General features: G+C 41.0%; 4 protein-coding genes, 1 non-coding gene and 1 pseudogene across 12 annotated transcripts; 2 read left to right on the top strand and 4 right to left on the bottom strand.

Annotated features, from left to right (window-relative positions):
* Positions 1-13,934: 13,934 nt before the first annotated feature.
* LOC114110901 (U6 spliceosomal RNA) lies at positions 13,935-14,038 on the top strand. Its single transcript, XR_003587069.1, has one exon. It is a non-coding gene; the product is annotated as a U6 spliceosomal RNA (small nuclear RNA).
* Positions 14,039-75,657: 61,619 nt separating this feature from the next.
* KIFBP (kinesin family binding protein) lies at positions 75,658-134,466 on the bottom strand. Its single transcript, XM_004021421.5, has 7 exons — positions 134,004-134,466; positions 127,723-127,821; positions 92,939-93,018; positions 92,466-92,649; positions 89,852-89,936; positions 81,487-81,602; positions 75,658-77,099 (listed from the first exon to the last, which is right to left on the bottom strand). Exons 1-7 carry the CDS (start codon positions 134,427-134,429, stop codon positions 76,224-76,226), a joined length of 1,866 nt encoding a protein of 621 aa, XP_004021470.2. The 5' UTR covers positions 134,430-134,466; the 3' UTR covers positions 75,658-76,223.
* An 8,241-nt stretch (positions 134,467-142,707) lies between these two features.
* Positions 142,708-165,631, bottom strand: DDX21 (DExD-box helicase 21). Its single transcript, NM_001276454.3, is given in 15 exon segments — positions 142,708-143,078; positions 143,589-143,633; positions 145,741-145,875; positions 146,610-146,769; positions 148,997-149,070; positions 150,215-150,334; positions 151,534-151,695; positions 152,146-152,295; positions 153,001-153,146; positions 154,167-154,352; positions 159,384-159,501; positions 160,542-160,720; positions 161,461-161,536; positions 163,002-163,445; positions 165,477-165,631. Coding segments are annotated over 15 exon segments (2,352 nt in total). The 5' UTR covers positions 165,564-165,631; the 3' UTR covers positions 142,708-142,808.
* A 7,310-nt stretch (positions 165,632-172,941) lies between these two features.
* On the bottom strand, positions 172,942-205,602 carry DDX50 (DExD-box helicase 50). 3 transcript variants are annotated; one of them, XM_060406854.1, is made up of 16 exons: positions 205,421-205,602; positions 201,575-201,871; positions 199,181-199,256; positions 198,636-198,814; positions 196,118-196,235; positions 195,815-196,000; positions 195,215-195,360; positions 190,226-190,375; positions 182,950-183,111; positions 181,610-181,729; positions 180,792-180,865; positions 180,410-180,569; positions 177,357-177,491; positions 176,246-176,290; positions 174,174-174,228; positions 173,327-173,436 (listed from the first exon to the last, which is right to left on the bottom strand). In XM_060406854.1, the coding sequence occupies exons 1-15, from the start codon at positions 205,508-205,510 to the stop codon at positions 174,193-174,195; spliced, it is 1,974 nt and encodes a 657-aa protein (XP_060262837.1). In that variant the 5' UTR covers positions 205,511-205,602; the 3' UTR covers positions 173,327-173,436; positions 174,174-174,192. The 3 variants fall into 3 exon arrangements, with proteins under 3 accessions (XP_004021468.1, XP_011960594.1, XP_060262837.1); XM_004021419.6 differs by lacking the exon at positions 174,174-174,228 and having other exon boundaries at positions 172,942-173,436; XM_012105204.5 differs by lacking the exons at positions 174,174-174,228; positions 205,421-205,602 and adding an exon at positions 202,217-202,328 and having other exon boundaries at positions 172,942-173,436.
* Positions 183,549-185,574, top strand: LOC114110778 (RNA N6-adenosine-methyltransferase METTL16-like; annotated as a pseudogene).
* A 4,171-nt stretch (positions 205,603-209,773) lies between the features above and the next one.
* On the bottom strand, positions 209,774-276,947 carry STOX1 (storkhead box 1). 6 transcript variants are annotated; one of them, XM_042241169.2, is made up of 4 exons: positions 276,540-276,947; positions 219,383-219,535; positions 214,988-217,337; positions 209,774-214,479 (listed from the first exon to the last, which is right to left on the bottom strand). In XM_042241169.2, the coding sequence occupies exons 1-4, from the start codon at positions 276,847-276,849 to the stop codon at positions 214,446-214,448; spliced, it is 2,847 nt and encodes a 948-aa protein (XP_042097103.1). In that variant the 5' UTR covers positions 276,850-276,947; the 3' UTR covers positions 209,774-214,445. The 6 variants fall into 6 exon arrangements, with proteins under 6 accessions (XP_042097103.1, XP_042097102.1, XP_060262836.1 ...); XM_042241168.2 differs by having other exon boundaries at positions 209,774-212,515; XM_060406853.1 differs by lacking the exon at positions 276,540-276,947 and adding an exon at positions 272,970-274,656 and having other exon boundaries at positions 209,774-212,515.
* Between the last annotated feature and the right edge of the window lie 11,411 nt (positions 276,948-288,358).

Here is a 288,358-nt window from a genome sequence, read left to right as displayed (position 1 = left end):
ATCATCCAGCAGGTTCTCTGGTTGGTTTTTCTTAACTATATTTTTGAACCTAGTTTTTATGCGAAGTATGTATAAGGCTTTCTTGTCACTTCCTGTAGATGAAAAATTAATTTTGGGTCATGACCTCCCTGAGAAGTTACTGACTTAAAGAATCTCATTGGGTTGTATGGGCGACATTCCCACCCCCGCCCCGTGAGAGCTATACTTTCTCTGGGATTTCTCTTTGACACATAATTCCTGGTTGCTTTGTTGAATTTTTTCCTCTATTTTAGATTTTTTTCAAAATCTCAAAATAATTAGCAATGATAACAATTTGAATGAATATTATGACCCCCAATTGATTCCCCCAAAAAACAATCACATCTCTCTGAAATGGTCCACTGGTCAAGAGTCCACTAAAAGACTAAAAGGCCCGGTTGTGTACTGATACTTACCAGATAAATGCATCTACATACACTGAGCCACTTAAAAAAATATATCGTTGCCCCAACGTATTTGAGTTTTCTCTTTCCATATCTCATGATCGGTAAGTGATTGCGATAATCAAAAACAGATCTGCAATGCAGGTACCTATGAAAAATTTAGAAATACTGCAACAGCTACTAGGCTACAAAGTAGAGAATTTTTTAAACATCTACGTGTGTGTGTGTATACACGTATATCTATAATTATGATTTGGATAATCAGATTTTAGGTTAATCTTTCCTTAATATAGCTTCAGCCTGGTTCAATGGCCTGTCATCAATTTTACTTCAGGTGTAGCTGTTCCTTTAAAAAACATTTTATTGATGTATTGCTGATATACAATGCTAGTTTCAAGTATATAACATGGTTTGACATTTATATACATTATGACATGATCACCCTAAATCTAGTAACCATCTACCACCATACAAAGTTACTATATGGTAACATTTGTCTATAAGTAATAATATTGACTATATTCCCTATGCTGGATATGACATTCTTGTGATTTGTAACTGTGTATCTCAATCTCTTTCCCATATTTTGCTCAACCACTTCTCTCATCTGGCAACCATCAATTTTTTCCCTGTATCCATGACTCTGTTTCTGTTCATTCATTTTATATTTTAGATTACACGTGTAGTGAAATTACATGGTATTTCTCTTTCTTTGTCTGACTGACTTCACTTAGCAAAATACTCTCTGGATCTAGCCATGTAGTTGCAGGTGGCGTGATTTCATCCTTTTCTTATAGCTGAGTAATATTCTTATTGCCAACATCCACTGGATCATTGAAAAAGCAAGAAAATACCAGAAAAACATCCACTTCTGCTTTATTGACTACGCCAAAGCCTTTGACTGTGTGGATCACAATAACCTATGGAAAATTCTTAAAGAGATGGGAATACCAGACCACCTGACCTGCCTCTTGAGAAATCTGTATGCAGGTCAAGAAGTTAGAACTGCAGTTAGAACTGGACATGGAACAACAGACTATTTCTAAATAGGGAAAGAGTACGTCAAGGCTGTATATTGTCACCCTGCTAATTTAAATTGTATGCAGAGTACATCATGTGAAATGCAGGGATGAATGAAGCACAAGCTGAAATCAAGTTTGCCAGGAGAAATATCAATAACCTCAGATAGGCAGATGACACCACCCTTATGGCAGAAAGTGAAGAGGAACTAAAGAGCCTCTTGATGAAAATGAAAGAGGAGAATGAAAACGTTGGCTTAAAGCTCAACATTCAGAAAACTAAGATCATGGAATCTGGTCTCATCATTCCATGGCAAATAGATGGGGAAATAATGGAAACAGTGAGAGACTTTATTTTGGGGGGCTCCACAATCACTGTAGATGGTAACTGCAGCCATGAAATTAAAAGACACTTGCTCCTTGGAAGAAAAGCTATGAAAACAACCTAGACAGCATATTAAAAAGCAGAGACATTATTTTGCCAACAAAGGTCTGTCTAGCCAAGGCTATGGTTTTTCCAGCAGTCATGTATAGATGTGAGAGTTGGACCATAAAGAATGCTGAGCACCGAATAATTGATGTTTTTGAACTGTGGTGTTGGAGAAGACTCTTGAGAGTCCCTTGGACTGCAAGGAGATCCAACCAGTCCATCCTAAATGAAATCAGTCCTGAATATTCATTGGAAGGACTGATGCTGAAGCTGAAACTCCAATACTTTGGCCACTTGATGTGAAGAACTGACTCATTGGAAAAGACCCTGATGCTGGGAAAGATTTAAGGCGAGAGGAGAAGGGAACAACAGATAAGATGGTTGGGTGGCATCATCAATTCAATGTACATGAGTTTGAGTAAGCTCCAGAAGTTGGTGATGAACAGGGAGGCCTGGCGTGCTGCAGTCCATGGGGTTGCAAAGAGTCAGACACGACTGAGTGACTGAACTGAACATTCTATTATGTATTTATACCACATCTTTATCCATTCATCAATGCATAGTTGTTTTTTCTTATAGTTCATTTAAATTTAATAAAACCAGCAGCTTGTTAACTTGGTAAAAGATAACTCATATTGACGATAGCTCAAATAATAGCTCTGGGGAATTCCCTGGTGGTCCAGTAATTAGGACTCAGTGCTGTGGCCCAAGTTCATTCCCTGGTTGGGGAACAATGACTCCACAAGCTGTGTGGCACAGCCAAAACAACAACCAAAACTAATAATAGCTCTGCCACTTCCTAGCTATGTGAACTTGAGCAAGTCATTGAAGCTCTCTGAGCCCCAAATGCACATTCCATAAAAGGAAGATGATAGTATCCATGTCAGAGTTTGAGACAGTTATGAAATAATGCAAATAGAGTGCTTAGCAGAGTACCTGGAATAGACTTTCAGTAATATTAGCTCTTATAATTACACTGTATATATAAAGTATAAAGAAATTCCAAAAGTAAAACAGTAAAAGCAAGAGTTGATAAACCATGCCACCAGGCCAAATCTTACCTGCCACCTATCATCACGAGTAATTTTTATTGTAACACAGCCACATTCCTTCATGTATACATTGTCTTCAAGCAAGTTCACAGCAGCATTGAATAGCTGCAATAGACTGCATGGTCTGAAAAGTAAAATATTTACCATCTGGACTTTTACATGGAGTTTGCCAACCCTCGAGTACAAGAAGAAATTTTATTGGCCCAAATAAAAATAACATTTGTAGACTTCCTTGGTGGTCCACTGGTTAAGAATCCATTTGCCAATGCAGGGGACACAAGTTTGATCCCTCCTCTGGGAAGATTCCACATGCCACAGGGCAACTAAGCTGGTACCCCACAACTACTAAGCCTGCAAGCCCTACAGCCTACATACCACAACAAGAAAGTAGCCTCCCCACACAGCAACAAAGACACAGTGCAGCCAAAACTTTAAAAATCAGTAAAATCAAAGTAGTGGCCAACTGAAAAATTATTGCTTTTAAAAAATAACCTTTGAAATGTGGAGGTGGCTATTTTCCAATCAAAAATGAAAAGGAAATTACAAAAGCCATCAAACCCGTCTTCTCACATGATTTAGGGAGAAACTAACAGCGCTGACTCAAACTGACCTGAGAAGCAGAGATCAGCAAGATGTAGATAACACAGAAAACTCCCTGAACTATAAGCAAATGCAGGAACTTTCTCCAAGGCAATTGCAAGGGGTGAAGAAAAGTCTTTCCTTTAACCAGTGTAGGCCCCCGAAAATAACAGCAAAGATATGAGAATAGTATGTAAACAAACCTGTCCTTAATAACCAGTTCTCACCCCCAAAGATAGCCTACAGCATCTGAAAGAAACTAAAATTCACAACAAATTTCAATGTTTTTCTCAGATAACTCTTCACAATTGACAGGTAAATGCAGTCTTCTGATTGGAGGCATTCATTTGTTGAATACGTGAATGAATGAACGGATGATGCCGTTAGCCTATTAGTTGTCTAAATCTAGCAAAACAAATCTTGAGATTTTTTTCTTCCAGTTTTATAGAGATATAGTTGACATACAACACTGTATAAATTTAAGGTGTATAGCATAATGATTTTATTTACATACATCATGAAATGATGACAACAATAAGTTTAGTGAACATTGATCATATCATGCAAAAAGGCAAAATGGTTGTCTGAGGGAGCCTTACAAATAGCTATGAAAAGAAGAAAAGTGAAAGGCAAGAAGAAAAGGAAAGATATACTCATTTGAATGCAGCGTTCCAAAGAATAGCAAGGAGAGATAAGAAAGCCGTCCACAGTGATCAGTGCAAAGAAATAGAAGAAACAATAAAATGAGAAAGACTAGAGATCTCTTCAAGAAAATTAGAGATACCAAGGGAACTTTTCATGCAAAGATGGGCACAATAAAGGACAGAAATGGTATGGATCTAACAGAAGCAGGAGATATTAAGAGGAGGTGGCAAGAATACACAGAAGAATTATACAAAAAAAGATCTTCATGGCCCAGATAACCACGATGGTGTGATCACTCACCTAGAGCTAGACATTCTGGAATGCGAAGTCAAGTGGGCCTTAGGAAGCATCACTACGAGCAAAGCTAGTGGAGGTGATGGAATTTCAGTTGAGCTATTTCAAATCCTAAAAGATGATGCTGTTAATGTGCTGCACTCAGTATGCCAGCAAATTTGGAAAACTCAGCAGTGGCCTCAGGACAGTTTTCATTCCAATCCCAAAGAAAAGTAATGCCAAAGAATGCTCAAACAACCGCAAAATTGCACTCATCTCACACACTAGCAAAGTAATACTCAAAATTCTTCAAGCCAGGCTTCAACAATACATGAACCATGAACTTCCAGATGTTCAAGCTGGATTTAGAAAAGGCAAGAGGAACCAGAAATCAAATTGCCAACATGCATGGATCATCGAAAAAGCAAGAGAGTTCCAGAAAAACATCTACTTCTTTTTTATTGACTATGCCAAAGCCTTTGACTGTGTGAATCATAACAAACTGGAACATTCTGAAAGAGATGGGAATACCAGACCACCTGACCTGCCCCCTGAGAAATCTGTATGCAGGTCAAGAAGCAACAGTTAGAATTCAACATGGTACAATAGACTGGTTGCAAATTAGGAAAGGAGTACATCAAGGCTGTATGTTGTCACCCTGCTTATTTAACTTACATGCAGAGTACATCATGAGAAATGCCAGGCTGAATGAACCACAGGCTGGAATCAAGATTGCCAGGAGAAATATCAATAACCTCATGCAGATGACATCACCCTTATGGCAAAAAGCAAAGAAGAACTAAAGAGCCTCTTGATGAAAGTGAAAGAGGAGAGTGAAAAAGTTGACTTAAAGCTCAACATTCAGAAAACTAAGATAATGGCACCTGGTCCCATCACTTCATGGAGAATAGATGGGGAAACAGTGACAGATTTTATTTTGGGGGGCTCCAAAATCACTGCAGATGGTGACTACAGCCATGAAATTTGGAAGAAAAACTATGACCAACCTAGAAAGTGTATTAAAAAGCAGACACATTACTTTGCCAACAAAGGTCCATCTGGTCAAAGCTATGGTTTTTCCAGTAGTCTTGTATGGATGTGAGAGTTGAACTGTAAAGAAAGCTGAGCACTGAAGAATTGATGCTTTTGAACTGTGGTACTGGAGAGGATTCTGGAGAGTCCCTTGGACTGCAAGGAGATCCAACCAGTCCATCTTAAAGGAAATCAGTCCTGAATATTCATTGGAAGGACTGATGCTGAAGCTGCAATACTTTGGCCACTTGATGTGAAGAACTGACTCATTTCAAAAGACCCTGATGCTTGGAAAGATTGAAGGCAGGAGAAGAAGGGGATGACAAAGGATGAGATGGTTGGATGGCAAATCACCCACTCAATGAACATGAGTTTGAGTAAACTCTGGGAGTTGGTGATGGACAGGGAAGCCTGGAGTACTGCAGTCCATGGGGTCGCAAAGAGTTGGACACGATTGAGCAACTGAACTGACTATCTCATGCAGATATAAAACAAAAGAAAGAAATACTTTGTCCTTGTGATAAGAATACAGGATTTACTCTCAACAGCTTTCATATATCACAAACATCAGTGTTATTAATTCCACTGTTTTCTAATGCCTATTTAGGTTCTAACTAGCCAGAAGTTATGGGTATGTTGTCATTTGTCTAACAGTTAAAGCGTTGAATACCCTGGGGTATTGCTTATTCCTTTCCCTGAACTGTTATTTAAATCATATACTTTTATTTGATTTTCAGACTTCTGCCTGGTCTCTACCTAAATTGTTCTTTTTTAATTTAATCTTTATATTGGGATATAGTTGATTTATAATACTGTGTTAGTTTCAGATGTACAGTGATGTGATTCAGTTTTACATATATCTATGCTTTTTCGGATTCTGTTCCCATATAAATTATTACAGAATATTGAGTAGAGTTCCCTGTGCTATACACTAGGTCCTTGTGGTTATCTGGTTATCTATTTTATTTTATTTTTTTTATTTATGATCACACTGCTTGGCTTGCAGGATCTTTGTTCCCCAACCAGGGATTGTCCCAGGCCCTTGGCAGGGAGACTGCAACATCCTAACCACTCTACCACCAACAAATTCCCTGATTATCAATATTATATATAGTAGTGTATATATGTTTGTCCCTAACTCCTAACTTATCCCTCCCCATTACCTTTTACCTCTGGTAACGATAAGTTTATCTTCAAAGTCTGTGAGTCTGTTTCTGTTTTATAATAAGTTCATTTATATCATCTTTTTAGATTCCACATAAAACTGATACCATATGATATGTTTCTTTTCTGTCTGACTTACTAATAGTATGGTAATCTCTAGATCTATCCATATTGCTGCAAATGGCATTATTTCATTCTTCTTTATGGATGAATAATATTCCACTATTTATATGTAAATCTAGAAAGATTAAAAAGAAAATAACAACTGTTGTAACAAAAGAAATCTCAAAAAAAAACTCAGTATATTTTTAGACAAGGCCTTACTGGGGTCCCTGCTTTTGTAGCAGGGGGAAGGGAGAAAAAACAACAGGTTCCTTTGCTTGCTCACTCAAAAACTCCCACCTTTTAGTAGCTCAGACAGAATGTAGTCTTTCTCCCAACAATTAGTTTTAAGAGTGAGGAAAAGTAACACTGAAGTAACTCGATGACTCAATAGGAAACTGACTCTAGTCTAAATTCTATCATGTTGCCAACACTTCTAAGGTTCTGGGCATGTTGAGAGTTAGTTCAGAAAACTAATGTGGCTGCAGTGACATTAGACTGGTCTAGGTCTTCCATTTAAAGAAAATATAGATTCCTCTAAAATTTAGTACGTATCCCATGGAAGATTTTGCAAAACTATCACAGGATTCTGACCAATTACCTAGGTAAGGGGGAACCCCTAGTACCTTTCAGTGACTCTACAGTAATAGGAATGAAAACAACAGTGGAACAGCTCTGTCAGAGTTGAAAGAACCCAGCATTGCCATGAGCCCCAATACATGCTGTGATAAAAATGTGGACTAAATAAGAGAGGAGGCTATATTTTCTTCAAATATGGGAGATCTAGAGCAGCCACATTACTTTCCTAAATTCTAACTCTCAACATCCACTCTGCACCTTGCCCAACACAGGCTAGGGCAGCAGTTTTTTTTTTTTAATTGAAGCATAGTTGGTTTACAATGTTGTATTAACTCATGCTGTATAGCAAAGTGACTCAGTTATATACATATGCATTTCTGCTTTATCAACTCTGCTGAAGCCTTTGACTGTGTGGATCCCAACAAACTGTGGAAATTCTGAAAGAGATGGGAATACCAGACCACCTGACCTGCCTCTTGAAAATCTGTATGCAGGTCAGAAAACAACAGTTAGAACTGGACGTGGAACAGTAGACTGGTTCCAAATAGGAAAAGGAATATGTCAAGGCTGTGTATTGTCACCCTGCTTATTTAACTTATATGCAGAGTACATCATGAGAAACGCTGGGCTGGAGGAAGCACAAGCTGAAATCAAGTTTGCCAGGAGAAATATCAATAACCTCAGATATGCACATGATACCACTCTTATGGGAGAAAATGAAGAACCAAAGAACCTCTTGATGAAAGTGAAAGAGGAGAGTAAAAAAGTTGGCTTAAAACTCAACATTCAGAAAACTAAGATCATGGCGTCTGGTCCCATCACTTCATGGAAAATAGAAGGGGAAACAGTGGAAATGGTGACAGATTTATTTTAGGGGGCTGCAAAATCACTGCAGATGGTGACTGCAGCCATGAAATTAAAAAATGCTTACTCCTTGGAAGGAAAATTATGACCAACCTAGACAGCATATTAAAAAGCAGAGATATTACTTTGAAAACAAAGGTCCGACTAGTCAAGGCTATGATTTTTCCAGCGGTCATGTATGGATGTGAGAGTTGGACTATAAAGAAAGCTGAGCACCGAAGAATTGATGCTTTTGAACTGTGGTGTTGGAGAAGACTCTTGAGAGTTCCTTGGACTGCAAGGAAATCTAACCAATCCATCCTAAAGGAGATTAGTCCTGAGTGTTCATGGAAGGACTGATGCTGAAGCTGAAACTCCAATACTTTGGCCACCTGATGCAAGGAACTGACTGATTTCAAAAGACCTTGTTGCTGGGAAAGATTGAGGGCGGGAGAAGAAGGGGATGACAAAGGATGAGGTGGTTGGATGGCATCACCGACTCAATGGACTTGAGTTTGAGTAAGCTCCAGGTGTTGGTGACGGACAGGGAGGCCTGGTGTGCAGCAGCCCATGGGTCACAAAGAGTCAGACAGGACTGAGTGATTGAACTGAACTGAACTGATTATTTTTCATATTCTTTTCCATTATGATTTATCTCAACAGATTGGATATAGTCCCCTGTGCTATACAGTAAGAGCTTTTCTTTTTCCATTCTACATGTAATAGTTTGCATCTATGCACCCCAAACTTCTAGTCCATCCCTCCCTCTCCCCCACAACCTGCTTGGAAAGTACAAGTCTATTCTCTGTGAACCTGTTTCTGTTTTGCAGACAGGTTCACTTGTGGCAAAGATGGTAAAGTGTCTGCCCGCAATGTGAGAGACCTGGGTTCAATCCCCTGGAGAAGGAAATGGCAACCCACCCCAGTACTCTTGCCTGGAAAATTCCATGGACAGAGGAGCCTGGTAGGATACAGTCCATGAGATCGCAGAGTCGGACACGACTGAGTGACTTCACTTCACTCACTCACTTGTGCCTTATAGTCCACATAAAAGTGATATGATATCATGTGGTATTTGTCTTTCTCTGATTTATTTCACTTAGTATGAAAATCTCTAGTTGCATCCATGTGGCTGCAAATGACATTATTTCATTCTTTTATGGCTAAATAGTATTCCACTGTATGTATACCACATGTTCTTTATCCACTTACCTGTTGATGGACATTTAGGTTGCCTCCATGTCTTGGCTATTGTGAACAGTACTGCTATGAACATAGGGGTACATGTATCTTATTGAATTATCATTTTGTCTGATGTATGCCCAGGAGTGCAATTGTTGGATCATATGGTAATTCTAGTTTCTGAGGGACCTTCATACTGTTTTCCATAGTGGCAACTTACATTCCCACCAACACTGTGGGAGGGTTCCCTTTCCTCCACGTCTTCTCCAGCATTTGTTATTTGTAGACTTTTTAATGAGGGCTATTCTGACTGGTGTGTGTTGGTACTTCATTATAGTTTTGATTTGCATTTCTCTAATGACTCTTGAATCTCTAATAATTAGTGATGTTGAGCATTCCATATGTCTGTGGCCAACTGTATGTCTTCTTTGAGAAATGTCTGTTTGTCTTCTGCCCATTTTTTTTCCATTTGGTTGGTTGTTATTAAGTTGTATGAGCCGTTTCTATATTTTGTAGATCACAGATTGCAGCAGTTCTAAAACTGGTGGCCAGGGAACCTCAGGCTGGGCAAGAGATCCCATGAAACTGCTATCATAATAATAAGACATTACTTTGTTCCCTCATGCTCTCACAGATGTATAGTGGAATTTTCCAAAGGCTACATGACATGTTACATCACACCAGTTATGAGAATCAATTTGTTTCCTATTGTCAGACATTAAAGATGTTTGCAAAACTGTAAAATATGCCACTTTTTCTGGGAAACAATCTTTCATAAAATTGTTTAAATCTAGGGCCATCCCTGGTAGTCAGGTTGTTAAGCCTCTGTAGTTCTACTGCAGGAGGCCTGGGTTCAACATCTGGTCAATGGACTAAGATCCCATGAACCTTAGAGTGTAGCCAAAAAAAATTTCAATGGGTTTATTATTAACACAAATTACTGAAATTTCCTTAAATTGAATTTCAAATAAACATAAAATATGCAACCTACATAAATTGTGAGCTTCCCTGGTGGCTCAACTGGTAAAGAGTCCTCTTGCAATGCAGGAGACCCCAGTTCGATCCCTGAGTTGGAAAGATCCCCTGGAGGAGGGCATGGTAACTCACTCCAGTATTTTTGCCTGGAGAATCCTCATGGACAGAGGAGGCTGGCTGGTTGCCATCCATGAGGTCGCAAAGAGTCAGATATGCCTGAGCGACTAAGCACAGACGCACATGAATGATGGCTGTCTGGCATCCTCCATTTTCAGTGCAAAGAGAACTTGAAACCAAAAAGTTTAAGAATTAATTAATCATCCAGACAAGCAACAAGGTCTGGGAGAGCAGCTGTCTCTGGGAAGCTCAGAAAGCAGTTTGTTGCACAGGCTATATGAGTAAAAAGGTGGAGGCCACCAAGCAGCCAGTGAAACTTTCTGCCAATAACTAAAGGCAAAGTCTTCAAACAGGAAAAGTCACTATAGAGAGGAATGGCAAAGGGGAAAGTATGTGGATAGCTATGAGACTAAAGGCTGTTTTTTATGATTTAATATTTTTTATTTTTAGCTGCGCTGGGCCTGCGTTGCTGCACACGCTTTCTCTAGCCGCAGTGAGTGGGGATTGCTCCCTAGTTCTGGTGTGTAGGCTTTTCATTGCAGCAGTTTCTCTTGTTGCAGGCATGGGTGCTCCACGCGCAGGTTTCAGTAGTTGAGGTTCTTGGGCTCTAGAGTGCTGGCTCAGTAGTTATGGCACACAGGTTTAGTTGTCCCCCACATGTGGGATCTTCCCAGACCGGGGATGAAACCTGTGTCTCCTGCATTGGCAGGTGGATCATTTACCATTGGACCACCACGGAAGCCCCTAAAGTCTAGTTTTAAGACCAGTTCTTGTTACACTTGAATTTTATCTTTAGATCAGGATGAATTCAGTTGAGAAGAGGAAAAGCTATCAGGATTTAAGAAGCTGTGCCTTACAGGTTATGTTCTAGAGTGTGGCCCAGAGAGTAGCCCACAGAAAGAGCTCATTTAGTATTTGTAAAGCAAATGAATGAATGGTTATAAAGTGAAAGTATGAGGTTGAATAAGGTTGAGAACAAATTGGCCATACCAAGAATGGCTTATAACAGAGGACTTGTTCTAGAGTCAGTTCTCAAGAGGGATGGAGAAATGAGAGGAGCTGAGATGCAGAGACATCTCACATCCCCAGTACAACTCCCTCCCCTCTTTGCCTCCTCTTGATCCCCTTCACTTTCCTTGGAAAATCTGATTAAAGGGCGCTGTTAGCAATCATTCCTTCTCAAGCATCTTAGCGTCCTAAACTCACTATGACCTAAACAGAAGTCTTCATTCTAACTCCACATCTCCCTCGAAATGCGGGTCTCCTGCACACTTCAACTTAATATGGTTCTTGACTCCTTTCCCCCTCATGCCTTCTACATAATCCTCTAGCATATCCTGTGATTCTACTTCCAAAGTACACTTTGAATTTATCCATTTCTTTCTATCCCTACTCGATCACTGAGAAGTTACTGCCTTAAAGTGCGTGATTGAGTGGTATGAGCAAATTTTTTTTATGAGAGCAATACTTTCCCTGGGATTTCTCCTTGACATAAGGTTCTTGGTTGCTTTCTTGAATTGTCTCTCCTATTTTTAAGTTTTTTCAAAGTCACAAAATAATAGGTAATGATTAAAAAAACAACTTGAAATGATCTTATAACCCCCAATTGACTTTTTCCCCCAAAGATCACATCTCTCTGATGTGCAAAATGACTAAAAGGCTTCATTGTGTACTGACACTTACCTTATTAATGAATCTATTACATGTACACTGGGCCATTTTAAAAAATATTGTTGCCCTAACATATTTGTTCTCTCTTCATGTCTTATGATTGGCAACTGATTGTAATAATCAAAAACAGACCTGCAATGGAGATAACTATGAAAAGTATTTAGAAATACTGCAATGACAACTTAGCTACAAAATGGATAATTTTAATTTGTAACTTTAAACATTTTATTTTGTTTTGGGGTACAGCCAATTAACAATGTTGTGGTAGTTTCAGGTGAACAGCAAGGAACTCAGCTATACATATACATGTGTCCACAAAATGGATAATTTTCATCTTAACATCTACGTATCTATATATATTGTTGTTGTGTAGTCCCTAAGTCACCTCTGACTCTCTGCATCCCCATGGACTGTAGCCTGCCAGGTTCTTCTGTCCATGGGATTTCCCCTGCAAGAATATTGTTGCAGGTTGCATTTCCTTCTCCAAAGGATCTTCCCAACTAAGGGATCGAAACCGAGTCTCCTGCATTGGCAGATGGATTCTTTAACACTGAGCCACCAGAGAAGCCATCAATATATATATATAGGTATAGCTGTAACTATGATTTGGAAAATATATGTTTTTAGGTTAATCTTCCCTTATTATAGCTTTGACCTGGTTCAATGGTTTGTCAGCAAATTACTTCATGTGCAGCTGTTGCTTTAAATTTTTCTCATATGATGTATAGCTCATATACACTATTTGCATCATGTACAACATGATATTTTTATGCATTACAAAATGGTCAGCCTGGTAAGTCTAGTAGCCATCTGTCACCATGCACGATTATTGCATGGCAATATTATGTCTGTAAAAGAATATTATTGACTATACATTACATTCATTACAGATTATGCTATACATTACATCCCCATGACTTATAATTGTGAGTGTATACCTCCTGATCTCTTTCATCTGTTTTGCCCAACCTCTCACTTCCTCTCCTCATCTGGCAGCCCCATTTGTTCTCTGTATCCATGAGTTTGTTTTCTGTTTTGTTAATTCATTTATTGTTCTTCAGATTCCACATGTAAGTAAAATCATGGGGTATTGTCTTTCTCTGTCTGATTTACTTCACAGAGCAGAATATCTTTTGCATCCATTCATGTTGTTGCAAGTGGCAAGAACCACATTTTCTTTATCCATTCATCCATCAATGGATGGTTGTCTTTTCTTATAGTCCATTTAAACTGAAATTAATGGAAATAAGAACTAGCAACTTATTAACTTGGTAAAAGATACTCATATTGGCCTTGGTTCAAATAATAGTTCTGCCAGTGCCTACCTGTATAACCTTGAGCATGTCACTGAAGCTCTCTAAGCCTCAGCTGAACATTCTGTAAAAGGAGGATGATAGTATCCATGTCAAAGCTTGAGACAATTGTATGAAATAATGCATATAAAGTGCTTAGTAGTCTATCTGGAATAGACTAGGTATTGCTCAGTAATGTTAGCTTTTATAAGTACGTTTTTTACATGATGTATAAAGAAAATCTAAAAGTAAACCAGTAAAAGCAAGAGTTGGTAAACGATGCCTCCAGGCCAAAGCCAGCCTGCCACCTATTTTCACAAGTAAATTTTTTTGTAACACAGCCACATTCCTTCATTTATGTACTGTCTTCAGGTGCTTTCACAGCAGCACTGAATAGCTACAGTAGACCACTTGGCCTGAAAAGTCTAAAATATTTACCATCTGGCCCTTGACAGAGTTTGCCAGCCCCCAAGTACGTGGAGAAGAAAACTAATTGGCTAAAAATAATAGCATTTGAAATATGCATGCGGCTATTTTCTAGTCAAAAACAAAAATAAGTGCTTGCTTTGGCAGCACATATACTAAAATTGGGATAATACAGAGATTATCATGGCCCCTGCAAAAGGACAACACGCAAATTCTCGAAACATTCCAAATTTTTATTAACTATGGCTGATTCATGTTGATGTATGGCCAAAACCATCACAATATTGTAATTATCCTCCGATTAAAAATAAAATTTTTTAAAAATGAAAAAAACCCACAAAATCTATCAAGCTCTCCCCCTCTCACATGATTTGGGGAAGAACTAACAGCACTGGCTCAAACTGATCTGAGGAGCAAAGTAGATAACCCAGACGAACAAGATATACATAACCCAGATGAACAAGATGCAGATAACCAAGAAAACCCCACTGAACTACAGGCAATTGCAAAAATTTTCCCCACAGCAATTGTAAGGGAAGAAGTCTCTCCTACACCCAGTGTGGGCCCCTGAGACACAAAGCAAAAAAATGAGAAAGGCATTTAAGCAAATTTGTCCTTAATAATCAGGCTTTTCCCCCAAAGATAGCCTACACCATCTGAAAGACCCTAAAATTCACAGGCAGTTTTCAGTGTTTTTCTCAGATAACTGCTCAGAATTGACAAGTAAATGCAGTCTTCTGATAGTAGTCATTCTCTTGTTGAATAAGTGAATGAATAAAGGAATGATGCTTTCAGCCTATTTGTTGTCTAAATCTAGCTATATTTTTGAGATCTTTTTTCTTCCAGTTTTATTGATATATAACTGACATATAGCACTGTATAAATTTAAGGTGTACAGCATAATGATTTTATTTACATACATCATGAAATGATCACAATAAGTTTAGTAACAATCCATCATGTCATGCAGGTAGAAAATTTTTTAATAAATATTTTTTTCTTGTGATAGAACTCTTAGAATTTGCTCTTGCATAAAGCAGTGTTGTTAATTCCATTGCTTTTCTTTTTTCGTCCTGCCATGTGGCATGCAGGATCTTAATTCCAGGACCAGGAATTGAACCCATGCCCCTGCAATGGGAATGCTGAGCTTTAACCACTGGACTGCCAGGGAGGTCCCTACGTTGTTTTCTAATGCCTATTCAGGTCCAAATGTGTGTTGTCATTTGTCTAGCAGTTAAAACATTCAATACCCCGAGATATTTCTTACTCTTTTCCCTGAACTATTATTTAAATTGTGTACTTTAATTTTTACAGACTTTTGCCAGGTCTCTACCTAGATTGTTCTTTTTTTTTAATTTTAATTTTTATATTTGGATTTGGTTGTTTTACAATGATGTGTTAGTTTCAGTTATACAGCAAAGTGGTTCAGTTATACATATATCCATTCTTTTTCAGATTCTTTCCCCATATAGGTTATTACCATATTGAGTGAGTTCCCTGTGCTATACAGTAAGTGCTTTTTATTTTTAAGCTTAAAAAATTTTTTTTAATTTATCTTCGGCTGCATTGGGTCTTTGTTGTTGTTCTCAGATCTTCTCTGGTTGTGTTACACGTGCTTCTCATTGTGGTAGCTTCTCTTCTTCCAGAGCGCGGGCTCTTGGGCACAGTGACTTCAGTAGTTGCGGCACTTGGGCTCAGTATTTGCATCATGCAGGCTCTAGAGTGCCGGCTTCAGTAGTTGTGGCTCATGGGCTTAGTTGCCCCGAGGCATGTAGTATCTTCCTGGACCAGGGATTGAACCCCTTCCCCCTGATTGGCAGGCAAACTCTTAACAACTGGACCACCAGGGAAGTCCTTATTTATTTATTTATTTATGACCATGCCACCCGGCTCGTAGGATTTAAGCTCCCCGATCAGGGACCAAACTCCAGCACTTGGTAGTGAGAGCACAAAATCCTAACCACTGGAACACCAGGGAATTCCCTGGTTATATATTTTGTATATCAGTTCAATTCAGTCACTCAGTCATGTCTGACTCTGTGCGACCCCAGGGACCCCAGCACGCCAGGCCTCCCTGTCCATCACCAACTCCCAGAGTTCACTCAGACTCACGTCCATCGAGTCAGCGATGCCATCCAGCCATCTCATCCTCTGTTGTCCCCTTCTCCTCCTGCCCCCAATCCCTCCCAGCATCAGGGTCTTTTCCAATGAGTCAACTCTTCGCATGAGGTGGCCAAAGTACTGGAGTGTATATGTCAATCTCGAGCTCCAAATTTATCCCTCCCCCCAACATCTTTCCCTTTGGTAACTCTAAATTTGTTTTCCAAGTCTGTGAGTCTGTTTTTGTTTTGTAAATAAGTTCGTTTGTATCATCTTTTTAGATTCCGCATGTGAGTGACAATCATATATTTGTCTTTGTCTGAGTTACTTCACTTAGCATGACAATCTCAGGGTCCATCCATGTTGTTGCAGATGGCATTATTTCATTCTTTATGGCTGAATAATATCCCATTATATATATATGTAAAGCTGCTGCTGCTGCTGCTGCTAAGTCGCTTCAGTTGTGTCCGACTCTGTGAGACCCCATAGACGGCAGCCCACCAGGCTCCCCCGTCCCTGGGATTCTCCAGGCAAGAATACTGGAGTGGGTTGCCATTTCCTTCTCCAATGCGTGAAAGTGAAGTCGCTCAGCCGTGTCCGACTCTTAGCGACCCCATGGACTGTAGCCTACCAGGCTCCTCCGTCCATGGGACTTTCCAGGCAAGAGTACTGGAGTGGGGTGCCATTGCCTTCTCCGATATGTAAAGCTAGTGACATTGAAAATAAAATGGCAAGCAAAGACTTTTGTACCAAAAAACAAATCTCACTTTCTTTTTTCAGACAAAGTTTTACTAGGGCTCCTGCTACAGCATAGGGGAGTAAGACCAAAGAAGTTTCCCTTGCTTGCTCTCTCCCTGATGGAGAAGAAAGTCTGTTCCTTATATGGGGTGAGGGTAGGGCTGTGACTAGGGTCCAACCGGAGGGGTGGCTTAGGAATTTGCCCACCTGTTAGGTGCCATGTGCAGGGCCATGCACAGTACCCTGCTTTTGCTCCCAGCCATCTGCTTATGCTCCAGGCTCCTCAAAAGTGGAGGTTGGGGGTTTTTGCTGTCTTTGTATCTCTTAGGTCCAGAAATTGCCCCCACTGCCTATGCAGGCAGTTATTTTTAGTCCCATACAGTTTCTTTGTATTTTGTTGCTCCAGGAGAGATGTATTCAGGTGCAAGCATTGTGCACTTCAGCAAAGGGTCCCAGTCCCAGCCTGTCTCATTCCCCACAAAATACTCAACACCCTATACTAAAAGGGTAAGGGGCCAAAGTTCTCTTCTTCTCAAACTTCTTCCTCCTGGACAGAGGCTGCAGACCCTAGCCTGCCCAAGAGGTGTAGAAGTCCCTTGTTGACTATTCCAAGCACCTATAGGGACCAGGGCCACTCTACTGGAATGGGCTGAATTCCTTGAGCCATCATGAGCCGTATTTCAAACTGTGGAACCTAAAAAGCACACACTTAACCAACAGTTTCAACAAACAAGGACTGAAAAGGAAAACAACAATTGCCTTTAAGAGGCCTAGAAAGGGAAGGAACCAGGTTAACTTTGGGCTTTCTTAGCTGTTGACCAGACAACATAATTTGGTAGGTTGCCCCTACCAAAATTATGAAGCCACTCTTCCTGGGCTTATATTTCCTTAATATTAACTTTTCACATGTCCTATCCCATTGATCCAAGTGCAGCAGAAAGTATTAGTTATCACACAAACTCTACCTTGTTCCGCCAGAAGATATTCAAGTGTCAGATGACTGGCAAGAACCACATCAGCCAAGAAAACGAGAGGTCCCAAGTCCTGTTAAGGATTCAGATAGAAGCCAACCCAGTACATCATTTTACTTTTCTGTTGACGGTGCCTTTTTTTTTTTTTAAGCATTTAAAAAAATGTTTATTATTTTCATCTGTGCTGGGTGTTTGTTGCTGTGTAGGGGTGTTTCCCTAGTTTTGGCAAGCAGGGGCTATTCTCTAGCTTCAGTGTGTAGGCTTCTATTTGTGGTGGCTTCTCTTTTTGCGAGGCGCAGGCTCTAGGTCCAGTAGTTGTGGCACATGGGCTTAGCTGGCCCTTAACGTGTGGGATCTTTCTGGACCAGGGATTCAACCAGTGTCCCTTCCATTGCAAGGTAGATTCTTAACCACTCTACCACCAGGGAACACTGGTGTCTGTTTTTTGATTAGGTATCTCAGATCTTCCACTGGCTTACAGCTTCACTGTTCCTCTCCAGTGACCTGTGGTGTTTCTGGAAGTAAAAGCTTTAGTCTGGACAAATGTACCCAACTACATATCCCTTGCAGTTTGACAGCAGTGGGGATGGAAATTACTTAATAGCTGTCCCTCCATTTTGGCAATTCTTGGTCCTGGGGGGACCCCTCTTTCCAGGTTTTAAGAAAGATTTGGTTTCTTTGTGAAGGAACTGCTCCATTCCTGTAGTTTTCAGTGGAAGCTGGCAGTGTCTTGTGGGCATAATCATGGATCGCCTTCTGAACTTGTCCTAGATTAATAATAAATGTCAGAGCCTGGTTCAGTTCCTCATCAGTGAATGTCAGTAGTAAGAAAAGGCCTCCCACAGGTCATTTCAATGTCCTATGTCTCAGACCACTCCTGGGGGCTACACAGACCTGGAGGTCTGCAGTAGGAAGCAAGTTGTCCAGGGTTTCTGAGTTTCTTGGCGAGCTTTGCTAAGGTTTTCTATAAAGCATGGTTCCTTTTCTCTACCTTACTTGAAGACTAGGTTGCCAAGGGGTGTGTCACTTGTGGTCTATCCCTGGGAGAGGAGCCCCTGTGTGATTTGGGCTATAAGACAGAGCCTGTTATCACTCTAGAGGGACTTCGGAAGTCCAAACTGAGGAATTATTTCCTTTAAAAGGGGCTTACAGACTTCCATAGCCTTTTCAGATCAGGTAGGGATGTTTATGTCCTGATCATGAATGCATTTGGGTGAAATCTAACTGTCAGTCTTCCCGTGGGATATGTCCCTCGGGGCTGAATCAACCTGAGTAATGAAAGGGGGGTTGGATGGGTGTGTGGGTTATTGCGGGCACATAAATCATAGGCCAGCATGACTTGTTTTACTGTTCTTGTGAGCCTCTTCCCTCCAATAGTGGATGGAATCATGTAAACTCAGTGAGTTTCCGTTGTTGGGCTCCAGGGATTAAAACCTTATATTCCTTTTTATACTGGCCTGTGCTTCCCTTCTCATAGCCCTGTTTTTCAGTATTTGTGTTCCTCTGGGGAATACTGGGGAAGGCTAGGAAGTTCAGGGGAGTGGCAATCACTAGAGGATGAGATGATTGGATGGCATCACTGACTCGATGGACACGAGTTTGAGCAAGCTCTGGGAGTTGGTGGACAGCGAAGCCTGGCATGCTGCAGTCCACAGCATCGCAAAGAGTCAGACACTGCTGAGGGATTGAACTGAACTGAATCACTAGAGCCATAATTTGTTCATATGTGCTCAATCTCTCAGTCGTGTCCAATTCTTTGGGACCCCATGAACTACAGCCCACCAGGCACCACTGTCCATGGAATTTCCCAGGCAAGAATACTAGAGAGGGATGCCATTTCTTCCTCCAGGGTATCTTCCTGACCTAGGTATCGAATCCACGTCTCCTGCTTTGGCAGGAGGATTCTTTCCAACGGAGCCACCTGGGAAGTCCAGATTCCTACATTCTAGCTGCCTGTTTTGCGAGTTGATCATCTTTGCTGTTCACTTTAGAGTCTTCCCTCAGATGGCCTCTACAGAGGATTACTGCTACTCAGATTGGGAACTACACTGCTTCTAAAAGAGCCAGAATCAAATCTTATGTTTTATGGGAGAATTTCTAGCAGTTAACCTTTCCCTTTCTTTACAAATGGTAGCATGACCATATGGCAGGTAGAATCCACATTTAGAGTCAGTGAAAATATTTAATTTTGCATTCTTCCCTAATTGCAAAGCTCTCATTAATGCAATTGGTTCAATCATTTGGGCTAACATCTGGAGTGGCAGGCCCATGGCTTTTATGACTTCATCTAGACTAGCCTTGGCATATACTGCCTGTCAGGTTCCCATTTCTACAAAACTCCCACTCAACCTCAGGGCTGTCAAGAGTCTCATCTAGATCAGACCCATGGGAGTAAGTTTGTTCTTGGCTCTCTATACGCTGAGGCAATAAGTCTCCACTCTCAATCAGTGAAAGCCGAGTTACTAGGTTCAGGGTTTGGCACACCTTTAAGGTAATGTCAAGGATGTCCATTAGAAGGGCCTGGTATCTTATTAACTTTCCTCCTGTCAACCAATGATGTCCTCTGACTTCCAGCACAGATAGTACCTGATGAGGGGTTAACACATATAAGTGTTTTCCCAGGGTGAGCTTGGAAGCCTCACTAACCAACATGGCTGTGACTATGACTGCCCACAGCAGCTTGGCATTCCCAGGGCCACTGAGTCAAGTTGTTCTGAAAAGTAAGCCACTTGTCTCTGATCTAGTCCCAGGCTTGGAGTCAGGACTGCTAGTGCTATGCTTGACCTTCTGTGACCATGTAGAGTAGAGGACTTGTCCAGATTTGGAAGCCCCAGAGCTGGTGCTCTGTTCAGCTTAATCTTTATAGTCTCCAAGCCCTGCTGGTGGTCTTATTTCATTGAAGGGATACCCTCCCCCTCCCTTTAGAGCCTCATATGGGGTTTTGCTATGAGGCCATAATTTGAAATCCAGATAGAACCCAGCCATCCCAAGAAAGTTTGGAGTTACCTCTTTCTGATTGGAGATGGTAATGCACTAATTGCTGGTTTTTGATCTATGGCTAGGGCTCATGCCCCTGGAGTCAAAACAGATTCAAAATATCGAATCTATTGCTGAGATCTGTGCCTTGGTTAAAGAGGCTTTATATCCCCTTTTTGCCTGAAAGTTTAGACCCTAACAGTATTTTGATTTGAGTCTTCTTTGGTCTCACTATTCATCAATAATTACCAACATAATTGTAGCAGAGTTCTCAAGACTCAGTTTCCTCTATTCCCTTGCTAATGCATTCTCAAAAAAGTGGGGGCTATGCTGAAAACCCTGTGTAAGCACTGTCCATGTATATTGGGTAGCCTCCAGGGTGTCAGGGCCTCTCCATTCAAAGGCAAAAAGGTATTGACAGTCTGGATGGAGGGGAATATAGAAAAATGCATTTTGGAGCTCCAAAACAGAGTAATACTCAGCTTTCCCTGGCAGTTGTGTGGGAAGGGAGTACGGTTTTGGCACCAGGGGTGAACAGGGAGGACTGCCTCATTCTGGGCTCCTTAGTCTTGCACAAACTGATTCTCTCTGCTAGACTTCTGAGCAGGGAGGCCAGGGTGTTGCAAGGGGATCAGCAGAGCTTAAAGAGTTTGTGTTTTAGAAATTAGCTGAACAGTGGTTAGATTACCCTCAGGGCCTCAGACTTTAAAGGATATTGTCTCTTCCAGGGGTATTTTCCCCAGGCCTTATTTTTACTGGGGGAAAACGTTTTGCACTTCCTGGGACCAAGGGATCCCAACTGCAGGACCTACTTGTTCTTAAATTTCTTGGGGGAGGTCTTGGGGAATATTTTGATGCCCAACAGGTGGGTCATCTGTGACAACTAGCAAATGCATTCTCTGTTCTGATTCTTTACCTCCTTGGTCTTAACCCCGTCCTAAGAATATACTAGCTCCTAACTTATTTAACAAATCTCTCCTGGGAGGTAGACAGGGCATTCTGGCATATACAAAAACGAGTGTGTAATAATAACAGATCTGATTATTATTGTCAAGGAGAGACATAAATTGCTGACCTTCATCCATCAACTCCTGTCACTACAGTCATGGTTGGAGAGGGGGTTGGCTGGCCAAGTCAGAATAGTGTCTACAAGAAATTCGGTTCGCCTACCTGCTGCGTCAAGGGTGACCCGGAGCTCTGCACAAGTATTGGGGATGGATCAAGTGGGATCTGGAGCCACACAGGTGCTTGGGCCCCATCAGCTGATGTGCAGAATCTCTCTTCTGAGAAATTCACAAGAATTGGGGCTGACCACAGTTGCCCCTCAGTCATCACACCAGTGGGAGCTCAGGACATTCCCCCTTCTGGAGTCCCTCTTTCTGACAAAAGGCACACTGGTTCCAGCTCAGGTGGCTCCTTGGTGGTCTGTCCAGTCTTCCTGGCCCTCTAGGGACCCCTCAGGTGGTGGGTAAGTGAGAACAACCAAAAGCTGTGTTTTCTCCATTCGCCTCTTATTCTTATTGGCCTCCTCTGTTATGTGTTGATTGCTATAACCTTGAAGGCCTCCTCTACCAAGGTTTACAGTGGAGGCCCAGCCTCAAGGTTTTGTAATTTTCTCTCGACATCAGGAATAGCCTGGTTGGTAAAATGCATGGCCAGTAAGTATGTCCTCCCTTCTGTGGACTCTGGGTCTGTATTGGTGTCCTTCCTGAAAGCCTTTGTTACCTAGCTCAGGAATACTGCCTGGCTTTCTTCTTTTTCCTGTGTAACCTCTCAGACCTTATAATTTACAGGCTTCACCATACACCTTTTCATTCCTCCTGATGGACAGGTAATATCATATTCATCCTTGCCTGGCCTACTCAATCTTCATAGTCCCAATGTGGGTCATGATCTATAATTGCATCCCCACCCACCTGGTAAATGTAGTGGTGTGGATTGTTGGCCAGTAGGCCTACTATGTGTTCCCTGGACTTTCTTAGTATATGCTCTATTTCATCCCAGGGGCAACAGTGGGCCAGAATAACCATGCTGTCCTGCCAGGTGAGAGAGACTGCCAACCCCAGCCTGACAAATTTATCCCTAAACTTGTCAGGGTTCTCTGAGAACATGCCAAACCTCTCCTTACAGATTAACCCAATTAGCTTAGGATCTCTCTTTAGGATGTTCCAGGGGCCCCTTGAAGCACCCCAAAGTTAACTGGAAGTCAGAAGAATTTCTATTAGAATTTGATATTTGGGAAGTCTATCAAATTTTTTTTTTAAAGTTTTAAAACATCCAGTCAGATAAGATCATAGGTTTCTGTGGGAAAAAAAAAAAAAGTTTATTCTTTGTTCTATGGTGGGGGAAGAAAAGTCAAAAGTAAATATAGATCAGTTAAAGGCACCGGAAATCACACAACCTGTTTTCAAAAGCAGCATCCAGGACAACTTTGTTCTCTTATGAGAGAGAAACAAACCCAATCCTGCATCAGCCTATTCTTAGTAAAATCGACTCCCTAATCTAATTTAATCCACTTTAGAGGATCCTGACCACATACAAAATTCTTTTCTCAATGTTCACCTTCCTTAAGCCTTCTACAACTTTCTGCAGCCATACATTGTCCCTTATTCTTTCCTCCATTTAGAAATAGCCAGCTCTAAGACAACATCATCCTTTTACCTTTCAATAAGATATATTTCCATTCCTCATACTTTCTTTCCTGAATATCATCCTACTTTTCTTAAGCAACCATTAATTTATTGTGTATGTACACGCGTGCACACACACACACACACACACACACAGTCACGAAGGCTGTCTGACTCTCTGAGACCCCTTGGACTGTAGCCTGCCAGGCTCCTCTGTCCATGGAATTCACCACGCAAGGATACTGGAGTGGGTTGCCATTTCCTTCTCTAGGGGATCTTCCCAATCCAGGGATCAAACCTGCATCTCCTGCTTTGGCAGGCAGATACTTTCCACTGAGCCACCTGAGAAGCCCATTCTTTACATCAGAATTCCATAAATTAGTAGAGAACATGTTAAGGTGGCAACAAATATCTTTAGTTTCTCTCTCACAAGAAGAGAAAAATAAGTGAATTTAGATTTGTTTAGCAATTAATGTTCCAGTATTTTATCTTATTTGAAATGCTCTGTGTATGTCAGTTGCTCAGTCATGTCTGACTCTTTGTGACCTCATGGACTGTAGCCCACCAGTCTCCTCTGTCCATGGAATTCTCCAGGCAAGAAAACTCAAGTGGGTTGCCAGTGCCCTTCTCCAGAGGAATCTTCCTAACCCAGAGATCAAACCCAGGTCTCCTGCACTGCAGGCAAATGCCCTATATATCCAATTGATTCCTATCATTGAACTTAATTTGGTTTCAAATTTATCAAAATTTGGACAGACTATTTTAGATGCATGTTTCCAAAACATGTAATTATTCCTATAGCTTACCAAAACTTCGTATTCCAATTACATGTACTTAAAGTTTTATCATATCAGGTTATTCTTCCTGTTAACAAGTTTATAAGAAAAACAATATGCACTTACTGACTTCTTATAACTCTTGGTATGGTTAAAGTATTATCCTTAATCTTGATAACTCTAAAAGTTCTGTATTAATTAAAGCCACTGGTTTAAGCTAGACAAGTTAATTTCTACAGAACCAGAGATCTCATAGTTTTCCCACTTGTGTTTAAAACGGCCTTCTTTTTCCCCCTCAGTCAGGCGGGACTACAGATGAATCAGGAAGTTCCTGAGAGTGTCAATTCCTAGGTAGGCTGATAAGAAGTCCAGGGTTCCCGAGGAGGAGAAAGGGGTCTGGGGCTCTCAAGGAGAAAACGACAAATATTCTTTTCTACATTGCTTTGTCTTAGTCAATATAACAGTGTATCTTTTTTTTTCCTGTTTTATTTATTTATTTTCTTTACTTTACAATATCGTATTGGTTTTGCCATACATTGACATGAATCTGCCATGGGTGTACATGTGTTCCCCATCCTGAACTCCCCTCCCACCTCCCTCCCCATCCTATCTCTCTGGGTCATCCCAGTGCACCAGCCCCAGGGACCCTGTATCATGCTTCGAACCTGGACTGGTGATTCGTTTCACATGTGATAATTTACATGTTTCAATGCCATTCTCCCATATCATCCTGCCCTCACCCTCTCCCACAGAGTCCAAAAGACTGTTCTATACATCTGTGTCTCTTTTGCTGTCTCGCATACAGGGTTATCGTTATCATCTTTCTAAATTCCATATATATGCATTAGTATACTGTATTGGTGTTTTTCTTTCTGGCTTACTTCACTCTGTATAATAGGCTCCAGTTTCATCCACCTCATTAGAACTGATTCAAATGTATTCTTTTCAATGGCTGAGTAATACTCCATTGTGTATATGTACCACAGCTTTCTTATCCATTCATCTGCTGATGGACATCTAGGTTGCTTCCATGTCCTGGCTATTATAAACAGTGCTGCGATGAACATTGGGGTACACATGCGTCTTTCAATTCTGGTTTCCTCAGTGTGTATGCCCAGCAGTGGGATTGCTGGGTTGTATGGCAGTTCTATTTCCAGTTTTTTAAGGAATCTCCACGCTGTTCTTCATGGTGGCTGTACTAGTTTGCATTCCCACCAACAGTGTAAGAGGGTTCCCTTTTCTCTACACCCCCTCCAGCATTTATTGCTTGTAGACTTTTGGATAGCAGCCATTCTGACTGGCGTGAGATGGTACCTCATTGTGGTTTTGATTTGCATTTCTCTGATAATGAGTGATGTTGAACATCTTTTCATGTGTTTGTTAGCCATCTGTATGTCTTCTTTGGAGAAATGTCTGTTTAGTTCTTTGGCTCACTTTTTGATTGGGTTGTTTATTTTTCTGCAATAGAGCTACAAGTGTTGATTGTATATTTTTGAGATTAATTCTTTGTCAGTTGCTTTGTTTGCTGTTATTTTCTCCCATTCTGAAGGCTGTCTTTTCACCTTGCTTGTAGTTTCCTTTGTTGTGTAGAAGCTTTTAATTTTAATTAGGTCCCATTTGTTTATTTTTGCTTTTATTTTCAATATTCTGGGAGGGGGGTCATAGAGGATCCTGCTGTGGTTTATGTCAGAGAGTGTTTTGCTTATGATTTCATCTAGGAGTTTTATAGTTTCTGGTCTTACATTTAGATCTTTAACCCATTTTGAGTTTATTTTTGTGTATGGTGTTAGAGATTGTTCTAGTTTCATTCTTTTACAGGTGGTTGGCCAGTTTTCCCAGCACCACTTGTTAAGTCTATTTTATCGGATATGAGTATTGCTACTCCTGCTTTCTTTTGGTCTCTATTTGCATGGAATATCTTTTCCAGCCCTTCACTTTCAGTCTCTATGTGTCCCTTGTTTTGAGTTGGGTCTCTTGTAGACAACATATATAGGGGTCTTGTTTTTGTATCCATTCAGCCAGTCTTTGTCTTTTGGTTGGGGCATTCAACTCATTTACATTTAAGGTAATTATTGATAAGTATGATCCTGTTGCCATTTACTTTATTGTTTTGTGTTTGAGTTTATACACCCTTTCTGTGTTTCCTGTCTAGGGAAGATCCTTTAGCATTTGTTGGAGAGCTGGTTTGGTGGTGCTGAATTCTCTCAGCTTTTGCTTGTCTGTAAAGCTTTTGATTTCTCCTTCGTATTTGAATGAGATCCTTGCTGGGTACAGTAATCTGGGCTGTAAGTTATTCTCTTTCATCACTTTAAGTATGTCCTGCCATTCCCTTCTGGCCTGAAGAGTTTCTATTGAAAGATCAGCTGTTATCCTTATGGGAATCCCCTTGTGTATTATTTGTTGTTTTCCCTTACTGCTTTTTTTTTTTGTTGTTTTTCCCTTGCTGCTTTTAATATTCGTTCTTTGTGTTTGATCTTTGTTAATTTGATTAATATGTGTCTTGGGGTGTTTCACCTTGGGTTTATCCTGTTTGGGACTCGCTGGGTTTCTTGGACTTGGGTGATTATTTCCTTCCCCATTTTAGGGAAGCTTTCAACTATTATCTCCTCAAGTATTTTCTCATGGTCTTTCTTTTTGTCTTCTTCTGGGACTCCTATGATTCAAATGTTGGGGCGTTTAACATTTTCCCAGAGGTCTCTGAGGTGGTCCTCATTTCTTTTAATTTGTTTTTCTTTTTTCCTCTCTGATTCATTTATTTCTACCATTCTATCTTCTAATTCACTTATCCTATCTTCTGCCTCTGTTATTCTGTTTGTTCCCTCCAGAGTGATTTTATCTCATTTTATTGCATTATTCATTATATATTGACTCTGTTTTATTTCTTCTAGGTCCTTGTTAAACATTTCTTGCATCTTCTCGATCCTTGTCTCCAGGCTATTTATCTGTAACTCCAATTTGTTGTCAAGATTTTGGATCATTTTCACTATCATTATTCAGAATTCTTTATCAGGTAGATTCCCTGTCTCTTCCTCTTTTGTTTGGTTTGGTGGGCATTTATCCTGTTCCTTTACCTGCTAGGTATTTCTCTACCTTTTCATCTTGTTTATATTGCTGTGCTTGGGGTGGCCTTTCTGTATTCTGGCAGTTTGTGTTTCCTCTTTATTGTGGAGGTTCCTCGCTGTGGGTGGGGTTGGACGGGTGGCTTGTCAAAGTTTCCTGGTTAGGGAAGCTTGTGTTGGTGTTCTGGTGGGTGGAGCTGGGTTTCTTCTCTCTGGAGTGCAATGAAGTGTCCAGTAATGAGTTTTGAGATGTCAGTGGGTTTGGTGTGACTTTGGGCAGCCTGTATATTGAAGCTCAGGGCTATGTCCCTGTGTTGCTGGAGAATTTGCATGGTATGTATTGCTCTGAAAATTGTTGGGCCTTAGGTGGTGCTTGGTTTCAGTGTAGGTATGGAGGCATTTGATGAGCTCCTATCAATTAATGTTCCCTGGATTCAGGCATTCTCTGGTGTTCTCAGGATTTGGACTTAAGCCTCCTGCCTCTGGTTTTCAGTCTTATTCTTACAGTAGCCTCAAGACTTTTCCATCTATACAGCACCAATGATAAAACATCTAGGTTAAAGATGATAAGTTTCTCCACAGTGAGGGACACCCAGAGAGGTACACTGAGCTACATGGAGGAGAGAAGAGGGAGGAGGGAGATAGAGGTGGCCAGGAGGAGAAGAGGGGAAATCAAAAGGGGAGAAAGCAAGCTAGCCAGCAATCACTTCCCTATGTGCTCTCCACAGTCTGGATCCCTCAGAGATGTTCACGGAGTTACACAGAGAAGAGAAGAGGGAGGAAGGAGACAGAGGTGGCCAGGAAGAAAAAAGGGGTAATCAAAAGGAAAGAGACAGATCCAGCCAGTAATCAGTTCCCTAAGTGTTCTCCACAGCCCCAAGCACACAAAGAGATTCACAGAATTGGGTAGAGAAGAAAAGGGGGAGAGGGGAGATAGAGGTGACCTGGTGAAGAAAAAGGAGAGTCAAATGGGGGAGAGAGTAATCAGGCCAGTGATCTCGCTCCCAAGTAAAACTGGGTACTGAAGATTGGGTTCTTTTTCTTTTTTTTTTTTTTTTAAGATTGGGTTCTTAAAGGTACAAAGTTGATAACAAATACCAAAAAGCAAAGATTAAAAATCTAGAGTAGAGGTTAGATTCTCAAAACTACAATATTAAAAAAAGTCACGAAAATTATAAAATATATATATATATATATGAAATTTGCTTTAAAAATAGGGTCTTTTTTGCAAGGTAATAGTAGGTTATAAAAATGAAAATTAAAGGAGTAATGGGGGACCTAAAATTTTTTTTTAAATTTTATTTAAAAGATGATAATAGTAAAAATATATCTAGGATTTTCTCTGGAGCTGTTGCAGACAGTGTGGGGTCAGTTCATTTTCAGATAGTTCCTTAGTCTAGCTTGTACTTCTCAAGGTCTACAGGCCCCTTCCTATGTAGTTGGTGCTAGCTACAAGGTTTTAATCTATTGCACCTGTCACTTCCAAAGTGGTTCCCTCTGTTTATTTTAGCTTCTTCTGTTTGCTGGTCTCTTTAGTATCTAATTTCCGCCCTGACACAAGGGGGGCAGTGGTGGTCACTTTTTTTAGGTTCACTTGTTCAGTTGTGCTGTGGGGAGGGAGGAACACTGCAAACAAATACACTGTGGCGTGTGCTCACAATGATTCAGCCACACTGGGTTTGCCCCTGCTCACGGCTTGTGTGCTTTCCCAGTCTACACTGCTCAGGCTCTAGGTTGCTCTGCTGGGAACTCTCTGACGCGGGCCCTGGGTTGCATGCACTCCCTAGGTCTTAGCCACTCACATTCAGGTTCTCGGGTACTCCACAAAGGTGCAGACTTGGTTGGGCCTGCATTTTGTGCCCGTCCCAGGTCTAAGCAGCTCAGGTGACCAGGTGCTTGGCGAACACAGTCGCCCCCAGTTGAAGGCTGTGACTTATCACCTCCCCTGTCCCAGCTGTTCAGTTTTCTGGGTATACAATGGGTGTGCCTTCTCAGGTGTGCCCTGCGTCTCTTCTGGGGAGCTGATCTCGGGCTGCGACCCTCCTGGTGGATGTCGACTGTCCAGAATCCCAAGAAGTCTTGGTTAGCAATGAAGTCTGCTTGCAGTTGGTATAGAATGCCTCTCTGGGGCCGCGATTGCCCCCTTCCGGCTCTGGCTGTCTCTGGCAGGGGATGGGCGGGTCTGCAGCCGGCTAGCTCTGCTCAGTCCTTTGTTCTGAGCGGGGCTGGCGGTGTCTTAGGTTAGGGCTTTTCGGGATAGCTATCCCACAGTCTGGGTTGCTATCTCAAGCTAGTTCCCTCAGACTGCCCTCGGGGCATTCAGGCCTGGTCCTTACCCTAAGCAATGTAGCCTGAGCCTCCCTGTCCAGTCCCTTCTTGCTAGTGGGGGATCCAGGCATCTAGGCTACTACTCCGCTGGGAGCTGCTGTTAGGTACATAATCTGTGGGTTTTAATTATTTATTTATTTTTCCTCCTGGTTATTTTGCCCTCTGAGATTCCAAGCCTCACCACAGACCCGCCGGAGTGTTTCCTGGTGTGTGGAAACTTCTCTCTTTTTTAAGACTCCCTTCCTGGGACGGATCTCCATCCCTACCTCTTTTGTCTCTCTTTTTGTCTTTTATATTTTGTACCACCTCCTCTTGAAGACAATGGGATGCCTTTCTGAGTGCCTGATGTCCTCTGCCAGCATTCAGAAGTTGTTTTGTGGAATTTGCTCAGTGTTCAAATGTTCTTTCAATGAATTTGTAGAGGAGAAAGTGGTCTCCCCATCCTGTCCTTCTGCCATCTCCTGGCTACTGATTTCTAATTTCTTAGAGATATTCTGGAAAATATTTTGATGACCAGCAGGTGGATCATCACTACCAATAGATGTATTTTCTGTTTGAATTCTTTACCTACTTGGATTTCACTTATCCTGAAACTATATAACTCCTAATTTTATTTATTTATTTATTTAATTTATTTTTAGCCAACCTCTCCCAAGGAGGGGGACAGGGCATTCTGGCATATACAGAAAGGAGTGAGTAGTGATAATGGACCCGAGTCTGCACATAAGGAGAAACATAAACCACCTTCCTTTTGGCTGTCCACCATCTCCCATCACAGTACAGTCATGGCTGGAGAGGGGGTTGGCTGGTCAAGTCAGAACACAGCAGGTAGATCAGGTGTCCAAAGAGATTCCGTTTTCCTACCTGCCATGTCTAGGGTGACCTTAGACTCTGCTGGAGTCATGAGGATGGTCAAGTAGGATCTGGAGTCAGGCAGGCACTTGGGCCTACCAGACAGTGTATAGGAATCTCCTTTGAGAAATTATTAAGAAACTGAAGCTGGTCAGGGGTACCCCTTGGTCATCCCACCAGAGGGTGCTCAGGACATTTCCCCTTCCAGTGTCCCTCCTACAGACAAAGGCACACTGGTTTCGGCCCAGGTGACTTTCTAGCTATCTGTTGGATCTTCTCACCCCTCTAGGGTCCCCTCAACACAGCAGGTGAATCAGAGCAGCCAAAAGCTGCTTTTTTTTTTCATTAGCCTCTTATCCTTATTGGCCTCCCTTGTTATGTGTCTAGGTCGTTTTTGACCTTGAAGGCCTCCTCTATCAAGGTTGACAGTGAGGTTTCGGGCCCAGACTCAAGGTTTTGTAATTTTCTCTGGATATCAGGAGTAGCCTGGGTGATAACATACATGACCAGTATGTCCTCCCTTCTGTGGATTCAGGGTTTGTACCGGTGTCCTTTCTGAATGCCTCAGTCCCCTGGCTCAGGAAGACTGCCTGTTTTTATCATTTTCCTGTGTAATCTCTCAGACTTTATCATAATTTACAGGCATTGCCACATAGCTTTTCATTCCTTCTGATAGACAAGTAATGTAATATCTCATCCTAGCCTGACCTACACGATCTTCATAGTCTGGCTGTGGGTCATGTTCTGGGATTACATCTCCACCCACCTGGTAAATTTGGTGTGGATGGGTGGCCAATAGGTCATCTGTGTGTTCCCCAACTTTCTCAGCATATACTCCTTTTCATCCCTGGTGCAACAGTGGTCCAGAATAGCCAGGCTGTCCTACCAGTTGAGAGAGACCTCCAACTCCAGCCTGACAAACTCATCCCTAAATTTGTCGGAGTTCTCTGAGAACCTGCCAGATTTTCCCTTACAGATTAACCCAATTAGTTAGGACCTCTCTTTTGGATCTTCCAGGCATTTGAGCAGACTCAAGGAGATAGTGGAGAACAGGGAAACCTGGCATGTTGCAGTTCATGGGGTCGCAAAGTGTCAGACCTGACTGAGTGTGTGTGCGCATGCACACACACACATATGCAAAGAGGGAACGCTTTTAGCACCCCAAAGTTAACCGGAAATTAAGAGAACTTCAATTGCAATTTGATATCTGAGGAGTCTGTCAAAAATTGGTAAAAGTTTTAAAACACCCAGTTGGATGGGATCATAGGTTTCTGTGAAACAATACATGTTCCTGGCATTAAGTTGGGGGGAAAAATCAAAAGTACATATACATCAGTTAAAGGCACAGGAACTCACATGAAATGTTCTCAAAAGCAGCATCCAGGACAACAGTGTTCTCTTATGAGAGAGAGGAACCAAATCCAGCCATGCATCAGCCTGTTTGTTATAAAATCCACTTACCTAATGAAATTTAACCCAACCTTAGAAATTCTGACCATATGCAAAATTCTTTTCTCAATGTTCCTCTTCTGCAAACCTTCTATAACTTTCTGTAGCCAAATTATGCCCCTTATTCTCTCCCTACTCAGAAATGGCCAGGTCTAGGACCTGTTTTCTAATCACCTGTTTTCCTTTTGTCGAAATATATTTCCACTCCTCATACCTTCTTTTCTGAAAACACACATCCTACTTAAGAAACTATGAACTGTCCTTTACATTATCTTTCCATTCACTGACAGAGAACATGTCAAGGTGGCACCAAACATCTCTAGCTTCTGTCTCACAAGAAAACAAAAGTATGAGAACTTAAGACCTGTTTAGCAATTAATGTTATAATAGTTTACCTTATTTGAAATGGCCTGAATATCCAATTAATTCCTCTCATGTAATTTAGTTTCAAATTTATCAAAATTTAGAGAGACTACTTTAGATGGATGTTTTCAGAACATAATTATTCCTATAGTTTACCAAAAACTTATACAAGTTACATTTACTTAAAAATTTAATCATATCAGGTTATTTCCCTGTTGGCAGGTTTTACAACAGAAACAAAATGTACTTATTGACTTCATGTAACTTTAGGTACAGTGAAAGTATTATTCTTTATATTGATAACTGTGAAAAGTCTGTATTAAAGCCACAGGTTTAAATTAGACAAGTATATTTCTACAAAACCAGAGATCTCATAGTTTTCCCACCTTAATTTAAAATGGCCCTTTCCCCCCTCAGTCTGGGAGACTACAGTTGAATCAAGTAGTTTCTGAAAGCCCAGGCAGAATAATTACATTGCAAGAGCAGAGGAAGGAGAACACAAGCTCCTGTCTTTTCTTTTTGTTCTTTAAAATCCCACTAAGTAACCAGTGAATGGAGTTCCAGGAAATATGGGCTGTGTCTGTATTTCAACCTGGAGAAGGGCATTGTAGCCCACTCCAGAATTCTTGCATGGAGAATTCCATGAACAGAGGAAGTGCTCCACTGTGCTCACAATGTTGGCAGAGACTTGCAGGAGCAATTGGACAGACAAAACTACACCAGAAACAGTGATACCAATGTCAAAACTTAGAGACAAACAAGAAGTTTTCAGGATAAAGGGGACTGGAGTATAGGGGTGAAGACCAAGGGAGATGTAAAGGGAGGAGGGACAGAAAAGACAGAAAAAGAGAAAGAGATACAGAGAAACATTGCCATTCCCACCCACCCCTTGCAGGTGTCTATTCAGGCACCAGCCTGCAGGCTTCCAGAAAGGGCTGTGAAGAGGGGAGCACCCTGTCCACTGCCCTCCAGGGTGATCAAGCCTGGAAACCAGACAGTTATACATCCTGTGTGGGACTGCAAGCCAGAGGAGAGACTCTCACCCACTTGTACCCCAGTATATAGGAATCCTCAGCCTGTTCCCAACTAGACTTCTCTTGGCAGCAGGAAAATAAAGGTGAGAATATTGGGAGGATCAATTTCCAGCCACTACACAATATGAGGTTTGAACCTGTATCCCTCTCATAAAGCTTCCGACAGTGGGGAGGCCCTGGACCAAGGTCTGCAGGGTATGAGTTAAGTCTCTCCCTTCTCTGCTTGTCACCCATCAAGGTGAGCCTTTCCAGGTCAGAGGGAGCAGCTCTTACCAGCTGGGAGGAGTGATTTTGTAGCTGCCTGATAACCGTACTCTCAGAATGACAGAAGGAAGAGAGGACAGAGAGAGAGGAAAGGACACAGAAGCAGAGAGATTTCAGGAGAGGGAGAGGGAAAATGGTGAGGGAAAAGTACAAAGGGAGGCACTATCTAAGTGAGGGGAATTAGGCCTCGGGGATCAGGGAAGCAGAGTTAACAAACGGGTGACTCTGAAACAGGTGGTTCAGGTTGCTGCTTGTCACCGATGGGGAGGCTGTGTTAGGTGTTCCATGGGTGCCCAGATCCTTTCCTCAGCAGGGGACAAGCCCCATACTGGGTGCCATATAATGTTCCCAACAAGGGTGGTTGTTTGCCTTCATCAATAGAAATTGATCACAGGACAGATTAGAAATTCAGGAAAGGCTTTATTGGGGCCCTTGCTGTAGCAGGGGGGAGCTAGGACAAACAGCAGTTTCTCTTGCTTGCTCTCTGAAAAACCCCCAGTTTTTATTACAATCAGTATACAGTCTTTGCCCCAGTAATTAGCTACAGGAGGGAGGGAAAGAACAAAAGGCTCTGTGGCTCTGATAAGGTATGGCTCTGGCCCAAGTTCTATCATGCTGCCAACCCATCTAAGGGTTCTGGGCATATGTATTTCATGGAAGATTTTGCAAAACAATCCCAGAACCATGAACCAACTGTCTTCGTAAGGGGGAACCAATAGTACCCTTCAGCAACTCCACACTAATAGGGATGAAAATAACAATGGAACAACTTTGACATAGTTGAAGCAGACAAAACAGGATGAAAGAATCCAGCATTGCCAAGACACACAATACATTCATGATAAAATAATAAAGACATGACATTGCCATGACTATACACTCAACAAAAGCCAATGTGGAATAAATAATAGAGGAGTCTACTTTTTCTTTGCATGGGAGAATTAGACCTGCCACTGCAGCGAGACTTAAACTAAGTTTCAACATCCATTCTGCACCTTGTCCAACACAGAACAGGCTAGGGAAGATGTTCTTTTTTAACTGAAGTATAGTTAATCTACAATATTGTATTAATTTCTGCTGTACAACAAAGCGACTCAATCACACACATATACACATTCTTTCTCATATTCTTTTCCACTGTGGTTTATCCCAGGAGATTGGATATGCTTCCCTGGATATGCTATATTGAATATGCTGTCCAGCAGGACCTTGTTGTTCATCCATTCTTGATGTAATAGTTTGCACCTATCCACCCCAAACTCCCAGTCCCTCCCTGCCCCTCCCCTAATGCCAGCCACAAGTCTGTTCTCTATATTTGTGAGTCTATTTCTGTTTTATGGATAGGTTCGTGTGTGCCATGTTTTAGATTCTACATATAAGTGATATTATCTGGTATGTCCTTTTTCGGACTTACTTCACTTAGAATGTTAGGATCTGGTTGCTTCCATGGTGTTGCAAATGGCATGGTTTAATTCTTTCTATGGCTGAGTAGTATTCCATTGTATGTATGTACCACACCTTCTTTATCCACTCATGTATTGATGGACCTTAAGGTTGTTGACATGTTCTGGCTACTGTGAACTGTGCTACTATGAACATAGGGGTGCATGTATCTTTTTGAATTATAGTTTGGTACAGATATATGCCTAGGAGTGGGGATTGTTAGATCATAAGTAATTCAACTTTTAGTTTTCTGAAACCTTCATAATGTTTCCTATAGTGACTATGGGAATTCTATTAATTCCCACCAAAAGTGTAGGAGGGCTCCCTTTTCTCTATACCATATCCATCATTTGTTATTTACAGAATTTTCAATGATGGCCATTCTGACTGGTATAAGATGGGACCTCCTTGTAGTTTTGATTAGCATTTCTCTAATAATTATTGATGCTGAGCATCTTTTCATGTGCCTATGGCCAACTGTACATCTTCTTTGAGAAATATCTTTAGGTCTTCAGACTATTTTTTGATTGCATTTTTTTTTCTTATTGTTGAGTTGTAAGAGCTGTTTGAATATTTTGGAGATAAAGTAGGGCAGCAGTTCTTAAGGTAGGGCCCAGGGAACCTCAGACTGGAGCATGATGTCCCATGAAACTATTTTCATAATAATATGACATTACTTTATTCACTCACACCATCACAAATGTACAGTGGAGTTTTCCAAAGGCTACATGACATGTTACATCACACCAATTATGAGAATCAACCATTTCCTATTAAGTCAGAGATTAAAGATGTTCCAAAAAAGTAAAGTATACTACTTTTTCTGGAAGATAAATTTTTCATAAAATTGTTTAAATCCAGGGACTTCTCTGGTGGTCCAGTGGTTAAGACTGTGCTTCCACTGCACAGGTTATGGTTGGATCCCTGGTCCATGAACTAAGATACCATATGCCGCAAGGTACAGCAAACAGCAAAAAAAAAAAAAAAAAAAAAAAAATCCAATGGATTTATTAACATCAAATTATTAAAGTTTCCCAAAATTGAATATCAGATAGGACAAACATAGATAAAACCACACAAAACAAAAGCTCTCTGACGTCCTCCATTTTCAGTACAAAGGGGCCTTGAGACCAAAAAGTTTGAGAATTGCTAACCCAGAGAAACAAGAAAGTCTGGGAGAACACTGGTCCCCAGGCCCCTTTGCTCAGGGAAAATGGTCTGTGGAATAGGCTGTGTGAACAGAGTGCAGGCCGCAAAGCAGCCAGAGAGATTTTCTGCAGATAACTAAAGACAAACTCTTAAGATATGGTGAGTCACTATAGACAGCAAATGATTAATAGCGAAGTATGTTGATGGTTACAAGGATAATGACTGACTTTAAGACCAGTGCCTTTTAACATGAAGCTTACGTTTTAAACACAAGTTGAGTAACAGATGAGAGGAGGAAAAACTATCAGGGTTTAAGGGGTTGGGCCTTACCAATCATGTTCTAGAGTTTAGCACAGACTAGCACACAGAAAGAGCTCAGAAAATATATGTTAAGCAAACACATGAATGATTATAAAATGAAGTTATGAGATTGAATGAGGTTGAGCACTAAATCGCCATACCTTATAACAGAGGGACTTGTTCTACAGTCATTTCTCTAGAGGGCTGAAGAAATGAGAGGAGCTGAGATGCAGAGCCATCTCACATCCCCAGTCAACCTCTCTCCCCTCTTTGCCTCCTCCTGATCCCCTTCACTTTTCTTTAAAGTCTGATTAAAGGGGGCTGTTAGCAATCATTCCATCTCAAGCATCTTAATATCCTAGACTCCCTATGACCTAAACAGAAATTTTCAGTCTAACCCCACATCTCCCTCAAAGAAACATGCTTCTCCTGTACACTTCAGCCTAATATGGTTCTTAACTCATTTCCCCCTCATGCCTTCCAGGTAATCCTCTAGCAGGTCCTGTGATTTTACTTCCAAAGCACATTCTGAATTTATCTACTACTCTCCATCCTGACTTGATCTCTGAGAATTTGTTGGCTTAAAGTGTCTGATTGGGCTGTATGTGTGAGATTTCCTATGAGAGCTGTGCTTTGTCTGGGATTTCTCCTTGACAACTTGTTCCTTAATTCTTGAAAGTTTTTTTTCTTATTTTAGGTTTCTTCCAAGTCCAAAAATAATCAGTAATGAGAAGAACAACTTGAATGGATATTATGACCCCAGTTTTTTTCCCAAATGATCACATCTCTGTAAAAGTGCAGAATGAGTAAAAGCCCTAGTTTGTACTGATATCCTATTTTTAAAATAATTTTATTTATCATTTATATTAACCCTGCTGGGTCTTCATGACTGTGAGGGCTTTTCTCTAGTTGTGGTGCAACCTTCTCACTGTGGTGGCTTCTCTTGTTGCAGAGCATGGGCTCAAGGTGAGTGGGCTTCAATAGTTCCAGCAGGTGGTCTAGGCAGTCGAGATCCCGGGCTCTGGAACACAGGCTCGCTAGCTGTGGTGCATTGGCTTACTTGCTCCACTACATGTGGCAGTCTCCTAGATCAGGGATTGAATTCATACATTGGCTGGTGGATTCTTTCCCCCTGAGCCACCAGGGAAACCCTCTGGTGAGGCCCTTTTAATGCATCTATTCTACGTATACAGGGCTACTAAAAGCAACATCACTCCCCTAATGTATTGGAGTTTCTCTTCATATGTCATGGTTGGTAACTGATTGTGATAATCAAAAACGGACCTGCAATGCAGGTAGCTATGAAAAGCTTAGATATACTGTCACTGATTAGCAACTTGGCTACACAATGGATCATTTTTAACACCTATATATCTGCATATAGATATAGCTCTAATTATAATTTGGACAAAATGATTTTAGGTTAATCTTCACTTATTATAACTTCAGCTTGGTTCAATGGCTTGTCAGCAATTTTACCTCAGGTTTAGTTGTCATTTTAAAGAAATTTCATATTGATGTCAAGTTGATATACATTGTTAGTTTCAAGGGTACAACGTGAGTTAACATTTACGTAGATAATGAAATGGTCATCTAATAAATCTAGTAAGCACCAGCCACCATACAAAATTCCTGTATGGTAATATCATGTGTATAAGTAACATTATTGACTACACATTCTATTCATCATTGTCGATCGTGTACATTACATCCCTGTGACTTGACTTATAATTGTGTGTACCTCTTGATCTCCTTCACCTATTTTGTCCAACCTCTCACCCCCTTCTGTCATCTGAAAACCCATTTTTCTCTGTATCTGTGAGTCAGTTTCTATTTTATTTATTCATTTATTTAGATTTTTAGATTCTGCGTGTAAGTGAAATCACGGGGTATTGTCTTTCTCTGTCTGACTTCACTTAGCATAATACCCTCTGGGTCCATCCATGCTATTGCAAGTGGCAAGATTTCATCCTTTTCTTATGGCTGAGAAATATTGTCCACATAAATTAAATCTTCTTTTTCCACTCATCTATCAGAAGATGGTTGTCTTTTCCTACAGTTCATTTAAACTAAAATTAATAGAAACAGCAGCTTGCTAACTTGATAAAAGATACTCATACTGACCTTGGTTCAAATATAGTTCTGCCACTTCCTACCTGTGTGACCTTGAGCAAATCACTGAAGCTCTCTAAGCCTCAGATGCACATTCTATAAAAGACAGGATGACAGTATCCATGTCCAAGTTTGAGACAATTATATAAAATAATGCATATAAAATGCTTAGCAGAGTATCTGGAATAGACTAGGTAGCACTCAATAACATTGGTTTTTATAAGTATGTTACATACATAAGGTATAAAGAAATTCTAGAAGTAAATCAGTAAAAGCAGGAGTTGGTAAACCATGCCCCCAAGTCAAATCTGGCCTGCCACCTATTGTCACAAGCAAATTTTATTGTCCCACAGCCACATTCCTTCATTTATGTATTGTTCGGTTTCTTTCACAGAAGAATTGAATAGCTGCAATAGACTGCATGGCCTGAATAGTGTACAATTTTTCCCATACTGCTTTTTACACAGAATTTGCCAAACCCCAGGTACACGGAAAAGAAACTTAAATTGGCTGAAACATAAGTACGTTTTGAAATGTGGATGTGGCTATTTTCTAGTCAAAATAACAAAAAAGAAAAACACAAAATCTATCAAACGCACCCTTTCACATGATTTGGGGAGAAACCCACAGCACTGACTCAAACTGATCTGAGGAACAAAGATAAGCAAGATGTAGGTAACCCAGAAAACTCCACTGAACTACAAGCAACTGCAGGAACTTTCCCCAAGGCAATTGCAAGGGGAGAAGGAAAGTCTCTCCTACACCCAGTGTAGGCCCCGGAGAATAACAGCAAAGAGATGAGAATAGCATGTAAACAAACCTATCCTTAAAATCAGGTTTTCCCCATTATGATATATTGACCCATCTGAAAGACACTAAAATTCATAGACAATCTTCACCTTTTTTCCCAGATAACTTCTCAGAATTGACAGGTAAATGCAGTCTTCTGATAGAAGGCATTCACTTGTTGAATAAGTGAATGAAGAAACTAATGACACCTTTAGCCTATTAGCTGTGTAGCAAAATTTGTTTTTGAGATCTTTTTTCCTCCAGCTTTATTGAGATATAATTGCCATACAGCACTGTATAAATTTAAGGTGTAGAGCATAATGAGTTTCTATACTTACATCATGAAATGATGACTACAATAAGTTTGGTGAACATCCATCATTTCGTGCAGGTAGAAAATTAAAAAACACTTTTTCCTTGTGATGAAAACTCTTAGGATTTACTCTCTTCAGTTCAGTTTAGTCGCTCAGCCGTGTCCGACTCTTTGCGACCCCATGGACAGCAGCACACCAGGCCTCCCTGTCCATCACCAACTCCTGGAGGCTACTCAAACTCATGTCCATTGTGTTGGTGATGCCATCCAACTATCTCATCCTTTGTTGTCCCCTTCTCCTCCTGCCTTCAATCTTTCCCAGCATCAGGGTCTTTTCCAGTGAATGAGTTCTTCGCATCAGGTGGCCAAAGTGCTCCTAAGTCTGCACAAACCAACACTCCCCACTAGACTTCTGGACCAGGAGAACAGGGCTACTGCAAGGGGATTAGCAGCACCTTAAGAGTCTTGGAGGCTTCCCTGGTGGCTCAGATTGTAAAGCGTCTGCCTACAATGTGGGAGACCTGGATTCGATCCCTGGGTTGGGAAGATCCTCTGAAGAAGGAAATGGCAACCCACTCCAGTACTCTTGCCTGGAAAATCCCATGGACGGAGGAGCCTGGTAGGCTACAATCTATGGGGTCACAAAGAGTTGGACACGACTGAGCAACTTCACCTCACCTCACCTCAAAGAGTCTTGGGCCGTACGTCCAAGGTAAGAGAAAACCACGTAAGATGGTAGGTGTTGTGAGAGGCATCAGAGGGCAGACACACAAACCATAATCACAGAAAACTAGTCAATCTAATCACACGGACCACAGCCTTGTCAACTCAATGGAACTAAGCCATGCTGTGTGGGGCCACCCAAGACGGGCGGGTCATGGTGGAGAGGTCTGACAGAATGTGGTCCACTGGAGAAGGGAATGGCAAACCACTTCAGTATTCTTGCCTTGAGAACCCTATGAACAGTATGAAAAGGCAAAATGATAGGATACTGAAAGAGGAACTCCCCAGGTTGGTAGGTGCCCAATATGCTACTGGAAATCAGTGGAGAAATAACTCCAGAAAGAATGAAGGGATGGAGCCAAAGCAAAAACAATACCCAGCTGTGGATGTGACTGGTGATAGAAGTAAGATCCGATGCTGTAAAGAGGAATAATGCGTAGGAACATGGAATGTTAAGTCCATGAATCAAGGCAAATTGGAAGTGATCAAACAGGAGATGGCAAGAGTGAACGTCCACATTCTAGGAATCAGCGAACTCAAATGGACTGGAATGGGTGAATTTAACTCAGATGACCATTATATCTACTACTGTGGGCAGTGAGAGGGTAACAGGCAGGAAGGCCAGGGGTCTCCGAATGGAGGAAATAGCCTGCAAGTGTCAGACATTTTATCTCTCTTAAGCAGCAGGAGGAAACAAACTAGTGATATTTTTTCCTTCTCTATACAAATTTAAAAGGAGATTTCTCTTAAAATTCTGTGTTGCCATGATGACACCTGGTTTCACCTGAAGTTAACCAATGCCTTTTTCTTATGGAAATGTTTATCTTAAGCTATGCTAATATCCTATGCATTTGCCCCAAACTCTGTCTTCAAGACGGTTCCGCCTTTGGCTCAGAACCTACTTGATGAGCCAGTATGTTATACTCCGATATTGTTCCTCTAATCTGTGTAAATGAAACTGTATGGTGATCTGCCCTTCTTCAAGATTCATTCAAGTTCATCATTTTATGGCCCAAGATTAACCATTTGGAGCCAAGATTATCCCAAAATACATCTTATGGGTGAGGGGCCTGGTGTCATTCTGAGTTTTGAGACATTCCTTTCTTTCATTCATTTCTTTCTTGTGACTATATAACATCCAGCTGAAGACTAGCAGGGGGGTACCCTTTCTGCCCCCTTCTGATGCCTAGTTCAGAAGCTTTCTCTGTCTCCTTTATACTTCAATAAAACTTTATTACACAAAAGCTCTGAGCGATCAAGCCTCGTCTTTGGCCCCGGATTGAATTCTTCTCCTCTGGGGGCCAAGAATCCCGGCGTCGTAATTCAACAACAACCTTTCATCTTGGGGGCTCGTCCGGGATCCTTCAGGACAAGGTAAGGATGCTTGGAGCTCTAGTTCTTTGTTCTCTTAGCGAACACGTTTTCTGCTGTGCTTTACTAACTCTATGGTGTGCTCGTGTGAATGAATGACATGCCCTGCGCAAAGCAAATGAGGCGCCTTGCTCTGTGGTTCCACAGTGATCTCATACAGCTTATGGCAGAAACCTGTCAGGGGTTTATACCGACCTGCCAATGCCAAGAGGCACCCAGTGACTCCTTTGGGAACCGACCAGAAATGGGCAAAGCATGTGGACCGAACTTTTTCTCGGTTAGACTTTTCAGTCTCTTTGACCATTTCATAACTCCTTGGGAATTAGAAGTATTAACCTAATCTATTGGATCTAAACTTTCAAGGGACTTGTGATCTATACTGTTACGGTGTACTGTGGCTTAGGTCCCAAACTTGTATTGCTTGTCAAGAAAGCACCTAGCCTCGCTAGGAATTGGAAGTTCAGAAGCTGCCGGGGTCCAGCCCCGGTGGATCCAGGGAATTCGAAGGGTGGACGGCGTCGGCGTGGAAAGACTTGTTTATTTATTAATGAAAGATTAGATTAAGAAACTATAGTGTAGTAAAAAGATTAAGTGGAGGAAGAGGGCTGAATAGCTTGGTTTACGCGGAAGGCCAATAAAATTCCAGACAAGGAATTTGCACCATCTACGTTGGGCCACCGGCGCCCGCTTGAATATCTAAGGGTGCCTCGCCTTAAGCTCCCTTTCTCGCGGGTCTTAACAGCCGGGGCAAGTAAGTAGACCTGGTGAGCCTCCGCGCTCCAGGTGGAAATTCAACCCGAAATTAAAGTAAAGAGCAGAGAGAAGAAACCAGGCCGGGAGACTAGTTAGAGAAGCTGGTCCAAGAAGCTGGCCCCCGGCCCCAGAAGCTGGCCCCCGGAGCTGGCCCCATCCTTTATTGTTCAGAAGGCCTTTTATACTTTTGATAAAACACAGAGATCAATGGGTAACACAAGATTATGTAGCGTTCGCAGCTCAGGCTCTTCTATACATCATTTGGTATACAAAAGGTCTCAGGTGATTTACATTATCTTCTGGCCAAGAGGCTTGTTAACACTTTTGGCTCTCTTCCTTAATGAATGTTAATCTTGTTTCCCCTGAAGTGTTTTTCTTTAATCTACATCTCCTTAAAGCATTAATATTAAAGTTACATCTCTATAGAACAAAGGTGCAGTGGGATATAACAAAGAAGGTACTTAACTCAAAGATCTAATGTTGCTAACACAAGGTCTACTACTTGTTTTTCTAACTATATCTACAACTAAAGGATGTGAAAATTTGGCAGCAAATATTGACTCAACAAATGAAACCTTTAATCAGTCCTAAAAAGATTTTGACTCCTCGGAAGCCCCTACATTCCTAGGATGTTTTAAGCTTCCTGTGCCTCCTGCGGTCAGGAGGCCTCAAACAATCACACAGCGCAGCTGTAGGAGTCCTGCAGGCAGGCTAGAAAGCCATCAGAGGGTTTTTTGGATTGAAACACTCTTTCAAATGCAGAAGACTAAAGCCCTGAATTGACTTTTTCCAGAAAATGTCAGAAGAGTGGAAAAGCAGAGCACAAAAGCCGGCAGATTTTAGTTGGGGTACATGCTTAGGAATTTCCAGAGGGTCCCTGAAGTCTGAGCACGCCTTGCGTATGTCAGCTTCCTTCCTCATGACCTTGTCACGGGCGGGATTCCTCACACTGGCTCCCGGCAAGAAGCTAGATGGAGCTCTAGCCCCAAGAACATCTCTGAGGTTAAAGGTTACTCAGATTGGGACTGCAATGGGTTTTTTTCTCCTTTGGTAACACTGGCTCTTAGTGGACAAGAGGAGGCTCTCATACTGGTGTGGTGATCCTTGAAAAGAACATCTCAGCTTTATGTTCATATCAGTCTTACTGTGGTCTGGAATATACTCAGGGTCGTGCACAGGCGCTCAGGTGACGAATGTTTCCCCCAGCGGTCTTAGCTTGGGAGGCATTCCGGAAGGTTACTCTCCAGGTGGCATCAGAGGCAAGCAAGGTTAAAGGTGAAGAGCTGGACATCAGGAAGAGATACTATCAGGTATACCCCTGGTACATCCCCAACCCTATCTCGGTGGTAGAACCGAGAGGTTCGAGGACAGCTCTGCGTCGGTAAGGGACAGACTAAGTCTGACCAGGAAGGAAAAGCTTTTGGTGTAAAGTCTGTCTACACCCCCCATCTAGAGCAGGGAGGGACACCTCCGGTAGAAAAATGGCGCTGGTCACTTTTTTTCCTCTTACAGATGGGAGCTAACAATTCCAGCCTCACTCCTTTGAACTGTATCCTGAAAAACTGGGATAGATTTCATCCCTAGGGCTTAAAGAAGACACACCTGGTCTTCCTATGCCATACTGCATGGCCACGGTATCCATTGGAGGACAGCGAATGGTGGCCGGTTGGAGGGTCTCTTAAGTATAATACTGTTTTACCATTAGACCGGTTCTGTAAAGAACAAGGAAAAAGTGATCTTAAAAGATAGATTTCTCATTCAGTCAGCTCCAGATATCCGCCGTAAGCTACAAAAACGGGCGTATGGACCAAATCAGTCTTTAGATACTCTGTTACAACTGGCTCAGACAGTCTATTACTGTAGGGAATATGAGGAAAAGAAAGAAAGGCAGAAAAAGACAAAGGAAAAGGCGGAAGCCTTCGCAATGGCTATGAAAAACGCTCTTAAACAGCTGGAGAAAAATGCCCAGAGGACCCAGGTGAAAAGGTCTGAGCTTGCTATTACTGTGGAAAGGAGGGGCACCTCAAGCTGGATTGCCCTCAGCCATCTAAGCCTCCCCTGGCTCCGTGTCTGGTCTGCAAAGGACCGCACTGGAAGAGAGACTGCCCTCAGAGGCGAAGGTCTCCGGGGTCAGACTCTCAAGACAATCACAATTGAAGGTGCCCGGAGGTCCCCACACAAGCTCCTGTCCTAATTACACCTGAGGAACCCCGAGTATTAATCATTGTTGGTGGGGGGGGCAATCCATTGATTTCCTTTTAGATACTGGGGCAACTTACTCTGTGCTTACTGAAGCCCCTGGCCCACTTTCTTCCCATCTGCTTCCATAATGGGACTATCTGGACGAGCCAAAAGGTATTATTTCAGTTATTCTTTATCTTGCAACTGGGATTCTGTACTATTTTCACACGAGTTTCTGATTGTGCCAGAATCTCCCTCACCCCTTTTGGGGAGGGATATACTGACCAAGGTCCATGCCTCTTTTTTTATGAATATGGAGCCCTTGCTTTCTCTCCCTCTAGTTGAACAAAATGTAAATCCTAGAGTATGGGCTGATAGAAAATCTGTGGGTCGAGCACAAAATGCTATTCCTGTAGTTGTCAAGCTCAAAGACCCACACTTATTTCCACATAAGAAGCAGTATCCACTAAAACCTGAGGTTAAGAAAGGGTTAAAACCCCTCATCGAAAATTTAAAGAAACAGAGACTATTAATTCCCTGTAACAGTCCTTGCAACACTCCTATTTTGGGTATAAAGAAATCAAATGGTAAATGGAGACTAGTTCAAGATTTACGGATAATAAATGAGGCTGTAGTCCTTTACACCCTGTGGTGCCTAATCCTTATACTCTATTGTCTTTCTCAGTAATTGATTTAAAAGATGCCTTCTATTCAGTGCCTTTGGCGAAGGAAAGTCAATTTCTATTTGCCTTTGAAGACCCTAGCAGCCAGCTTCTCAGTTAACCTGGACAGTTTTGCCCCAGGGATTTCGCGACAGTCCTCACTTATTTGGACAAAGTTTGTCACGGGATCTACAAAACTTTAATAGCTCTGAAGCGGTGGTGTTACAATATGTAGATGATATTTTGCTCTGTGCTGAGACAGAGGAAGCTTGTTCGTGAGCCTCAGAAGATTTCTTAAACTTTCTGGCAGGCTGTGGTTACAAGGCATCAAGAGAAAAGGCTCAGCTTTGTCAACAATCAGTTAGATATCTGGGCCTAATCATATCAGAAGGGACTAGGGCCATAGGATCTGACAGAATAATCCTGTACTAAATTATATCCCCTACCTATGACTTTAAGACAATTGAGAGGATTTAGGGGAATCACAGGTTACTGTCACATTTGGATTCCAGGTTATGGGGAACTTGCCCAGCCTTTATATAAACTTATAGCTGAAACTCAGCAGGCCCAAACTGACAAACTGGTTTGGTCACCGGAAACTCAAAAGGCTTTTAAGGTTCTTCAGACTGCTCTCCTGCAAGCTCCAGCTCTGAGCTTGCCCACAGGGTCAGAATTTAATTTTTTTGTCCCTGAAGGAAAGGTATGGCCTTGGGAATTTTGACACAACCCCGAGGGCCTCACCAGCAACCTATTGCTTATCTAAGCAGAAAATTAGATGTAATTTCACGTGGGTGGCCCCACTGCCTAAGAGTAATTGGGGCAGCGGTTTTATTATCACCTGAAGCTTTAAAAATAATTAATGGACGAAACCTTACTGTACTGACTTCTCATGATGTGAGTGGAATCTTACATTTTAAGGTATTTGGATGACAGACAGTAGGCTTCTTAAATACCAGTCATTGTTGTTAGAAGGACCAGTAACTAAGCTTAAAGTTTGTGGAAATTTAAATCCTGTCACTTTCCTTCCTGAGAAGGAAAATGAAACACCTGATCACGATTGTTCTCAATTCCTAACTTTAAACTATACAGCTCAGGAAGATCTAATGGATACCCCATTAGGCAATCCTGATATGGAAATATTTACAGATGGCAGTTCTTTTGTTTGGGATGAAAAGCGTAAAGCAGGTTATGCCATGGTGACTGCTGAACAGGTTTTGGAAGCAAAATCTCTCCCCCAGGGAACCAGTGCTCAGTTAGTGGAGCTTGTGGCTCTGACCCGAGCTCTAGAGTTAAGCAAAGGGCAGCGGGTAAATATCTGCACTGATTCTAAGTATGCTTATTTGACTTTACATGCTCATGCTGCAATATAAAAAAAAGACAGTTTAAAACAGCAACAGAAGAGCATTGCAAAGGGCACAGCAGGGATGAGAGTAAAGTAGCCAAAGGTAATCAGCTGACTGACTGTCGAGCCAAAAAAGCAGCACTTTACGAAACCCCTTCACTACAGAGGCCTTTGATCTGGACAGGTCCTGTGGAACAGGAAAAACCACAATATACTGAGGAAGAACTAGAAAGATATGAAAAAAGAGGAGCACAGATTACTAATAAAGGATGGTTACAGTCCGAGGATGGACGATTAATAATTCCTGAAAATGTTCAATGAAAAATTCTTAAGGGTTTACATCAGAGTTTTCATTTGGGTGCAGAGAGTACTTACCAAATGGCTTCTCGTTTGTTTGAAGGTAAAAATGTAATGAAAACTTTAAAAAATATTATCAAAAGGTGTGAGGTTGGTTAAAAAAAAAAAAAAAACACAACCCGAAGACTGAAAAGCTAACAAAATCTGGATTATACCGAAGTGGGAAGTATCCTGGAGAGGACTGGGAAATTGATTTTACTCATATGCCAAAAGCTAATGGATATTTTTGCTTACAAGTTCGGGTAGATACTTTTACGAGATGGATTGAGCCTTTTTCCTGTTGTAGTGAACAGGCTAAGGAGGTTATAAAGATTTTAATCCATGAAATTATCCCCAGGTTTGGGCTGCCAGGGAGCCTTCAGAGTGACAATGGCTCCGCCTTTAAAGCTGCTGTAACTCAGGGGTATCTAGAGCTCTAGGAATAGAATATCACTTACACTGTTCCTGGAGACCCCAATCCTCAGAAAAGGTTAAAAAAGCTAATGACATTATCAAAAGATATCTGCACAAATTAACTCAAGACACACGACAATTGGATTAAAGTCCTACCCATAGCTTTAATGAGGGCTCGAACTGCCCCCAGAAAGGTGGGACTGTCCCCCTTTAAATGTATTTATAGAAGGCCTTTCTTATGCACAGACACTGTTATAGACCCTGAAGCCTTGGAGTTAATGTTATGTAACTCAGCTCTCAGCTTTTCAACAGACATTAACAAAACTCTGGGAGACGACTCCTGACCGCACCTCTGAGTCAAGCAAGACTCTATTTGAGCCAGGAACTGAGGTCCTCATAAAAACTTGGGGATCTGGGGGCCCATCCCTCGAGCCCCTCTGGGAAGGCCCTCACCAGGTTCTTCTTTCTTCTCCCACAGCTGTCAAAGTGCCAGGAACTGATCCGTGGGTAAATCACACTCGAGTTAAGAGGTGGCACCCTGACCAAAACTAAGGGACATCTTTTTATGTCTTTACTTTCTATGCTCTGACTTTGTAATTTTCAGATAGGCCTGATAACCTATGTGAGCTTACTTCTGCTGACTCCAAATATCCTGAGTCTGCCCTTTGATCCTCAAGACCATGCCTTCCTGTCCTGGGCTCACTCCTACGCTGCATTCCACAATCGGTCTAACTGCTGGGTCTGTGGAGCACTCCCCTCTTCATCAGTGGAAGGCTTCCCATGGTGGACATCTCCACTTCAAGGAAATGACTTTCTCCAAGTGTGTTAATACCTTTGACAACAATTACATGCGATGCCTCTGCTTCATCTGATGACATCTACCAACCCTAAAATGGACTGGTGCGACGCTTTGTACTTTAACTATGGACATAATGTGACCTCGGTTCAATGACTATTTTGCTACACATAAGACAAATAGGTCTAGATCTAATGGTTTTTTACCTGACGTTTATCAAATATGGGATGAGGTTATATGGCTAACTCCTGAAAAAGGACGTTTAATATCTACTGCCCCTATATGCTGGAAACAAACAGAGCCATCCCCAAAAGCTAGCCAACAACTTAATTATAATGATTGGAAACAATTGGGATTTTTGCCTCAGGAAAGGTGCAATGTAATCATCCCCGTGTTTTTCAACCCCAGTTCAGGTCCTCCCTTTGTGTGGCCAGGCACTACTTGGGACTGGATATCTCAGTCACACTGGCTTGCTCCAAACGGGACTTTTGGAAATGTGGCTGTTAACTATGGGCATGGCTTCCCCCTGAGTGGACAGGGAGATGCACCCTGGGTCTAGCCTTTACACACGGAGCTCCCAGAAAAGCCTGCTACTTTACCCCGCCTTAAGACTTGGTGGGCAAGGTCTATATTTCACTGGTATGATTATTTGGCTGCAGTCTTTGTTCCCTCTTTGGGAACTACAGATGTTATGCTACAAGTGGATGCTTTGACTAATTTTACTCAACAGACGTTACAAGATTCTCAAAAGGCTATTTCAGCTCTTAATGCACAACAAACACAAACTTAAAAGGTGGTTTTACAAAACAGATTGGCCTTAGATATTCTGACAGCTGTGCAAGGAGGAACGTGTGCCACTATTCATGCCCAGTGCTGTCCATATATACCTGATATGAGCACGCATGTTACTCATTTACTAAACACATGAACAGGATGATGGAGGCCATGGATACTCCTGAAGCCTCAATTGCCTCACTTTGGGAGAAGTTAACTAGCTCCCCATGGTGGACAACTATCTTAATTACAATAATTCTGATTGTTTTTGCTGTTTGCTCCCTGCATCTGTAACTGTATAACTGGATTTGTTTCTAGCCGCATGAAAGCTTTCAAGTTCCAAATGGTTGCTCAAACTCCTGCTACTGCTGCAGCTGCCTCCAACTAGTATTTGGGGCCCCTGGATCAGATATCCTCAATATGAGGATTAGGAGGATATGTTGCCTTGCCAATTTAGGGACAATGCCCCTTGTCAGCTCGAAAACAGTTATGGAACGAAAACGATGCCCCTTTTCCCTAGGCAACCTAATTCTCAAAGGAAAGGGGGGAATGAGAGGGTAACAGGCAGGAAGGCCAGGGGTCTCCAAACGGAGGAAATAGCCTGCAAGTGTCAGACATTTTTATTTCTCTTAAGCAGCAGGAGGAAACAAACTGTCATGTATTTTCCTTCCCTATACAAATTTAAAAGGAGGTTTCTCCTGAAATTCTGTGTTGCCATAATGACACCTGGTTTCACCTGAAGGTAACCAATGCCTTTTTCTTATGGAAATGTTTATCTTAAGCTATGCTAATGTACTATGCATTTACCCCAAACTCTGTCTTCAAGTCCAGTCCGCCTTTTGGGCTCAGAACCTCCTTGATAAACCAGTATGTTATACTCCGATATTGTTCCTCTAATCTGTATAAATGAAACTATTTGTATGGTGCTCTGCCCGTCTTCAAGATTCAAGTTAATCATTTTATGGCCCAAGATTAACCATTTGGAGCCAAGATTATCCCAAAATACATCTTATGGGTGAGGGGCCTGGTGTCATTCTGAGTTCTGAGACATTCCTTTCTTTCATTAACCGGCTGCTGGTGACTATATAACATCCAGCTGAAGACTAGCAGGGGGGTACCCTTTCTGCCCCCTTCTCATGCCTATGTCAGAAGCTTTCTCCATCTCCTTTATACTTTAATAAAACTTTATCAAGCCTTGTCTTTGGCCCTGGATTGAATTCTTCTCCTCCAGGGGCCAAGAATCCCGGCGTCATAATTCAACAACAACCTTTCGCTACTCTTCTAGGTTGATACAGAGGCTCTGTTTGAGTTCTTTGAGACAAAATTTAGTTTCAAATTTATCAAAATTTGGAGAAACTATTTTAGACAGATGTTTCCAAAACATAATTATTCCTATAGATTATCAAAAACTTCTTATCTAAGTTACATTTACTTACAATCATCAGGTTATTTTTCCCTGTTGAGAGGTTATATAACAGAAACAATATGTACTTATTGATTTCCTATAACTCTAGGTACGGTGAAAGAATTATCCTTAATATTAATAACTCTGAAAGGTCTGTATTAATTAAAGCCACAGGTTTAAGCTAGACAAGTTAATTTCTACAGAACCAGTGAGTTCATAGTTTTCCTCCTTAAATTTATAGTGGTACTTTTCCCACCCCCCTCAATCTAGGAGATCCAATAAATGAGGTATTAATATTTCCTGAGAGCCCAGGCAGAATAGTTAGATTGCAAGTACAGACGAGGGGAAAATGCAAGCTCTGTCTTTTCCTCTGTTTTTTAAAGTCCCACTAAGTAAAGAAGGAGCCTCAGGAAATATGGGCTGTTTGTATTTCAAGGCTTCAGTGCTGTGCCGTGCCCACATGTCAACAGAGACTTGCAGGAGCAGTTGGACAGACAAAACTACATCACAAAGACACCAATGACAAAGCTTAAAGACACAACAAGAAGTTTTCAGGACAAAGAGGACTGGCGCACAGGGTTGAGGACCAAAGGAGGGGTAAAGGGTGGAGGGGCAGAAAGCGCTGAACATGAGAGCGGAGCTGCCATTGCCACGCAGCCCCTGAGGGTGTCTGTCTGGCACCAACCTGCACTCTTCCAGAAAGGACTGCGGAGGAGGGCGCACCCTGTCCGCTGCTCAACAGGGTGATCAAGCCCAGAAACCAGACAGTTGTCCATCCTGTGTGGGCCTGCAGCCACACAGTACATCAGTACATAGAAATCTTCAGCCTGTTCCCAACTAGACCTCTCTTGGAAACAGTTAAATAAAGGGGAGAATATTGGGACAATTGGACTGCCAGCCACTGCACAATATGAGGTTTGAACCTGTATCATTGTCATTAATCTCCCATCGGGCAGATCGTACTGGAACTAGGTTTGAACCATATGAGGTGAGCCTCTCCCACCTCTGCTCATCACCCATCAAGGTGAGACTTTGCCGGCCAGAGGAGGCAGGTCTCACAAGCTGAGAGGAGTGATGCTGTAGCTGCCCATTGTCCACACTCATGCGACGATAGGATAGAAGTAAGAGAGGACAGACAGAAATAGATTTTAGGAGAGGGAAAGGGGAAAGGGAAACATTGCCTGAGTGAGAGGACTGAGACCCCAGGGGCCTGGAAGCAGACTTAACAGGTGAGGCTGAAACAAGAGGATCAGGTGGCCACTTGTCACTCACAGGGAAGGTGTGAAAAAAATCCAGTGTGTTATTATTAACATAAATTATTAAAATTTCCCTAAATTGACTGTTAAATAGGGTAAACATTGAAGATATAACCTACATAAACAGAAGCTCTCTGGCATCCGCCATTTTCGATGCGAAGGGGCCTTGATACCGAGGTTTGAGAACTGCTGATCTAGAGAAACAAGAAAGTCTGGGAGAACACCTGTCTCTGGGGCCCTGCGCCCAGGTAAAGCAGTCTGTGGAATAGGCTGTGTGAACAGAGTGAGGGCCACAAGCGGCCACTGAGATTTTCTGCTGATACATAAACTCTTAAAATATGAAAAGTCACCATAGGCAGCAAATGGTCAATAGCAAAGTATGTGGATGGTTTTTAGGATAATGACTGGTTCTAAGACCAGTGCCTCAACTTCAATCTTAACTTTTGAACTCAAGTTGAATAGCACAGATGAGAGGAGGAAAAACTATCAGGATTTAAGAGGCTATGACTTATGACTTACAGATCAACTTCTAGAGTTTAGCACGAAGACTAGCACAGAGAAAGAGCTCAGTAAGTATATGTTAAGCAAATGCATGAATGATTATAAAAGGAAGTTATGAGACTGCATAAGGTTGAGAACCAATTGGCCATCTCAAGAAAGACTTACAACAGGAAGACTTGTTCTAGAGTCAGTTCTCAAGAGGCTTGAAGAAAGGAGCTGAAATGCAGAGCCATCTCATATCCCCAGTAAACCTCTCTCTCCTCTTTGCGTCCTCTTGATCCCCTTCACTTTCCTTTAAAGTCTGACTAAAGGGGGCTGTTAGCAATCCTTCCATCTCAAGCATCTTCATATCCTAAACTCACTTGCTCTAAACAGAAGTCTTCATTCTAACCCCACATCTCCCTCAGAGACATGTGCTTCTCCTGCACACTTTAACTTAATACGCTTCTTGACCCCTTTCCCCCTCACGCCTTCCACGTAATCCTCTAGCATGTCCTGTGATTCTACTTCCAAAGCACATTCTGAATTTATCTACTTCTCTCCATCCCAACTCCATCACTGAGAAGTTTCTGACTTCAAGTGTCTAATTGGGTGGGATGGGTGTGTTTTTATGAGAGCTGTGCTTTCTGTGGGATTTCTCCTTGACAAATGGTTCCTTGCTTTCTTGAAATTGTTTCCTATTTTAGGTTTTTCTAAAGTCCCAAAATAATAAGTATTGATAAGGTCAACTTGAAAGGACATTATGACCACCAATTGATGTTTTCTCCAAAAAGATCACCTCTCTCTGAAGTCCAAAATGAGTAAAAGGCCCAGTTTGTACTGGCATCGTATTTTGTCAAATACTTTTATTTATTTATCTTGGCTCTGCGGGATCTTCACTGCAGTGCAGGCTTTTCTCTAGTTGTCGAGTGGGCTTCTCACTGCAGTGGCTTCTCCTGTTGTGGGGCACAACCTCTAGGGTGAGCGGGCTTTGGTAGTTAGGGCACATAGGCTCAGCAGTTGGGGCTCCCAGGCTCTAGAGTAGAGGCTCAATAGTTGAGGTGCATGGGCTTAGTTGCTCCGCTGCATGTGGAATTTTTCCAGATCAGGGATTGACCTTGTATCTCCTGCCATTGTCTGGCAGATTCTTTCCCACTGAGCCACCAGGGAAGCTGACTGACACCCTATTAATGCAAGTATTCTACACAGAGCCATTAAGAAAAACAAAATCATTCCCCTAAGGTATTTTGAGTTTTTCTTCATATCTCACAACTGGTAACTGATTGTGATAATCAAAAACAGACCTGCAGTGCAGGTAGCTATGGAAAGTTTAGGAGTACTGCAACAACTTAGCTACTTAGCTACAAAAAGGACTATTTTAAACATCTATGTATCTGTATGTAGATATAGTTCTAATTATAATTTGGACAGTATGATTTTAGGTTAATCTTTACTTATTATAACTTCAGCTTGGTTCAAAGGCTTGTCAGCAATTTTACTTGACATGTAGTTGTCACTTGAAAAAAAATTTATTGATGTCTAGATGATAAACGGGCTTCCCTGGTGACTCAGACGGTAAAGAATCCACCTGCAATTCAAGAGACCTGGCTTGGGAAGATTCCCATGGCAACCTACTCCAGTACTCTTGCCTGGAGAATCCCCATGGACAGAGGAGACTAGCAGGCTACGGTCCCATGGTGTCACAAAGAGTCAGACACAACTGATTGACTAAGCACAGCACAGGTGATATACAATGTTAGTTTCAAGTGTACAAGATTTGACATTTATGTACACAGCAACATTATCACCCCAATAAGTCTAGTAACCATCCGCCACCATACAAAATTCCTGTATGATAATATTATAAGTAATACTATTGACTATACATCACATCCATTGTTGACTATTGTGTATGTTATATCCCTGTGACTTGACTTATAACCCTGATCTCCTTCACCTGTTTTGCCTAACCTCTCACCCTCTTCTCTCACCTGAAAACTCCAGTTTTTTCTCTGTATCTGTGAGTCAGTTTCTATTTTGTTTATTCATTTATTTAGTTTTTTAGATGCCACATGTAAGTGAAATCATGGGGTATTACCTTTCTCTGACTTCACTTAGCATAACAACCTCTGCATCCATCCATGCTGTTGCAAGGAGCAAGATTTCATCCTGTTCTTATGGCTGAGGAATATTCTATTGTGTGTATATACCACATCTTCCTTATTCACTTATCTGTCAGTGGATGTTGGTCTTTTCTTATAGTCCATTTAAGCTAAAATGAATAGAACCAGCAGCTTGCTAACTTTCTGAAAGATACTCATATTGACCTTGGTTTAAATAATAGCTCGTGAACCTCTGTGAACTTAAGCAAGTCACTGACGCTCTCTAAGCCTCAGTGACACATTCTGTAAAGGAGGATGACAGTATCCATGTCAAAGTTTGAGACAATTCTATCAAATACTGCCTATAAAGTGCTTAGCAGAGTACCTAGAATAGTGCTCAATAACATTAGTTTTTATAAGCACATTTTACATACAAGGTATAAAGAAATTTTTAAAAGTAAACCAGTTTCATTGACTATCCCAAAGCCTTTGATTGTGTGGATCACAATAAACTGTGGAAAATTCTGAAAGAGATAGGAATACCAGACCACCTGACCTGCCCCTTGAAAAACCTATTTGCAGGTCAGGAAGCAACCATTAGAACTGGACATAGAACAACAGACTGATTCCAAATAGGAAAAGGAGTATGTCAAGGCTGTATATTGTCACCCTGCTTGTTTAACTTATATGCAGAGTACATCATGAGAAAAGCTGGGCTGGAAGAAGCACAAGCTGGAATCAAGATTGCCAGGAGAAATATCAATAACCTCAGATATGCAGATGATACCACCCTAATGGCAGAAAGTGAAGGAACTAAAGAGCTTCTTGATAAACATGAAAGAGGAGAGTGAAAAAGCTGACTTAAAACTCAACATTCAAAACGCTAACATTATGGCATCCGGTCCCATCACTTCATGGCAAATAGATAGGGAAACTGTGGAAACAGTGAGAGTCTTTATTTTGGAGGGCTCCAAAAATCACTGCAGATCATGACTGCAGCCATGAAATTAAAAGACTCTTACACTTATATGCAGAGCACATCATGAGAAATGCTGGGCTGGAGGAAGCACAAGCTGGAATCAAGATTGCTGGGAGAAATATCAATACCTCAGATATGTAGATGACACCACCCATATGGCAGAAAGCGAACAACTAAAGAGCCTCTTGATGAAAGTGAAAGAGGAGAGCGAAAAAGTTGGCTTAAAGCTCAACATTCAGAAAACTAAGATCATGGCATCTAGTCCCATCACTTCATGGCAAACAGATGGAGAAACAGTGGCTGACTTTTATTTTGGGGGCTCCAAAATCACTGCAGATGGAGACTGCAGCCATGAAATTAAAAGACACTTACTCCTTGGAAGAAAAGTTATGACCTACCTAGACAGCATATTAAAAAGCAGAGACATTACTTTGCCAACAAAGGTCCATCTAGTCAAGGCTAGGGTTTTTCCAGTAATCACATATGGATGTGAGAGTTGGACTATAAAGAAAGGTGAGCGTCGCAGAATTGATGCTTTTGAACTATGGTGTTGGAGAAGACTCTTGAGACTCCGTTGGACTGCAAGGAGTTCAAACCAGTCCATCCTAAAGGAGATCAGTCCTGGGTGTTCATTGGAAGGACTGATGCTGAAGCTGAAACTCCAATACTTTGGCCACCTGATGTGAAGAGCTGACTCATTGGAAAAGACCCTGATGCTGGGGAAGATTGAGGGCAGGAGGTGAAGGGGACGACAGAGGATGAGATGGTTGGATGGCATCACTGACTCAATGGACATGGGTTTGGGTAGACTATGGGAGTTGGTGAGGGACAGGGAGACCTGGCATGCTACAGTTCATGGGTTCACAAAGAGTCGTACACGACTGAGTGAGTGAACTGAACTGAACTGATGCTGAGAAAGATGGAAGTCAGGAGAGGAGTGGGATGACAGAGGATAAGTTGGTTGGATGGCATCACCAACTCGATGGACATGTGTTTGGATAAACTCCATTCTTTCTCAGATTCTTTTTCCATAAAGGTAATTGCAGAATTTTGAATAGAGTTCCTTGGATTATTCAGTAGGTCCTTGTTGATTATCTATTTTATTCTTAAGCATATTTTTTAATTTTTAATTTAAATTTTTAAATTTATTTTTGGCTGTGCTGGGTCTTTGTTGCTGCGCGGATTCTCCAGTTGTGGCGAGTGGGGGTTACTCTTTAGTTGCAGTGTTCATGTTTCTCATTGCAGTGACTTCTCGCCTTGCAGAGCACGGGCTCCTGGGCACGCTGGCTTCAGTAGCTGTGGAACTTGGTCTCAATAGTTGCAGCTCACTGGGTTCTAGAGTATGAGCTAGTAGTTTTGGTGCACAGGCTTACTTGCCCCACAACATGTGGAATCTTCCCAGACCAGGGATCGAACCCGTTCCCCCTGCATTGGCAGGCAGATTCTTAACAACTGGACCACTAGGGAAGTCCTTATTTGTTTACTGATGGCCACGCTGCATGGCTTGCGGGATCTGAGTTCCCCAACCAGGGACTGAGCCCCATCCCTGACAGTGAGAGTACAAAGACCTAACTACTGGACCACCAGAGATCTCTCTGATTATATATTTTGTATATAGGTGTGTGTATATGTTATTCCCAAACTCCTAATTTTTCCCTCCCCTACATTCTTCTCCTTTCAGTTCAGTCACTCAGTCATGTCCAACTCTTTGCAAAACCATGGAGTGCAGCACGCCAGGCTTCTCTGTCCATCACCAATTCACAGAGCTTGTTCAAACTCATGTCCATCGAGTCGGTGATGCCATCCAGCCATCTCATCCTCTGTCGTCCCCTTCTCTTCCTGCCTTCAATCTTTCCCAGCATCAGGGTCTTTTCAAATGAGTCAGTTCTTCGCATCAGGTGGTCAAAGTATTGGAGTTTCAGCTTCAACATCAGTCCTTCCAATGAATATTCAGGACTGATTTCCTTTAGGATGGACTGGTTTAGTCTCCTCGCAGTCCAAAGGACTCTCAAGAGTCTTCTCCAACACCACAGTTCAAAAGCATCAATTCTTCGGTGCTCAGGTTCATTTATGGTCCAACTCTCACATCCATACATGACTACAGATTGTATTTCCAAGTCTTGAGTCTGTTTCTGTTTGACAAATAAGTTCATTTGTATCATCTTTTTAGATTCTCCATATAAGTGATATCATATAATGTTTGTCTTTGACTTCATATCACTTAGTATAACAATCTCTAGGTCCATCCATCTTGTTGCAAATGGCATTATTTCATTCATTTAATGGCTGAGTAATATTCCACTGGTAAAGAATCCTCGTGCGAGTGCAGGAGACACAAGAGATACAGATTTAGTCCCTGGGTCGTCAGGGAAGATCTCCTAGAGGAGAGAATATAATGGAATACAATGTTCCATTATACATATATATGTAAATCTAGCAAGATTGAATAGAAAATGGCAAAGGACTTTTGCATTAAAAAATCTCACTTTTCTTTTTCAGCAAGGATTCATTAGGGCCCCTGCTGCAGAAGGGGGAGCAAGAGCAAACAACGACTTCCCTTGCTTGCTCACTCTCTGAGAGGGCAGGGCCCAGTTTGTTTCTCACAGGTTGTGAGGGGAGAGTGTGTCCAGGGCTCGGGCCAGAGGGTGCCTGAGGAGTTTTTCCCACCCCTTGGATGGTGGTGTGTGCAGGCGGCAAGTGCAGTACCCTGCTTCTGCTCTGGACAATCTTTTGATTCAGAGCTTCAAAAGAGGCAGGGTTTGGGGCCTCTTTGCATCTTTTCTCCAAAATTCACCCTCAAGGTGCATGCAGGCAGTTATTTTCAGTCCCATGCAGTCTCTTGGTATTTCGTTGCTTGAAGAGACATGTGTTCAGGTACAAGCATTGCAGCACTTCAGCAAAGGATCCCAGGTCCCAGCCTGTCTCATTGCCCCCAAAAGACTCTGCATCTTTATTCTAAAGGGGTAAGGGGCTGACGGTCTCTTGTTCTGAAACTGCTTCCTGGAAAGACTGCTGACCTTAGCTCGCTGACTGTTTCAGGGGCCTGTAGGGTAAGGGGCTGACGGTCTCTTGTTCTGAAACTGCTTCCTGGACAGACCTCAGACCTTAGCTCTCTGACTGTTTCAAGGACCTGTAGGAACCTGGGCCACCCTCCACTGAAATGGACTGCATTCCTTGCACCATCATGAGTCTTATTTCAAACTTTTGGAGCCTAAGCACACAAACTTAACCAAAAAGTTAAATAAACAAGGGCTAAAAAGGAGAATGATAACAATAGCTGTTGAAGGGCCTAGAAAGGGAAGGAACCAGGTTAACTTTGGTCTTCCTGAGCTGTTGACCAGTTAAGGGAGGCGCTAAATCCCCTACCAAAGTTATGACACCACGTCTGCCTGGACTTATATTTCCTTAATATTAACTTTTCTGTGTCCCATCACATTGTTCCGAGTGCAGCAGGAAATATTCGTTATCCCACAAATTCTACCTTGTTCTGCCAGAAGGTACTCAAGGGCCAGACAATTGGCAAGAACCACACCAGCCAAGGAAACAGTAGTGGTCCCAAGTCCACAAAGGCTTCAAATAGGATCCATCCCACTACATCCTTTTACTTACCTGTTGATGGTGCTTGTCTTTTGACTAGGTATCTCAGATCTTCCACTGGCTCACAGATGTACTCTTCTCTTGTGCTGGGGTTTCTGGAAGTAAACTCTTTAGTCTGGACAAGTATACCCGTTCTCTTTCAGTTTGACAGCAGTGAGGATGGTTTAAATTACTATAGGAGCCTTCCCTTTTGACAATGGTTGGTTGGGGGAACCCCTTTCTGGATTTTAAGAAGAACTTGGTCCCCGGGGTTTCTTTGTGAAGGAACTGCTCCTTCCTGTGTATTTTTAGGGGGAGGTGGCAGTGCCTTGTGGGGACTGTCCTGGATTGCTTCTGAACTTGTCCTAGATAAGTGATGTATCTCAAGGCCTGGTTCATGTCCTCACTCACTAGAATGTCAGTAGTAAGAAAAGGTCTCCTTTAGGTCATTTCAAATGGGCTAAGTCTCAGATCACTCCTGGGCGATACACAGACCTTGAGGACTGCAATAGGAAGTAAGTTGGTCCAGGGTTCCTGAGTTTCTTGCCAGAGCTTTGCTAAGGTTTTCCTTAAAGTATGGTTCACTTCTCTAGCTTACCCAAAGACTGGGGGTGCCAAGGGTATGAGCTTGCTGTCTGTTCGTAGGGCTGTTGTGAGCCCCTGTGTGATTCTGGTTATAGAGAGGGCCTGTTATCACTCAGAAGGGATTTTGGAAGTCCAAACTAAGGAATTATTTCTTTTGAAAGGGACTTACAGACTTCTACAGTTTTTTCAGATCAGGTGGGGAAGGCTTCAACCCATCCTGTGAAAATATCAACAAACTTCAGAAGATATGTCCTGCTCATGAGGACATTTGGGTGAAATCTAACTGCCAGTCTTCCCCTGGATATGTCCCTCAGCATCTAATCGATCTGAACAGCAGACAGGGATTGGATGGTGTGGGTTATCATGGGCACATAAATCACAGGCAAGCATCTCTTGCTTTGCTGTCCTCGTCACCGCCTTCTGCAAAGCCTTCTGCCCATATGCACCCCTCCCATGGCAGGTGGCATCAGTAAGCTCGTCATGAATTTCCATTGTTGGGCCTTCTTCCTTTTCATGCCAGCCTGTGCTTTTTTTCCCCATAGCTCCATTTCTCAGCATTTTCTTCTTCCTGTGGAGAATACTGGGAAAGGCTAGAGAGTTCAGAGGGACAATCACTAGAGCCATAACTTGTTCAGCCTCTTGCAGTTGAGCTCCTGTTTTGCAATTTGATCAGCTTTGCTGTTTTCTTGGCTCACAGAAGATCTATCTCTCTGATGGCCTCTACAGTGCATTACTGCTACCCAGGTCAGGAGCTTCACTGCTTCTGAAAGAGGCAGGATGAAATCTTTGTTTTATGTGGGAATTTACAGCGGTTAACATCCTCTTTCTTTCCAAATGACACTATGTACATTGAGCACATGGAACCCATATTTAGAGTCAGTAAAAATATGTAATATCTTATCCTTTGCTAATTGCAATGCTCTCACTAATGCGATTAGTTCAGCCTTCTGGGCTAAAGTCAGGGATGGCAGGCCTTTGGCTTCTGTGATTTCATCTAGACTAACCAAGGCATAGCCAGCCCACTGGGTTCTCACTTCTTCAAAACTACTCCCATCATTAAGTCATCCGACCTCAGGGCTGTCAAGAGGCTCATCTGGAAGATCAGACCTGCTGGTGTAAGTTTATTCTAGGGTCTCTATATATTCTGCATTAAGTCTCCACTCTTAACCACTGGAAGCAGAGTTGCCGGGTTCAGGGTTTGGCACACCTTCAAGGTAATGTCAGGGGTGTCCTTAAGAAGGGGCCTGATAACTTGCTAAACTTCCTTCAGTCAAAAATGATGTCCTTTGACCTCCAGCACATATTGTACCTGATGAGAGATGAACACAAGTAAGTGTAGTCCTAGGGTGAGCTTGGAAGCCTCATTAACCAACAGGGCTGTGGCTGCTACTGCTTGCTGGCAACTTAGATATCCCAGGGCCACTGAGTCCAGCTGTTTTGAAAAGTAAGCCAGTACTCTCTGAGTCAGCCCAAGTTTTGGGGTCAGGACTCCTAGCGCTATCTCTGACCTCTTGTGAACATACAGGGTAAATGGCTTGACCAAATTTGGAAGCCCCATTGCTGGTGCTCTACTTGACTCAGTCTTTAGAGTCTCAAAGACCTGCTAGTGATTCTTATTCAATTGAAGGGGTTCCCTTTCTCCTCCCCGTAGAGCCTCAAGTAGGGGTTTTGCTGTAAGGCCATAATTTAGAATCCAGATGTAACAGAAGCCAGCCATTCTGAGAAGCCTCGAGTTGCCTCTTTTTGGTTGGAGATGGTAATGCACTAATTGTTTGTTTTCAATCTATGATCGGGGCTTGTGCTGCTGGGGTCAAAAGAAATCCTAAATATTGAATCCATTGCTGTGAGATCTGTGCCTTTGTTAGAGAGGCTTTATAGCCCCTTTGCCAGAAAATGTAGAACCCTAACGGTATTCTGATGTGAATCTTGTTTGATCACACTACTTAATTAATGATCACCAACGTGTGGTAGAAGAGTTCCCATTTCAAGGCCCAGTTCCCTCAGTTGCCTCGCTAATTCATTTAGGGAAGCCCCAAAGGATGGCAGCTGTCTCAAAAACGCTGCAAAAATCCTGTCATGTGTACTGAGTGTCTGTCAAGGTGTCAAGGTTCCTCCATTCAAAGGCAAATTGATATTAAGAGTCTGAATGTAGATGGATACAGAAAAAGAATCTTTGAGGCACCAGTGAGTGAACAGGGATGACTGCCTCACTCACTGCTGCGAAGTCTTGCACAGTTACTCCCCACTAGATTTCTGAATGGGAAGGATGGGGGTGTTGCAAGGGGACTGCTGCTGCTGCTAAGTCGCTTCAGTCGTGTCCGACTCTGTGCGACCCCGTAGAAGGCAGCCCACCAGGCTCCCCCGTCCCTGGGATTCTCCAGGCAAGAACACTGGAGTGGGTTGCCATTGCCTTCTCCAATGCATGAAAGTGAAAAGTGAAAGTGAAGTTGCTCAGTCGTGTCCGATTCTTCGCGACCCCATGGACTGCAGCTCACCAGGCTCCTCTATCCATGGGATCTCCCAGGCAAGAGTACTGGAGTGGGGTGCCCTTGCCTTCTCCGGCAAGGGGACTGGTAGGGCCTAAAGAGTCCGTGTTTTAGGAATTTTCTAACCAGTGGTTGGATCCCCTTCAGGGCTTCAGGCTCTAAAAGATATTGTCTCTTTCAGTAGTATCTGTCCCAAGGTCTTAATCTTTTTTTTTTTTAACCCTATCAGAAAAAAATTGGCAGTGTTTGATGTTTCTGTTCTTGTTTCATGTATTGACTTTTTTTGTTTTTTTTTTAATTGAAATATAGTTCTTTTATAGTATGTGTTAATCTCTACTATACAGCAAAGTGACTGAGTTTTTCCATAAAATGCACTCTTTATTCTTTTCCCTTATATCCTGGGAGATTGGAAATAATTCCTTGTGCTGTATGGTAGGGCCTTGTTGTTTATGCTTCTAAATATAATAGTTTGCATCTTGCTGTTGTTGTTCAGTCACTCAGTTGTGTCTGACTCTTTTCGACCCCAAGGACTGCAGCATGTCAGGCTTCCCTGTCCTTCACTGTCTCCTGGAGCTTCCTCAGACTCATGTACATTGAGATGGTGATGCCATCCATCTCATCCTCTGCCGTCCCCTTCTCCTCCTGTCTTCAACCTTTCCCAGCATCAGGATCTTTTCTAATGAGTCAGTTTTTCACATCAGATGGCCAAAATGTTGGAGCTTCAGCTTCAGCATTAGTCCTTCCAATGAGTATTTAGGACTAATTTCCTTTAGGATGGACTGCTTTGATCTCCTTGCAGTCCAGGGGATTCTCAAGAGTCTTCTCCAGCACCACAGTTCAAAGCCATCAATTCTTCCGTACTCAGCCCTCTTTAAAGTTGAACTCTCACATCTATATATGACTCCTGGAAAAACCATAGCTTTGACTATACTGATCTTTGTCAGCAAGGAAATGTCTCTGGTTTTTAATGCACTATCTAGGTCGGTCACAGCTTTTCTTCCAAGGAGCAAGTGTCTTAATTTCATGGCTGCAGTCACCATCTGCAGTGATTTTCGAGCCCAAGAAAATAAAGTCACTCACTATTTCCATTGTTTCCCCATCTATTTGCCATGAAGTGATGGGACCAGATGCCATGATCTTAGTTTTTTGAATTTTGAGTTTTAAGCCAGCTTTTTCACTCTCCTCTTTCATTTCATCAACAGGCTCTTTAGTTTCTCTTAGCTTTCTGCCATTAGGGTGGTGTCATCTGCATATCTGAGGTTATTGATATTTCTCCTAGCAATCTTGATTCCAGCTTATGCTTCATCCAGCCTGGCATTTTGCATGATGTACTCTGCATATAGATTAAATAAGCAGGGTGACAATATATAGCCTTGATGTACTCCTTTCCCAATTTGGAACTAATTCATTGTTTCATGTCTAACTTGCTTCTTGACTTTGCAGGAAGCAGGTAAGGAGGTCTGGTAGTTCCATCTCTTTAAGAATTTTCTACAGTTTGCTGTGATCCACACAGTCAAAGGGTTTAGCATAGTCAATAAAGCAGAAACAGATGTTTTTATGGAACTCCCTTGCTTTTTCTGTGATGCAACTGATGTTGGCAATTTGATTTCTGGTTCCCCTGCCTTTTCTAAATCCAGCTGCCCACCCCAAATTCCCAGTCTGTCCCTCTCCTCCCCACCTCCACCTTGTGAACCACTAGTCTGGTCTCTAGTCTGTAAGCCTGTTTCTGTTTTGTAGATATATTCATTTGTGGTCATATTTTAAATTTCACATACAAGTGATACCATGTGGTATTATTATTATCTTTCTCTATTTCCCTTCGGATGATTATCTCCCATGGTGTTGGGGTCCAGCCCTGGTGGATCCAGGGTAATTCGAAGTGGGGACGGCATCAGCGATCGGGAAACAATTATTTAATTAAAGATTTAATTGAAGATAAAAGAGATTAGAGAAGAATAGTATAGTGGAAGAAAAGAGGCTGTATTCCTTGGTTTACACAAAAAGCCAATAAAATCTCAAAACAAGAGACTTGCATCGTCTATGTTAGGCCACAGGCACCTTCCCGGTCTCCCGAAGGAGCGGAGACGCAAAGTGCCTCCCCGTTCAGGTCTTAGAAGCCCAGGCAAAATTAGCAGACGCGGTGAGCCTTTGGGCTCCAGATGGGAATTCAGCCTGAAAAGAAGAGAAAGAAAAGACGACACGGGGAAACCAGTCTTTCCAGTAGCTGGTCTGTCTCTTTATTTTCCAGGGCTGCTTTTATACTTTAAGTTATACATAGAGATAAATGTACAAAGTCATGCATGGTCAGCAGTCCTGACCCTTATTAAAACCAGGTGCTTCACATGCATGCATACAAAGGTCTTAGGTGAATTTACATCATCTTCTGGCCAGGGGGCCTGCTAACATTTTATGACCCTTTCTTTCTGATAATGGTCAGTCAATCAGAAAACTTATTTTTTCCAGGAGTGACTTTTCTTAAACCAGGCGCCACCCTCCAAAGGCACCAGATGAAGTTGCATTCCTACAGGGCAAAGGTGCAGTGGTTATAATTAAGAAAAGAATTCACTAGCCTAAGGTTAAACGTAATTAATATCAAAGGTTAATACTTATTTCTCCTATATGTTAGTTATACCAATTAATGTGTATAAAGGGACAAGGGTATGGAGACTTAGCAGCAAAATATTGGCTCAACAATGAAACCCTCCACCGGTACTATTCTAATAACCCACTAATACTATACTAATAATTTCCTAACTTCTCAAAGGAATCTGTATTTAGAAAGTTTAAAGCATCTTGTGCCTCTCACGGTTGGGAGGCTGTGAACAATCACATGTGGCCGGACAAACCTGTCAGGCAGGTCAAAGAGTCATCAGGGAAATTTTCAGACTGAAACACTCTTGTTACGCCCAGGAGACTTATTAACTGGAGCTTTAAGTTAACCTTTTTCAGAGAGAGGTGGTGGGGGATAGCCCCTGTTAATGTCAGAAGAGTTGGTGAGAGGCATAATACAGTAAGGCAGGCAGACTCTGGTTTGGGGGGCAGATGCTCGAGAAAGTCCAGGGGGACCCCTGAGGCCTGATCCCGCCTTTGCATATGTCAGGCCCCTTTCCTCATGACCTCTGCCACGGGCGGGATCCCTCACACTGGCTCCCGGCCCCGCTGCATCCGTGCTGCTGCAGATGGCCTTATACTGTTCTTTTCTCATAGCTGAGTAGTGTACCACTATGTAAGTGTACCACATCTTCTTTACCCACTCATCTGTGGATGGACGTTTAGGTTATCTCCGAGTTTTGACCATTCTGAATAGTGCTGCTATGAACTGAGGGTGCAAGCATATATTTTTATTTTTGGATGTGCTTGGTCTTCCTTGCTGCACACATACTTTCTCTAGTGGCTGCGACTGGGGGCTGCTCTTCATCGCAGTGCTTGGCCTTCTCATTGCAGTGGCTTGTCTCGTTGCGGAGTTCAGGCTCAGTAATTGTGGCACACGGGCTGTTTCCTCATGGCATGTGGAATCTTCCTGGATCAGGGATTGAACCCACGTCCCCCTGCATTGGCAGGTGGATTCCTAACCACCAGACTATCAGGGAAGTCCACATGTATCTTTTTGAATTATAGTTTTGTCCTGGTATATGCTCCAGGCCTTAGTCTTTATTCTTTATTTATCTTTTGGCCATGCTGAATAACATGAGATCTTAGTTTCCCAACACCAGGGATCAAATTTGCGGCCCATGCAATGGCAGAGCGGAGTCCTAACCACTGGAATGCCCTGAATATGTAACTTCTGATAAATTATATAGTATGCATAAATACCAAATTTAGGACCTCTGCAGGTAGAAGTGGGAAGGAAGGAAATGAAACCGGTTAAGCAGTGTTCTGGTATGTTGGTGCTGGTATGCTGCTGCTCATTACTGTTCATGTATTTGTTAATATCTGAAATTTGTTTCTCTCTCTCTGAGCTACTTCACTCTGTATGACAGACCCTAGGTCCATCCACATCACTAAAATAACCCAATTTCATTCTTTTTAATGGCTGAGTAATATTCCATTGTATACCTGTACCACATTTTCTTTATCCCTTCATCTGTAAGTGGTCATTTAGGTTGCTTCCATGTCCTGGATATTGTAAACAGTGCTGCTGTGGACACTGGGGTACATGTGTCTTTCTGAATTATGATTTTCTCAGCAGTACATGCCCAGTAGTAGGATTGCTGTGCTCTAGGCCTTAATCTTATAAAGGAGGGCATTTCACCCTTCCTGGAACCAAGTTACTCCAAACTACAAGATCCACCTATTCCCTAATTTCTTAGAGGATGTCCTGGGAAATATTATGATGACCAGCAGGTGGGCCATCTGGGGCTATCACTACCAATAGATGCATGTTCTGTTTGAATTCTTTCCTCCCTGGATTTCACCTAAGACTACATGGCTCCTAATTTATTTAGCAAACCTCTCCCACGGAGGGGGACAGGGCATTCTGGCATATACAGAAAGGAGTGGGTAGTGATAACGGGCCTGAGTCCGCAGGCCAGGGGAGACATAACCACCTTCCCTTTGGCTGTTCATCATCTCCCATCACAATACAGTCATGGCTGGAGAGGGGGCCGGCTGGTCAAGTCAGAACACAGCAGTGGCTCAGGTGTCTATAAGAAATCCAGTTCTCCTACCTGCCACATCTAAGGTGAACTGAGGCTCTACTGGAGTCCTGAGGATAGTCAAGTAGGATCTGGAGCCAGGCAGGCACTTGGGCCTGCCAGACAGTGTACAGGAATCTAATTTGAGAAATTATCAAGAAACTGAAGCTGGTTAGGGGTACCTCTCGAATGTCCCACTGGAGGGTGCTCAGGACACTGTCCCTTCCAGGGTCCTTCCTTAGACAAAAGGCACACTGGTTTCAGCCCACGTGGCTTCTTGGCTGTTTGTTGGGTCTTCTCACCCCTCTGGGTTCCCCAAACATGACAGGTGAATTTGAGCAGCCAAAGCTGCTTTTAGAAAAATCTTCATTAGCCTCTTATCCTTACTGGTCTCCTCTGTTAAGTCTTGGTTGTTATAGACCTTGAAGGCCTCATCTATCAAGTTGACAATGGCGTTTCAAGCCCAGCCTCAAGCCTTTGTAGTTTTCTCTGTATGTCAGGAGTAGCCTGGGTGATAAAGTTCATGGCCAGCAGTATCCTCCCTTCTGTGGAACCAGGGTCTGTACTGGTGTCCTCTCTGAATGCCGCTATCACCTGGCCCAGAAAGACTGCTGAGTTTTCTTTTCCCCTGTGTAATGTCTCAGACTTTATCATAATTTACAGGCTTCACCATACACTTTTTCATCCCTTCTGACAGACAAGTAGTAAAATGTCTCATCCTAGCCTGGCTTACACAATCTTCAGTCCAGGTGTGGGTCATGTTCTGGGACTGCATCTCCTCCACCTGGTAAATTTGTTGTGGACGGGTGGCAGGAAGCCACCTGCATGTTCCCCGGCCTTTATCGGTATATGCTCCGTTTCATCCCAGGTGCAACAGTGGGCATGAAATACCGTGATGTCCTGCCAGATGAGAGAGACTGCCAACCCCAGACTGACAAATTCATCCCTGAACTTGTCAGAGTTCTCTGAGAACCTGCCAAACCTCTCCTTACAGATTAACCCAATTAGTTTAGGATTTCTCTTTGGGACCTTCCAAGCATTTGAGAAAACTCCTGGAGATAGTGAAGGAAAGGGAAGCCTTGCATGCTGCAGTCCATGGGGTCGCAAAGAGTCAGACACAACTTAGCAGCTGAATGACAACAGGCAGTCTAGAGTGCAACAGGGTCACAAATGGTCGGACACAACTGAACACGCACCTCCATGCACACAGGGAACCTTGAAGCACCCCAAAGTTAACTGGGAATTAGTCCAGGGAACTTCAATTAGAATTTGATATTTGGGAAGTCTGTCTAAAATTTGTAGAAGTTTTATAATACTCAGTCATATGGGATCATAGGTTTCTGTGAAACAATACTAATTCCTTGGGCTAAGTTGGGAGAAAAAAAAAAAGTAAATGTACATCAGTTAAAGGCACAGGAACTCACATGCTCTGTTCTCAAAAGCAGCATCCAGGACAATTTTACTCTCTTATGAGAGAGAAGAACCAAATCCAGTCCTACTTTAAAAAAAAAAAAAAAAAAATCCAATTACCTAATGAAATTTAGATGCATACCCTGTGTGCATGGAGGTGCGTGTTCAGTTGTGTCCGACCATTTGTGACCCTGTCGCACTCTAGACTGCCTGTTGTCATTCAGCTGCTAAGCTGTATCTGACTCTCTGCGACCCCATGGACTGCAGCATGCAACCTTAGAAATCCCGACCACATAAAAATTCTTTTCTTGGTGTTTCTCTCCTGCCAATCTTCTAAAACTTTCTGTAGCCAAAGTCTGTCCCTAATTCCCCACTCAAAACTTGCCAGCTCGAGGGAAAAATCACCCATTTTCCTTTCAAAAAATATATTTCCAGTCCTCATAGCTTCTTTTCTGAAAACACACATCCCACTTAAGCAGCCATGAACTGTCCTTTCCATTAGCTTTCCATTCATTGCTAAAGAACATGTAAGGTGGCACCAAACATCTTTAGTTTGTCTCACAAAAAGATGATAGTAGACCTGTTTAACAATTAATGTTCCAATATTTTATCTTATTTGAAATGGTGTGAATGTCCAATTACTCTCATTTATTTTCAAATTTATCAAAATTTGGAGAGGCTCTTTTAGATGGACATTTCCAAAACATAATTACTCCTTTAGTTTTCCCAAAACTTTCTTATCCAAGTTGCATTTACTTAAAAATTTAATCGTATCAGGTTATTTTTCCCTGTTAACAGGATTTATAACGGAAACAATATGCACTTACTGACTTCACGTAACTCTGGGTACAGTGAAAGTGTTATCCTTAATATTGATAACGCTTAAAAAGTCTATGAATTAAAGTCATAGGTGTAAGCTAGACAAGTTAATTTCTCTAGAACCAGAGACCTCAGTTTTCCCACTTGTATTTAAAATGTTTCTCTTTACACACCCCCCCCACCCCCACCCCCGTTGTCTGGGGGACTACAGATGAATTCAGGTATTTCCTGAGAGCCCAGGCAGAAGTTACAAGCCCATGGCTAGAGCAGAGGAGGGGAAAACACCTTATCTTTTGTTTTTTAAAATCCTGCTAAGCACCCCAACAAGGCCGAGTCCAAGGCAACGCAGACTTGTTTGTATTTCAAGGCTTCAGTGCTCCACCGTGACCACAATGTCAGCAAAGACTTGCAGGAGCTGCTGGACAGACAAAACTACTTCACAAAGATACCAATGATAATACTTAGTAACAGAAGTTTTCAGGATAAGGGGGATAGAAGTGTGGGCTGAGGACTGAGGGAGAGGTAAAGGGAGGAGGGACAGAAAACACTGAGAAACAGAGACACAGAGATTACCATTTCAACCCATCCCCTGCGGGTGCCTATTCAGACACCCAGCCACAGGCTTCCAGAAAGGGCTGGTGAAGGAGGGGGCACTGTCTCCTGCCCACTGGGGTGAAAGAGCCTGGACCAGCCAATTGCCCATCCTGTGTGGGGCTGCAACCCACAAGTGGGCCTCACACGTACACCAGCGTATAGAAATCTGCTGCTTCAGCCCATGCCCTGTGGGACTTCTCTTGGTGGCAGGAAAATAAAGGTGAGGGTATTAGGAGGATCAGACTTCCAGTCACTACAGGATGTGAGGTTTGAACCTGTATCCCTCTCATAAATCTCCAGTCAGTGGGGAGCCCCTGGACCAAGGTCTGCAGGGTATGAGCTAAGCCTCTCCCCTCTGCTCGTCACCCACTGAGGTGAACTGTTGCCGGCCAGAGGGAGCAGGTCTCACAAGCTGAGGGGAGTGATGCTACAACTGCTTAGTCCACTCTCTCAAAAGGAGAGGACAGAGAGAAAAGTGGAGAGATTTCAGGAGAGGGAAAAGGGAAATGGTAGTGAACAAAAAGGCACAAAGGCAAGGGGAAAGCATTGCCTGAGTGAGGGGACTGAGGCCCCAGGGGCCAGGGAGGAAGAGTTAACAAACTAAGGTGACTCTGAAGCAAGTGGTTCAGACTCTTGTCACCCACGTGGAGGCTGTGTTAGGTGTCCCAGAGGTGCCCAGATCCTTTCCTCAGTAGGAGTCGATCCCCACTTTGGGCGCCACAAATTGTTACCAACCAGGGTTGTTGGTCTCTTTCATCAGTAGAAATTGATCAGAAAACAGACTAGAAGTTCAGGAAAGGCTTTATTGGGGCCTTTGCTGAAGCAGAGGGGAGTAAGGACAAGCAACAGTTTCCCTTGCTTGCTCCCTGAAAAAAAGCCCACTTTTTATTACCTCGGTGTACAGTCATTAGTTGTAGTAATTAGTTGTAGGGGTAAGAGAAAGAACACAAGGCTCTGTGGCTCTGATAGGTCACTGCCTCTGGCCCAAGTTCTGTCATGCTGCCAACACATCTAAGGGTTCTGGGCATATGTATTTCAAGGAAGATTTTGCAACACAATCCCAGAACCATGAACCAGCTTCCTAAGGGGGAACCACTAATTACCCTTCAGCAACTCCACACTATTAGGGATGAAAATAACAATGAAACAGCTTTGACTGAGTTGAAGCAGACAAAATAGGATGAAAGAACCCAGCACTGCCAAGACACCCAATACATTCATGATAAGATAATAAAGGCATGACATCGCCATGACTCTACACTCAATCAAAGCCAGAGTGGAATAAATAACAGAGGAGATTATTTTTTTCTTTTCATGGGAGGATTAGACATGCAACTGCAGCCACATTAAACTAAGTCTCAACATCCATTCTGCACCTTGTCCAACACAGAACAGGCTAGGGAAGCTGTTCTTTTTTAATTGAGGTATAGTTGATTTACAATGTAATGCAAATTTCTGCTGTAAAGTGACTCAATTATACACAAATATACATACTTTTTTCCATTATGGTTTATCCCGGGAGGTTGGATATACTTCCCAGTGCTATAAAGTAGGACCTTGTTGTGTATCCAGTCTCAAGGTGATAGTTCACACCAACTCAGCAACTACCAGTCCCTCCCTCTCTCCCCCTCGATGGCAACCACAAGTCTGTCCTATTTGTGAGTCTATTTCTGTTTTACAGATAGGTTCATGTGTGCCATATTTCAGATTCTCCATATAAGTGATATCTGGTGTGTCTTTTTTCTGACTTATTTCACTTAGTATGACAGGATCTAGTTGCATTCATGGTGTTGCAAATGGCATTGTTTCGTTCTTTTTTATAGCTGAGCAGTATTCCATTATGTGTGTCTAAGTTGGCTTAAAGCTCAACATTCAGAAAACGAAGATCATGGCATCTGGTCCCATCACTTCATGGCAAATAGATGGGGAAACAGTGGAAACAGTGTCAGACTTTATTTTGGGGGGCTCCAAAATCACTGCAGATGGTGACTGCAGCCATGAAATTAAAAGACACTTACTCCTTGGAAGGAAAGTTATGACCAACCTAGATAGCATATTCAAAAGCAGAGACATTACTTTGCCAATAAAGGTCCATCTAGTCAAGGCTATGGTTTTCCAGTGGTCATGTATAGCTGTGAGAGTTGGACTGTGAAGAAAGACAAGCACCAAAGAACTGATGCTTTTGAACTGTGCTGTTGGAGACTCTTGAGAGTCCCTTGGACTGCAAGGAGATCCAACCAATCCATTCTAAAGATCAGTCCTGGGTGTTCTCTGGAAGGAATGATGCTAAAGCTGAAACTCTAGTACTTTGGCCACCTCATGCAAAGAGTTGACTCATTGGAAAAGACTGATGCTGGGAGGGATTGGGGGCAGGAGGCGAAGGGGAAGACGGAGGAGATGGCTGGATGGCATCACCAACTCTATGGACGTGAGTCTGAGTGAACTCCAGGAGTTGGTGATGGACAGGGAGGCCTGGCGTGCTGTGATTCATGGGGTCGCAAAGAGTCAGACACAACTGAGCGACTGAACTGAACTGACCACATCTTCTTTACGCACTCATCTGTTGATGGACAGGTTGTTGACATGTTCTGACTGTTATCAAGAGTGCTACTATGAACACAGGGATGCAAGTATCGTTTTGAACTATAGTTTGTAGAGATATATGCCTAGGAGTAGGGTTCTTGGATTGTATGGTAATTCTATTTTTACTTTTCTGAGTGCCTTCATACTATTTCTGATAGTGACAACTTACATTCATTCTCACCAACAGTGTGGGAGGGGTCCCTTTTCCCACACCCTCCTACAGCATTTGTTATTTGTAACAAATGACCAAAGACGGCCATTCTGACTGCTGTGAAGTGGTACCTTATTGTACTTTTGACTTGCATTTCTCTAATAATTAGTGATGCTGAGCATCTTTTCATGTGCCTGTGGCTGACTGTCCTTCTTTGAGAAATGTCTTTAGGTCTTCAGACCATTTTTTGATTGGGTTGTCTTTTCTTGTTGTTGAGTTTTATGAGTAATTTATTTTGGAGATAAAGTAGGGCAGCAGTTCTTAAGGTAGGGCCCAGGGAACCTCAGACTGGAGCATGATGTCTCATGAAACTATTTTCATAATATGACATTATTTTGTTCACTCACACTGTCACAAATGTACAGTGGGGTTTTCCAAAGGCTACATGACATGTTACATCACACCAATTATGAAAATCAACCTGTTTCTTATTCAGTCAGACTGTTTCAAAAATGTAAAGTATGCCACTTTTTCTAAAGTAAATGTAAAGTTTTCCACTTTTTTCATAAAACTGTTCATATCCAGAGACTTCCCTGGTGGTCCAGTGGTTAATACTCTGCAATTCCACCGCACAAGCTGTGGGTTCGATCCCGGGTCAGTGAACTAAGATCCCACATGCCACAGGGTGCAGCCAAAAAAAAAAGAAAAAAGCCCAATGGATTTATTAACATTAAATTATTAAAGTTTCCCAAAATTAGATTTCAAATAGGGTAAACACAGAAAGATATAACCTTATAACCTACAGAAAACAAAAGCTCTCTGGCATCTTCCATTTTCAGTGCAAAGGGACCTTGAGACCAACAAGTTCGAGAACTACTAATCCAGGGAAACAATAAAGTCTCAGAGAACAGCTGTCCCTGGAACCCTGTGCTCAGGAAAGCAGTCTGTGAAACAGGTTCTGTGAACAGTGCAGGCCATGAAGCAGCCAGATTCTCTGCTGATAACTAAAGACAAAGTCTTAAAACATGAAAAGTCACTAGATAGCAAATAGAAAATAGCAAAGTATGTTGATGGTTACGAGAATGAAGACTGGTTTTAAGACCAGTGCCTGTTACAGTTGAACTTTACCTTTTAAATGCAAGTTGAGTAACAGATGAGAGGAGGAAAAGCTATCAGGGTTTAAGAGGCTGTGCCTTACAGATCATGTTCTAGAGTTTAGCACAACTAGCACACAGGGAAGGCAATGGCACCCCACGCCAGTGTTCTTGCCTGGAGAGTCCCAGGGACGGGGGAGCCTGGTGGGCTGCCGTCTATGGGGTCGCACAGAGTCGGACACGACTGAAGCGACTTAGCAGCAGCAGCAGCACACAAAAAGAGCTCAGTCAGTTAAGGAAACACCTGAATGGCTATAAAAGGAAGTTATGAGACTGAATAATGTTGAGAACAAAACAGCCATATCAGGAAAGGCTTATAACAGGGGGACTTGTTCTAGTCAGTTCTCAAGAGGGTTGAAGAAATGAGTGGACCTGAGATGCAGAGCCGTCTCACATCCCCAGTCAACCTCCCTCCCCTCTTTGCCTCCTCTTGATCCCTTCACTTTCAAGTCTGATTAAAAGAGGCCGTTAGCAATCATTCCATCTAAAGTATCTTAATATCCTAAGCAGAACTCTATTCTAACCCCACATCTCCCTCAGAGACATGAGCTTCTCCTGCACACTTCAACCTAATATGGTTCTTAACTCCTTTCCCTCTCAGGCCTTCCACATAATCCTCTAGCACGTCCTGTGGTTCTACTTCCAAAGCACATTCTGAAGCCATCCACTTCTCTCCACCCCTACTCGACTGCCCTTGGATTAATCCTAATGGAATGTGGCTTGTCTCCCTGCTTCTCTTTCGGTACTTCCCCCGTCTCCCTACAATCTATTCTCCCCCCAGGACCCAGATCAGTTTTTCGTTAATATGCCAATCAGATCATGTTCTCCCTTTAAAAAAAAAAAAAATCCACAACTGTTCCCACTAAGCCTATAATAAAATCCTAACTCCTTACCCTCATCCACAAAGTCTTCTCCCACACCTGCCCCACCCCATCTGGCTCCCACCTCCTCTGCTGCAGTCACACAGGCCTTTCCTAGCTTCTCCAATTCAAAACTCCTTCCTAAGCTCAGTCCAGTCTGAGGGCCTCATATTCTCTGGAATCCTCTCCCAAAGAATACTGGTTTTGCTGCTCTTTTCAGTCAGTTCAGTCCAGTCGCTCAGTCATGTCCAACTCTTTGCGACCCCATGGACTGCAGCACACCAGGCTTCCCAGTCCATCACCAACTGAGCTTGCTCAAATTCATGTCCATTGAGTCAGTGATGCCATCCAACCATCTCATCCTCTGTTGTCCCCTTCTCCTCCTGCCTTCAATCTTTCCCAGCATCAGGGTCTTTTCCAATGAGTCAGTTCTTCACATCACGTGGCAAAGTATTGGAGCTTCAGCATCAGTCCCTCCAATGAATATTCAGGACTGATTTCCTTTAGGATGGACTGGTTTGATCTTCTGGCAGTCCAAGGGACTCTCAAGAAGTCTTCTCTAACACCACATTTCAAAAGCATCAATTCTTTGGCGTTCAGCTTTCTTTATGGTCCAACTTTCACATCCGTATGTGACTACTAAAAAAACTACAGTTTTGACTAGATGGACCTTTGTCGGCAAAGTAATGTCTCTGCTTTTTCATACGCTTCCTGGTTTGTCACGGCTTTTCTTCCAAGGAGCACGCGTCTCTGCATGTCATGGCTGCAGCCACTATCTGCAGTGATTCTGCCCTTTCAGCCCATTAAATTCTTATCTCAGTGTCACTTCCCACCTTTTCAGCAGCCTTTCAGGTCACTTTCACTAAACGAGCTCCACTTCCCATTAAATGTCAACCTGGTTGACATTCTGGTTCCTTTTTAAAAAAATATTTATTTTATGTGGCTGCACTGGTCTTAGCTGTGGCATGCAGGCTCTTTCAGTTGCAGCATACAGGATCTCTAGTTGCAGAATGTGGGACCTAGTTCTCTGACCAGGGATCAAACCTGGGCCCTCTGAAGTGGAAGTGGGGAGTCTTAGCCACTGAGCCACTAGGAAGTCCCTTTGGTTTCTTTCTTAAAAGCATTCATGACCTGAAATCTTCTTGCTTCTCTATTTACTTGCTCCCTGAGAACAGGACCTTGATCTTCTTCAGTATTGTATCCTCTAAGCTCAGAAAAGCAAGAACAGTGCCTGACCCACAGTAGATATTTAATGTATTAAATATTCAGTGAATCACACAATGCTGTTACATTCAAAGATTCACACCCCCGACCCCCTCCAGCAAACTGAACTCAAAGGAAAAGTAAGGTATTTACCACACATACATCAACATTACAGAATCTTAGGCTTGGCTTCAGAAAGCTTAAGACTAGGTTAACATACAGCGCTATTCTCTGTATCAAATTTTACAACTGATCTTGAATTTTGCACTATCTGACCAGGAGCTCCATTTCAATCCTGCATCTAATATAACATATATTAACAATGTTATTATGTACAGATCTTTTTTCAACAAGGCTTTAAGGTTCACCAATATACTAGGATCCTCTGAGAAACTGGAGCCAGTAGAACTTTTCTGGTGCATGGTAGTATTTCAGTAAGGCTACTCAGTATGATTTTATGTGTTCTCTCTGTACAACATTACCAAAGAAATAGTCTTCTCTGGCTTCAAATAAGGTAATATTTTTGAAGTATCAAAAATAAACCAATTCTTACAAGAAGACAAGAGAATAAATGGAAGCTTTTGTTAGTGAAACAAGTCAATTTATTATATTTCCAACAAGGCCCTTTTTTCTCTATAATGAAACATACTACAATATTTTACAACATAACTTAGTTTTTTAATATCTCAGAAAGGAAACTTTTTTTTTTTAGGAAAGTAAACATTTTGGGAAGAATAACTACAAGAAGCTACTTTTTCAATTTTAATACAGTAAGAGCTTGCCCCCCAGGTATATTAGCCAGCATTTTTTCCCTTAACAAATCCATCAAGTAAATATTAGCCAACAAAAAACCTACTTTTTGAAAATGAGGCAGAAAAGGCTTATATTTAAATAGGAAACAAGCAATCTAAAATACCAATCACATGTCACTTTAACAAGGCGATGTATTTACATAATTAGGTATAAATTATTAATTACGCTGATTAAGGTCCTAGCAAAGACTCAAGTGGTCTGACTGTATCTCCAGTTCAAACAGCACTCGCCTGGCTATTAAGTTAAACGTCACAATGGAACTGGGTCTGTTTAACTAAGGGGGAAGAATCTCCTCAATATTGCACATCTTCTATCATTAGAAACAAGGATCATTAAGTCAGGGCCATCTTGGTTCTGAATCTCTCCATTTTTGTTGGAAGAAGACTTACCATCTCTTTACTAAGCTCTAGCTCAACTTCTATTTCCTGGGCAGCTTCAGGGTGCTTCTCACAGTAATCAACAATAAATTTGTAATGTTCCAATGATGTTGCCAAATTTTCTAGCTCTTTCTTGGGATCTGCAGTGATGATTTTGCCATAGAGGCGGGCAACTCGAAACTTAGCTAACATGGCAGGGCGAAGAACATCTTCCCCTATATGCTCAGGAAAGACTTTATTTGGGTCTCTCAGAGAGTCTAAGAAGAGTTGATAGTACTTCAGTGCTGACTTATTCAGATTATTGATTTTTTTCACAATGTGTGAATCAGGATCCCTCAGCTTGTCAGCTATGGCAACCTTCAGATCCATCATATCATAGTAAGCATGTGCAATTTCAAACTGAATCTGTCTGTTGACCAACAGGTAATACTGTGGGTTGAGGTCCACGATCAGGGGCTCTAGCATAGCTATTCTGCGTTTATGCATCTTGCACCGTCTCTCCATGTCGGTTTCAAAGAATGCAAGCACCTTAAACAGAGCGCTGTGGTCTTGGACAACTTCAATATGGTCAGTGACATAACCATCGATCTGAAAGAACTCTTTTGCCTCAAAGACATAGTGCTGACCCGTTAAGAAAAGCTCTCTGGCTTCTTCAAAATCTAAAGGCCTCAGATAGCTCACTTTCTCTTCCACTGCAGAGATGGCGTCACACAGTTCACCGGTTCCAAACTGCACAGCTTTTTTCCTAACACTTTCTTCCTCATCTAGTTCTTTTTTCCTTAAAGCTCTAAGTTCAGACTGTTTATCAAGATCAAGCTCTCCTATGTTGTCCTGAAAGAAAAAAATAAATTATGGTTAAGGAAGACAGACACTGACTTGTCTCCTGCTACCAGTACTAAAGCAAATTTAAGATCCCCTGGAGAAAGGAATGGTTGCCCACTCCAGTGTTCTTGCCTGGAGAAGTCCACGGGCAGAGGAGCCTGGCAGGCTACAGTCCATGGGGTTGCAAAGAGTCGGACATGACTGAGCAACTAACACACAAGAGTAAAGACAAGAAAACCCTCTTACTTCCCAACCTGGTGGAGGGAGGTATTATAATCACATCTTTTAGTCACTCAGTTGTGTCCAGCTCTTTGTGACCGTATGGACTGTAGCCTGCTAGGCTCCTCTGTCCATGGGATTTCCCAGGCAAGATTACTAGAGTGGGTTGCCATTCCCTTTTCCAGGAGACCTCAACTCAGGGATCAAACCTAGATCTCCCACATTGCAGGCAGATTCTTTATCACCTGAGCCACCAGGGAAGCCCACCTTTTTTTAAAACTCCTAGTTTTTTTTAAGTATTTATCTATTTTATTTGACCAATCCAGCTCTTAACTGTGGCATGTGGGATTTTTTAGTTTGTGGCAAGCAAATTCTTACTTGCAGGCATTCAGGATCTAGTTCCCTGACCCAGGGATAGAACCCAGGCCTCCTGAATTGGGAGCGTGGAGTCTCAGCCACTGGACCACCAGGAAATCCTGACTTCTTTCTAGCTATATTCCAAGTAATTAAAAATGAAAGAAACTAGGAAAAAAGTAAATAACACAACTAAACTGTTCATTACTTTCCTCTTTGGGGAACTAATTCATTTATAGTTACTCCTTCAGATAACATAAATGCATATGAAAATGGTAAGAGCTAAGAAATATTACATACATGTAATACATTATTAGTATTGATATTTTAACATTAGAGTAAGGCTGAAATCTGTCTTAAAAATATTGCAAAGAAATTCCATTAACAGCATGATGTTTATGCTAAGTTATTTAATAAAATATACTACAGAGGAATGCTCTAGATCTCTCAGAGATATTAAAATAAAGACAGTGGTAAATCTACCATCATAGTTAAAGTTATCTCCCCTACCTCCTGGGGCAAAAAAAAAGAGGAAGGAACTAGGATGGCAGAAAAATAGTCAGCTCATTCTGTTCTTCCTGGACAATAAAGTTAAGCATCAGATCACCAGCGGTCAGCCCCAAGGCCAGCTCTTCTCTTCATTTTAAAAGTCTCCCCTCTAGATCTGCATTGCTCAGAACAGAGTCATGTGCTGCGCGTGGATGACTACTGAGCATCTGAAATGTCCAAACTAAGATGCGATCAGTGTAAAATAATATACACCCAATTTCCAAGACTTAGTACAAATTATAAAATAGTCCAACAACTTTTTAGTATTAATGACAAATAGAAATGAATTTCTTTATATATTCCAGGTGGAAGAAATACAAGTTAAAATTAATTTCACCTGCTTTTTTCTTTGTCTAATGTAGCCACTTCCCAGGTGGTGCTTGTGGTAAAGATCCCACTTGCCAATGCAGGAGACATAAGAGACACGGGTTTGATCCCTGGGTCGGGAAGATCCCCTGGAGGAGGGCATGGCAACCTACTCCAGTATTCTTGCCTGGAGAATCTGAAGGACAGAGGCGCCTGGCAGGCTACAGTTCATGGGGTCACAAAGAGCTGGACACAACTAAAGCGATTTAGCACTGAGCACAGTGTAGCCACTAGAAAGCTTAAAGTGACCTAAGTAGCTCGTTTCCTACTTCTATTGCTCAGCACAGCTCTACACAGCTGTCTCCATCTGTGCCCATGGTTGCAACTGTCATCCACAGGAGGAGGACCCACAAATCTTCAGGTACACCAGGCTCTTATTAGGCTCCAGACCCAGAACTAAACCGCCTCACATACCTCCTGCTCCTCTGGGGAGACTAGGACCCCTCATCCTCAATATGTCCACAATGGAACTCTCCCTCTTCCACAAACAGGTTCCTATTCGACTCTTATTTTAGTGAAGGTCACTCCCTCGATCTGGACAGCCAGCCGATGCGGGAGAATCATCCTTGATGTCTCTCTCCTCTCTTAGCCCACACTTCGTGTCTATCATCAAATCCTTTCTGTCTTGCCCCCTAAATAACCTCTTGCACCCACTCTTTTCCACCATCTCTTCTGCCACCATCCTAGCCCAAGCTCCCTTCACATCTCACCCCTACTGTTCCAGTGACCTAAGTAATCTTCCTCGTCCACGCTTGCCTTCCCTCAATCCTCCATTCTGCCACCCGAGTGATCAGTCCAAACCCTCCCACCCCTCGCCAAGGCTTCCAGTTACGGAAGGCCCGGCATGTTCCAGCCCTTCTCTAACTCGGTCTTCTATCACACATGCTCTCTCTGCTCCAGCCTCACAGGCCTTGCTCCATCATTTCCACCACCATGCTCCCTACACCTCAGAACTTTTCAACATGCTGCTTCAGCTCCTCGGAATGCTGTGCTTTTTCTCCAGTCTAGAAATTCCTACGCATTCCCAGAGCTTCCTTCAGATGTTACTTCCTCCCATTGTGACTTTTTATATCTTGTGTCTCTCCTTTGTGGAACTTACTAAAGTTGCACTTCCATATGATATAAAAAACTAGGTCTATTTTTGTTCATCATAGTACAATGACTACTATAAACCTGTCAGAAATAAATACTTAAATTTGTATATGTTATTAAACTTGAATTAAAGAAGGCTTTTCAGGTAAGCAGATGATCAAAGGATGAAGCTAAGGTAACAGCCAGATTAAAGGAAATCTGAGTAAGTTAGCAGTGTGGTCACTATGTGAGTTTAAAACAAGTAAAGTGAAGTTGCTCAGTCATGTCCTACTCTTTGCAACGCCATGGACTGTAGCCTACCAAGCTCCTCTGTCCATGGGATTTTCCAGGCAACAGTACTGGAGTGGACTGCCATACAAGCAAGTGGTAAATTCCAGTGCCCAGTCTGGAAAGCACAGACTAAAGGAATGGCAAGAGTAAGCCACAGGGCACTCTGCTTGACACAATCACTTCAAATGCAGGCCTACGCCTCTAATCTTGTTTACTTACCGTGCTTCCTGGTGGCGTCTTTATTTACACAATTTTTAGACTGCTTTCTGACCAGAAGAATGCTGACAGATCTTCCAGGCTGCAATTTCTCTAGACATAAGACTCCCGAGTTCTTCTCCCCACACCCTTCCTTTTCCAAATATGCCTCATCTTTACCCTTGACTTCCAAAGTGCTCTCACCTTTGAAACACTCCTGCTTCTGGGGTTTTGTGGTTTGTTTGCTTTTATTCTGTATAGTAGTTTCACAAGGTTCTATATTTACTAGTAAAAAATGGTTAAACTTTAATGCATGTAAACAGAAAAGAGGCATGAAACCCCTCCAGGAAAGTCTCCTGGAGAATATGCATCCAAATGATTTGTTTTTCTCTGTAGCGTTAGTCTCTCAGCCGTGTCTGACTCTTTGTGACCCCAGGGACTGTGGCCCTCCAGGCTTCTCTGCCCATGGAATTCTCTAGACAAGAATACTGGAACAGGTTGCCAGTCCCTTCTCCAGGGGAATCTTCCTGACCCAGGGATAGAATCTGGGTCTCCTGCATTGCAAGCAGATTCTTTACCATCTGAGCCACCAGAGCTCTGATTAGGAACTAGAATCCATTAAGTATGGATTAATAATAATGGTATCAACAATGATAGTTAACAGTGATTGAGGACTTAGTTACCTCTTGGACACTTTCTGAGCCCTTTATACATATTTAACTCACAGGAACACTATTAAGTACTATTATTATCTCCGTCTTACTTGTGAGGAAACTGAGACAAGAAGTTAACTGCCACACAGACACAGCCACCAACTAGCAGGGCTGTTTCCAGATACAGTCATACTTATCCTTTTATCAGCATATATATTTACTGTCTAAAGTATATAAAGATTAGTAAGATTTCCTGCCATCAGGTTGCTTACAGTCTAAGAAGAGGTAAAGGAATAAGATAAGAATATGAGTAACAATAATAAAAAGTCAAGTGACTTAGGGAGGGCTCTTGAGGGAGAAGAGATCCGTAGGGTTTAAGAACTGTATATACATTCAATAGTTTTTGAGCACCTGTTACGTCTAGAAATTGGTAAATAGTATGAATATGATGAAGACTCCCCTCTGGTGGGGCTTATGCTCTATCCAATGGCAAGTCTTGAAGCAAGAGGTGCTGTTTGAGACAGCCTTAATGGAAGAGTAAGATTTGAACAGGATGAGACAGGGAAAGCAAGAAATAAGCTTTCCGCACGCCACGAATAACACACATGCAGCGAGCCCAATGAGCACACTTCCCATTTCAAGCTTTTACTTACATCCTACTGTTTTAAGACAGAAAACATCACTTTTGACCGTATTACCTGCATGGAAAGCTGGGCATTCTGCATGAGAGTCAAACAGTACTTGATCCAGCATCTTGCTATTTCCCCTTTCCTCTGGTGATAAAGCTCTGGCACATCTCCTTCAGCTTCCGTAGCTAAAAGGTACAACGTGACTTGTGTGAGCCAATGGTCACAACTGTAATTTTCACTGTGTACACCATTCTTCTTTATATCGCTCTTGATTATAAAAATACCAAGTCCTACCTGAAGCAGCGGCAAGAAACTCACCCAAAATTCCTACCACCCAGAGGTTCTTTCTAGTTTTTTTCTTTTGTATCACCTACAGGTAGAAACTAAGGTTACCACATACATTAAATTTTGAGTACAAGCACCTCAGATATTGCAAGATTGGTTCCAGATCACTGCAATAAAATGAGTCTCATGAATTTTTGGTTTTCTGTGGCTTATAAAAGTTAAGGTTTGCACTATGGTGTAGTCTATTAAGTATGCAATAGCATTGTCTTAAAATGTACACATTTTAATTAAAAAATACTTTATTGCTAAAAAAAATGCTAAACATCATTTAAGGCTTCAGAGAGTCATAATCTTTTTTGCTAGTTAGAGGGTCTTGCCTCATTGATGATAGCTGACTGATCAGGGTACTGGTTACTGAAGGCTGGGGTAGGGAGGATGTAGCACTTCCTTAAAAAGAGACAACAGAGAAGTTTGCTGCACTGATGGACTCTTTCTTCCAGGAACACTGTCTCCTGTAGAATGCAATGCTGTTTGATAGCATTTTACCCACAGTAGAACTTCTCTCAAAATCAGTCAATCCTCTCAAACCCTGCCACTACTTTATCAAGTTTATGTAATATTCTAACTCCTTTGTTGTCATTTCAACAATTTTCACAGTATCTTCACCTGAAGTAGACACCATCTCAAGAAACCACTTTCTTTGCTCATCCCTAAGAATCAAGTCCTCAGCTGTCAAAATTTAGCATGAGATTATAGCAACTCAGACAAACCTTCAGGTTCAACATTTTAAAAGTATTTATTTAGCTATGTATTCAGCTGCACTGGGTCTTAGTTGTGACACATGAGAGCTTGTGGCATATAGAATCTAACTGCCTGAAAAGGGATCAAATGTCGGTCCCCTGCTTTGAGAGCACGGAGTATTAGCCACTGGACCACTGTGTAGTGTAGGCTCAAGTCTGTGTAGTGTAGGTTCAACTTGTAATTTTCGTTCTCATGAAAATTCTACTCTATCTGCAGTTACTGCCTCCACTGGTCTTGCAACCCTCAAAATCATCCCTGAGGCTCTGGTCAACCTCTTCCAAACTGCTGTTAATGTTGATATTTTGACCTCTTCCCATGAATTACAAATCTTCTTAATAACATCTAGAATGGTGAATCCTTTCCAGCGGATTTTCAATTTACTTTGCCCAGATATATCAGAGGAGCCACATCTATGGCAGTGATAGCCTCGTGATCTTTTTCTCCAAATAATAAGACTTGAAAGTCGAAATGACTCCTTGATCTATGGGTTGCAGAATGAATGTTGTGTTAGCAAACAACATTAATCGTAAGTACATCTCCATAAGAGCTCTTGGATGACCCAGGTACACTGTCAATGAGCAATAATACTTTGAAAGGAATTTTTTTTTTGAACAGGTCTCAGCGATGAGCTTAAAATTTTCAGGAAGCCATGTGTTGTCATCCAGGTTTTGTTGCTCCATTTACAGAGCACAGGCAGCATGACTAGCATAAAGCATAATCAGCATAATTGTTAAGGACCCTGGGATTTTCAGCATGGTAAAATCACCAGCTGCACTAGCCCCTAACTAGAGAGTCAGCAGCTTGTCCTTTGAAGCCAGGCACTGACTTCTCTCCAGCTATGAAAAGTCCTAGATGGCCCCTCTTCCAACAGAAGGCTGTTTCAGCCACACTGAAAGTCTGTGCAGGGCAGCCACCTTCATTAATGACCTTAGCTAGATCTTCCGGATAACTCGCTACCTCACCTTGCCCTTTCACATTATGGAGACGGCTTCCTTCTTTAAATCTCAACTTCAAACTTTTCTTCTGCAGTTTCCTCACCTCTCTCAGCCTCCACAGAACTGAAGAAAATTAGAGGCTTGCTCTGGATTAGCCTTTGGCTTAATGTTGTGGCTGGTTTGATCTTCTATCCAGACCACTAAAACCTTCTCCATTATCAGCAGTAAGGCTGTTTTGCTTTCTTATCATTTGTGTGTTCACTGGAGTAGCACTTTTAACTTCCTTCAGCAACTTTTTTCTTTGCATTCATAGGCTAACTTCCACAAGAGGGAGTATCTTCTGGCCCCTTTTTACATGGGTTCCTCACTAAGTTTAATCATTTCTAGCTTTTAGCTTAAAGTGTGAGATGTGCAACTTTTCCTTTCACTTCAAGGTCACTGTAGGGTTATTAACTGATCTAATTTTAATAATGCTGTGTCTTCAGGAAATAGAGAGGCCCAAGGAGAGGGAGGGAGACACAAGACCACAGCCAGTCAGTGGAGCAGTCAGAACACATTTACCAATTAACTTTACCATCTTATATGGACACAGTTAGTGGCACCCCAAAACAATTTCAACAGTGAAAGATCATTGATCACAGACCATCATAACAAATAATGATGAAAAAGTGTGAAATAATAGGAATTACCCAAGTGTGACAGAGACACGAACTGAGAAAATGCTCTTAGAAAAACTGTATTGATCAACTGCTCGAGAGTTGCCACAAAACATTTTTAATTCAGTGAAATGTAATAAAATGAGGGCTTCCCTGATGGCTCAGATGGTAAAGAATCTGCTCCCAATGCGGGAGACCCAGGTTCGATCCCTGGATCAGGAAGATACCCTGGAACAGGGAATGGCAACCCAAACCAGGAATCTTGCCTGGAGAATTCCATGAACAGAAGAGCCTGGTGGGTTACAGTTTATGGGGTCATAAAGAGTCAGACATGACTGAGTGACTAACACAACATGCTTATCACTATCAACTCTTTAACGTCATTTTAAAGTATAGCATCATGTACAATGTATAGAAATATAATTCTATACTTCGGTCATTCTTCTAATACTGGCCATTGTTTCCAATTCCTCTTTACAAACAACTCTAAACAGAAAGATCTCTGTGCATAAGTTTGTCTGGATTTTCAATTATTTCCTTAAGATAGATTCCTAGATGTGAAATTTACTGGGTCAGAGTTTACACCATTTAAAACGTGCTTGATACACACTGCCAAATTATTTTCAACAAATACTCTAACAACATATAAGGCTGCTCAATAAAGTCATTTTAAAAATACTGAACACAGCCAATGTTTTAACTTTCTACTTTGAAGAGTAAAAACAAAACATCTCACTGGAGGTTTAGTCCTCATCAACTATTTCTTTTTTTGGACAAATACCTTTTAGACTTCAACCAATCTATGATTAATTGAATGTAATAAGAGGAAAAAAATTAAATTTATAATGTACATTCCTCTAACTCAGCCTCTGTATTCTTCTGATCCTTAATGATAGTTACTTTATCATAAAACTTGTTAGGTGACCAACACAGTTTTTAAACTGAGATAACTGACATATTAGTTCCAGGTGTACAACATAATGACTTGATATTTTTAAATACTGTAAAATGATCACAACAGTAAGTCTAGCTAGAATCTGTCACTATACATAGTTAAAATTCTTTCCTGGGATGAGACCTTTTAAGATCTACTCTGTTAGCAAATTTCAAATATGCAATCAATACATTATAACACACACTATGCTGTACCTTACATCCCCATGACTTATAAATTTTATGACGCCCTTCACACATTCACCCACACCCACCTCTGGCAACCACTAATGTGTTCTCTGTACCTAGGAGCTGTGTTTGGGGTTTTGTTTCCTTGGGTTCCACATATAAGTGAAACCATACAGTGTGTGCCATTTTCTGATTTCACTTAGTATGATGCCCTGAAGGTCCATTCATGTTGTCAAAAATGGCAAGATTTCTTTTCTTCTTTTTCTCTATCTTTCCACATACCACTGTAATAGCTGATTTACTTTTCACTTTCCAAAAAACCATTTCCATCCCTAGTAAGAACACACACTTTAGATATTTTAAGTGTCTCGTTAGAAACCAACACCTATTATCATGATGTTCAGCCTGTTGTACAGAACAAGTAGGTTTGATTTTTATCTGTCCTGAGCCTTTGCAAGGTTGCAGAGTCCCCCAACCAATTTCAGAGAGCAGAGACTGGGACAGTGGCTCTACCTGGGGAGAAGCAAGTTGCTCATCTCCCAGAAGTGATGTAAGTCACTATTCAGCTGGATCATCTTCATATGAACGTTTGGTTCTGTAGAAAAGGTGATTTTTAATCCCAACAGTAAAACTTTTCTACCTGGATTCTAAGGCGACAATATACAGCTGATTCTCATCATTCATGGTGGTTATGTGAACATAACACTGTACTTTCTCCAGAAGGTGCATCACAGCCTTCATGTGCTTACGAACACTAGATACCACCTCAGCACTACAGCTGGGGGCCATTTTAAACAACAAAATGCAGAAAAATCTGAAAAATGTGGAACTAAATAGACCACAAAAAGTACACTTGCTTATAGTATGAGGGCTTGACATGAGAAGGCAGAGCGTTACCTTGGTTCAACCTCAGCTGGTAATGTGCACCTCAGGTGTCTCAAACCCTCTGGCTCTCTGCAAATGACCATAGAAGTGCCTCGAGTAATAATCTTGGGGTTATAAGTAGATTGTAGCAAGTAGGCAAATTCAAAGATATGAAGCCCCTGATCTTTCCTTTTTAGACATAGTTTATAGATCTGAGTAACTGACTTCCTTAAGGTCTAGAAGCAAAAGTTACTGAACTGATACCTTACTAAAATGTGCTCAAAGGTCCTATGTGGGCATATTACTGTTTGGGTTTTTTTTTTTTTCAATATTATAGTTAATTATGGAGAAGACAATGGCACCCCACTCCAGTACTCTTGCCTGGAAAATCCCATGGCAGGAGGAGCCTGGTAGGCTGCAGTCCATGGGGTTGCGAAGAGTCAGACACGACTGAGCAACTTCCCTTTCACTTTCATGCACTAAAGAAGAAAATGGCAACCCACTCCAGTGTTCTTGCCTGGAGAATCCCAGGGACAGGGGAGTTTGGTAGGCTACCGTCTGTGGGGTCGCACAGAGTCGGACACGACTGAAGCGACTTAGCAGCAGCAGCAGCATAGTTCATTAACAATGTGTTAGTGTACAGCAGAGTAATTCAGTTATACATATACACGTATCATTTTTCAAATTCTTTCCCCATTTAGGTTATTACAGCATACTGAGCAGAGTTCCCTATACTATACAGCAGGTCCTTTCAGGTAACCTATTTTAAATACAACAGTGTGTACATGTCAATCCCAAATTCCCAATCTAACCCATCTCCCAATTTTCAAGCCTGGTAACCATAAATTTATTCTCCAAAGTGGGGAGTCTGTTTCTCGTCTGTAAAGAAGTTCATTTGTATCATCTTTTTTAGATTCCACTTATAAGTGATATCATATGATATTTGCTTTTCTTCTGTCTTACTTCACTTAGTATGATAATCTCCAGGTCCATCCATGTTGCTACAAATAGCATTATTTCGTTCTATTTAATGGCTGAGTAATATTCCATTGAAAAGACAACCCAAAGAATGGGAGAAAATATTTGTAAATGATGTGATGGACAACGGATTAATCCCCAAAATTTAAAAATAGCTCACATGGTTCAACAGCAAAACCACCTAATCAAAAATGGGCAGAAGACCTGAATAGACATTTTTTCAAAGACATTTAGGTAGCCAAGAGGCACATGAAAAAATGCCCAACATTGCTACTCATTAGAGAAATGAGGTATTACCCCACACTAGTCAGAATGGCCATCATCAAAAAGTCTACTAACAATAACTGCTGGACAGGGTATAGAGAAAAAGGAGCCCTCCCACACTGTTGGCAGGAATGTAATCTGGTACAGCCAGGATGGAGAGCAGTATGGAAGGTCCTTAAGAAACTAAAAACAGATAAACTACCATACAATCTAGCAATCCCGCTCTTGGGCACGTACGTGGAGAAAACCACTGCTCAGGAGGATACACGCACCTCAGTGTTCACTGCAGCGCTGTTGACAGCGGTCAAGTCACAGAAACGACCCAAATGTCCACTGAGAGATTAGCTCGGGAAGGTGTGACACCCACACACACTGGAATGTCACTCGGCCACTAAAGAGACGCTGCTGCACTTAAAACAGGTTGCCTACAAGGACCTACTGTGGAGCACAGGGAGCTCTGCTGTTTTCCTGAAACATAACACTGGTAATCAACTGTACTCCAATATAGAATAAAATTTTTAAAATAATTCTAGAAAATTCCAAAAGCAAAATTTGAATTTGCCACATGTTGTCCATTACTTATGCAGCATTCACACTGTACTCAGTATTGTAAATACTCTAAAGATGATTTAATGTATACAAGAGAGGATGTGTGCGGGTTATACACATTATGACTGGAGCATCCATAGGTGTTTCTTATCTGGGGGTGGGGGTGGGGGGGTGGTCCTGAAACCAATCTCCGGTGGACACCAAGGGGCAACTGCACCCAAGAATTGCTGGATCGTATATAGCTCTATTTTCCATTTCTTGAAGAGCTTCCATACAGTTTGTCATAGTGGTTACATCAATTTACAATACCACCATAGTGCACATGGGTCCCTTTTCTACACCTTCACCAACACCTGTTATTTCTTGTCTTCTTGATAATGGCCAATTAACAGATGTGAAGTGATAGCTTGTTTTGCTTCTGACTGGCTAAAATACACATGCTGACTGTGCTGTGATTTATAAAATTAAGTGAAACACTATAATTAAACTAGATATTTGGACATATCACATATATAGTATTCCAACCAAAAATGTATAATCTGAATCTTACTGTAAGGAAACAAACACCAAATGGTAGAAAATCTATGAAATAAGAGGTCTATATTTTTTCAAAAATGCCTGATGAAAGAAAAGCTGAGGAACTGGTCCAGATTAAAGACAACTAGAGAGATGCGACAACAGTATGCAGGTTCCCTAAAAAACTGAAAATGGACCTACCCTATGATCCTGCAATCCCACTCCTGGACATATATCCAAAGAGAACCATAATTCAAAATGATATTCACACCCCAATATTCACTGCAGCACTATTTACAATACCCAGGAAATGGAAGCAACCTGAATGTCCATAAACAGAAGAATGGATAAAGACCTGGTACAAATATACAATGGATTACTGCTCAGACGTTAAAAAAAAGGAAAGAAATAATGCCATTTGCAGCAACATGGATGGACTTAGAGATATGAGTGAAGTTAAGTCAGAGAAAGACAAGTATCATATGATATCACTTATATATGAAATCTTAAAAACGGTACAAATGAACCTATTTATACAATAGAAATGAAGTCCCAAATGTAGAAAACAATCTTATGAATACCTGGGAGGAAAGCAGGGAGGGGAGGGAGAAACTGGGAGCTGGGACTGACATACACATGTTACTATATATAAAACAGATAGCTAATAAGGACCTAGTGTATACTACAGGGAACTCTTCTCAATATTCTGTAATGACCTATATGAGAAAAGAATCTTTACCATCTGAGCCCCCAGGGTAGCCCCTGGGAAAAGAATCTAAAGACTGGATATGTGTATATGCAAAGCTGATTCACTCTGATGTACAGCAGAAACTAACAACACTATAAATCAACTCTACGTCAATAAAACTTTTTTAAAGTACTAGAGAAACTAGTTGGAACTTTGTACTTTGGCCACTTCATGCAAAGAGTTGACTCATTGGAAAAGACTCTGATTCTGGGAGGGATTGGGGGCAGGAGGAAAAGGGGACGACAGAGGATGAGATGGCTGGGTGGCATCACCGACTCGATGGACGTGAGTCTGAGTGAACTCCGGGAGTTGGTGATGGACAGGGAGGCCTGGCGTGCTGCGATTCATGGGGTCGCAAAGAGTTGGATACGACTGAGCGACTGAACTGAACTGAGAGAAACTAGTACTATAGAGAAACTGCTACAAAGGACATTATGGAGACAGCTGCTAAATATAAATTATAAGTAAAAGAACTGTATCAATCTTACATTTCCTGTTCTATGATTATGTAAGAAAATATTTTTAGGAAAAACTCACTGAAGTATTAGGGAGTAATTGGAGCCTAAACATATCTGCAAATGAGGCAAAAACTTGGTGAATTTAGATGGGCCTATGGTAATTCTTTGTTCTGTTCTTGAATTTTCTAAATTAACAGGATTTCAAAATAAAAATTTTTTTTTTTATTTATATAATCAAACATGTACACATAAACTTACTGTCTTCTGTGGTTCGGATCTTTCCAATTTGACCAAAAATGACATTAGCAGCTGATAAACAGTGTCTGGCCTCCATAAAGCATTGCTGTTGCAGAAATAAGAATAAACTCAATTATCACAAAACCTTATTTGCAATAGATACTTGCATAGTCTCTTAATATGGGAACAGCTACAAATGCAGGTAAAAAACACTACTAAGGAGACCCTGTATGGTAACTAAACAATAAAGTATGTAAGACATGTCTGAATATTATTTGGTTAAAAAACTATCTTCAAGATTAAAATAACAATACCCTCAAGCTCTTAATAATCCAAACTGCCTGGAGAAATGCTTGCTGATTGGAAACTAGCCCCTCCAGGAATCAATCAGCAGAAAAGAACGGCTATCATCCTAGCGTCCTACCCCACCTCCACATCCTCTAAGCTTCAGTTTGAACAGCCGAATTCCCTGTATGATCAATGTGTAGACCATTTACATTCTGACTGGAAGATTTCATCTTTCTCAGGTTTAGAGATCCCCTTTAAATCCAATCATTCAAAGGCAAGCAGGATAAATACTGGTAAGAGATTCCTGTCTTCTGAAATCTTTCCAAGTCAACAGATTTCCACAGACGAACTCTATGGAACTGCTTTACCAACACAGTTGAAGACTTCACAGTTCAAACCTGGGCATGGTAAGCTTCTCAAACCCTTGGAGAAGATCTCCTTGTTACTTACTTCACATGTGCCATGTAAGTCACAGGAATACTCAGCAGAAGTACCAAGTTAAAAGTCAAGTTTTAGATGGAACCAAGCCACCCTTGTTAAATGTCTATTTCATATTAGTAACACTGATTTTGCTAAGGTGGCTTTTAACAGTTGACTATGACTTTAAAATCTCAGCACTCAATGTATCTGAATTATGGTAAATTCAGAAGCCATCTTGAGCACAGCTGGGTACCACGTGTAGTACTAGCCCAGCAGTATCTACAGATCAAAATATTGGTGTTAAACTTCAAAAACCAAAAGAAAGTTACAGTTTACATAAAGAAGTTTTACTTGTTGCTCTATAACTTCTTCATTATCACTTCAGCACTGTCCAGACTGGTTATCTGAAAGCAACCACTGCTGGAACTAACAGTGAGCGTGCATGCTGTCCTCTACGTGGCTGGTAAATGTGGGACTTTAGCACCTGCAAGGTAGGGACTCACTACGCAGTAAAACCTCATGGAACCAGACGAAATGACAGTGATATAAATGACGATTGTATTTTTTTTTTTTAATGGCTCAAATCTCTCTTCACATTATAACTTAGTTGGAACAAAACTTACGAAACACTTTGATAAAAAAAGAACAAATATAAAAGCACAGGGTGGGGGAGGTCCTCGTGAAATTTACAGCATGCTCTACATAAGCAATGCTTAACAACTTTAAACTTGTAATTACACTTTAACATCTGGATATCTTAGTACAATTACAGCGAATAATTTTAAAGTTGCTAAACAAAATAAGGTGCTTCTGGGAACTATTAAGAAAGGTGCCACAAGCAGAAGCATCAGGTAAGTTTTGATGATCACAATGAAATGAATTAATGAGATTTAGATTTAACTGAATGCTCTGATATATGCAGTAGCGTTACTTACACGCTTGATCTTAGACCAAAGTCCTAGAAGCGATGCTGTAGTCACCACAGCCCTTTCTCTCCTGCTAATAGCTTTTCTGAATGAAATTCTGTGGGACAATACTTTAAACACAGGGCGCATTTATAGAACCAGCACTAACAAGACACTTAGAAAGGATATAGGCCCAGTAAGGACACAGCAGCAGATAAAGAGAGATCTAAGAACTCTGATAAGCAAAGAATTACCAAAGTTTCAGAGGCATGTGAATTCAAAATACAAAGAAAAGTTATTTCTATTACTGAGATATTGAGAATTAATATAAAATCTGGCTGAAAAAGGAGGCTTTAAAGTGTTTTAGCATTAAAAATTCTTTTAAGGGCTAAAAAACTTAAAAGGTCAATTAAGAATATATCTACATAAAAAAATAAAAAGATATTTTCATAATCCAGGATAATTCTGAAAGCAATGAAGAAGCTCAAATTTGTCCTTGTGTAATACTCTAGGAAAAAATATAACCACCTAGAACTCTGGAACTAGGCAAGACATTCCCAACACAGAATAAGTTTCACAAAGGAGTTAATTCTAAAGAATAACTGAGAGCATTACATGCTTCTATCAGAGCCCACATTTAACAGTCAACTTCCTCAGACAAATTCTCACATTTGCCAGATTACCAATGCATAAAGATAAAGTTAAATCTACAAGATAAAATCTGCAATTTAAGGTAACATTTCACTAAAACAGAGATAGCCTGCCGGTATCAAAAAAGAATTACTCTTAAGAAACATGTAGGACGTGATAAAATTATTTTAAGATTCAAAAGGATTACTGCAACAAAAAGCTACAAACTTTAGTACACTGGCAAACTGGACTACATTTTTCTATTTAGTTTACATCATAAACTGCAAGCTATCTGTTTTTAAAAGATGACATTTTCGACATACTTTCTTTCGGCTCTATTTTTATACACACTATTGGTAACACTGGTAGGTAAACTACTCTGAGAAGCTTACCTTATTGATGTAAAATTGTGACAAAGTAGCAGCATTAATAGCCCACTCCATAGGATGGTAGGCGTTGTGCTCAAGCTGGCGTTTTAGGGTACTGTGGCAATAATGGGCAGCCTTCTCAAACATTTCCATATGCTGGTAGACTTGAGCCAGGTAATACAGATTATGAGTGTAAACCTTCTCAAATCTATAAAGGAAAAAATATTTCTGTAACTGTATAATTTATAACAAACTTTCAAATCTATCAAATTTATAAGGAACTTTTTATCTTGACCCTCCAGTTCGTATGACTACTGTATCTGACAGATAAGGAAACTGAGCCCCAGATATAAACGGGGTAATGCATCTAAGAAGTAGCAAATGAAGGTTTTAATCCACATTCTGTAACCTTTGCCTTGAAAGGGAAAATACTGAGCAATCATCTCAAACACACTATGGGGAAATACCTGTAAGGGCTGATTTCCAGACCTGCTCACCTTTTTGATCTCTCCTGTTCAGGAAGTTTCTCTTCTTCAGGAAGAAAATGCTCAGTAGGGTCAAGAGGAGGACTCCCAATCTGCAATCAAAGAAAAAGAAACTAAATTTTTACTGTAAACACCAAGCACCCTCCTCTGGAGGAACTTGAGAAATCAAATTTCATTTTTTTTAATTTTTACTTCACTTTTAACTAGTTCATTTTCACATACTATCCAAGAAGTAACTTCTTAACAATAATCTTAGAGTCAAACAAATAAAAACAGAATACATACAGGCTCACACTTAACAATACTTTAATTGCTGCTCAGGAGTAATTTCAAATACACTTAAAAAAATTTCATTTTTAGAGAGGTATAATTCTACAGGTATCTTAAGTTTTAATCTTCTCACAACAAAAGCTCTTCTGAAAACTTACATAAGCATGACATGTAACAAAATGTATATAGGTCCTCAGAGCAACAGTGTTCTAAGCGGACCACCAGTAAAAATCAAAGTTTCCAATATTTATTCTAATATTGTCAGGGAAACAAGGAAAGCATACACAGATTACCCCCAGGGAATCAACACAGGGAAATTATAAAGTCAGTTATTCCATCATTTATTACCCTGGGCAAGTTACTCCAACTCTTGTTATGTTTCCTCATCTATAAACTAAGGATAATAAACATCTACCTCAACAAGTAGTTATGAGGATTCACTGAGTTAATACATATAAAAAACGTATCTGAGGTCTTCCAAAAAAAACGAGAACTACTTAACCACTGCCTCATTCTACTTCCGGGAGGACAGGCTCCTCTGCTTTAAACTGAATTGACTAAACTTCAAATAGCAACCATGGTTTCCGTTTAAAAAAAAAAAAATGTGATCTTATATTCTAGATGCAAACATTAAAAGGATCACTTCTGTTCCTAGAATTCACAAAAAGTAAAAATGGCTAAGACAGGAAGCAAGGCCTAAGGCAAACAAAATATTCTTCAGAAACCTCCTTCACAACTCTGAGGGCTGTTTTGAATGCTTAGCCCTGTCCTGATGAGAGGAAGCAATGTATTTTTTATGTACATACTATATCACACATCATACTGTAACACAGTCAAACCAGTCTCTTAAATAAAGAGGTACAATTAAGAACAAAGAATTCTGCTATGTGTTTTATGTTTTTATATTAATACTAGTATTTAATGAAATATAGGTAATAGTATTAAATGAAATAATGACATTAAATGCTAATTAATACTAGTGCTTAATGAAATACAATCTTCACATTTTAAACTAACAATGTCATGTGTAAGATGATCCTAAACTCATAAAGGCAACAAACACATCAATCTGGCTTTGTGAGGCTCTGCCCTTAGCACTTTCTGAGGAAATTTTTAAACCTAAGGTAGAATATCCACAGCTTTAAAAATTCAATTTGGTGATATATTCCTCAGAAAAAGTGTTAATGGCCCAAAAATGCACGTTCAAAATGTACGTTAAACTAATCAAAAATGGTCAGACAACCTAAAAGAAAATTTTCTAGAAAAGAAAACACACAACTAAGAGGCACATGAAAACATGCTCAAAACTGTTTTCTAATTAGAAAAATTCAACTCAGAATTAAAAATGAGACATCATCTCAAACCACTCAGAAAACCCATCATCAAAATTTCTACAAACAATAAAAGCTAAAGGCACACTTCCACACTGTTAGTAGCAAAGTAAATTGGTACACCTACTATGAAAAGGAGTACAGAAGTGCCTTTAAAATGTTAAGAAAAACACACACCTACTATACGACCCAGCAGTCCCACTCTTAAAAGAGTCTATGGCAGAGAAGCAGACTTTGAAAAGACACAGACACCCAATGTGCGCTGCAGCACCTTTTACAACAGCAAAGACGCGGAAGCAGCAAATGTTCGTGAGCTGATGAACAGGCAGGAAGTGGAACCTGTGCACAATGCAATTTGATCAGGCAGCAAAGAATGTAATCATGCCAACTGTCAGAACCTACGTGAAACAGAGATAACTCTACTAAATGAAATCAGAATCAGAAAGGTTAAATTTTATATCACTTGCAGGTGTAATCTGCACACCCCATGAACTAATTGGGAAAACAGATTCAGACACTTCAGAACCAAATTTATGGTAACAATAGGAAGCAGGGAAGGGATAAATTAGGAACTTGGAATGAAAAAATACAATCTATTACCCATAAAACATAATTAACAACAAGTGATATTCTACAAAGGAAGACCTAATTAACACTCTTCAGTAACTGATATGGGAAAAGAATCTGAGCATACAAAGATCTATGTATATGTATAACAGGAAGATTCTGTACATGTTCATCACCCACAACATGTATTTACATGTTACTCCAATTAAAAAAAATTTAATACAAAAGAGAGCTAGTCAAAGGCAAGTTTTTGGGTGCTTCTTCTGGAGCATTCCACTCTACAACCCAAAAGCAGGACTTGCTCTAAGATTCAATGTCTGCTTCCCGGGGAAAACAGGGCTGAGGATGAAGAAATGCTGCCCACCTGTGGCCGCTTCAGGCAACAGCAACTTGAAAACTAGCCTCAGTTCCATCCACTTCAGTTGTGTCCGACTCTTTGCAACCTCATGGACTGCAGCACACCAGGCTTCCCTGTCCATCACCAACTCCTGGAGCTTGCTCAAAGTCATGTCCATTGAGTCAGTGATGGCATTAAACCTGTCTTCCCCTTCCTCTCCTGCCTTCAATCTTTCCCAGCATCAGGGTCTTTTCAATGCGTCAGTTTTTCGCATCAGGTGGCCAAAGTATTGGAGTTTCAGCTTCAACACTAGTCCTTCCAATGGATATTCAGGACTGAGTTCCTTTAGGAGGGACTGGTTGGATCTCCTTGCAGTCCAAGGGACTCTCAAGAGTCTTCTCCAACACCACAGTTCAAAAGCATCAATTCTTCGGCGCTCAGCTTTCTTTATAGTCCAACTCTCACATCCATACGTGACAACTGGAAAAACCATAATCTTGACTAGATAGACCTTTGTTGGCAAAATAATGTCTCTGCTTTTTTATATGCTGTCTAGGTTGGTCATAACCTTGCTTCCAAGGAGTAAGCGTCTTTTAATTTCATGGCTGCAATGATTTCGGAGCCCAAAAAAATAAAGTCTGTCAGTGTTTTGACTGTTTCCTCGTCTATTTGCCATGAAGTGATGGGACCAGATGCCATGATCTTAGTTTTCTGAATGCTGAGTTTTAAGCCAACTTTTTCACTCTCCTCTTTCACTTTCTTCAAGAGGCTCTTTAGTTCTCCTTCACTTTCTGCCGTAAGGTTGGTGTCATCTGCATCTCTGAGGTTATTGCTATTTCTCCCAGCAATCCTGATTCCAGCTTGTGCTTCATCCAGCCTGGCATTTCACATGATGTACTCTGCATAAAAGTTAAATAAGCCGGGTGACAATATACAGCCTTGAAGTACTCCTTTGCCTATTTGGAACCAGTCTGTTGTTCCATGTCCAGTTCTAACTGTTGCTTCCTGACCTGCATACAGATTTCTTAGAAGTCAGGTCAGATGATCTGGTGGTCCCATCTCTTTAAGAATTTTCCAGAGTTTGTTGTGATCCTCACAGTCAAAGGCTTTGGCACAGTCAATAAAGCAGAAGTAGATGTTTTTCTGGAACTCTCTGCTTTTTCAATGATCCAACGGATGTTGGCAATCTGATCTCTGGTTCCTTTTCTAAAACCAGCTTGAACATCTGGAAGTTCACAGTTCACGTATTGCTGAAGCCTGACTTGGAGAATTTTGAGCATTACTTGACTAGTGTGTGAGATGAGTGCAATTGTGCGGTAGTTTGAGCATTCTTTGGCATTGCCTTTTTTTGGGATTGGAATTAAAACTGACCTTTTCCAGTCCTGTGGCCACTGCTGAGTTTTCCAAATTTGCTGCCATGTTGAGTATAGCACTTTCACAGCATCATCTTTTAGGATTTGAAATAGCTCAATTGGAATTCCATCACCTCTAGCTTTGTTCATAGTGATGCTTCTAGGGATAAATCAGGAGGATGGGATGAACAAATACAAATCACTGCCTACAAAGCACAGGATTAAAAAAAAACTATCAACTAAGGGAGGTCTACTCAATACTTACTCTGTATTAACCTATCTGGGAAAAGAATCCAAACAAGTATACATATATATGGAAATATTCTTCAAGAGATGAGAATACCAAACCACCTTACCTGCCTCCTGAGAAATCTGGATGCAGGTCAAGAAGCAACAGTTAGAACCAGACATGGAACAACAGACTGGTTCCAAATGGGAAAGGAGTACATCAAGGCTGCATATTGTCACCCTGCTTATTTAACTTATATGCAGAGTACATCATGTGAAATGCCAGGCTGGATGAAGTACAAGCTGGAATCAAGATTACTGGGAGAAATAGCAATAACCTCCGATATGCAGATGACACCAACCTTATGGCAGAAAGTGAAGAAGAACTAAAGAGCATCTTGATGAAAGTGAAAGAGGAGAGTAAAAACGCTGGCTTAAAACTCAACATTCAAAAAACAAGGATCATGGCATCTGGTACCATCACTTCGTGACAAATAGATGGGGAAACAATGGAAACAGTGACAGACTTTATTTCCTTGGGTTCCAAAATCACTGCAGATGGTGACTGCAGCCATGAAATGAAAAGACACTTGGTCCTTGGAACAAAAGCTATGACCAACCTAGACAGCATATTAAAAAGCAGAGACATTACCTTGCTGACAAAGGTCAGTATAGTTAAAGCTATGGTTTTTCCAGTAGTCATGTATAGATGCGAGAGTTGGACTGTGAAGAAAACTGAGTGCTGAAGAATTGATGCTTTTGAACTGTGGTGCTGGAGAAGACTCTTGAGAGTCCCTTGGACTGCAAGGAGATCAAACCAATCAATCCTGAAGGAAAGGAAATCAGTCCTGAGTATTCATTGGAAGGACTGATGGTGAAGCTGAAGCTCCAATACTTTGGCCACCTGATACAAAGAACTGACTCATCCTGATGCTGAGAAAGACTGAAGGCAGGAGGGGAAGGGGAAGACAGAGGATGAGATGGTTGGATGGCATCACTGACTCAATGGACATGACTTTGAGCATGCTCCAGGAGTTGGTGATGGACAGGGAAACCTGGCGTGCTACAGTCCTTGAGGTCACAGAGAGTCGGCCACGAATGAGCAACTGAACTGATGTATATATGCAACGGGAAAAGATGCTATACACCTAAAGTACACAAAATATGTGTTTCGATGTTACTCAAAAAAAATAATAATACAAAAAAGAGGTAACAAGGCATAAGTTTCTGGGTGATACTTCTGGCACACTGCATTGTAATTTAAAAACCCAAACCAGGACTTGCTCTAAGGCTCTGGCAGTTTGCCAGGGTAACTAGAGCTGAGAAAGAAGAAATGCTTCTGCCTTGTGGCCAATTCCCACAACAGCAACCTGAAAACTATTGCCTGAAGGAACAGAAAGACTATTCACAAGTACTGGCAGGTTTTATGTATATGGTACATGCCCCGTAATTTCCAGGAGTTAAGCAAGTGAAACCAATTAAACCCAGGGAACACTTTCAAGAAGTCAATTTCAACAGGGAAACACAACTCAAAGTGTTTTAAAAAAAAAAGCACTCACAAACATACAGACTGTGATACATTATTAAAGACATGAGACTCAAAACTAAAACCAGGTATATCTTTGCACTGTTCAAACTGGCCATAATCAAGAAGCATCTTTTCCCGTTGCATATATACATCAGTTCAGTTGCTCATTCATGGCCGACTCTCTGTGACCTCAAGGACTGCAGCACGCCAGGCTTCCCTGTCCATCACCAACTCCCGGAGCATGCTCAAAGTCATGTCCATTGAGTCAGAGATGCCATCCAACCATCTCATCCTCTGTCTTCCCGTTCCCCTCCTGCCTTCAGTCTTTCTCAGCATCAGGATGAGTCAGTTCTTTGTATCAGGTGGCCAAAGTATTGGAGCTTCAGCTTCACCATCAGTCCCTCCAATGAATACTCAGGACTGATTTCCTTTAGGATTGATTGGCTTGATCTCCTTGCAGTCCAAGGGACTCTCAAGAGTCTTCTCCAGCACCACAGTTCAAAAGCATCAATTCTTCAGCACTCAGCTTTCTTCACACACAGTAACTGCTACAATGGGGTTAAAAGAAGGAGACCTTCCTATGTTGCTGCTGAAATGTCAGTGGTAGAAGCCACTAGAGAGAATAGAACAGCATAGGAGTGCTTGGCCAGTAAAACCACAGCTGACAGTGATCTGGTAGTCCCACTCACAGAAGTCAGTGCAGAGCAAACCAAAATTCAAAAACCACGGGAACTCGAGAGTGCTCTTTAGCACCTTTTACAAACACCCACACACAGAAGCCAAAAAAATCTTCCAGTGACAAACAAATGGATAAAGAAGAAATGCAAATGTTCACAACGCAGTCTGATTCAGGCATGAAAAAGAATGTGATGATGTCAATTCCTGGAACCTACCTGAAACTAGAAATAATCCTACTAAGGGAAGTTCAGCAAGATTTCAGAAAGGGAAAAATCGTAAGACATCAATTACACGTGCAATTCACACATACACACCTATGCACTAACTGGGAAAACACAAAGGAGTCAGAGACTGGAAAATCAGCGGGGAAGGGGTAAATTAGGAACTTGGGGTGGACAAAATCTATTTCTAAAAAACAGATAATAAGGAGTAATATCTACCATAGAAGGTCTAATCAACAATGTAATAACCTAATTGGGAAAAGAACCTGAACATACGAAGATATATGAATATGTATAACACGAAAAATTCTGTTCACATACAACACACAAAACATTTAAATCTTACTCCAATAAAAAATAAAAATTAATACAAAAAAGAGGTAACGATACAAGCTGTTGAGTGCTTATCCCAGCACACTGTACTGTAATTGGCAACCCCAAAGCAGGTCCTGCTGTTAAGACTCCATCCATTTGTAGGAGGAACCAAGGCTGGGAATTAAGAAATGCTGCCGCCTTGTGGTCACATCCGCAACAGCAACCTGAAAACTACTGCTTGGGGGAACAGACTATTAACCAGCACTGGTGGGCTGTATATGGTACCTTCCCTCCAAAATTTCCAGGAGTAAGTAAATGAAAACAATTAAACACGGGCACACTTTCAGGAATTTTAATTCAATTTTAACAGGGAAGTACAACTCACTATTTAAAAAAGAATAAACCACACACAAACAGGCAAAATATGGTGATTTAGACACATGCAACTCAGAACTGCAATGAGTTATGCCTGGTGTTCAAGCTGGTTTTAGAAAAGGCAGAGGAACCAGAGATCAAATTGCCAACATCCACTGGATCATGCAAAAAGCAAGAGAGTTCCAGAAAAACATCGATTTCTGCTTTATTGACTATGCCAAAGCCTTTGACTGTGTGGATCACAATAAACTGTGGAAAATTCTAAAAGAGATGGGACCACCAGACCACCTGACCTGCCTCTTGAGAAATCTGTATGCAGGTCAGGAAGCAACAGTTAGAACTGGACATGGAACAATAGACTGGTTCCAAACAGGAAAAGGAGTATGTCAAGGCTGTATATTGTCACCCTGTTTATTTAACTTATAAGCAGAGTACATCATGAGAAACGCTGGACTGGAAGAAACACAAGCTGGAATCAAGATTGCCAGGAGAAATATCAATAACCTCAGATATGCAGATGACACCACCCTTATGGCAGAAAGTGAAGAGGAGCTAAAGAGCCTCTTGATGAAAGTGAAAGAGGAGAGTGAAAAAGTTGGCTTAAAGCTCAACATTCAGAAAACGAAGATCACAGCATCTGGTTCCATCACTTCATGGGAAATAGATGGGGAAACAGTGGATTGGGGGGCTCCAAAATCACTGCAGATGGTGACTGCAGGCATGAAATTAAAAGACGCTTACTCCTTGGAAGAAAAGTTATGACCAACCTAGACAGCATATTCAAAAGCAGAGACATTACTTTGCCGACTAAGGTCCGTCTAGTCAAGGCTATGGTTTCTCCTGTGGTCATCTATGGATGTGAGAGTTGGACTGTGAAGAAGGCTGAGCGCCAAAGAATTGATGCTTTTGAACTGTGGTTTTGGAGAAGACTCTTGAGAGTCCCCTGGACTGCAAGGAGATCAGCCCTGGGATTTCTTTGGAAGGAATGATGCTAAAGCTGAAACTCCAGTACTTTGGCCACCTCATGCAAAGAGTTGACTCATTGGAAAAGACTGATGCTGGGAGGGATTGGGGGCAGGAGAAGGGGACGACAGAGGATGAGATGGCTGGATGGCATCACTGACTCGATGGACCTGAGTCTGAGTGAACTCCAGGAGTTGGTGATGGACAGGGAGGCCTGGCGTGCTGCAATTCATGGGGTCGCAAAGAGTCGGACACGACTGAGCGACTGAACTGAACTGAAACACAAAAAACTTGTATTCCAATGTACTACAGTAAAAAATAAGAGTTACTTTAATACCCAAAAGAGGTAACAGTACATGCTGGTTGCTTCTTCTGGCACACTGCACTCTAATTTCCAGCCCCAAAGCAGCACTTGCTCTAAGGCTCCGTCACCTTGCCCTACCGCCAGAGCTGGGAATTAACAAATGCTGCCTCCTTGTGGCCACTTCCCACAACAGCAACCTGAAAAATACTGCTGAGGAGAAGAGTATTCAGAAGCACTGGTGGGCTGTATATGGTACCTGCCCTCCAAAATTTCCACAAGCAAGTGAAAACAATGAAACAGGGGGCACACGTTGAAGAAGAAAGTTTCAACAGGGAAGTGAAACTCAGTTTTTAAAAAAGAATAAAGCACCACAAACATGTGCAATATGGTGATTTATAGACATGCAACCAAGAACTAAAAGGTTATCCACTCACACTTTTCAAAATGCACATGATCAAGAAGTCTACAAAGAATAACTGTTACAGTTGGGATTTAAGGAAAAGGTACCCTCCTATGGTGCATCTGAAATGCCAGTAGTAACAGCCACTAGAGAGAACAGTATAAAATTCCCTTAAACACTCAAACCACAGCTGCCAAACGATACGGTAATGCCACTCTTAAGAGTATGTGCACAGCAAGCCAGAATACGAAAGACATGGGCACCCAAAAGTACACTATAGAACTGTTTGCAAAAACCAAGATCTGGAAGCCAGAAATACTCCACTGAGAAACGAACGGATAAAGAAGAACTGAAAAATGTTCACAATGCAATCTGATTCAGGATAAAAAAGAATGTAACCATGCCCATTTGTGGAACTCACCTGAAAATAAGAGATAATCGTACTAAATAAAGGAGAAAGAAACAGAAAGGCAAAAATCACATATCACTTCCAGGCGCAGCTTATACATGCACACCCATGAACTATCTGGAAAACATAAATGGAGTCAGAGGCTTGATAATCAAACATATGGTTACCACAAGGGAAAAAAGCAGGGAAGGAATAAATTAGGAGCTGGAATGAACAAATAGAATCTATTATCTACAGACCAGATAATAAATAAGAAATGATACCTACACCAAGGGAGGTCTAATCAAAACTCTGTAACAACCTAACTGGGAAAAGAATCTGAACACATGTAAACATATGGATGTTTGACATGAAAATCTCTACACATATAAAACACACTATGTGTATTTCAATCTTACTCCAGTAAAAAATAAAACTGAATTTAATACAAACGGAAATAACACAAGCTGTTTGGTGCTTCTTCTAGCACACTGCACTGTAATTTGCAACACCAAAGCTGGATTGCTCTAAGGCTGTGTCCGCTTTTGAGGGTAACCAGAGCTGGGCGTGAAGAAATGCTGCCACCTTGTGGCCTCTTCCCACAACAGTAAGCTGAAACACTGCCAAGGGAAACATCCTATTCACACGCACTGGGGCCTGGAAATGCTATCTGCCCTCCAAAATTTCCAGGGCTAAGTGAATTAACCATGGGGCATACTGTCAAGACAATTTCAAAAGGGAACTACAACTCACAGTGTTTAAAAAGAATAAAGCACCCACAAACAAGTGAAATATGGTGATTTAGAGACACGCAACTCAGAAGTACAACAAGGTATCCCCTCAAAACGGTAAGAATGGCCACGCTCAGGAAGTCTATGGACAATAACTGCTCAATGGGGTTAAGAAAAGGAGATCCTCCTACGGTGCGGTTGAATGTCAACAGTAACAGCAACCACAGAGAACAGTATATATTAGCTTCAGCGGTAAAACCACAGCTGCCAGGTGATCTGGTAGTCCATGCTTGAGCATATATGAACAGAAAACTGGAATTCAGACAGACAGGGCACCTGGATGTGCAGAGCAGCACCTTTTACAATAACCAAGACGCAGGAGTGACACAACTTTCCACCGACAAACAGATGGACCTAGAAGAACACAACATGTCCACAACGCAATCTAACCCAGGCATGACAAAGAATGTCATCATGACAATTTCCGGAACCTACTTAGAGATAATCCTACTAAGTCAAAGTCATACGATATCACATGTAAGTGCGATTTACACATGCACAACTTTGAACTAGCTGGGAAAACACAAATGGAGTCAGAGACTTGAAAATCAAACTTTTGGTTACCACAGGAGAGAGAAGCAGGGAAGGGATAAATAAGGAGCTTGGAATGAAAAAAGACAATCTGTTTCTACAAAACAGATATGAATCACTAAAGGGACATCTACCAAAGGAGGTCTAATCAACACTCTTTAATAACCTAACTGGGAAAAGAATCTGAACATATGAAGATATATGTATAGGTGTAACACAAAAAAGTTCATACACCTAAACACACACAACTTGTATTCCAAACGTACTCTGATAAAAGATAAGTTACTTTAATACACAAAAGAGGTAACAATACAAGCTGCTGGTTGCTTCTTCTGGCACACTGCACTCTAACTTCCAGCCCCAAAGCAGCGCTTGCTCTAAGGCTCCGTCACCTTGCCCTGCCACCAGAGCTGGGAATTAACAAATGCTGCCTCCTTGTGGCCACTTCCCACAACAACCACCTCAAAAACATTGCTGAGGGGAAGCGTATTCAGAAGCACTGGTGGGCTATACATGGTACCTGCCCTCCAAAATTTCCAGGAGAAAGTAAGTGAAAATAATGAAACACAGGGCACACTTTGAAGAAGACAATTTCAACAGGGAAGTACAACTCACGGCTTTAAGAAAAAGAATAAAGTACCAGGAAACATGTGAGAAATGGTTATTTATAGACTGGCAACTGAGAATGATGAAGTAGCCACTCTCACTAATCAAAACGGCCATGATCAAGAAGTCTACAAACAGTAACTCCTACCAGAGGGTTTTAGAAAAGAGAGCCCTCCCATGTTGCGGCTGAAATGTCAATAGTAACAGCCACCATAGAGAACAGTAAAAACACTTCCTTAACCAGTAAAAACCACATCTGCCAAATAATCCAGTAGTCCCATCCTTAAGAGAATGGCACAGCAAGCCAGAATTTGACAAACTTTGGCAAGCAAAAGTGCACTATAACACCTTTTATAATAACCAAGACGAGAATTGAAAAACTTTTCCATCGACTAACGAATGGATATAGAAGAACAGCAACATGTTCACAACGCAATCTGATTTACGCATGTGAAAGAATGCCACCATGCCGACTTCTGGAACCTATCTGAAACTAGAGTTAGTACTACTGAGTGAACTAAGCAAGAATCAGAGAGGCAAAAAATTATACGGTATCACGTACAGGTGCAATTTACACACGCACAACCATGAACTATCTGATTAAACACAGGCAGAGTAACAGACTTGAATATCAAACTTATGGTTATCACCGGGGAAAGAAGCAGGGAAGGTATGAATTAGGAGCTTGGGATGAACAAATACAATCTATTACCTGTGAAAGAGATAAGAAACGATATCTACCGAGGGAGGTTTAACCAAAACTCTGTAGCAACCTAACTGGGAAAAGAATCTGAACATGTGTAGACATATGTATATGCGTAACGTGAAAAATTCTGTATACCTACAACATACACATGTATTTCAATCTTACTCGATGAAACAATAATTTAAAACCAAAAAAAGGGAACAAAGTAAGCTGCTGTGTGCTTTTTCTGGCATAGTGCGCTGTGATCCATAACACCAAAGCAGGATGGTTCTAACGCTCTGTTGGCTTGCGGGGTAACCAGAGCGGGGAATGAAGGAATGCTGCCACCTTGTGGCCATTCCCCACAACAGCAACCTAAAAACTACTGCCTCGGAGAACAGCCACTGTTGGACTGTAAAAGGCACCTGGCCTCCAAAATTCCCGGCAGTGAGTGAAAACAAACATGGAGTACACTATCGAGACGACAATATCAAAGGGAAGAAAACTCAGTGTTAAAAACAGAACAGAGCACCCGCAAACAAGCAAAATACGGTGATTTAGAGACACGCAACTCAGAACTGCCACAGGGTATCCCCACGCAACGGTCAAAACGGCCGTATCCAAGAATTCAACAGACAATAACTGCTACAACGGGGTTAAAAAAAGGGCAGCCTCCCATGGTGCAGCAGAATGTCAGTGGTAACAGCCACTAGAGAGAGCAGTATAAAGGTGCCTTCAACCGTAAAACCACAGCTGGCAAATGATCCGGTAGCCCCACTCTTACGAGTAAGTGCACAGCAAACCAGACTTCGAAAAGAAACAGCACCCAATGTGCACGGCAGCACCATTCACAATAATCAAGACTTGGACCAAAACATTTCCTACTGACGAACAGATAAAGAAATGCAACATCTTTAAAATGCAATCTGATGCACAGATGAAAAAGAATGCAATCATGTCAGTTTCCAGAACATACCTGAAAATGAGATAATCGTATTAAGTGAAGTAAGCAAGAATAAGAAAGGCAAAAATCATAGGATACCATTTGTAGGTGCCCTTTACACATGCACACCCATGAACTGTGGGTAAAACATAAACAGAGTCAGAGACTTGAAAATCAAAGTTATGGTTACCACAGGAAAAAGAAGGGGGGAAGGGATAAATTAGGAGCTTGAGATAAACAGATACAATCTATTACCCACAAAACACATGATTAATAAGGAACGACATCCACAAAGGGAGGTCGAGTCAACACTCAGACTAACAGCAAAGAGTCTAAACATATGTAGACACATGCATATCTATAACACAAAAATTCTACACACCTACACATATACATGTATTTCAATCTTACTCCAAAAAAAATTAAATGAATTTAATACATCCCAGCAAGCTGCTGGGTGCTGCTTCTGGCACACTGCACTGTAATTTGAAACCCCAAAGCAGGACTCGCTGTAAGGCTCCATCCTTTTTCAGGTAACTACAGCTGGGAATGAAGAAATGCTGCCGCCGTGTGGCCACTTCTCGCAACAACAATCTAAGACTCTTCCCCGGGGTAACAGAATATTCGCGTGCACTGGTGCGATTCTATGGTAACTGCCCTCCAAAATATCCAGCAGCAAGTTAAGCGAAAACAATTAAACAGAGCACACACTTTCAAGGAGACAATTTCAACAGGGAAGTACAACTCATAATGTTGAAAAAAGAATAAAGCACCCAAAAACGTGTGAAACAGGGTGATTTAGAGACAAGCAACTCAGAACTGCAAGGAGGTATCCACTCGCACCAGTCAAAATGGCCATGAGCAAGAAGTCTACAGACAGGAAGTGCTACAACGGGGTTATGAAAAGGGGACCCTCCTCCGGTGTGGATGAAATGTCAACGGTAACAGCCACTAGAGAGCTCAGTATAACAGTGCCTTTAGCTGCCAAATGATCCAGTACTCCCACCCTTAACAACATGTGCACAGCAAACCAGAATTCAAAGGACATGGGCACCCAACATGCCCTACACCACCTTTTATAATAACCAAGACAAGGAAAGGAAAGAAATTATCCATCGACAAACGAATGGATAAAGAAGAACTGCAACATGTTCACAATGCAACCTCATTCAGGATGAAAAAGAATGTAATCACGCCAATCTCCAGAACCTACCTGGAACTAGGGATAACGCTACTAACTGATGTAATGAAGAATCAGAAAGGCAAAAATCCTAAGCGATCACTTACTGGTGCTATTTACACATGTACAGCCTTGAACCAACTGGGAAACAGACTCGCAGACATGAAAATCAAACTTTCCGTTACCACAGGAGAAAGTAGTGGGGAAGGGATACGTTAGGAGCTTCAGCAGAATAAATACAATCTACTTCCACAAAACAGATAACAACCAGGAGCAGTATTTATGAGTGGAGGTTTAATTAACACTCTGTAATAACCTAATCGGGAAAAGAATCTAAACATACGTAGATATATATATGTATATGGGTAACATTAAAATTTTGTACAGCTGAACACATGCAATTCTGTACACCTAAACACACACAATCATACTCCAATAAAAAATACTAGTTACTTTAACACACCAAAGAGGTAACAACACGAGCCGCGGGCTGCTGCTTCTGGCACACTACACTATAACTTCCAGCCCCAGAGCAGGACATGCTCTAAGGCTCTGGCAGCTTGCCAGGGCAACCACAGCTGGGAATGAACAAATGCTGTCACCCTAAGGCCACTTTTCACAACAGCAACCTGAAAAATACTACCCAGGGGAAGAGAAGGGGTTTCCCTGGTGGCTCAGTGGTAAAGAACCTGCCTGCCAACGCAGGAGACATGGGTTTGATCCCTGGGTTGGGAAGGTCCCCTGGCAAAGGAAATGACAACCCACTCCAGTATTCGTGCCTGGAGAATCCCATGGACGGAGGAGCCTGCCCAGGTGGTGCTAGTGGTAAAGAAGCTGCCTACCAGCGCAGGAGACGTAAAAGACACAGGTTCAATCCCTGGGCCAGAAAGGTCCCCTGGAGAAGGGCATGGCAACCCACTCCAGTATTCTTGCCTGGAGAATTCCATGGACAGAGAAGCCTGGCTGGCTATAGTCCACAGAGTCGCAGAGTCGGACACGACTGAAGCGACTTGGCAGGAGAACAGAATATTCACAAGCACTGGCGGGCTGCATATAGTACTGCCCTCCACGATTTCCCAGAGTCAGTGAGTAAAAACAACAAAACACAGGACACCCTTTGAAGAAGACAATTTTAAAAGAAAGTACAACTCACACAGTTTAAAAGGGAATAAAGCACTCACAAACATGTGAATATGGTTATTTAGAGACATGCAACTGAGAACTACAAAGATGTAACTACTCCCACTGGTCAAAATGGCCACGCTCCACAAGTCTACAGACAGTAACTGCTACAGTGGGGTTTAGAAAACGGGACTCTCTTACGGTTCTGCTGAAATGTCAATGGTAACAGCCCCTAGAGAGAACAGTATACAAGTGTCATAAACAGTCAAACCACAGCTGCCAAATGATCCCGTACTCCCACTCTTTAGAGTATGTGCACAGCAAGCCAGAATCCAAAACACAAAGGCACACAAAAGTCCACTATAGCACCTTTTACAAGAACCAAGGCATGGAAGCCAAACAAATTTTCCATCGCCCATCTAACAGATAAACAAGAACTGCAACATGTTCACAATGCAATCTGATTAACGCATGAAACAGACATCATCACGCCAATTTCCGGAACCTACCTGAAATTAGAGATAATCTTAAGGGAAGTAAAAAGAAACAGAAAGGTAAAAATTATATGATATTACTTACACGTGCAATTTACATGCACACCCATGAACTGGGAAAACAAATGGAAAAAGAGACCTGGATATCAAATTTACGGTTGTCAAAAGGCAAGAGTAGGGAAGGGATAAACTAAGAGCTTGGGATGGACAAACCCAATCTACTATCTCCAAAACAGATAATCAATTAAGAAGCCATATCTACCAAGGGAGGTCTAATCGAAACTCTGTAACAACCTAACTGGAAAAGAATCTGAACATACATAGATACATGCTTACGTGTAACACAAAAAATTTTGTACACCTATACACACACAACATGTATTGAATCGTGAGTAAGACTGAATAATGTAATGAAAAATAATTCAAAACAAACAAAGGTGAAACACAAGCTGCTGAGTGCTTCTTCTGGCACACTGTACTGTAATTTGCAAAGCCAAAGAAGAACTGCTCTAAGGCTCTTTTGTGGGTAACCAGAGTTGGGAACGGAGAAGGCAATGGCACCCCACTCCAGTACTCTTGCCTGAAAAAATCCCATAGACGGAGGAGCCTGGTGGGCTGCAGTCCATGGGGTTGCTAAAAGTCAGATACAACTGAGCGACTTCACTTTCACTTTTCACTTTCATGCACTGGAGAAGGAAATGGCAACCCACTCCAGTGTTCTTGCCTGGAGACTCCCAGGGAAGGGGGAACTTGGTGGGCTTGCCATCTATGGGGTCACACAGAATTGGACCCGACTGAAGCAACTTAGCAGCAGCAGCAGCAGCAGAGCTGGGAATGAAGAAATGCTGCCACCTTGTGGCCACTTCCCACAACAGCAACCTGAAAACTATTGCCTAGGGGAACAAACACAGGTATGCTGAACACGGCACCTGACCTCCAAAATTTCCAGGAGTAATTAAGCGAAAACAATGAAACATGGGCACACTATCACAAAGACAATTTCAACAGAGAAGTGCAACTCACCGTGTTTAAAAAAGAATAAAGCACCCACAAACGTGAAATATGGTGATTTAGAGACACGCAACTCAGAACTGCAACAAGGTGCTTTTCAACTGTGGTGCTGGACAAGATTCTTGAGAGTCCTTTGGACAGCAAGGAGACCCAACCAGTCCATCTTCAAGGAAATCAGTCCTGAATATTCATTGGAAGGACTGATGCTGAAGCTGAAACTCCTATACTTTGGCCACCTGATGTGAAGAACTGACTCATCTGAAAAGACCCTGATGCTGGGAGGGATTGGGGGCAGGAGGAGAAGGGGACAACAGAGGATGAGATGGTTGGATGGCATCACTGACTCCACAGACATGAATTTGAGTAAACTCCAGGAGCTGGTGATAGACAGGGAAGTCTGGTGTGCTGCAGTCCATGGGGTCACGAAGAGTTGGACACGACTGAGCAACTAAACTGAACTGAACTGATCTCCTCAAAACGGTCAACATGGCCATGATCAAGAGTCTACAGACAGTAACTGCTACAATGGAGCTAAGAAGAGGGGACCTTCCTACAGTGTGGCCGATTGTCAATAGTAACAGCCACGATAAGTAAAACCACAGCTGCCAAATGACCCCGTAGTCCCATGCTGAGTCATATGTGCACAGCAAACTAGAATTCAAACAAGACAAACATGCACAGCAGCACCTACTGCAATAAACAACACATGGAAGCCAAGTAAAATGTCCATCAACAAAGGAATGCATAGAACAGGATAATCATGCCGATTTCCAGAACCTACCTGACACTAGATACAATCCTAGTGAGGGAAGTCAGCAAGAATCAGAAGGACAGAAATCGGAGGATATCACTTACAGCTGCGGCTTACATGTGCACATCCACGGACTAACTCGGAAAACAGAGTGAGAGACTGGACTATCACCTTCCGGTCGTAACAAGGGGAAAAGGCAGGGAAGGGATAAATTGGGAGTTTGGGATGAACAACACAATCTATTTCTACAGAACAGTCAATAAGGAGCAATATCTACCAAGGGAGGTCTAATTAACGCTCCGTAATAAACTAACTGGGAGAAGAATCTGAACATATATGTATGTGTGTAAACAAAAAATTCTGTACACCTACAAAACACACATGTTTTTCTATCTTACTTCAATAAAAAATAAAAATTAATTAAAACACAAAAGAGGTAATGACATAAGGTGTTGGGTGCTTCTTCTGGCACACTGCGCTGTAATTTGCAACCCCAAAGAAGGACTTGCTGTAAGGCTCTGTATCCGAGCCCTGGTAACCGGAACTGGGAATGGAGAAATGCTGCCGCCTTGTGGCCAACCTAGCAAAAGCAGCCTGAAAACGACCTCCGGGAGGATCAGCATATTCACTAGCACTGGTGAGCTGCATGGTACCAGCTGTGCAAAAAGTCAAGCAGTTGTGAGTGAAAACTATTAAATATAGGGCACACTTTCAAGAAGACAATTTCAACAATAAAATATGGGGCACACTTTCAAGAAGACAATTTCAACAAGGAAGTGCAACTCATAGGGTTTAAAAAAGAATAAAGCACTCACAAACATGAGAACTAGGGTGATTTAGAGACATGCAACTCGGCACTGCAAGAGGTATCCCCTCATAAGGGCCAAATGGCCATGGCCAAGAAGTTTACAGACATAACAGCTACAATGGGGTTAAGAAAAGGGGACTCTCCTATGGTGTGACTGAACTGTCAATGGCAACAGCCACCCGAGAGAGGAGTATGAGTGTCTTGAGCAGTAAAACCGCAGCTGCCAAACGATCTGTTAGTTCCACTCTGAAGAGTATTTGCACAAAAAAAGACTTTGAAAAGACATAGGCAATCAAATTTGCACTCTTAACACCTTTTACACCTTTTACAGTAATGAAGAAAACACGGAAGACAAATTTTTCATGGACAAATGAATGGATAAAGAAGAACTGCAACATATTCACAACGCATTCTGATTCAGGCATGAAAAATAATCATATCAACCTCCAGAACCTACCTAAAACTAGAGACAATCCTACTGAGTGAAGTAAGCAAGACTCAGAAACACAAATATCATATGATATCACTTAGAGCTGCAATTTACACATACACAGCCATGAGCGGACTGGGAAAACAAAAATGGACTCGCAGACTTGAAAATCAAACTTACGGTTACCACAGCAGAAAGAAGTGGGGAGGGGGTAAATTAGGAGCTTGGGATGAACAAATACAATCTATTTCTACAAAACAGATAATCAGGAGAGATTCTACCAAGGGAGGTCTAATCAACACTCAGTAATAACAAAATTGGAAAAAAGAATCTGAACGAATGTAGATACTTGTATCTGTGTCACACAGAAAATCTGGTACACTTACAACACACACATGTATTTCAATCCAACACTAATAAAAAAATAAAAATTAATGTGATACAAAAAAGAGGTGAGGACACAAGCTGTTGGGTGCTTCTTCTGGCACACTGCATGGTGTGTGCAACGCAAACGCAGGACTTGCTCTAAGGCTTCCTGTCTGCTACAGTAACCAGACCTGGCAATGAAGAACTGCTGCTGCCTTGTGGTGAATTTCCCAAAACAGCAAACTCAAGCACTGGTGGGCTGTATGTTGCACCTGCCCTACAAAATTTCCAGGAGTAAGCAAGAGAAACAGTGAACACGGAGCACACTTTCAAGAAGACAATTTCACAGGGACATACAAGTCACAATGTTTAAGAAAGAGTAAAGCACGCACAAACAAGAGAAATACGGTGATTTAGAGACATGGAACTCTGAACAGCCAGGAGACCTCCCCTCGCACTGATCAAAATGGCCACGATCAAGAAGTCTAAGACAATAACAGCTACAATGGAGTTGAGAAAAAGGGACCCTCCTATGGTGAGGCTGCAATCTCAACGGTAACAGCCCCGAGAAAGAACAATATAAAATTGCCTTGAGCAGTGAAACTACAGCTGTCAAATGATCTGTCAGTCCCACTCTTAAGAGTCTGTGCACATCATACCAGACTTTGAAAAGACTCAGGCACCCAAACATACTGTGTAGAACCTTTTACAATAACCAAGACATGGGAGCCAAAAAAATTTCCATCAACAAATGAATGGATAAAAAAGAACTGCAATATATTCACAATACAATCTGATTCAAACATGTAAAAGAATATAATCATCCCATCTGTGTAACATGAAAAATTCGGTACACCTACAAAACACCAAACATGTATTTCAATCTTACAGCAATTAAAAATTTTTATTTAATACAAAAAAGAGGTAACAACACAAGCTGTTGGGTACTTCTGGCACCTGCCTGCCTGCCCAGTCGCTTCAGTCATGTCCTACTCTTTGCAGCCCTATGGACTGTAGCCTCCAGGCTCCTCTTCAGTTTGCAACCCCAGAGCAGGACTTGCTCTAAGGCTGTGTCTGCCTCCCAGGATAATCAGAGCTGGTGAACTATTAGACAAGGAAATCAGAACAAGGAGGCATCCCTTGGAACCAGATCAAATAACCATGAACAAGAAGTCTCCAGACAGTGAAAGCTACAAGGTGGTTACAAACAGAGAACCTCTATGGTGTTGGTGAAATGTAAATGGTAACATCCACTATGGAGAACAGTGTAAAGGTGCCTTTAAAAGGTAAAGCCATAGCTGCCCGTGATCTGGCACTACCACTCTTCAGAGAATGTGCACCACAAACCAGGCTTCTAAAAGACAGAGGCACCCCACCGCGCACTACAGCTCCTTTACAACAGTCAAGACAAGCGAGCACCAGGATGCTCCACTGACAGATGGACAGACAAAGAGTCGTGTCCAACTCTGCGACCCCACGGACTGCAGCACACCAGGCCTCCCTGTCCATCACCAACTCCCGGAGTCCACCCAAACTCCTGTCCATCGAGTTGGTGATGCCATCCAGCCAGCTCATCCTCTGTTGTCCCCTTCTCCTCCTGCCCCCAATCCCTCCCAGCATCAGAGTCTTTTCCAATGAGTCAACTCTCCACATCAGGTGGCCAAAGTATTGGAGTTTCAGCTTCAACATCAGTCCCTCCAATGAACACCCAGGACTGATCTCCTTTAGGATGGACTGGTTGGATCTCCTTGCAGTCCAAGGGACTCTCAAGAGTCTTCTCCAACACCACAGTTCTAAAGCATCAATTCTTCGGCACTCAGCTTTCTTTATAGACAAGCTTTCTGTATGTCTCACGTCCATACATGACCACTGGAAAAACAATAGCCTTGACCAGATGGACCTTTGTTGACAAAGTAATGTCTCTGCTTTTTAATATGCTGTCTAGGGTGGTCATAACTTTCCTTCCGAGGAGGAAGCGTCTTTTAATTTCATGGCTGCGATCACCATCCGCAGTGATTTTGGGGCCCCCAAAAATAAAGTCAGCCACTGTTTCCCCATCTATTTCCCATGAAGTGATAGGACCAGATGCCATGATCTTAGTTTTCTGAATGTTGAGCTTGAAGCCAACTTTTTCACTCTCCTCTTTCACTTTCATCTAGAGGCTCTTTAGTTCTTCCTCACTTTCTGCCATAAGGGCGGTGTCATCTGCATATCTGAGGTTATTGATATTTCTCCCAGCAATCTTGACTCGATAAAGAAGTAGTAAAACATATTCACAATGCAATCTGACTCAGGCATGAAAAAAAATGCAGTCCTGCCAATTCCCAGAACAGAGCTGAACCCACAGATAATCCTATCAAGTGAAGCAAGCAAGAATCAGAAAGGCAAAACTCACATGACATTCAGTCGTAGGTGTAATTTACACATGCACACCCATGATCTAACTGGAAAACCAAAGCAGACTCAGAAACTTGGAAAACCAAATTTATGGTTACCACAGGGGAAAGAGGTGGACAAGGGATAAATTAGGAGGAAAGGCCGAACAAATACAAGCTATTACTTACAAAGCACATAATCCAAAAAAAAAAGGCAATATCTACCAAGGGAGGTATACCCAACACTCTGTATCAATCTACATGGGAAAAGAATCCAAACATGCATAGCTATATGCATACGTGTAATAGTAAAAAGTTTCTGTATATCGTCAACACATACAACATTATTGCAATGTTATACCAAATAACGGAGAAGGCACTGGCACCCCACTCCAGTACTCTTGCCTGGAGAATCCCATGGACGCAGGAGCCTGGTAGGCTGCAGTCCATGGGGTCGCTAAGAGTTAGACACGACTGAGCGACTTCACTTTCATTTTTCACTTTCATGCACTGGAGAAGGAAATGGCAACCCACTCCAGTGTTCTTGCCTGGAGGATCCCAGGGACGGGCGAGCTTGGTGGGCTGCCGTCTATGGGGTCGCAGAGTCGGACACGACTGAAGCGACTTAGCAGCATCAGCATCAGCATACCAAATAAGTTAAAATTAACACAAAGAGGTAACAAGACACAAGTTTTTGAGTGCTTCCTCTGGCACATTCCACTCTAAATTACAACCCCAAAGCAGGACTTGCACTAAGGCTGTGTTGGCAAAACTGGGTAACCAGAGCTGTGCATGAAGAAATGCTCCTGTTCGTGGCCACTTACCGCAACAACGACCTGAAAACAACAGCTATTGGAACTTAATATTCGCAAGCACTGTTGGACTGTAAATGATACCTGCTCCCAAAATTTCCAGGGGTAAGTAAGCGAAAAGAACTAAACTTTCAGAAAGAAAATTTCAACAGGGAAATACAACTCAGAGTATTAAAAGAAAAAAAAGCACCTGCAACCAAGCATGATACGATGCATTATTAAAGGCATGCAAACGACAACTTAAACCACAGGTGTCCCCTGCACTGGTCAAATGGGTCACAATCAAGACATCTACGGGCAAAAGCTGCTACAATGGGGTTAAGAAAAGGGGAACCCCCCCCCCCCCCCCCCGCCGCCATGGTGCTGCTGAAATGTTGATGGTAACAGTCAGCAGACAGAGCTGTATAAACTGCCTTAAAAGGTAAAAGTATACCTTGCATACGATCAAGCATTCCCAATCTTAAGAGCATGCATACAGCAAAAAGACACAGGCACCCAAACGTGCACTGCAGCACCTTTTACAACAACCAAGACACGGAAGCCACCAAGACACCCATCGACCCCTGAATGCATACAGACATGGAAAATGTGCACAATGCAATCTGACTCAGCCTTGAAAAAGAATGTAATCATTCCAACTGTCGGAATATAGCTGAACCTAGAAATAATCCTACTAAATGACATAAATCAGAATCAAAAATGCAAAAATCATAAGATATCATTTATAGGTGCAATTTACACATGCACACCCATGAATTAACCAGAAAGTATAAACAGAGCAGAGACTTGAAACCAAACTTATAGTTTTAAGTGAGGAAGGGATAAATAGGAGGTTGAGATGTACAAATGCAAACTATTACCTAGAAAACGGATAATCGTCAAGGAGCGGTATCTATCTAGGGAGGTCTACTCAACACTCTCCTAATATCCCATATGGGAAAAGAATGTGTGTAGATGTGTGTGTGTGTGTAACAGGAAAAGACTGTGTATACTTACAACACACAGTGTACTTCAATGGTACTTCAAAAAATAAAAATTAACTTAATACTAAAAAGCTCTAACAACGCACAAACTTTGGGGTGCTTCCTCTGGCACCCTGCACTCTAATTTACAACCACAAAACTAGACTTGCTCTAAGGCTCTGTTGGCCGGCTGAGGTAACCAGACTTGGGCATGAAGAAATGCTGCCTCTTTAAGGCTGCTTCCCACAACAACAACCTAAAAACTATTGCTACTGGAACTTAATATTCACAAGCACTGATGCTGCTAAGTCGCTTCAGTCGTGTCCGACTCTGTGCGACACCATAGACGGCAGCCCACCAGGCTCTGCCGTCCCTGGGAGTCTCCAGGCAAGAACACTGGAGTGGGTTGCCATTTCCTTCTCCAATGCATGAAAGTGAAAAGTGAAAGTGAAGTCGCTTAGTCATGTCCGACTCTTAGTGACCCCATGGACTACAGCCTACCAGACTCCTCCATCCGTGGGATTTTCAGGCATGAGTACTGGAGTGGGGTCCCATTACCTTCTCCGTCACAAGCACTAGTCGGTCTTAAATCATACCCACCTTCCAAAATTTCTAGGGAGTAAGTAACTCCTAGAAGCAAAAGAATTAAACACAGGGCACACTTTCAAGAAGACAACTTCAACAGGGAATTACAACTCACAGTGTTTAAACAAAAAAGCATCTGGAAACATTTGCAACATGTGAATTATTAGACATGCAAATCAGAACTACAAGGAGGTATTATTCCCTTGCACCAGTCAAAACGTCATGAGCCAGAGGTCTACAGAGAATACATGCCACAGTGGGATTAAGAAAAGGGGACCCTCCTATGCTGTCGGCGAAATGTCACACAAAGGTCACAGCCACTAGACAGACCATTGTGAAAGTGTCTTTAAAAGGTAAAACCAAGCAGTGATGCGGCATGCAGCAGGTCTCCTTCTGCTTTCTCGCCTCTATCTTCGGGGCAGTCGCAGCGCCGTCCGCGATCCAGTTGCCAACACGCAGCTCTTTGTGCGCAACCAGGAGCTACACACTCTCAAGGTGACTGGCCAGGGGATGGCCACCCAGACCGAGGCTCATGTAGCCTCACTGGAGGGCATCGCTCTGCAAGATCAAGTCCTGCCTCCCGGCAGGCACCACCCTACAGGATGAGGCTATTCTGAGCCACTGTGGGGTGGAGGCTCTGAGCACGCAGGAAGTAGCCGGCCGCATACTTGGAGGTAAAGCTCATGGCTCCCTGACCTGTGCTGGGAAAGTAAGAGGTCAGACCCTGAAGGTGGTCAAATAAGAAAAGAAGAGAACAATGGGCCAGTCAAGAAGCATACCCGTACAACCAGCGTTTATTAATGCTGCGCCCTCCTTTGGAAAGAAGAAGGACCTAATACCAACTCTTAAGCCCTCTGTAACTTTGGTTTTCTCAATAAAGCCACTTAGCTTTTAAAAAAAAAATGGTAACACCACAGCCACCATGTGATCTGGCAGCCCCACCCTTAAGAGTAAGTGCAGAGCAAACCAGACATCCAAAGGACACAGGTGCCCAAACATGCACTGCAGCACCTTTTACAAGAGCCACGACACGGAAGCCACCAAAAGGCCCGTGGACAGATTAATGGATAAAGAAGTGGAAAATGTTCACAATGTCATCTGACTCAGGCGTGAAAAAGAATGTAGCCATGCCCACTGCCAGAACGTAGCTGAAACCACAGATAATCCTACTAAGTGAAGTCAGTCAGAGTCAGAAAGGCAAAAATCATGATAGCCCTTATAGGCGCAGTTTAGCAGGCACACTCATGAACTAACTGGAAGACATAAACAGACTCAGATCCCTGAAAACCAAATTTATGGTTACCACAGGGGTAGGCAGCCTGGAAGAGATAAATTAGGAGGATGGGATGAACAAAAACAGTTCCCGACAAAGCAGATAATTAACAAGGAGCAATATCTACCAAGAGAGGTCTAACCAACACTCTGTATCAAGCTGTATGGGAAAGGAATCCAAACACACACACTATATAGGCATATGGGTAACAGGAAACGATCCTGTACACCCACAACACACACAGCGTGTATTTCATGTTACTCAAAAAAACCCCACAACCCTCAATCTCCACTGACACTGGGCTGGATGAAGAAGAAGTGGTACATGAGTACCGGAGGACATTTTTCAGCCACTAAGAAGCATGGAGTAATGCCATCTGCAGCGACACGGATGGACCTAGAGGGTGCCACACTGAGTGGAGTCAGTCAGCCAGAGAAGGAGAAATACATGACATCTCTTATATACGTGGGATCTATAAAGAAATGATCCAAATGAACTTCCTTACAAACAAAGGGACTCACCGACTTACGAAACTAACTTACAGTTGCCGGCGGGGAGAGGGGAAAGGGATAGTTAGGGAGATTGGAATGGACATGTTCACACTGCTATATTTAAAACTGGTAACCAATAAGGACCTATTGTACAGCACAAGGAACTCTGTTCAATGTTATGCGGCAGGCTGGATGGCAGGGAAGTTTGGGGAGAATGGATACACGTACATGTATGGCTGAGTCCCTTCACTGTTCACCTGAAACTGTTGTAACATTGTTAATCGGCTATATCCCAGTACAAGATACAAAATTCAAAAGAAAAAAATTTAACCCAAAGAGAGGCAATGAGACACAAGCTTTGGGGTGCTTCTTCTTACACACTGCACTCTAACTTAAAACCCCACAGCAGGACTTACTCTAAGCCTCTGCTAGCAAGCTGGCATAACCAGAGGTGAGATGAAGAAATATTTCCACTTTGAGACCATTTCCCACAACAACAACCTAAAAGCTATTGCTATGGGAACTTAATATTCACAAGCACTGGTGGGCTGTATGCAATACCCGCCCTCCAATATTTCCAGAGGTGATTAAGTGAAAACAATTAAATACAGGGCATACTTTCAACAAGACAATTTCAACAAAGAAGTACAACTCATGGGGTCAAGTCCAAGTCCATGGTGTCGCAATGAATTGGACACAACTGAGCAATTTCACTTTCTTTCTTTCTATAGTTCCTATGGAGAAGGAAATGGCAATCCACTCCAGTGTTCTTGCCTGAAGGATGCCATAGACGGAGGGGCCTGGTGGGCTACAGTCTATGGGGTTGCAAAGAGTCAGACACAACTAAGCAACTAACACACACACACACACACACACACACACACACACACACACACACACACGCAAGCAAAAAGAATTAAACACAGGGCACACTTTCAAGAAGACAATTTTAACAGAGAAGTCCAACTCAGTGTTTAAAAAAAAAAAAAGCACCCAGAAAGAGGCGCAATATGATGAATTATTAAAGACATGCAAATCAGAAGTACAGGTATCCCCTCCCCTCACATCAATCAAAATGGTCATAATCAAGAAGTCCACAGACAATAACGGCTACAACAGAGTTAAGAAAAGGGGACCCTCTGATGCTAACACCCACTAGAGAGTACACTACAATAGCGCCTTTCAAAGGTAAAAACACAGCCACCCTATGACCTGGCGATCACACTCTTAAGAGTATGTGTGCAGCAACCCAGACTCTGAAGAGACTCATGCACCCAAACATATACTACAGCAACATTTACAACAGCCAAGTCATGGAGGCCACTGAAATGCCCACAGACAGATGAATGGACAAAGAACTGACATGTGCACAGGATCAAATATAACTCAGCCATGAAAAAACATACGAAATGATGCTATTTGCAGTAACCTATGCACTTGTACATAATTTTAGTAAGTGAAGTAATTCAGAGACAGATATAATATGATATTACTTGTAGGTGGAATAGGTTAAAAAAAAATTTGACACCAATGCACTAATTTGCAAAAGTGAAATAGACATTCAAACTTCAAAAACAAACTTAACAGTCACCAAGAAGAAAGGTGGTGGATAGGATATATTACGAGGTTTGGATTAACCTATACACACTAACCTATATGAAAGAGATAGTCAACAAAGGTTTACTATATAGCAAGAGGGGTGTACTAAGCAATCTTTAATCATCTGTATGTGAAACGAAACTGAAGATGAATACATAAGTGTGCATATACCTGAAGAAGACTCTGTAAACCTAGAATAAACAACACGCTGTAAATCAAGTTTACATCACTAAGAAATACATATTAAATTTTTTTTTAAAAAAAAGGAGTTTTGAGACACAAACTTTTGGATGTTTATTCTGGCACATTTCACTCTAATTTATAACCCGGGAAAAGGAATTCCCCTAAGGCTCTAGTTACTGCAATAAGCAGAGTTGGGTGTGAAGAAATTCAGCCACTCTGTGACCATTTCCCAAAACAGCAAACTGAAAACCGCCTGTACAGCACAGGGAACTCTCTAAATACTCTGTAATAGCCTAAATGGGAGAGAACCTAAAAACATGTGGATATATGCATAACTGATTTACTTTGCTGTATACCTGAAACCAACACAACATATAACTATACTATACTCCAATAAAATTTTTAAATTCTGTGTTATATATCTGCAAGTTGCTAAGAGAGTAGATCTTAAAAATTCTCATCACAAGAAAAAGATTCTAAAAATGGGTGGTGATGAATACTAATCAGGCTTACTATGACCGTTTCATAATACATACATATACTGAATCATTATGCTGTACACCTTCAACTGACGTTATATGTCAATGATAACTCAAAAAGCTTTTAACATGAAAGAGCAAACAAATTAGCAAGAAAACACAAAAACTGAGTAAATAAGTGTAATAAAAAGTATGCACAATTTCAAGAGAAAATACAAAAATGAAAATATTTTTAAATTATCATTTTAATCAAGGAAATTCAAGGTAAAATGAGACACTTTGCCTATATTAGCAAAGAATTTTTTTAAATCTACAGAAGGAAAATATGTGAAGGAGATCAGAACTCTCATATACCAGTGGTGTAAGAATACATCGGGAGACTTTTTGTAGCAATTTTATAATGACTGACATGTTATATAATGGTCACCTTCCAAATACTGTAGAGCATCACTGATATGTGGAATCTTCTAGAGTGAACTCCTAGAAACAGAATAGAATGGTGGTTGCCAGTTGGACTGTGAAGAAGGCTGAGCGCCAAAGAATTGATGCTTTTGAACTGTGGTGTTGAAGAAGACTCTTGAGAGTCCCTTGGACTGCAAGGAGATCCAGCCAGTCCATCCTAAAAGAGATCAGTCCTGGGTGTTCTCTGGAGGGAATGATGCTAAAGCCGAAACTCCAGTACTTTGGCCACCTCATACGAAGAGTTGACTCATTGGAAAAGACTGATGCTGGGAGGGATTGGGGGCAGGAGGAGAAGCGGACAACAGAGGATGAGATGGATGGATGGCAACACGGACTCGATGGACGTTGAGTCTGAGTGAACTCCGGGAGTTGGTGATGGACAAGGAGGCCTGGCGTGCTGCGATTCATGGGGTTGCAGAGTCGGACACGACTGAGCGACTGAACTGAACTGAACTAACTACCAGGGGCTGAGGTGATGGGAGAAGCGGGGAAATGTTTGGCAAAGGGTACAAACTTCAAGTTATAAGAAAGTTCTGGGGATCTAATGTACAGCATGTTGACTACAGTTAATAATACTGTATTGTATACTCAAAAGTTGCTAAGATGGTAAACCTTAACTATTCGCAGCACAAAAACAAATAAGAAGAAAGGTAACTTTATGAGGTGATGGAGATGTCAACCAATCCTGTTCTGGTAATCATTTTCAATATATCTGTGAATCAAATCTTCACACTGTGCATCTTAAACTTACACAAAGTATACGCCAAGTGTATCTCAAATCTGGAAGTAAACCAATGAATGAATGTTTAAAACTCCTCTGCAGGACCTCCCCTAGTGGTCCAGTGGTTAAGAACCTGCCTTTCAATGCAGGGGATGCAGGTTCCATCCCTGGTTGGGGAACTAAGATCCCACATAACGTGGGACCACTGAGCCCATACTATCCACACCCAGAGAAGCCCCCACACAATGCAGCCAAGATCCAGTGCAGCCACATTAAAAACCTGAAGTGTATGGTAATGTCCAAAATCAGTAATAATAAAATAAAATAAAAACTTTCTGGCTTACAAGATTGTGTCTCTTCAACCACCACCACCGAAAACCTGCTAATAAATAACTCTTCACAACTACAGCATGCATTTTCTTTTTTATTATTCTATATTTGAGCAATTTTATAGAGAAAAAGAATCCTTTTATTTTAATACAATAACTAATATATCACCTTGGAAAGCAGCGTGACAAAGAACAAGAGTTTGGGATCAGACAAATCACACTTAAATTCTGATTGTGTCACACAGTATATGCTAATCTCACTGAATCACAAAGTCCTTACTTATAAATAGGAATAACAGTATTTCTTTCACAGTGTTGTTATTAGAATAAAAGCTAGCCTGCTTAAGCACTCAATAAATATTAGTCTTTATTAGTTGCATCTTCTAAAACCAAAACATTAGTTTTATTAGTTGTATCATCTAGTTCATCTTTACAGGGCCTTACAAGAAAAAATGTTAATATAGTTGTAATCACAGTGTATATGTTAAACACATTTTCCATTTACTGATGATCCAAATACTTCTTTCATTTTAATGGTTACATTATACTGCCTTGCTGAGAGAGTATCATATTTATGTAACCATTCTGCCATCACTGGGTGTATACTGCATTTTTTCAGTGACTCTGCATTAACTACTTTATTATCTGCTTTCCTGTTTCCTATCTTCAAATGCAATGATTCCTCACTTTGTTTAGATCTCTCCATTATCTAGAACTATATTTTGTATGCATAGATTTTCAAAAATGGCATTCTAACCTGGCACTATTAGGTCAATAATTTATGAAATATTTTCTTCAAAATTATTCATTACTGATTTATACCAAACAAATAGAAAACCATATAAGCAATCAAACTTCTCCAACTAACCACTAGCTTATACATTTTTAAACTGAAACTCTCCGTTAAATTCATTCAAGCATTCACACAGTAGTAACACTATTCCTTTTTCGGTTGATCTGGATGAACAAGGTAAAATATCACTCACTGGTTATCAAGAAACAGATACTGTTCTAGATGCTGCAGCGAATGCAATAGCAAAAACATCCTTGTCATCCTGGAGCACACATTCTAGTACTGAAGATGGGTGATAAATAAAATATTAAAATGAATAATGTTAGTGACAAGTGCAAAGCAAAAAAGGCAGGAAAGCAGGGGCAGGGTACGAAGTGTTAGGGAGGGTTGGTTTGCAGTGTGAGGTGAGTAGCCAGTGAGTCCTCCTTGGATGGGAGACACTTGAGTCAAGATCCAAAGAAAATGAGGGAGCGACCCAGACAGATATCCAGGGGAAGAGCAGTATTAGCAGAGGAAACAGACAAGTGCAGGGGTCCTGAGTTGGGAGCTTATCTGGTGTGTTTTAGGAACAGCAAGGCCGGTGTAGCTAGAATAGAATGAGACAGGGGAGAATAGTAGATGAAATCAGAGGTAACTGTAGCCAGATCAGATAAGGAACTTGTAGGTTTTCATGGGTCTTCAGAGTCTACTCAGTAGGATGGGAAAACCATTGAAAAATCTGAGGAAAGGAGTGATGTAATCTGATTTACCTTTGAACAGGGCTGAGAACAGACTGAAGGGGGTATAAGAGCAGGAAGACCAACAAGAAGGTTACAGCAAGAGATGATGGTGATAGCAGTGGTCTGATTCTAGACATTACTTTGCCAACAAAGGTCCATCTAGTCAAAGCTATGGTTTTTCCAGTAGTCATGTATGGATGTGAGAGTTGGACCGTAAAGAAAGTTGAACACCGAAGAATTGAGGCTTTTGAACTGTGGTGTTGGAGAAGACTCTTCAGAGGCCCGTGGACTGCAAGGAGATCCAACCAGTCAATTCTAAAGGAAATCACTCCTGAATATTCATTGGAAGGACTGATGCTGAAGCTGAAGCTCCAGTACTTTGATGGCCACCTCATGCGAAGAACTGACTCATTGGAAAAGACCCTGATGCTGGGAACAGTTGAAGGCAGGAGGACAAGGAAACGACAGAGGATGAGATGATTTGATGGCATCACTGACTCGATGGACATGAGTCTGAGCAAGCTCCCGGAGTTGGTGATGGACAGAGAAGCCTGGCGTGCTCCAGTCCATACAGTCACAAAGAGTTGGACACGACTGAGCAACTCAACTGACTGATTCTAGACCTCATTTAAAAGTAAAGCCAAAGGGACTTCCTCAGTGATCCAGTGGCTAAGACTCCACACTCCCAACGTAGGAGGCTTGGATTAGGCCCCTGGTTGGAGAACTAGATTCGCATGCCACAACAAAAGATTCCACATGCCACAGCGAAGATCTAAGATCCCAAGTGCCACAACTAAGACCCAACACAGCCAAATAAACAAACAAATATTAAAAAATAAAAGTAAAGCCAAGAGACTCTGCTGAGACTGTGAGTAGAAGTCTCCAAGGTTTCAGGCCTCAACAATTCATGAAAGAAACTGGTGTTCACAACAAGCAAGGTAGGAAGGGGAAGGTATTAGAAGCTCAATGTTAGACAAGAGTTTTACAGATACCTACCTACCTCATAAAAAGTGCAAGTGTCAGATCAGCAGTTGGACAGACAAGTTTGGAATTAGAGAGGTAGAGACTGGGGATATAATTTGGGAGTCATCAGTACAGAGATAGTATTTAGAACAAAGAAGTGAATGTATCTAACACCGCACACAAAAATAAACTCAAAATGGATTAAAGATCTAAATGTAAGATCAGAAACTATAAAACTCCTAGAGGAGAACATAGGCAAAACACTCTCAGACATAAATCACAGCAGGATCCTCTATGATCCACCTCCCAGAATTCTGGAAATCAAAGCAAAAATAAACAAATGGGATCTAATTAAAATTAAAAGCTTCTGCACAACAAAGGAAAATACAAGCAAGGTAAAAAGACAGCCTTCTGAATGGGAGAAAATAATAGCAAATGAAGCAACTGACAAACAACTAATCTCAAAAATATACAAGCAACTTATGCAGCTCAATTCCAGAAAATAAACGACCCAATCAAAAAATGGGCCAAAGAACTAAATAGACATTTCTCCAAAGAAGACATACGGATGGCTAACAAACACATGAAAAGATGCTCAACATCACTCATTATTAGAGAAATGCAAGTCAAAACCACAATGAGGTACCACTTCACACCAGTCAGAATGGCTGCGATCCAAAAATCTGCAAGCAATAAATGCTGGAGAGGGTGTGGAGAAAAGGGAACCCTCCTACACTGTTGGTGGGAATGCAAACTAGTACAGCCACTATGGAGAACAGTGTGGAGATTCCTTAAAAAATTGCAAATAGAACTACCTTATGACCCAGCAATCCCACTTCTGGGCATACACACCGAGGAAACCAGAATTGAAAGAGACACATGTACCCCAATGTTCATCGCAGCACTGTTTATAATAGCCAGGACATGGAAACAACCTAGATGTCCATCAGCAGATGAATGGATAAGAAAGCTGTGGTACATATACACAATGGAGTATTACTCAGCCGTTAAAAAGAATTCATTTGAATCAGTTCTGATGAGATGGATAAAACTGGAGCCGATTATACAGAGTGAAGTAAGCCAGAAAGAAAAACACCAATACAGTATACTAACACGTATATATGGAATTTAGGAAGATGGCAATGACGACCCTGTATGCAAGACAGGGAAAGAGACACAGATGTGTATAACGGACTTTTGGACTCAGAGGGAGAGGGAGAGGGTGGGATGATTTGGGAGAATGACATTCTAACATGTATACTATCATGTGAATTGAATCGCCAGTCTATGTCTGACGCAGGATGCAGCATGCTTGGGGCTGGTGCATGGGGATGACCCAGAAAGATGTTATGGGGAGGGAGGTGGGAGGGGGGTTCATGTTTGAGAATGCATGTAAGAATTAAAGATTTTAAAATTTAAAAAATAAAAAATTAAAATTAAAAAAAAAAAAAAAAAGAAGTGAATGTAGATGGAGACACTGAAACACACTGAACTCTGGGTACCCCACTGTTTAGAGGTTGACGATACAAAGACGAAGCAACAAGAACTGGGAAGAAGGAAAAACAAACATGTGGAAGCTAAATAAAAGAAGCAGTCGGACTTCCCTGGTGGTCCAGTGGTTAAGAATCTACCTGTCAATGCAGAAGACACAGGTTCAGTCCCTGGTCTGGGAAGATGCTCCACAGCAACGGAGCCTGTGAGCCACAACTACTGAGCCCACGCTCTGCAACAGAAGCCACCGCAGTGAGAAGCTTATGCACTGCAGCCAGAGAAAGCCCTCGTGCGGCAACGAAGACCCAGCCCCAGCGCAGCCAAAAGTAAAGAAATAAAAATACAATGTGGTATAAAAGAAAAAAAGAAGTATGTCAAGGAAGAGAGACTACCCAGTTGAGCCAGAGGCCAGACTGAATAACTATGCCAAATGCTCAAATAAGATGAAGACTAAGAACTTACTACTGAGTTTAGCAATATATGAATCACTAGGGAAACTGTAAAACATTGATTCTTAACCTTGAGTTTGAAAAACCTCAAAATACCTGGTTATTTCAAAAACTGCTACACATAGCCTCAGAACAAAATTAACTAAATCCATTTTAATTTCAGAAGACTGCCAATATTTTCTGGTTACAGACTTCACTTTTTAGAGCAATGTTAGGTTCACAGTGAAGCTGAGTAGAAGGTAGAGAGATTTCCTACTGACCTCCCTGCCCCCAACATGTACAGCCTCCTCCAGAATGCCAAGGGGCGCATTAATTTATTAAGGAAATGAATGGCAACCCAGAAGCATTACAAAGTTTACCTCTGTAGGACGGTGAGCCTCTAAAGCCAAAGTTTTCCACGTGGCTCTCTAGAGCCCTAGAACTAGTTCTACAGCACCTCTTGTGCCGCCACGGCAGGGAGGGAAGAAGGTATCTGCAGTGGAGTGGGCTCAGCGTTCTTCTGACCTGCTGCACCACAGTAGCTCCATCAAGCTTTACATATTGTATTTCAGGAGGGTTTTACAATTCAAAAAATAAAGTTACTGAAAATCACTGCCCTGAAGCCGTGCTTCTCAAAGTGCAAAAACCAAACCAGTAGCAGCAGTAGCACCTGGTTAAAAAGGTCCCAACCCAGACCTACTCACTCAGAGTCTGGGGTTGAGCACTGTATTTTAATAAGTTCTCCAGGTGATTCTGATACATGCTGAAACTTGAGAACCAGCGCCTCCAAAATTTCAGATATTTTGCTTAAGTACTGATAGCTGTTTGCTTTCCTTTAAGTTAAGCACTGCTATCCTCAGTAGAAATCAAAATAGATATTTTGCAAGTATCAGTATTTCAGGATATTTGAAAAATATTTCTTATACAGTTATACTTGGATTGAGACTTTATGCAAGGATTATTTTTAAGAACGCTAAAGTCTTTAATAAAAAATATTAAATAATTTTAGCTATTAGGTGACCACATAGACAGTTGTATAAAGACATCCCAAAGCACACTGAAAAGTCATATTGTAATATTATGAATGAGGAATTCTTACCATCAATTCTTTACTAGTTTCTATCAAAGATTCAAATTTATCTGACATGCAACATACCTCTTTCATATACTGATTATATAGAGCTTCTGATGATTCTAGATAAGCTTGTGCAGTTTCAATTTCTTCTCTTTCAGACCACAAGATACCCAGGTTATTCTGGAGAATAAAAAGAGAAAAAAATGACAATATAAATCATCCAATAAAGTAGTTTTCATAGTTTCAAAGTCAATGCTTACCTAAATAGTACTAGTGTCTGATTACCAATGAATTAATTATTCATAACACTGTTGTCCTTATGTCACAGGAGGAAAGAAGAAGAAGAGGAAGAGAAGTCACTCAGTCATGTCCATCTCTTTGGGGACCCCATGGACCGTAGCCTATCAGGCTTCTACGTCCATGGGATTTCCCAGGCAAGAGTACTGGAGTGGGTTGCCATTTCCTTCTCCAGGGGATCTTCCTGACCCAGGGACTGAACCCAGGTCTCCTGCACTGCAGACAGATGCTTTACCATCTGAGCCACCAGGGAAGAACAGGAGGCAGTCACTAAATTGGGTTCCCCAATGATTCCTGCCTTCTGGTATTCATGCCCTTGTACAATCTCTTCCCTTCTTTAAGGACTTGCTTCTAACAAATAGAACATGGCAACAGTGATGGATGGTCCCCTCCAACATCAAGTTACAAAACACTATAGTCCCATTTTGGGTGCTCCCTCTTGCTGTTCTCCCTGAGGGAAGTCAAATGCCGTATTTTGAGCCACATTATGGTGTCATGGAACTAAGGGAAGTCAACAGTCAGGGCCTCAGACCAACAGCCTGTATGAATCCTGCCAAGAACCACACAAGTGAGCTTGGATTCTCTAGTTGAACCTTCCAGTGCAGCCCCTGCTGCTGCTGCTAAGTCGCTTCAGTCATGTCCAACTCTGTGTGAGCCCACAGATGGCAGCCCACCAGGCTCTGCCATCCCCGGGATTCTCCAGGCAAGAACACTGGAGCCTGGAGTGGGTTGCCATTTCCTTCTCCAATACATGAAAGTGAAAAGTGAAAGTGAAGTCGCTCAGTAAGTGTCCCACTCTTCGTGACGCCATGGACTACAGCCTACCAGGTTCTCCGTCCATGGGATTTTCCAGGCAAGAGTACTGGAGTGGGGTGCCATCGCCTTTTCCCCAGTGCAGCCCCAGCAGGCCAATAATCTGATGACAGACCTTGAGCGAGAGGCAAACCAGCCTGGATTCCTGTTATTTCAGTAATTAAGTTTCAACCTGCTGAATTTGGGGGTACAATGTTACATTTTAAAAAACTAAGTCAGTTTTCCCCCTGCTACACAACTCTTTTATCATAGGGCAAATCAGGCCTGTGCAGAAGACTAGCTCCTGCTTAGACAATGGGATTAGTCAGCCTCCCAACCCTCAGGACAGTCTTTCAGGCACAGGGATTCTTCTGAGGCTGAGCTTCTACCCTCTTTTGCTTACTCCCCCAGAGAAGGGAACATGATAAGGAAATAATGTTTTTAAAGCAAGTTCTTAACCTTGGCCCAAGAACCCACAAATCACCCAGGAAGAGAATTCAGAGTCTATGAATGTGGATGAGGAAACATTACAGTCATTTTCACTATATCCTCTTAAAATTAAGCATTTTTTTTTTCAGTTATGAAGGCAGGAAACAAAATGTAACAGTATTACAGTACCTGGGATTCTGTGGTCTATGGAAGTAAAAAAAATCTTTGTATTATAGCTCATAGATATCTTAAACCATCATTAATATTCAATAATACTTTAAAGTTATATTTAAAAATAGATGTTATTTAATGGACTCATAAGGAACCTTATATATCACTATATCATACATTTGTTTTAAAAAATATTTTGATAACTTCAATATTACTGGTTTCTTTTGCAACCCTCTACATTTTATTTTATACATTTAAAATCATTATTCTGTTTCATGAAATACAGGCTTCAGTAGACTGCAAAAGGGGCATGTGGCAGACACAAAAACTGTTTCAAAATCCTACAGTTTAAAGGTAATATGATCGCTGCCCTGGAACACAGACCTCTGGTCCTATGGCTTTACATAGTATACCTATTCTACAGTTTTGGGGGGTTTTTTTAGGTGACTTGATCAGTTCTCAGTGCCTAGAGCTACAGGTAGGTTATGGTGATAAATTACTGAGATTGGGCAATTCTCTCCTCTATATTTCTTTGTAGTACCCTCGGGAAGCTTAAAGACTCAGTACCAACTTAATGATTATTCTGCCCATCCAGCCTCAAGAGAATATAAGCTTTCTTAAAACTCATTTCTTGAATTTAGAAATGAATCCACAAGTCACCTTTTCTCACTCCCTAGGTCAATTCATTTTTCGTCTGAGACTTTGGCCATGACACCAGGAAGCCCAAACCCAGCAGACTGTACCTAACTAGAGAAGTACCTACTACCAGGCACTGGTAGCCACTTTTACTCTATTTAGATGGGATGGTGACGCATTTAGGCTGCTAGATCCAGGGTGAGCTCTGCCTCAGGAAGCACCAACTCTGGTGTATAAATCTGAAACCAAGTAGAGACCTAGAGTGTGTCTAGAAACACACAGGTTTTTCTTCTGAACCATAACTTACTGAGGTCCTGAAGTTAAGGACCATGCAAGGGATCTGAAACTGACCTGACTTTTCAAAATACTATTAATGTTTTGTTTCAATGTTTCCTCCACAGAGGTAATCATTGTTTTTTTTTTTTTGATGTGCTAATTATTTTTACAATAGAAATCCCATAATACATCAGAAAGTACTCTATCATTCACAGAGCATCACCATGTTCCTGCCCTTGGGATAAGAGAATAGGTAAGGGAAAAAACTGAATCAAAAACAGCTAAAAAAGTACTACTAGTGAATTCTACCAAACACATAAGGAAAAAATAATACCAAGTCTACACAAATTCATCCAGAAAAACAAACAGGAAAGAATAGTTCCTCCGTACCAAAGACATAACAAGAAACTACAGCCTGATATCCTTCATGAACAAAGATACAAAAAATACTAACAAAATTTTAGCAAATTCCGTCCAACATTACATAAAAAGGGTAATATCTGAGCCAACTTTGGCTTGGCAAAAACTCCAAGTGGAGTTTATCACAGGAAAGAAAGGTTGGCTTAACATTAGAAAAATCAATCAATGTAATTCACCATATTAACAGACAAAAGAAAAAAAATAAAAAAGATTATCTCCGATGCAGCAATGAAATGATGATGATGAGTGAAGGAAGTCAGACAAAAGAAGAGCATACACCATATAAGTCCATTATGAAATTCTAGACAGTGCGGGGGAGGAGGGCAAGAAGGGAAGGAGAATACAGGAGTCAGCGAGGGATTGCAAATGCACGTGCACAAAGAAGCTTCTAGTGGTGATGGACGTGATCATCACCGTGATCGCCGCGACTGTCTCATGGGAATACAGAGATGTCGAACTCCATCAAACTGCATACTTAGATTCGTGCTGTTTACTATATGTCAGCTGTACCTCAGTAAAGCTGAGGTCCTCCTTATACACATATGTCCTGGCAGTGGGAAGAACAACCTACTAATTTGTCAAGTTAAATTTTGCTCAGCATGATAATGCAAATATGTATTTCTGACAGCTAACTGGAGAAAAACACATTCTTCTGGAAAAGACAGAAGGGGGACAGCCTCTCTTGATAATCTAATGTGGGTCCAGGTCCTGTATATCAATAATTTCCCAGGAAGCAGACACCAGATTGGAACAAAGCAGTCAGAATCTCATAAATTCCCATGAACTTTCAAACTTTTTCTATACAAACACAAACACACAGGTAGTCTTCTACCAAAATGGAATCACTCTACATAATTCCAAGCATGCCTCAGAGCCTTCTCTCTCCTCTTAGTATTGATATTTTGGTGAACAAACATAAATCATTTCTAAAGGCTACATACTGCTCTTCTATATGGATGTACCAGTACTTATTTAACTATAGAGATACTCACTAATGTTTATTTTATTCTTTTCTTTTTTATATTAACAATGATATGACAAACATCCATGTTAACAGACCTCTGCATACCTGTTTCAATATTATTTTACAATACTGACAGGAAATTTTTAAGTCAAAGTCTTGACTCAGATACCTACTGATCTCCAGAAAGTTCTATGGATTTATATTTCCACCAATAATTATGCTAATGGACAGTATCCATCTCCTCATAGTTTCTCCAAAAATGAATGCAATCAATATCTTTAATAATCTCTGCCAATGTGACACAATTATTCTATACCATCCTTTCAGTTTGCTTTATTAGTAGTAAGGTCAAATCTCTCATCAAAGCATATATTAAATGTAATAAAAGGCCCCTGTAATAAACAGATCAGCTGAGCAGTAGACTTCAGAAACAGACTAGCATAACCCGAATCTAAATAATCTTGCCACCGAGGAACATGGTATATCATTCCTTTTAAGATTATCAGTTCTATTATCCAGCCCTTTGTAAATGCAATTTCTAAAAGTAACACTTTTAATAAATTATTGCTTATAGATAGAATACTATTGATATTATATATTTACCATATAACCTCCTGGTTTTGTTTTGTTAACCTCCTGTTTCATCAAACAGTTCTAAGACTTTTATAGTTGATGACTTTAGGTATACATAAATCACATTAAAAATGATTTTTATTTTAAAAGACTGATACTGTTTTTTGCTTTCTATATTATTGCAATGGCCAGTACTTCTAATCAAGATTTTGTTCCTGGTTTTAGTTAAAATATCTCTAATAATTCACCCTTCAGAAAAAGCTGGCTGTTCAAAATACTGTAAATCATTGAATGTAAGATGTTACAATTTTTAAGACACAATTATTTTATGTATCAACAAGAAAACACTGCCAACTAAATTTTACATAAAATCAATCAGCTGTAAGAACGATCCTGATTTTAGAGATATTAATATATTTAAGAATACGCACATTATAAGTCACAAAAGTACAGTAAATACTGGAGACCTATATTACATTAAGGAAGGTTTCTATTTTTGAGATATTGAAGGAATTTTTTAAATGTTCATTAAGATCTTAGGAGGAGAAGGCAATGGCACCCCACTCCAGTACTCTTGCCTGGAAAATCCCATGGACAGAGGAGCCTGGTAGGCTGCAGTCCATGGGGTCGCTAGAAGTCAGACACGACTGAGCACCTTCACTTCACTTTTCACTTTCATGCATTGGAGAAGGAAATGGCAACCCACTCCAGTGTTCTTGCCTGGAGAATCCCAGGGACAGGGGAGCCTGGTAGGCTGAAGTCCATGGGGTTGCACAGAGTCAGACACGACTGAAGCGACTTAGCAGCAAGATCTTAGGAAGCCAAATGGTTGAAGAAAATTTCAAATAACTGAGATTTTGTTTGAATTCAACATCTTATGGATTTCATTAGATCATTCATCTACTCAACAAACAAATGATTTAGAATGGTCTTTTATGTGCCAGGGACTGAGATTATAAATAATGAGCAAAAAAGAGATATAGTTCCTGTTATTTTGTAGCTTTTAATTTAATTGGGCCATGATAACAGAATATGTCCTATACAATGTCCTTTTTAACTTTGAGACCTACTTACCCTAAGATCAACTGAGGTAAATGTTCCCTGGATCACGTATACTAGGAACTGGAACTACTGAATGTAAGGGTTTGTGAGCTAACTTAAGCAAAGTACGTGACACAAAAGTTTATACATATTTGTATTCTGAACTGTTACGTTCCCAGAATGTCAGACTTATTTCTTAGTAAACCAAGCACCACAGAAATAGGAAACAGTAAGTATTACAAGAAATCAAACGTACTAGGAGGAAGTCAGTTCAGAATACAATGATCCAAAGAAAGTTACTAAACGTATGAAGTGATTCTTGAAATCGGTTTTGAAGAATGGGCAGGAAATTCCTTGGGAAGCAAACGAATGACTACGGCAAGACAGACATCTTATTTCAAATTAAGAATGCACTCTGATTATTCTTTACAATTTCCTTGAGACCTGAAATTAATAAACAAATTACTTTGGGTTTTTCTTAATAGAATGAACTGGATTTGGAAAGGTGGAGAGTTGAAAAGAGCATTTACAATGTAGGAGGGTCTTGGGTAACCGATGTGTTGACTACGACTACGTGAAGCAATGTGATGAAGGAGTAAGCGAAGAGGATGGAGAGGGAGTTTGGAAGCCGCTTACCACAGAGGTTTGAAAACGTGGGGACAAATTGTGCCTTATTACGTTTGCCTTTGGTCTCGGCAAGAGCTGAGGCCCCTCTCCACCCACTGGCCTCTGGCCAACAGCAGCGGGCCCGGACTTTTCTTACCTGCGCCTGGATGTAGAGGGAGACGCAGTCGTGCGACAGTCGGTACTTGCGCAGTAGCCGCAGGCATTTTACCAGATGCTCCTCCCCCGCCGACAACTCCTCGGTGTCAATGTGGTTCACCCCGAGATGGAACTCAATAACCGCTCGCCTCACTGCCCCCTGGGCGACGGGCCCCTCGGCCTCCACCAGTTCAGCCGGCAGCCCCAAGGCGTGTTCCCCTGCGCCCAAGCTATCATCGGCCTGCGGTCGCTCATCCTCGTCTTCAGGAGCGGGTCCCAATAGCGCCTTAACCTCTTCCAGCAACGCCCGAGCACTGTATTTCGACTTGTACGGTTCCTTATCCGGGTTTTTATGCAGTTCCACCCGTGATAAGGCCAGCGCAGTCTGGAATTTCTCACGAATCTCGGCCCACGGAGCATCCGCCATAGCGGCCTGGTCAGCCTCGGTTTCAATTGGGACTCCCGCCTTCCTTCTCTTTTGCGACGCTTCACTTACGGTCTCTACAGGCCTGCGCCTGCGCATTGCGGAACGCTATCCAATGACGTACTCCCAAGGAACCGCAGTATGCTTTGCAGTGACCAATGGGAAGGCGTAGTCGTCACCACAGCAACCGTTGTCATGGAAAGGAAGCCGTCCGAAGGCATTACCATTTCCCGCCCAGTCCCGCCCTCTGCAGCGGGGAGTCTCTCTTACCTAGTGACATCGATTGGCTAACAGATCACAAGGAAATGTTGTTTACAAACATAGCTAGGTAACTACTCTCGTTAACTGCTATAAGCTGAAAGGCAGAAACGTTTTGACATTAGTCTATAACCCAGGCCATCAGTGGATAAAAATGTAACAATGATCCGTGTATTGTTATTAATGTATAGCCTCTATGAATGTAAAAAGCACTGAGTGATTGACAAATATTTTCATTTCAACTTCTCAAAGTAATACAGGAGTTAAGTCCCAGAGCTGTCACAAGACAACTCAATCAACGCTTTTCCGATTACATAACCTTCAAAATTACCAAGCTAAATAGGAGGGGCGGGGGCCTGGCTCCAGAAAGTTTTATCAGTTCAGTTCAGCTGCTGAGTCGTGTCCAACTCTTTGCAACCCCATGGACCGCAGCATGCCAGGCCTCCCTGTCCATCACCAACTCCCGAAGTTTACCCAAACTCACGTCCAGTGTGCTTGCGCTTCTTCCAGCCCAGCATTCCTCATGATGTACTCTGCATATAAGTTAAATAAGAAGGGTGACAATATACAGCCTTGACGTACTCCTTTTCCTATTTGGAACCAGTCTGTTGTTCCATGTCCGGTTCCAACTGTTGCTTCCTGCGTATAGGTTTCTCAAGAGGCAGGTCAGGTGGTCTGGTATGCTGATCTCTTTCAGAATTTTCCAGTTTACTGTGACCCACGCAGTCAAAGGCTTTGGCATAGTCAAAGCCTTATAAACGCTGCATAGTTAGGTCCACACTAGTTCTCTGACTTCATCTTCTATGGCTCTCTACATTCTCTCTACTCCAGCCAGGAAGTTTCCTTTTCCTTGAACACATCAGTCTCCTGTGTCAAAGCCTGTGTATTTGCTGTTCATCTATCCTTCCCCTAATGTCTTCATGGCTCAATCCCTCACCTTCAGATATTTACTCAAATGATGAGTTTTCAGGAAGGTCTTTCCTGACCTCCATGTTTAAAAATAGCAACCTTGCCTCATTGGCTAACAGTCCTTATCACCTTTGTTTCCATAACAACTTACATTACCATGCCTGCATGTGCTCAGTTGTGTCCAACTCTTTGCAACCCCCTGGACTGTGGCCCACCAGGCTCCTCTGGTCATGGAATTTTCTAGTCAAAAGTACTGGAGTGGGTCGCCATTTCCTACTCCAGGGGATCTTCCCACCCCATGGATTGAATTGTGTCTGTTGAGTCTCCTGCATTGTCAGGTGGATTCTTTACTGCTGGGCCACCTGGATAGTTTAATGTCTTGCCTTGTATTAGGGCAGAAAGTTTTTTAATTGCTGAATTCCCAGATCCTAGAACAGTGCCTGGCAAATTAACAGACATTTAAAATATTTATCAAATGAACAAATTAGTCATTTGAAGTGTGGAAAATGCACTGGTAGGAAGCTAAAGTGGCAGCAAGAGTACCTGTTAAAATAATTCAAAAGATGATGGTCTGAACTACAAGAGATGAAAAGTAGACCAATGTAAGAGCTTTACAGAAGGTGGACTGGAGGTGGCTAGTGCTTAGTTTTACATTTAAGGATGAGAGAAGAAAGGAGAGTGAATGCAGGAAATCAGCTTGGTGTATAGTGCTGTCACTCACTGAGATGCAAAACAGGAGAACATTTTGGTGTGGGTGGGAAGGGGAATGTGAGGAGGAAACTTGGGTTCCAATTTGAACATAATGATATACAGGAATCAGCTGAACATCCAGGAGTGGTTGTTCCAGTTGGGAGATGAATATTACAGCCTGTATCTCCAGAGAGCCATCTGGCCTAGAGACCAAGTTTTGGAAGTGAGCAGCCCATGCAACAGAAATTTTGGAAGTTTGTAAGATCTCCCCAGGACAGAGTTTAGGAAAGACTCCTGAGAAGCACCAGCATTTATAAAGGATATAATCTGTACAGAGAAGATAATATTGTCACTTATGTTTTGCTTGAGAAAGGTGAAGCTTAAAAAATTTGAAGCTTATCAATTTGAAGCACATCTGAGATTCAAACTTTGTGTCTATGAGTTTCCAGAATCAGTGCTCCTTTGTGTATCTCAAAGCACTGAATATACCCAGGTCTTATAAAACTTTCTCAGGAGGCAGGTCAGGTGGTCGGGTATTCACATCTCTTGAAGAATTTCTACAGTTTATTGTGACCCACACAGTCAAAGGCTTTGGCATAGTCAATAAAGCAAAAATAGATGTTTTTCTGGAACTCGAACACTCTTGCTTTTTCGATGATCGAGTGGATGTTGTCAATTTGATCTCTGCTTCCTCTGCCTTTCCAAAACCAGCTTGAACATCTGGTATTTCACAGTTCACGTATTGTTGAAGCCTGGCTTGGAGAATTTTGAGAATTACTTTACTAGCGTGTGAGATGAGTGCAATTGTGCGGTCGTTTGAGCATTCTTTGGCATTGCCTTTCTTTGGGATTGGAATGAAAACTGACATTTTCCAGTCCTGTGGCCACTGCTGAGTTTTCCAAATTTGGTAGCATATTAAGTGCAGCACTTTCACAGCAACATCTTTTAGGATTTGAAATAGCTTAACTGGAATTACATCACCTCCACTAGCTTTGTTCGTACTGATGCTTCCTAAGGCCCACTTGACTTCACATTCCAGGATGTCTGGCTCTAGGTGAGTGATCACACCATCATGATTATCTGGGTCATGAAGAAATCTGTATGCAGGTTAGGAAGCAATAGTTAGACATGGAACAACAGACTGGCTCCAAATAGGGAAAGGAGTACGTCAAGCTGTGTATTGTCACCCTGCTTAATTAATTTATATGCAGAGTACATCATGAGAAATGCTGGGCTGGATGAAGCACAAGCTGGTATCAAGATTGGCAGGAGAAATATCAATAACCTCAGATATGCAGATGACACCACCCTTATGGCAGAAAGTGAAGAGGAACTAAAAACCCTCTTGATGAAAGTGAAAGAGGAGAGTGAAAAAGTTGGCTTAAAGCTCAACATTCAGAAAACGAAGATCACAGCATCTGGTCCCATCCCTTGACAGCAAATAGATGGGGAAACAGTGGAAACAGTGTCAGACTTTATTTTTGGGGGCTCCAAAATCACTGCAGATGGTGACTAAAGCCATGAAATTAAAAGACGCTTACTCCTTGGAAGAAAAGTTATGACCAACCTAGATAGCATATTCAAGAGCAGAGACATTACTTTGCCAACAAAGGTCCATCTAGTCAAGGCTATGGTTTTTCCAGTGGTCATGTATGGATGTGAGAGTTGGACTATAAAGAAAGCTGAGTGCCGAAGAATTGATGCTTTTGAACTGTGGTGTTGGAGAAGACTCTTGAGAGTCCCTTGGACTGCAAGAAGATCCAACCAATCCATCCTAAAGGAGATTAGTCCTGGGTGTTCACTGGAAGGACTGATGCTGACGCTGAAACTCCAACACTCTGGCCACCTCATGCGAAGAGTTGACTCATTGGAAAAGACCCTGATGCAGGGAGGGATTGGAGGCAGGAGGAGAAGAGGATGACAGAGGATGAGATAGCTGGATGGCATCACCGACTCGATGGACATGAGTTTGAGTAGACTCTGGGAGTTGGTGATGGACAGGGAGGCCTGGCATGCTGCGATTCATGGTGTTGCAAAGAGTCGGACACGACTGAGCGACTGAACTGAACTGACTGATAGTGAGTTTGGATAGTCTGTGTGAGATGGGATGGTTTTGAAGGAGTGACAAGATATGATTTAACAGGATTATTCAGAAAACAAACTGAAGGGAAAAAGCGGGAAGACTTGTAAGGAAACTACTGTAATGACCATAGTAGGTTCCCAGTATACATCTGTGACTAGGAAAGTGATTCACACATGGTTAATTTGGTATCTCATTGCTATGAGCCAGATAACATTCTATATATTAAAATCACCTAATCCTCAGAACAACTCTGTGAGATATTATTCCCATTTTGCAGATTAGAAACTGAAGTCTAGAGAGATTAATAATTTACCAAAGGTCACATACAGTAAGGCAGTTTTGCTCAAGAACCCATACTTTTGATCATTATGCAATACCATCTTGCAATAGGAGCTCAACAAACCACCATGACACTTGGTGCGAACCTCTAAGGACCTTGCAAGAAGCATGCACAGATGAAAACAGGATTTTGATAAATCCTTAGACAGACATACCTGAGAAACACACAGACATGGGGCTAGGAAACAAGATGGGCGTGTTCTGGCTGCCAGGGAGCAGTCCCTGTAAAAGGTGTCCAGTGCGTGCCATAGAATACAGATCACCAGGACACGGTGACCCGAGATTTAGGCAACGATCACTTCTTGCTCTTAACATCATTTGGACACTGGATACACTTTGCAATCTATGTATTAGATTGATACAGGAGGAAAAGGAGCTTGACAGATGGGAGATGCCTCAGCAGAATTCAGAACGTGGTAAAATCTACATAACAAATGGCCTGGCTTCTTCAAAAAATAAATTCCAAGAAAAAAACTGCCCTTCTAGAATTCCTTGCCAATACATGATAATAAAGAACAAAAACTACATACGCACTTACCTTCTGATTCAGCTATCTCACTCCTAGGAATCTACTCTGAAGATACCCCTCTGAAAGTACATAAATACACATATTATGAGGTTTCTCACTGCAGCACTGTTTGTAATTGAAAAATACCGGAAACAACCTATGTGCCCATTCATAATAAGAAAAGGGTTGAATAAACTATGGTGTACCCACACAATGGAGTATGATGCAGTTGTAAGAAGAAATCATTTCTGTGAACTAATATGATTTCCAGGGTATACTGAGAAGAAAAGCTAGGTTCAAGGAAGCATCTATGGGATGGTTAATAGATTGGTTTCATTCATTGTGCTATGATAATGGAAAACATTTATTAAACTCCACTCATGTCCAGTGGAGAGTATACACAAACTGTTCTATTTTTGCAACATTTATCTAAGTACAAAATTAGTTCAAAATAAAAGTCTTTTCAAGAAATGCAAGTGACCAATAAACTTTAGATGTTAATCCTCACTCAATTAAAAGATGTAAATAAATCAATGTAATGCACCTAGCAAAGTGACAAAAAGAAGCCAAGACCTAGTGTTACTGCTGTGGGGAAACAGTGGAGGGTAGGATCACAAACTGGAACTGCTTTGGAGAGCACTTGCACCAAATTTTAAAATTCATTCACTTTGACCCTGCAATTCTTTTATAGGATTTATCCTACAGTGGTGAGAAATCAGGTAAGTACACAAAGATTTAAACAAGAACATTTATTTTAGGACTGTTTACAGAATAACCAACATGACCATCTTATAGTGGCATATTTATACTGTAAGACGGCAGTTATCAAAAATGGCACAGGGACTTACCTGGTGGTCCAGTGGTTAAGACTCCACACTTCCACTGCAGGGGCTGTGGGTTCTGTCCCTGTTGGAGAACTAAAAAACCAAAAGACACAGAAAAAGATGCACATGCCGTGGAGGGAAAAGCAATCCACAAAACTGAAGGAATGATTCCAATTTTGTAAATGAATTCCTGGAAGAGATCTTCACAAATATGTTGGATATATGGTGACTTAACTTGCTTTTCTGTTTGGATATTTATACTCATCAGTTATTATTTTTAAAGTAAAAATTCCAAGCTTCAATTTTAGGGAAAAAAGTCACCAAAAACATAAATAGTAAGTACTAGTTATTTTATTATGACATAAAGGTCTATTTGTATACATTAACTCAGTTTTACAGTAAAAACACTTTATGTACAACTGTAAAGAAACTGCTGCACAGATAGTTCCAACATAAAAACTGGTTGCTTTTTAAAAGGTCATTGAGTTGTCTGATACATAAGTTGGAAAATACTTTCTCTGTAGAAAATGGTAAAAATGGTATTATTTCCCAGGCTAGCCCAACAAGCCCATTTAAACCGTATAGTAGTTGAATTATATATTTATAAATATGGTTTGAATTCTGGGATCCAGGAGAAAGTTTAGCTTCATTTATTGAGTCGTGTTGTCCTAAGCCGTGTAAAATGAAATTCCCATTCATCTTCTCCCTTACACTCCTGAGTATTTCCTCCTAAAGGACAAGTACACTGTCCTACTTGATAAACCAACCCATTCCTATCCAAACTTAAATGTTTGGGTTGTTATTTAAGTATGTCCAGTATCTCAGCAAAAGCAGAGTTTAATAAAACGTGATCCACAAGGCAGGAGTAGTTGGTCATCAACTACCTAACTTCCGCTGGTTTGAATGGGAAACCATGAGGAGGTCAAGCGATAAAACTGACAAGTGGATCAAAGAAGAAAAGCCAAGAGAATGTGAGAGCAGAGACATCCAGTCAGGATTCAAAAACAGAGCTAAAATCTTAATAGAAAAAGAATGCTATCTCAAGAACCAAGGAGTTTGAGTTGGTAATCTGAGAGCCCCTTACTGAAAATGTGACTGAGTAAGCAGCAGTTGGCTATAAAGACCCAGTCAGAGAAACCAGTGTCTAACAAGATTTCAATTGTTCAAATTAAATGAAAGTAAGATAGGCCATGTGTTTGAATTCCTCATGTCACAGTTTATTTGCTGAAATTTCCAGTACAGAAATTAAAGCAAGAAGACAATGCTACTCTTAAACTCCTATACCATGTACAAAGTTTCTCAGAGAAATAACACTTGAGACCTCAGAGCAATACTGGCCAGGGGCTATTTTAGGTTCTTTGGTTCCCTCAAAGCAACTTAAAAATAACCATAGTTTGTTCTTAAAAAGAACTCTAGGTAGCTGCAACCTTTCAATGAGGTAGCAGTCTAATAGGAAGAGATCCTATACTGTGGCTATATCAGCTAGGCTTTAAGAAATGAAACTGGATCGTTGCACCTAAAATCCCCAGCTTGCCTGTTACTAGAAGGACTAACATCATTTAAAAAAAGGCTTTATCATGCACCTTCACTTGTTCTTCTCTTTGCTCTCAATATACATGTTTCCTTCTTGCTGTAGAAAATATTTTCAATGGTTTTTTTGACTCTTCAGCAATGCAAGTCTCTGCCCCCTATTCCCCTAGTTCCTTCTTGGTAAATAATGTTAATTTTCCAATAGGAGGTGGAGTACATTATCATCAAGCACCATTTATCTAGCCTCCTTACTTAGGAAGAAAGTTATGGGGCCATGTTATACACCTGGAATTCCTTAAAGATACTTGCTTTCTAGTAAAATACTTATATTTATACATATACACTATTTTTAAAATCTGTGAAGAATTCACTGAGGCATGAAATCACCTTTTATTGAGAAGCTAAAAATGTATCAAAATGCACATAACAATGGCTAATCTAAATACTATCTCCTATCAAATGTATCACCATCCTCCAAATCTAGAGCATATGCAGGCATAAACTGTATTAATCACGGTTAAGTGTGAAACCGTGCTTCCAAACATTGCTATTATTTCTCAAAAGATATATGCTAGAACCATAGAAGTAATTGGTGGGCAAGTGGCTGAGGAATACCAGTTAGAAAACAAAGCTTTGAGTGCTCAAAGTGCTTCTCTAGAAATTGTTGTATTCCCCATGGTATTTAGGAAGGGCACTATTAAGAATGAGTGTGAGTGATAGTTGCTCAGTCATGCCTGACTCTGCAACCCCATGGACTGTATAGCCTGCCAGGCTCCTCTGTTCATGGAATTCTCCAGGCAAATTACTGGAGTGGGTTGCCATTTCCTTCTCCAGGGGATCTTCCCAACCCCGGGATCCTGCATTGCAGGACAGTCTTCACCATCTGAAGCCTACTATTAAGAGACATTGCTAAGTATAAAGACAGGTCAACTTAAAAAGTATCAGCAGATACATGCTTCACTTTATCTTATAATCTATAAACAATACATTAGCATATGTAATGAATCCATACACCTTCTCAAAAGGAATACCCAAGACGGAAGTAGCAATAAAGTTATAAATGATAGTCATCAATCAGATGAAATAATTTAGATGAAGCTTTTCTCTTTCAAAGAGATGTGGACTGGGCAAGTGGTCAAGAAGGAAATACAATATACTTTTAACTTTGTATGAAAGATAATGTTCAGTTCCACATTGCTGAACATAGTTCTGTTTTTGCCAAATAAATCCTCTACTTCAGGTTACTGTCCAAATGCTTTATTAAAACTCCGCTTCTGGCCTTTGTTTTGGAATCTGTTACTTTTGTTGCCACCTCCTGATCGCTGTCCTCTGAAGCTTCTACTTCTTTCCCGCTGTCCTCTGCCACCTCGGTTGCCCTCGCGCTGTCCCCTGAAGCCTTGATTGCCTTCCCGCTGTCCTCGGAAGTTGCGATATCCTTCCCGTGGACCTTCTAGCTCTGGCTGCTCTGTGGCCACAGAAAGCTGCCAGCGCCGTGAATCATGCCACTTTCCCTGTTGAGAGAAGGTACTGTTTTTACCTGCTGTGATTTCTACTGAATTTGGTTTTAAAAGGCATGAGAAAGACAATATTTTTACCCTTTTTCTAATGAAAAACTAGATTGATAACCTAAGTGCTTAAAAGATCACTGGTCAAAAATAAAGTATCACTATGAGTACCCTCAGCTGTCAGGTAGTAAAACATATAAATATACCATGTATAAACATATTTCTGACAGTACTGAATAACGATATAGCAATTTAAAATGTCGATATAAACCCCCTGTAAAATCCATGGAGATAAAAGCTGGATATTGTTCACAATGTTGTAAACAAAAGCAGGAAAACAGGAAGGCTGAGTAAAGAAATCAATATAAAAAGAATAGCAGAAAAAGTAGTAAAATTTACTTCTTAATGGTCTTTTAGAGCCTAGAGCTGTTGTTTCCCTATTATTCTGTGCTTCAAATAACAAACATTTTACAGTTTAGATATACATTAACTTCAAAATCTAAGAGAAAAGAATACCTGTACTTCTGTTACTGATGCAGTAGGGATATCAAAGCAAACACCCTAGAAATCAAAACAAATGCAAGTTAATCCAGATTTTGACAAGAATTATAAAATGCACATTAATAGACACTCCAAAAGACTAGGTAATATGTAAAAGACAAACAAAAAGATTTTTTTAAAAAAACCATTTTAGATAAACCTTAGACCAAGCCCAACACAATACATCCCCAAAGAACAACAGCAAAAAGCCAGAGGTATTTATGAAAGGACTCAAGACTACTTAGAATTGACTAGAGATCATTCTTGGTTATTACACTGTGCTAATCCTCACAGAGCAATCAGCTACATTTTATAGCTGAGAAAACAAAGGCTTGATGAGGCTAACTCACTTGTCTAAGGTCCCACAGCAGGTAAGAGCAATTTTAAATACCTGGTAAGCATAGCTCTAAACTAAAACCTATGGTTTAAAACCATTAAAATACACTGCCTTCCTGTAATCAGGATGACCTAACTAAAAGCAGAAAAATAAATTATATTGTTCATTTTCTAGTTTCTATAATTCAAGCTCCAATGGGAAGTATTTAAAAAAGAATACTATACAGGACAGTATCTTCGTTAACAAGCAGTGCCATCATTTCCAATTAAGAAGTCCTCAATCCCTGGCCAAGGAACTAAGATCCCATAAGCCACTGGATGCAGTCAAAAAAAAAAGAAAGAAAAAAAAAAAAAAACCAGAAGAAAAAAGTCCTCCTGTTTCTCAGTGTCTACAAAATAATCAAATTCCCCTCGTAAGTGACACAGACACTCCTCTCCCCAGGCTGTTGTTAACTGCAAAATTTTGAGGAACATCCATTTCACTAACAATTTACCCAATTATAACCACAGATAGCATCAGGTACTGTTGGATTTTGCCACCTGTGGGAATCTTCATTCACATATTAACTAATCATTCAATACCAGGCACTCACTGCAGTATAGAGACATCTAGAAAATAATTTTGGCCCTTGAGTCGGCCATAGTGTTCTTGAGACTCTCAATCAGTACGCATGCACAGCAAGGCAAAAGTTACATGAATAAACTCAAAGAATGCTAAAGTATACACAGAGGTACCCCCAACTCTGCCATCTGGCCAGGGGAAGTTTCAAAAAGACTTAAGGCTAAGCCGAGTCGTAAAAAATACCATGGAGATAAGAAACACTCTGTAAACAGTGGACTGTGCATACACTAGGATGAAAGAAAGCAACATGTACTTGGCATTGTTGGACTGGAGGGCTCTGGTGGTGAGGAGACAGAAAGGAAGCTGCTAATGAGGACAGGGGCCAGCTAATGAAGAATCCCCATGTGAAAGTTGGGACTCTATCCCACAGAAAATGTGGAGTTGCTTAAGAGGATAAACAACATGGTCAGATAAGCAATGAGTTGAAGATAAACCTGATTTGGTTTACCAGGTCAGTAGTTCTCCAAGTATAGCCCATGAACCACTAGAACCCTGAGATCTTTGAGGCATTCTACCTAGTAAACATTTTTATAATACTACAAAGTTTTCTGTCCTCTTCATCCTCTTAAGGGTAGAAGGTTTTCAAGACACTACATTATAGTTGATATCGTTGTCTGATGACTAACAGAACATATTCTTAACGCTTTATTAGAATTTCAGTCTTAATTTCTAATACATAAATATCAATAGGTATAACCCACATAAACAAAAGCATTTTGGTGTCCCTAACAATTTATTAAGAATGTAAAAAGGTCATTAGAGCAAAATACTTGAGAATTGCTGTAACAGTCTATGCCATTAACTGAGGGCAGGGGTCAGAAGAATGAACACTAGGTTCAAAAGGCAAGATTTTAGATTTTTAATCCAATTTTGAATAATTTTCTGCATTAAGTTGCTTAATAAACCCCATCCAGGTGGGGATGTCAGGGAAGTAGATGGGTCTTCAAGTCTGGCACTTTATGCAGATAGTTCAGGCTAGATACACCTGGGGCAGTTGTCAATGACTAAGTGGCAACTGAGGCTCACGGAAGACACTGCCCAGAGAAGACTATCTACAGAATGAAAATATGCAGCATCCCGCGGAACAGGGAAAAGCTACCACACAGTGTTTCACTGCCAGCATGAAGCCACTGAACCAAGGGGAGGCTGCAACAGAGGCCTCAGCCTTACCTGCTTTCCTTTGAGAAAGACCATTCCCTTCACTTTGGAATCAATATCCTCACCCAGCTGCTCTTTAAGTTCTTTCCAAGCATAACTAATGTTTGGCATTTCAATTGAGCACCGCAAGATCATGGTCACAAAGCCCTGTGGAAAGGGAACAAAATTAAAGTCTCAAAAACAAATGTACATGATATAAACACTCATCCTCATGTTCCTAAAATATTTATGAGAAAGTTCTTTCTAAAAACATACCCCTCCCACCCTGCCATTTTAGTACAAGTAAAACTGAGAAGCTCTGAATAAGACTGGTGCATTGCGCTAGCACTGGTATCCAGATCATATTACACTTTTGTAAAATGTTACCACTGTGGGAAACTGGCCAAGTGTACAAGGAATCTCTCTGTATTAACTCTTACAATTTCACTAGAACCTACAATTATCTCAAAAATATCAATTAAAAAAAAAAAGAAAAGCACTACCTTTTTAAGTTTCTAGGTATGCTGGCTAAAGGAATCATATGCACTTACATTGTTTATATAACTGGATTTTTTTTTTTAAGATTAAGAAAAATTGACATACGATGCACATACCATAAAATCTGGCATTTTAAAGTATACAATTCAAGGGGGTTTAGTCACAAGATCTACAATCATCACCAGTATTTAAAATTCCAGAATACGTCAGTATCCCTTTACCCCACCAAAACCCACATTCCCCTCGGCAATCACTGCCATAGCCCTCCTCCAGTAAGACACTGCAACAACTAACTTTCTGTCTCTATGGATTTGTTAATATGCATCAACCTTCATGCAAAAGTTAAAACAACTGAGAAGTTTCAATGGGACACTAAGTGTCAGAAATTTGACAGGGACCCCTACCGCCTCTGAGTTGATCAAGGAGCGCTGGTCTACAGACGTCGCGCCGGAAATGTGGGCCAGGGCTGCTGCCAGGGCTTCCACAGCTCCCTTCTCCTCGATCAGCTTCTCAGCTGACTGCTTGAAGTGACCGATCGCAGTGGGAGGCACAGAGTCCAAGAGCCTGTGGTTTGATGGCAAGTAGATTTGTTAGGAAAAAAGGATAGTCAAAGTGGACAGATTTCATTTTCAAGACAGTACAATCTTGAGATAAATCAAATCTTTCAAACCAAATCTTGCACATGTGTAACATCATTTTGACGTAGTGAATAAAATTATCACATTTCTGTAGCAATAAATGCACTCCTTTGATTGTGTCTAATTCTAATTTACCAACTAACTAAGAAAAATTTATCCAAGAAAACAATAAATAAGACAAGTTTAAAGATGATCATTACACTGTTACAGAAAGAATATAAATAATTTTAAAATGTGCAGCAATATGGACTGGTTAAGTAAGCCATAAAACAGATACAATGACATGCCATACTGCCATTAAAAATGTATCAATAAATAACAAACTTTTACAATTAAGTATGTGTTACTTTTAGAATTAGAAAATACTACAGCTATTCTCATTCTGAAATAAAAGAACTCTCAAATAGGTTTTATCAGACCTTTATGAGACTATACATTTGTTAGGAAATGACTATTATCTTGGTGATAAATAAATGTCACATCTCAAAATTGAAAGAGATCACCCAAGACAAGGAGGAACAAGGCTGCATGAAGCAGCTTCTTTTGGCAAGGCTGCCGCTCTAGAGGCCTTCTCATGTACCACTAGCATCTTGGTCTCTTTTCAACTTTCTGGCCATCTAACCCCAAATTTTCTTAACTGGCATCACAGGAAACCCTGTCTGTAGGATAAAGAAAAGCATGCTAAATTTGAAAAAGTAATGAGTGAAATTCTTTTCATTTGCAAAACTTTCCTAAGCTACTAGTATGCTAATAGTTAACATTTCTTCTGATCATGAACTTTTTTAAATTAAGTTTCTCACACATTTATAATAGTAACTATGAAAAACACTGTAAAAATGTTGCTCAGACTCTGGTTCTTAAGCAGGGGATGTAGCTCACCACTTGGAAACATTTGAAAAATGACTGGGACCTTTTTGGTGCCACTACACTCAACCTCAGGAATATACTGCACAGCCAGGGATGCTAAACAGCTAAGTATCCTTGCCAATCAAAAAAATGGGCAGAAGACCCAAACAGACACTTCTCCAAAGACATATGCATGGCCAACCAGCACATGATAAAACACTCAGTATCATTATCATCAGAAAAATGGAAAAGAAAAACTACAAGGACCATCACCCCACAGCTGTCAGAATGGTTATTATCAACAGGATCACAAATAAATGTTGGAGAGGATGTGGAAAAAAGGGAGCTCTTGCACACTGTTAATGGGAATGTAAATTGGTGCAGCCACTATAGGCAACAGTATGGAGGTTCCTCAACAGACTAGAACTAAATTACCATGTGATCTTACAACTGCACTCCTGAGTATATACCCAAAGAAAATGGGGTCGCCAATTTGAAAAAATTTCATAGCAGCACTAGTCACAATTGCTAAGATATGGAGGCAACCTAAATGTCCATCAACCAATGAATGGATAAAGATGAGGTACATACATACAAGGGAATACTATTCGGCCATAAAAAAGAATTAAGTATTGCTATTTCCAACAACATGGATGACCTAGAGATTATCATAATAAATGAAATCAGAGAAAGACAAATATATGATATGACTCATATGTGGACTCTAAAAAAATAATGCAAATGAAACTATCTACAAAAAGGAAACAGACGCACAAACTTATGGTTACTAAAGGGGAATAGAGGGGAGGGATAAAAGGGATAAATTAGGAGTCTAAAACTAATAGGAGTCTAAAACTAATACAATACAGTAAATCAACTATAGTTCAACAACAACAAAAATTAAGTATTCTTCAACTTGTAGGACAACTGCACATAATGAAGAATGTTCTTGCCCTTAGGCAAGTAGCACCTCCAATGATACTGTTAATCTAATCCTTACCATCTAGATATTTTCCATAACTTTTACCTACACCATATCTAAGACACAGTTATTTAAAATGCCCAACACGACCAAACTATTAATAATGGTTTCCTCTGGTGAACAGGATTGGGCACGATGAGCAGAAATGAGAATTTTTATTTTATACAATTTTACTTCAGCACAGTCTGTTTTTTTTAACAAGCAGGTTATAAATTGTTTAAAACACTAAATAGAATATATTTTAATCTAAATTTCATTAATGCACAATAACATGTAATAAATAGAGTAAGCATAAAAAAAACCACAGCAGTGGTATAGAACATACCTGATGGCATCTTTGCTAGAAGCTTTTATTATCTCTGTTGGAGAAGGAACACCTATTCGTTTAAATTTAATTCCCTACAGAGAAATGAACCATAATTTAATGTACAACATGGCCATCAATTATTCCTATTGAGACCAGCAGGCCCCCAATTTTCTAATACTTACCAAACATATTTGGTAATTATTTAAAACAAAACTTTCATCTTAGAAAGGTTTTTAGATTTACAGAAAAGTTGCAAAGATAGTACACAGAGTTCCTGTCCACCTGCATCTATTACTTTGGTACATTTATCAGAACTAAGAAACCAACATAGCTCCATCACTATTACCTGAACCCCAGATTTCATTCAAATTTCACTAGTTTTTCTAATATCCTTTCTTCTGTTGATATATGACCAAGGACACCACACTACATTTAGTTAACAGTGTCTTCTTGGTCTTCTCTGATCTGCGACAATTTGTCTTTCATGACCTTGACAGTTTCAAGGTGTGCTAGCTAGTCAGTATTTTGTAGAATGTCCTCAATTTGAGAATATCAGTTTTTCACACAGGGGTTAGACTAGGGTTATGGGTTTAGAGGAAGACGACCAGAGGTAAATGCCTATCTCAGTACATCATATCAAGGGCACATGCCCATCACTGATGTTGACCACGATCACCTGGCCAGGTGGTGCTCCTCCGCAGGGGAGAAAGTCCTCACCCCCAATCACACTCTGCTCTTTACAAGCTGGTAACTAAGTGAAATCCACTGAAGGTGATTAAAGCTCCACCTATCATAGGAGAAAGTATAAAATTCTTCTGCAAGGAAAAGTGCCTTCTTTCCCATTAAAAATTTTCTCCTTTTGACAGTCTTGTCTTTTATGGTTTTCAAGCAATTCTCCAAACTTCATGTAACCCCCTAAACCTACACTTAAAATATTTCTGATGTGTTCATTGTGCATCACTGTCAGAAAACTGTCTTTCAAACATCTCAATAAAAAAAGACCCCTTCTCATCATAAATATTAAGACAAAGCCACTGCTTTCAAATGCAAAGTTATTCAAAACAGGCTTTAAATGATACGACAATATATAAAACACATATGTAACAACAAGCTTTCAGTCATGGCTACGTGCTTAGAAATAAAACTTAAATAAAGCTAATAAAAACCGAATAAAGAGACAAAGACTGACTTTGGAATTCAACATTAGCTGAATGAAGGCTAAGAAAAAAGTTTTACCGCTTTTTGCTCCACTTGGACTAACTGGTATTCTTCTTTGTGCTGGTAAAAGCAGATGCAAACCCCAGTTCTCCCAGCTCTACCTGTTCGCCCAGAACGATGAATGTAGGATTCAACATCCTATGGAAGTAAAATACGTCAATGACAGCGATCGATGAAGAAAGATTCCTGAGAGCCTATGCAGAGCCACGTGTGGCGGCAGACCTGGGCCGAGAGGGGATGGTGTGAGGGAGGAGGCGCTTCTGCATTCCAACTTTAGGAAATGAAAAACTCTGAAACCTCTAGAACAGTGGTCCGTCCCTATGCTGTGGGTAAATCTGCAAAAAGTACTGCTTTCTTAAAAAAGCATTATTTTATTTAACCCACTATATCCAAAAGTTTACCATTTCAGTATACTATTTCTACAAAACATGTTATCAATGAGATATTATACATTCTTTTCCCACAAGTCTTTCAAAACTACTGTGCATAATAGAAAGTTTAAATATTTAAAAAATCCAATGTGTATTTCATACTTGTAGCACATACAAGTCAATTAAGACTAGTTGCATTTCAAGTACTGAACAGCTCCACGTGCCTGTGGTGCTCATACCAGATAGTGCAGGTATACCGGCTTATTTAAATAAGGTCTATGCTGCACACTTATGGGACATCCTGTGTAAGAAATGGTGACTTTGTAGTAATGTATTTTTCCATCACTGTGAATATTAATCCTGAGGGATTTGTCAAATTTGGAGGTAATGGGGTCTTCATGCCTGAAGTGATGGGAACAAGCTCCTTCAGACTAACTTTTATGTAAGTGTCCACATTATATAAACTGTTCATCAAGGACCTCTTTGGGAAGTTCCCATCACCCAAGGAGTTTTAACCAGAAGTTGTAAACTACAGGCCTTTCTTGCTTCTCTATTCTCTAGCTCTCAAGTTTATCTACCCTACCACCACACCATCTAAGCCTTACCAACTTCAAAGTCCAGTTCAAAATTGCACTACCCCCATCCAGTAACCTTTCAGGACAATGCTCTGACCAGAAACTATCTTTCCAACCTCTGCCCACTCACCACACTGTCAGTTCTGAGAGAGATGGGGACATATGACAGGTTCATTTTAAAATCACCCTTAGCAACCTAACACCCCAAAGAAAGCTATCATTAATCATCTGAAGAGAAGCAATACAACTTTCAATTTGTTTTAACACCCAAAAGAAACAACAAAATAAAAGCTAAGTGTAGCTCTGCACAGTAGAAGTATCGTAGCCAGCGAAGTTTATCCAAGATGAATTACTAACTGAGGGGAAAAACATCTAACTGTAAATCCCTTACCTTTGGTGGAGAACTTTGAACAACCAGATCAACCTCGGGGATGTCTAGCCCACGTGCAGCAACATTGGTTGCAACCAAAACTCCAAAATCACCATTTCTAAAACCTTTCAGGGTGATTTCCCTTTGCTTCTGTGGAATGTCTCCGTGTAATGACTGGGCATCCTGCCAAAGAAACAAGCTCACTTAAGAATACCAGATCATACAATGCAAGTACTTTTAAAATCACCAATTTGGCCTATAAAGACATTCACATTTTGGTGACACCTCTGCTGAAAATAATACAAAGTGGAAAATATGCCTTCCACGGACAAGTCTCAAATTTTCAATGGTGGTCATTAAATCAACTGTATTCAACTATTTGTTGTCATTCAGTCACTAAGTCATGTCTGACTCTTTGCAAACCCATGAACTGTAGCATGCCAGGCTTCCCTGTCCTTTACTATTCAACCACACCAAATATGAGCGATCAAATATTCATCACAGTAACCCTGGGTTTGAGCCACGCTTTCTTCATCTATGAGATAAGATGGGCAAATCACATGAACTCTAAGATGTATACTCTATTAATTGAAAGATGCTGTCTCCTTATGCGAAGAGAGGGTAAAGACCAACCTGTCTTATAGCCACATTCTGTGACAACTCCTGGGCTTCTTTCTTTGTTTCACAAAATATGATAGTACGCCCTTGAAAACCACTGTAAACTCGGATCACGTCTCCAATAACTGCTGCCCTCTGAGTCCAGTGGCACTTGATAGCCAGATGCTTAGGAAAGAGGAGAAAAAAGATTATTCAGTAAAGCCCCACTAGAATCTAAAATCATCTGCCCAAGTCTAATGATACTAAAATTGTTTAAGCCTGACTACAGAAAACTTCCACCACCACTGTTTAGAGGGGGAAAAAACTAAACAACTAAAGTAGAGAGCCTTTTCCCTTTCACCAAAGAGTATCCGGCTTCTTTATCCATTTTTTGACCTAACCCAGAAAATGTAAGAAAGAAATGCTGTTCCTAAATTCCCACAAGAAACCAAATATCAGACAGCAGGAAAGCCTCTGTGTGTTCTGTTCTTTCATCCACTTAAACATGCAATCGGTAGTCAGCTTCCGTACAGTTCTGTTGCTTGGATGCAATAAATTCCACTAGGTACCGGACCCTAAGGAAAAAACAGCTTCAACACCAACACTAGGGTTCTGTTGCCCTCTAATGTATAAACTCAACGTGTAATGTCATTCCACTTACTAATTTATATAAAGTTCCAAAAGACTCTTCAATCAGGCTACCAGATGATGAAATTTAGAAAAAACACAGATACCATTTACCACTCGATTAGGAACATAACTTTACTTGGCTTTTCACATAGATTTAGTACTTATCGGGAAAAGGAGTTTGTATTTGCAGTCTAAATACAATCAGATAGGGAGAAACATAATTATTTGTAACTAACGCCAACAAATGAATGAATCATTTACCTCTACAGTTATCGCTGTTTTCTGTGTCTTTTTACCAATCAGGTCCACTTGTTCATATGTAGATTTCATGTATTTCTTAGCAACATTAAACACCCAATAGGGGCAAGTTGCAGAAAAAAGCAATGTTTGGGGATTGTCTTCTGAATCTTTGAGGGGGAAAAAAAAAAGTATGAATTCAAAATAGCCTACATAGCCTTCCAATTTTTCCAGGGTCCATCCAACATTCTACAAGAAACACTTCTGACACCAAGCCAGGCACTGAGAACATAAAAATTAAAGACATCAAGGTTCCCAGTGGGCAAAGAAATATTGCCTTAATAATTTAAGTAAAGGATTCTTGAAATACCCAGAGAACTTTAAAGTTATTTTGCTTTCTAACCATTGTCCCTTATGAACCATGAGGGAAATCTGTCCTTTCTAATGAGACCTACTAAATGGATAACACCAATTAAACAGGTCCAATAACCAATGAATTTAAGTCACTAAATAACCTGTAGTCAACACAACAGATTCTGTACTCTTCTATTCTCCCAAGCATTCCCTCAACATTTGGAGGTTAGAACTCTATAGTTTATTCATTTTTTGAGGTTAGACACTAAAAGTAACTCCCCAACCTCAATTTTTTTGCTCTTAGAATACCACTCAATGTTTGCTCTTAGAATACCACTGCATTTTCCTATAGTTCAAATGGTAGCATAACTGACAGAACCCTTCTGAGAGCAACCTGACACTGTATATTGAGGAACATGAACTATTTATACCTTTCAAATCAGATCTCCTTTGTGGAAATCTATCCTTAAGAACTAATTTTGAATATTGTCGTTTGAAGTAAGCTGTCTACATAAAAATGCCTATCAGCAGATTTATATTATGTAAAAATTAAAATATATAGATAGATTATCATGGCACAAATAGTTCATGGAGTTTTACATGTACAGTATGACTGCCGTTAACATACACACACAATAGCACAAATGAGGAATAAACCAAAAACAAAGTACACCAAGCTGGCTTCTCTTGTTTTCCCAAATTTTCCCTATTGTAATTATGTGCAAATCATGGAAATTTCCTGCCAACTTCCTAAGGCTTCATTTAACTTTCAGAAGACTACTTAATCACTACCCTTCCTCCAATCCCTTATGCCAGTTCTTGAATGTGGAATTTACCTTTCTTGTATGCTACACATAAAATCTCTTCCACTTGATCAGCAAAGCCCATATCCAACATCTGGTCAACTTCATCCAGGACAACATGCTTAAGTTTGGTGAGATCTAGCTTGCCATTCTGCAGGTGGTCTTTGATACGACCTGGTGTCCCAACCAGGATATCGATCCCATTCTTCATGCGTTCAACTGTAAAGAACACCAATGATGAGATATGCTGGATTTTTAAGTCCTTTTATTAATCTGAAACACCAATTTGATATATTTTTTATTTTAAAGTATTTATTAACTACAGGTATTAATACAAGGTACTATGCCAAGTACTTTAGATAGAGACACTCGAAGCACTCCTTGACCTACTGGGGAAATATGTAAGAAATGACAGTCCAAGACTTTCCTTGCAGTCCAGTGGTTAAAACTCCCCTCTCAATGCAGGGGGCACGGGTTCAATCTCAGTCGGGGAACTTAAGACCCCACATACCACACCTAGTGGGATGGAAAAAAATAGAGTGGCAGTCCAGTGTACTACCTGACGTAACAAAAAAAATGCTCCAATGAGGGATGGTAGCACCCGGAAAGAGATTATTTCCTTTATTAGTGGCGGGTGTCAATATTTCAAAAAGTGAAAACAAGTATCTTAAAAATAATAACTTCCTATAGGCAAGAATGCCAGGATATCAATAACCTCAGATATGCAGATGACACCACACTTACGGCAGAAAGTGAAAAGGAACTAAAGAGCCTCTTGATGAAGGTGAAAGAGGAAAGTGAAGAAGCTGGCTTAAAACTCAACATTCAAAAAACTAACATCACAGCATCCGGTCCCATCATTTCATGGCAAATAGATGAGGAAACCATGGAAACAGTAACACTTTTTCTTGGGCTCTAAAATCACTGCAGATGGTGACTGCAGCCATGAAATTAAAAGAAGCTTGCTCCTTGAAAGAAAAGCTATGACAAACCTAGACAGTATATTAAAAAACATAGATATTACTTGGCTCACAAAGTCAAGTGAGACCCACAAAGGTCTCACTAGTCAAAGCTATGGCTTTTCCAGTAGTCATGTATCGATGTGAGAGCTGGACCATAAAGAAGGCTGAGCACCAAAGAATTGATGCTTTTGAACTGTGGTGTTGGAGAAGACCTTTGAGAGGCCCTTAGACTGCAAGGAGATCAAATGAGTCAATCCTATATGAAGTCAATCCTGAATATTCATTGGAAGGACTGATCCTGAAGCTCCAATACTTTGGCCACCTGTCACAAAGAGCCAACTCACTCAAAATATCCCTGATGCTGGGAAAGACTGAAGGCAAGAGAAGGGGACGACAGAGGATAAGATGGCTGGATGGCATCACCAACTTGATGGACTTGAGTCTGAGCAAGCTCTGGGAGATGGTGAAGGATAGAGAAGCCTGGCATGCTGCAGTCCATGGGTCACAAAGAGTCAGATATGACTGAGCAAGTGAACAACACAGGCAAGCAGATACAGGAAGAATGACAGGATAGATGGGCAAGTATTGTAAGAAAGTGCAGAGATGTTCAGAAAAGTGGGGTTCAATGTAACTGGGGTGAGATGGTAATGATACAACTTTGTTTCTATCCTGTTTTTGAAAATTAATTTTTATTGCTGTATAGTTGATTTACAATGTTGTGTTAGTTTCAGGTGTACAGCAGTGTTCCCTGTGCTATATACAGTAGGTTCTTATTAGTTATCTGGATGTAACTTTCTATTGAGTTGTTACTGCAGTTGAGGAATCTACTGCTAGGTTCTTGACATACTTACCCAATTTCATCCTCACAACACTTCAGGGTGAGTTTAGCAATCCTACATAAATAAACTAAAGTGCAGAAAAATCCAGCGACTTAAACTGAAAAATCACTCAGGTACTCTGTGAGCAGAGGTTAGAGGCAAACCCAGGCCATTCTGATGCCAAAACCTATGTTAGTTCCACCAAAGCCGAAAAGAGATAATCACAAGCCTTGTGTGCCAATACTAAGACTTCTTTTGTCATTTTTTATATTATTTGTAAATTTTTATTTTATATTGGAGTACGCTGCCACTGCCCAGCATCCTGAGAGAGTATATTGCATTTCACTAGCCCAGGAAAAAAAAGAAATTCAAAGTATAGTTGCTATTGAATATGTATCACTTTTGTACCACTGTAAAATTGTGAACTCTTCAGTCAACTCAACTTAACTCAGAGACCTTAAGTTGCTGTCAGGGACCTTAAGTAGCTCTTTGGCTACATGGTTATCATATCAGTAGGATAAATTCCTATCAGTAGAATTATTGAGTAAAAGGGTTTATGTATTCCAATTTAAAGAGGTGGTTTAATTCTCTAGTAGTCAAAGAATATGCCTGTTTTCTCATCAAGGAATTGTCAAACTATCTTTTATCCTTTGATAGTCTAACAGGTGAAATACTCATTATAATTTCAATTTACATCTCTAATTGTGAATGAAACTGAATTTTATTTCATATATTACAATCCACTTTCTTATGTGAAACATTAATGCTCTCTGTTTCATCTTTAATCTTTTCCTTATTGATATACATATCCAGAGATCAAATTGCCAACATCTGCTGGATCATGGAAAAAGCAAGAGGGTTCCAGAAAAACATCGATTTCTGCTTTATTGACTATGTCAAAGCCTTTGACTGTATGGATCACAATAAACTGTGGAAAATTCTGAGAGAGATGGGCATACCAGACCACCTGACCTGCCTCTTGAGAAATCTGTATGCAGGTCAGGAAGCAACAGTTAGAACTGGATATGGAACAACAGACTGGTTCCAAATAGGAAAAGGAGTACGTCAAGGCTGTATATTGTCACCCTGCTTATTTAACGTATATGCAGAGTACATCATGAGAAACGCTGGACTGGAAGAAACACAAGCTGGAATCAAGATTGCCAGGAGAAATATCAATAAACTCAGATATGCAGATGACACCACCCTTATGGCAGAAAGTGAAGAGGAAATAAAAAGCCTCTTGATGAAAGTGAAAGAGAGTGAAAAAGTTGGCTTAAAGCTCAACATTCAGAAAACAAAGATCAGGGCATCCAGTCCCATCACTTCATGGGAAATAGATGGGGAAACAGTAGAAACACTGTTAGACTTTATTTTTGGGGGCTCCAAAATCACTGCAGATGGTGACTGCAGCCATGAAATTCAAAGACGCTTACTCCTTGGAAGAAAAGTTATGACCAACCTAGATAGTATATTCAAAAGCAGAGACATTACTTTGCCGACCAAGGTCTGTCTAGTCAAGGCTATGGTTTTTCCTGTGGTCATGTATGGATGTGAGAGCTGGACTGTGAAGAAGGCTGAGCACCGAAGAATTGATGCTTTTGAACTGTGGTGTTGGAGAAGATTCTTGAGAGTCCCTTGGACTGCAAGGAGATCCAGCCAGTCCATTCTGAAGGAGATCAACCCTGGAATTTCTTTGGAAGGAATGATGTCAAAGCTGAAACTCCAGTACTTTGGCCACCCCATGCGAAGAGTTGACTCACTGGAAAAGACTCTGATGCTGGGAGGGATTGAGGGCAGGAGGAGAAGGGGATGACCGAGGATGGGATGGCTGGATGGCATCACGGACTCGATGGATGTGAGTCTGAGTGAACTCCGGGAGTTGGTGATGGACAGGGAGGCCTGGTGTGCTGCGATTCATGGGGTCACAAAGAGTCGGACACGACTGAGCGACTGAACTGAACTGAACTAAACTGGTGGCTCAGCAGTAAAGGATCTACCTGCCAACGAAGGAGATCCACCTGCCAATGGATTCCATCTCTGTGTTGGGAAAATCACCTGGAGAAGGAAATGGCAACCTGCTCCAGTAGTCTTGCCTAGAAAACCCCATGGACAGAGGAGACTGGCAGGCTATAGTCCACAAGGTCAGAGAGAGTCAGACACAACTTAGTAACTGAACAACAGCTGATTTACAATGTTGTTTTAGTATCAGATAGATAGCAATGTGATTCAGTTATACATATACATATATCTATTCTTTTTCAGATTCTTTTCATATACAGGTTATCACAGAGTATGGAGTTTCCTGTACTATACTGGAGCACCTTGTTGATTACGTTTCATTTCTAGAAGCGTGCAGATGTTAATCCCAACCTCCTAACTTAGTTCCCACCCTCCAACCCTGCCACCTTTCCCCTTTTGATAACATAAGTTTGCTTTCTTCCTTTTTGGGGTCCCAGGGAATGGAGGCTAGGGGCTGGATTGGGCTGTGTGGCTTGCAGGATCTTAGTTTCCTGATCAGGGACCAAACTGGGGCCCTGGCAGTGAAAGTACTGAGTCCCAACCATGGGACCACCAGGGAATTCACAAATATGAGTTTGTTTTCTAAGTCTGAGAGTCTGTTTCTGTTTTGTAAATACGTTCACTTGTTTCATTTTTTTAGACTCCATATATAAGTGATACCATATATTTGTCTTTCTCTGCCTGAGTTATTTAGTATGATAATCTCTAGATTCATCCATCTTGCTGCAACTGACATTATTTCATTCTTTTTATGGCTGAGTAGTATTCCATTGTATGTATGACCATATCTTTACTCATTCATCTGTCCAATATGAAGACTTTCAAAATGCTTAAGTCCCTTCTTGAATTATGTATCTGATCTACAAAACAAAGTTTCTAGGTCTTAAATTGGGAAATGATGGAATATTATAGGAGGGGACACATATGGCCCTTGGCACCAGAAAAAGGAAAGGCTGCCTTCAGTAAAAAGAGGCAAAGACCCAAGGTCCTTGACAGATTAAAAAGAATAACCTTGAATTCTGACTTTCTAGTTCCTGGACTCTGTCCTCTTAGGCTCAGTCAGGCATTACTGCAGTCTTTAGATAAACACAGATAAATAATAACAAAAGTCCTAAGATCCATATACAGGTTTGACACATCATCAGGCAGGACCGTGTGCCTGACCATCTTTAAACAATAATGGCAAAAGAGAGAGCTCCCTGGTGGTCTAGTGGTTAGGATTAAGCACGTTCACTGCCATGGCCCACGGTCAATCCCTGGTTGGGGAACTGACATCCTGCAAGCCACATAACATGACCAAAAAATAAAGGAAGAAAAAAAAGACAAAAGAAAACCACCATAAATGACTAAATCAGGTAGGAAAAGACAGATGTCAGTCAGAAGAAATTCAATCAGGTCATCTTAAAAGTAGATGGCATTTTCTTTTCCTCACTTGTGGATTAACTTACTTTGTCCTCCATAGGGAGTTCCACCATAAAAACAAGCCACTGCCAGCTTTTTTGTGATGTCACTGAAGTCTCTGCTTACTTGACTTGCCAACTCCCTTGTGGGTGCAAGAACCAGTACCTGAAAAGAAAAACAAATAATGGAATCCAAAGTATATTTTCACAAATTTCCAGGGCACCAAGAGGTTCGAGTCATCCTAACAATTACTTTCAAAATATCTATAATAATACCTACAATAACACACAACAGATTTCTACCAAACCAAAAGGTAGAGCCTAGATTTAAATTCAGGTAGCCAGGATACAAAATCTATAGTCTGAAATCTCCACACTACAGTGAAATGGAAGTAGAATGGAAGTCAGAAGAGTAAGAGCAGACCAATATGGTGAAGGGCTTTGAATCATGACAGGAAACACAAGACCACAACAGACCCTCAAATAGGGTTAACAGCATGAAAACAAATATGAGTTAAGAACAACCTAATACATCCATTCAACAGGTATTTACTGAACATCCATTATATACCAGGCACTATTCCAGGTGCTAGAATAATTTATTGTTACAGCTGCTGAAATTACAGACAAATAACAGTAAACAAATGAATTAATGAGGAGGGGGCATGGATACTGGAAAGCCCGTGAATGAGGTGAGGCCAAAAAGTCAGGTACAACAACCCAAAGCCAAGGTGACAACACAGGCATTTCAAGGAGGTCAAGGTCTGGATGCCAAGTTCTTTAGAAATGAGCTCAGTAAGCACCATCTAGATCAGAGGGCTTGGCCTCCTCACATCAAATACTCCTTCCTATTCAGACATCTCTATTAAACATGCTTTCCCCATTTTAGGCAAAAATGCAGACACTTGACAAAACCCTTGAGCCCCAGGGACACCTAAAAGTCTTAAAGAAATATATAAGCATTAATAATAGAGGTGATCATTACCATGGAACAAATTACAATATTTAATTAAATACATAAGATTTGCAGTCAACAGTCTTAAAAGAATTATCCTGATTTACATCTTCAGATAAAGATCTCTAGTAAAAAAGATCTTAAGAACTCAAAACAAAACAAAGGGATATATAAGTGAAGTCCAAGCAATGTCTCTTTTCTGTGCGGACTTGGAACCTGTAAACTCTAAAGACTGTGTTAAAGATACTTACCTGAGGGGCACGCCCTCTCTTCCGGTCTTGCAGTTCTCCAAGAAGTTTCTCAACCAAAGGGATCGCAAAGGAGAATGTCTTTCCAGTTCCTGTCCGCGCCTGTGCAATCAAATCCTTTCCACTATAGACATGGTGAAACGTCTTTGCTTGTATAGGAAACAGGAAGGTCACCCCACGGGCTGTGAATAAATGAGCCATGTTACCTGACTGCGCAGTTCTTAAAGCCTCAGTCATACTGGAAGATGAAAGCATAGTCAGGCTTCTGATCCTGCAGAATTCTAGAATTCTACATTCTGGTCATATCTATAAAGTTAAGTTCAAATATATTCTGGCAATGAAGAATCTTCTTGACCAAAAAATATCAATAAACTTTAAAGCACCAGAGTACAGTAAATAATTATCTTAAAAGATGAAGCCCCTTGTCATGAAATCTCATCCACAGGCCAATATAAGCCCCAAAATCAGGCATTTTGCTATCTTGACTGCACCATACCTGATTCAGAAAACACCTAAGTTGAGCATCTGTGACTTTCTACTTGGTTCATAGGCACAATACTAACCTGAGTTCTGAGTCAGGCTAGTATCATTAACCTAGAGATACCTCAAGAAGTGCAAGAGGGTAAAAAAGAAAATACCAACATGGCATCAACTATTTAATTGCACCAACACCATATCAGTCATTATACCTCTGAATATACATAATGTATTTTTTATTTTTTGAATATATTGAATAAATTTTAATCATTCGTTTAAGAGGCAGTAAAGGCCATCACTAGTTTAGTCCTTTACCAAATATACAGACCTACTTCATTATATGGCTGCGTATATTGTCCTCCAATAAGAACATGTCCCAGTTTATCACAACAAAACCAGTAACGTGCTTCCAAATAACGTTATACAATATTTCCAAGAATATTACCTTTAAGAAGTTTAATAGTTTCTTCAGATATGGGAAAATTAGAGAAAGCTCCTTCTTTTTGCTCCACAGTCATTTCCTATCAAATAAAGGGCCACAGAAAGAATCAGTAACTTTATCCCTAAAGGTTAAATACAGGAAGCCTCCTAAGAAATTATTCTAAAACATTTCTTCTAAATCAACCAAAAAGGCACAGATACTCTGGTAAGTAAATCAAGATTTGAAAAGGATAAAGATGACAGTAATCTATAAAACCCTAACAGAAGAAAATTCTGCGGCAAATATATACAGTACAGATATACCACATATGGCTAGTGAAAGCAGAGTCAGCCTCAACTAAGAACTTTTCCAGTTATTCCAAATCAACAGTACACTGGTGAACAGGTTATTAACCACTTCCCATAGCAAAATCTTTCATATATCCACAGAAAATAAGGGATAAGCATTTATGAGAAATGATTACACTGGCACTATGTGATAGTGAAAAATCTGAATGTCCAACAATTGAATAATTAAGTGAATTTCTAAACATCTATATGATGGATATAACTACTAAAAATATTTAATATTTAAAAGTAAGGAAAATGCCTATATAAAAATACAGGCAATGGGCTTCCCTGGTGGCTTAGCGGTAAACAATCCACTTGCCAACGCAGGAGCCATAAATTCAATCCCCAGTCAGGAAAGATCCCACAAGCCACGGAGCAACTAAGCCCATGCACCACAACTACTGAGCCTGTGCTCTGGAGCCTGGGAGCTGCAACTACTGAGCCCAAGTGCCGTAACTACTAAAACCCACAAGTCTTAAAGCCCGTGCTCCCCAACAAGAGAAGCCACCACAATAAGAAGCCCAGGTGCGCCATCCAAGAGTAGTTCATGGAGCAACAAAGACTCAGCACAGTCATAAATAAAATTGTTTAAAAAATAAAAATATAGGTAACCTAGGAAAAGGCAAGATACGATATTGATAAAATCATAATGACAAAAAAATAGCTGTATATGTTTTTTATAATCAGGAAAAATTTTTTAATCTTGATTACATCCCTACGGCAAAGAGAAATTTACTAGATTTAGCAATTTTCTTTGATGATTGAGCTTCTGAAAGATAACAGTATTAGCTTCCAAAAGGACATTTAAGCATCGTATTCCATCTCAAGTTAGTTAATGACCTAAGCAAGAAGACTTGTGCAATCAAGCAAGCACCTTTTCAGTGGTTCCACTTAATCATGATTCACTAGGTGAAACCCTCAGAGGGATGCTGGAGTACATACGCATAACTATATACCTCCTGTTGATTTCTGACTTGAAAATAAGCAGATCAAGTGTGGAGAGAAGACATTCTCTAAACTTAAACCTTGCTTAGTTGCAAAAGAGGCATTCTGACACTGCAGTTTTTAAAATACTCACCCTGCACCTCAAGAGAGGCGCTATGAAGTGCGGACACATCCAATTTCCTCCCATTATTAAGCACTATGTGTAACAATTATATACTTAACTGAATCAACATCAAAAGATACATTCTACATATTAAAATGCAACTTCACCTGCTCTAACTCACTGTTTTCTTCACTGGCAGCTTCCTTGGAGTTGGAGTCAGGTTCAGAGTCAGGGAATCCATTCTTGAGGTTGGGGCTTTTCTCTTGAATTTCTCCATTTATTTCTTTTTCTTTCTTCATCTTTTTGGGCTTAGGAGCACCCAATTCTTCCTCAGAAGGCTCTTCATTTTTTATAGCTTTTTTGGTTTTAGGAGAAACTGTCTTTTCACAGGGCTCCTTTGATTTTTTCGAACTTTTGGTTTTAGGAGAAATAATGTCATCTTGAGATGGCTCTTCTTTCTTTTTTGCATTTTTAGATTTAGGAGAATTCACGTCAACCTCAGAAGTCTCTACTTTCTTTTTAACCTTTTTAGCTTTGGAAGAAATAATTTCTTCTTTTTCTTCTGTTGCCTCTTCAGTCTTACTAGATTTTGGCTTCTCTTTCTTACCTTTCTAAAAAATAAAGACAATGCAAATGCTGAGCAAAGCACTGATACAGCTGCATAATATATCAATTATGCATTATTTCAAGATCACATAATTATGAAAAATACAATTTTGAGGCATTTTTCAACATGTGTACTTCCACCTTGCACTAAGGCAAAAATCAAGCAGTATATTTTTTAATACTGTTTCTTGGCTAACATGGAGAGAATAATATACCAATAACTTCATTAGCTTGGAAGAGAATGCTACTTGGTAACTATTCAATTGTACAAGCTGTACAGTCCAATTTTTACAAGGGACTTGGAATGGCTCACAGGATTCTCCAACATGTTCTAAACCACAAACGACAAAAGCAATACAGTATTGTAAAGTAAAATAAAGTAAAAATAAAATTTTTTTAAAAAGCCCAATAAAATTATATTACCAAAAAAATAAATAAACCACAAACGACAGGAAGTGATCAAGAACAATTTTACTGAATTTAACTTGATTAAGTTAATACGAGCAGGTATGTCCACAGATAGATGATATTAAGCAGATTTCTTTCTCTGCTTGAAGCCACCTACAGGTAAAAAAGAGATTCATAATCTCTGCCTTGCTTTTCTCACAAATGGAAAGAAATTTACATACAGACACTTTATGAACCAAAAAGTTGTAAAAACCCAATCTATCACCTCATGCGTAAAAAAGATATACCTAACTTAAAGGGAAAAACAGAGAGCACAAGTCACAAGTAAATGGAACAAGGGAAACCTCAAAACCAAACTAGATTACAGTTCCGAGTTGAAATGTCTGACCACCTCCAACTTTTCATATTTCTGAAAACTTAGTGAAAATGTGTTTTACCTTCTGTTAAAACCTCTGTGGCAGAGCCTCAGGCCAAGGCAAGAAATATGGGTACTATTTTATTGAGCTGAAATCTGCCTCCAAAAAACTTCAGGCTTGGCCTCTGCTCTTAAATCGTGGATGAACAGTAAACTCTCAGTAATCTCTCTCACATGACCTATCCTTCAGACATCTGAAAATCAATCTGGTCCACTCCATCTGAAGACTTCAATTCTATCATCCCTTTGTTCCACCAAAGGGAGCGGATTTTCAGTCCCTGTGGACTGCTTTGGAATGCAGTGGAGTTTGCTGGTCGTGTCCTTTCTAACTTCAGCATCCCACAACTGAATAGGCTGGCCGATGCAAGGCAAGGAAACCAGGACTACTTCCTCCCCTTGGGGACAAGTCTCTGCTACCTCCGCTTCCTACAACACCAAAATATTGCTGCTGGCGAAACTCTCCCATTAAAAAGACCCAGAAACAGCAGGAAATTCTAAGTCATGAACAACACAAGTTCCTAGGGACAATCTGTTCTCTCTGACCTTACCTCAGAACAGAGAATCAGTCACAAGTTAAATCGCTTTCTAAGGAAGTAACAGGAAGGAAGCAGACAGCTATCGAGGTAACTTAAGACTACCGCACATTGCTAGCCTATATAAAAAAAAAAAAAAAACACGGTGTGCAGTCAGCACAACACGTCTACATTTCCACGGGAAATCTGGCCAACAAACATTAAGACAAACTGAACTACTTTTTCGTCTAAGGGCCGTTTTCCGGAAAACTATATTCCCACCACTAGGGTAAAAAATGTCACGACGGACGCCACCCACGTGTGCAGATGGATGGGTTTCTGGCTGCGCCACTTCAGGAGGAAACGCTGTTCCCTCTTTTGACTTACAATTCCCTCCGCGCACTCTCATGCCGGGAGGTCTGAGTCTCGGCCAAAATGTGGGGCCTAACGGTGACCAGGTGTCGGACGTCCAGACTCTGGGACCACGTGGGACACCGGCCGGCTCACTAGTTCCCACCTGCCCGGACTTCTCGGCAACGCGCACATCGCCCGTGGAGAGCACCGACCATCCCCGAAACCCACGCGGGTCTCCGGCCGGGCAGGGTCCGCGCCGCGCGCCTTGTTCCCCGGCCCGGGCTCCTATTCTTAGCCCCCGGGCCCTCGTCTTGCCTGGTCCCAAGTCCCTCGGCCCTCAGTGGTACCTTCTCATTTTGTTTTCGCGGCATCTCCACTTTTGCCACGGCTGCGTCTGACTCCAAATCCGCGTCACTAAGAAGTTTCCCCGGCATCACTCAGCACAAGCTGTGTAGGCCGACCACTCTCGTCTACCGCGTGGAGAGGAAGAGAAAACGCTGCCGCTACAGCCCACCCAGCTTTCGTCACTTCCTGTAGTAAAGCGGAAGCGGAATATACCGGGAAGCGAGGGCGTCGGTGGTATTATCCAAGTAGCTGCCTCTCACATCCGGAGGACTCTGTGACTTAACTGCTTATGGCGCCTAGACTAGACGGCTTCTATAGAAGGGTAGGAATCCCATGGACGGAGGAGCCTGGTGGGCTGCAGTCCATGGGGTCGCTGGGAGTCGGACACGACTGAGAGACTTCCCTTTCACTTTTCACTCTCATGCATTGGAGAAGGAAATGGCAACCCACTCCAGTGTTCTTGCCTGGAGAATCCCAGGGCCGGGGGAGCCTGGTGGGCTGCCGTCTATGGGGTCGCACAGAGTCGGACACGACTGAAGCGACTTAGCAGCAGCAGCAGCAGGAATCACAAAGGTTGATTTTATTCTCGTTCGAACACTGCCCAGATTCTCGCTAGCCCCGGCCTGATAAATGAAGATTTGAAGTTGCTTTTGAGTGGCGCCTCTTCAGTGCTTTGTATCAGATTGCTCGCGTTTGTAAGGTCCTTTCACGCGCAAACGCGCGTGATGTGTAATCATCTTGTGGAAACTTCGACCCTTGAAAGGAGACGCCCAGACTCACAAGCCTGGATAAGAACTAGATGTTAAGCGGGTCTGGTCATTCATGCATGCATGCGCTCAACATATATCCGCTGAGCATTCACCGTGTCAGGTGTGAGAATCAAGATTGGGATTCGGCACAGAAGTCTGTCTTCAATAAGCTTTGTAGACTAGGGGGAGATGGCGAAGTGTCAGTTGTTTTGAAGGCATAAATAAGCACTTAAACCAGCCTTGGGACCTGTAGAAAGGGTCCCCAAACCATGTAGACTTCTACTAGAAAATATCAGGGGTCCTAGACTTGCAGAATTTGGACATAAACTACTTAAAGCTGTTGAGGGAAAGTGGTCCACTGAATGACATGACCAATATCGCTAAACTTCCTGTAAAGAACTAGTGAGGCAAAGAATTTGGAGCTGCTTCATCATACAATCATTTTTTTAATGGGTTGAAATCTTTCCTGTCTTTGAAAAACTGAACCGTTTGCTCTGTGATTTGGGCCATATTTCTTAATCTGAATCTGAGTTTCTTATGCATAATGGGGATAACAAAACATACTTCATCGGTTGACAAAATTAAGATAATGGATGAAAAAGGGTTAGCATTGTCTGGCACACAGAACACAGTAAATAAGAGCTATTTAAACTGATAGGGGGAACTATACCCAACATTTTGTAATAACCCATGAGAAAATAATCTGAAAAAAATAGATATATGTGTATCAATATAACTGAATCACTAACCTAAACTCACACTGTACATCAACTATACCTCAATTAAAAAATAAAAACATGAAAAAAAAAAAAGCCTCATAGGTATGTCAAGGTTTTTAGAAAGAACGCAAAATGTAATCACTTTGTGACCAAGGGGAATACTGGGAGTTTTATTTCTGTATTTCATAAGATTAGTTTTTACTACACATTCTTTAATCTGACAGTTCAAACGAAATTGTTCATGTTTCACACATTATGTTTCACAGTGTCAATTTTTTAACAGATAAATTTATGTAAATATACGATGCTTTCACTTAACACCCTGTGATATCCTTGAGCCAGGAGCTTTGATTGATTTATCCATCTTTGTATCCTTAAGATTTTGGACAGTTCCTGGCAGACTTTAGCCTACCACTAGTACTGGGGTAAGGAAGGAACCCCTTGAAATAAATTTTAGTTATATGTCCAGGCAGGAAAGCAATTAGGAAGTTGCAGTCTAGTCAATAAACCACAAAATTACATGATGATGCTGTATATGATATGGCTGTACACAGTACAGGGACATTTTTAATACCAACAGATGTTCAACAACAGAATAAGCCCAGAATGCTACTAAATGGGAAATTTTTGTCAAGGCTCATACAGTAAATTCTTTTTTAACATACCTGCACACAGGCACAGGCCAAAATTCCAAGGGGAAATATGCAAATGGCCCTTTTTGACTCAAAGGTAGCCAGATTACTATGTTTAATCTAATCGTCTGTACAAAATTCAATAGCAAGTGGAAGAAATGGGTCTTACATCCATTTGATAGGGAATTGGAAGTACTTCTTGAATTCTGCCAAGCCGGTCTCCTCTGAAAATGTAATATGTTTTCATAAAATTGGGAGAATTTTCTATTTCAAAAAGTATGTACATACACAGTAAATTAAAAATCTATACAACAAAATGTAAGCAGTAATGACCTCTGAGAGAGGTAATTATAGGCGATTTTAATCTTCTTCCACTTGCTTATCTATTTTTTTTCAAATTTCCAACAATGAACATACATTACTAAAATTTTTTAAAGGAATATAGTTTTTAAAAAATAACTATTAAGCACTACTCCCAAATTATACAAAACAAAAATGAGAGGCTTTCAGACATTCACACCAAAGTGTGAATTTATTATCAAATTTCTAATACTGAAAGAAATAAAACATTATTACATTATACAAATTCAAAAGCTGAAGATCAAGGTAATAGATTCAAGTTCAAGTAGATATTAGGGTACCACAACACTAGGGTACAGAGCATCATACAGAAGGCTCTGAATAGCCAAAAGGTGGAGCCATGAAGGCGCTGAGCTCTATGAAGAAGGAGCAAAGATAAAGAGGTGGAATGCAGCCCAAAGCTGAGAACTTGGTAAGGAATTTACCCTGCCCCTCCTCCTTCCAGAAGACAGAGAAAGCTATTGTTTTATTTTCTTAGGATTTGCCCCTTTCCTTCAGAGAAGGAAATGGCAACCCACTCCAGTATTTTTGTCTGTAGAATCCCAGGGACAGAGGAGCCTGGTGGGCTGCCGTCTGTGGGGTCACACAGAGTCGGATACGACTGAAGCGACTTAGCAGCAGCAGCAGCCTCTTTCCTTGCTAATAAGGACGCCAGCCTTTAGCAAGGGGACCCCTTAAATCCATTTTCCTTGGCATTTACCTGCATGCATATCTTTTTCACTCTCCTCCCTTACCCCCCAATGGCTCTTCTAAAACAAGGTCTATGAAGCCTTCCAATATATGACCCTTGTCATGTTTTCACCACCACTTTCCTCACAGTCAAGATCCTGACAACAAGAACTACTTATCATTCGCCATGCTTAGACCATGTTGTATTAGCTACTCTGTGCCTGTTTCTTTTACCTCACGTAACTCAATCATCATGGCCAAAACGCTTTCTCTGAACCTCCCACCCCAGGTTCCTGGGCTGCACTTGGTGTTCTGGTACAGAGTTTGCCAATCATTACACTTCGCCACTGCCACGGACCTAGGTTTATGTGTCCATCTAGTTCCCCATATTCTGAGTATCAAGGGCAGAGACTGAGCGCTCCTTATTAACGTTTATATTAAAACTTACTCTGAGGTACCAAACACCTCAGTAGGAATGCAGCCCTTGTTCCATTTTGGGTCTCAATACAGAGCTCACACTTACACAAATGCAGACAGAGCCATCTAGATTTCCCTCCCCCAAGTCATTAGCTATTTGGAAGGAATCCCACTGCCCATAATCAAAACTTCTCAATCCAGCACCAACAGTCCTTCTTCCCTCTTGGGCTAACTGTAATCTGGCTCTTACTGGAAAATACTCTCCTATTGCTTCCTCACACATACGTTGCTTATTCCTTCACATCCAGTGTATACTGGTGTCAGTGTTCCTCTTTTCCTCAGAGCTACTCCTTGACTTTCATGTAAATGCCCTTGTCCCTTTGGAAATCTGTGATAATCTCACCTTTTCCCACTCCTAATTCGAGTAATTTGCCAACCTCCCCCACTTATGGTATTTTGGCAACTGGATTAGTCTTATACTTCCTCCTCAGTTCTCATTTGTCTTCATTATCCACGGAAACCATCCACATAACAACTGGCTTCTCAGTTCTTTGACCACCTAAACTGAAATAACCTTTGCCCCCAACAGGCCTGCTCTGCAATTGTCTTCTCAACAGCTCCTCTCCTGAATCCTGACTCAGTCCTCAATCCTGTGCCCCTTCCACGTCCTCCCTACTGTCAACCCCATCTCCACTTCAATTCCTAAGCAGTCTAGAGTCCTTGGACTGTTAATCACTTATGCTGAATCCTTAACATCTTCACCTTGTCATCATTTAATCTTAGAGCAAAACCACAGTCCCCCATCAGCTGTCTCCCACCTCCACTCCTACAGCACAATGCTGAGTGTTGTCATGGAAAATCACTCGACCACTCTAATGGACTACAAATTCAGTCTCTCATCACGACTGGATGTCTGTGACCCTGTTTGGTGAGTTCTCTACTCAATACCTCTCATTTCTCCACTTTCCTCAAATTTCCTAGCCTACTACTTCCCTTTTCACCTTCAGTGGCTGACCACGCAAAACTACCACAGGAAAAAAATAGGAAGACATTAGGCAGATAATCTCTCAACTTTTTACCTTAACACCTGCAAACTCACCTCCATGATAATCATACCTTCCTCTTGACGTTAGAGATGGGCTTCCCTGGTGACTCAGATGATAAAGAATCCGCCTGCAATGCAGGAGACTCAGATTCGATCTCTGGGTTGATCCCTGGGTCAGGAAGATCCCCTGGAGAAGGAAATGGCAACCCACTCCAGTATTCTTGCCTGGAGAATTCCATGGATATAGGAGCCTGGCAGACTACAGCCCATGGGGTCACAGTGTCAGACACAACTGAGTGACTAACACTTTCATTTTTCACTTTTCTGCTGTCTAAGGCTAAAACCTCCAGAATGTGCTTGAGCTCATTTGTTTGGATCTTCATAGAGATTTTGATCCATCATATATTCATTCTTTCTCCTCCCCCATCCTGTCCTGTCCCCTCCCATATTAGTATTTCAGCACGCTCAAATTTCCCTCATCTCCCCACCCAGCCAACACAAAATTCTCACTGCAATCTCATGTCCTTTCTTCTACGTCCAGTTTTAGCTTGTTCTTCCCTATTCCTAGCCAAGTTTCTGGAGACGTGTTCATTGTTTGTTATCCCTACTTCACCTCCCATATCCTGCTGAGTGAGTGAGTGAGTGAGTGAAGTTGCTCAGTCGTGTCGGACTCTTTGCGATCCCGTGGACTGTAGAAAACCCACCAGGCTCCTCCGTCCATGGGATTCTCTAGGCAAGAATACTGGAGTGGGTTGCCATTTCCTTCTCCAGGGATATCCTGCTGAAGCCACGGCTAAATAGCTTCTACTCTCAATACTCTGTTAATATGGCTGCTCCCCACATCAATGTCTGCTTGCCAAATCCAAAGGCCATTTCAATTTTCTCTTCTGGTGCCCCTGGAAGCCCCATATTTCTGGGCTTTGGGCCCTCTTCTTGTCATCCCTTCTCAGTGGGATCCCCTTTCCTCTGCTATGCAGTAATTACACTGGTGTGCCTTTGGGTTGTTTTCAGACCCTATACTTTTCCTGGATCATCTCATCTACTAACTTAACTACAATTACCATTTTTTGTTTATTATTGCCAAATCTTTCGAACAGCCTCTCTCCTTCATATAAATCCAACAGCCTACTTTTTATCTCCTGACACATGGACTGCTCAGTATTAAAATACATCTAATCCTGAACTAATCATGTTCCCTCTCTCCCCCACATAACTCTTCTTGCTCTTTGTTCTAGTACCTATCTCAGTGACAAACATAGGTTTAATTCTTCTGCCTCTTTTATTTTCCAGTTGAGTCCTAACAATCCCATATCCTAAAAACCTCTGAAATCTATCCATGTTTCTCAAAGTCCACTGCCACTATTTAGCATAGTAGTTAAGAATGCTGGTTCAGAAGCTAGACTTGGTTTAAGTCATCACTCCACTATATATTATCCAGCTGAGTGATCCTAAATAAACAATAACCTCTCAAGTGCCTCAGTTCACATCACTCAAAATATGTTACTTATCATTTATTACTGCAGACCACCATCACCTCTACCTGGGGTTACTCTAACAGCATCTTAAGAGGGCTCACAGTGCCTAGTCTGGCCCTTCTGCAATTCAGTCTCCTCAGCATAGTCAGTAATCTTTCTGAAACACAAATCTCATCATGTCACTTCTTACTGTAAACTCTTTAATGATTCTCCCTTGTCTTCCTGGGGCCTCTCTGGTGGTCAAGTTGTTAAGACTCCATGCTTCCACTGCAGGGTTGCAGGTTGAATCCCTGGCCTGAAAACTAGGATCCTGCATGCCACGTGGCCAAAAAAGGAAAAAGAAAAGAGTTCTGTGATAAATATAGTATTTCAACTCCTTAAAAATGCACATAGGACCTTTAAAATCTGGTTCCTAAATCCTTATCTATTACTGTCCTCTATCACATGTAAGCCATACTGAACTATGTGGAGGCCTTCAGATTTACAGTGCTATTCTCTGCCTCTGGGTTGCCGCGTATACAAGCATCCCTAGGAAATATTGCAGGTTCAGTTCCAGACCAACGCCAATAAAGCAAATACTGCAATAAAGTGAGTCACACAAATTTTTTGATTTCACAATACATATAAAAGTTATGTTTACACTATACAACAGGCTAAAGTGTATAACAGCTTTATGTCTAAAATAATGTACATACCCTAGTTCAAAAATAGTTATCAGAAAAAAACAGGACCAACAGACTTGTTCGACACAGGATTGCCACAAACCTTCCATTTCTAAAATATACAGTTATCTGTGAAGTGCAACAAAACAAGGTAGGCCTGTACTGTTCTGACTACAAACCCTCTCCCTCTAAACTGGCTAGATCAACTTGTGCTTCTGCTTTACTTCTCCTATCACTTCATCTAAAAAAGCCTGACTCCTAAGACTGATTGGCACACCCCAATTAGATCCTTCACATTCCATAGCTACTTTCATCCTAAACATCAGGCGTTAATCTCAACCAGAATTGCTGCTTTAAACTGTAAGTTCCTTGAAGATGGTGACCATGCCTTATTCACCACTATACCCCTAGGGGCTAGGATAGTGATGGGCACACAGCAGACATTCAACAAGTAACTTTAACTGTTGAATAAATTATTGAGGATGCACTGCTTGCACACCTTTTAATTAACTTTATCTAAAATTTAAAATGTTACATCTAACCAATCATGTCACCAGTCTTTACAGCCCTTTAATGCAAAAGGCATTTCTTATTTTCTACCATATTATTATATGAAAGGAATGATCTGAATACAGATACCCCATATTTTGTATTATGCAAGTAACGTTAAGATTGACTTAACTGCCACATTTTAGAAGAAATTTTAAAAGAGTACATTGAGAAAATTCTTAACACACAGTGAAAAGAGACAATAAAAGGAGGTTTTTTTATTCAAAGGTATAACTGGATAAGTAGATTTGTTTACAACCATTCTTGTGAAATACTTTTTAAAAAAATACAACCAACTTCTTTCCAAATAGCAGACACAGACCTCAGCTATGATGACCTAATTTTTGGTTGATAATGTACATGATTATGCAGAAACAGGCAAGCTCACACTGGTAGATTAACTATCTCAGTCAAAACTCCGCTTGTGGCCCCCATTTCTTGATCGATTTCTATTCCCACTTCGTCTTCTACCATCTTGTCGACTTCCTGACCGACTCCCCTGCCGACTCGGTCTACCTGACCGGCCACCGGATCGACCGCCTGACCGGCCAGACCGGCCCGACCGACCACCTGACCAACCACTCCTCTGTCTGGAATTAGAAGATGTGTTTCCATCATAATATTCTTCAATTTCAGGCAACTTGGCTGGCACTGAGAGTATCCAGTCTGAATCACGCCACTCTGCCTGTTGGGGTAATTCACAGGATTAATACAAATGCAAAATAGAAACCATAAGCAAGCACATGAGTACAGGAGACTCTGTGAATATCTATTAGCTAAATGCCATCAGTCTATTCAGTCCAGAGGATCTGGAATAAAACGAAAAACCAGAGAGCAAAAACATTTTCAAAGCTAAAACATAGGAACTTAAGTTCCTAAATTTTATGAACAAACAAAACAGAAAGACTCAGATACAGAGAACAAACAGGTGGTTTCCAGAGAAGAGAGAGATGGGGGGATGAGTGAAACAGATAAAGGAGATCAAGAGACAGAAACTTCCAGTTACAAAATAAATTAATCACAAGGATGAAATGTACAGCTTGGGGAATATAATTAATTATACTGTAATATTTTTGAATGATGAAAGTAGCAAGACTTATTGTAGCGATCATTTTGTAATATAAATATAAAATCACTATATTGTATACCTGGAACTAACACAGTTTTGCAGGTCGATTATACCTTTTTAAATTTTTTTAAAAATGTAGACACTGGGAGGAAATGCTTCAAAATGCTAATAGTGGTTATCTCTGGGGGATGGGAATTTATGTATGATTGTTACTCTTTTCTTGTTAATCGCTCAGCCATGTCTGACTCTTTGCGACCCCATAGAGTGTAGCCCACCAGGCTCCTCTGTCCATGGGATTCTCCCGGCAAGAATACTAAAGTGGGCAGCCATTCCCTTCTCCAGGTGATTATTACCTTATACTTTTATGTGTTTCTAGTTGTCTGCAATGAACATGTACTGCTTGTAAAACTACAAAAAAAACAATAAATGTCAGTAAAAATGAAAAAAATCCTGTTAAAACTTAAATCTCAAATTTAATGTAACGGTACAAAGCTTGGATCCTCCTAGCCCCAAAAAAAGTTTCTAAAAGCTAAGTATTAGTCCAAGGAGAAATTTTCAGGCCAATTTTGGGACTCTAAATTCCTACTCGGTTTATACATTCTAAAAGAGCCCACCAGTTTCTCAGCACAAAACGAACAGGCCACTAATAAGTGGTCATTGCTTTCAGAAGGTATACTGACAGAAACAAGGTCTGAGAGCTGATAATGCAGATTAAAAATCTGTCAACAGGGACTAAAAATGTCGCTATTAGAAACAATTTGGTGTCAGGGTAAACAAAATATAAAAATCAGCAGCCCCTAAGAGCATCAATATGTCATATCCTGCTACACTGTCTTTCACTGTGATCATGAGTTGCCAAGGCAAGTTAATATTAAAATACCTCTTTACATGTCAGGATGAGCAGAGACAAACAGCCACACACACAACTGGTGGCAATGTATGACCAAAGCCTTAAAAATACACAGTTTTTGGCCAAGCAGATATCTTGAAAAGTTCATCTTAAAGAAATAAACTTGGCAATGCATAAAGAATTAGTTATGCCAACATTTAAGGCCAACTTGTTTATAATACATGTGAGTTGCTCAGTCATGTCCGACTCTTTGTGACCCCATGGACTGTAGGCTGACAGACTCCTCTGTTCATGGAATTCTCCAAGCAAGAATACTGGAGTGGGTTGCCATTTCCTTCTCCAGGGGATCTTCCCAACCCAGGGATCAAACATTGTAGACAGATTCTTTACCATCTGAGCCACCAGTGCAAAGCTGTTACAATAGAGTATTAGTATTGGATATAATCTAAATGTCAGAAAAACTGGACATTGGTTAAGCTGGTCACCACTATATAGTTGATAAAGAAATGTGTTTACAACATATTCTGAATTTTGAAAAGGACTTTGAAAACCAAATAATCCCGTTCTTGTGTCAAATATATATGTATCAGGGACACAAACAGACAAATTTCACAGTGTAGGAATTTAGTGGACAATCTCTTTCTTCTTCAGATAAAACACAAGGAAAATTGTTTTAAAGAGAGAAAGAAATTGGAGAACCTACACAGTAAAAGAGACAAAAATCAAATTATACAGAATGAACTTTGCAGATCTTCTTATATTTAAAAATATTCAGGAGACAGGGGAAAATATGAACACGAAATTGGATAATACTGATGAATTACTATTTTGGGGGGTTTAATAATGGTATTATGTTTTTTGAAAGTGTTTTTAATATTTTAGCTATATAAAAGTATTTATGGTTGAAATGATAGACTTCCTAGAATTTGTTTCAAAAGAATACAGGAGAGAGCTTCCCTGGTCGGTCAGTGGTAAAGAATCCACCTGCCAATGCAGGAAACATGGGCAGTTCGATCCCTGATCCAGGAAGATCCCACATGCCATGGAGCAACTAAGCCTGGGTACCACAAATATTAAGCCTGTGCTCTAGAGCCTGGGAGCTGCAACTACAGAGCCCACGTGCCTCAACTACGGAAGCCTGTGAGCGCTATAGCCCATGCTTCGCAACAGGAGACGCCACCGCAATGAGAAGCCCATGCATTGCAACTACAGAACAGCCCCCACTCTCTGCAACTAAGGAAAAGAAAAGCCCACACAGCAAGAAGACCCAGCACAGCCATAAATAAAATTTAAAAAAAAAAAAGACAAAGATTACAGTGTAAGTGGATGGAAGCGGACATGAAACACAACTGACCACGAGCTGATAATTGCTGAAGCTGGGTGATGAGTACATGAGGATTTCGTATGCAATTCTATTTTTTCACATTTGACAAACTGGATATTTATAATTTATTAGTTTATTAAGGAATTTTTAATTGACTTACACATGATAAAGATATTATAAATATGTTTTTTTAATCTCTATCCTTTAAAGAAACATATTCAACTATTTAACAGATAAAAATTTTTATATACCTGTAACCTTTCTGATTCAGTTGTGGGAACATCAAAGCAAACACCCTAAAAGCAAAATGAAAATATTTTTATTTAGATGCACATGAGTTGATTTTTTAAAACACCTTCTTATAACTTTGTATAAACTAAAAAAAGAAAAGATTAAGTGGGTCCCATGACTGCTTACAGAATTAAACCAGCTAATACATAATAATGCATGACACAGAATGGCTGCTAATTGTACTTCCTAAATCTAAAAGTAAACCAGTATCTAATAAGAATTGACTACTAATGAGCATCTAGAGTATTCCCTAGAAAAGTTTTTCTAGACACTATTATGTTCCATGTCCTTTTTACAATGACCCATCTAATAAATTCCTTTAAAAATGTATCTCTCTGCCAAGAGATAACCTAAGATGTTTCCTCTTTGATCTTGGCTGCTAGTACACTGAAAGTTAATTAATATCCAAGTATAGCAAATGGTTTGGCCTAAGGATCTAGGTATATTTTCCCTCCCCCTCCACATTTTTTCTCAACGTACACAGTTGTCTTACTTGTCACAGATCTTTTTGAAGGTAATATTAAACTTTGAGAAAGATAACTTTTCAATAAACAAGTTAATAAACTCTAGATTAGCATGAATTTATATAGTCAGGTGAGACGAATAAATACAATGTCTTTTCACAAAACCATTAGAAGAAATCAGTCACTAAGATTACAGATGGCTTTAACTTCGCTATTTCATAACTGTATGAAAATACCTAATTCAGTTATCCTCATTAACAACCAATAGCAGGCCACTTAGAAACCAATATTGTGTATTCTCTTTAAAAAAAAAAAAAAAGAACTATTTAGCTGTTGCAATTATGTTGCTCAATTGTAAAAAACACACACAACCACACATGCATTCAAAGGCAAAAACTTAGATAACCTGAATATTACAAATTAAGGAGAATGACTTACAGCTTTCTAGAGGAATGGGTTACTTACATAACTCCCCAAGTTTCCAACTGGAAACACACTAACACATGGATAAAATAGTATTATTCATCCCATTAGACTTCAAAAAAACAATGAACATAAACCTACTAGTCTTTATAAACATATACGGCAGTTGTCTAGAAAAGCCTACCATATTTCCCTTCAGGAGGCACATTCTGGTAATTTGGGACACAGCATTACTACTCAGCTTTCTGTTAAGTTCTTTCCAAGCAGAGCTGACATCCTGTATTTCTTCTGGGCTTTCCAGAGTCATGGTCACAAACCCCTTAAGGAATAAAAGTCACATTATGTTTGAGAGAAAAGCAGCAGCAATAGGACAATAACATTCTAACTTAACAGCCTTTTTTGATTTATGGCGTCCCAGGTGGCACCAGTGGTAAAGAACCCGCCTACCAACACAGGCGATGCAAAAGACAAGGGTTCAATCCCTGGGTCGGGAAGATCCTCTGGAGGAGGGAAGGGCAACCCTCTCCAATATTCTTGCCTGGAGAATCCCATGGACAGAGGACCCTGGAGGGCTACAGTCCAATGGGTTGCAGAGTTGGACACAATTGAAGCAACTGAGCATGCATGCGTGCACTTCTTATAAGCCAACAGGACCAGTATAACAGGACCACTAAAACATAGCTTATTTTAAACTATATTAATATAAGACTAATGCTAATAGATCATTGAAAGTACCATTCTTCTATACATTGCTGTAAAGACTACATTTAACTCTAAACATAATGCTTCAAGAGGAAATTAAACTACACCATCAGGGATAAGATAAAGTAGTGAAGAATTAAGGAAATGCTGAAGGACTCAAGGTTAGCTTTGAGCGGAAAAACAAGAGGACATAAACTTCTTTAAACTTTTGAAGGACTACACTTGAGCAAAAATGACTTGCTCTGTAAAAGTTCACTGGACAACAAAACGGTCAACATGAAGAAGATATAGGGAGGCACTGATGTAACAAATGGTTAAGTGCCCCCTACATATGTGCCAGAGACTGTCCTAGGTGCTAGAGATTCAGCAGGAAATAGTCCTTTGTCTCACAGAGTTACCTTGTAGTGTACATGTAGCAAGGGGTTGGGGTGGGGGCAGTGAATGATGATGGAATTGTTGCTGTTTAGTTGCTAAATTGTGTCCAACTATTATGCTACTCTGTAGCCCACCAGGCTCCTCTGTCCAAGCGTGACAGTAAACAAATAAGTAAATACATACAATGTCAGATACTAATAATCATGAAAAAAAAATAAAGCAGGGGAAGAAAATGAAAATAGAGAGAAAAGGCAGGAATAAGCTACCTTAGACAGGATGATAGGGAAAGACCTCTGATACAGTGACACCTGACAGAAAGCTGAATGAAGTGAAGGAGGGAGCCAAGATTAGTAAAAGAACATTCATAATAATACAAATAAGCACAAAGGCCTTGTGTAGGATTAACTTTATGTTTGAGTATCAGCAAGTAGGTTATAATAGTTGAAACAAGCAAGGGGAGAGTGATAGGAGATGAGGCCAAAGAGGTAGCAAGGGAACACCCTGCAGCACGTTCCTTGTAAAGACTCTGGATTTGATTTTAACCCATAAAAGAAATATAAAACCACTAACACCCTGTTGCTAAGATATTTAAGCAGAGGCTAGATGACCCATCTGCCAAAGAGGGATTCTTTTATTAGATAAGGGTTGGGATTAGATGACCTCTTAGATACTTCTTAGGTTTAAAAGTCTACCTTATGTTGATATATGGCAGACATGAAACAAATACTATAAAGCAATTATCCTTCAATTAAAAACATTTTTTAAATTAAAAGAAGATATTACAATGGTAATGATGAAATATTATGAACAGTTTTATGCCAATAAATTTGATGACTTTAAAAGTGTACCTTAATGTTTCCTTAAGAATTGTGGTTTAAGTTTTCTTGAGAAGTATCTGGTGGGTTATTAGGGATAAAGTGTTTGCCCAGTGCTAAAATAACACCCCATGGATTTCTTACTAATTACAGGGTAAAGTATACTTTTTATAATGGGAATACATGGCTCTGGTATGGTCTGACATCTGATACTGACCTGGCAGGGGGACAGGTCAGATGGTGTTTTATACACATACACATACTCTCCACATATACAGGCAATCCTTACTTTGCATGGGAGAAACGCTGGGCTGGAAGAAGCACAAGCCGGAATCAAGACTGCCGGGAGAAGTATCAATAACCTCAGATACGCAGATGACACCACCCTTATGGCAGAAAGTGATGAAGAACTAAAAAGCCTCTTGATGAAAGTGAAAGACGAGAGTGAAAAAGTTGGCTTAAAGCTCAACATTCAGAAAATGAAGATCATGGCATCTGGTCCCATCACTTCATGGCAAATAGATGGGGAAACAGTGGAAATAGTGGCTGACTTTGAGGGCTCCAAAATCACTGCAGATGGTAACTGCAGCCATGAAATTAAAAGACGCTTACTCCTTGAAAGGAAAGTTATGACCAACCTAGATAGTATATTGAAAAGCAGAGACATTACTTTGGCAACAAAGGTCTGTCTAGTCAAGGCTATGGTTTTTCCAGTGGTCATGTATGGATGTGAGAGTTGGACTGTGAAGAAAGCCAAAGAATTGATGCTTCTTAACTGTGGTGTTGGAGAAGACTCTTCAGAGTCCCTTGGACTGCAAGGAGATCCAACCAGTCCATCCTAGAGGAGATCAGTCCTGGGTGTTCATTGGAAGGACTGATGCTAAAGCTGAAACTCCAAAACTTTGGCCACCTCATGCAAAGAGCTGACTCACTGGAAAAGACCCTGATGCTGGGAGGGATTGGGGGCAGAAGGAGAAGAGGATGACAGAGGATGAGATGGCTGGATGGCATCACTGACTCGATGGACATGAGTTTGAGTGAACTCTGGGAGTGGGTGATGGACAGGGAGGCCTGGCATGCTGTGATTCATGCGGTCACAAAGAGTCGGACACGACTGAGCGACTGAACTGAACGGAACTGATGCTAGCTGCAGAGTCTATTTCTCGATTTGCATGGCTCCATGACAAAAAAAAAAAACAAAAACAAGGAACAGGTTCTGGTATACAAGTTTCAGTTAGCACAGTACTGTGCAAAGTAAAGATGTCCTATATTTCTCTCCTGATAGATATCTATGGTTCAATTTTAATCTTTCTCAACCACATACAATTTTCTCACAGATTTCTACCTTATCGGAGGTGATCAAAGATCGTGGTTCAAAACTCGATGCGCCAGAAATGTGGGCTAATGCTGCGGCCAGTGCATCCACTGCCCCTTTCTCTTCTATCAGTCTCTGAGCTGATGGTCGGAAAAAATCAACAGCAGCATAAGAAACAGAAGCCAAAGACCTGCAGTTTAAAAACAGTAAATTTTCTTGGTCAAGACAAATGGGAAAGATTAAAGATAAAAGAAGGTATGGGAAAAGAGAGCAATGTTTTCGTATTTTAATATAATTAAATGTCTGTTGATAAAACTTGTGATTAAATTTTCTGATATGTCAACTAGGAGAGCTTAAAGATGTATAGCCTAATACAAAAGAAAAAATTATTCAGCAAGGTCAGAAAGCATACCTGATGGCATCCATGCTTTTAGATTTAACTAAATCCATTGTAGAAGGAACACCTACACGTTTAAAAGTAATTCCCTGAAAATGAAAGAATTACATTAAAGAAAAATGGAAGTCTTTACAATTAATTCCTAAATTAATCTAGATTGTTGAATTTCCATTTCTTGGACTTAAAAGATTTCCAAGCCCTAGCAGATCAAGATTTCCTAATAAATCATCAACAACAAATTCTAGAAAAAGGAAAAAAAAAATTTTTTTTCAATTGTCTCATAGTTACAAATCATGGAATTACAATTACAAAACAGCTGATTTTTTTTAAAAAGATGCTGTTTACAATAAAGTTTTTCTTATTATCTTCATCATACAAAGTATGTGAAATAACATATGAAAATACACATCATAAAAATGGGAAAAATACTACAAAAACTCAAGACCACAAAAAATATGTAATTTCTTGTAGAAACTGGCTATTGTAACATTTCTCAATATAATCTTGACTATTACACCAAGAAAATGTCACAATCATCTATTTACAATATCAGACTAAGAGGTACTGAAATCACAATGCACTTCTGATTTTACTCAAGGGAGAAATTCAAGGGAAAAGGGAGAAAGTCAGCTCTTCTGTCTTCATAATAAAAGCTGTATTAAAACAAAGTCTTGCAGCTAATATAAATTAGCTCTCCACATGCTTCACATCCAAATGCAGCTTAAATGAGAAGTCATAAAATCTATTTGTGAGAACAAACATAAAAAGATCTCTGATCTCTTTTCTAAGGCACCATTTAGATAATAAGCCTGAAATAACTTAACTCTACTTACTGCTTTTTGTTCCACATATCGTAATTGACCTCTTTCTCTCGGTTGATAAAAACATATGCAGATCCCTGTCCGGCCAGCTCGACCTGTGCGTCCAGAGCGATGAATATAGGACTCAACATCCTAAAAATAAAAGAGGTAACTCTTCTTAAAAAATGTGGCAAATTAAACAGTCATTCCAGCAACCAAACAGTAATACTAGAAGCAACAAAACTACTAATATCAATAATAACATTTTTATTTCAATCCTGTTGCTCTTTTCAATATCCCAGAGAATGTCTATGCTTGAATTCTGCAGTAAAAGGGTCGAGATTTAAAACCTTTTTATCCAGCCTATCCCAAGGTTCTTTATATGGCAACTTTTTATACTTCCCTTGCATGATTCCATACTTCAAATGTAAATAAAGAAGTTAATCATTTGCAAAGGTACCAGATTCTGATCGATTTAACATTACACTAACAAAAACTGGCTAAGAGCAAGAATAGATAATATATATTTTTTTAATCTAAGCAAAGTCTTTTAAATAAAAGACAATTTATATAGCTACTCTCATTTTCTCCAAATCAAATCTCATTTCCTTGTAAAGTAAAAATGCAATGAAATATCAACTTACACCTATTAGAATGGCCATCACCAAAAAGACAAAAGAGAACAGATTAACATTTGTTAATGCTGGTGCAGAAGTGGAGAAAAGATAACTTTATGCACTGCTGGAAAACAGGATGGAGGATCCTCAAAAGTTAAAAATAGAATGACCACATGATCCAGTATTACATTTCCAGGAGTATATCCAAAGGATATGAAAACACTAATTCAAAAAGATATCCACACCCCTATGTTCACAGCAGCGTTATTTACAATAGTCAAGACACAGAACCACCCTGTGTCCATCAAGAGACGAACAAACAAAAAGGCTTATATGGAATATTATTCAGCCATAAAAACAGGAAATCCTACCATTTGTGACAACATGGATGAACCTTAAAGGCAATATGCTAAGTGAAATAAGTCAGAGAAAGACAAATACTGTATGATCTCACGTACACATGGAATCTAAAAAAAAACAACAACAACTAATAAAAAAACTAAACTCATAGAAACAGAGGGTTGGGGGAGGAGAAATGAAGGGAGGTGGTCAAAAGATATAAACTTTCAATTAAAAGATAATTCCTTTCTTCTTTTATACCTATATGAGAAGATGGGTGGTAGTTGAACCTATTGCGGGCATCAATTCACAACATATACAAAACAAAGCATACTGCTATTATGGCTTAAACTTATACAGTGATGTATGTGAATTATTTTTCAATAAAATTGGTGGGGAAAAAAACTCATTTCCTACCTGTGGAGGAGAACTCTGAATCACCAGGTCAACCTCAGGAATGTCCAAACCACGGGCAGCCACATTGGTTGCCACCAAAACTTTAAAACTACCCTCTCTGAAGCCTTTCAGTGTAATTTCTCTTTGTGACTGAGCGATGTCCCCATGTAAACACTGGGCATTCTATTTGAAAAAAAAAGGAAAAGTGTATAGCACATAGTTAGCAGTGACAGCATCCAAATACTATAAAGTCTGTGCTCTTTAGTTGCTGTTTTTATTTATTTGGCCACACCGTGCAGCATGTGGGATCTTAGTTCTCCACCAGGGACTGAACCTGCACCCCTGGAGTGCAAGTGTGGAATCTTAACCACTGGACCACCAGGGAAGTCCTTCCTCTTTTTGTTGTTGTTTCTAAATCTGGTAATTATAAAAATACATGCTTATTGTTTTTAAAAATCAAACAATGCACAAAAACGTTTAGCATAAAATGCAAAAGCGTTCCTTAATATCAGTCTCCTAATAAGTAACTGCTAACAGTTCAGTAAATATTCCTCCACACACCATTTTTTAAACACACATACCTCACAAATCCTAGCATATAATTTTACGAATTTATAAAGATGGGATTATACTGGGACTTCCTTGCTGGTCCAGCGGCTAAGACTCTGCACTCTCAGTGTATGCGGCCTAGGTTTGATTCCTCAGGGAACTAGATCCCACATGCTACAACTAAGAGTTCACAAGCCACACTAAAGATCCCACATGCTGCAACAAAGACCTAGTGCAGCCAAATAAGTACTTTTTTTAGAAGAAGAGATTATACTATATATGTATGGTTTTACAAGCTACCTTCTATATTTGTCGTATCTCAGCCACAGATACGCATCTACTCAATTTTTTAAAACTGCATAGGACTTCTTCATAGGGCTACCGTACCGCTTCTTTCTGGCTGTGACACGTGCAGTCTCAGTTTCCCCACCAGGGACTCAGCCCAGCCTCAGCAGTGAAAGCTCTGAGTCCTAACCACTGGACTGCCAGGAAATTCCCAGAGTCGTCCATTTTAGCAGTACCCTACTAATGAACATTTGGGTAGGATCCAAACTTTCACCTTTAGAAACAAGGCTATAGTGAATAAGCTTGTACTGTATCTCCAGATCCCTCAGTATATGTATATTTCAGTAGATTACATATCTAGAAGTTGAATTCCTAGGTCAAAAATTATAAACGTTTAGCATTTTAATATTTTAGTATTAAACATTTTAAAACATGTTAATTTTTAAACATTTAACATTTTAATATTTAATACTGCAAAACTGTATTATAAAAAGAAGTTTGTAAAAAAAAAAAGAAGTTTGTAAACAAATAGCATATACACATATGACTGAAGCCTCTTATCTGATCTTATAAAAGTGGTTAAAGTACCACAGAAGACACTCCTGATAGATGCTCTTAAAGAAGAATCTGAGATAATTTATGACTTTTGCATGTGCAACCCTCCCTTTTTTGCCAATCAGCTGGAAGCCAAGGGAGTAAATTCTCGAAATCCTCTAAGACCCCCACCCAGTTCTGTAAATACAGGAGGAATCACAGGGATCATGGCAGAAGGAGGTGAATTAGTTTGTTAAAAGGATCATCCATGACAGTTTACAGCTTGAAAAAAGATTAAGATGGTATAGCTGTATGCTGGGAAAGAAACGCAGCCTGGCTTCTCTGAAGGAAGAACTTCACATACAAGGGGTTCCTAGAGTCACCTACACTGAACTCTGCCAGGGTCGGACAATGAGATGGGCTTTGGCTTGGAGTTTTTATGATGACGTAACAGTACCATCACCACCCAGCAAGTGAAGAAAACTAGAGAAGCCAAGGAAGCCCATTACGTTTGTAAGTCCTGGGGTCTGTGATGGAAGAACTAGCCCTCCAAGCGTCATCTCTGGGCCCTGAGACAGTGGAAGGCATCGTGGTTTTGACAGCATGGACTGAAAAACTCCTCACTGACCTAAAGGTCCAGCATAAACGAGTTCCCTGTGGAAAGGAGGAAATCAGCCTTTTCCTAACGGCCATAGAAAACTCCTGGATTCACTTAAGGAGCAAGAAAAGAGACCGAGTGAGACAACTGAGAGAAGAGCCCCTAGCTCCCAAGAACATGATCGAAGCCTTGGAAGAGAAAAAGTCTTCCCCCAAAGAGTCTGGCAGTAGCCAGGATGTTGCCCAGGGCCCCCAGGAGAGTGCCCTGGGGGGCTCTGCTCCACTGGAAGGCAAGTCTCCCACTGTGAGGAGCCACAGCCCCAGCCAGGACTCGCTTTCCCAGGAGGAAAACCTAGAACCCACGGAGGATGAAAGGAGTGAGGAAAAGGGGGACATGGAGGTTCTGGAAGGTTGTAAAGGCTCTAGTAATGGAGCCCAGGACCACAAGGCTCCTGAGCCCTTCAGCAGCCCAGTGTCTGAAAAAGGGAACCATCTCCAAGGAGTGGCTGGACGTTACTTATTCAAGTGTCTGATAAACGTGAAGAAGGAGGTAGATGACGCCTTAGTTGAAACGCACTGGGTTGAGGGCCAGAACAGGGATTTGATGAACCAGCTTTGTACTTATATACCTAACCAAATTTTCAGGCTTGTTGCTAGTTAACTCCAAAATTCTAGCACAATTGGGAAAGTTATATAAAGCAGCTTGCTTTGAAGAGTGGCCTAGGGAAGCGGCAAGCTGAATTCCATCATTAGCTCACTAGTAACATTATGTGGAATTGTCTTTAAAAACCAACAAATGAGTCCATTTTTAAACACCCGCCTCCTTTAAAAAAAAAAAAATTACAGGGCATTGTAGTATGGTAGTTCACAGAAAGAACTGTGGTGATCAGCATCAACAAAATGCCATTGGTAAACTCATAAGGGATTTAAACCTGACTTAAGCTGATCACCTTTGGAGAAGGAAATGGCAACCCACTCCAGTATTCTTGCCTGGGGAATCCCATAGACAGAGGAACCTTGTGGGCTACAGTCCATAGGGTCACAAGAGTCAGACATGACTGAGTGACTTTCACTACTTCACTATAGGAGTGATTAGTTATATTTATCTATACACATAACAATACTTAGTCCTAACCACTAGACCACCAGGGAATTCCACACCTATACTTCTGTATTTCTATACCTATTGACTGCTTGTTATAAGAAAAGCATTGTAATAAACACCTTATTTTGTCTCAAAAGTATAAAAAAAAATTAATACCAATTTTTAAAATGGGAACACGGGCAGTGAAATATGAAGTGATTTGCCCCAGGTTACAGAGCCAGGAAACAACACAACTGGAATTTATATCATGTTCTGACTCCAAAGTGCAACTAATCACTATACACAGAAAGAACATGTTAATAAATGAGAACAATTACAGAAGTAGAACTGTGAGGAAAGCCAGTATTTAAAGTGCAAGTAAAAATATAAAAAGACTTCAACGAAGTTGGGAAAGATTAGCCAGGGAAGAAGGAAGAAAACCTGTGTGATATCATGGAACCCAAGTTAGGAGAACTGATTCAAGAAAAGATACTTTTTTTTTTTTAAGTCAAAAGCAAAAAAAGAAAAAGCAAATATACTTTTCCACAAACATCTATGACAAAATTTAGTGACAAGGTATTTTCATGGTTTCCAAACATAAGCAGGTAGAGACAAAAACCTACTGTGGCAGGGGAGGGGTTTGCTAGCCCTAAGAACAGATAGATACTCCCTAGAAAGCATAATGGGGAAAGCATAATTTGAGAAAGTCAGTTGAAACTGGTAGAATTCTTACACATTTAAGGGTGATCGTGAGGAGCCAGAGGTAAAGTGTGAAACCAAATACCAAAAAAATTAGAATTCAAGAAATGTTGCTGAAAAAGCCTGAAACATTCTGGGCCCAAATGAACTCTCAAACTAACAAACCAATGCTTCTTTGCAGGGACAAAGCCCTGCACTAAGAAATTATTAGACCTAAAATTCAAACTGAGGATGACAGGGATCCCAGAAGCAAAGGAAAAAAATGACTCAGATCAAAGTGAAGGGAAAATCAACCAGAGCTCAGAAAGTGGGAGACTTTTTTAAAACAGCTTTATGGAGATATACTTTTGTAGACTGTATTCTTAAATACTATCAAAAATAAAAGAGGCAGCTCTAGACCTGTGAAGTGAGAAAACTATTCTGACCCATAGCTCCCCATCAAAAGTTTGAAAAGATTAATCCCATCTAAAAATGAGCAACAAAACAGGTTATGGTTAAATTCTATAGAAAGTAACTGTAAGGGGACAAATAAAAATATTCACCAAAACAATGAAAGAGCTCTAGAAAGGCATGCCTGAAAAACAGATAAAGAGTATATATTATATTTCTGAATGAGCTAGACAAAAATTTTTAAATATTTATATATGAGAGAACAAGAAAAATCAGAATGAGAAAAAGTAAAATATGGGATGAAATGACTCAAAGAAGTAGAAATAAAAGGCAAAGAGTTTTCACAAATGAAGACTACACCAGAAGGAATACAAGACTGATTGAACACAACTAATGATGCCTTAATTTTGAAAAGTTTGAAAATTTAAATAAAGATTAAAAAAATTTGTTATCAAGTGATAAAGGAGAGACGAAAAAAGAGCCAACATATGTATAACAGGAGTCCTTGAAGAAAAAAACCAAAGCAATCAGACAAACCAAATACCAGAAAAATTAGAATTCAATAAATTTTGTTGACATTTAAAAATACATATATTTGAAACTACAAATTGTATGCACTGTGCACTCATAAAAAGTGAACAACAGCGAAATATATTCTAGCGTAACTACTGATTTTTAAAGAAAAAGAAAAAAAAACTTGTATTCAGGCAAAAAAACTAAATCAATCACTTATAACAGGAAAAAATCAGACTGGCATCACACTTTTTATAGTATGCTTTATTCCAATGGAAAACATATTTAAGATACTGAAGGAAAAGGTAAACCAAGAATTTTAAATCCATCCAAATGATTTTAAAGTTACAAACAAGCTATCATCAATACTACCACTAAGTCGCTTCAGTCGTGTCCGACTCTGTGTGTCAAGAGACGGCAGCCCACCAGGCTCCTCTGTCCCTGGGATCCTCCAGGCAAGAACAATGGAGTGGGTTGCCATTTCCTTCCCCAATGCATGAGAGTGAAAAGTGAATCATGAACCCTTCCTTGGGAATCTTCTAGATACTAAGTGACAGCAAAAATGGCTGAAGAGACGTTGACACAAAGGCCAGTGGTGTTGCTATCAATAGATGTTAAAATCATAAAAAAGGAAAAAGAACCAGATATTACATATCTCCTGATAGAAGTATATCATCTATGAAATAAATTTGCACAAACAAACCAATCTAAATTTACAGGAAATACAGAAAACAGCAGCATACTGTTTTCTGTCAAATGGTATCACTCATGAAAACCTGGTTTCTTAAATAATTTTAAAAGCTGTAAGAAGAAATAGAGGAATCCATGTATTGAAGAGATTTTATGAAATCACTTATTTGGATTCAGATTAAAAAAAAAACAAGCCATAAAAGAAAAAACAAAGCATGTATGCATGAGGCGATTGAGAATTTGAAGACTGATATTTGAAGATATTAATTACTATTAATTTTTTAGATGTCATTAACAGTATTGTGCCTTGGAAACGAACAGATATCATTCTGTCGTTTTTGAGATTGGAAGAAACACAAGCTGGAATCAAGACTGCCAGGAGAAATATCAATAACCTCAGATATGCAGATGACACCAACCTTATGGCCGAAAGTGAAGAGGAACTAAAAAGCCTCTTGATGAAAGTGAAACAGGAGAGCGAAAAAGTTGGCTTAAAGCTCAACATTCAGAAAACGAAGATCATGGCATCCAGTCCCATCACTTCATGGGAAATAGATGGGGAAACAGTTGAAAGTGTCAGACTTTATTTTTGGGGGCTCCAGAATCACTGCAGATGGTGATTACAGCCATGAAATTAAAAGACGCTTACTCCTTGGAAGAAAGGTTATGACCAACCTAGATAGTATATTCAAAAGCAGAGACATTACTTTGCTGACTAAGGTCCGTCTAGTCAAGGCTATGGTTTTTCCTGTGGTCATATATGGATGTGAGAGTTGGACTGTGAAGAAGGCTGAGCATCGAAGAATTGATGCTTCTGAAATATGGTGTTGGAGAAGACTCTTGAGAGTCCCTTGGACTGCAAGGAGATCCAATCAGTCCATCCTGAAGGAGATCAACCCTGGGATTTCTTTGGAAGGAATGATGTTAAAGCTGAAACTCCAGTACTTTGGCCACCCCATGCGAAGAGTTGACTCACTGGAAAAGACTCTGATGCTGGGAGGGATTGGGCGCAGGAGAAGAAGGGGACGACCGAAGATGAGATGGCTGGATGGCATCACTGACTCAATGGACGTGAGTCTGAGTGAACTCCGGGAGTTGGTGATGGACAGGGAGGCCTGGCGTGCTGCAATTCATGGGGTCGCAAAGAGTCGGACACGACTGAGCAACTGAACTGAACAGTATTGAGTTTAAAAAAATAACCCTTTTATTTTAGAAATACATACCCAAATATTTCTGAGTATAATAACATGTTACCTAGCATTTGCATCAGAATAATTCAGGCACAAGAAGTGACGGGGCATTTGGATAACATAATTGTTGCAGCTGAAAAATGAATACACAGGGGCTCATTACACTGTCAACTTCTGTATATGTCTTATAGAAGTTTGAAATTTTCTGTTATAAAAATTTTAAAAAGACATAAGGATTTAGTGTTCTGACCCATTCACTCAGTAAATATTTGCATTTCAACTTATGCACAACTCTACAACATTACCCACTCTTATTCATAGAAACTCATCTTGTTTCACTCTTGTGTTTTCAAGATCACATTTGCAAAGTCTTAAGAAAACTTCTGACGAAAATGGATAGAATTCAGGATTTTCCTGGTGGTCAAGCAGCTAAGACTCCACATGCGCAATGCAGAGGGGTGTGTTCGATCTCTGGGCAGGGAAGTAGATCCCATATGCTGCAACTAAAGATCTCACATGCCGCAACTAAGAGCCAGCATAGCCAAATAAATAAAGAGTTGCAAGAGGACTTAGAAATCATGTATTTTTTTAAAAAATGGACAGAATTCTATCCTGACTTAACAGATCATGACAGATCTAACATCCTCCTGAATTAGACCCAACTCTAAGAATGACAATCAAACCTAGACTACAAAGGACATGACTTTTTTACTCAGTGATTCATAATCTATAATCTCCATTAAAGAAAGCACGAAAAAAGACTTACCTGTTTTATGTGTGGATTCATGGCCATTTCAGTTACATTCTTTTTGGTCTCACAGAAGATAATAGCCCTCCCTTCAGATCCACTGTAGACTTGAAGGACATCTCCAATAACTGCTGGCCTCTGAGACCAGTGGCACTGGATGGCCAAATGCTTTGAGGAAAGAAAATGTCAAATATCTGCTTCATTTAAATTACTGAAAAGATTTCTTTTCTACACTTATTTCTATTTGTTCAAGAATTGGTCTTCCTGGAACACAATAAGACAATGATACTCCCTGATGCCACTTTAAAATAGCCATCAACAAGTGAAATGATAGGCAAATTGTAGTACACTTATACAGTGGAATACTATCCAGCAGTTAAAAGGAATCAACTACTGATCTATACAACAATATAAACGAATCTCAAAACATATCCTAGGTGAATGAAGTCTTACAGAAAAAGAGTACACACAACACGATTCCATTTATATGAAGTTTTAGAACAGGCAAAACTAATCTATGATGGAAGAAACACAACAGTAGTTTGCCTCTGAAAGGGGAATGGGCAGAGGCAGAGGGAACTTTCTGTGATGATGTGTAATATTCTTTGTTTTGATACGGGTCTGGGTTGCACACATGCATGAATCTACCAAAATGAAGCAAATGTACACTTAAAATCTTGCATTTTGTTGTATGTAAATCTTATCTTAAAAACTATAAATATTAGGTGGATGAACCTCAAAAACATTATGCTAAGTCAAAGAAGTCCAACACAAAAAAACCACATGTTGTAATTACATTTATATGAAATATCCACAAGAGGCAAATCCATAGAGACAGAAAGAAGATTGGTGGCTGCCTGGGGCTAGGATAAGGTGGGAATGGACAGTGACTGCTTAACAGCTACAGGATTTCCTTTTCAGGTAATGAAGTGTTTTGGAAGTAAATAGAAGCAATGGTTGTATAATACCATGAATGCACTAAATGACTCTGAACTGCACACTTCAAAGTGTTTAATTTTAGCTATGCAAATTTTACCTCAATTTAAAAAATTACATGTAAATATTGAAATCTAGCTTAAGATATGCACACTAAAATACTTATGGGGAGGGAATTCAATGTCAGTCCAGCGGTTAGAACTCCAAGCTTTCACTGCTGAGGGCAAGGGTTCAATCCCTCAACTAAGATACTACAAGTGGCACAGTATAGCCAAAAAACAAAAACAACTTACAGGGAAGTATACAATTTCTGTAATTTGAAGTAAATTAAAAAATCAGATAGATATAAGGGATGAGTAGACAGGCAATAAGCAAATACAGCAAAATATTATTGGCAGAATCTAGCTGATGGGTTCATGGGTGTTCACTATAAAATTCTCTCAGCTCTCAGTGTTTGAAAATCTTCATGATAAAATGTTGAGGAAAAATCTACTGTAACATTTTAAATCTATACATTTAAACATACTATATCTCAATAAAATTGTTTAAAACAATTAATTATTGAATACATAGAAAACACAGACAAGCACAAAGAAGAAAATTAAGAATCATCTGTACCAGGTAAATCAAAGTCTTGCTTCTTCCTCTCCACCTCTCAAAAATGAAAATAAAAAAGCAGGGCTTCCCTGGTGGCTCAGCAGTAAAAAAAAGTATGCCTACCAATGCAGGACACCGGGGTTCAATCCCTGATCCAGGAAGATCCCACATCGAGTGCACCACAACTATCGAGCTTGCGCTCCAGAGCCCCAGAGCCACTAACTACAGAGCTCACATACCACGACTGGAACCTTGCACGCCCCAGAGCCCGAGTTCTGCAACAAGAGAAGCCATCACAATGAGGAGCCGCATGCCACAGCTAGAGAGAAGCCCCTACTTGCTGCAACTAGAGAAAAACCCATGCAGCAACGATGACCCAGCACAGCTACGAATAAATTTTTTAAATATCAGGTTGGTGCAAAAGTAATAATGGTTTTCGCACTGTTGAAATTTGCCATTTGATATTGGACTACATTCTAAATGAGGTTATCTTATACATCATTTTACTGTGCATTTCTCGCTTTATGGGGTTTTTTTGCTAATAACTTATTACTTACTTTATACTTATTTTAGAGTATGGAAATGATGTTACACAAAAAAGCAAATTCAAGCAATTTTCTTATTTGAGTTCAGAATGGGTCACAGAACAGCAGAGACAACTCACAATATCAACAACACATTTGGCCCAGGAACTGCTAATGAACATACAGTGTAGTAGTGGTTCAAGTAGTTCTGAAAAGGTGACAAGAGCCCTGAAGATGAGGAGCATAGAGGCTGGCCATCGGAAGTTGGCAACAACCAATTGAGAGGATTATCAAACCTGATCCTCTCAAAACTGCACAACAGGCTGCAGAAGAACTCAACAGTTGACCATTCTATAGCTGTTCGGCATTTGAAACAAACTGGAAAGGTGAAAAAGCTTAATAAGTGGCTGCCTCATGAGCTGACCAAAAATTTTTTTAAAATCATCATTTTGAAGCTCTGTCTTCCCTTATTCTATGGAACAAACAGTGAACCATTTCTCAATCGGATTATGACATGCAATGAAAAGTGGATTTTATATAACCAGTGATGATCAGCTTGGTAGTTGGACTGAGAAGAAGCTCCAAGGCACTTCCCAAAGCCAAACTTGCACCAAAAGATCACGGTCATTGTTTGGTGGTCTGCTGCCCAGCTTATCCACTATAGCTTTCTGAATCCTGGCGAAATCATTACATCAGAGAAGTAATGCTCAACAAATTGATGAGAAGCACTGAAAACTGCAATGCCTGCCACCACTGGGCAAAAGAAGGGTCCAGTTCTTCTCCATGACAACACCTGACTGCACACTGCACTAGCAACACTTCAGAAGTTGAACTATGAAGTTTTGCCTCATCTGCCACAGTCACCTGACCTCTTGCCATCGACTACCACTTCTTCAAGCATCTTGACAACTTTTTTGTAGGCAAAACGCTTCCACAATCAGCAGGAAGAAGAAAATGCTTTCCAAGAGTTCGTTGAATTCCAAAGCATGGATTTTTATGCTATAAGAATAAGCAAACTTATTTCTTGTTGGCAAAAATGTGTTGACTGTAATGGTTCTTATTTTGATTAATAAAGGTATGTTTGAACCTAGTTGTATTGATTTAAAATTCACAGTCCCAAACCGTAATTACGTCTGCACCAACCTAACAAATAAAAATAAAAAGATCCTGAATCTGATCAAGCCTGACAATCTAACCATCAACTCACAGGAAAATTAAAGCAGAGGAACATGTTAACTAACACCAGAGTTGCAAATCAACAAAGCTGAAACTATGGGAAACTTGAAAGACAATCTTTTATCCAATTAAAAACTGCAAAGAAAAGATGGGACAGAGGAATCTTGAAAGGACAGAGGAATCTGTATTTAAAACATTTAATAGATGAATGCATAAAGAAGATATCTGTGATGGAATATTACTCAATGATAAATAAGAAAATGAAACCTTGCCTTTTTCAACTACGTGGATGAATCTAGAAAATGTCAGACAGAAAAGACAAATACTGTATGATCTCACTTATATGCGGAATCCTAAAAAACAAAAAAATGAAAACAGAAACATAGACACAAAATACTAAACAGTGGTACTGTTTTGAAGTGCCAAAGTGAGGGGGAGGGGCCTGAAACAGGTGACAGGGATTGATAGGTAAAAACTTCTAATTATAAAATAAATACGCCACAAGGATGCAATATACAGCATAAGGAATATGGTCAAAAATACTGCAACAACTTAGTATGGGAACAGATGGTTATCAGATTTATTGTGGTGACCATGTCATAACATATGCAAATATCAGATCACTATTTAATACACCTGAAACTAACATAATATTACACATCAACTATATTTTAATTTTAAAAAAGAAAAAGATATGGTGAATAAACATTCAACACAAGAATAAAAAAAAAATTAAAACACGTATAAACCAGTAGCAATATAAGGATCTTATGTGAATACATAGTCAAACGAACTACTTACCAAAAAAAGGACAAACAGGATAATGTGAACACTAGCTATTAAAGATACTTTTAAAAATTGGTTTTTTCAAAAAAAAATAAATTGGTTTTTTCTACTGTGACGGTAACTTTCTGAGTTTTTTTGTTTTTAAAGAGCTCTTCCTTCCCAGAAGTAATCATTAGTATTAGTTTGATGCTTATCCTTCCCACCTATCCACCTATAAATATCTAAAGAATCTATTTAGGATTATTTGTGTATCTTTTAAAATAGTACAATTCTGTACTTAGAATTTTGTAATCTGGTTTTTATTACTCAAATTCTTTTTAGCCATTATGTTGTGTTTATAGATCACACTCTTGTTCCTCTGGACTGTCTTCATCTACGCACACATATACGTACATCTATCAAACGTGAAGGTGACATACGTGACACATGTCAAAAGTAATGCAAATCTTACCTTAATTCTCTTAAAAAATATACTACAAGTTTACATTTTCATAGAGTCAACATTATAAAGCTTTTCTTTATGGTGTCTTCTATCTTTATGTCTAGAAGAGTCTTCCCTCCCTAAAATCAAATAATGATCTACAAACTTCTGTAAATTATTTTATGGCTTAATTTTTTAAAATATTGGTGAATACTGTTGGTACAGGGTATGAAATGAGGATCTTTATTCCACCCAAGCTTTAATATATTATCCCAACACCAGCAAACTGTGATCAATCACCTCACTTCTCACATTCTACATACTTTAAATCTGTCTCTATGGATATTTGTATCTCTCTCCTGTTAGGACTTGCCTGTTCACAAATTTTTTCCCCTATTTTACTCTGCTCCTCAGTCTTAGACTATAGAAATACCTAGGCATCTTACTGACTAAGGACCAAAAACAAAAGATTTGTCCTGAATTGGTACCCAAAACATACATTTAGCTTCAACAAATTTCAAAACACCAACTAAAAGCTAAAATCTATCACAACGGAAAGCTACTTACTTCCACAGTAGTTGCAGCCTTTTGAGTCATTTTCCCAACAAGGTCAACCTGTTCATATCTGGATTTCATGTATTTTTTTGCAACTTTGTATACCCACTGTGGGCAAGTTGCAGAAAAAAGTAAAGTCTGAGGATTGTCTTCAGAATCTTAAATAAACAAAAAGAATTCAAATGCTTTATTTCTTAATATCCCACAAAATAGTCAGCTCTTAAAAATGCCCCCAAATTTCAAAGAAATTATGAAAAATTCAAAACTTGGGGTGAATTTTGAACTCTACAACAGTTATTAACAACAGTTATTAAAACTTTCAACTTTCAAAACTGAGGGAAAATATGAAGAAAACTGAACCAAAGAGGAAGATACAAATTTAAGAAAGAACAATGAGCAACGAAATCAGTCAAATAAGCTGGTAAAACTACTTCTATAAAATAATACACGTAAGAAAACATGGAGAGTGAAGAAAATGGTTAATGTATACTACTAAACATTCTTGTAACCCTGGGGACATGCATTAATATTAAAAATTATAAAATAAACAATTCATAAGCTTTTAGGTAAGAGAATAATTGCTAAATGTGCTTATTTTGAATTAGTATATACCAGTTTTGTAGGACTCATGGAGAATGTCTTCAACTTGTTCAGCAAATCCTAAATCTAACATTTGATCCACTTCATCAAGCACAACGTGGCGCAGTTTAGAAAGATCTAACCGGCCGCTCTGCAAATGGTCTTTGATACGACCAGGGGTCCCAACCAAGATGTCAATACCATTTCGAATATGATTAACTGTGAGAGGAGAGAAATATCAGTAATACATAAAATTCAAATATAGATTTTCACATCATACTTTTAGATTTCAGTAGCAAATAGATCTTTGTACTACCATCAAATACAGTTACTCACTTTGGCTTTGATATGATGTTCCACCATAAAAACATGCCACGCTGAGTTTCCTAGTTATATCTTTGAAGTCTTTGGCTACTTGGTTTGCCAGTTCCCTTGTTGGAGCCAAAACAAGTACCTTGCAAAAGGTTTAAAAAACAAAAAAATAAATTTCTATAGACTTCTAAATTCAAACTGAGACTTTTTAAAGATGCATTTAAAACTAGAAATCTCATCATTAACGTCATAGTATTTAAAGACAGAGCACAAACAATAACAAGGACGGCTTATGTTTATTATATCCCCCTTTATTTCCTTCTGGAGAAGGAAATGGCAACCCACTCTAGTATTCTTGCCTGGAAAATTCCATGGATAGAGGAGCCTGGCAGGCTATAAACTATGGGGTCACAAGAGTTGGACATGACTTAGGGACTGAAAACCACCATTACTTCCTTCAGATCTCTTTTCAAAAGTCACTTTCTCAAAAGGATTCCTAACCTTCTTTTCATATCCTCCCAACCCTGATTAACTGTTTCTTCTTAACACTTTTACTGTATAAAATATTTATATTCTACATATTTGCTGTCTATCTTGCCCAGTCTATGTCTGACGCAGGATACAGCATGCTTGGGGCTGGTGCATGGGGATGACCCAGAGAGATGTTATGGGGAGGGAGGTGGGAGGGGGTTCATGTTTGGGAACGCATGTAAGAATTAAAGATTTTAAAATTTTAAAAATTAAAAAATAAAATAAAATGTAAGCCCCATGAACGCAGGGATTTATGTCAGTATGAGCTACTATTATTTCCTGGATTTCAAACAGTGCCTGGCACCAAACAGATACTCAAAAAATATTTGTTGAATGAATGAATGAATGTCCAACATGTGCCATTTTTTAAAAAGAAATAGTTCAATTTATTTAAATTGCAATTAGCATATAAAATTGAATTTGTAGCTAAAACCAGAGAACCCAGGGCTTCCCAGGTGGCGCTAGCAGTAAAGAGCCCGCCTGCCAATGCGGGAGTTGTACAGAGATGTGAGTGTGATCCCTGGGTAGGTAAGATCCCCTGGAGAAAGACAGGGCAGCCCACTCCAGTATTCTTGCCTGGCGAATCCTTGGATAGATGAACCTAGTGGGCTATAGTCCATAGGATCTCAAAGAGTTAGACACAACTGAAGTGACTTAGCACACACACATGGGAGAATGGTCTTAACTGTTTGGTGTTTAATGAGAGGAGCTTCTTCTACACAGGATTCCAAGAGACCTACTTGTTTCATTAAGCAAATAAAACTCATGCTTCAAACAGGTTATATAGAAATTGATTTACACTTCATTTCCCTTTTTTTATATTTTGAAACTGCAGATTTAACAAAAGGTAGCCATAACATTTCTATGTACAGGGTCAATTATAATTATGCAAACAATAGTGTTTTACACGATTTAATTTAATCCTCACACAAAAAAAACCTATGATGTGGTATTATCTTCCCAATTTTGCAAATGAGGAAGATGAGTCTTAGAGAAGTTGAGTCTTGCCCAAGATCAAATAGCTAGAAGTGACAGAGCTGGAATCTCCAGTAATATCCTTCTAGCATGAAAGTTTTAAAGATAGTGTTGGGATTGTATCCTATTGCTATTACTTTCAATCTTCCTGATTTCACCTAAGAAACAGAACTCTCTAAAAAAGATCTGTCCTGTTCCAAGACCATTATTATTTAACTATAGTCATATATGTGAATTTACTTTCACACTATTTGGGGATGCCCAGGTACCAGGGACTGAACCTGTGCCCCCTGCAGTGGAAGCCTGGAGTCTCAGCCACTTGATGGCCAGGGAAGTCCCAATGCTGTTTTTTCCTTCTGCACTTTTATGAACCTGAAAGTGAACACAGGTTCTAAAAAGGTCAAAGTTTAGGACAAAATTTCACTAGGTCCTCTCTGTTCCTTACTGCTCATATTATTAACACAGATCTTCAGTGTCATATCTATAATACTCTTAAAGTCAATCAATAAAATAAATATTATTTACTGAATGACCAAATAAATCAATACCTCTAGCAAAATCACTGTTTAAAAGCAAAGGTTAGAAAAAAAAGAAAAAGAGCAAAGGTTAGGACTGAAAAAAAGAAGACATTAGATATGCAGGCTTTATAACATATAGTTATCAAAGACATCTATGGATCCATAGACATTACATTCATACGCAATAACTCACTTTAGCTTCACTTGAGATTTATCTTAAAAATAAAACTTTTGCTTTAGGCCCCAAATTTTTACTTTATGCCCCAGGAGTAACTTTTCTATCTTTGGGGCACTTGAACTTAAGACCAGCACACTCTTCCTTTCTTTCTCTTTTTTGGGGCCATGCCATGCAGTTTGCAGGATCTTAGTTCCCGGACCAGGGACTGAGCAAGGGTCATGGCAGTAGAAGCGCCAAGTCCTAACCACTGGGCCACCAAGAAATTTCCAAGACCGGTATCTTCTTTCCTTTGCCTTCCGTTAGAGTAATGTTTAAACCTTTTACTCCCTATAATGGTTACCTTTGGTGAGCGGCTTTTTTTAATTGTCTCTTGATTTCTTTGGAGTTTTTCAATCAAGGGGATGGCAAAAGAGAATGTCTTTCCTGTTCCTGTCCGCGCTTGAGCAATTAAATCTTTTCCTTCATATACAGGACCAAAAGTCTTAACTTGAATAGGAAAGAGATATGTTACCCCTCGACCTGTAAAACGAGATTTCATGGAAATATTTACTTAAGACTGGCATTAGGAAAAAACACATTTATTTGAAATTAACATTTCTGATTCATCAACATGTGCCTAAAGATATATCACCTAGCAACATCTACATCTATTCCTACCCCAAAGAGGAATTATTTAAAAATTGGTCTCAACTTTTAACAAATACATTTAATTCTTCAAAGTTAAAAACTGATCAGAATACCGAAAAAATGATGTAGAAATAATTGCCATTATAAAAGCTATTTCTCTATGTTTTGTACATTTTCCTCTGGGTCAGAAAAGGTACAAGAGTTTTCTAAAATCTGGTTTTAGATTTTCAATTGCATATGCATTAAAATTCATTGTACCTTTCAGAAGCTTTATAGTCTCTTCAGAAATAGGGAAATTGGAGAAGGCTCCTTCTTTCTGTTCACGTGTTAGGGTCTGTCAAAACGAAATCAAAGTTCTAATATAGTTCATATCCAACTAGGTATTTAGAATCTTTTATGCATTTACTGCTTTTAGTTTTACTAAAGGAGCTAGCAAATCAATTTTTCGTTAGTACCTGCAAAAACTGTGTAACTTATAAGATAAATTAATGGGAAATTCTTTTAATCTCGAAAGTATCCCTTTAAACATCAAGCTTATTTAATACATTTTCCCATAAAGCATTTAAAAACGATTAACTCACACATAAAACTTCCTTTAGACATACATTTACTACATAAATCAAAATATAATTCCACTTGACTAAGATATTACAGAAGAGTTATTCAATAACTCCATATTCACAGATATAGACAGTATTAATTACAAGATTAACACCAGACTATAAACCAGCCTCAAAAGAAACTAAGCAATGAGGAACGTAAATTGTTTCTAAAAGTTAAGTAAGTTGTTCTGTGAATCTAAAAAGCATATTTTAGTTCACTCATACAAGGAAGAGTTTCTGTAAGCTTGAAAATTTCTCTAACATATATATCAGGTTATACATACATATATTATAATTTAACATCTATTGAAAACTTTGTATATTAGTCAATGCATATATAGAACAAAGACAATATATCTATAAACTTTATTATTGGTTGTTTAAAGAAAATAATTATAAAATCATACACAATAGCAATTTTCAAACCAAGAACCAGATAAAGGACATAATATCAAAAGCAAATGTAATCCATTTAAGCAAACCTAAATGCTGTTATTTTTTTAAGATTAAAAGAAAAAATTTTATTACAAATGTAATACAGTTTCATTGCAGAAATTTTAGAAACCATATATTAATAGAAAAACATTTTAAAGTTATCTACAATCCGGTCAGTTAAAACCACATTTGAAACACATACTTGTCCAATCCTCACTCTATGCATATATACATTTTTAAATTAAATAAAATCATACTGTATATACTATTTTGTAATCTGCTTTTTTTGCATTTAATAAGATAGACTGAATATCTTTTTAACATACCTATGCTCTTTAGAATCAATGCATTCTACTGCATGAATATAGCAACATTTTATTAAACCAATTTGTCTACTATCAGACATTTAAGATGTTTAAGTTTTTTGCTATTATCAGCATCACTGTGATAAGATACTGATTCATACAACTCTGCACACCTCATGATTATGTCTTTAGGAAGAAAACTCCTAAAAGTAGAATTCCTGAACTCTAACATAATCTAAACAAAATAATAAACAGTAAAGCTTATTACAATACAGACCAGAATAGCAGGCAAAAATCCCAACACAGCAAGATGTACATTCCACTACTGAGCAACTCAGATTTGCAGGGCCTTCTTTAGATCAACTTTCTAACAGATGTGCTTCCTGACAGATAGCAAACTCACAAACTGCACCACACTGCAAAGCAAGGATTCAACATCTTCTCTCAAAGCTTCCCAAAGATAGCACATTCAGTTCAAACGTATCTAAATTAAGAGCAACTATCAGATTTTTTAAATATAAAGAATAGTAAACACCAAGTTATTAAGAATCTCAAAGTTGTTTCTTTCTGAAGGTCTGAGTAATTTACTGACAATTTATAACACCTAAATAAACCTATGAACTCTGCTAGAGGAAGACACAAAAACAAATTGAATAAATTCAGTGCAAGAAAATACCTACACTAACAGATACTGATAAAAGCAGTGACCTAGAAATGAAGATTCTACACTAAGCATGTTTTCTATACCTCCCCCAAAAATTAATACCCAGGAGAACAGAGATCTTCAGATCATTTGTGTATGTGTCATTTCTGCTTAAAAAAAGCAAACAGCTTTAAGACTGAATTACAATAAGACCTAAAAATCATTTAAAGTTGCTGTTGTTACAGAAGTACAATAATAATAAGGCAAAATATACAACATTAAGAAGACTTTATGTACCCTGTTTTCAGAAAAGTCAGAATTTACTTAATGAGTACTGGCAAGGACTGAAGTAACCACAAGAATACAAGTAGGTGACCATAAATTAGCAATTTGGAAAATCTGTTTAGGAACCCAATGTACAGGAAAGGTTTAAATTTGACCACCACTCCCTCTCCACCAACCTCTGCACCAAGAAAAAGGCAATATGATGAAAAAAACAAGGGACAAAGAAAAAAAGGCTCAGGTTTCAGCACTATAGATCCCCCAGTCCAACTGACAGTATTGGACATTAAGCAGGAAATATTATAGAATCAATTCTAATTAGTCTACAAAAATCAAATTCTATTTCAAGAATAATGTCAAATGCAAAACAAAAAAAAATCCATACCTCTTCTAGTTTATTATCACTTGATTTATGAGTAGAACTATTTAAAGATGACACTCGCTTTGATCTTTTTTCATGTTCATCAATATCTCCATTTGATAGATCTTTTCTTCTTGGCTTATGAGATTTAGAAAATTCATCTGAAAGTCTATCACATCCTTCCTCGGTGTCACCATTTAGCTTCTCTTTCATTTTAGCTTTTTTGGGTTTGGGAGCATCCAAGTCATCTGTAACACCATTTTCTCTTGTTTCTGATTTCTCATCTGAGTCATTATGGTGCCTTGACTTCCTTCTATCACTCTGTGGAAAGACAAAGAAGCAGTGACAGGAGGGTCACGAGGTCTGCTTTTAAGATTCTAGACAAGTTAGAGTATGACTCCCCCCAACCAGCAAAGCTCAATTTATCACAATCTTAAAAAGTTAGCTGGTAGAATTCTAGACTAGTTGCTATCCATTGTTTTCTTTCTCATCCCAACTCTTGCACTCTTAAGACTTGGCCTCTAGTCCCTCTCTAATCCCATTATAACATTTAAGGGAAACTGAATTAGTTCCTTTTCAGTAAAAGAATGAGAACTCGACTATAAATTAAAAAGCAAAAATTTCTAATATCTTCAAGAAAGAAATTAAGATTTATTGAGTACCTACCCAGCACTGTGTAAAATGTTTTCAGCTTATCTTGTTTAAATCTTCATAACAACCCTATAAGGGAAGTACAGGTCCATAATCCCTTATCCGAAATTCCGATATCCATAATGCTCTGAAAACCGAAAGTTTTTTTGTAACTTATTTGGAGACAAAACCTTACCTGTCCTCAAATCATTTTGTGCCAAAATTTGACTTCAGAAAACATAAAACTATTTATAATCTTTATTTATTCCATTCAGTATGAATATTCATATTTAACATTAAAGCATTTGATTATAGGTTGGGGGCCCCAAACTCTACCGAGATGCTACCCTTTAAAAATCCCCAGAGTTCTGAATTCCAAAACTAGCCTCAAGGATTTTGGATAAGGGATAGGGAACCTGTATTAGCTTTGCCAAACAAGTTCTCAGATATAAGTAACTTGCCAAAGACCCACATATGGGATTTCCTGCAAGTGAAAGTGCTATTTGACTTGAAAGCGCATGCTCTCTTCACATCATGCTTCCTCTCTGAACTCTGATAAACAGAAACCAAAGTATGTAATTTATATAAAACCATGATTGTTAATACTCCTATGGAAGGACAACTGTATTAGTAATCCCAGAAATTTAAGCTTTTAAAATTTGAATAACAGAAAGAAAAAAAAATTGGTTAACAGCACTTAAAAAGGGGGAAAGGAGGTGGCTTTCTGCAACTTTAGTTTTGAAATGCCAAGCTAGTGGCCAGTGTTTTAATATTGGCAGACAGCAAGAAATGTTTTGGAAATTTAGCACTTCAAAATTACTTGGTCAAACGTTCAAAATAAATTACACAGTAATGACTAGTCTTGTTAAAACTACCACCACCAAAATATTTCACCATGATTTACACAGTTTATACAGAATACTTTCACATATAAGTTTCTCATCCATAAATGTTGCTATGAAAAATGAATAACATATATGAAAATGCTTTGTAAACACTAGAGCTTTACATTAATACAAGCTATACAGTTATATGTTACATCATTTGATCTTTAGTTAACTGAACCAGCTCACATCTCATCAAACCAATAGGTTCTATAGAAAAACAAGATTATTTATAGACCCAGCCTTGGGGTTTGAATTGTTCCTGGGCCCTGCACTTCAGGGAGATGAAGCAAGGAAAAATGAGACCTGTAGGTCCAGGCCCAGCAATATACCAAGGTGATGAAATACACTGTTGCATATCAGATCCACAGTGCTCAACATTCTCCACTTTCTTGGCTTCCAAGACACACAATGTCCCCTCTTAACTCTCTTACCTCTATCTTCTTCGATGTTTCCTCTTTCTCCTTTTGCGGATGCTTAAGTCTCTGTTCTTTATGTACACTTTCACACCATTTTCATGGCTTCTACATTTCCAGGCTTCCTTCCTAACCTGCACTCCAATTCTGAGAACCTAAGGCCCAGCTCCATATCTCAACACATCCAAACCCAGTTACCTTCATCTCAATGCCAGACCACTATTTGAATGCTCTATTAGTTGGTACTGTTTCCAAATCTTTCCTTATCTTTCATAATTAAAGTAAAATCAACGAGCATATCTGGAGAAACTACAATGTGAAAACTACCAATTTACAAAGATAAAGTGAAATATAATCATGGGCAAAGATATGGTAATTTCCCTCAACAATCTTTGGGAAATCTGAGGGAAGGATACACACAGGAAGAATGAGCTAACTTTACAAGGAAGTGCATAATAAACGCTAATCAAATTATAAAGTCAGCACTGGAATAAGACTGTAAGGGGGAATGAGATTACTGTATGTGTCCACTGGAGTGGCTGTAACAGACACAAACTAAAATCTGACAGATGGACAGGATATGGATGCCAAACAAGGGACAAGTATTTTTGGAGGAGCAAAAACTAAAATAACTGCTTGATGATTTCACTTACAGGAGTTATCTAAAGTAGTCAAATGCATAGAGACAGAGAGGAGAATGGTAGCTGTCAAAGGATGGGGAGACAGGGCAACTGAGGAGGTTGATGTTTAATGGGCACAGAGCTTCAGTTTGGGAGAATGAAAAGTTTTGGAGATCAATGAAGATGATGTCTGCAAACAAATGTGACTGTACTTACTGCTACAAAACTATATACTTTAAAAAGGGATTTCCCTGGTGGTCCAGTTGCTAAGACTCAATGCTCTCAACACAAGGAACCCTGGTTCAACTCCTAGTTGGGAAACTAGATCCCACATGCCAGGGCAGCCAAAAAAAAATTAATTAATTTTAAAAAGTAAATGTAAATTTTATGGTACGTGTATTTTACCACAATAAAATAAATAAATAAATAAATAAATAAATAAATAAATAAATAAATAAATAACTGTTTGGCTGGAATGGCAGGTCTACCCTGTCGACAAGGTCAGAAGGGTAGGTATGGCTCTCTGGAACTATGCAGAATATTTTCATTCTTTGGTCAAGTGTCAGGCTTCAAATACTGCTTCCTTACCCTCCAAAGCTCTGTTTCCTTTTCTCTAAGTCTCTTGAGAAGTGGGGCGGGAAGTCTCTGCAACTCTTCTAACGGACTCCTTGAGGGCAGGGACCTTCTTGGTGCCCAGCAAAGAGTCTGGCATAAATTAGGCTCTAAAATATTTGTGAATTGAATGAGAACACTATGAGAAAGGACTATTAATAATAATAGCAAGACAGCAACAAAAATAATAATAACCCACATGATCTCTATCAGCCAAATCCTGGCAATGTTCGCTGTAACACTTTTCCTCAATCCTCTACTGACCCGTTATCGAGGTTTGTAAAGCTAAGATCGCTTTCCCCAAGATTCTCGCATACAGGACAGGACGACGGAGAAGTTACACATATTCAAGGCAATCGTTTTTCTTAAATCATCTTCTAAGACGGCCAACGAGAACCAAACGACAGGCCTCGCTGCTTAAGAAGAGGAAAGAATTGATTCCGCGATGAGAACTTGAGTCTGCCCATCTCTTAGGCGCCGACGGGAAGGACTGGGGGACCACGGGAGGCTGGGCCAAAGCCCAGTGCTGCCCTTCTCCGGCTGGGGATGTGGAGGTTGGAATGGCTCCAGAGCGACCTCCCAGGAACGAGGCCGGCGCGAGGAGAGGCCCTCGGATGCTCCGGCCCGGTTGGTGACAGACCATCAGGGAGACTTCCCTCCCCGCCCAAGCCGGCGCTGCCCAGGAGGCGCGGCCCATCCTCAGCGCACCTTTTGCCTCTCCTTCCTCTGGCTCTCGGTCTCCTCCAAGGGTGCCTCCAGCTCCATAATGTCCCCCCAGAGGAGTTTCCCAGGCATCATTCGCCTCCACCGCTTGCTGCCGCCTCCCTCTGGGCACCGTGGCCACAACCACCTACGGGCAGCGACAGCGTGAAAGGAAGCGGGGGCTGGACGGCCTCCAGGCCAAGGCCGTGCGTCACTTCCGGAACACGCATCGCACGGCGGGGGAAAATAATCCCGGATACTCCCGGTTTAAACGCCTTCCTTGCGACGCCGTCTCCCAGCCAATCAATGCGAAGAGTCTCGACTGACCCACCCTTATTCTGAAATAATTGGCTTCTAGAGTAAAACCCTGGCCAATCTCCATAAAGGATACGCAAACTGATTAGCATAAAATGTTCAGCATTTTTTTTTCCGCTTTCTCGCCCCATCCCCCACTCCGAACAATTCTCCGCAGCCCAGCGGAGATAATTTGGAGCTTCCCAGCGTGCAGTGCAGGCGTTGGGGAGAACCCCAAAGGCGGTGGAGCGTGGCTCACAGGCGCGACTGGCTGGAAGGAGGACATGCCCGGGACAGGGCTAAGCGAACGCCACGCGTCTCGTTGCTTTTCGCCGCCGGAAGCTGCTGGCCTCGGGCCCGCCCATTGCGGAGTGAGGCGTTAACGTTTAACGGCTACGCGCGAAGCCAGCCACCTAGCGTTGATGGGAAGGGGCGTCGCGGGGTCTGCAACGGAGTAGGTGGGCTTGGGGGTGAAGGCCAGGTCCGAGCAACCTTCCCTCAAAGTTTTAGCTGTGAAGTTAATCCTTTGTTCATTTTAGGTCCTTCCCACCCTACCCACTTGACATTAGAAGAGACTAACACTGTAAGGGACTTCCCTGGTGATTCAGTCGGTAAAGAATCCATCTGCAATGCGGGAGACCCGGATTCGATCCCTGGGTTGGGAAGGTCCCCTGGAGGAGGGCATGGCAACCCACTCCAGTGTTCTTGCTTGGAGAATACCGATGGACAGAGGAGCCTGGCGGGCTGCAGTCCATGTGTCGCAAAGAGTGGGACACGACCGAACGACTCAGCACACAACCCCCTGAAGAGGATTAATTTGGTTTAAGTCACACTATCAGTGGCACAATGAGGACTAGAGCGCTCATCTCCTGAATCCCAGATCATTGCTTTCTCTGCCACACCAACCTGAAAGCTTTGAGTTTACCAAACGTTTTGGGAAAGATGTTCCCATAAAACATAGAATGAATAATAGGGACAATCTGGAGAAATCTAGGAAAGAAACAAGCCTAAGATGTCTTCGAAAGCTTATGTATTTGCAATGGATAAAAGGATTTTACTTATGGTTATTAACTGACCGTGAGTTACAACCTTGAACAAAACTGGAAACCTTTTGATACTACAAAAGGCTCTTTGGCATATATCTTTTCTTACAACACTGGTGCTAGCTTGTTTTTGACTTTCTTTTCACAGCCCCTTTCTTTTTCTCTCTTCATGATCTCATCAACCTAGCTACTCTTGAGTGGAGAAAAAACAAATTGAGACGTAGGTGCAGGCGTACTGGCAAACCTCTTGACAGTGTCTAGCACACCAGCTTTGTAACATGAGTATCAAAGTTAAGTCTTGGCAACATTTCAGTTTGCTACAATTCTCCAAAGAGTTGGGCAAAACTGAGCATCTGAACTGAACTGACACGTCCTAGAGTTTGATTATTCGTCTTGAATAACTGAAACACCAAATATAAATCTGTGATTGCTATAGGTCTTCTGTATAATTATGGGTTGGCCTGAAATCAGGGGCTATACGTTTATCTAAAGTGACCTTATGGATTCAGTACTGTGAACAAATGGGGTGTTCAGTTGATGGTGAAAAAATGCTTGTCTCTCCCTAAATCATAATAGCTATGTATCTCTAGACTGGTGCTGTTCTAAAACCTTTAGGTCCCACTCAGACCCACTCCCAACTCTACCACTGTGAAGTCTTTGTAGCCATACAACAAGGTATGATGTGCATAGAAACACAGGAGTGGATGTGTCTAAGAATGTCACGTGTACAAAATTGGGATAATCATAGGAATAGCTGTTATTATGTTATAGTTGAAAATCAAATACAGATAAAGCTTTAGTGCCTCAACTATTTTTGGCATTTATTGTTATGTTGGAGGTCACACAACAGGTCTGAAAAAGAACTAGACTGTTTGAGACTCCCTAAGCAAGAGACTAATAAGTATATTAGTATTTTTTAGAATGACCTTCTATGGTTTGGGACACTCTACAAACCCTACATTCTAAGCACCAAACTCATTGAATCAAAACTCTGACTGCTGTCTGTGTCAGGTGGAGAGGGCAACGGTGGGGAAATTAAACTGAGTCATAAATAACTGGACTAAAGTGTGGCTTAGCTGAAAAAAACTGGAGTACCACTACATGTGTTCTCAGTGGGCATCAAACAAAAACACTAGGAATGGAGATGATGGAATGGATAATTCATTTTTTCATATTTGGTCCCTGTAAGTCTCAAAAGATTTATATAGATGATGAAATTTATGGGGGAGGGGGAACACAAAGGGGGTAGAATGAATAATTAAAATGTACAAGTAACTCAAAACGTGGTATTACTAGAACATCTTTGTTTTCCAAATATTTTGCCAGAGTTCCTGATACAATTTCTCAAAATTTGAGAGTTGAAATGCCTCATCTGTTGCTCTGTTGTGACATTCCATAAGATTTTCCTTGCCTCGGTTTTGGCTCATTAAACTCTATAAAAACAAGATGATTATAAACCTGCCTCTCTGGTCTTTCTCAAACCTTAGTGGGCTAGATTTTTATTTTTATTTCATAGTTAGAAAGTAGAAGGTAAAAAGAACCATTTTGCCATCTTCATGTCAAGATTATGTGAGGAATTGAACCACCATTTTAAAATGTTAGGACATGGAAACAGTTTAAGGGGCAGCTACAAATGGGTCAAGAGATGTTGAAGGCAGAGGTTGAGGAGAGTACTAAGGAGAAAATGAAAGAGGGAACAAGAAAAGGTGGTTTCTACCCTTGCTAGCCACATGACCTTGGCCAGCTGTAAAACCTGGCTTTTTGTTAGTAAAATAGGGGCAAAATGCCTCTCCTGCTGATAGTTCAAGGAACTGGGGGGATCCCCTGATATAACAATACAACGGAGATGATGTACAGAGGTACTTCTATTTCTTTTAGCTTCAGGTTTTGACAGTGTTGGCAAGGAGACAGCTTTGAACATATTTATTTATCACATGTATAACTTCTGTTTATATCTAGCTCATAATTCAAATTGTTTGGGAAAGCTTTTTAAAGGTTTAACCTTAGGAAGAAGGTCTGTTTCTTTAGTCAATTACTTTGTAGAAGCTTTGAATCAAAGTTTCAATCAAACTGAGTAAATCACTCAGTCTCTTCAGAAGAGGGCACCATTCCCCAAGAAATGGAATAGCTACTGCTAGCCCACTGCAATGCCAGAGACCAAGGTTCAATTCCTGGGTCGGGAAGATCCGCTGGAGAAGGGATAGGCTACTCACTCCAGTATTCTTGGGCTTCCCTGGTGGCTCAGCTAGTAAAGAATCCGCCTGCAATGCGGGGAGACCTGGGTTCAATCCTTGGGTTGGGAAGATCCCCTGGAAAAGGGAATGGTTACCCACCCCAGTATTCTGGCCTGGAGAATTCCATGGATAGGCCATGGGGTCACAAAGCACAACTAAGTGACTTTCACTTTCACTACTGAAAAGGGAACAAATTTCTAAGGTTTCAAGTGAGACAAAGATCTGTAGAGGCCAGCAAGATAGTCATGAGTTTCTTTTTAATATATTCTTTGGCCATTCTTGTCTCATGACCCTCATGTCTCTCCCACACTCCTTCTAGGCATTAGTCTGTCTTCCCCTTCCTTAAAAGCTTTCTCAGGTAACTGTAGGATGGATTCTCAAAATGCAGTTGATCCCAGTTTTTTCTCTGCTATGGCTCTTTCTACTCTTCCTCATGGAGCTGACACTGTGAAACATTCTGTCTGCTAAACTGCATTTAGTAATAATTGATTCATGATTATTCTAATATAAGAATGAGATACAAATGAAACTTAACAATGTCACACCAGCATGTGATAGGGTTGCATTACTGAGTAGGTGTAAGTTTAGCCACTGGCAAAGAAACTGATATTTCAGTTAGCAAGGAGTTAGGCAAAGGGTATGTACAGTTTCTATTAAGATTATTTAAATATTGAAAATTGTTTACAGAAGCCAGCTACTCTGAGGATTTTGAGGGGTCTGAGATCCCAGATGAAAGAGGAGAAAGAAGAAGAACGTGATCTGACATTATATGACAAGCCACAATAAGCCCATGCTTTGCATATTTTATTCCTATTTATAGCATAAGAAATTAACTGAAAACTTGTTAGCCAAAAGCATAATACCTTGCCCAGAAATGTCTGGATTTTGGTTAACGATACTTTTCTATAATCTTGAAGGACTGAATCTCTAAATGGAGGATTTCCAGACAACCTGGCAAAAACAAGAGACCTCTATAATGGGCCAAATATAGATGAGTTTTGTGAATAAATATACAAAAATACACACATATATTTGTAACAATGTTAGGTGCCTCCTGCTTTGGGCACTTTAAATAGATTATTCTCAAATCTTACAATTCTTATAAGGTATATATCATTACTATCTTCCTTTACAGATGAGAAAAAATGAATTAGAGAAGCTTGGTAACTTTCTCCATCATACAGCTATGAAGGATTGGAATTATGATTTAAACTCATCTGACTCCTAAACTCAGGTCACCAACGCTATTTCAAGAGAACGGTTTTCTCTCAGCAAACAGAAGTGGGAAAGAAAATCATTAAGCAAAATTTCCACACACAAAAATTAATAGTGGGAAAATAAATTCAAGTCACCCACTGTAGAGAATAATCTCCCAAACAAGAATTTAAGAACATGTACACTCAACTTTAATATCTGTGGTCATATGTTGTATTTTACAGAAGGCAGGTTTACTGGTTTCATAATAGGCTTCATTTAATACATTTAGAGAGTATTGAATGTATCTGAAAAAACTAGATAAATTTCATTGGTCCCTAGATGTGGCCAGAGTCACGAAAGACTTTGGATTCCCCACTGCATTAAGACAATTGTCCAGGCCCAGGATCAAAGAAGAGTAGTCGGTACTCCTTTTACCAAGGATTGGTAGGGAAAGTGCAGACATGGAGACCTGGAAGCAGTACTTGGGCATTTTGAGTGAGTTCAGTATTTCACAAGACCCTCAGTGAATCTTTTTTTCCCCTTTTTAAAAAAATTGGATATATTTTATATAACCTTCACTCTACTGGTGGAAAGAATCTTCAAAATTGTCTAGTTCTGTCATGCTTTTAAGAAAAGTACTGAAAATACCTCTACAGCATACCCGTCAAGGGATCACCAAGCCTCTGCTTGAATGTCCTAAATGGTGGGAAGTTCATTTGTTTACAGAGTTGCCTACTTCATCTTCAGATAGTTTTATCTAATAAGTTCTTCATAATGAGCTGAATTTTTTTTCTTCTCTTAACTTCCATTCACTGGTGCTGACTCCAAGCTGTAAGACCCCCTAAATCTTTGCCTCCCCCACAGGGCTTTTCTCTCCAGATAACCCTTGGTACTTTACCCAGGGTTTTTTGAATATCCCAGTGACCACAGTTAATCTTGGAACGCCATGGTAGGTTGGTGAGAGCCACGAAAACCAGCTGTCAGGAGTGAGTGATCCAACCACAGTGAAACAGGGGCGCGTCTGGTCTCAGATCCTCTGCACTCTCACAGGGCCTGGAGGCAGCTCCCCACAGTGCTGAGCTTCATCATTCTGGCCTTTGCTGTTACCTGGATGGTGAGAGCTGGAAAGTACTCTCTATTCAAACATCCTTGACAATCCTTAGAAACCTCTTAGAAGAAACATCCCCTCAACTGAAAGTCAGCATTATCATCTGCCCAACACGCTGAAACCAGTCTTGACTGCCCCATGTGTTTCCTAAACCCGAAAGAACTGACCATTCTACTACTTGGTCTGAAAACACCTGGTAGAAAAAATTCTGGTGAGGCTACGTAGGTATTATGATGAACAAAAAGGATCAAATGTAGAAAATTATCTCTCAGCCGAAAAGTATCTCTCAGCCATCTCCCACCTTTTCTCTAAATCTCTTAATTCAGAATCTCCCTTTTACTCACAAGCCATCCTGCCTCCCTTCTATCTCCACCATTGAAAGCATCCTGACTCCTCACAGCCATTTTATGCAGAGCCTCAAACATGGGGAGAAGCCAGAGAAACAGTTGAGCCATATGCCTACGGCCACAGGAATTTTGGGTATTGTCATTCAATTACAGTGTAGAGCCATTTCCTCAAGTTAAAGGTGGTCACAGAGAATATCCCTGGCAGCAATGACTGGAGAGAAGGAATACTTGTTGCGAAGTATCAGTACTCAATACATCGATACAAATTCTTTCTGGTGATAAAAGACTTTAGTTGCAAACAAATTATCTATGCACCTAAAACACTGTTTTCTAGAGTTCTGTGTTGAAATCTGGTGAGATCCGCTTACCGTAAATACTCGGCATTGATGTGAGTGCAGAAATTCACTACTGGGTAGTAAATTAGCATCTTATGTATTTGAAAAACTAATAAGTGTCTGTCTGATAGTCAACTTAATTATATTTAATTAGGAGAGCAATTGTCCCATGTTTTTTTATTGTAAACAATCTATATACCCCCAATAAATTTATAATAAGCTTCAAAAAAATCAGTGTCAAAAAAGGGAAAAAGCCAGTTAACTACAACAAAATATGTAATGAGATTAATAACATATATGTTTGGCTTTAGAGAATTCTTATAAACTCAGTTAATGAAAACACTCTATATTAATGCTATACATTTTTACAAGAGTTTCCAAAAAAAAAAAAAGAATTAAACATTTATCACTGGAGTGAGTTGTAGTAAGGAGCTGGATGTAAGTGTTTGACTGCTCTTTGTGCCTTCAAAGTTCTGCAGTAAATTTTGTCTTCTTTTTAGTCCATCCAAAATGACTGAATTATTAGATGCCAGACTCTGTGTCCTAAAGATATTAAAAATAACAGAATTATTGCCCTTAAAAGGGTTTCTAACCAAGGCATTATATCTTCATTTGGTACTCTTTGAAGCAGTACATTTACTAACAGGAACTAACTTATAAAGTAAGTTAACCTTTAAAACTCTAAAGTACTCTTTTACATTTTAAAGGGTTTCCAAAAGCAATTCAATTATTTGACAGCTGCTTTCTAAGAAGTTCACATTTTCTAAATATCTGTTCTTAGACCTCGCATCAAGTATATTCTAGTCAGAAATAGTAAGTTCCCTGAAAAACTCTTCTATACAACTGCAGTGGCCAATATCTTCTTGTGTAATTTGTTTCTTTTTTGAAAAGTCATATGGTAGAGAAAAGCCAACTATAATATTTTTCATATTGACAATGATTCTTTCCTAAGGGCTGTATGCAATGTTAGTCCCTTATTCAACATACCTGCCTTGCTTCAGCCAACGCACATTATTGGTTTGGCATTTTGCTTTTGACAGTCCCTTCTCCCACCTTGCCTCTTCTCCCTCTCTTGTCTATTACATTGAGATGTCTCAAATGTGTCTTTCCCACACATCACTCTTAATTCCACATCTCTTTGACAGTTATGAAGAGTTCGCACTTTGGTGTTTGTTCATTTGTTGGTCTTTTCGACTAAGTTTTAAGCTTCCTATAGGCAGCAACAACATCTTGTTCATCTTTGTCTCCCTAATCTTCATAACAATTATAGCATATAATTGATATCCAAATGTTATTTCCCCTCTCTTTTTCTATAAGTGTCTTTAATGATTATAGTTATAAAAAGTCTTTCCAGAAAACCACATTATAAGCAATTTTTTAAAATGCAGTTTCTCAGAGACTTCCTTCCTTGGTGGTCCAGTAGTTGAGATTTCACGCTTCTGCAGCAGGGGGCATGGGTTAGATCCCAGGGTAGGGGAACTAATAACCTGTGTAAAAAAATTCTCAATTGCATGTCAATTTCTCCTCTCTGTTTTGGGTTTGTTTTTGGTTTTGTTTTTGCTTTTACCAGAGAGAGGAAAAAAAGGGTACCCCGTGGGTTCACACCACCATTGTTTACCTCAAAGACAGCATGTTTTGAGACTTTAACGACAATATAAACTATTCAAGCGGAAAGATCTTGGATATTGTTCCCCAATAAAGTACATATGTTTAAAAAATGCAGACTCCCAGGAATTCAGCCAAAGTTATAATCAAGAATGTCTGCAAACATTTATATAACAACAATTTACTACAGATTGAGTTATTAAAGCAAAATATTGGGAATAATTGAAATGTCAAAGGAAGGAAAATAATGGTTATATAAATAACAAGAGTCCACATAATATAATACTAAGTAGCCATTTTAAAAAATGAGCTAGATATATATGTATTGATTGCAAAATATCCATGATAAGTTAGGTGAAAAAAGAAAGCCACAGCTCTGTATAATCTGTTGTTAGAAAATAATTATAGTTGTAAATGCATGGGAAAAAGTCTGAAAGATATATGCCAAACTGCTAAGAATATTTGGGTCACCTCCTTGGAATAGGAATGGAAAAGGCTGGGAAATGGAGACTTCTAGTTTTACTTTTCTGTATTACTTTACTGTTTCAAAATGAGGTACACGATTTTATTTAATAATAAAACTAATGTATATATATATATATACACCAAATTTTAAGATGACTTTTTAGAAAACTAATCACATAGAAATGTTCATTATATTCTATTGAAAAAGCAACATGCAAAATAGTAACTATAGTATGAGTTCAACAGACAAAATATACAGATCAATACGTTCAGACAGAAGTGTTATAAATACACCAAATGTAAAAAGGATTTTTAAAATATTTAGATATTAGAGTGATTATAGGTGTCTTTTAAAAATAATTTCAGGGACTTCCCTGGAGGTCTATTCCTGTTCCATGCCGGTTCAATTCCTGGTCGGAGAGCTAAGATCCCACATTCTCCATGACAAGGCCACAAAGAAAGAGAAAAAATACTTTTCAGTATTTCTCAACTATTCTATTATGACCAAACTACTTTTATGTTTCTACTCTGAGCAATGTTATTTAAACAAATTGGTGTGGAAAAGATTCATGGAAAATAGCTACATCTCTATCTCATACGGTACAGAACCAAGTATTAAGTGAAAATATCCAATCTTCACTTTAGGAAGTGCTTGGTTTATGGTAGTTCCTTCCTATCTTTAGAAATAACTTAAGATTTTAGTAGTGGAACAGTGGAACAGTTAAATCCTGGTTCACGAAAGAGTGAACCAAGTTCATGAAAAATGAACTCTATCCTATTGTGTAAGAGTTTCAATATAACTTCATATAACTGACTCAGTAAAGGCAGGCAGAACTGCATTATTATAAAAGGTTTATGCAGGAGCCTCCCGCTAGTTAACTCAATATGCCCTTGATTTTAATAATTCCCGTGGCTTAGTGGCTGCTCACTTATGCGTGCACTTACCGTGGAGAATCTATTCCACTATCCCCTGTCAGGCTCTGGGTTTCTGCTCCTTCCAAGTGACTGCGTTCAGGTTGGACATCCTGAGCCAACGCTGGCATATGCGAAGTGTTGAAGAGCTCCAACTTGTGTGTGAACTGTTTTCTCATTTCCTGACACTGAGCACTCTGACTCCGAGCACTCTGACTCAGGCTACCTGGTTTCTTTCCTGAATCACCAACAGAGCCGTGTAGGGCTTCGGCCTCAGCAGCGGCTGTCCCTGTGGTGCAGTAATCAAATACACTTCCATCATCAGGTGCTGAGGTCTGTACACCTTCAGCAACACTGGGTTCCTCCTCATAGTTAAAACCACACTGGATTCCTAAATTGAGGATACAGTTTTCAGCAGAAAGGTTGGGTTTTTGGCTTTCACCAGGGTTAGTGAGCTTGTAATGTTCATTTCCTTTAAGCACCTGAGGCTCAAACCTCTGTATGTTGCTGTCGTACTCAGTCAGAGGCCTTTCTGTCACGTTCTGTTTTCCTAAATGATTCCACTTGTTTCCCTCTGGAAAGGAAAACTGAATGTTGTCAGGCAACATTTGAATTAAGTCGTCATTCTCAGAAAAGTCATCCTCGTCCAGATAGAGTGAACTGCAGGCCCCATCTTCATCTTCCACTTCATTCTGATACAAGGCCTGGTCATCATCAGAAAGCCCTTCATTTTCTAGACACACAGTCTGTGCTTCTTGGACACGTGCCTTTCCCATTAGAGTTTCTTTAGAGTCTCGGTCTTGTCTCTCAATTTGTCTCAAATGTTTCGCACCAGTTGGGTAATCCAAAAGCCCAAGATTTTGGAACTGGTGTATTGTATTGTCAACTAATCTACAAGCAGAGGATGCTTGGTCTAAAGAAGAGGACCCTGCAGATGGCAGGACATGCTGTGTCTCTTCTGTCTCTTCTAATTTGTCAAAATGAGAATAACTCTTCCTTGGGACTTCAGGGATTACCTCATTTTCTCCACCATACACGTCGTATCTCAACATGCTCTCCCTGAAGGAACAGCATTTACTACCATTTTGCAAACCATTACATTGAGAGTAATTTAAGAGGTGGTCTCTAAAATCATCGCTGATAGATTTGACAGTAGAGTGATTCACATAAGTGGATTCTTCTCTCAGTATATCATTACATTGCTCACCATATAGCTGTTTGGCTTCACTCTCAAAGATTCTTGAGGAAACCAAAGACCTTGACCTTTCGACAGGCTTTCCCTTTGGTCCAGTCTGATTGGGTTCCAAATCACTGGTCTTCTGGATTTTGTGCCCTTTGGTTATTGGGCTCCCTCGGGGAGCCAAACCCTGGAAAGGATTACTGATTTGCTTTTTGTAAATCAAATGGGGACCTAGTACTGATGGATTCTCACCAAATGGTTTCTGAAGCACTGCTTCATTCATGGAGGTAGGCTGTGTAGCAGGGAGCTTGGGGTGTTTCTCCAGTCTAACATTTCCTGGCTGAGGCCCACTTCCCTGACTCCTGGCTTTGTGTCTGTCCCTGTGCAAATGACCCTGCCTTCGAGGCTTTACAGACCAGCCTTGTCTTTTCTTAACTCCCACTTTTGAAGAATACTTATATCTGAGTGTCAGCATATCAGTGGATGTACCCTGGCTATTATATATTTTTTTTTCTTCATACTTTTGCATTAGGACAGTATGTTTGATTAAGTTGTCAACAGTCAGAATGGGATTAATTCGTTTGATTATCTCATGTTCAATGTCTCGAGGGATATTGTCCATGTTGTCTTCATCTCGGACGGGCCATTCTTCTGGTGGGAACTGGGCAGAGAAACTGCTGTGCTTTATTCTGGACTTCTCCTTTCTGGATATATTGCGCCAGAAGAGGTTAAAGCCAAACTTCTTGACTTTTTCTCTGTCTTTTGTGTGTGGTAAAGGTTTGCTACTCTCACAGACGTGATTCTCCTCAGACACTGAAACTGCTTGATTGTGTACCAAAGATTTGGATTCCACAAGACCTTTCTGCCCTTTGCTAGTCACTTCTACAGCAGCTGGTGGTTCCTGTACATCCTGAGTGCACACATCACGGAAACACCGGCAAGAATGACAATGCGAAATGAGGGCTGCATTTTCTTTGGCTAACTCTGCACAGCTCTCCACGTTCACCAGATATGTAATGGAAGTTGGCATCTGGGAATTTTCATCTGACAGAACTCTCTTATTTTCTTGGGGGGTTGTATTTGTGATGAAGTAAGTCTGAGGAGTAACGATGAAGTATCCTTCTCCAGTATGATAAATCTTCCTTTCTTTAATGAGAGTTCCCAGAGTGGCATAAAGAATATCTCGAGATGGAATTGCAATACCTAAAACAAACAAGAATTTTACCCTGATAGATTCTGAATAAGAAATATTTTTAATGAGTGAACCAATTAATATATGCAATCAAAATGTCAAAAAAGCATTAAAAATGATAGTTCAATTGAATAATAGGAATATAATTTGGTCTACACAAAGCTATATGGGTAGGTTACCAATTAAGTAGAGGGGAAAAAAATGAGTTCCCTCAAACAGAAACCCCAAGTTAAATGATCTCATTACAAATTTAAATTTTGATTAAGGAAAGACTTCTTGAGAGCAAACAGAAATTTTTGAAAACCACAGCCTCATAGTTAAATCTTAGTAAGAATCCAAAGAAAAAATGAAAATCAGTCTGTGCTTGGGTAAGATGTTAGGTAACCACCTAACATCTGGATTATGGTAGTTTTTCAAAAAAGGAAGGTAACAATTTTAAAGACATTTCCTTTCCAAATAGCAGGGTTCAAAATTATATTTAGGTTGTGAAAACAATGTTTTAAAAGTGTAACACTGGAAGAAAATACATCAGCCTGTTAATATTGGTTTCCTTCGAGTGCATGCTCAGTCCCTTCAGTCGCGTCCGACTCCTACGACCCTACGGACTATGGCCTGGCAGACTCCTGCATGTGGGATTATCCAGGCAAGAATACTGGAATGGACTCCCATGCCCTCTTTCTCCACATCTCTTATGTCTCCTGTATTGGCAGGAGAATTCTTTACTACTATACTAGCACCACCTGGGAAGCCCTTTGTTTGGGCAGTGGTACTATAAGTGATTACCTTTCTATATTTTCTGGACTTTTCTACAATATGCATATTTTATAATGGGAAAATGAAAAATAGTCTTGTGTAACTGTGCATTTGGGATATCCTGCAGCTATGAAAAGAATGAGATCGATATACGCTTCAACAGAAAGACATCAAAAATCTGTCTTTAACTTTAAAAAGAAAAGTTGTACAAAGAATGTGTATATGTGCGTGCTCAGTTGCTCAGTGGTGTCCATTCTTGGTGAACCCATGGACTGTAGCCCACCAGGCTCCTCTGTCCATGGGATTTTCCAGGCAAGAATACTGGAGTGGGTTGCCATTTCCTACTCCAGGGGGTCTTCCCAACCTCAGGGATTGAATCCCACATCTTGCCTCTCCTGGGTTGGCCCGTGGATTCTTTACCACTGTGCTACCTGGGAAGCCCAGAAAGAAAGCATAGAATGATCCAATTTGTTGCTTTAAAAGGTTACATATATTCAAATACAATATATGAAGAGTCCACGAGAAACTATAAATGATAGAAGTTGCAGTTTAAGAATAGGCAGGGACCTCTGTGGTAGATACAGTCTTTAAGACTACAATTACACTGCAAGGGGCATAGGTTCAATCCTTGGTTGAGGAACTAAGGTCCCACATACTTCAGAGCACAGTTGAGAGAAAAAAAAAAAATAGGAGGCATGGGGAGAAGATTAATCATTTTTTGCTTTGCCCTCCTTTCTACAGAGTCTGACTTAATTAAATTACTACTGTAAACATTATTTTTGAAAAAGTTCATCTGGAAGATAAAAGAAATACTCATAAATTTGCTGATGCAGACCTTTTTCTGACAGGGCTCTAATTTAGGTTTCTATAATAGAAAAAAAATGGGAATTCCCTGCTGGTACAGTGGATAAGAATCCGTCTTCTGATGAAGGGGACACAGGATTAATCCCTGGTCCAGGAAGATTCCACATGCCTTGGAGCAACTAAGTCCATGAGTGGCAACTACTTGAGCCCACGTGCTGCAACCACTGAAGCCGGAGCACGTGGAACTTGTGCTCTGAAACAAGAGAAGCCATCAAAATTAGAAGCCCACACACCACAACGAAGAGTAGAAGCCTCTGCTTTCTGCAACCAGAGAAAGCCCAAGCATAGCAACAAAGACTCAGCACAGCCAAAAATTAATTTTTAAAAAAATCCATAAAAGAAAAAAATTGTATATTGCCCACTTTATGTGTTTAAGATGATTTATAAATAGAAAACAAACACAGGCAATGAACTGATAGAGAAAAACTTGTTACTCTACCTGGGTAATGTTTCATCAAATGTTCCAACAGTGATTCTTGTGTTACTACAATCTGATCAGCATTCATATCAGATATAGCACAGCAGAGAACTTCAGCCAAAGGTATAAACTGAGATTGAGCTATTGGATTCATTTGCACTGGAAAGACATCACCTAAATTGGAGATTTGAAGAAAAAAAAAAGTGATAAATTTGATACAGGATAGAAAATATTTGAAATTAGTTCATCAAGAATAAAGACTGAATATCAGGTGGAACTGCTATTCTTTCATCAGTCTTTACCCAGTCTGTTAACATTATACATACAATGATAAAAACCACAGAAAAAAAAAAAAAAGCTTACTTTATGATTTCTATTTTTAAGAAGTCTGTGATAGTTGTCACTACTTTATAAGCAAGAGATAATAAGTTTCCATAAGAAAGCTCAAAGTGCTACTGGAGTTCAGGTCAGACAAGGCTTACATGGCAATTCACATCTTTCAGAGCATTTTTTCATATTAGCTACCAGAGATAAGCACAGATGGAAGTATTTATTTATAACATATATAGCCATAAAAAGCTCAGTAATTGTGCCAATAGTTGTTGTTGTTCAGTCACCAAGTTGTGTCTGACTCTTTGGGACCCCATGAACTGCAGCACACCAGGCTTCCCTGTCCTTCACTATCTACCAGAGATTGCTCAAACTCATGTCCATTGAGTAGGTAGACATGACATCCAACCATCTCATCTTCTGTTGCCTCCTTCTCCTTCTGCACACAGTCTTTTCCAGCAATCAGGGTTTTTCCAGTGAGGCAGCTCTTTGCATCAAGTGGCCAAAGTATTGGAGCTTCAACTTCAGCATCAGTCCTTCCAATGAATATTCAGGGTTGATTTCCTTTAAGGTTGACTGGTTTGATCTGCTTGCTGTCCGAAGGACACTCAAAGTCTTCTCTGGTACCACAATTTGAAAGCATCAATTCTTCAGTGCTCACTCAGCTTTCTTTATGGTCCAATTCTCATATCCGTAAATGACTTCTGGAAAAACCATAGCTTTGACTAGATGGACCTTTGTCAGCAAAGTGATGTCTCTGTTTAATACACTGTCTAGGTTTGTCATACCTTTCCTTCCAAGGAGGAAGCATCTTTTAATTTCATGGCTGCAGTCACCATTTGCAGTGATTTTGGAGCTCAAGAAAACAGTCTCTCACCGTTTCCATTGTTTCGCCATCTATTTGCCATGAAGTGATGACCGATGCCATGATCTTAGTTTTTGAATGTTGAGTTTTAAGCCAGCTTTTTCACTCTCCTCTTTTACCTTCATCAAGAGGCTCTTTAGTTCCTCTTCACTTTCTGCCATTAGGGTGGTATCATCTGCATATCTGAAGTTGTTGATATTTCTCCTAGCAATCTTGATTCCAGCTTGTGATTCACCCAGCCCAGCATTTTGCATGATGTATTCTGTATAAAGGTTAAATAAGCAGGGTAACAATATACAGCCTTGACATACTCAATTCCCAATTTTGAACCAGTCTGTTGTTTGTCTGGTTCTAACTGTTGCTTCTTGGCCTCCATATAGGTTTCTTGGGAGGCAAGTAAGATGGTCTGGTATTCCCATCTCTTAAGAATTTTTCACAGTTTGTTGTGATGCACCCAGTCAAAGGTTTTAGCATAGTCAACGAAGCAGAAGTAGATGTTTTTCTGGAATTCCCTTGCTTTTTCTGTGATCCAACGAATGTTGGCAATTTGATCTCTGATTCCTCTGCCTTTTCTAAAAACAAGTAAAGGGACAGAAATCAGTCTTCTGACTCCCAATCTAATATTTTGGTCATTCCACCATTTCCTAATTGAAATAATTAGTATGAGGAATTCTCTAGTGGTATCCAGTGGTTAAGACTTCTTTAACCTTCCACTGAAGGGGGCTCAGGTTCAATCCCTGGTCCCACATGGCATGTGGTGCAAGCAAATAAATAGAGCCATTGCCACATTAAAAAAAAAAAAAAAAAAAGTCAGACTGGGGTATTTATTCCCTGGTGGTCCAGTAACTAGGATTCACTGCCGAGGGTGTGGATCAGCAAACTAAGAATCTGAAAGTACAAGCCAGGTAATACACAGCCAAAACAAACAAAAAATGTCAGATCGAAGGAAGAGAGTTGGTGAGGAAAAAGTGAAATTAATGAGTCTCCCTTCTGAAGCAGGGTTTCTCATCTTTGGTACTTTTGACAAATGATGACAGATGTCACATGGGGCCAGATGACCAGGGTGCGAAGGACTGAGGGATTTCCTGGGACTCAAGATTTTCAGTGCTATAACCAGAAAGTTGAAAGCAAACTGAGATGGTTGGTCACCATAGACAGAGAATTATTTGTTGTGCAGAGCTCTCTTGATCATGGAAGGTTGTTTATTAGCATCCTTGGGCTCTCAGTGCCAGGAGCATCTCCCACAGTTGCAGCATCCAAAAATGTCTCCTGGTGCTGCTGCTGCTGCTGCTAAGTCGCCTCAGTCGTGTCCGACTCTGTGCAACCCCATAGACAGCAGCCCACCAGGCTTCCCCGTCCCTGGGATTCTCCAGGCAAGAACACTGGAGTGGGTAAAAATGTCTCCAGATACTGCCAAATGGCCCTGAAAGGAAGGGGTTGGGGGTCAAAAGTATCTCAGTTATAAACCACTGTTTTAGACCATTTGTTGGGAAAATCTGATTGTGAACGAGTAGAAATAGAACATAAACCAAGAAAAATTAGGATCAAATGAATGTGACTGTGTAGGTTGTGATTTTCTTAAAAGAAGATCTTTGCACATTTGGATGCCAAAAAGAAGGACTTATTGGCAATGATGAAAATTATTCCATGAGAGAGAAGAGAAGACATCAAGATCCCAACGGAGGGGAAAAGGAAAGTGCCTAAAAGGCAGAGGTAAAAGAAGAACTGTCTTAGAAATGAGAAAGATGGTACTTCATCTGAAACTTGAGAAAATATAAGATGGCCCATGATCAGAGATACTCTGAGGCATGGAAGGAAAAAAAAAATATTAGTACAGCAAAGTCATCTGATCTCTGTAAAGTGAGAAAGGGAGAAAGAAAACCGAGGTGGGAGGAGAGAAAATGGGACTGAGGAGGTGAAGAGCAGGGAGGAGGGAGTTTGGGGAGTTATTCTCAGGGTACATTAGGAAAGTCAAAAATGAACACAAAGATTATGGAGGAGCTCTGAGTCTCCTAAGTGTGGTTTCTGGCAGATGAAGCAATCTGAAATCAAAAAGGATGGGAGTCAGGGAGGCGACCAGTTTCTAAAACTTCAATGTGCATGTGAGAATCACCAGGCGATCGTGCTAGGGTACAGATTCTGTGTGATTCAGAAGATCTGAAACTAAGCCTATGATTCTGCATTTCTAACAACCTCCCAGGTGATGTTTCATGTTGCAGTTCTGAGGACCGCTCTTTAGAGTGGTAGAGGGTTAGGGCGTTAAAGTAGTGAACCAGTCAACAAATAAACATGGCCCCAGGGCAGCATGGGAGTCCACTCTAGCCAAAGAGAAGCCAAAGAATTTAGAAAACCTGGCTATAACCCTGCGTTTGACTCTTCTAGTATCAGTGAGGAAGCCAATATATTGCACTGTTTGTTGAGGAGGAAAGAAAGCGATGAGGACTGGCCAGGAACAAAGGGTTGTAGCCAAAGTTGGTAAGTGGCTCATAATACTTACTGTATCTGCATGAAAGATAAAGGACCTCTTCCATCAGGAAACTGAAAAGCCGTTTGCTGTTAAAGATCACACTGATCTGTTTCCTTGTCTACTTAAGCTTCTCTATTTGGCAGGTTGGGTCATCTTTGACCTTGGAAGGTCACAACACAGGGCAGAATTGCTGTCTGCTTTGGCAGCAGAGGGAAGGATCTCCTCTTGGCCTGCTAGGTGTTCCATTCAGTGATGCTAAGATACCTATAGCATTCTGAGAAGCTAAGATGAATGGCTGATCAGTTAGCATTTCAAAGCATGGTGATAAGAGATGATGCTATGAAACTGACTGTCCAAGCGGAAGGTTAACTGACCTAAAACTCAAAATTCTCCTAGAAACTCTACCTCTGAGCTAAGAGTAATAAGCCTTTCTCCCTATCTTCATTCCCTCTTTGCTTTGTTTTTTACTTTCCGCATGTGAGACTTACTTTCTTTTCTTTCATCTCCCTCCTCAACCGGACAAAATATTGAATTAAAGTACAATTTCACATATTTTTATGCTTCTTAAATATAACTTTATGTGTTTAATTTAAAACAAACTTATATAACTCTCTTCCCCATCTTCCAAGTCACTCTTGGTGACTTTTTTTCTTGTATGTGGTCTTAAATTGATTACCTGTCCCACTTCATGTGGACTTAGAAGTCCTTAATCCAAAAAGGAGGGACAAGTTCTTCTCTGCTAGAAAGATATGGGCTAGAGTGTTAGAGAAGTAGAGGGCAAAACCTAAAAAGGATTTGCTCAGCCACACAATACACACTCAAACCTCACCTCACCTCACCCCTGGCCTAAATCCAGTCACTCTGAACTTTAAGACAGGGGGGAGTGGGAGGGAAGGGAAGGCTAGAGATGAGTGGCTAGAAAGTCAGTTTATGTTTGATGCCCCTGCTGTGCCCCCTGCCAGGGACTGCCCATTTCTGTACACATGAAACAGGAAGCTGTATTAGGGTCCAGGAAAGGGGTTAGACCCGAAGCAGCCCATTTTCTAGTTCAACCCTTAAGTTTGTTTCCTCTTTTCATAGGAAAATGAATAGTCAAAATGGATTTTTTGTGGGCCTGGGGGCAGACATGCATGGGATGTTCCTGTACATTTTTCTGCAATCTCCTGTATATAACTACTTCCAAACAAAAGTTTAAAAAAAGATTTTTCAGAAAGTACTACTTTTCATTAACAAGAAGTGCATGAGAAATAGAATGTTTCTCAGACATTTTTAAAATCCCAAGCAATTTTTTCTTAATCTCAACACTGCTTGCCAAATCCAAAGATACTTTTGGAAATTTTATTAGTAATTCCTACCATAGTGTGGGGATGTATATTTTAAAAGAGTAAACAAATCCACTACCCACTAGAAAAATGCCTTTTTTTAAAAAAAATTACTACCGTTATATGTCAACTGTCTTTTAGAAAACATGTTGAATCGCGTGTATCCTCTGCTTTGGAGTTCCCTCTAGACAAACCCTAGAGAAAGTTTCTCAGTACATTCCTTTCACAGCTGTTGCTAAGATATGTCTTCAGGGTGAACCCTGACATGGGACCATTTGTGATAGACGTAGGAATCATTTTCCAGCTGCAGCCATAGTTTGTTTCAGTTACTTTTGCACTTGGATTTCTGGAATGCAATGACCCTTAGAGTTTTGTGCCAAAACTTAACATTCTGTGCAGAGGATTCCTCTTTTAGATGTAATTAGATTTCACAGTAAAAGAAGGCCAGCCCTTTGTCTTTATCCTCAAAGTAATCCTGGAGTAATTGAAGAGCACCTTTAGTCCAGGCCTGCTATGGACCTCTGACCCTTGAGCTGGAGCAGGGATCAGAAGGCTAGCAGAGCTTGTGGGCCAGAGTAAACAGTTCACAACAATGTTCTCTCTGTTTACACAGTCTTGCACTCTTGGGTGCCTCGGATATGGGAGAAGTATTTATGCCAAAAGGCTGGTTTCACAAAAAAATACCCAAAAAGTAGAACCATACAGATTAGTGCCTGCTACATTTAATGCCACCTTTTCTGCACAGGACATTTTTCTTTTTACTTTGCTGTATTCTCAAAGGATTTAGTTTGTATATAAATTTTTTAAAAAATTCCAAGTTATAACAATGAGGCAAATTATATGAGTTTTAAAAAGATGATTCTTTCAAAGTCCACTTTTTTAGGGAACAAAGAAACAATGGAAGGCAAATTAAATGTATGTAGCATTTAGATAAAATGAAAATTGAAGCCCTGAACTATCAAAATCAGATAGACATCCAGTAAAGTCCAGAGCCAGGCTCTCTGGGGCTTGCAGTCCTAAAACTGTGACTAGAAGCAGCTTCCTGCATGATGGACATAAATTCATATAGACTCAGACAATCAATTCCTGCTCCCTGGTGCCTAATGATAGTGGTCTAGGAAGCCCCTGGGCAACAGAGCAGAACCCTGGAAGTGTGGCTTGTTCCTGGAGTTGGTGATAATCACTCAACAATAATCTGCTGCAATCAAAGACCTCACCAAAATCCTGAGGAAAACGGAGGTGGTTTCTTTATGTTGGGACACAAAGGCCTCCTCCCTATGCCTCAGTCGGAAGTCCTCTAGAAGAAAACCCTCTTCTGGCTGTTTTCTAACAGTAAAGAAAAGTGGCTGAGAGAACTACTTCCTGAACAATTGATAAGGCGTGAATATTCATGCTCCAGTGAAAAATAGCAAGAGGCACATTCATGACGAATATGGCCACAGCAAGATTGCCTTTCACCAGACCCACAGAAGGCAGCTGGAGTACACCAAGCTAACCTCCCCACCCTGCCACCTCCACGGAGCTGTGGTGCTGGAGAAATGGTCAACCCAGGAACACAGGACTCCCAGATCTGCCAGTATAGACAATCAGTTGGAAGTTTTAGTAAAATTAAAACAAGCCTAAACTTTGTACTCTCCAAGTAAGAAAGGCAGAATCAAAATCAAGTTACAAACTGCCTATCCCAAACTTGAATTTGCTTTGTCCACTGGAAGTAAAAGCATCTTTATCAAAATTGAATGTGTTTACTTTGATATCTGAATACTCTAGTTAGATTTCAGGGAAAAAATTAGTTTTCCATAAAAATGTTCCCTTTAGGGGAAGAAAATTACTATACAGTATTTACATTTATCTTGTGCTTTTAATTAAGGCATCTAAACAAATTCCAAGAGGGCCTCCTCATGGAATCTATACTCTGACATTGGGCATAAGGCGATGTTGCTACCAAACATGCAAAAGAGAGGAAATATGTCTTTGGAAATTTGGAAAGCATTTCCCGTTAGAACTTTTCTGGGTAACACTAAAACATGAATTGGCCACAAAATTAAATTCTAGGCAAAACTAATCCTAACATTATTTCATATTTAAAACACAAAGTTTTCTCTACTATAAACATGTTTAGTCCCCATACAAGTGTGTTTATGGACTCCATACTAGGCAGTCTGCCAGAAATTCATGCATTGTTGACCTTCAAACGGTTTAACTGAGCTGCTCAAACTCGGCTAATTACCTGGACACATGAAATCGGAGAGCATCTTTTTGGGAGCTTGTATTGAATGACACTGTGGGAAAAATATCTTCTACGTGCATTAGAAATGACAATAGAATGCGAAAAAAACCAGCCTGCAGAGAATACACTCAGGTTTAACAAAAAAGGATGTTTTGTCCTGAGTAATCCAAGAAGCTTCGCTGATTTTAAACTATGCTTTTATCCAGTACAGAATTTCCAAATTTCTTTAATAAAATTGATTCTGAACTTTAAAAAAATGAAAGTAATCTGTAACAAAGTGCCTCAGCCGAGATTAGATGCTGTGCAAAAATTTCCATGACTTTCAGTAATTAGATCTACTGAGTTAAACACTTAAATAGGTTCAGAAAATCAAACAAAATGGGAACAAAAAGAGGAAAGGTTTCAAGTCAGCAAAGCCAAGCCCCTCTCCATGTCTCCCTTTTATTTTACAAAAATGAAAGAAAGCAAACACTTTCCTCCACAGTTAGAAACAAAAGAGGACCATGACTCAGAAACTGGCTAAGAGTAGTCAAGTTATCTACCATGGAAGCTGAAATTCCTTCTCCAGCTCAGTGATGTTTATTTTGGAGTCCCAGACAAATGGCTCCCCTTCTGGGAAATGCCCTCTGTTGAAAAGCTACAGGCTTCCCTGAAAAGAAGGCTGGGCTGTTCACCAGCAGGAATCCTTAGTGCTATCTTTACTAATGGCACTTCAACCTGTCAGGATTAGTAAATGAGAAGGCACTTTCTTTTCAAGTGACATGTCCACTGATACTAACCAGTAGTGGAGTTGCAAAGGTCTTGGGCCATTTATGACAGAGACCTCAGAATCTGGTTGTCACAGCACATGGATATGCTTGAGAAGACACATAGTTGGCCCTATCAGGGAGCCTCCAGCAGCCTTCCTCTATAGAGATACAGGCATGCCTGGCTGTGAGGGAAGGATGTGAATGACTGAAATCAGCTGACCTTTTTTAAAAAAATGTTAAAACTAATTCACACTCAGCCCCAAAGCCCTCAGGCATGGTGGTACCCTTCCCTAACCTCTATTCCCTTCCCAGGTTCCACTTGGGATATGTTAATGACTTTACCCAGATGAGTTAGTTTTCTAAATAAATGAATAGCTTAAAACACTGCAAATTTATTATTTCACAGTCTATAGGTCAGAAGTCCAGTGGGCTCCACTGGTTCCTCTGCTCTAGGGCCCATGGCCTGGGCTCTGATTGGAGGCTCTGAGGGAGAATCTGCTTCCACGCTCATCCAGGTTTTTGGCAGAATTCAGTTCCTTGTGGTTGTAGGACTGAGGTCCCATTCCCTCAGTGGCTGTCAGACAGGAGCCCTTCTCAGCAACTTAAAGCCGCTTGGACTTCTTGTTATGTTGCCCCCTTCAGCTTCAAAGACCACATGGGGTCTTCTCTACTCTTCTATTATCTCTCATGTGCCTTTCTGTTGCTTTGCTTCTGCTTCCAGCCAGAGAAATTTCTCTGCTTTTAAGGGCTCATGTGATTAGATTGGGCCTACCCATACAATCGAGGATAATCTCCCTAAAGTCCATAACCTAATTACATCTGCAAAGTCGCTTATGCCATGTTAGGCAACATATTCACAGGTCCCAGGGATTCAGATGTGGACATCTTTGAGGGGCCCATTCTGCCCACCACAGCAGGTATAAGGGTTGGGGACAACAGCAAGCTGAGTAGAGCACAGGTTGTAAACTTCCACAGTCCCTGTATCTTCCTAAAAATGGGTGTGCAGAAAAACATCCTTTCTTTGCCCTCCAGGCAAACCTGGGGCTGATTTAAGATGAACCTTCTTCCCAAGAGTCTAGAAGCTGCACAGGCAATGATAGCAATTCTCATCTTTGCTCAGCATCATGGTGATGGGTATAAAATACCACTGTGGAAAACTGGGGGAAATTTTAGCACCAAGGTTGTTGTTTGAATAACAGATAAATTAAAGTTACCTGTAACAAAGTAGCAGCCTTTTAATATGCACATAGTCTTCATGTTACAAATGAGCACTACTCTGGAGGCAAACCATCCGATGTGGGTTCTAACCCAGGTTTGCTATGTGGCTCTCAATAAGCCACCTCTCTTCTCTGGGCCTCAGTTTCTTTGTCTATAAGTGTGGAGCTGAACTAGATCAGCATTTTCCAAAATGCATTCTATGGAAAATTCATTCCATGAAATGCTCTGCAGGAAAAGGGTCCTAAAGGCCAATGTTTGAGAAACCCCAGAGTCCCGGGGACATTGTTAAGGATTCTGAGAACAGTAACACAAAACCTAGCTTGTTTAACTCAATGTTTTCCAATCATATTTGGCAACAGTTTTTACTCCAGTACTTATTACCCTTCAGCTGTGACTTCTCTCCATTCCAATTGGCCTCTCTCTGAATAATCTGTATTTTCTCATCTCCATGACTTTGTCCCCATTTCCTCCATCTAAAGCACTCTTTCCCCACACCTCAGTGCTTCAAAATCCTGCCACAAAGACAGGCTCAAACACTGACTAACTCTCCCATGAACTGTTCTCTAGTTCCATCAGTTGGAGATAGTCTCCTTCCTACATGGACCACTTAAGAAATATCTAACCAGTAGCTGCCCTGGCATGCTATCCGGCACGCCGAACACACTGTTGTTATGACAGCACAGTCCTTCGATCATTCCTTGTCCAGCAAATATTTATTGGGTACCTACCATATGCCAGTTAATGGGGATACGGCAGTGAACACAACACAGTCCTCACCCTCAGAGGGCTCCCATTCTAGTGGAAGAGCAGTGGTTGGAGACAATCATAACCCAACATGAGGGCTATTAGGGGGACTGGGACTCAGTATTCCTGGGTTCTACTCCTGGATGCCATTCTCAGAAGTTTGTGGAGCCTGGGAATGACCATCGTAAGGAAGATGAGTCAGACCTGTCCCTATGTCGCCTTGGGTTACCTAAGATGGCTTGGGGTAAGAAAGGGAGTCCTGGAATTGGTCAGGCAGACCTGGGCTCAGATCTTCCACTTCCACTTACTGAGTGCCCTCTTCAAGAAATCATTACTGTTCAACCAACAGTATTTGGTTCAGATGTTATTGTGGAAAAACATCCAAAAGTACCTGGAATAAGATTTGACACACATCAGTTCTACCAATATTAGCACTCTTTAACTTCTCTTTGCAAATTAGGGATATTAAATTGATCATCCCTTATTCCATATTATTATTATTACTTTGAAGGCTTCTTGGAGGGCACAGTTCTACACATGGATAAATTACTTAGCCAATCCTGACTTTTCTTTTCTAATTTCCGGAGCCAATTTGATCAGACACCAGTCTTGACCATGACCTTCTCCCTACCTGAAAATGAAAAGCGAAAGTGAAGTCACCAAGTCGTGTCCAACTCTTTGGGACCCCACGGACTGTATGTAGCCTACCAGGCTCCTCCATCCATGGGATTTTCCAGGCAAGAATACTAGAGTGGGTTGCTATTTCCTTCTCCGGGGGATCTTCCTGACTCAGGAGTCAAGCCTCAGTCTCCCACATTGCAGGTAGATGCTTTACTGTCTGAACCACCAGGGAAGCCCAACCTAGGAGAAAACAATTTATGTAGGTAAAGTCCACTGCTAGCCCTGCTTTCTTCTATTCACTAACACTTTATTTGTGACCCCTTGTAGACATTGTAGGCTGGCTCATTCAACCCACATTCCAAATTACCTTTCTCTACTATGGAGGCAGGAAAAGCATATTACATACCCAGTTTTCCAGGCTTACTTAAAACTAGTGGACGTGTGACATCATGGTGGTCAACAAGATAAAGGCAGCCAGCTACCAGTGCCAGGAGAAGAGCTCTCATAGAGAAAAGGTCTTTATTTCATCTTTTACCTTTCCATTCTTGACTCTTTCTTCCAGCCTGCATCCTGAAGAGATTGCAGCCACCTTGTGCCCATGTGGTGACAAGCATGGGGCCAAAAACCCTCACCCGCTAAGGAAGACAAAGCAGAAAGAGTGAGCCCTGGTGTCCGACAGCCTTGCTGAGCCACTGTGCTGGCCCAGGGGGCTGCCTTCCTCCAAACTTCTTGTGATGAGACAAATCTACTCCCTATTTGTTCATGCCATTCTTAGAAGGTTTTCTATCATCTACAACAAAACACATCTCTAACTAACACTTGGTCAAGGGCACCTGAGATTTACCTCCTCATATTTTCTACTGTGGGCAAAATGTTTGTCTTGTTGAGGGCTTGAGTAAGCCTCTGGGTTTTATACCAGTCGGATGTTTTTACCGCAACACCTTAACTGCCCTGAAGCCAGAAGGCCACACTGGTGGGTATTTACAGAAAAGGTGTCGGGGCTCCTGCTGCTTTCCCCCTATCATGTCAAGTCAAACGTGCCCAGAGAAGAGACACAGAAGCTTTAGTGAGTTTCCCTCATTTTTAACTGTACTTAAAACGGTTACAATGGGCTCTCCTGTTCTAGATGAAAAAGGCTATCCTTATCACATGGAGAAATCACAGAGGGGAAGATAAGAAATGTCACAGTTGATACACCTTGATCTCAAAATATGGGTATCTACAGTTAGAGCCCCAAGAACGGAGTGCCTTTTAATCTCTCCTGAAAGGAAGTCTTGTGAAATAGAGCCAGTAAGTCAATATCACCATTAACATCAATGTAAGATTAACTCAGGACTTAAAGAGGCAAATAATGAATAACCTTACTTAGACTTGAGGGGTGAGTGATCTCTGTCTTTGCTGAAAAAATCTGTCTCTGGTTGTATATCCACACAGGCCCTGGGTCTGCAAGGTGGTGGACTAACCCCAGCAGAGGCCTCCTGCTCAAGAGGGGGGCTGGGTTCTGTGGTGTGAAGGGAGCTGGGAGAGGGTTCTACTCTGTAACACACACAGTGCTGCCTTTTACCACTGGCTCCCCTGCCCCACACACACACTTTACCAAAAAACATCACAAACATTGCAGCCTTGCCTGCTCTTCTCCTACTGAAAGTGGTGGGGGTTGGGTGACTCAGAATAATGAACAGGATCTGCCCAGAATCCAGGGAGGCTTATCAGTGTCCACAGGTGTTTCCCCAGGGCACCCAGCAGGCTGCTCTCCCACCAAATCTGGAAAGCATCACTGAGTTTCTGCATCAACAGCCTCTTTCACTTCTCCGAGACTGTCTGCTATGCTCTAGCTGCTTTCAAGTTGATTACAGACTCTCTTTTGGCCTCCTGAAATACTAACTTTTTAAAAGATAAAAGCCACTCCAGGGATACAATTCACATAAATGTATTTTTACTAAGAAGCACTTCCCAGCTGTTAGAAACTTTGAAAGGCATAAATGTTTTGATTTTAAGATTGTGAGTTTCCTCTTCTTCAGCACAGAAGGCTTCATCTTGCATCTGGGCAAATGTGACTGCACCTCCACGGGACTTCAGTGTATTTCTACAAGGTCATTGCCTTAGGAATGAAAAAGTAAAGTTCACTACCCTAAGAAATCTTAAAAGAGGCTGAAGGTCTTGCTCACTACCAGTGACTCTGATCTTTACATGGGAGGGTCATCTGGTCACTGCTTCTAGGAGCTGACCACCTACTTCACACTAAACCAACAATTACTGCACCTTTGACCCAAGGCAGCCAGATGGTTTTTCTCAGATTACATTCTGGGAGAAAGAACATGGGTTTGTGCACATTGTGTGGTGAGGCTGTCCAGGCAGAAGCCTCTAGGGTCCATCTGCAGAGGTTACCTGACCCCTCCTTTGCCTTCCACACAGACAGGACCCCTCAACCCCACACAGAACAAATGCCCATGCGTTCTCTTTCTCCATCTCTTGGGTTTCAGCCAGAAAAGGGGTTCCAACACATCTCTTAAATACACTTGCTTCCTAGCTTGCTACGTCCCTAGGCCCCTCCTCTCCCTTTCTAGGAGCCTAAGACTAACATTCTCCATTTACTCATGAAATATTCCTCCCTCGAGCACTGCACACCAAGTATTCCCACTACCCACACACGAGTACTCCTACTACCCACACGCAAAAGGTTTTCTCAACTCCTACTCACTCACCAACCCTCTTGCCAAAGCCAACTCCTCCCTTTCTCGCTGCCACCTCCCGCCTTAGCCTAGCAGCCCAAAGCACGGTGCCAAGGCTCAGATGCAAGAGAGCCAAGCCAATTCTTAGGGAGTTGCCTGCGGCAGCAGCACAGACAGCTAGGGCTCGGGAGTCGTGCATCCATCCTGCTCCCAGCATGGCCCAATGGAGCAAACTGTTAGCAGGAGAAGCTTGCTCTCTGACTCTCAAGAGCTGGGGCTTTCTGGATAAATGACGCTGAAAACTTGGAATCCTCAGTGAGGTTAACTGACAACTCGCTAGTAAGAGGACGCTAGAGAGCTTTACTAACTCTGAATGAGTGTTTAGATTTCAAGGGGAAAATGAGGCCCAAGACAGAGTCAGCTCTAAGTCATAACAACTTGAGTCATCAGAGTTGATCTGGGCTGCTTCAGAGATGTATTTATATTCCAAAAGTTTATAGAGGGAGAATCCAGGATCCTTCCATCCTGTCTCCATGCAACAAAGGTTCTTTCCCCCTCTTTCTGGGAGAGAAGGAAGCTTTGTCTCTTTCTCTTGTACATAGGCAAAGAAAATTCACTTTTCTCCACCCCTCCCCTGTGGAGTGTCTGACCACCCCTGTTGGAGATTTTTCCGTCTGGCTTTCATCGTATTACCCCAGTAGTAAGCACTGAGGCACAGGGTCTTGATACAGGTATAATTACTTACATAATAATATTACTTTTAAGTTACTGCATAATAACTAACCTGTCTCTGATCAAAATACCTATATGCATTAAAAATAAAATGAATAGAGATGAATATTAAAAGCTTGACAGCTCTGGTGGCAAGAATGATGGGATCCTGTGTGTCTCGTGGCATGCTGGGAGAGATAAATGAGAGCCCTGAGGCTGGTTAGCAGGAGTTGAAGAAGATCCTGATAGCCCAGCTGTCAGGAGTCTGGCATGGAAAATGGCAGCCTAATGGCACTTTTGGATTTAGCTCTCTCCTCTGGCTGGACCCTGAAATTCTTAAAGGTGGCCTTCAAGTGGAAAGGGGAATTAATTAGCTCCACGGCCAGAGCAAGTCTAGGAGAACCGCAGAGCTACGCTGCCCAGAACTGCAGGGACGGAGTCTGCATCACAGTCTTGAAGACACTTCTCTGCTCCCCTCTGATCCTTTCCTACCCCAGAAATGATCGTCCAAGATTGGAATGCTGGGAGCTCTATTGGACGCCAGCACCATGCGGAGAAGGAGACACAGGACAGAGGGTCAATGAAGATACTAAGGAAGACTGAGCAAAACCTCAGTGAGTGAGCAGAACAGTGCCAGAGTCTCCTCACACAGGCCAGAGGGTGAAATCTGGGCTGTTCTAAATGCCTGCAGTTTGCTCGCTTCTGCGTTCCCCACTGGCAGTGAGGAAAACAGCTTCTCCTTGCAGCTGTGACTTTTATCCCTGTAAATGCTGACTTTAACTGCTAGGAGTTTGTGCAAAAGTTTGCAGTGTGAAAAAAGAGTTTAAAAAAGGCTCTGCATGGTTTTCTAGGCTACTGCATCTGAATGTATGGCAGAAATTGATTTGGATGTTATATGCTTGTCATAAGTGCTTGAGAGGGATCGTCGCTTGATCAGAGAAAGATGCAAAAAGAAGTGTTCATGGGATTCCCTTGCTTTTTGCCACCTGTAGCTGAAATGGATGCCTTAACCCTGAGGTTCTGGCCATGAGGAGAAAGCTGCTGGCTTCTTACCATCAAATTGGAGGCCTGCAGTCTTCATGAACTCTAGGTGTAGGAGACAGAACAAGTCCCTGTACTGGATTTTGGCTAGAGGTTTGCCTCAGGAAAGGTGTAGTAGTAAGCCAAGAGGGCAAGAGAAGGAAGGCTGTTTCCAGATTAAGGTACACTTTAGAAGTTTCTGACATGGTTACTAGACACATGCCCTTTTGAAAAGCGGCTTTTAAGCTTGCTGAGGAGCTCCTGCATAAATCAGATCGCCCATTTGTATATTATGAAGTTGTGAGTCAACTCATATGACAGACAGGTGAAAGGAGCTTTAGAAAAAACTCCTTGCAAGAAAAGTCCTGCCAGCCAGGTGGCATTTCAGCTTTGCCCAAGAAAGTGACAGCTATCCCCTCTGCTGCCCCAAGCAAGAAAAAGCTGCTGATTTGTTGGCTGGCTAGCCAGAGGGAATCACAGATTCACAAGGTTTCCCTCAGTTGCCTGGGTCAGGCTCATCCGATGCCTGTTGTGGCTTCAAGCTTTGCTAAACTAAAAACAAGTGTGGTCTCCCAGCTCCCTGAGCAGAACTTGGACTCTGAAACTGTTGAAAGACACCCTTTTGTGGGGCCGTGAGCTGTGGAAGACAGATCATGAATGCTGATGGACTTGTCGGCATTAGCACAGAAGCCTGTGGAGAGGCCTGTTTTCTGAAGAGGTTACTGCCCATCAGGAAAGCCTGACTCTTGCCCAGCAGGGTTCCTAGGGAAGCTGCAAGTTGAGGAAGGTCCAATCATGAGAAGCACGGCCCATTCGCCCACTAGCGAAGGTGTTACTGATGTTGGCTTTTTGGTTTCAGCCTTTCAGATTTTTGCTGTCAGGACAATGCGTGCCTTTTCTGGTTCAGGCTGAGGTCACTACCAATCAGCTGCTGGTCTGACTCCCCTTTCACCTTATACCTCCTAAGGCAGCTTGACCATTCAATGCAGTCTTCATCTCTATAACAGGAGGGAAAGGGGCAGGGGACAACTTTGGAAAGAATGACATAGCCCAAGGACATAACATAAACCAATTAGAATCAAATGGGACCAAGATGGCAGACAAGACCAGACCTTAATCCTCAATCAACAACTGACATGCCACACCCGGAGGTGCCATGACAGTTCCAGGGTACTTTTAAAAGACCAAGGAGTGGGTGGTGGCCCAAATCCTGGAAATCTCCATCCCTTCCCAAAAATAGTTGGAATCATCCTCCCATAGCAGATGAAATTACCCAGCCTATAAAAACTAACCACACCAAATTTTGTGGCTGCATTCACCCTCTGCGATGGTCCACACACACTCTGTCTGTGGCATGTGCTTCTCTCTGTATCTAAATAAATCCATTTCTTACCTATCACTTTGTCTCTCACTGAATTCTTTCTGTGATGAGATATCAAGAACCTGAGCTTCATTAGGTCCTGAAACCAGGTGCTGTGGGTTTTGGCTGGGTTTGAGTCCCAGCCATGTGGGTTTAAGTCCCAAACTGGGTTTTGGCTGGGTTCGAATCCCAGCCAAACGGTTTCAGATCGACTTTTGAATATTTCCACTGGATCACTCTAGGATGACAAGGGTGAGGGCCATACAGATCTATTTCAAAACAATTTTTAATTCAAAATTCTGCATTGACCATTGTCCTGGACATAAAGTAGCTTCCTTTCTGTCCCCTAACAACAATCCCAGATTGGTGCGCCTGAAAAGGGTCCTAGGAGATTTAGATTTAATAGTTAAGTCTGTTTGAACTGTATGAAAATGTTCTGTGACGAGGCTTTCTGCCTCTCTTGCACCCACCCTCCTGGAGGTAAGGTCTGGGTGAGACAGGAGGATGGGGGGAGAAACCTGTGAAGTTGTAGAGATGAGAAACACTGGTTTTATGACAATGGAGGGAAAGCAAAAAGCAAGGCTCCAGGCAAGGGAAAACTTGAGGCCTGGGAAGATAGGGGGGTGGGGGCAGAGATTAATGATCTCTGTTTTTCAGAATCTGCTCCTGAAGCCCCCCTCCCAGGGCAAAGCCACACCTCTGGGTTCTCCTGACTAGCAGCCCTGCGACCCCTTTCCTCCCTGCCCTCTGTGCTATTGTGAACATTCCCAAATTTAAACTGACCGCTGCCTGACACTGACCAGACAGGCGTTTCCAGGCAGAATACCTCCAAATATCTTCCACACTGCAGGGACAGATGAACTGATGGCATGAGCAAGCAGGACTGCTTGAAACTACACTGAGAACTGAACCTGCCTGAATTATCTGGGATGAAGTGCAGAGTCCCCAGATGTATCCACTGGTGGGAGGTCAGAGGCCCCAGTAGGGATCCTGCCCACTTGTGCTGCCTAAATGATGTACAGCTCAATTTGGGGGCCCTCATAATTGGAAACTCCTTGTTCTCAGGGGTGCCCTGTGTGCCCTCTGCAGCTGGATGTATGAAAGGCAGGCATTAATTTATCTCTGGTAAAAACACTTACTTAAACCTGCAGGTGGTTATCAGAAACTTTCAAGGGTTTAAGGAAATACCCAGATAGACAGGTACTCTGTGGGAAGCTTACCTACGATGGGAGCACTTCCATTAGAAAAATGGTATAAAAAAAATAGAAATATGGTATGAAATTAATCCTGACTTTTAACTGATGTGATTCATAACTCTGCCTCAGCCTCAAAGGCATTCATGGCAGCTTCCATTCACTGAGGCCAGTTATATGCATGATAGAATTCGCCATAGATTTCCTTCTCGAAGGTCATGGCAAAGTCTGTGCAAAGTACTAATATATCCAGGTTTATCTGGGTGTGTACCTCAGTCCCAGGCAGGCAAGGTTAGTGCAGAAACCTGAGGAAGCCACCAGGCAGTCTAAGGTAGCATGCGTGCTAAGTCGCTTCAGTTACGCCTGACTCTTTGCGACCCTGTGGTCTGTAGCCCACCAGGCTCCTCTGTCCATGGGATTCTCCAGGCAAGAATATTGGAGTGGGTTGTCATGCCCTCCTCCAGGGGATCTTCCCGACCCAAGGATAGAACCTGCGACCCTTACGTCTCCTGCATTGGCACCACCTGGTAGACTTTGCGTGTGTGTTAGTCGCTCAGTTGTGTACCACTCTTTGCGATCTCATGGACTACAGCTCACCAGGCTCCTCTGTCCAAGGGATTCTCCAGGCAAGAATACTTGAGTGAGATCCCTATTCCAGAGGATCTTCCTGGCCCAGATATTGAACCCGAGTCTCCTGTGAGGCAGGCAGGTTCTTTACCATCTGAGCTACCAGGGAAGCCCGATAGACTTCATAGTAAATGAGGTTCAACTGACTAAAACCAGGAGGAGTCTTGGAGGCAGGGACTAAGACCAATACCGTGGGACACCTTATCCTGCCCTTGGGAGTCCTGCTGGGTAAGTGCTGTTTAAGAGAAACCCAGTGGATTTGGTCCTAGCTCCCACTGGTCTGACTAAAACAAAATGACCAATAGAGAGGCATCTTATGGGAAAATTTACCAGGTGCCAACCACGGAAAAACATAACAGGTGGAAATGAGGGACAGAGAGAAAATAGTTTTGTTTCTGCAGAGCTAGGGCTTTTGTTCGTTTTGAAAAATCTGCTGAAAACTTGGGATCCTGGGCTAAGAGCAAGTCTTAGGAAATTAATTTGTAACTATATAGATAGTGAACTCCAGATTCACCCAACCCTGGAGGTATGTGTTTATATTTCAAGGGAAAATGAGATCCAGGACCTTGGAGACATTTCTAGGTCAAGAAGCTGGAGCTTATCTGACCCCTAGAGAGATGTGTTTGCACTGCAAAAAGTTAGAGAACCAGAGTGCTTCTCATCCTGTCTCCAAAGAACAAAAGCAAATGAAGGAAAGGAAGGAAGGGCAATTGGCTTTCTCCTGTGTAAACGCGGAGAAAAATCAGTGTTTCTCCCCTACACCAATGGAATGTCCAGCCACTGGTGTGGGAGGTTTCTCTAATCAGTTCTCATGGAGTCATCCCAGGACTGATGTTGTTTGGTAAGGAATAATCAATCTGGTTCCACTTCAGGATGTCTGTGAAGAACTCTGTGACCCACTTCCTAGCAAAACAAAGCTGGTGGAAACTATAAGAACAACTATTCCAAGTCTCTGGAAATGTTATACACCAAACAAGGAAACATTTATTCAAGAAAATCTTGTACAACTTAAGAGCCATGAGACTCTGTGGGAATTAAACCACCGCCTTCTCCCTCCCCAAAGTGTCCCTCCACTTCAGCTCAGTTTGATGAAAGCCCCACTTCAGGCAAATATGGCCAAGAAGTCAGGGCTCCCTCTCCTCAGCTCCCAATCAAGGTTTACTATATCTCGCTGGGAGGGGCAAGCTGCCAGAATTTTCCATCCCCTCCAACTCCAAGCCAAAGAGGCTAAATTTAAATTCTTGGTGAGTGTGGCTGAGAGATTTGGGGTTCCCTTCCTCTCCACAGCCTCTACCCACCCACTCCTGGCTCTATCCCAGGAGCCACAGTCCAAGAATACTGAGATTCCAACCACCTTTACTTCATCTCACTCATCAGTTCCGACCTGGGAGGGCAAGCTGGTCTTCAACTTGTGTCCAGCAGCCAAAGCAGTGGCTCAGGTACCCAGAATGCAGAGGGGTCCATAAGAAAAAGTCCCAAAGCACTCCCCAAAGGAATGGGCTTTATTTGATAAGTGTTTAGGAAAGTTCAAGCCTAAAGGCACTCGTGAAGACAGCTCAGCTAAAAAGAGTCCCCCTGGGGTCAGAAAAAGCTTCAAAGATTGACCTCAAAAAACAATCCCTGCCAGAATTTAATTGGACCAGACTGGTGAGCATGTTTGCTTCTTAGTATTGTTGAAATCAACACAACAATCAGCTGGTTGTTGTTGCTCAGTCCCTAAGTGGTCTCTGACTCTTTGCAACCCCATGAAGTGCAGCACACCAGGCTTCCCTGTCCTTCACTATCTCCCTGAGTTGGCTCAGACTCATGTCCATTGAGTCAGTGATGCCATCCAACCATCTCATCCTCTAACGCCCCCTTCTTCTCTTGGCCCTCTATCTTTCCCAGCATCAGGGTCTTTTCCATTGAGTCAACTCTTTGAATCAGGGGGCCCAAGCAGCGGAGCTTCAGCCTCAGCATCAGTCCTTCCAGTGAATATTCAGGGTTGATTTCCTTTAGGATTGACAGGATTCCTTGCTGCCCAAGGGGGACTCTCTGTGAGCACCACAGTTTGAAAGTATCAATTCTTCCACGCTCAGCCTTCTTTACGGTCCAACTCTCACATCCATAAATGACTACTAGAAAAATCAGCTGGTAATTAGAACCTAATAAGAATGGTGTAAGGGAATTCCCTGGTGGGATGTCCAGTGGTTCAGACTCCACACTTCCAGCTGCAGGGGGTGCAGGTTCCCCTTATTGGGGAGTCAAAGAATGCTCAAACTTCTGCACATTTGTACTCATCTCACGCTAGCAAAGTAATGCTCAAAATTCTCCAAGCCAGGTTTCAACAGTACATGAACCGTGAACTTCCAGATGTTCGAGCTGTATTTAGAAAAGGGAGAGGAACCAGAGATCAAATTGCGAACATCTGCTGGATCATCAAAAAAGCAAGAGTTCCAGAAAAAACATCTGCCTCTGCTTTACTGACTACACCAAAGTCTTTGTATGGATCACAACAAACTGTGAAAAATTCTTAAAGAGATGGGAATACCAGACGACCTTACCTGCCTCTTGAGAAATCTAGATACAGGTCAAGAAGCAACAGTTAGAACAGGACATGGAACCACAGACTGGTTTCAAATTGGGAAAGGAGTACGTCAAGGCTGTGTATTGTCACCCTGCTTATTTAACTCACATGCAGAGTAGAAAAGTGAAAGTGAAGTCACTCAGTCATGTTTGACTCTTTGCGACCCCATGGACTGTAGCCTACTATGCTCCTTCATCCATGGGGTTTTCCAGGCAAGAGTACTGGAGTGGGGTGCCATTTCCTTCTGCAGAGGATCTTCCCAACCCAGGTATCGATCCTGGGTCTCCTGCATTGTAGGCAGACACTTGATCGTCTGAGCCACCAGGAAGTCCATACGCAGAGTACATCATGCGAAATGCAGGGCTGGATAAAGCACTTGATTCTCCTGGAATCAAGATTTCCAGGAGAAATATCAATAACCTCCGATACCCAGATGATATCACCCTTATGACAGCATGCAAAAAAGAACTAAAGAGCCTCTTGATGAAAGTGAAAGAGGAGAGGTGAAAAAGTTGGCTTAAAACTCAACATTCAAAAAACTAAGATCATGGCATCTGGTCCCATCATTTCATGGCAAATAGATGGGGAAACAGTGGAAACAGTGTCAGACTTTATTTTCTTAGGCTCCAAAATCAGTGCAGATGGTGACTGCAGCCATGAAATTAAAAGACACCTGCTCCTTGGAACAAAAGCTATGACCAACCTAGACAGCATATTAAAAAGCAGAGACATTACTTTGCCAACAAAGGTCCATCTAGTCAAAGCTATGGTTTTTCCAGTAGTTTACATATGGATGTGAGAGTTGGACCATAAAGAAGGCTGAGTACCAAAGAACTGGTGCTTTCAAACTGTGGTGCTGGAGAAGACTCTTGAGAGTCCCTTGGATGGCAAGGAGATCAAACCAGTCAATCCTAAAGGAAATCAACCCTGAATATCCATTGGAAGGACTGATGCTGAAGTTCCAATTCTTGGGCCATCTGATGCGAAGAGTAACTCTTTGGAGAAGACCTGATTCTAGGAGAGATTGAGGGCAAGAGAAGGGGGTGACAGAGGATGAGACGGCTGGATGGCATCATCGACTCAATGGACATGAGTTTGAGCAAACTCAGGTAGAGAGGGAAGGACAGGGAAGCCTGGCATGCTGCAGTCCATGTCGTCGCAAAAAGTTGGACATGACTGAGTGACTCATCAACAACAAATGATGAGCCTTGCGCTGAGTGTTTTGTGTGCATTGATTTTTAACTCAAAAGCATTCCAAGATGTTGCTACTTCTACAGTTTCTTATAGATGAGGAACCTGAGCTCCACAGAGACTAAGTAACTGCTCAAAACTAGTGACAGACTTGGGGTTCCAATCCTGGCCCTCTGACTTCAGACCCAGGAACTTCTCTCTCCTTTATACTGATATCTGTGGTTTAGTCGCTAAGTCATGTCCGACTGTTACAGCCCCATGGACTGTAACCTGCCAGGCTCCTCTGTCCATGGAATTCTCCAGGCAAGAATACTGGAGTGGGTTGCCATTTCCTTCTCCAGGGGATCTTCCTGACCCAGGGATCAAATCCAGGTCTCCTGCATTGCAACAGATTTCTTTATCAATTGAGCCACCAGGCAAGCCCCATCTGTCTGTAATTTTTTTACTATTATCTGTCTCCCCAGAAGGTTATTAGTTCCTTGTCTGTAGAGAGCTGGTCTGCCTCATTGGAAAAGACCCTGATGTGGGGAACACTGAAGGCAGGAGGAGAAAGGGATGATAGAGAATGAGATGGTTGTATGGCATCACTGACTTGATGGACATCAGTTTGAGCAAGTTCCAGGAGTTAGTGATAGGGACAAGGAAGCCTGGTGTGTTGCAGTCCATGGGGTCACAAAGAATTGGACATAACTGAACTGAAGATCCCACGTACCATGGAGCATGACCAAAAAAAAAAAAAAAAAAAAAGGCGGTGTAATACCAAATGAGGCAGACATCATAACTAAGAGATCAGGAAAAGAGAGCTCTGCTAAAACCACTGTCATCCCAGGGAGACTGTGTGCATGACCAAGGCTGCAAACTTGAAGGAGTGATATCAAAGGCTTCATGCTGCAGGGGAATGAGACATCACTAATACAGCCTAGTCTTCAAAGTAGCCGTTTTATGTTCTAAGAACTAAAGGAAACTCTGTTTACAGAAATAAAGTATGAAGACAATGTCTTGCCAAATAGAGATTATTGACAAAGATAAACTATAAAAAACTACATGAAAATCCTGGAGCTGAAAAGTACAATAATGAAAATTTAAAATTATTTAGAGGGGCTAATACATTTGAACTGGTAGAAGAATCAGTGAACCTGAAATCAGATCAATAGAGATTACACTGACTTTCTAAAAACAGAAAACAAATTAAGAAAAATGAACCAGAACCTCAGAGGATTGTAAGACTCCTTTAAAGTCATCAGTCTGTGTGTAAGGAGGAAAGAGAGAGGGGCAGAAAAAAACATTTGACAGTTGTAAAATCTTGCCAAATTTGCTGAGAAACAATCTGTACATCCAAGAAGCTCAAAAACCTTCCGGTAGGATAACTATACACACAGACACATCAGAAAGAAAACTGAAATTCAAAGAGAAAATAAAATCTTGAAAGAACTAAGAAATTATCCATCACATATAAGGGAGCCCCAAATAGATCTAACAGTTGACTCCTCACTAGAGACAATGTACCCTAGAAAGCAGTGTGATAACATATTTAAAGCAATGAAAGAATAATCTTTTACTCAGAATACTGTCATGTGTGAATTCTAGATAAAATTAATAAAGATGGATATTAAAAAACCAATAAGAACTTCCCTGGTGATCCAGTGTCTAAGACTCCACCCTCCCAATGCAGGGTTCAATCCCTGGTCAGGGAATGAGACCCCACATGCCACAAACCAGATCTACTGCAGCCAAATAAACAAACATCTTAAAAAAAAAGAAAGAAAGAAAGAAAGAAAAACCAACTATGCAGGATTTCCCTGGTGGTCCAGAGGTCCGTGTTCCCAATGCAGGGGCCTGGGTTCAATTCCTGGTCAGGGAACTAGATGCACATGTCACAGCTAAGACCTGGTAGAGCCAAATAACTATATCAAAAAATAAAAAACCGACAGTGCTCTAATCAAAATATTTTAAAATTAAATGACTTTTTACTGCCACAGTTGGAGAACAACAATATTAGAAAGTGAGTTAAGACCCAGATGATTAAGTTTACTCATGGTGTGTTCAAAGGTCCTAAAATGTTGAGACTCCCTCTTCCATCTTTTTGCAAGGATGGAGTTGCACTTGACTTGGTGTGGAAACCTGTTCCCTCTTAGCATATCACACTGGTCTTTGTCCCTATTTCCTGGCACAGAGCTCCTAAAACCTGTGGAATTTCATGAGCAATAAAGGTAATTGGCAGGCCCCTAGAGAGTCTCAGGATGGGGGCTGGATGCCAGGAAGACCACGCCTTGATTAGAAGCTTGGAACTTTCAGCCTACTCTCCAACTTATGGGGATGGGCAAGGGGCTGAAAACTGCACTGATCACCAGTGGCCAATAACTTAATAAATCCTGTATATGTAATGAGACCTCCATAAAAACTCCTAAACAATAGAGTTAGGAGAGCTTCTGGGTTGGTGAATACATCAGGTGTTGGAGAGGCCATGAAACCTTAAACCTCTCTCCTACACCTTGTCCTATGCAACTCTTTCATTTAGCTCTTCCTGAGTTGTGTCCCTTATAATAAACTGGTCTTCAGTCACTCAGTCGTGTCCAAGTCTTTCTTACCCCATGGACTACAGCCTGACAGGCTCCTCTGTCCATGGAATCTTCCCAGAAAGAATACTGGAGTGGGTTGCCATTTCCTACTCCAGGGGATCCTCCCCACCCAGGGACTAAACCCAGGCCTCTTACATCTCTCGCAATGGTCAGCAGATTCTTTACCACCGAGCCAGCTGGGAAGCACCAATAAAGTGGTGACAGTAAATAAAGGACTTTTCTACGTTCAAGTTGTTCAGGAAAATTCTTAAACCTGGGGAAGTTGGTTGTAAGAACTCTCGATTTTGTAAACAAGTAGAAGTCTCATAACCTGGGGACCTAATACTTTCAACTGACATCTGAAGGGAGGACAGTCTTGGGGGACTGAACCCTGAAGCCTGTGGAATCTGACACTCATTACCCAGAGCTAACTGTGCAACACCCAGTTGTCAGAGAGGCAGAGAATTAGTAGGTGTCAGAAGGAAAAAACACTTCTCACCCTTCCTGCTTTCAGCGCTCATTCTCTATGCCTCCAATCTGTGTAACCTGAGCTGGCAGCCCCAGGCAGTAGGTCCTACAGCCTTTCCTCAGGGCCCCTATAAGGCAAGAGGCCGGGCAGAATCACACTAAAGTCTAAGTATAAACAAACAAGATGTGGTGGAATCTCAGCTACTGACAAAAGTGTCAGCTTTAAAATGAGGGTGTAACCACTTCAGTATTCTTGCCTTGAGAACCCCATGAGCAGTATGAAAAGGCAAAAAGTTAGGACACTGAAAGATGAACTCCCCAGGTCGGTAGGTGCCCAAAATGATACTGGAGATCAGTGGAGAAATAACTTAAGAAAGAATGAAGGGATGGTACCAAAGCAAAAACAGCACCTGGTTGTGGACGTGACTGGCGATAGAAACAAGGTCTGATGCTGTAAAGAGCAATATTGCATAGGAACCTGGAATGTCAGGTCCATGAATCAAGGCAAATTGGAACTGGCCAAACAGGAGATGGCAAGAGTGAAGGTTGACATTTTAGGAATCAGCGAACTAAAATGGACTGGAATGGGTGAATTTAACTCAGATGACCATTTTATCTACTATTGTGGGCAGGAATCCCTTAGAAGAAATGGAGTAGCCATCACGGTCAACAAGAGAGTCTGAAATGCAGCACTTGGATGCAATATCAAAAATGACAGAATGATCTCTGTTTGTTTCCAAGGCAAACCATTCAATATCACGGTAATCCAAGTCTGTGCCCCAACCAGTAACGCTGAAAAAGCTGAAGTTGAACGGTTCTATGAAGACCTACAAGATCTTTTAGAACTAACACCCAAAAAAGATGTCCTTTTCACTATAGGGGACTGGAATGCAAAAGTAGGAAGTCAAGAAACACCTGGAGTAACAGGCAAATTTGGCCTTGGAGTACAGAATGAAGCAGGGCAAAGGTTAATAGAGTTTTGCCAAGAGAACACACCAAAGAAGAAACACCTTCTTCCAGTAATACAAGAGAAGCCTTTACACATGGACATCACAAGATGGCCAACATTGAAATCAGATTGATTATATTCTTTGCAGCCAAAGATGGAGAAGCTCTATACAGTCAGCAAAAACAAGACTAGGAAGGAGCTGACTGTGGCTCAGACCATGAACTCCTTATTGCCAAATTCAGACTGAAATTGAAGAAAGTGGGGAAAACCACTAGACCATTCAGGTATGACCTAAATCAAATCCCTTATGATTATACAGTGGAAGTGAGAAATAGATTTAAGGGATTAGATCTGATAGAAAGACTGTCTTGATGAACTATGGACAGAGGTTCCTGACATTGTACAGAAGATAGGGATCAAGACCATCTGGGGGAAAAGAAATGCAAGAAAGCAAAATGGCTGTCTGAGGAGGCCTTACAAGTAGCTGTGAATAGAAGAGAAGTGAAAAGCAAAGGAGAAAAGGAAAGATACACCCATCTGAATGCAGAGTTCCAAAGAATAGCAAGGAGAGATAAGAAAGCCTTTCTCAGCAATCAATGCAAAGAAACAGAGGAAAACAATAGGATGGGAAAGACTAGAGATCTCCAAGAAAATTAGAGATACCAAGGGAACATTTCATGCAAAGATGGGCTCAATAAAGGACAGAAATCGTAAGGACCTAACAGAAGCAGAAGATATTAAGAGGTGGCAAGAATACACAGAAGAATTGTACAAAAAAGATCTTCATGACCCAGATAATCATGATGGTGTGATCACTCACCTAGAGCCACATATCCTGGAACGTGAAATCAAGTGGGCCTTAGGAAGCATCACTACAATCAAAGCTAGTGGGGGTGATAGAATTCCAGTTGAGCTATTTCAAATCCTGAAAGATGATGCTGTGAAAGTGCTGCACTCAATATGCCAGCAAATTTGGAAAACTCAGCAGTGGCCTCAGGACTGGAAAAGGTCAGTTTTCCTTCCAATCCTTAAGAAAGGCAATACCAAAGAATGCTTAAACTACCGCACAATTGCACCTATCTCACACGCCAGTAAAGTAATGCTCAAAATTCTCCAAGCCAGGCTTCAGCAATATGTGAACGGTGAACTTCCAGATGTTCAAGTTGGATTTAGAAAAGGCAGAGGAACCAGAGATCAAATTGCCAACATCCACTGATCATCTAAAGAGCAAGAGAGTTCTAGAAAAACATCTATTTCTGCTTTATTGACTATGCCAAAGCCTTTGACTGTGTGAATCACAATAAACTGTGGAAAATTCTGAAAGAGATGGGAATACCAGACCACATGACCTGCCTCTTGAAACACTTGTATGCAGATCAGGAAGCAACAGTTAGAATTGGACGTGGAACAATAGACTGGTTCCAAATAGGAAAAGGCGTATGTCAAGGCTGTATATTGTCACCCTGCTTATTTAACTTATATGCAGAGTACATCATGAGAAATGCTGGGCTGGATGAAGCACAAGCTGGAATCAAGATTGCCAGGAGAAATATCAATAACCACAGATATGCAGATGACACCACCCTTATGACAGAAAGTGAAGAGGAACTAAAGAGCCTCTTGATGAAAGTGAAAGAGAAGAGTGAAAAAGTTGGCTTAAAGCTCAACATTCTGAAAACTAAGATCATGGAATATGGTCCCATCACTTCATGGCAAATAGATGGGGAAACAGTGAGAGACTTTATTTTGCAGGGCTCCAAAATCACTGCAGATGGTAACTGCAGCCATGAAATTAAAAGACACTTACTCCTTGGAAGGAAGGTTATGACCAACCTAGACAGCATATTAAAAAGCAGAGACATTACTTTGCCAACAAAGGTCCATCTAGTCAAGGCTATGGTTTTTCCAGTAGTCATGTATGGATGTGAGAGTTGGACTATAAAGACAGCTGAGCACCAAGAATTGATGTTTTTGAACTGTGGTGTTGTAGAAGATTCTTGAGAGTCCCTTGGACTGCAAGGAGGTCCAACCAGTCCATCCTAAGGAGATCAGTCTTGGGTGTTCATTGGAAGGTCTGATATTGAAGCTGAAACTCCAATACTCTGGCCACCTGATGCGAAGAGATGACGCATTTGAAAAGACCCTGATGCTGGGAAAGACTGAGGGCAGGAGGAGAAGGAGAAGACAAAGGATGAAATGGTTGGATGGCATCACTGACTCAATAGACATGAGTTTGGGTGGGCTCCGGGAGTTGGTGTTGGACAGGGAGGCCTGGCGTGCTGCAGCTCATGGGGTCGCAAAGAGTCAGACACGACTGAGCAACTGAACTGTACCGAACACAGAATTGAACTCCAAGGGAGCTTTTGCAAGACAAAAGCTACCAAGGGTTTCCTGGCAGTTTAGTGAAGTTGAAGAGTTAATGTCTTAGAAACCCTAGTCCACTGTTTCCTAAACATCAATCATTTAGGCCACCTTTGAGATTTGGGACCTATCCATGTATGTGGCTTCCCTGGCGGCTCAGACGTTAAAGCGTCTGCCTTCAATGCAGGAGACCTGGGTTCGATCCCTGGGTCGGGAAGATCCCCGGAGAAGGAAATGGCAACCCACTCCAGTATTCTTGCCTGGAGAATCCCATGGTCGGAGAAGCCTGGTAGGCTACGGTCCACAGGGTCGCAGAGAGTCGGACACGACTGAGTGACTTCACCTCACCTATCTCCAAATCCAGTTTATTAAAATAATTACTGAGAAAACTTGGTGTCCCTACTGTAAGCAGAAAATCAGTGCCATTTGTTAAATAGAAGTTATACCTTAGTTCAGTAAGAGGATGTTTAAATGTATGTCTAAATCAAGTTGTGTTACCACTACCAATGCTGTACATGCCACACTTTGGGAAATAAAGCCCTAAAATTATACCATAATCCACTGTGCAGGATGAAAGAGTAAGGTCAAAAACAGAAGGCCCTGTCCTTGTGAAGTGCCCTGAGTTGGAGAACCAGGCTTCCTCTTGAGAAGACTGATTTCAGCTTTCTTGATGAAGCGCACAAGTAGCCACCAACCTCTATAGCACTTTGATCCAGTTAGAATACTATACTACAAAAAATGTTATTTTATTACCAGGACTCTCAACCAGCAAATATAACTACGGGCCACTACAGGGCTAGACAATTAAGTTCAGTTTAAAGACAAAACTCGGCCCCTGAGACTTCTGAAAGGCAACGTCACCAAATGCTATACTGCTCTCCAGAGATGGACCATTTTATGTGATCCACAGTTACCACTGAAAGGGCACACCATTTCTTTATTCTCTTCTCTTAGGACTGTGAAGAGTCAGCTGATAGAAAGTTTAAGAGAAACAGATTCAGGCTACAACAAAAACAAAAACAAACACACAAAATAAAGCAAACACCAAAGCTGCTCCTTGCAGGTAATTTTTCAAGCTCTGTTCCAACAGGAACCAAAATCTGGAGAACAAGGATGAAAGAACAATCATGAAACAGATTCTAGGGACAAACGCACATACCTCATCCTGCTAAGCTTCCACCCTGACTAGCTTTCTCTTTCCATTTTATACCCCACTCAGATGGGAGAGGACTCACCCATCGAGAGACAATGCAGGGAAATGCCTTGAATGCCCTGGTTCTCTACAGTCTGATCCTTCCACTTGGACTTAGGCGAAAGTCGGCAGTGAAGCTGGGTGTTGCCTGACCTGGCTGAAGTCTGGCTGGAACTGCTGCTGCTGTTGCTAAGTTGTTTCAGTTGTGTCTGACTCTGTGCGACCCCATGGACGGCAGTACACCAGGCTCCACCATCCCTGGGATTCTCCAGGCAAGAAACTGGAGCAGGTTGCCATTTCCTCCTCCAATGCATGAAAGTGAAAATTGAAAGTGAAGTCGCTCAGTCGTGTCCGACTCTTTGCGACCCCATGGACTGCAGCCCACCAGGCTCCTCCGTCCATGGGATTTTCCAGGCAAGAGTACTGGAGTGGGGTGCCATTGCCTTCTCCGCTGGCTGGGACTAGCACCTTTCAATTATGGATAATTAGCAGGGACTAGAGGCAGGTTCCTTGCTTCTGCCCTAAAGAAGATATAAAAATGACAGACATGATTTCCAGTGCAGGAAATGGTGCTCAGCCTATGCACAGGGCAAGGAGACTCACTGCCCCTCACTCTGCCCTGCCTGGCACCCACACTGAAGCTGGCCTAGCATGGCTCTTGATCAACAACTAAAGGAAAAGCCTCAATTGATTCCAGGGAGGAGGCAGGCAGAAAAGAAGACTTGAGAATATGTCTGCCCTCCAATGCTCAGACCCACCCCGGACCTGACACAATGCAATCCCTAACAACCCAAGCCATCCCAACCAATATGTATCTGCTAATGCTCTTAAACCTTAAACAAGGGTCATCTTTTGTCACCTTTCAAAATATTTTTCCTCTCAGTTGGTATGAATTTGCTAATTCTTTCCAAGGGATTTGTCTCTCTTTGATCCTCAGTGCCTTTGTGCCTCTTGAGAATTTAAATGGGTCTTCTGGGGTTTCCATTTTCTACCTACCTCAGTATTCTTGCCTGGAGAATCCCATGGATGGAGGAGCCCGGCAGGCTACAGTTCATAGGGTTTCAAAGAGTCAGACGCAACTGAAGCAACTTAGCACACACGCAAGCGTGCACCTGCATTGCTTACTCTTTGGCCTCTGGAAGGCATTTGGTTTCACAGAAGGCCTTCAAAGACTCCAGAAGTCAAAGGTCAAATTCTATATTTGTAACACACAGTCAGAAAATTTAACAGAGAGACATATGCGTCCATACATCAGAAGATTCAGTTTGTTAAGATGTGAATTCTCCTCAAATCGATCCATAGAGCTAATACAATCCTAAAAAGTTCAAGTAGAATTTTTTTTGTAAAAATTGACAAGTTGATTCTAAAGTTTATATAGAAAAGCAAAGGATCTAAAACAGTAAAGACAAGAAGAAACAAAGTTGGAAGTCTCGACAACTTTGATTTCAAGGTTTACTACAAAACTACAGTAATGAAGACAGTATAGGACTGCTGACCAAACAGGCATCTCGATGAAAAGGACAGCAGACGGTCCAGAAAGAGACCAACACACATGGCCAACTAGTGTGTGACAAAGGGCCAAGATTATTCAGTGGAGAAAGGACAGTCTTTTCAGTAAATGATTCTTGAAAAATTGGACATATCAATGAAAAAAGAAAAAAAAATGAGCTCTGACCAATAACTCACATGATATACAAAAATTTTATGAAATGCATCATAGAGCTAAACAAAAGTATAAAATTTCTAAAAGGATAAAAATCTTCGTGATTTCAGTTCAGTGAAGGTTTCTTAGGTCATAATAAATACAATTTAAAAAAACTGATATATTGTATTTCATTGAAATTAAACACTTCTATTCTTCCCAAGATTCTGGTAAAAAATCATAATAATAAAAACACAAGCTACAGATTGGGAGAAAACACGTATCTCATAATAGACATATCAAAATGTATCAGGAACTCCTATAATGGAAAAGTAAAACAATTTAAATGGGCCAAAGATTTGAACAGTTACTTCCTCAAGGAAGATATAAATGGCAAATAAGCTATTAAAAAGATGCATTAACGAAATACAAAGTAAAGCCACAAAGAAATACCACTATCTACCTATTAGAATAGCCAAAAATAATCAAATGAAATACCATATCAAACAAATAGAATACACATACATTGCTGTTGAGAATACAAAAATGGTACACTTTGGTTTCAAAATAGCTCTCTAATCACATGCCAAAGTATTTACCTAAGAAAAACGAAAACATACATCCACACCAAGACCTGTTAGCAAATGTTTGTTGCAGCTTTATTCATAATCACCAAAACCTGAAAGCAAACCTAAATGTCCATCAACTAGGTGAACGGATGAACATGTTGTGGAACATCTATGTGATGGAATACTACTTGGCAACAAAAAGGGATGAATTAATGATATACACACTGACAAATCTCAAAAGCATTATCCAAAGTGCAAGAAGCCAGACACAAAAAACTATACATTGTATGATGCCCTTAGGACATTCCAGAAAAGGAAAAAACTATAGCAACAGAAATCAGATCAGTAGTTGCCAGGGGTCAGGGATAGAAGGATGAGAATGATTGCAAAGGGTACTAGGGAATTTTGGGGATGATGTAAATATTCTGTATCTTAATTGTGGTGGTGGTTACAAACTGTTTCCATTTGTTAAAACTCAGACCTGTTTATCTAAAAAGGATCAGTTTTTCTTTTTAAATTTATTTTTAGCTGTGCTAGGTCTTTATTGTTGTGCGCAGGCTTTCTCTAGTTGTGGCAAGCAGAGGCTACACTCCAACTGTGGTGCACAGGCTTCTCATCGCTGTGGCTTCTCTTGTGGAGCTTGGATTCTAGGGTGCTGGGGCCTCAGTAGTTGGTGGCACACATGGAATGTTCCCAGGGATTGGAACTTGTGTTCCCTGCACAGTGAACCCTAAGAAAGGCAATGCCAAAGAATGCTCAAACTACTGCACAATTGCACTCATCTCATGTGCTAGCAAAATAATGCTCAAAATTCTCCAAGACAGGCTTTAGCAATACATGAACAGTGAACTTCCAGATGTTCAAGTTGGATTTAGAAAAGACAGAGAGGAACCAGAGAGCAAATTGCCAACATCCACTGGATCATGGAAAAAGCAAGAGAGTTCCAGAAAAACATCTATTTCTGCCTTATTGACTATGCCAAAGTCTTTAACTGTGTGGATCACAATAAACTGTGGAAAATTCTGAAAGAGGTGGGAATACCAGACCACCTGACCTGCCTCTTGAGAAATCTGTATGCAGGTCAGGAAGCAACAGTTAGAACCAGACATGGAACAACAGACTGGTTCCAAATCAGGAAAGGAGTACGTCAAGTATATTGTCACCCTGCTTATTTAACTTATATGCAGAGTACATCATGAGAAATGCCAGGCTGGATGAACTATAAGCTGGAATCAAGACTGTCAGGAGAAATATCAATAACCTCAGATATGCAGATGACACCACCATTATGGCAGAAAGTGAAGAAGAACTAAAGTCTCTTGATGAAAGTGAAGAGGAGAGTGAAAAAGTTGGCTTAAAGCTCAACATTCAGAAAACGAAGATCATGGCATCTGGTCCCATCACTTCATGGGAAATAGATGGGGAAACAGTGGAAACAGTGGCTGACTTTATTTTTTGGGGCTCCAAAATCACTGCAGATGGTGACTGCAGCCATGAAATTAAAAGATGCTTACTCCTTGGAAGGAAAGTTATGACCAACCTAGACAGCATATTAAAAAGCAGAGACATTACTTTGGCAACAAAGGTCTGTCTAGCCAAGGCTATGGTTTTTCCAGTAGTCATGTACGGATGTGAAAGTTGGACTATAAAAAAAGATGAGTGCCAAAGAATTGGTGCTTCTGAAATGTAGTGTTGGAGAAGTCTCTTCAGAGTCCCTTGGACTGCAAGGAGATCCAACCAGTCCATCCTAAAGGAATCAGTCCTGAGTGTTCACTGGAAGGACTGATGTTGAAGCTGAAACTCCAATACTTTGGCCACCTGATGGGAAGAGCTGACTCATTTGAAAAGAGCCTGATGCTGGAAAAGATTGAGGGCAGGAGGATAAGGAGAAGACAGAGGATGGGATGGTTGGACGGCATCACTGACTCAATGGACATGAGTTTGGGTAAACTCCGGGAGTTGGTGATGGACAGGGAGGCCTGGCATGCTGTGGTCCATGGGGTCACAAACAGTCAGACACGACTGAGCAACTGAACTGAACTGAACTGGACATTCCATTGTGTATAAGTTTGTGTGTATGTATACACACCACATCTTCTTTATTTGTTCATTTATTCACTTATTGATGGACACTTAGTTTGCTTCCATATCTTTGCTATTGCAAATAATGCTACAATGAACATTAGGTTTGTTGTTATTGTTTTGATTAGTGCCTTTCTTTGGATGACTACCGGGAAGTGGAGTTTCTGGAGGGCACAGTAGTTTTATTTCTAATTATGTGGGGAACCTCCTATTGTTATTCATAGTGGCTGTGTCAACTTACATTCTCACCAACAATGCACAAAGGTTCCCTTTTCTCGATATCCTCGCTAACACTTGTTATTGTTTTAAAATTTGTCCATATCACATGGCATTCATGATCTGAGTTCCCCCACCAGGGACTGAACCCAGGCCTGAGCAGTGAAAGTGCTGAGTCCTAACCAGTGGACTGCCAAGGAATTCTCATTGTTGACTTTTTTCTTTTACCTTATTTTACTTTACAATACTGTATTGGTTTTGCCATACATCAACATGAATCCGCCACGGGTGTACATGAGTTCCTAATCCTGAACCCCCCTCCCACTTCCTCCCCTCCCCACCCCCGATACCATCTCTCTGGGTCATCCCAGTGCACCAGCCCCAAGGATCCTGTATCCTGCATTGAACCTAGACTGGCGATTCATTTCTTATATGATATTATACATGTTTCAATACCATTCTCCCAAATCATCCCACCCTTTCCCTCTCCCACAGAGTCCAAAAGTCTGTTCTATACATCTGTGTCTCTTTTGCTGTCTCTCATATAGGGTTATCATTACCATCTTTCTAAATTCCATATATATGTGTTAGTATACTGTATTGGTGTTTTTTTTCTGGCTAACTTCACTCTGTATAATCGGCTCTAGTTTCATCCACCTCATTAGAACTGATTAAAATGTATTCTTTTTACTGGCTGAGTAATACTCCATTGTTGACTTTTGGATAATAGCCATTCTGACAGCTGTAAGTCATGTCTCACTATGGTTTTGGTTTGTATTTCCCTGATGATTAGTAATATTGAGCATCTTTTCACAAGTCTATTGGGAATCTTTATGTCTTCTTTGGAAAAATGTCTATTCAGGTTCTCTGTCCATTTTTTAACCAAGTTGGATGAGTTCTTTGAATATTTTGGATATTAGCTCACATCAGATATATCATTGGCAGATATCCCATTGAGTAGGTTGCTTTTCATTTTGTTGATAGTTTCCTTCACTGTGCAAAAGCTCTGTAGTTTGATGTAGTCCCATTTGTTTATTTTCAATTTTTTTTCCCTTGCTTGAAGAGACATATCCAAAAAAATATTGCTCTTTGATATCAGAGTGTACTGCTTATGTTTTCCTCTAGGAGTTTTGTGGTTTCATGTCTTACATTTATGTCTTTACTCCATTTCAGGTTTGTTTGTTTTTTGTCATATATACACAAATCTATATACATATACAGACATAAAGTTCCTCGACCAGGGATTGAACCCATGCCTCCTGCAGTGGAAGCATGGAATCGTAACCACTGGACCTCCAGGAGAGTCCCTTTTGTTTATTATGTAAATGGTATGACAAAGTAGTCTGATTCTTGTGCATATAGCTGTCCAATTTTCTCAATATCATTTACTGAAGAGACTGTCTTTCCCCATTGTATATTCTTGCCTCCTTTGCTATAGAATAATTGACCATATAAGCATAGGTTTATTTCTGGGCTTTCTATTCTGCTCCATTAATCTACGTTGTTTTTGCACCAGTACTATATCATTTGAATTATTACAGCTTTGTAATATAGTTTGAAATTGGAGTGTGTGATACCTCCAGCTTTGTTCTTCTTTCTCAAGACTATTTTGGCTATTCAGAGTTGCCACTGAGATCTTGATAGGGAATTCACTGAACCCATAGATCACTTCGGGTAGCATGGACAAGATGGACATGTACACACTGCTATATTTAAAATGGATAACCAACAAGGACCTAAGTATAGCACATGGAACTCTGTTATGTGACAGCCTGGATGGGAGGGAAGTTTGGGAGAGGATAGATACATGTGTATATATATGGCTGAATCCCTCTGCTGTTCACCTGAACTATCATAACACTGTTAATTTGCTATATCCCAATACAAAATAAAAAGGTCAAAATATTAAGCCCTCCAATCCATGAACATTGCTGCTAAATTACTTCAGTCGTGTCAGACTCTTAACGACCCTATGGACTGTAGCCCACCAGCCTCCTGTGTCCATGGGATTCTCCAGGCAAGAATACTGGAGTGGGTTGCAAATTAACCTTAATTAAATTACCATAATAAAGGCTATACATGAAATGCCCACAGCTCATATCATAATCAATGGGGAAAAACTGAAAACTTTTCCTATAAGATCGGAAACAAGGATGCCCACTCTCACCACTTCTATTCAACATAGTCCTGGAACTCCCAGCCAGAGCAATTAAGCAAGAGAGAAATAAAAGTCATCCAAACTGGAAATAACTAAAATTATATATTTACAGATGACATGATAAAATATGCAGAAAACCCTAAATACCCCCATAAAAGCTGTTAAAATGAGTCAACAAATTGAGTAAAGTTGCAGTATATAAAAATCGACATACAAAAATCAATTTTAAAAAATCAGTTGCATTTCTATTTACCAACAAGGAACTATTTAAGAAGGAAACTAAGATGATAACTCCATTTGCAATAGCATCAAAAGAATAAAATCCTTAGGAATAAATTTAACTAAGGATGTGAGAGACTGAAAACATTGATGAAAGATAATAAGTGGAAAGATATCTTGGTGCTTGTGCTTTGGATTTTACAAAATGTTTTCACAGATAGTATCTCACTTGAGCCTGATGGCAATGCTGTGAAGTATAAAGGGCAGGTAGAAGATTTGCCAACAGACAAGGCAACCAAGGCTCCAAGAGGACCAGATGAAAAGCTGGTCACTCATCTGGTTAGTGACAGAGAATTAGATCTTGGGTCTCCTGCATGTTCTTTGGGCTCTTTTTATGACCTTACTCAGATGACAGAGTAACCACTTAATGAGCACCAAAGGCATAAGCTGCTGTAGATCCGCAGGGGTCAAAGGCACCACGAGTGCAGGCAACAATCTCTATGGACGATAACACACACATGAGGCTGGGAAACATCTATGATGTATTGTGTTGAATAAGAGTATGAAAGTAATCACACACACCTACATGTACTCGACTCCTTGATCCTCTTCAGTGGCCTCAGGCTCAAATCCACATGCCCCAGTACAGCAGCCAAGGCCTGTCATAGGCCAGCCCCTCGCCAGACCGTCCATGCCACTGCCCACCTCCTACTCCATGCCCTGGCTGTGCTCAGATGCTTGTGGTCTCCCATGTGGGCCATGCCCAGGGACACATCCCCCCCCTCCTCCCGACCTCTGCTTAAAGTGTGCTTCTCATCAAGCTAACATCTCCTTATTCTTCCTATCTTGGTTCAGGTATCACTTTCTCCTGGAATCATGTGTACATACTTATGGGGCTCTTGGTCATCTGTCCTTCTATTGCTCGATATGATTCTTTTTTTTTTTTTAATTTGCTCCATATGATTCTGTCAACCCTAGTCAACAAGCTCCCTAAGGTCAGGGTATGAGCCTTTTGTCCCTGGTGTGTACAGGGCCAGCCACATAATAAAGGCTCAGTGCATACCTAATAAATGATTGTGTGAGCAAGGGAGGCCCAGCATCGAGAGCTCCAACAGCCTCGAGACTTCAGATACATGGTGAAGAAGGATACTATTAGAGAATCAAGATGTGTGGGAAGGAATAAGGGGAAGGTACAACATCCCTGATTGTGGAAAATAACTTAAGCAACTTTAACGTGAGCTTTCATCTGTTCTTCCCTGTGCCTCCTGACATAGGTGACTGGCAGGCTGATTCAGACAGGCTAGTGCCAAGCCAGGAGCTGGGAAGCCTGAGCCAGTCTCAAAGCCAAAGCAAGCAGTTGGGCTAGTCACAGCTGAGCACCCAGAAGCCCAGAGAAGTGAGGTGACTGACCTAAAGATTCCCTGCAACTTAGCAGCAGGGTTAGTTTCAAACTCAGGTATGGAAATCCCAGTTCAGGGTTCTTTCTATAGCATCAGGCACCCTTTGGATCTGAGATAAGGTTCAAAGGGTTGTGGATCTGACTGGCACCAAGGGCCTGGTGAAAACAGGAAGCAAGGACAAAAGGACAGAGATCTTGAACACAGTCATGTGCCAGACCAGCAATATTCAGCACAGGCCCCAGTGGAGACAGGCTAGCGAAAATGAGAATCTAGAGACACATTTCCTTCGCCCTCCGTGCTAAAGATTCCATGTCTTTGTGTTGTTTTCCTGACTCTGACTCTGGACTAGCTAGCCATAGGCTGAGTACTCTCAGGTACCTCTTTAAAACAACCTGCAAAGAAGTTGCTATAACCTCCTTTGTACCTATGAAAACAATAGAGCTGAGAGGGCTAAGTAATTAGCTCCAGGTCACAGAGCTAGTAAGTGGCAGGGCAGGAATTTGAACCTGATTTTTCTCCACTCACCAAAGTGGTTCTAAGTGGTCAGGAAACTTTCAGCTTTCAGTGACTCTTCTCAGTTTTGCTGAGACTGAAGATAATTCAGCAACTGAAAATAATTTTATGCTGGTGTTCTTTAGTAGTATCGTATCATGTGCAAGATTCACAGAGGTACTTAAGCGGCTTAACACGTGGTACAATAAAGGAAGGAAAATGATCATGTTTTAAAACAAATAGTCTGGAGATAACCACCAAATTTTCTGGGACATTCATCCCTCAGCCAGTACCAGGGGTAAGAATGAAGGATCCGAAACTCAAGGATGACTCAGGACTTTGTTTTTCCCTTGGAGAACAAGAGACATGTGAGTACATACAGTGATGGTGGCTAGCCATGGCAGATACGGGGGAAACCAGAGAACACCCATGGGCACTGGCAGCAACAGTTTTGGGAGGTGCATGTTGACCTAAGTCCTGTTGGGTGTCGCCAACAGCCCGACCATTGAGCCTGTAGATTTCAGGCTCACCCAGGTCGCCTCAGGACAAACAACTAACTGGGAGGGAGCAGAGCCCCACCCATTAGCAGACAATTAGATTAAAGATTTACTGAGCATGGTTCTTTTGTTGAGTTTGAGGGCTATTCCATTTCTTCTAAGGGATTCTTACCCACAATAGTAGATATAATCGTCATCTGAATTAAATTTGCCCATTCCTGTCCCTTTTACTTCGTTGATTCCTAAAATGTCAATGTTCTCTCTTGCCATCTCCTGTTTGACTACTTCCGATTTACCTTGATTCATGGACCTAACATTCCAGATTCCCATGCAATATTGCTCTTTACAGCATTGGACTTTACTTTCATCACCAGTCACATTCACAACTGGGCACTGTTTTCGCTTTGGCTCTATCTCTTCATTCTTTCTGGAGAAATTTCTCCACTCTTCTCCAGTAGCTTATTGGCCATCCACCTACCTGGGGAGTTCATCCTTCAGTGTTTTGCCTTTTCATGCTGTTCATGGGGTTCTCAAGGCAATGAGAGAACTAATGCTTAGGTAGGTTGGTAACAAGTCTGGGGCCCTCCAAGGAGGAAGGGGTCCAGGCCTTGAGGAGGAGAAAGGGGCCTGGGGCTCTCAACGAGGAGAAAAGGACAAACTTTTTTTTCTACATTGTTTTGTCTTAGTCACATAAGATGTTATTTTCTTTAAGTCCAGATCTAAATAGATGGGGAAACAGTGGAAACAGTGTCAGACTTTATTTTTGGGGGTCCAAAATCACTGCAGATGGTGACTGCAGCCATGAAATTAAAGGACACTTACTCCTTGGAAGAAAAGTTATGACTAACCTAGATAGTATATTCAAAAGCAGAGACATTACTTTGCCGACTAAGGTCCGTCTAGTCAAGGCTATGATTTTTCCTGTGGTCATGTATGGATGTGAGAGTTGGACTGTGAAGAAGGCTGAGCGCCAAAGAATTGATGCTTTTGAACTGTGGTGTTGGAGAAGACTCTTGAGAGTCCCTTGGACTGCAAGGAGATCCAACCAGTCCATCCTGAAGGACATCAGCCCTGGGATTTCTTTGGAAGGAATGATGCTGAAGCTGAAGCTCCAGTACTTTGGCCACCTCATGCGAAGAGTTGACTCATTGGAAAAGACTCTGATGCTGGGAGGAATTGGGGCCAGGAGAAGAAGGGGACGACCGAAGATGAGATGGCTGGATGGCATCACTGACTCGATGGACGTGAGTCTGAGTGAACTCTGGGAGTTGGTGATGGACAGGGAGGCCTGGCACGCTGCGATTCATGGGGTCGCAAAGAGTCGGGCACGACTGAGCGACTGAACTGAACTGAATGCTTACACAACAAGACAACTCATCTTGCTCAAGGGTATGTATTCCGTTAAGCTCTGTACTAATGATTATACAACAACAATGTATCTCGCTCAAGGACATGTTTCTCTTTCTTAACAAGAACCATCTGTGGGAGTCTGGTAAAAATATATAAGGCCATGATGAGACTGGTGAGGGTGTCTGTCCCACTTCTGATGTCTGTCAGAAGTTTTCTCTATCCATTTTCACTTTAATAAAACCCTGCCACACAAAAGCTCTTGAGTGATCAAGCCTGGTCCCAGGTCCTGAAGCTAAACTTCTTCAGAGGTCACAAATCCAATATTGTTCACCGAAACCTATTAGCAAGAATAATGAAGTGGTTTGCCATTTGCTTCTCCAGTGGACCACGTATTGTCAGAATTCTCCACCATGACCCGTTCATCTTGGGTGGCCCTATAGGGCATGGCTCAACTCATCGGTGCAAAGAAATAGAGGAAAACAAAAGAATGGGAAACACTAGAGATCTCTTTAAGAAAATTAGAGATACCAAGGGAATATTTCATGCAAAGATGGGAATAAAGGAAAGAAACAGTATGGATCTAAAAGAGGCAGAAGATATTAAGAAAAGGTGGCAAGAATACACAGAATTCAGTTCAGCTCAGTCGCTCAGTCATGTCCGATTCTTTGTAACCCCATAGACTGCAGCATGCCAGACCTCCCTGTCACCAAACTCCCAGAATTTACTCATACTCATGTCCATTGAGTCGGTAATGCCAGCCAACTATTCCATCCTCTGTCGTCCTCTTCTCCTCCTGTCTTCAATATTTCCCAGCATCAGGGTCTTTTCAAATGAGTCAGCTCTTCAAGTCAGGTGGCCAAATTACTGGAGTTTCAGCTTCAGCAACAGTCCATCTAATGAACATTCAGGACTGATTTCCTTTAGGAGAGACTGGTTGGATAGCCTTGCAGTCCAAGGGACTCTCAAGAGTCTTCTCCAACACCACAGTTCAGAAGCATCAATTCTTTGGTGATCAGCTTTCTTTATAGTCCAACTCTAACATCCATACATGACTATTGGAAAAAACATAGCCTTGACTAAATGGACCTTTGTTGCCAAAGTAATGTCTCTGATTTTTAACATGCTGTCTAGGTTGGTCATAACTTTTCTTCCAAGGAGTAAGTGTCTTTTTATTTCATGGCTGCAGTCACCATCTGCAGTGATTTTGGAGCCCCCCAAAATAAAGTCAGCCATTGTTTCTACTGTTTCTCCATCTATTTGCCATGAAGTGATTGGACCGGAAACAATGATCTTTGTTTTCTGAGTGTTGAAATTTAAGCCAACTTTTTCACTATCCTCTTCACTTTCTGCCGTAAGGGTGGTGTCATCTGCATATCTGAGGTTATTGATATTTCCCCCAGCAGTCTAGATTCCAGCTTGTGCTTCATCCAGCCTAGCGTTTCTCATGATGTACTCTGCATATAAGTTAAATAAGCAGGGTGATAATACACAGCCTTGATGTACTCCTTTTCCTATTTGGGACCAGTCTGTTGTTCCATGTCCAGTTCTAACTGTTGCTTCCTGATCTGCATACAGATTTCTCTGTCTGGTATTCCCATCTCTTTAAGTATTTTCCACAGTTTGTTGTGATCCACACAGTCAGAGGCTTTGGGATAGTCAATAAAGCAGAAATAGATGTTTTACTGGAACTCTCTTGCTCTTTTGATGATCCAATGAATGTTGGCAATTTGATCTCTGGTTCCTCTGCCTTTTCTAAATCCAACTTGAACATCTAGAAGTTCACAGTTCACGTATTGCAGAAACCTGGCTTGGAGAATTTTGAGCATTACTTTGCTAGCATGTGAGATGAGTGCAATTGTGTGGTAGTTTGAGCATTCTTTGGCATTGCCTTTCTTAGGATTGGAATGAAAAATGACCTTTTCCAGTCCTGTGGCCACTGCTGAGTTTTCCAAATTGGCTGGCATATTGAGTGCAGCACTTTCACAGCATCATCTTTTAGGGTTTGAAATAGCTCAACTGGAATTCCATCACCCCCACTAGTTTTGTTCATTGTGATGCTTTCTAAGGCCCACTTGACTTCTTATTCCAGGATGTCTGGTTCTAGGTGAGTGGTCACGCCATCATGATTATCTGGGTCGTGAAGATTTTTTTTGTATAGTTCTTCTGTGTATTCTTGCCACCTCTTCTTAATATCTTCTGCTTCTGTTAGGTCCATAACATTTCTGTCCTTTATTGAGCCCATTTTTGCATGAAATGTTCCCTTGGTATCTCTAATTTTCTTGAAGAGATCTCTAGCCTTTCCCATTCTATTCTTTGCGCTGATCACTGAGGAAGGCTTTCTTATCTCTCCTTGCTATTCTTTGGAACTCTGCATTCAAATGGGTATATCTTTCCTTTTCTCCTTTGCTTTTCACTTCTCTTCTATTCACAGCTACTTGTAAGGCCTCCTCAGACAGCCATTTTGCTTTTTTGCATTTCTTTTTCTTGGGGATGATCTTGCTCCCTGTCTCCTGTACAATGTCACGAACCTCCATCCATAGTTCATCAGGCACTCCGTCTATCAGATCTAGGAATCAGTGAACTAAAATGAACTGTAATGGGTGAATTTAACTCAGATGACCATTATGTCTACTACTATGGCCAAGAATCCCTTAGAAGAAATGGAGTAGCCGTCATAGTCAACAAAAGAGTCCGAAATGCAGTACTTGGATGCAAACTCAAAAATGACAGAATGATCTCTGTTCGTTTCCAAGGCAAACCATTAAATATCACAGTAATCCAAGCCTACGCCCCAACCAGTAACACTGAAGAAGCTGAAGTTGAACAGTTCTGTGAAGACCTACAACACCTTCTAGAATTAACATCCAAAAAAGATATCCTTTGCATTATAGGGGACTGGAATGCAAAAGTAGGAAGCCAAGAAACATCTAGAGTAACAGGCAAGTTTGGCCTTGGAGTACAGAATGAAGCAGGGCAAAGGTTAATAGAGTTCTGCCAAGAGAATGCACTGGTCATAGCAAACACCCTCTTCCAACAACACCAGAGAAGACTCTACATGGACATCACCAGATGGTCAACACCAAAATCAGATTGATTATATTCTTTGCAGCCAAAGATGGAGAAGCTCTTTACAGTCAGCAAAAATAAGACTGGGGAGTTGACTGTGGCCCAAATCATGAACTCTTTATTGCCAAATTCAGATTCAAAGAAAGTAGGGAAAACCACTAGACCATTCAGGTATGACCTAAATAAAATCCCTAATGATTATACAGTGGAAGTGACAAATAGATTTAAGAATACACAGAAGAACTATACAAAAAAGATCTTAATGACCCAGATAATCACGATGGTGTAATCACTTACCTAGAGCCAGACATCCTGGAATGTGAAGTCAAGTGGCCTTAGGAAGCATCACAATGAACAAAGCTAGTAGAGGTAATGGAATTCCAGTTGAGCTATTTCAAACCCTAAAAGATGATGCTGTGAAAGTGCTGCACTCAATATGCCAGCCAATTTGGAAAACTCAGCAATGGCCACAGGACTGGAAAAGGTCATTTTTCATTCCAATCCCTAAGAAAGGTAATGCCAAAGAATGCTCAAACTACCACACAATTGCACTCATCTCACACGCTAGCAAAGTAATGCTCAAAATTCTCCCACACTGGCTTCAACAGTAAGTGAACTGAGAACTTCCAGATGTTCAAGTTGGATTTAGAAAAGGCAGAGAAACCAGAGATCAAATTGCCAACATCCACTGGATCATCAAAAAAGCAAGAGAGTTCCAGTAAAACATCTATTTCTGTTTTATTGATTACACCAAAGCCTTTGACTATGTGGATCACAACAAACTGGAAAATTCTTAAAGAGATGGGAATACCAGACCACCTGACCTTACCCCTGAGAAATCTGTATGCAGGTCAAAAAGCAACATAACTGAACACGAAACAACAGATTGGTTCCAAATCAGGAAAGGAGTATGACAAGGCTGTATGCTTTTACCCTGCTTTTTAAACTTCTATGCAGAACACATCAAGAGAAATGCTGGGCTGGATGAATCACAAGCTAGAATCAAGACTGCTGGGAGAAATATCAATAATCTCACATATGCAGATGAGACCACCCATATGGCAGAAACCAAAGAGAAACTAAAGAGCCTCTTGAGCATGAAAGAGGAGAGTGAAAAAGCTGGCTTAAAACTCAACATTCAAAAAACAAAGATCAGGGCATCAGACCCCATCACTTCATGGCAAATAAATGGGGAAACAATGGAAAGAGTGACAGACTGTATTTTCTTGGGCTCCAAAATCACTGAAGATGGTGCCTGCAGCCATGAAATTAAAAGATGCTTGCTTCTTGGAAGAAAAGCTGTGACCAACTTAGACAGCAGATTAAAAAGCAGAGACATTACTTTGCAAACAAAGGTCTGTCTAGTCTAAGCTATGGTTTTTCCAGTAGTCATGTATGGATGTGAGAGTTGGACCATAAAGAAAGCTCAGCACCGAAGAACTGATGCTTTTGAACTGTGGTGTTGGAGAAGACTCTTGAGAGTACGTTGGACAGCAAGGAGATCAAGACAGTCAATCCTAAAGGAAATCAGTCCTGAATGTTCATTGGAAGGACTGATGCTGAAGCTCCAATACTTTGGCCACCTGATGCCAGGTGTTGAAGAGCTGACTCATTGGAAAAGACCCTGATGCTGGAGAAGATTGAAGGCAGGAGGAGAAGGGGACCACAAAGGATGAGATGGTTAGATGGCATCCCCAAATTGATGGATATGAATTTGAGCAGGGTCTGGAAGTTGGTGATGGACAGGGAAGTCTGGCATGCTGCAGTCCATGGGGTTGCACAGAGTCAGACACGACTTAGCAACTGAACTGAGCATAGTTCTGCCTACCAGAACAAGACCTAGTTTTCCCCATAGCCAGTCGCTCCCATCAGGAAGCTTGCATGAGCCTCTTATCCTCATCCATCATAGGGCAGACAGAAGCAAGAACTACAATCCCACAGACTTCAGAATGAAAACCACAATCACAGAAAGCTAACCAAAATGATCACATGGATCACAGCTTTGTCACAGTGACGGGGCTTGCATGACTCGGTGAAGCAATGAGAAAACGTGGGCCACTAGAGAAGGGAATGGCAAACCACTCTAGTATTCTTGCCTCAAGAAGCCCATGAGCAGTGTGAAAAGGCAAAAAGATATGACACTGGAAGATGAACCCCCCAGATGAGTGGGTGTCCAGTATGCTTACCGGGGAAGCATGGAGAAATAGCTCCAGAATTAGAGCTGGGCCAAAGCAGAAACGACGCCCAGTTGTGGATGTGTCTGGTGGTGAAAGTAAAGTCCAATGCTATAAAGAACAATACTACATAAGAAGCTGGAAAGTTAGGTCCATGAATCAAGGTAAATTGGAAGTGGTCAAACAGGAGATGGCAAGAAGGAACATCGACATTTTAGGAATCAGTGAACTAAAATGGACAGGAATGGGCAAATTTAATTCAGATGACCATTATGTCTAATTCTGTAGGCAAGAATCACGTAGAAGAAATGGAGCAGCCCTCATAGCAAACAAAAGAGTCTGAAATGCAATATTTGTATACAATCCCCAAAACAACAAAATGATCTCAGTTCATTCCCAAGGCAAACCATTCAATATCACAGTAATCCAAGTCTATGACAAACCACTAATACTGAAGAAGCTGAAGTTGAACGGTTCTATGAAGACCTACAAGACCTTCTAGAACTAACACACACAAAAGATGTTCTTTCCATCACAGGGAATTGGAATGCAAAAGTAGGAAGTCAAGAGATACCTTGATTAACAGGTAAGTTTGGCCTTTGAGTACAAAATGAAGCAGGGAAAAGGCTAACAGAGTTTTGCCAAGAGAACACACTGGTCATAGCAAACACCCTCTTCCAACAACACAGGAAACAACTCTACACATGAACGTCACCAGATGGTCAAAACTGAAATCAGATTGATTATATTCTTTGCAGCCAAAGATGGTGATGCTATACATACAGTCAACAAAAACAAGAACTGGAGCCGACTGTGGCTCAGATCATCAGTTCCTTATTGCAAAATTCAGGCTTAAATTGAAGAAAGTAGGGAAAACCACTAGACCATGTAGGTATGACCTAAATCTAATTCCTTAGGATTATACAGTGGAGGTGGCAAATAGATTCAAGGGAGATTAGATCTGGTAGAGTGCCTGAAGAACTATGAAAGGAGGTTTGTAAAATTGTATTGGAAGTGGTGACCAAAATCATTCCAAAGAAAAAGAAATGCAAGAAGGCAAAGTGGTTGTCTGAGGAGAACGTACAAATAACTAAGAAGAGAAGAGAAGCAAAAGTCAAAGGAGAAAGGAAAAGAACTACCCAATTGAATGCAGTTTCAGAGCATAGCAAGGAGTGATGATAAAGCCTTCTTATGTGAATAATGCAAAGAAATAGAAGAAAACAACAAAATGGGAAAGACTAGACAGCTCTTCAAGAAAACTGGAGATACCAAGGGAATATTTCATTCAAGGATGGGCACAATAAAAGAGAGAAATGGCAAGGACCTAATAGAACCAAAAGACATTAAGAAGAGGTGGCAAGAATACACAGAAGAGCTATAGAAAACATGTCTTGATGATCTGGATAACCACAATGGTATGGTTACTCACCTAGAGCTAGATATCCTGGAGTCTGAAGTCAAGTGAGCCTTAGGAAGCATTACTACGAACAAAACTAGAGAAGGTGATGGCATTCCAGCTGAGCTATTTAAAATCCTAAAAGGTGATACTGTGAAAGTGCTGTACTCAGTATGCCAGCAAATTTGGAATACAGTAGTGGCCACAGGACTGGAAAAGGTCAGTTTTCACTCTAATCCCAAAGAAGAGCAATGCTAAAGAATGTTCAAACTATCATACAATTGGGTCAAGCTAGGCTTCAGTAGTACATGAACTGAGAACTTCCACGTGTACATTCTGGCATTAGAAAAGGCAGAAGAACCAGAGATCAAATTGCCAACATTCGTTGGATCACACAGAAAGCAAGGGATTTCCAGAAAAACATCTGCTTCTGTTTCATTGACTATGCTAAAGCCTTTGACTGTGTGGATCACAACAAACTATGGAAAATTCTTAAAGTGACAGGAATACCAGACCATCTTACCTGCCTCCTTAGAAACTTGTATGTGGGTCAGGAAGAAACAGAACCAGACAAGGAAAATGGACTGGTTCAAAATTGGGAAAGGAGTACGTCAAGGCTGTACATTGTCAGCCTGCTTATTTAACTTCTTTGCAGAGTACATCAAGAGAAATGCTGAGCTGGGTAAAGCACAAGCTGAAATCAAGACTGCCAGGAGAAATATCAACAATCTCCTATATGCAGATTATACCACTCTAATGGCACAAAGGGAAGAGGAACTAAAGTCTCTTGATGAGACTGAAAGAGAGTGAAAAAGCTGGCTTAAACCTAACATTCAAAAAACTAAGATCATGGCATCCATTCCCATCACTTCATGTCAAATAGATGGGGAAACAATGGAAACAGTGAGAGACTTTATTTTCTTGGGCTCCAAAATCACTGTAGACAGTGACTACAGCCATGAAATTAAGACGTCTGCTCCTTGGAAGAAAAGCTATGACAAATTTTGACAGCATATTAAAAGAGCAGAGACATCACTTTGCCAACAAAGGCCCATATAATCAAAGCTTTTTCTAGTAGTCATGTATGGATGTGAGAGTTGAACCATAAAGAAGGGTGAGCACTAAAGAACTGATGCTTTCAAATTGTGATGCCAGAGAAGACTCTTATGAGTCCCTCGAACAGCTAGGATATCAAACCAGTGACTCCTAAAGGAAATCAACCCTGAGTATCCATTCGAAAGACTGATTCTGAAGCTGAAGCTCCAATATTTTGGCCACCTGGTGCAAAGAGCCGACTCATTGGAAAAGATCCTGATGCTGGGGAAGATTAAGGGCAAGAGGAGAAGGGGGCAATAGAGGATGAAATGGTTGGATGGCATCACTGACTCAATGGACATGAGTTTGAGCAAACTCTGGGAGATAATGAAGGACAGAGAAGCCTGGCGTGTTGCTGTCCACATGGTTGCAAAGAGTCGGACACGACTTAGCAACTGGACAACAACAAAGAACACCCATCTCAGGCACCCCAGGGAGAACGGCATGCACAGATAGCCCATGTGAGAGCCCAGTGTGTTCGGAACACAGTGCCCAAGCCTGGCTGAAGGGAAATGATGGTTAGTCTTATATGTCAGCTGGCTAGACTATAGATACTGCTGTTCAATCAAATGCTAATCTAGGCTTCTCTTTAAAACTATAGATGTGATTAAAGTCAATAAAACTTAAATAAGAGAGGTGATCCTTGACAATTTAGGCTTCTATCAGTTGAAAAGGCTTATGCGCAGAACTGAGGCTCCTCAAAAGAAGAAATTCCACTTATGCAGAGCAGCCTAGGCGTGTGCCTGAGAGTTCCAGCCTGCCTTTCATGATGGCCAGACCAATGGATTTTAGACTTGCCTTGCCAGCCTTCACAATCATGCAAAGCCAATTCCTTGTAATAAATCTCTTAATATATATTTCACAGTGGTTCTGTTTTTCTGACTGATCCCTGACTGATAAAGAAAGGCAGGCACCTCTCAGAAGATGGGGGAGATGGGCTGGGGAGGGGGGGGAGTTCAGGCTAGACTTGGATTAGAGAGCCTTGCAGCACATGTTAAAGGCTCTGGACTTTTCCTGAAAAGATAAGAAGAAAAGCAGAAGGGACTCTAGCAGATAAAGAGCAGAATCTATCTGCAGTTTAGATGCTGACAATCTGTCCACCTGGAGGATGGGGAATGAACTGGAGTGTCCAGGGCCAGCCAGTAGACAGGACCATAAAAAGGGAGGAAGCTGGAGCCATAATTCAGGTAGGACATGGTGGATCTTGGTTGGATAAAGCTGTAGCAGTGGAAATGGTGAGAAAGGGGTGGGTTTGAGAGACACCAAGGAGTAAGCCTCATGGAACTTGGTGACATACTGGCTGGGGATGAGGCAGAAGGAAGAGGAATCCAAGTTGATTTTCAAGTTGGCACTTTAAATCCCACTGGACCTCAACATACACGGTGGCCACTAGAGGTGCTGCCTCTCATCCACCTGTTGCCAAATCAAAACACGAAGCCAAGGACACTCATTAAGTACCCAGATGCAACATTCAGATCATCCAGCTTGATAACAGCAATGTGTGTACAAGACACCCTGTTGTGAGCCCTTTGGCTCTTTCAGACTAAACCCTTCAGCTGCCCCTGCGCAGAATAAGGAAAAAGGCAACATCTGGCAGAACAAAGCCAGAAAAACAGAAAGAAAGATCCCGGGTAGAAAGGGAAATGAGAGAAAAAGCAGGGTCAGAGCAGCTGCTTCTGCTATTTCCCAAACCTTGGAGTGAACCAAAGGCCTGGTAGGAATCTGACAGGCTCACAGGGAGAGTGAGTGCCAGGGCACTGGCTGGTGAAAATTCCCAGTCTTTACAGGAACCCTGGAGGAACTGGTGGTGAATAGAGAGGAAGGTAAGAAACTCAAGGTAAGAAACCCAAACAATACCAGCCACATCACAGGCTTGATTCATTCCATTTCCTGTCTGCCAAGTGGGCAGAGTTATTCCAGGTTACTACTAAACAGGAGAAAAATAATCATCAAGCTATAAAAGACTGGATACCAAGGTCTGTTTGGGAGAGAAAAGAGATGGAACAGAGCCCTTTGTTTTGATGACTGGCTAAATAATCTGTCTGCAACAACACAAGAGACCCTGTTTCAATCCCTGGGTAGGAAAGATCCCCTGAAGAAGGGAATACTCCAGTATTCTGATCTGGTGAATTCCATGGATAGAAAAAGTTGGACACAACTGAGCGACGAACACTAAATGATCTTGTCATAACCATTACTTTCTCTGTGGTCATGATGTTTTAAAAGAGAAAAAGGCAGGACTTAAAAACACCCATTAATGAGCTTTCGTTCCTAATAATGGTGGACAAGATATTATTAAACCAACCTTCTTGCAAAAACCCACCATAAACTTTGGACAAAATATAAAAACTTTAACTTGAAAGTACTGAAATGCAACCAAAATCAGTAGAAACTGGAAGGGCAGTCCTCACAGAAGGAAACAGCAATACACAAGTTTCTCATTTTTTATGGCCCTTCACCTAAAGGCAAGCTACATTAGGAGCCAGGCCAGGAGACTGAAACTATGGTAGAAACCCAAAAGCCGATCTTACTGGATTAAAGAATCTAAGGCCACTTTGGAGCAGCTACAACAGCAAGAAAGTGATGCTGAAAAGGAGTGAGCCATGGAGGTGGAACCCCAAATTCTAAATATAAGCTCATGACTGAACTATGAACTATGCATGCAGAGGGCACGAGCAGCCTCCCTTAAGAGATTTCAACCTGCCATTTACTGCAGGGGAGACAGAGTTCAGAGATTGAGCCCTATCATTGCTTGATAAACAAACAAAAAAACTCTACTGAGGCAAATAATAATCCAGAGTCTCTACAGCATATGACTCATAATGTCAGAGATATAATCCATAATGACAATCCATAATGTCAGAGATACAATCTATGTCTAGACAATACAAACAAAGTGAGCCATTCCAAAGAAAAGGCAACCAATGAGACTGATCCTGAGATGACTGAGATGGTATAATTACAAGGAATTTTTTTTTTTTTTGGTGGTCCATATGGGGATACAAGGATTTTTAAAGAAGCTGGTATAGCTATTCTGAAAGATTTTTTTAAGAAAAGAAAACATACTTGTAATGGACACGTTAGAAATCTCATTAGAGAAACAAATTATTTCAAAAAATAATAATCAAATGGGTAACTCCCTGGTGGTCCAGCGGTTAGAGACCTGGCTCTCTCACTGCCAAGGAAGTATGTTCACTCCCTGGTCTGGGGATCTGAGATCCCACAATTCTCACAACACAACCAAAAAATAAAAAATCAAATAATAAAACAATTTCCCATCCATTATTTTTAAAAAATAACCAAATGGGATCTACCCAAAAATAACAATATAAGTCTACACACAAACTTGCATAGAAATGTTCATAGTGTTCTTCACAGTGGCCAAAAAGTGGAACCAACTCAACTAACCATCCGCTGATGGGTAGATAAGCAAAATGTGATACATCCATGCAGTGGAATATTATTCAGCCATAAAAATTAAGTACATAAGATATAACATGAAGGAACCTTGAAAACATTATGCTAAGTAAAATGTACCAGACACAAAAGACCACATATTGTGTGGGTTCCATTTACATGAAATGTCCAGAATAGGCAAATCCATAAAGGTAGAGGGTAGATTACTGGTTGGCAAAGGCTTGGGCAAGGGGAGAATGGGGAGATATTGCTAGTGGGCACAGAGTTTCTCTGGAAGTGATGAAAATGTTCTAGAATTAGATAATGGGAATGATCGTACAACTGTAAATATACTAAAACCCACTGAATTGTACACTTTAAAATGGTTAATTTTATGTTATGGGAATTATATCTCAACTTCTTTTAAAGTAAGGTAAAACATTACGTGAAACTGGGTAATGAATATGAAACTCTGCAACTTTTCTGTAAATCAAAAATTTTTCCAAAATAAAAAGTTTATTTTAAAGTAATTCTATTTACAATAGAATCCAAAATTGTTTTCAGGGACATAAATTAACAAAAGATATTTAGGACTTAAACATTTAGAAGTACAAATCACTGCCAAGACAAATTAAGACCACTCAGAGATACACCATGTTCATAAATTGTTAAGATGTCAATTCTCCCCAAATAAGATTGACCAAGCATCCCAGTCTGCCCGGGATAGGGGGGGTTCCCAAGATGCAAGACTTATCATTTCTAAAACCAGCACAGTTTGAGGAAAACCAGGATTAAATGCAATCTCAATTAAAATTCCAGGTGTGTTTTGTTGAGAGACATTGACAAACTGATTCTAAAATTTATGTGTAAGAACAAAGAACCTAGAGTAGTCAAAACAATTCTGAGGAAGAACAAAGTTGGAGGACTCACAACATCTGATTTCAAGTCTTACTATAAAGTACAATAAGTATAGTATTGGTGAAAGGACAGACTCAAGATGAATGGAAATAGCCCCTGACATATATACTCAATTGATTTTCCACAAAGTTGCAAATGGAATTCAATGAGAAAGGTTAGTCTTTTCAACAAACTGTCATGAACTGGACACCCATATGCAAAAAGAAAAGAAAAACCTTCAAACTACACCTCATACCATTCACGTGCTGTGTGCTGTGCTTAGTCGCTCAGTCGTGTCTGACTCTTTGTGACCCCATGGACTGCAGCCCTCTAGGTTCCTCTGTCCATGGGGATTTTCCAGGCAAGGCTACTGGAAAGGGTTGCCATGGCCTCCTCCAAGGGATCTTCCCAACCCAGGGATCAAACCCAGGTCTCCTGCATTGCAGGCGGATTCTTTACCAACTGAGACACTAGGGAACTCACATAAATAAAATGGCTCATAGACCTGAATGTAAAACCATAAAACTTATAGTTGAAAACACTGGAGAAAGTCTTTGGGGAATATAAAATTAGTGTAAAATGGTACAAACACTTTGGGAAAAGGTGCCAGAAAACTAAACATAACCTACTTAAGGAGTCAGCAATTCCTCTCCTAAGTAAGGACCCAGAAGAAATAAAAGCATTAAAAAAGTGTACAGAAATATTCATAAAGGTTTTTCATATTAGCCATAAACTGGAAACATCCCAGAAGTCCATCTAAGGATAAATGAATAAACTGTGATATATTGACATTAGTAAAATGGATTTCTACTGAGCAATAAAAAGGAACAAATTAATAATGCAACAGAGATAAATCTCAGAAACATTGGGCTGAATGAAGAATCCTCACACAAAAGTATATAGTCTATGATTTCACTTATGTGAAGTGCTTGAACAAGCAAACTTAATTTATGGTTTACACAGAAAAGTGGTTACTTCTGAGGGTGGGGGCAGAGCTGACTGGGAAAGGGCAGAGGGAACTTTCTAGGGTCATGGTAATTTTTCAAACTCTTGGAAATTTGGGTTACACTCATGTATATTATATGAAAAATGCATGAAATGCTACATTTATAATTTGGGAATTTCACTGTTAATTTCATCTAAAAATTCCATTAGCTACTGAACCCAACAAAAGGCCCTACTGCCAATTCACGACAGGACTCCAGAAACAAGAAAGAATAGGAGTTGGACCATTCCTTCTCCTCACCATCTCTCCATAACCCTCCCCCCACCATTCCCAAAATCAGATAAAGTAAGTCAGAACATTTCTGATGTTTGCCCAACTCTTGTACCATCAGGGCCTACATATCCTTGAACTATTCCCCCAAATAAGACCCCAGAATAGAGTTTGAAATTTACACCTAGCATAAATTACTGGCTGGACTCTACTCAGAAGGAGCACTTGTCATTTTACCTTGATACCTCTGTGCTCAGAGATGTTTCAAGGAGCAGGTAAGAGAGACATGAGGAGAGGTGGGAAAGTCCTCCCATCACCTCCCCTTCACCAACCTGACAGCCTGATCTTTAGGACCCTTCAAAGCACACACCAGGATTCTCTTGTCCAGCTGAATCAGACTCGCAAGAATCAGGTCTTGCAGTGCCCACATCTGTCCCTGTGGGATGTAGACTGTGTGAGCCAGCCAGCTTCCAGAACACAGGCTCCCACTCAGCTCTCCCCTCTTGAAGTAAATATGAAGTACACAGGCTGACTCCATTCTCTCCTTGAACACATTCAACTCTGAGTAAAATGTACACTAAAACAGGAAAAAAACAAAAACAAAACTAGGACAGTACCTAGCATATGAATACATTAATGAAGCGGGTATTTTGAAAAAGCCACAGGCATTTTTTTGTTTTGTTTTTATGGCAGTGCTGCACAGCTTGAAGGATCTTGGTTTCTAGGATTGAACCCTGGCAACAGCAGTGAAAGCCCAGAATCCTAACCACTGTGGATCACCAAGGAAGTCCCCACAGGCATTCTTATTTTCATTCTCATTCAGTGAAAAAGATGAAAGGCCACACTGGGTGTGAAAGAGTTGGGATACCTCAACTATCAATTTCGGAAAACAAACTGGTTTGGCCAAGTGGCCACCCCTCTCTTCCCCCAGGAGGCCATCATTAACCTTTCAACTCCCCAGTGGGTGTGGTCCTCCAGTAAGAACTGATTCATCCAAACAAACACAGGTGTCCCCGATCTCTACCACCTGCAGTTCTGGGAAGCTTCCAGAGCTCAATCCATCAGTTGTTAAGGTCATCTGCTAATTTTTTTAAAAAAGAACAGAAACAGAAAACACTTGAGGACTAGAGCACAAAAGAAGAGTTAGCGCCTGGTTATCCTGATAAAGACCCTTGGCCCCTTAGGGAAATACTGTCAGCCTGGAAACTATTTTTCTCACCAGAGTAAAGCTGGGGTAGAGAAAGTGAATAGAGAAAGAAGATACACAAAACATGGGAGAAACAAACTGCTGCAGGCCTTAAATTCAAATCTGTCCCTGGGGTTCTGTCTGCTGTCTGCTTGGCCACAGCAATCTCTCCTCAAATCTTACAAGGCCACCATGAGCCCCAGGTTTGGAAGCCTAGGAGAAGGCCCCATGGAGCACAGCGGGCTTATAAAACTGAGGGCCATTCCTCCTTGCCTCCCTGCATTTTGTCTGAGCTGGTCAGCAACACTTCTTAAGCCCAGATGCTCTTATATAAGAGTTGTTGTTTAGTTGCTAACTCATGTTCAACTCTTTGTGACCTCATGGACTATAGCCCGCCAGCCTCCTGTGTCCATGGGACTCCTTCTCCCTTGGACCCAGGGATTAAACCCACGTCGCCTGCATTGGTAGGCAGATTCTTTACCGCTAAGCCACCAGGGAACCCCTTACATAGGAAGACATGAACCTCAAAAAAACAAAAAACAATGAAAAATCTATGCCAAAGAGACCAAACTGATCTGACCAAATTGATTCTTTGTGTCTTTTTCTAACATTTTGCTCTTTCCCACAAGGTACTGAGAGTGGAGTGAAAACCTGCATTAGATCTCAGCTGTTCTTCCTTGCCTTCCTGGTAGTTCATTTTAGCTTCTGGAAGCCAGAGCTGCCAGACTTGTGAAGGGAAGTGCACTGAAATTTTCAATATCTTTGAGAGAAATCCACTCCTCTCACCACCTTCTGGGACTCTTGAGGTGGCCCAAGGGCTGCCTTGATGCCTCCTCTCTGCAATCTGACCCAAGGACTCCCAAATTGGACTAGTAATTAGTGAATACATTTAAAACAAACTCTCTCCCCATGTGTATCCACTGACCAGCATCAAATAAGATCTTCCCTGTTTTGTTCCTCAAAATGTCCCAGTAGGTGGTTTTGTACAAATTATGTTCAAATTCTTATCAATATTCTGTTAAATAACCTCAAAACTATTCCCTCCAAGAGCCCCTCATCAGGGGCGATGACCCAGAGTAAAGACCACTTTGCTGCACACTCCATAGAATACAGTGTCCATCATATCCTGAACTGTGCGATGAGGCAGCATCTGACGGGTGGAGAATTAAGAGTACCTGGTGATATGTACACTTTGTCCAAAGCGTCTTTCAGATGGCAGCAAACAGGGTCAATCCACGAACCAGCATTCACCGCTGCTGGCTACACCCCAGGTGGCAGCATCTCAGCTACCTCTGGCTTAGCACAAGCCCTCCCTATTTCACCCTCAGGTCCAGACCCCAACCCCATCCACTCCTTCTCTGCAATATGCTCTGTGCGGTGGAGGAACCAGAGAATGCAGCCGCTAATTCAAACCAGAAAAACCGAGGGAGGACACAGGACTGAAAAGAGCTTTTCATCCAGCCTGACCCCTTCCCCTTTGAGAATTTTGGCTTGGCTACTTGGTTCACCGCTATCAAAGCCAGAAACCTATTTTCTTTACTCATTCCTGCTAGTAAAAGGAGATGAAATGTGTGTATGTGGCTTTGCAAATGAAGGGAAGAACAGTGGAGGTGGGTGGAGGTACCACACAGAACTGGATGCATGGAGGCGAGAAGCCTCACTGGCCTAGGGTGTAGAGACATCGCCTCTGAGCAGATGATATACAACATCAAGGACCTCATGCTGTCTTGCTCCCTTACACCTGGGAACTAAAACAAATGTATTTTATTGCTGTTCCTTGTTCTCCTCCTCCTCTTCCGAGGATGATTTATGGGCTGAGAAGGAGAGGGGTTCTTCCGCAGGAGTCAAAATTGAGGGCTGGAACAACTGGTGACTTGTCAATAGCACACCATCAAATGGTACAGCCCCACATAAACGCAGACAGAACCAGGCTGTTTATAGGGAGCTGACACTCACATGAGTTTAGTGGGTACCAGAGACCACTCAGTGATGTGGCGGCTTATGTTCTTAATGAGAAGCTATTTTACACAAGCAAAAAGCTGCTGTCTCCTAACAAATGGACTCTGAAAAGACTGGAAAGGAAGAATTCTCCCTATTTAGCTAATGGGATGGGATGTGTCCAAAACGCCAACTGTCATTTCTTTTTCCCTAGCAGTTAACGACCCCAAACCCTCCACTAGGCTCTGTGCCAAGACCACCACACACCCGGTACAGCAGGGCGTGAAAACCGCAGCCTGTTGTCCGCTCCAAGCGTGTAATTTGAAACAAAACAAACAAAACATCAGCCAGCTCACAATCGGTAGATTCTGGCCAGCTCCTGGTGTACATTTCCTAAGCACCTCCACCCATGAAGCTGGGGCTGAGGCCCCTGTCTCCTGACCGCACAGCTCCGGCTCCCGGGGCCCTAAAACTCTCTCCCTAAAACATCACTTTTCCAGACTGAAAGTTCCTTCGATCAGGAACCTGTGCACTTCACTGCCTCAAAGAGTTGAGGAATGGAGACACCCTAAAGTTGGCCCAGGGCTCGTCTAGTCATGTTTTGTTGAAGGTGGAAGCTCTTGGGTCCCAGCAAGAAGGAACATCTCAAGACAGTCCTTCTCCAGCCACTGTCTGCGCTCCCAAACCCACACCCTCCACCGCCAGTTTCCGCCCCAAAGGCCAGGGCTCGGTCCCGCAGCTCGCGCCTGACGCTCTCCCTTCCCGGCCCCGCACTCACCCACCGCCAGGATGCGAAAGCCCCGCGGCGGGCGCAGGGCCCGGCGACACCAGGCGTCGCGCAGCACCTGCAGGCTGGCGGGAGGCGCGTGCACCAGCAGCACCCCGCGCCGCAGCCAGCCCTGGAAGGCCAGCCGCGAGGCGGCGCGCGCCAGCCGCGAGTTCCAGAAGCAGCGCGCGTTGGCTCTTCGGAAGGCGCGGAACACAGCGCGCCCGCCAGGCTCCTCCGCACCCTCCGCCTCCTCCTGCGCCTCCAGCCTGCACAGCACCAGCGCCAAGGAACCCGGCGCCAGTTGCACGGGCCGGGCCATGCTGCCTCGGCGGCCAGGGCCCGCAGCTTAGCGCATCGCCGGGTTCCGCAGCTTCGGTGCGCTGGTGGCCGCGGTCTGCGGGAGGGATCGGCTTACTGTGCGCCGCGCCGGCTGCCGGGGGAACGGGGCTCCAGGGGGCGGGGTCGATTTGAGCGCCGGGCAGGGGGTGGGGCGGAACGTGCAGCCTGGGAACGGCCACTGCTCTCACCCGAGAGGCAGCCAATAGGGGTTTCCAAGTGCTGAATTCCCAGGTCATTCTCCATACCCCAACCCAATCCCCCAACTCCCACTCCGGGGGACTCTCCACTTCCCTGCTTCCCGGCAACCCGAGCTCCTCTTCCCCCATGGGCCGTCACAGGGGCTTTACCCGACCGGTGGGCGGGGGGCGCCCGCAGCTCCCGAGGAACCAAGCTCCCTCTAACTGCGGCGCGAAGGGCAGGTCAGGGTTCCCCAGAGCCCGGAGATCGCCCCCAAGAAGACGCCACGAGGGGTGAATTCCCTCGGGTCAGGAGTTAGGTCTCCGTCTGCTTCTAATCAGTTTGCGTAAGTTACTCTCCCTCTGTGACCTCCGTTTACTCTCTAGTAAAATAAGGAGTTGGGACTCAATTCTAAGAACCTTTTTCGTGACTTTCTGAGGTTCTAGTGTCTGGTCCCTCTCCTGGGTTATCCCATTCACTTGAAGTGTTAAGGGAAAAAGAATGATCCAGAGGCTCCATCTCGATTGGCTGGCGAGGGGCTGTAGTGAAATCCGTGGGATTCAGGCCTCGGTTGGGATGGGGATTCGGACAAGAATCTCCAGGAGTGTACGGAAAGACTCCAGCCAGTGCCTCGCAGCATGGGGGGCAGTTCAGATGCTGAGGGGAAAGAAGGAATCCTGGAATCCTGTTGCCCTGGGTGAGAGCTCCTGGGGGTAAGAACAGAAAGGAATGGAAGGGCAGTCTATAATCAGCACTTTAAGAGGGAGCAGAGGGGCTTGAGGAGACTTGGGAATCAGTCCAGATTCCCACTCCCTCAGCTTATCAGTTATCAGTAACAACTACAATACTCTGAGATAATCTTCACCTTGCTCCTAGTGAGTCATTACCACAGTAAATGATAGGGGTTTGTTGTTAATAGCTAGAGCTAACATGTATTGGACACTATGCTGGAGGCCTTAATTTCACAACTCCATGTTAACTTCTCTTCGTATCTCTCCCTCTCTCTGTTTTTAACAGATAAGGTAACTGAAGCTAGGTTGGATTCAGAAGCACTTCCTGGTCATACAAATAGTAAGAAGTGGTGTCAGACAACTTCCAAGTCAGGGCTTCCTATGACAAATTAAGTCTGACACAATTTTCAGTTTAAATAAGCAGGCAAACCTGAGACAACCATCTCACATTTCTTTTCTGTCTGAGATGGATAGATGGATAAATACAGCACAGAGCCCAAATGAACTAAATGTCTGTCTGCATAGCCAAGCTCCTCCTCTCTGTTGTGAGAGATGACATTACTGTGTTCCCCAACCTGGGGAACTATGACTTTAATCTTTATATCTAGCATCTATGACAGTGTCTATGATATCTCTTTATTTCTAGTATCTATGACATGATAATTTCCGTTTACACTCAACTCACTCTACCTAGAACTGTATTGAGAATTTGACATGTGTAGTTTTATTTTCAGAATTAACCATCTGAAAGGGGGTCATATTATTGAGTCCCATCTTCCCTCCAGAGCAAATGACTGCCAACAATGCATTTCACTTTTCCATTCTCCTATTTCCTGATGATCTCTCTCTTGCCCACCTCATCAGGCCTGAAATTCTGCTGGTACAATCCCACCTTAGAAAGACCATGTCTCCAGAGTCTCAAAGCACATTCACTGTGTCTCCCATTTTTACTTTTTGTAAAGATTTAGGTCACTTAATTTGCTAATGTCTGCAAAAACACAGTGGCATTTCATGGGACAGGACCATAGGATCAGTAGAGTTTTGGGGCTTCAAGACCATTAGGAGGATTGAGATGGCTTATCCTAGAGAGAAGGGAACAGGAAGCTAGTGCCTTTGATTGAATTGAGGGAGTGGCACTATGGGACCACCCTATATCGAGGGACACTTGCGGTTACGTGTAGAGACTACACTCTGAGGCATCAGCCTTGAGAACCACAGTGACAAGCTCTCGGAGGCAATGCAGTCAAGCCCATTGCTGGGGCCAGTGACACTGACATCAGTACTCGGTGTCAGGAGGTGCTGAGGTAACTGAATGAGCACCCCAGGAAAAATATCAAGCTCTGTGTTCCTCGTTTTCTGGGTATCATGTAAACCCCTAAGTTTTTTTGTTTGTGACAGTTCTAAGGAGTAGACCTCCCGAAACATGGTCAAGACAAGGCCAACTCTGGCAAATGGATCTTGTGAGCTTACTTGGTTTAGAAAACTGAAGGGTGACAGATTCCTTCTTGCTTACACTATAATTGCCAGAAAAGATGAACCGGGTCACTGGATGCTCACATCTGCCTGGTGTCTGTCCTATCTTAGGACAGATGATTCAGTTCAATAATCCTGATTCAGTGCTTTTCACACCCCGATTCCAGCCTGTCCTCCATCTGCATCCTTGCCTTCTTCCTCCAATCCACACCAAGGATTGCAGCTACTCAAAATTACACACCTTCCCAAATATGCTTCCACATCTTTGCTCACACTATTTCCTCTGCCTAGAAGGCCTCTCCCCTTTCCATCAGGTGGTATACTACAAAGGCCAGCTCATAAAACCTGTGACACATCCAGGAAAATTAAATCTGTACTTAGAGCTTTGTTAACCCTCTCATAATACCTGTGTGTTAAAAGTTATAATATTTACTTACCTGTCTCTTTAGGCAACTTGAGAGGGCCAGGCTTCTGCTTGATTCATCTCTGTGACCCATCATATAGCCCAGTACCTGGGGCATAGATTTGTTCCATCTGAATCAAATCTAATTTAACTAGTGCTTGATCCAGGATAACCCTGTTTTTCTTGCTAGCCTGGTGTCACCACCATACACAGAAGCATTCTGATTTGAGTTTGAATCACAGGAAGACCTTGGTGTCCAACAGTCAGTGCTGAGGTCAAAGCCTCAAGGAACATGCACCCAGGTCCCACGCACCTGCACTTCAGTTGTTTCTCTGGAGTCATTTTATGACACACGTTATACTCAGTATTAACTACCTCAAAATTTTTTGCACACTAAAATTCATCAAGTTGAAGTTCGTTCCCCTTAACTCAGAAAATCAAGCCTTGACACTTTAGGCTGATTTAGAGAGCATTTTATATCTGGATTCACTTTATTATGACCATTTCTGCTTCTACAACACATTTGTTTCCTTTATCAGAGGGGGGGGAGAAAAGCCATACAGACTTTTGTTTCCATTTCCCAAAGGAAAATGTAAGGCTTTCCCAAGCAACTGTGATGACTCAGGACAGAAAAAAGGAAGTGGGAGCAGGGGAAAGACACTTAATGCCATTTCTTTTCAAAGAAAAAACATTACCTTTATTCTAGCTGTTTTATTTAGGCAAGACTCTGGGCCACAGTAGCTTTGTCTGTAAACTGAGTTACCAGAACAGTTGACTGACCTGAGAGATTTCTTGGAGTACCTTGCTGCTTCACAATTCTACAGCTCCACCTTCACTCCCAACAGTAGAAACCCTAATGCAGTTTCGGTAATCATTGAGCCTGCTGCTGCTGCTGCTGCTAAGTCGCATCAGTCGTGACTCTGTGCGACCCCACAGATGGCAGCCCAACAGGCTCCTCTGTCCCTGGGATTCTCCAGGCAAGAATACTAGAGTGGGTTGCCACTTCCTTCTCCAATGCATTTAAGTGAAAAGTGAAAGTGAAGTCGCTCAGTCGTGTCCTACTCTTAGCGACCCCATGGACTGCAGCCCACCAGGCTCCTCTGTCCATGGGATTCTCTAGGCAACAGTACTGGAGTGGGGTGCCATTGCCTTCTCTGATCATTGAGCCTAATGAGGTCCTAAGAGATGAAAAAGAGCCTGAGGGCCAGATATCCCTAAGTTAATTCAGATTTGCCTTTAAACATTTATTTTTAAAATTGTTTTTATTTATGTGTTTTTGGCTGCTCTGGGTCTTTGTTCGTGCACAGGCTTTTCTCTAGTCGTAGAGAGCAGGATCTACTCTCTAGTTGTGGTGTGCTTTAGCTTCTCATTGTGGTGGCTTCTCCTGTTGTGGAGCATGGGCTCTAGGGCATGTAGGCTCAGCAGTTGTGGCTCCCAGACTTTACAGCACAGGCTCAAGTGTCGTGGTGCTCAGGCATGGGATATTTCCGGATCAGGGATCAAACCCACGTCTCCAGCATTGGCAGGTGGATTCTTTATCACTTAGCCACCAGGGAAGCCTGCCTTTAAACGTTTCACTTCTTTATCTTCTCAATGGCAAGAGGTCAAAAAAAGATTGGAGAAAAAAGATCCTTAGCTTGGAACACTAAGAGGCTAAGAATACCACAAACTCCATAATTCTGATGTGAGAAATGATTTTTAAAAAACCAAAAAACTCTTCCGGTCCTTGTTAAAATGGTAAGGAAAATTTTGCCCAAGGCTATCGCAAAGTCTAGATAGCAAAGATAGCTGTCCATCTTTGCAAAGACAGCAAAGAAGCTGGGGATTTTTGCCAAGGAGCAGAGTGAGGAAGTCAGTGGGTAGAAAATTACTGATAGGAGACATCAAGGATGAGGAAGCCTTGCTAAACCTTGAGGATTTATACATCGAGGTGGGGGATGCAGAACTTGATCAGTTGAAGGATTTATACTAACCTGATTTAACAATATTCTTGGGCAAGGCAGGCAGAAGATTAAGATGAGGCCCAATTTGGGGCCTAGTCAAAAAGAGGACTGAGAAAGGAAACAACAAAAACCTACTGTATAGCACAGAGAACTTATTCAGTATCTTGTAGTGCCTATAATGGGAAAGAATCTGGAGAAAAATATACATACGGATGTACAACTGAATCACTATGCTGTATACCCGAAACTAACCCAACATTATCAGGCAACCCCACTCCAGTACTCTTGCCTGGAAAATCCCATGGACGCAGGAGCCTGGTGGGCTGCAGTCCATGGGGTCACGAAGAGTCAACACGACTGAGCGACTTCACTTTCACTTTTCACTTTCATGCATTGGAGAAGGAAATGGCGACCCACTCCAGTATTTTTGCCTGGAGAATCCCACGGATGGCAGAGCCTGGTAGGGGGCCATCTATGGGGTCGCACAGAGTCGGACACGACTGAAGCGACTTAGCAGCAGCAGCAGCATACTTCAATAAAAATTTTAAAAATACTATAAATAAATAAAAATTTAAAAACAGGGCTCATAAAGGACTGTATACTTTGGTCAAGGAACATCTTTGTCAGGAACCAGTACAAAACTTTCCATCACTTTGCCCTTCCCTACTTCATTAAAGGAATTAATATCCATAAAGCATTTAAAACACCCCATAATCCCATTTTTGTTTGGGGAGAGAACAACTGAAATAATTATCATTATGTTAACAAAAATTATTTGTAGACAGATTACAAGCAATTTTTCTTTCTATGAGCTTCTCTATACTCTCAAAAAATTCTGCAATTAAAAAGAAGCCCCAATAATTTTTGAGTTAAAGGAAGTAAAGGCAGCTGGCTCTTCTGCACTGGGTCCATTAAAACCAATACGTTTTCTAACCAAAATGAGCCGACTCCATCACTCCACCTCCCCATTAAACTTGGGGTCAGAGGGCAGGTCTCAGACCTGGAAAATATTACTTCTGGAAAGAAAGCTGGAACAGCAATCTGTCAAAAAGGCATAGCAACTAAGTGCCCTGCAGCCAAAGCCAGTCAGCAAAATTCCTATTACTTGAAATATGGAAAATCAGATTAACTATTTCCCTGACACCAAAAAATAAAGTATGGTGGTCTAAGGCAAGATGCCAAATTCAGTTTCATGCATTTTAAAGGAGACTGCCTGTGTGTGCACTCAGTCGTATCTCTTTGTGGCCCCATGGATTGTAGCCTGCCAGGCTCCTCTGTCCATGAAAATTTCCAGGCAAGAATACTGGAACAGGTTGCCATTTCCTTCTCCAGGGAAATCTTCCCAACCCAGGGATCAAACCCATGTCTCCTGCTTCGCAGGCAGATTCTTTACCACTGTGCCGCCTGGGTATCCTACTATTTACATGCAGATCTGATAAAAAATTTGTCCTCACTCCAGTTGCCCAGATTTCAAATGAACTGTTTCCAGTGAGGCCCCTGCCTTTTAGGTACAAGTCTCTCTTCTCTGCTTTCTTATGGGGAAGAAGGATGCTAACTTCCCTCACACTGAAATCGTCATGGATTGTGAAACAAAGTGTTGCTTTCCCCATTCTGACAGTCTGTCTACCTGTTACCAGCTGTTTAAGCAGGAATCCAGGATTACCTTTTATTCATCTATGTATCCTCTAGAATGCCCCCATAGCCCTGCTCAAAAGCAAGGAACAAGATGATAAAGAACAAAAGTGTGGTACCAGAGAACTAGTTCAAGTTGGTACCAATCAACCCTGCTTTAGGCCTAAATAGATGTAACTCACTGAACATTCTACAGAGGAACTGAATAAAACATGAAGCTTTATAGAAGCATCTATAATACAAGAACAAACACTTACTGAGCCTGCTGAACCCCAGGCACTGCCCTGGGTAATAAAGAGGAGGATACAACCGTAAAGGACGCATTTCCATTATTTCAAGTAGTTTACAATCTGATGTTTTCCTTTTCATGACAAGAAAATCAAAGCAGGGGAGGAGAGGTTAAAAGGACTTCCCTGGCAGTCCAGTGGCTAAGACTCCACGCTCCCAGTGCAGAGGGCAGGGGTTCGATCCCATCCCACATACCACATGGCAAGCCCTCCCCCGCTAAAAAATAGACGACTTAAGAGACATGCCAACCAAAGCAACAAAGTGTGGGCCTTATTTGGGTTACTGAACACCTTGAACAAACTGAATGTGTAACATGACATACAAACACTGTCTGGATATTTGATATTAAGAACAAAAGGACAAATGAAGGGACACGTGAAGTGTGATTTATGAAGAAACAAATATGCTCTTAAAATATCTTCACCTTTAGATATGTATGTCTACTCGTTGAATAAATTGGTGATTGTCTTTTCTGCTCTTCAGTAAAAATTACTACTAACCCTCAGTCATCACCTCTAACAAAAAAGTACATCTAAGTAGCTGAGTGCTTGTAAAATACAGTTGCCAGTAAGACCAAAAAAAAAAAAATTAATATTTTTAAGTAACATCTTTAAAGGAGAAAAATGTCTGCTTTCTAGTAATCTCTGGCATTGTGTTCTCTTCACTCACCCAAACCAAACAAACCAAAAAAACAACAATAGGAGAGAATAGCACTGGAAAAATATAAGTGGTATGAATGAGCCTTTGTGTAGAGTTGCTGCTGCTAAGTCGCTTCAGTCGTGTCACACTCTGTGTGATCCCACAGACGGCAGCCCACCAGGCTCCGCTGTCCCTGGGATTCTCCAGGCAAGAACACTGGAGTGGGTTGCCATTTCCTTCTCAGGAGACTACAAATTTTGATCTTACTATCAGAGCTGTGACATTGTTCCTCATATTAGGACAAAGATTCAAACTGAGGATACATTAAGATTTGTTTCCCTTAAGTAAACTAATTTCCATTCCACATACATAAAATAACATTGCTTGGGTTGACTTCCTCTTCTGTAATGGAATCAAATCTAATAATATAGCTAAAAGGAATTTTGTTTCATCTGTCCTGTCAAAACACTTCATAATCTGAGGGAGGGCCACAGAAGTTAAAAAGTTGCACAGGGTCCATAGCTAGTTAAGTGTCTGAGCCAAGAAAGTGAGAGAGATCTTTGATACTCAAGTCTAGAGCAGAGATGAGCAAACTATGGATGGTGGGTCATATCTAGCCTACTGCTTGTTTTAGTATGACCTGGAAGCTAAGACTGATACTTACATTTTTAAATAGTTGAAGAAAAAAAAATAGCAAAAGAAAAATAATATTTGATGGGGAAATTAAATGAAATTCAAATTTATAGTCATTACTTTTTTTAAATTTTACTGGAGCATGGTTGACTTACAATGTTGGGTTGTCCATTATGTTTTACTGGAACACCAGCACACTTTCATTTATGCATTCTCTATGGCTGCTCTTGTCAGCAGAGTTAAGTGGTTGCAACAGACTGTATGGTCTGCAAGACCTAAAATATTTCCTCTCCGGCCCTTTACAGAAGACTGCAGAATCCTGGTTTAGAGCTCTATTCATGTCAAGATTGCTTCACAGAACAGGGCCAGACATATGGAAAGTATTCTTAGTGCACAAACGGTAGGCCTCCCAGTCCAACCCAGTTGCTCTGCATGTTGGATGCTGCTGGAAGAGGGGAGAATTGGTAGCTGCCCCTGCTTGTCGTCCGGCCGACTTGCTGAGCTGAGGGGGTGGGGATTTAGTTTCTGTTCTCACTGCCCATTTAATCATGAGCCTCTCAGCTAACCCTGTCAACAGGGAGACCAATTAGTGCCAATTTCTATGTGAAAGGCATTTCCTTAAGGCAGAACTGAGATCTCCACCTCATTTCACACAAACAATTCAAGGTCACAAGGTCAACCTGGTTAGAGTCAAACCAGGGCTTAAAAAGTGAAAGGCAGCCTTTCTTACAAAGCCCTAGAGCTCTCTAGACTCCTTAGGAAAAAGCATCCAAGAATTTACCTCATTTACCACAAGGGGACCTAACACTACAGGGGTAAACAGCCAACAGGCCCTGCAAATTTAATATCCCTCCACAAGATTACTCTCAGATTTCCCACAGATGTTTATGGCAAAACTTTATTAGAGCCATGTGTAGTGATCAGCTTCCTTGGAATTCCATTAGGTTTTCCACTTGACCCACCTCCAAGGGCCAGTGAGTTTTCAAAATGCATTTCTTACAAGTGAAAATATTCTTTTATAGGCAATCTTGTTTTGTACTAGATTGCCTAAAACTTTACTGTAAATAAATGTTTATGTGCACACTGTAATATTTTAATAAGATGAGCAGAGCTTACTTCTTAAAACCTTTTGATGGATCACTTCATTAAAGAAAAAAACGTTTCTGGAGACTGCATAGTTATTCGGAAGAATTCCTAATTTTCAAAAAGTGATGTGCTATTCACATAATATAAATTGTTTATTCTAAATAAATCAAGATTATTTTAAAATGAACAATTCAGTGGCAATCACTACATTTACAATGTCATGGTTTATGTCAATGTAGCGTTTTATAATATTTGTAATACTATTATATTAATATTTTGACTGTTAAGAGGGCACATACACCCATACTGTCCATGTTCCTCAAATGAATTTGAAGCCAAGAATTGTTTTTTAAACCAATAAACTATCCCTCTTGGACATTCAAACTGCCAAATGGTGAAGAGAGGTAAATCACACTTGAGGATAAGAGAAAAATTCTTTTAAGCGGATTATAACCACTCAGAAAGGAGATTTACTAGGTTTTTCAAGGGTTTGATCCCTGGGTTGGGAAGATTCCCTGGAGAAGGGAATGGCAACCCACCCCAGTATTCATGCCTGGAGAATTCCATGGACAGAGGAACTTGGTGGGCTACAATCCATGGGGTTGCAAAGAGTCGGACACAACTGAGTGACTAACATACAAACACACACGAGGTTTCAGACATTTCTTTGGGGACATTAATATGTCCCAATATTCCTCCAAACCACACTCTTTTTATTTTTTAAAGAATGCCTCTATTATTTCTGAAAAATGACATACCTCATAATTTAAAGTACAAAAAGAAAAACATTAACTTGAAATTCTACCATCCAGAAACGATCTTTAACAGGGCGAACATTGTTTTAGGTAAATATAGACAGAAACAAGTTGGGAAAAATAGAATCATACTGTATCACATTTTAAATTAAAAATATTAGTATCAAGAAGATGGCATAGACAAACTTTTCTGTATTCTTCCCATTTAATAATAACTATTAGACCTTGGGGGTATCTTCAACCCCCATGTTAATCATATTATCTATATTAGTTATAACAGTAGGGAAGTTGTGCAAAAGAGTAAATCCTACGAGTTCTCGTCACAAGGAAAAAATCTTTTTCTTTTTGTTATCTATATGAGATGAAGACTGTTAACTGAAATTATTGAGATGGGACTTCCCTAGCGATCCAGTAGCTCAGACTCTCTGCTTCCACTGCAGAGGACATGGGTTCAGTCAGGGGACTAAGATCCTGCAAGCCACACAGTAGAGTCAAAAATTTTAAATTAAAAAAATAATTTCGGTAATCATTTCACAATACATGTAAGTCATTATGCTGTACACCTTAAATAGAGTGGTGTACATCATGTTAATAGAACTGGGGGCAGTATTTTAAATATATGTATTAACAGGAAAAAAAACTCAATGGATGACCCAGCAATTCTACTCCCAGGTATATACCCAAGATAAATCAAAAACTTGTTACATCAATGTTCATGGTAGCATTATTCATAATAGCCAGACTGACTGGTTCTATTTTGAAAGCACTACCTGAAAGGTTAAAAACTCACCTCCTAGAACATTTCCAACAGCCAGGTGAATGCCTTCTGAACTTGCAAAGCTGGTAAAAACCCTGTGATTAAATAATAGATGGATTTGGGAAACGGCAGAAGTGCAGCCCAAGGCTAGTGTACTTAATTTATACCTTAAGGAAGAATGGTTCAAAGTAGGTTTTAATTAAATATTTATGTTATAGCCAGAAACAGCAAGTGGTCTTTGTGTAGTTCGGGACTGGCTTTCAAAGGGTCTAAGAAAGAAACTGAATGAACATTAAATATTTATATGTTGGAAGTAGATTCTGTTCTTTCCCTGCCTGAAGGAAGATAAAAAGGCTAAAGATAACCAGTGAGCTGCATTTGAAAATACTAAGAGGCTAGGTTCAATTTAAGTGAGTATGAGGGTTTTACTGAGGCCAGATAATGTGAAATATTAAACCCTTCATTATTTATCTGGGGACCACAAAGGAATAACTTTCCATTGTTTTTGGTTGAATTTTCTAACTTTTAGAATGGCAAAAATCACAATCAATTTCTTTGCTGAAGCATAGGCTACTAACTGGGACTTCCCTGGGTGGCTCAGACTGGTGAAGAAACTGCATGCAATGCAGGAAACCGGAGTTTGATCCCTGGGTCAGGAAGATTCCCTGGAGAAGGGAATGGGCTTACCCGTTCCAGTATTCTTGCCTGGAGAATTCCACGGACAAAGGAACCTGGCGGGCTACAGTCCATATGGTCACAAAGAGTTGTACATGACTGAACGACTAACACTTTCACAGGCTAATAACTGCTGTATCAACGTTTCAAACCCTTATATGACCCTTGCAAAGGAGAATCTATCCTAGCAAACTAAACCCAAGCCAAGTTTGGTTTTGGTTTATCTTGAATCTGAAAATTCAGAATGATCATAAACCACACAGCATGGAAATTCCTCATATTTTGTCTCTTTAGATG

Source organism: Ovis aries, chromosome 25 (genome assembly GCF_016772045.2).
Source record: "Ovis aries strain OAR_USU_Benz2616 breed Rambouillet chromosome 25, ARS-UI_Ramb_v3.0, whole genome shotgun sequence".
In the NCBI taxonomy this organism is placed as follows: Eukaryota; Metazoa; Chordata; class Mammalia; order Artiodactyla; family Bovidae; genus Ovis; species Ovis aries.
Note: the sequence above shows the minus strand (reverse complement) of the source record. Positions and strands in the feature narration are given on the sequence as shown.

Bases quoted from the DNA above. Each gene is read 5' to 3' on its own strand.
- KIFBP (XM_004021421.5), bottom strand. From the start codon at position 134,429: ATGGCGGATGCTCCGTGGGCCGAGATTCGTGAGAAATTCCAGACTGCG. The intron at 127,822-134,003 runs GTAAGAAAAGTC...TTTATTCTCCAG, and splicing joins CCCTCTACATCCAGGCGCAG to AATAACCTGGGTATCTTGTG. The intron at 89,937-92,465 runs GTAAGCTTCTCA...TTTCTGCAACAG, and splicing joins CACAATTTTACATCAATAAG to CAATGCTTTATGGAGGCCAG.
- DDX50 (XM_004021419.6), bottom strand. From the start codon at position 205,510: ATGATGCCTGGGAAACTCCTCTGGGGGGACATTATGGAGCTGGAGGCA. The intron at 199,257-201,574 runs GTATGGATTTTT...TCGTTTTGACAG, and splicing joins GTGATAATAAACTAGAAGAG to ACCCTAACACGTGAACAGAA. The intron at 183,112-190,225 runs GTAAGTCTTTTT...TTTTTCAAATAG, and splicing joins TGAATCCACACATAAAACAG to AATGCCCAGTGTTTACATGG.
- STOX1 (XM_042241168.2), bottom strand. From the start codon at position 276,849: ATGGCCCGGCCCGTGCAACTGGCGCCGGGTTCCTTGGCGCTGGTGCTG. The intron at 217,338-219,382 runs GTAGAGTAACAA...TGTTTGTTTTAG, and splicing joins TTTGATGAAACATTACCCAG to GTATTGCAATTCCATCTCGA. The intron at 212,516-214,987 runs GTAAGTGCACGC...TAATATCTTTAG, and splicing joins AGTGGAATAGATTCTCCACG to GACACAGAGTCTGGCATCTA.